This window comes from Drosophila subobscura, chromosome A (assembly GCF_008121235.1).
Source record: "Drosophila subobscura isolate 14011-0131.10 chromosome A, UCBerk_Dsub_1.0, whole genome shotgun sequence".
Taxonomy (NCBI): Eukaryota; Metazoa; Arthropoda; class Insecta; order Diptera; family Drosophilidae; genus Drosophila; species Drosophila subobscura.
In genome coordinates, this window is record NC_048530.1 from 23,720,462 (window position 1) to 23,968,525 (window position 248,064).

The 248,064-nt window shown below is 49.9% G+C and overlaps 33 protein-coding genes across 52 annotated transcripts; 18 read left to right on the top strand and 15 right to left on the bottom strand.

Moving 5' to 3' along the window:
* Positions 1–6,561: 6,561 nt before the first annotated feature.
* On the top strand, positions 6,562–9,072 carry LOC117903903 (thioredoxin domain-containing protein 5 homolog). The gene is made up of 3 exons (XM_034816407.1): positions 6,562–6,812; positions 7,489–7,915; positions 7,990–9,072. Exons 1-3 carry the CDS (start codon positions 6,622–6,624, stop codon positions 8,638–8,640), a joined length of 1,269 nt encoding a protein of 422 aa, XP_034672298.1. The 5' UTR covers positions 6,562–6,621; the 3' UTR covers positions 8,641–9,072.
* Positions 9,073–9,690: 618 nt separating this feature from the next.
* Positions 9,691–12,818, top strand: LOC117903902 (BTB/POZ domain-containing protein 17). The gene is made up of 4 exons (XM_034816406.1): positions 9,691–10,150; positions 10,228–11,230; positions 11,289–11,446; positions 11,508–12,818. Exons 1-4 carry the CDS (start codon positions 9,845–9,847, stop codon positions 11,760–11,762), a joined length of 1,722 nt encoding a protein of 573 aa, XP_034672297.1. The 5' UTR covers positions 9,691–9,844; the 3' UTR covers positions 11,763–12,818.
* A 454-nt stretch (positions 12,819–13,272) lies between these two features.
* On the top strand, positions 13,273–23,097 carry LOC117903276 (synaptic vesicle 2-related protein). Its single transcript, XM_034815178.1, has 4 exons — positions 13,273–13,448; positions 21,396–21,911; positions 21,984–22,652; positions 22,712–23,097. The coding sequence occupies exons 1-4, from the start codon at positions 13,406–13,408 to the stop codon at positions 23,095–23,097; spliced, it is 1,614 nt and encodes a 537-aa protein (XP_034671069.1). The 5' UTR covers positions 13,273–13,405.
* On the bottom strand, positions 14,279–21,006 carry LOC117903904 (G-box-binding factor). Of its 3 annotated transcripts, none has more exons than XM_034816410.1 (2): positions 20,982–21,006; positions 14,279–15,623 (listed from the first exon to the last, which is right to left on the bottom strand). In XM_034816410.1, the coding sequence occupies exons 1-2, from the start codon at positions 20,989–20,991 to the stop codon at positions 14,725–14,727; spliced, it is 909 nt and encodes a 302-aa protein (XP_034672301.1). In that variant the 5' UTR covers positions 20,992–21,006; the 3' UTR covers positions 14,279–14,724. The 3 variants fall into 3 exon arrangements, 2 of the variants coding, with proteins under 2 accessions (XP_034672301.1, XP_034672299.1); XM_034816408.1 differs by lacking the exon at positions 20,982–21,006 and adding an exon at positions 16,689–16,929; XR_004649541.1 differs by lacking the exon at positions 20,982–21,006 and adding an exon at positions 20,100–20,461 and having other exon boundaries at positions 15,486–15,623.
* LOC117903906 lies at positions 20,988–21,302 on the bottom strand. Its single transcript, XM_034816412.1, has one exon. The coding sequence runs from the start codon at positions 21,267–21,269 to the stop codon at positions 20,988–20,990; it is 282 nt and encodes a 93-aa protein (XP_034672303.1). The 5' UTR covers positions 21,270–21,302.
* Positions 23,098–27,698: 4,601 nt separating the features above from the next.
* Positions 27,699–41,623, top strand: LOC117903900. Its single transcript, XM_034816405.1, has 7 exons — positions 27,699–27,717; positions 35,589–35,697; positions 38,234–38,387; positions 38,460–38,587; positions 38,652–38,799; positions 38,860–38,982; positions 39,041–41,623. Exons 2-7 carry the CDS (start codon positions 35,620–35,622, stop codon positions 40,486–40,488), a joined length of 2,079 nt encoding a protein of 692 aa, XP_034672296.1. The 5' UTR covers positions 27,699–27,717; positions 35,589–35,619; the 3' UTR covers positions 40,489–41,623.
* LOC117903905 (farnesol dehydrogenase) lies at positions 35,820–36,699 on the bottom strand. Its single transcript, XM_034816411.1, has 2 exons — positions 36,077–36,699; positions 35,820–36,017 (listed from the first exon to the last, which is right to left on the bottom strand). The coding sequence occupies exons 1-2, from the start codon at positions 36,647–36,649 to the stop codon at positions 35,838–35,840; spliced, it is 753 nt and encodes a 250-aa protein (XP_034672302.1). The 5' UTR covers positions 36,650–36,699; the 3' UTR covers positions 35,820–35,837.
* A 1,356-nt stretch (positions 41,624–42,979) lies between the features above and the next one.
* Positions 42,980–54,579, bottom strand: LOC117903277. The gene is made up of 4 exons (XM_034815179.1): positions 54,555–54,579; positions 47,771–47,877; positions 44,748–45,036; positions 42,980–44,686 (listed from the first exon to the last, which is right to left on the bottom strand). Exons 1-4 carry the CDS (start codon positions 54,577–54,579, stop codon positions 43,059–43,061), a joined length of 2,049 nt encoding a protein of 682 aa, XP_034671070.1. The 3' UTR covers positions 42,980–43,058.
* A 3,130-nt stretch (positions 54,580–57,709) lies between these two features.
* On the top strand, positions 57,710–59,939 carry LOC117903759 (insecticyanin-A). The gene is made up of 4 exons (XM_034816172.1): positions 57,710–57,998; positions 59,212–59,349; positions 59,417–59,540; positions 59,599–59,939. The coding sequence occupies exons 1-4, from the start codon at positions 57,840–57,842 to the stop codon at positions 59,916–59,918; spliced, it is 741 nt and encodes a 246-aa protein (XP_034672063.1). The 5' UTR covers positions 57,710–57,839; the 3' UTR covers positions 59,919–59,939.
* A 794-nt stretch (positions 59,940–60,733) lies between these two features.
* Positions 60,734–69,362, top strand: LOC117903673 (protein wings apart-like). Of its 5 annotated transcripts, none has more exons than XM_034816007.1 (9): positions 60,734–61,563; positions 61,933–63,080; positions 63,770–66,453; positions 66,517–66,769; positions 66,853–67,722; positions 67,781–67,950; positions 68,010–68,098; positions 68,161–68,351; positions 68,421–69,362. In XM_034816007.1, exons 2-9 carry the CDS (start codon positions 62,040–62,042, stop codon positions 68,679–68,681), a joined length of 5,559 nt encoding a protein of 1,852 aa, XP_034671898.1. In that variant the 5' UTR covers positions 60,734–61,563; positions 61,933–62,039; the 3' UTR covers positions 68,682–69,362. The 5 variants fall into 5 exon arrangements, with proteins under 5 accessions (XP_034671898.1, XP_034671901.1, XP_034671897.1 ...); XM_034816010.1 differs by having other exon boundaries at positions 63,770–64,927; positions 65,219–66,769; XM_034816006.1 differs by having other exon boundaries at positions 63,770–64,352; positions 64,383–66,769.
* A 1,475-nt stretch (positions 69,363–70,837) lies between these two features.
* On the top strand, positions 70,838–94,253 carry LOC117903675 (centrosomal protein of 162 kDa). The gene is made up of 7 exons (XM_034816011.1): positions 70,838–72,025; positions 89,626–90,280; positions 90,364–90,577; positions 90,714–91,399; positions 92,724–92,917; positions 92,984–93,136; positions 93,419–94,253. The coding sequence occupies exons 1-7, from the start codon at positions 71,276–71,278 to the stop codon at positions 93,542–93,544; spliced, it is 2,778 nt and encodes a 925-aa protein (XP_034671902.1). The 5' UTR covers positions 70,838–71,275; the 3' UTR covers positions 93,545–94,253.
* Positions 72,218–75,880, bottom strand: LOC117903676 (carboxypeptidase B-like). Of its 3 annotated transcripts, none has more exons than XM_034816014.1 (5): positions 75,544–75,880; positions 75,363–75,488; positions 73,450–73,869; positions 73,235–73,388; positions 72,218–73,181 (listed from the first exon to the last, which is right to left on the bottom strand). In XM_034816014.1, the coding sequence occupies exons 3-5, from the start codon at positions 73,856–73,858 to the stop codon at positions 72,419–72,421; spliced, it is 1,326 nt and encodes a 441-aa protein (XP_034671905.1). In that variant the 5' UTR covers positions 73,859–73,869; positions 75,363–75,488; positions 75,544–75,880; the 3' UTR covers positions 72,218–72,418. The 3 variants fall into 3 exon arrangements, with proteins under 3 accessions (XP_034671905.1, XP_034671904.1, XP_034671903.1); XM_034816013.1 differs by having other exon boundaries at positions 75,363–75,503; XM_034816012.1 differs by lacking the exons at positions 75,363–75,488; positions 75,544–75,880 and having other exon boundaries at positions 73,450–73,894.
* A 1,180-nt stretch (positions 94,254–95,433) lies between the features above and the next one.
* LOC117903039 (trichohyalin) lies at positions 95,434–97,566 on the top strand. Of its 3 annotated transcripts, XM_034814772.1 has the most exons (3): positions 95,434–96,668; positions 96,717–97,216; positions 97,284–97,566. In XM_034814772.1, exons 1-3 carry the CDS (start codon positions 95,523–95,525, stop codon positions 97,330–97,332), a joined length of 1,695 nt encoding a protein of 564 aa, XP_034670663.1. In that variant the 5' UTR covers positions 95,434–95,522; the 3' UTR covers positions 97,333–97,566. The 3 variants fall into 3 exon arrangements, with proteins under 3 accessions (XP_034670663.1, XP_034670661.1, XP_034670662.1); XM_034814770.1 differs by having other exon boundaries at positions 95,434–97,216; XM_034814771.1 differs by having other exon boundaries at positions 95,434–97,220; positions 97,284–97,339.
* Positions 97,567–109,893: 12,327 nt separating this feature from the next.
* On the top strand, positions 109,894–146,565 carry LOC117894830 (mucin-5AC). Of its 3 annotated transcripts, XM_034802098.1 has the most exons (8): positions 119,221–119,246; positions 119,622–119,822; positions 135,425–135,554; positions 137,786–137,900; positions 138,638–138,798; positions 138,858–138,997; positions 139,110–141,144; positions 146,550–146,565. In XM_034802098.1, exons 2-7 carry the CDS (start codon positions 119,724–119,726, stop codon positions 141,123–141,125), a joined length of 2,661 nt encoding a protein of 886 aa, XP_034657989.1. In that variant the 5' UTR covers positions 119,221–119,246; positions 119,622–119,723; the 3' UTR covers positions 141,126–141,144; positions 146,550–146,565. The 3 variants fall into 3 exon arrangements, with proteins under 3 accessions (XP_034657980.1, XP_034657989.1, XP_034657972.1); XM_034802089.1 differs by lacking the exons at positions 119,221–119,246; positions 146,550–146,565 and adding an exon at positions 109,894–109,898 and having other exon boundaries at positions 119,666–119,822; positions 139,110–142,553; XM_034802081.1 differs by lacking the exon at positions 146,550–146,565 and having other exon boundaries at positions 139,110–142,553.
* On the top strand, positions 111,175–112,458 carry LOC117894851 (proteasome subunit beta type-7). Its single transcript, XM_034802110.1, has 3 exons — positions 111,175–111,308; positions 111,384–111,563; positions 111,637–112,458. Exons 1-3 carry the CDS (start codon positions 111,217–111,219, stop codon positions 112,370–112,372), a joined length of 1,008 nt encoding a protein of 335 aa, XP_034658001.1. The 5' UTR covers positions 111,175–111,216; the 3' UTR covers positions 112,373–112,458.
* Positions 116,857–117,734, bottom strand: LOC117894861 (dopamine N-acetyltransferase). The gene has a single exon (XM_034802122.1). It carries the CDS (start codon positions 117,626–117,628, stop codon positions 116,981–116,983), a length of 648 nt encoding a protein of 215 aa, XP_034658013.1. The 5' UTR covers positions 117,629–117,734; the 3' UTR covers positions 116,857–116,980.
* A 4,181-nt stretch (positions 146,566–150,746) lies between the features above and the next one.
* On the bottom strand, positions 150,747–151,205 carry LOC117894869 (ADP-ribose glycohydrolase OARD1-like; the record flags this gene model as incomplete). Its single annotated transcript, XM_034802134.1, has 2 exons — positions 150,747–150,905; positions 150,969–151,205. Coding segments are annotated over 2 exons (393 nt in total), but the record flags the coding sequence as incomplete, so codon positions are not given.
* Positions 151,206–161,930: 10,725 nt separating this feature from the next.
* On the bottom strand, positions 161,931–162,721 carry LOC117894181 (bax inhibitor 1-like). Its single transcript, XM_034801091.1, has one exon. It carries the CDS (start codon positions 162,678–162,680, stop codon positions 161,946–161,948), a length of 735 nt encoding a protein of 244 aa, XP_034656982.1. The 5' UTR covers positions 162,681–162,721; the 3' UTR covers positions 161,931–161,945.
* A 6,066-nt stretch (positions 162,722–168,787) lies between these two features.
* LOC117903678 (glycosylphosphatidylinositol anchor attachment 1 protein) lies at positions 168,788–176,814 on the bottom strand. Of its 2 annotated transcripts, XM_034816017.1 has the most exons (6): positions 176,710–176,814; positions 171,032–171,245; positions 170,622–170,972; positions 170,368–170,568; positions 169,159–170,312; positions 168,788–169,087 (listed from the first exon to the last, which is right to left on the bottom strand). In XM_034816017.1, the coding sequence occupies exons 2-6, from the start codon at positions 171,207–171,209 to the stop codon at positions 168,914–168,916; spliced, it is 2,058 nt and encodes a 685-aa protein (XP_034671908.1). In that variant the 5' UTR covers positions 171,210–171,245; positions 176,710–176,814; the 3' UTR covers positions 168,788–168,913. The 2 variants fall into 2 exon arrangements, with proteins under 2 accessions (XP_034671908.1, XP_034671907.1); XM_034816016.1 differs by lacking the exon at positions 176,710–176,814 and having other exon boundaries at positions 171,032–171,294.
* On the bottom strand, positions 172,463–176,570 carry LOC117903677 (males-absent on the first protein). Its single transcript, XM_034816015.1, has one exon. The coding sequence runs from the start codon at positions 176,361–176,363 to the stop codon at positions 172,899–172,901; it is 3,465 nt and encodes a 1,154-aa protein (XP_034671906.1). The 5' UTR covers positions 176,364–176,570; the 3' UTR covers positions 172,463–172,898.
* On the top strand, positions 176,763–178,703 carry LOC117903681 (PHD finger protein 7-like). Its single transcript, XM_034816019.1, has 2 exons — positions 176,763–177,095; positions 177,163–178,703. The coding sequence occupies exons 1-2, from the start codon at positions 176,979–176,981 to the stop codon at positions 178,639–178,641; spliced, it is 1,596 nt and encodes a 531-aa protein (XP_034671910.1). The 5' UTR covers positions 176,763–176,978; the 3' UTR covers positions 178,642–178,703.
* Positions 178,704–179,338: 635 nt separating this feature from the next.
* On the bottom strand, positions 179,339–181,637 carry LOC117903680 (ubiquitin carboxyl-terminal hydrolase 30 homolog). The gene is made up of 4 exons (XM_034816018.1): positions 181,298–181,637; positions 179,922–181,240; positions 179,652–179,857; positions 179,339–179,578 (listed from the first exon to the last, which is right to left on the bottom strand). Exons 1-4 carry the CDS (start codon positions 181,377–181,379, stop codon positions 179,467–179,469), a joined length of 1,719 nt encoding a protein of 572 aa, XP_034671909.1. The 5' UTR covers positions 181,380–181,637; the 3' UTR covers positions 179,339–179,466.
* A 302-nt stretch (positions 181,638–181,939) lies between these two features.
* On the top strand, positions 181,940–185,064 carry LOC117903682 (T-complex protein 11-like protein 2). The gene is made up of 6 exons (XM_034816020.1): positions 181,940–182,149; positions 182,964–183,407; positions 183,470–183,951; positions 184,008–184,308; positions 184,363–184,529; positions 184,596–185,064. The coding sequence occupies exons 2-6, from the start codon at positions 183,142–183,144 to the stop codon at positions 184,856–184,858; spliced, it is 1,479 nt and encodes a 492-aa protein (XP_034671911.1). The 5' UTR covers positions 181,940–182,149; positions 182,964–183,141; the 3' UTR covers positions 184,859–185,064.
* A 1,225-nt stretch (positions 185,065–186,289) lies between these two features.
* On the top strand, positions 186,290–188,120 carry LOC117903683 (1-acylglycerol-3-phosphate O-acyltransferase Pnpla3). The gene has a single exon (XM_034816022.1). It carries the CDS (start codon positions 186,529–186,531, stop codon positions 187,765–187,767), a length of 1,239 nt encoding a protein of 412 aa, XP_034671913.1. The 5' UTR covers positions 186,290–186,528; the 3' UTR covers positions 187,768–188,120.
* Positions 188,121–190,435: 2,315 nt separating this feature from the next.
* LOC117895864 (lipid storage droplets surface-binding protein 2) lies at positions 190,436–195,037 on the bottom strand. 4 transcript variants are annotated; one of them, XM_034803855.1, is made up of 5 exons: positions 194,491–195,037; positions 192,743–193,180; positions 192,456–192,506; positions 191,831–192,006; positions 191,394–191,683 (listed from the first exon to the last, which is right to left on the bottom strand). In XM_034803855.1, the coding sequence occupies exons 1-5, from the start codon at positions 194,699–194,701 to the stop codon at positions 191,540–191,542; spliced, it is 1,020 nt and encodes a 339-aa protein (XP_034659746.1). In that variant the 5' UTR covers positions 194,702–195,037; the 3' UTR covers positions 191,394–191,539. The 4 variants fall into 4 exon arrangements, with proteins under 4 accessions (XP_034659726.1, XP_034659735.1, XP_034659746.1 ...); XM_034803835.1 differs by lacking the exon at positions 191,831–192,006 and having other exon boundaries at positions 190,436–191,683; XM_034803866.1 differs by lacking the exon at positions 192,456–192,506.
* Positions 195,038–199,378: 4,341 nt separating this feature from the next.
* Positions 199,379–200,341, top strand: LOC117901627 (microsomal glutathione S-transferase 1). Its single transcript, XM_034812460.1, has 2 exons — positions 199,379–199,955; positions 200,013–200,341. Exons 1-2 carry the CDS (start codon positions 199,678–199,680, stop codon positions 200,263–200,265), a joined length of 531 nt encoding a protein of 176 aa, XP_034668351.1. The 5' UTR covers positions 199,379–199,677; the 3' UTR covers positions 200,266–200,341.
* A 93-nt stretch (positions 200,342–200,434) lies between these two features.
* Positions 200,435–201,311, top strand: LOC117901637 (microsomal glutathione S-transferase 1). 2 transcript variants are annotated; one of them, XM_034812472.1, is made up of 4 exons: positions 200,435–200,625; positions 200,696–200,731; positions 200,815–200,894; positions 200,951–201,311. In XM_034812472.1, the coding sequence occupies exons 1-4, from the start codon at positions 200,473–200,475 to the stop codon at positions 201,201–201,203; spliced, it is 522 nt and encodes a 173-aa protein (XP_034668363.1). In that variant the 5' UTR covers positions 200,435–200,472; the 3' UTR covers positions 201,204–201,311. The 2 variants fall into 2 exon arrangements, with proteins under 2 accessions (XP_034668363.1, XP_034668371.1); XM_034812480.1 differs by lacking the exon at positions 200,696–200,731 and having other exon boundaries at positions 200,440–200,625.
* On the bottom strand, positions 201,285–201,796 carry LOC117901652 (cytochrome c oxidase copper chaperone). The gene is made up of 2 exons (XM_034812492.1): positions 201,537–201,796; positions 201,285–201,451 (listed from the first exon to the last, which is right to left on the bottom strand). Exons 1-2 carry the CDS (start codon positions 201,692–201,694, stop codon positions 201,367–201,369), a joined length of 243 nt encoding a protein of 80 aa, XP_034668383.1. The 5' UTR covers positions 201,695–201,796; the 3' UTR covers positions 201,285–201,366.
* A 408-nt stretch (positions 201,797–202,204) lies between these two features.
* LOC117895386 (apoptosis-inducing factor 3-like) lies at positions 202,205–207,774 on the bottom strand. 2 transcript variants are annotated; one of them, XM_034803011.1, is made up of 3 exons: positions 207,513–207,774; positions 206,954–207,162; positions 202,205–204,299 (listed from the first exon to the last, which is right to left on the bottom strand). In XM_034803011.1, exons 2-3 carry the CDS (start codon positions 207,021–207,023, stop codon positions 202,579–202,581), a joined length of 1,791 nt encoding a protein of 596 aa, XP_034658902.1. In that variant the 5' UTR covers positions 207,024–207,162; positions 207,513–207,774; the 3' UTR covers positions 202,205–202,578. The 2 variants fall into 2 exon arrangements, with proteins under 2 accessions (XP_034658902.1, XP_034658909.1); XM_034803018.1 differs by lacking the exons at positions 206,954–207,162; positions 207,513–207,774 and adding an exon at positions 206,401–206,531.
* Positions 207,775–209,216: 1,442 nt separating this feature from the next.
* Positions 209,217–210,236, top strand: LOC117894273. Its single transcript, XM_034801232.1, has 2 exons — positions 209,217–209,651; positions 209,713–210,236. Exons 1-2 carry the CDS (start codon positions 209,384–209,386, stop codon positions 210,072–210,074), a joined length of 630 nt encoding a protein of 209 aa, XP_034657123.1. The 5' UTR covers positions 209,217–209,383; the 3' UTR covers positions 210,075–210,236.
* A 6,193-nt stretch (positions 210,237–216,429) lies between these two features.
* LOC117900303 (probable insulin-like peptide 6) lies at positions 216,430–218,274 on the top strand. The gene is made up of 3 exons (XM_034810621.1): positions 216,430–216,740; positions 217,792–218,005; positions 218,070–218,274. The coding sequence occupies exons 2-3, from the start codon at positions 217,792–217,794 to the stop codon at positions 218,219–218,221; spliced, it is 366 nt and encodes a 121-aa protein (XP_034666512.1). The 5' UTR covers positions 216,430–216,740; the 3' UTR covers positions 218,222–218,274.
* An 870-nt stretch (positions 218,275–219,144) lies between these two features.
* On the bottom strand, positions 219,145–220,221 carry LOC117897504. Its single transcript, XM_034806398.1, has 2 exons — positions 219,286–220,221; positions 219,145–219,230 (listed from the first exon to the last, which is right to left on the bottom strand). The coding sequence occupies exon 1, from the start codon at positions 220,133–220,135 to the stop codon at positions 219,458–219,460; it is 678 nt and encodes a 225-aa protein (XP_034662289.1). The 5' UTR covers positions 220,136–220,221; the 3' UTR covers positions 219,145–219,230; positions 219,286–219,457.
* A 1,870-nt stretch (positions 220,222–222,091) lies between these two features.
* On the top strand, positions 222,092–225,609 carry LOC117903038. 2 transcript variants are annotated; one of them, XM_034814768.1, is made up of 4 exons: positions 222,979–223,043; positions 223,488–223,817; positions 223,848–223,919; positions 224,028–225,609. In XM_034814768.1, exons 2-4 carry the CDS (start codon positions 223,596–223,598, stop codon positions 224,508–224,510), a joined length of 777 nt encoding a protein of 258 aa, XP_034670659.1. In that variant the 5' UTR covers positions 222,979–223,043; positions 223,488–223,595; the 3' UTR covers positions 224,511–225,609. The 2 variants fall into 2 exon arrangements, with proteins under 2 accessions (XP_034670660.1, XP_034670659.1); XM_034814769.1 differs by lacking the exons at positions 223,488–223,817; positions 223,848–223,919 and adding an exon at positions 222,092–222,382 and having other exon boundaries at positions 222,796–223,043; positions 224,028–225,572.
* The last annotated feature ends 22,455 nt before the right edge of the window (positions 225,610–248,064 follow it).

Consider the following 248,064-nt stretch of genomic DNA (forward strand, 5'->3'; position numbering starts at 1 on the left):
AGAGAACAGACAATGCACATCGGACATTGGACATCGGACATCGGACATTGGACATTGGATGCGGACAGGCAGGCGCTTGCAGTTGCAGCTGCAATTTCAAAAGGAATTTAAAATCAAGCCCGGGACCAGGAGCAGAACCCGAACCCGAACACGAGCCCGAGCCAGGATCGACTGCATTGCAATCATTTGCATAAAAAACAATGCAATAAAATAAAATTAAGCAAATATAAATAAAATGCACAGTTGAAAAAACATTTGCCAAAATGGAAGGCATTTGTTTCACTTCTTTTTCGACTGTCCGTCTGTCTGTCCGTCCGTCCGTCCGTCCGTCCGTCTGTCTGTTTGTGTGTGTTTGCCAGCAACAAAGGATATTTAATATATTTATATTGAGCATTGAAATCAAATGCCATAAAATGCAACGACATGTTGCGATATGTTACACTGCAACGCCTCGTGCTGCCTGCATAGAAATGAACGAAAGTAATCCACAAATGAAAATAAATACGCAAACATATCTATGTACGGGCATAAAAAATAACCCAAATCATATACAATTTAAATGCAGAAAATGGCATTCGGGTAATCGAATCGTGTCGACTCCAATCGACTTCAATTGCACCCAATGCCAGTCGGCCACTCGGCCACTCGGCCCCTCGTCCCCTCTGCTCTCCAATCGAATCCAATCGAATCGACACTGAAATTCTGCACTGAGGGACTCTGAATCTGGACAGCTTTTTGCCATAATTGTTGGCCTAATGACTTAATTCCTTGGCCCATTTGGCTGGGCAGGCCATTGAGCCCTCTGTGTGGCTCCGTGTAATCCCCTTGAGGGGACCACAAAGTCTCGGCATATCGGGAGGCATTGTCCTCCCGAAAACTGAACGAAAAGTTCCACAAAAAAGAAAAGATTTAAATAATCGCATTATAAATAAATATTCAATGAGCGAGAGTTTGACCTTTGCTGCTGGGGTTGAAGTTCAAATAATTTTGAATTTAAATACTGAAATATTTTTTGCAATTTCGACATACTCCACAGCACCCCCCCGCTGCAGCTCCCCTCTTCCTGTCTTCGCTGGGATTTCCTTTGTCGCAGCTCCTGATAAATATTCGCAGTTTGGCAGCGCAAATAAACTTCACTTTTGGGGGGCAAACAGGAGCAGGCTCCACTATAAAGTTACTGCCCTGCCCAACCCTTACTGTTCGAAGGGGGGAGAGGGTTGTTTGGTGGGGTGGGGAATGGCAGGGGGACTCCCCCTCCATTGCTTGACAATGTAAGCTCAAAACAATTTCATTTCCCAAGCAAACAGAAGCCGAAGCAGACACACAAAAGGCACGCACACATGCACGTACGCACACACACACACACACACACACACACACACACACTCGCATAACGGTACATTAATTGATAATTGTTTTGTGCTCAAAAGAAATTAAACAGCAGCAGCAGCGGCAGCGGCAGCAGCAGACTTCCTGCAGCACACACAGCCACCAAATTGTCAGGAGTCCCAGCAAGCCCACCCACCACCCACTGTCCCCCTTCGTCCTTACACCCCATTACACTGCAGATGTACAGCAAATTGAAATAAAGCGAAATTGTGAGTGGGGCCTTGCCCATCCCCCATGCCCCATCCATCCATCGTCAACTACCTTTTGTTGCCCCTCATTTTCTGGTCGATTTTTTGTACTTATTTATTTTTTGGCTATCTGACTGGCCCTCGCCAGAGCGCAGGCCATGATGGTTTTCATCAAAGGCTCTGCGAACACGAGGAATATGTTTTTTTCGAGCTGTCCCTGTTCAATTATTCCACTTGCGGTGCCCCATGGGATATGCAAATCCATTTTTAATGCACTTTTTGTCATTGTTTTTTGTCGTTTTGTTTATGAAACAAATATTTCCAGTTCTAATTTTGGAATTGTTTGTAATGCAGCAAAACCCGTGCAGCGTTTCTTTGGTGTATCTGTTCGCTTATGGGTAATTTGTGCTGTAACACTGTGCCCCTAAAGCAGCCATAAATAAATAATTAAACTCAAGGGCATATTGATACACGATGGGGATTGTGATTGCAAGCAGCATAAGGAGTCAGCCGCGAATGTTGCACACTTTTGTGGGTGTCGGTAAGGTAGTCCACGCATCGCTGGTCACAGGCAAAGTCCATTTGGCTGGGTGTGCTCGTTCTCCTTCCTTGGGTTTCAGCTTGAAAATAAAGGAAAGAAGATAAGTTTGAAGTTCCCTTGGCTTTGTTGTGTTTAACAAACCGATTAGAGGGTATCTTAGTAGTCGGCGCACATCATTTGAACTGGAACTGCTTGCTACCTATTTTCATTAACTTTTTGCGTTTTGTTGCTTGCTTTGGACATGTTGAGGTGCCGCGCCGCCCCCCGGCCCACGCTGAAACTTAATTGAACGATTAGTTTTTGCACGTGAACGTGGCTTGTCCATGGCCAGCAGCAGCAGCAGCGGCAGCAGCAGCGGCAGCAGCAGCAGCACGAGCTTTAGGTGCCGCCCCGGATGTCCTCCTGTTGTCCCACGATGCGGCGGCTCCTTGTCTCCTGGTGCGGACGGACCGCCTGCTGCCGTCTCTGGCCACTATTTAATTTTATCTGCTCTGCTTTGGGTTTTATTTTCGTTTTTATCGCACACAGCAACAAAACTATGTACAACAATTTGCCACGCCCACCCCCAAAAAGGAGAGAGAGAGAGAGAGAGAGAGGGAGAGGAGGAGGAGGAGGAAGACAGGAAGAAAAAAGTCAAATGGCAAAGCACTAAAAAGTCAAAAGGCCACAGATGAAGGCAAGAGCAGCAACAACAAGTAATAGTAATGACAGCCAAAGAGGAAGAGCGACAAAGAGCAAGAGAGAGAAAGAGAGTGAGGGAGAGTGATGGAGTGGGAGGGGGAAGAGAGCGACCGATGGATGGGCGCAAAAGTTAAAATAAATAAAACAAAGCAAACGCATGGAACGACACAACAGAGACACAAACAGAGCGAAGTAGTGGAAGGAGCAAGGCGAATGGTGTGGGAGGGGGAGTGGAAGGGGAGAAAGAGTGGCTGGCAAATACAAGGCATTGGCACGCCTCCACCACCGACCGAATGGCTGGGACTGCAAAACGTGGCCGAAACGACACAAGAGGCCCGCCTTAAAGTGACAGCAAATGTGTGGCAAGATGTTGCCCCACCAGCAGCCACCCCTTAAAAATAAAGGAGGGGTGGGGGGTGGCTTAGTAGGAAACTGGAGCGTTAAATAGTAGCTGCACGGCGGGGGGAGGCAGCCATAGCAGATAATTTAAAGCAACACCGTCGATGGCTGGCCTTGTCGTTGTCGTTGTCGCTGTCGCTGTCGCTGGCGACATTCCTCCAGCTCCTGAATCCTGACTCCCAATTCCTGACTCCTGTTTCGCCATGAACCCGTGGCCCCCTGTCGACTGCCACCCACAGCACTGCTTTAGCGCTCGCCAAAAAGCCGAGTGGCAACTGTTGATAATGATGATGGAGATGCCGTCGACACGCTCTCGCCTTGGGGCACAGTGTGTCGCCGAGAGCTGAAACGGGCAGGCAGACAGGCAAACCGTCAAAGCTTCAACAGAGCGAGAAAGCGTAACAAGGAGCTTTGATCAACAGCACATTGATGCGCACAATCCAGCTTACAATTTATGCCATTTAAGACTTCAACTTACACGTCGACTTACACTGCTTGCGATCATGGCTTCAAGGGCAAACATAATCTGCGATCTGCTAGCGCTGCACTTTGGGCACAAATTGCTGCTGCGTTGACCACTGTGGCTGGACTGCGCTCTGCTTGACGCTCACGCACACGACGCACACGCACACGCACACGCACACGCGCGTGAAGCCAACGGCACGCGTCGCAGGGTCACAGCAGTGCCGAGCCCACAAAGCAGCGGAGAAGCAGCGGGGAAAGGCAGGCGGCAATGTCTTGTCTGCACACACACACACACAACACGCGGTAATTAATTTTATTTAATTTTCGACGACAATTCAAGCGACAAGAGCCAGAGCGGCAGGGGGGCAGGGGGCAGGGTGGTAGGCAGGCACGAGGAGTGCTGCGGTGTGTCGTGGGCGGGTGCCGCTGTCACACAGGAAAAAACAAGTTAACAAAACGTCAACAATAAAAGGAAAGCCGGCAAAATGGCCAACGTGGGTCAAGGCAGACAATGCCAAAAACGAGCTTCCCTCCGCTCTCTCTCTCTCTCTCTCTTTCTGTCCCTCGCTCCTTATCTCTATTCCTTACTTCTCCAAAAGATGAGGCCAAGACCCAGACCCAGACCCTGTCCATGTCGGTGACTGTGTCTGTGTCCGTGTCCCTGTTCGTGCAGGGGGCACATAATTATCAACCACATCAGCCACAGACGACAAGACTTTGATAATCATCAGCCCAGGAGCAGAAGGGGGGCACAGGGCAGGGCAGGCATAACAACGAAATTGGCGAAACGAAACGAAACGAAGTAGGAAAACAAGTTTAACTTAATTGTCAACATTGTGCCAGGAGGGGTGGGCGGGAGGTACACGTTTCTCTCTCGTTTGCCAAAGCACTTTCGCGGATGCACTACCCAATGGGCATTTTTATCTGGCATATGATCTGCGAGATTTAATATAACTATTTGCACACTCTTTGATATTCTGATTAGCCTAAGAGTTGGTAACAAATCATGTGGAAGCACTGCAGAAGGAATTTCGCTATTTATTGTAATCTTCAGCGGTGCAAACAGCTGATCAAAGTCGACATCTCCGCCTCGAGCAGTGTGCTGGCAACAATGGGGGAAGGGCAAACGAAAGAACAAGGAAGAGCGGAAGAGCAAAGCAACGGCAACAGCAGCAGCAGAAACGGCAGAGCACAGAGAGCAGAGCAGCGAACAAGCAAAGCTGAATACCAAAACGGAAGAGCATAAAGTAACGGCACTAATGATGGAGCACGCAATCTTCGACGGTGTGAGGGGGGAGGCATGATTAGAAGATGAGAGTGGAGAGCGGAGAGAGTGAGAGAGCGAAAGTCGACGGGAACTGTCAACGCATGGACAAATTTATAAGCGCACAGCAAATTTCAGTGGTTTTTTCTTTTGTTTGTTCTTTAGTGGCGGCTAAACCGAAAACCGAGAATTAAAAACAGAAGACTAATGTGAAAGCAGCTCGCAACTAAGCAAGCCCCTTGCGACCGCACACAAATAAATCCAATTTCAATTCAAGGCGCCGACTGACAGACACAAGTCAAGTGGGGGCCGCACCAGCACCAAGGGTACCCAGTCTGATCATAAAGCAAGCGATCAGCCATCCTTCTTGTCAAATTGCTACTAAAACACATAAAACCCCTTTAGCAGCACTCCACCGCCAGTCCTCATGGTAGGAGAGGGGGAGGGGGCAGGGGTAGAACAGCCAAATCGCATCGTGAGCGTCACTAATGAGACTCTAAACAAATCCCCCAGCCAGACGGGGAGTCGCATTCCAGCACGCTTCTCGTAACCCTTAACACTCTCTCCAAACAAGCGAAGAGACAAAGCGAAACCCCAAACACAGGCAGCGCGCCACAGCAATAAAATTTAAAAGCGTGATTATTTGCCAGCAAACCAACAAGGAAAAAACAAACACAAAAAGTTGGTTAGTGGCACCAGAGGGGGGCTTGGGCGAAAGGGATTTGGGTGGCTAATTATGATTGGCCATGACCAAAAGCTAATTGCAACTAATTTTGGTCGCAGAAGCAAAGCAAAGCAAACAAAAACGTGGCAAAAACCGCAGAATAATGAAAAATTCATAATTCAAATTTGAATTTAACGCAGGCGCCCTCTATCGCCAGCATGGAAAGTATCGATATGAAACAAGCGGAACCAGTTGCGGAACGGAACCAGGAGCAACGCAAAGTGTGTACACATCTTTGTAATATGTATTGGTTGAAAATGTTATAAAAAAGGGTCCCAACTAGCTTCTAATATTGATTGGAATATTAAAATTAAGAAACATAGTTCTTCCCCTTCGTTGCGCGTGCTAACAAAGAAAGCTTTTTAAATGTTACAAGTTAACAGGGCTGGTCCAAGTGTGACTCTGTTAATGGCTTACATGCATACATAACAGAAAATACCAAACAACAGAAAATGCACTAAGTAAATCCGTCCACTTTTAGTAATTCTAATAAGCTAAATTGTAAAGAATTAATTGAGGAGTCGAATAAAATTATAACTTCAGTGCTAAAGTCCTAACAAGCTTATACAATTGAATCGAATTTCAGAATTGAGGAATATGATTTATTTACGGTATTTTTAGAAAAGTTTGGTATATTGCAGGTATATTCAATAGTATTCCAAGAAAAAGAAGTCGTGAAAACCAGATAGTCTCTTGGAGAATTCACTGATACATCGGATAAAATTATAGTTTTAGCGCGAAGACTCCTAACTAGCTAGTAATATCAAATAGAACATCAAAATCGAAGAATATGATTGAAGAATGCGGTATATTTACAGTATATTTAGAAAATGCAAGGGTATATTTCGGTATATTTCCGAGGGTCTGTCGGTATATTTGATCGATACTTCCGCGGTCACACTGGTACATAACATTTACGGGGCAAAATAAAATTAGTTGTACAAAAAAAAGTTACTTAGTCTTATTAAAAATGTTTGCGAGATCTCTGGTGCCGATCACTGTGTGCGCGTTCTTCCTGTCGCCCCACCTATCCGTCACCGTGCGTGCCGAGGAGGAGGCGGTCAAGAATGTCGAGAAGCAGTTTGCCGTGGAGCTGGACCCCGAAAAATTCAATCAGGCAATCCAAGCCGGCAATGTGTTTGTCAAATTCTTTGCACCATGGTAAGTGGAACGTGAAACACATCATCTCTCTATGAATATTTGATCAACTGCTGGCGCTCATTTATGGCACAAAAAAAGACGCCGGCGAATCAGCAGGCTCCACACACACACACATGCAAATGTATGCCAAAAGCCACGCACACTCACACATATACAGGGATGTATGCATGTGTGTGTGCATGTTCTTGGCTGCTACAACACGTATCATCAATTTTTGGCTGACGCTGCCACACAGCTGGTCCGTGAATCGAATCTGAATCTGTATCCGAGGCCGATACCGTCGAGGGCTGACTACTGCTGCCAATCAGCAGTGGGATTCGTCATAGGGCTGGACTGGGACACGTCCTCAGATAAGACGATCAAAGGGGCTTTGTTTCGGCAGAGTCCAACGTGCTCTGGCCTGGCCATTGATTGACAAATATTAAACACAATGCTTAAGTCTTGGTCCCCACTCACCCTGGGGCAGGGCCCTTATCAGTGTCATAGCCGCTCTCTCCCGCCCTCTGAGCTAATTAGATTAAATTGAGTTATGTTGCTGGCAAGTGGCCGTCTCACATCCAAGATTAGGCCTCTGCCTCTAAGCTTTCGCTTTAGCTTGATAAACTCTTTTGTTGCTGCACAAAGAAAGGCGAACAGAGAACGCTCTTATCACGGATTTTGTTCCTTTGTTTTGCAGGTGCGGACACTGCAAGCGCCTGCACCCATTGTGGGAGCAGCTGGCCGAGATAATGAATGTCGAAGACCCCAAGGTGATCATTGCCAAGGTGGACTGCACCAAGCACCAGTCGCTGTGTGCCGAACACGAGGTCACCGGCTATCCCACGCTGCGCCTCTTCAAGCTCGGCGAGGCTGAGTCGGTGAAGTTCAAGGGCACCCGGGACCTGCCCGCCATCACGGACTTCATCAACCACGAGCTGAGCACACTCTCCGAGGCGGAGCAGGCCGAGCAGAAGCTGCAGGAGAACGCAGGCGCCGGCACAGTGCCCGTGGCCAATCAACATCTGGGCAAGGTGGTGGATCTCTCCGAGGACACCTTTGCCAAGCATGTCTCCAGCGGCAACCACTTTGTCAAGTTCTTTGCCCCCTGGTGCAGTCACTGTCAGGTAATGGCTTCTGGCGGCACTGGCACCCCAACGCCATATCTTATCTCTCTCTTTCTCTCTCTGTTGCGTTGCAGCGCCTCGCTCCCACCTGGGATGAGCTGGCCAAGGAGCTGAAGCAGTTCTCGGGCGTGACCATTTCGAAGATTGACTGCACGCAGTACCGCTCCGTGTGCCAGGACTTTGAGGTGAAGGGCTACCCCACGCTGCTGTGGATCGAGGATGGCAAGAAAATAGAAAAGTACTCGGGTGCTCGGGATCTGCCCACGCTGAAGACGTACGTGGAGAAGATGGTGGGCGTGCCCACAGAGAAGAAGGAGAGCAGCGACACCGCGGCCCAGGAAGCGGCCAAGGAGAAGGCGGACGAGGAGGCCGAGAAGCTGAAGCCGCAGCAGCTGAGCGGCGAGGCGGCGTTCACCCAGGCCGTGGCCGAGGGCACCGCCTTCATCAAGTTCTACGCGCCGTGGTGCGGACACTGCCAGAAGCTGCAGCCGACATGGGAGCAGCTGGCCACGGAGACGCACAATGCCCAGTCCGGGGTCGTGATCGCCAAGGTGGACTGCACGGCGCCCGAGAACAAGCAGATCTGCATTGACGAGCAGGTCGAGGGCTATCCGACGCTCTTCCTCTACAAGAACGGACAGCGGCAGGACGAGTACGAGGGCAGCCGCACCCTGCCCGAGCTGAAGGCCTATCTGAAGAAGACCATCGGCCACGACGAGCTCTGAGTGAGCGCTCGTCACGTCAGCCTTCGCAATCTGATGAACAAAATCACCCTGGAAATATATGCCACCGCCAAAGTAATTGTAATACTTTCCCTCTACGTTCGAGCCACTCCATCGGCAGCGGCAGAAGCAGCAGCAGCAGCCGCCTCCATGAGGATTGAAGCTCCGCATTTAACAGACAACATCAACGACGCCACAGCCACAGCCCAAGCCCCAGCCCCAGCCACACGTGAATGCTAAATGAAGGCCGCATCAAATAATATTAATAATCGTTTCAGTTGTGATCGTGATCAAATTTTAGTCTCCCCTTCGACTCTTTGTGCCCCCTATCCGTGTGTGAGCCTCTTTTGTACCTAGTTAATAATTCGTTGGGATGTCTTGCGTTTCGACATGTAATAAATCAATTTCGTGGTCCAGCAGGCTACTATTAAGTGATTCTTAGGGACAATTTATCAGCAGAATAAACAATTTTCAATTGAAACATTTTCACATTTGCAATCAAGGTTACTCCGTTTATGAATCGTAAAAGATGTGTTTGTGAACATCAACGTTTGGACAGACATATTCCCGAAAGAGTGGGACTCTAGAGACTCAAGAACAAGCACTTTGATTTTTTAAGCTCATAAACTCATCAAACTCCCTCACTAGAAGACCGAATTCAGTCACACATGCAAGCGCATTCCATTTTTAGCTTTCTACGCTCTCATATGTGAGCGACCGAAAAATTGGTTGGTCTATTGGCTTTTCGACGCTTGTCAAAATCTTGCAGCTTGCACAGCTCGGAACTTTTTGAAGGTGAGCGAAATGCAGGCCGTTCATATGATAAGTCAAACTGCTAAAAACAAAAGCTACACATTTTCGTTGAAAGTTTTCCTGTCGCTTGTGGCGTTTGTTTAATTGTTTTTAATTTCTAGTTTTGTTAGTCTAAAAAACTAACCGAATCTACCGCTCTGCGAAGGTATATTTCGGTATATTTTATCCGCGGTATGCTGGTAATCCGCGGTTACACTGCTGCTAAAATACTGGAAAGCAGACGTAGAGATAAACGGCCACACTAGCTCCGATTTGTTTTATTTGCCTTTGCACCCCACGAATAATCTACGATGTTTCTGCCTCGCAGCACTGAAATACTGTAAAGGATCAAGTTACAAGTGCAGCTACTCGAATTGCGTGCAACTCGGATCGAAGTGGACTTTGATAGACTGCAATGAACGCGAATGGGAATGGAGGCGCGGCCTCCTCAGGTGGCGCTGGCGCTGTGGGTGGTGTAGGTGCACGCGGGGGTGGTGCTGGCTTGCAGGGTGCAGGTGCAGGTGCAGGTGCAGCTGGTGGTGGCGCAGTTGCTGCCGGAGCTGGCCCGGCAGCCGCCGGAGCCGAGGCAGCAGCCAACGCCAACGCCAATGGCAACGCCAGTGCCAACGGCTCAAACACAGGCGGCGACCCCAACGAGGACCAGGAGGCAAAGAGGCGCAAGTGCTTGGAGACGGAGGACACCCAGGATGGGGCAAGCACAGTGAGTATGGCCAAAAGCACCCGCCACCATGGACCTTGGCTTGACTAATCCAGAATCCCGATGCCCGATGCTTGCAGATGATCGACGCCAACAGCGTGCTGAACAAGATCGCTCACCTCTATGCGGAGCAGCTGATGTCGGACATAGTGCTGCTGGTGGATGGCAAGGAGTACCCCGCCCACCGGGTCATACTCTCCGCCAGCAGCGACGTCTTTCAGGTGATGCTGATGAACCCCGAGTGGAACGAGTGCCGCAAGCGCGTCATCGAGCTGCACGAGGAGGCCTGCTGTGCGGCCGTCTTTCCGCAGTTCATCAAATATCTGTACGTGGGCCACATCGAGGTGACGCTGCAGACGGTCATGCCCATGCTGGCCATCTCCGAGAAGTACAATGTGCGCGATCTGATCGATCTGTGTGTGGGCTACATGACGAAGCATGTGGCGCAGGCGGCGACCAGCGGCTATCTGGTCTCCTGGCTGCAGTACACACTCTCCTTTACGCCCACACACAATGATCTCACCGAGACGCTGAAGCGTTTCCTCAAGTGGAACCTCGAGATGGTCGCCGAGTCCAAGGACTTCGTCGAAATGGATCCAGCCATACTCGAGCTGCTGCTGCAGCAGAACGACATCGTCATCTCCAGCGAGTACAAACTGTTCACGATCCTGCAGACCTGGCTGCTGCATCGTCGCGAGCTCATCGAGAGCTCACCACACACCAGCATAGAGAAGAAGGCCAACACCTTCATGGAACTGATCGAGCAGACAGTCATGCACATTCGCTTCGGCATGATGACGCCCCGTCAGCTGTCGCATCTGCTAATAGATCCACTCACCGAGTACCACAAGGAGTTCCTAGTCGAGCGCATTGCCATTGGCATGAGCTACCAGTCCGGGCAGGAGGATCGCGTGCGTCAGGTGCGCGCCAGCGAGTGCGGCGAGCTGCAGTTCACGCCCAGACTCTACTGGAACGACACCTGGAGTGTCGACATCAATGTGCCACACTTCGATCGCATCGAGCGCTACGTCAACTATGTGACCTGCTTCTTTTCACAGCGCAGCATTGCGGAAACTGACGATGGTGAGTCGCACAGCGTCATTTCATGCATGTCCTTGGCTCATCCTCTCGTGCTCCACAGATCCTTGCATGACCTGGGAGATTGAGTTCTTCCCGCGCGGCGTCAAGTATAATAGAGCCAAAATGGTGTGGGGCGAGGATGTGCCTGGCTGCTACCTGAACACGGTGCGCTTGCGTGTCACCTGCAAGAATCAGAACATTGACGAGGAGCGCTTCAAGGTGAGTGGGTGTGTCCCCCCCCGATTGTCATTTGTCATCGTTTAATCTTCTTCCCGCGCAGATTGCTGTCCTGATTGTGGGCGTGCAGAACCAGATAACGCACATTCGGACAATGGTGGAGCGCACCGAGTACTTTTCGGAGACATCGCGCGTCATCAACTTGGATAATCTGCTGCCGTACGAGGAGCTGGAGCAGGAGTCAACCTCACTGAGTCCACACTTGAGTGGCAATCAGCGCAACACGCTCACCCTCCACGTGGTGATCACGCCCATGGGCACACACACGTGCCGCGAAACGCCGCCATTTCAGTTCTAAATGTTTGAAACTGATCCCAGTCCCACATCCACATCCACACCCTTCCCATTCCTCCCCGCCCCATCTCGTTGGCCCATTGTGGCGCCCATTGTACCTACGGTAGCTACGATGCTTCACTTTCCATTTACATTTTATGTGGGTGTGTAACTACAGTGTGTAGGCCAGATCTCCACGATCTCCTCTCCTCTCCCCTGTCCTCCTCATTCTCCTCCTCCTCCTGCTCCTCCTCAAAGAAAGGTGTATTTAATATGTTATAAACAAAATATTTTTGTTTTTTCTCTGTCTAAGTTAAAGATAAACAAATTAGGAAGGAAGCTTAAGGCCAGGGCCATTATTTCAGTATCGAACCCTAGCAATTAGCGCGTTGTTTACACGGACACAAGTGCACACTGTCCGCTGTCCGTTATCCGCTGTCCGTTAACCGCAGACCCCAGATCCACTGCACTATTCTAAAAATATTCTAACTACTTTAATCATTGACTTTGTATAGCAAACAAAATTTCGACTTTCGCCTCTCCTTCTTCGTTGTCATGGCCTAGAAGAGTGCGACTACATCGCTTAGATAGAGACAGAGACAGAGACAGATACAGAGTGCTCGCTCCACTAGCACTGCTCGTGTTTTTTCGCTGAGTCCCCCAGCCTCGAATAAGTTTTAATGCTTTACAGCTAATAGACATGTGAATACGCGCATCACGTACAGACATATCTATGTACAATATGTTGATCCGCTTATGGCTGGGATTTGTTCCAACTATCTGTCCTATCTTTATTGGCCAAGGGGGTCTGCTTACGCATAGCTGTAAGACGACACAACGGACAACGGACGGACAACGTACGGACAGAACAGGACATCGAATAGTCAAGGCTTGGAGTTGGCAAAGCCTTGAGATTGTGTGTGTGCGTGTCTGTTATTCCTATCGAAAATATCGTGGCAAAGAAATTGGATCAACTATTGATTTGTGTCCGGTCTGAAATAAGCAAATGTATCGACTAATTTTAGCTCTAAATGTAATAAAACATCGAGCCAATCGAAATAATATTGGCCATATAAAATGACATTTATTGAAATATTATTACAAGTGATTAATAGTTATTGCTACGCACTGTACCCTGGTCCGGTGGCTCCAGCGCTTCTGCTGCGGCTTGCAGCAGTAGGAAGTCCAGGTCCAGTCCATCATTTCCCGCGTCTAAATATTAGATCGGACTCGCAAGCAGTGGAAGAATCTCCAATCTGTCTGATGTGCGCTAGTTCTATCTCCGCTGTCTTTGCCTTTGTTGTTGTCCCACCAAAGAACTTTTACACACCCCCGATGATGCCGACTTTTGCAGATTACGTGGCGTTAGCAGCCACTTTTGCAGGTCATTGAAGATTTACAGCTCTCCCTCTTGGTTTATTTCTGTGTTCGTCTCCACTTTATGGGCTCTTGTGTGCACAAGTGCTGGGGGAATAGACGGGCGGCTTTACAGATCGCAATTTCAATCGGACTTTGCGACTCTGCGGCACGTACGGGCCAGATACCCGGACATGCTCGTACTTAAAACCCAAAACTCTTCGCGCTCATCAGTTGTGTGCAGACCGTGCGCTCTGTCGGTCATCCGCATTATCCTTGGCGTTCAGCATCTATTCTGCAACCAGGCGGACTATGGATAATCCTGCCTATGTGATCGACTGTGAGCGCGAGTTCGGTGAGAAAATTAGCTGCTCTGATGAAATACTTTGTGCTAAAGTGTTGCAAGAACCTTATGGCAGAGCCATCAAAGCGAGATTTGTGACAGTTTGCCTCGAGAAAGATCCAAAACAGAAAGATTTCAGCAAAGTGCGAAAAACTTTAAAAGATTTAGTGGTTTTTTTTGTTGTTGTGAAATTCTTACCAAAGATTCCGTGATCTGTTCCTTAAGGAATAGAGTTGCAAGTATATTTTGTTACCTTTTGGATTGCTATGCTTTATTATTGCCAAAATGACTTTTTATTGTAGTTTTATATTTGTTTTTGGTTTGGTTTGGTTTGGTATACATACAATATAAGATATATAAGGTATACATATATGAATGTATGTGTATAGATTCAGTTACAGTTTCAATTCTATATCGGTATGCACTTGAATAGTAGTTGCTTCGCTATTGCTGAGTGAGTTCAATTCTCGTGTCTTTGGATGCGGCTGCAGTTCGTCTTTCTCGTCTCGAGTGCTGTGTGTGGTTATGGGTATTATATGCGTAGAACAGTCACGTCCGTAAACGGTTATATATGTAAATACGTTTATGATATAACTTGTTGGGCTTTTGGGTAATGCAAATATGTCGTGGAGTATTTTCCGTGTGAGGTTAAAGCCGGAACGACTAGAATGTGGCTTTGGGGCATACGATTCACAATCAATCTGAAAGGTGCTGCCAAAGCAGAACCCGCTTCGCGTGGGGTGAAGTTGGGTGCGTTTTGTATGATCTTTTCGTTTTGTCTCCTTTATCTTTATGTGGGTTAGGGTGAAGGGTGTATTATCTAGTGTTTTGTGGGTACTGTACTCTCTAAATGTAGCTATTTATTGTAGTATTGGAGTAGCATTCGCTAGCTGCCTGGAAGCAGTGTCCTAGGTGGGGTGAGTTTTTGCTGGTGAGCCTTGAGCCTTGAGCTGGAGCTGGAGCTGGCCGCTGCTGGTGAGATCTTCGATCGATCGACTACTGAAGTGGGTCCCGTATGATGCGCGTGTCCTTATGGTCGTGTGTGTGTGTGTTACATCGAAACTATTATGGCTTCCACTATCGTTAACATTAATATAACATCCTCTATATGGTATAGGATTCTCTCCTTGTAGCACGTTCGACTATTTCAGAAGTTTTGATAGGTGCGATGGGCGTCCACGCTCTATAAGTTTTGTGTGGCATATTGAGTGTTTGTGTCCGCAAGCGTGTACAAAAAATGGAGTAGAACCAGGAAGTTAATGTGGTCCGAGCAGCAGCGACGGCGTGTTTACTTCTCGAAGATTAGCTCGCCGGTGAGGAACGGGTTGAGGTAGGTCTGGGAGTCGTAGCCGGAAACGGAGGCGGTGGTTGTCCTCTTGCGTGCCTGCGCCCCACCTCGACGCTCGCCATGCGCATGATTGTGGGCGTGGTGGGAGGGGCGCTTCTCCTCGCTGGGGCTGAGTATCAATGGTATCGGCATCGAGGTGTACAGCTGCAGCTGCGGCTGCTGCACTATGGTCCCGGCCGCCGGATTCAGCGGTGTGTCCATGTAGCCATGGGGCACGAGCGCGGCAGCCGTGGCCGGCGGCTGCTCGAACGCAGACGTGGTGCTGGCGGTGGCGGAACTCGACATGGAGCTGGAGAGCAGCTTCTTGGAGCCGCCGGCACGTGCCCGATGGTGCTTGTAGTGGCCGCGATGCGTCTTCCGCTTTATGTGCCCAATGCCGGAGCTGTCCGCCGGCGGCGAGGTGTCCAGCACCATGGGCAGATGATGGCCAGTGGTGGCGCCCTTAACCAACTCCTCCATGTTGGATGGCTGCGCGGCAGGCGGCTCCATGCGGAAGGCTCCCAGATCGCTGCTGCCACTGCTGCTGTTGTTGTTGTTGTTGTTGTTGTTGTTGTTGTTGTTGGTCGAGGGGACGAGTTGGGGCTTCTTGAGCGGCTCCCGGGGATGGGGATGCGGATGGGCCTGAATGATGGTGGCCGTGGCAAAGATCTCCTGGAAGCGATTGCTCGCCTCCAGCTGCTGCAGCTGGATGTGCTGCTTCTGCAGGAACTGCTGCCGCTGCTGCTGCAGATGGTTGTGGATGCGATACTGCTCGAGGATGTGCTTGTAGAACTGCTCCGCGGTGACTTCCGATGAGTTTAGTAGCCGAATTGCTATTTTCTCGGGTATCACAATTTTATCTGCAACGGAAATGGCAATTTGTGAGTCAATTTGGAATAATTAAAGTCTAAAAAGCAAATCTATGCCAAGTTCTCGAGTATTACTCTTTGGTAGTGCCCAAAAGGTGTCATCTTTTAATGTTTTAGCTACCCAAATGCTTAATTAAATATTTCGGTTTGTTTTTAGCTCTTTCTTAGAGCCTTTCTGCCTTTCTGCCTTTCACTTTCAACCCACCAGGGGATAATTGAATGCTCCCTAAGTCTGATGCTAATTTCCCGTTTTCTGTTTACCATTTATCCATAACCCTCGTCGATGGGGATACGGAATCAGGAAATGAGATAGTGTCCGTTTGTTTGCCAGCCAACATGATAGTTGTAGTTGGTCATAGTAGGTCACACACACACACACACACACATGCATATGCATGTACAGTCACTGTCCGTGTGGGGCAGGTCAGGAAATTGTGCTTTGGTTTTGTTTAGAAGTTGCCCTGCAGCACGCTGCCGCAGCCCTCTGGCTGTTGGTCTGAAAATTGAATTTAGCCCAGATATAATTTATCATTTATTTGGCTGAGAGTTGCTCTGTGTTAATTTGCTCCGAATTAGATTTATTGAACTGCAAACTGCAAATGAGAGTGCACACACAGACACGGGAAAACTGCACCCTTTTGTGTGTGTGTGTGTGTGTGTGTGTGTGTGTGTGTGTGTGTGTGTGTGTGTGACTGGTGGGTAGGTGGGTGGGTGGCACTTGGTGCTCGTGTGCATGACACCCCCCATTGACCTAATTTCAAGTTGATTTACAAAAAGCGAAGGAGCAGAGGCGGTAAAATGTGTGCAACTTTCACGCCCTTCCGCTTTTGGGGGCACTGAGAAGCCATCCAACCCCATCGATAATGGCCATCCTGGTGCCGATTCGGGCCATGTCACAGTTTGATTAAAGCCACAATGTCCGGGCTGGGCTGTTGACCACAACGCAAATTGGCTCGATACTCGGTGTATCGAAGTGAGTTAATAAGGATTCGATTTGGGTTGCGTTCGGCTTGATTGGGCTTGGCCCACACCATCACCTCAGCGATCCCGTCTTACCGCAGTGATTGGCCTTGGTAACAAACGGCCGGATGGTCGGATCCCATATGAATATGTAGTAGAGCGAGAGCATGATGGCCGCCAGCGAGACGCAGAGAACGTAAACGGCGACGGTTAGGATGCGGATGACCTTACGGTTGCTCTGCTGCGGCTGATAGCAGCGACTTATTGTCTCTGTGGGCGGCAGCTTCACTTTCTCCTCCAGCGAGTTCACTTTCGAGTTCATTTTGATTGAAGTTTCTTTGATTGGAGTTCCGTTTGATTCTATGCTGCTGTTCCTCTTACTCTCCTTGTTTCCTAATCTTTCCTTGTCTCCTGATATGTTTCAGCCCTTTGCTTTGTGTTAATTTTGTGTCGTTTTTGTTTTCGTTTTCGTTTTCGGCTTCCTGTTTGGCAGTGACCGTTAGTCTAACTGTTGTTGTTTAAATGCAATATTCTTGTTGACGTTTCGCTTGTTGTTTGGTTCTTGCTGGTAGGGGGGACGCGTCGCGGCAAGAGTACAAAAAAAAGACTGTTTCAGAGGGGGCGCCCAAGAGCGGCAGCGCGCACACACAGCGTGCAAAAAACTGTATTCGAAGTTCGAACCGACGCGTCGAGCGTATGCAAGTGAAATGACGACGACGACGTCGCCAAAAAGCTCCAAACGGCAGAGGAGCAGCGAGCAGCAGGCAGGCAGAGACCCACAGCACAGCACAGCACAGCAGCCTGCCTGCCAGCGCAGGAGCTTCGTGTTCGTGCTCACTCTCTCTCTCTCTCTGGCCTTCGTGTCATCATGGCCTTGCCTTCAGCTTCGCTTCGGCTTGAGCTGTTGTTCGCTTGGCGCTTCATTTGCGATCCTCAGTCGCCCTCGCATTTAATTTCATTCATAAAATGCCTGTTTGCGCTTGCCCGCTCTCCTCTCCATCTCACCCTTCGCCAATGCCAGCCGAATCTCATTTGCATTTTTGTGCGGAACACAATATGCTGCTGCTGCTGCTCTGCTGCTGCTGCTCTGCTGCTGCTGCTGCTGCTGCTGCTGCTGCACTGTACCGTAGCTTTAGCGGCGTAGGAGTCAGTCTCCACCTCTCGCTCTCTCCCTGTTGTTTTTGTTTCGGGCTGCAATGCTGGCGCACGCCGCTGGCAGCTGGAATTCCACAAACAAAACCGCATCCATTGTGGGGGCACGTCGGCACGTCTCTCCCTCACTGTTGCTGTTGCTGCGTCGCTTTGTGTGTCAAGTGCGGTACGGTGCCCCCCGCCCCATGAGTCAGTGCTTGCGGAAATGAAATTGCGCGGCTGGATGGCATCTCGCTTGAATCAATCATTCACCCAGTGAGCCCGTCAGTCAATCAGCCTGCAAAATGTACAATTTGTAGGCGCAATCATGCCCCTTGCACTCCACTCCCATCCCTCCGCAGTGGAGCCGATAGTGGCTGTGGCTGTGGCTGGCAACCTTCGCAGGTGCTTCGAAGGACGCCTACCGCATCGGCTTTACCGAGGTTTTTGTTGCTGCTTTTTGTTCGCTGCTCTCGGCTCGCCAAAAACTTTCGCTTCAGCCGCCCCTCCCCCTGGCACACCTTCGTTTTCGTTGCCTGGCGCTCGGTTCGGGTTCGGGTTCGGGCTTGGCATCGGCATCGGTGTCGGTGTCGGTCGCAGTCTCTGTTCCGGGCTCTAGGCTTTCGGCCACCGAGGGGGGTGAACGAACTGCAACTGGGTCACTAGGACAGCGTTCGGCATCGGCTGCAGTCGCCGAGCGAGCCAGCAGAGCGGTCGAGAATCGAGCGAGCGCAGGCACGAGAACGAACAGAGTGGCGTGGCGGAGGAGGAGATGGCACATGGAGAGGGGGTGACGGGGGTGAACACGGACACCAAGCGATTGCAATGTTGGCCATTGATTTTGTTGTATAAGCTGTGCACCACTCGCACACAGAGCCGCACATACATACATACATGCACAGACACTTGTGGGCAAGCGATTAGGTGCGCTGGCTTCGAATATTTAGCGATATTTATGCCCACTCATAACTGTCAGCTCGGGAAGCTCTAACAGCTAGAGATGGAGATGCTCCCAGGTGTAGTTGGTTGTGCCTATTGTTTTGACCACGACTGTAAGTACCATACATAAGTATTCGTCAAGTTGGCCAAGATGTAGGCCACACACACACAGGCACACTGGAATGCACACACACAACACACATTTTGCATTGTTGCACAGTCGCCCTCAAGGAGTTTCGCTCGTTGTCGTTGGCCAGGTGAGGGAGCCTTCCATTGCTGGCCTCGAAACTGATGGGCCACCCCACAGCACAGCACAGCACCGGCACCGGCACCGGCACCATCACCCCACCTGCCTTTTGCACAGTGCACCCTTGGAGGCAACAATTTGGTTTATCTCTCTGCTCACTTATGTACATAAATATGTACATAAATATGTATGTATTTATGTATTTATGTACCGACAAAAGCTGCGAGACACACCGAGAAATGTACGCATAGAAGTAGCCCCAAGGGGGGAAATGACACCCCAGATGAGGGATACGGATACTCCCGCCTAAGAGAGGGAACTTTGCCAGGAAACTCATTGAAATAATTGGCTATAACTTCGGTAGAATTTCAATGCAAACTCCGAGTTGAACTTGAAATTAGGGAAGAGTTCCCTATGGCATGATGGCCACTCTCCCTGCAGGTTTGGGCTTACCAAAGCGAAGTTCCTCTTCAGAATGGAGTTGGTCGCGTGAGAGAGCCCAGTCGCTGGCAAGTCTAGCCAAAGGCTGGACCCTTCTTCTGGCCCTTGAAGACGGGCGGCATGCGCGAGTCCCAGAAGAAGATGTGGTAGATGGACAGGAAGAAGCCCAGACAGCACAGGCCACAAATGTAGATGACGATGATGAAGTAGCGGGCAAAGCGCTCCGTGCAGCTGGGCTTGGCAAAGAAGATCTCCTCCAGCTGCGGCGACTTGGGCACATACGAACAGGCGCTCCTCCGGGGTGCACTGCTGCTGGCCAGCCGAACGCTGCTGCTGCTGCTGCTGGCGGACACCTTGGAGGCCTCCAGCTGCTGCTGCTGCTGCTCCTCCTCCTCGTCTGGCCGCACATTCGACTCGATGATGTTCACAATCTTGGCCAGATTGGCAAGAGCGATTGGAGCACCACTGGCGGTGGACGCCGTCGCTGTCCTAGTCGCAGCCATTGTGCACGGACTCTTGACGGACTGCTTGGCCCGGCTCGCCGTGCGGCGATTCTGTTACTGATTTGATGGTCTCCGGCGATTAAATCAAAATCGGACTAACTGTCGTCCCGCCCAACTCTGGGATTTAGGGGCCCAACAAACGCGGCAAAGCGGATTAATTTTGTGCGTTGCTGACAACTTTTGATATCAGACCCCCGAGCACCAACTAAGCCCACCCCAGGGGGCGGAACCACCCCCCAGACTCACCCAATCTTGGTCACTAATGTGGACGATGATGACGAGTCGAGGCAGTCGAGGCAGTCGAGGATTCAGTCCTAGCCAATGGGATGCGTGTGCTTGAACACGGGCAGCGGCGGCATGCGCGAGTCCCAAATGAAGAGATAATACACGGCCAGGGTGAGGCCCATGCCGCTGACCCCGCCCATGTAGAGGATCAGGGTGAGCAGCCGGAAGGCCTTCGACTCGAAGAAGTCATCGGACTTGGGCACTTGGATCTCCTCATCGCTGGCCTCCTTGACGACCGAAGCCAGATTGGACATCATCGATGGGCCGGACATGGCGTGGCGAGGCGAGGCGAGGCAGACTTTCGAAGCGCGCGAACCGAAGCCACGCAAGAAGCTCTGGTGGCATACTGAAGCGCCCAACTGGCCGGCCGATGGCTCGAACCACACAGACACTCGGTGCGGGGGATTTTGGTCGCTTTCCGCTCGGTTGTTTTGCGGTTTCTTTGGGCCAAATTCGGTGGCTCGGTGGGTCGGAGGGTCGGTGGGTCGGTGGGTGAGCGTCTTGGCTTGGCCGGGCCCTTGCTAATAAGATTCGTCATCACGTGCCCCACGCTGTGGCAGCCACTTGACCTGGTTTGATTTTTCATTAGCGTCATCAAGCGGAGGTTCGCTGCGGCACCGCAATACCGCGCAGCACCGAAATGTGTTGGAGTTCAGTGAGGAAACCCATGACAAACCCATGACAAAATTTAGCCACCAAAACTGAGTGAACTTTTTGGCACTTGAGAGGGTAGCTTCCAGGGTAGCAGCACAGTCGAGAGTGCTCGTTGTGTCTGTCTGTGGCTTTTGGCAAATCCAATTAGCCGCCGCCCCACGGCCGCCCAGGCCCCGTACGCGGACTCACCTTGGGTCATTGGTACTCGTGCACTTTCTGCACTGGATGGCCGCCAATGGACACGGGAAACTTGAGATGAATGTCCGGCATGCTGGAGTCGAAGAACATTAGGTAGTAGAGGGCCAGCACCATGCCCAGGCCACTGATGCCGCCCAAGTACAGGAAGATGGAGATCAGGCGAAAGGTTTTCGACTCGAAAAAGGCGGCAGCTGCCGACTGTTGTTCCTCCTCCTTGGGCAGGCGCACATTGTCCTCGGAGGTTTCGTCCTGCTTCGCCTGCGAAGCTTTCCCCGCCATCGTGTCCAGCCAACTGAGCAGCCACAGTGGCGGCATTTCAGCTAAATTCACTGCCAATTATGCAAATTGCCTTGGATTGACACCAAAAGCCGACCGAAGACTGACTTTGATGTGATTTGATTGCAGGTGAAGGACGGGAGAAGCCGCCGCCGTCGCCCAAGCCGCACAGCTTCGAGGAGGCCATCACGCTGACGGGTGTCGGCCGCTTCCACTACAAGCTGCTGCTCATCTGTGGCCTCTGCTTCATGGCCGTGATGGTGGAGATCATGGGCGTCAGCCTGATCATGAACCAAATGAAGTGCGACCTCCAGCCCACGCTCGACCAGCAGGGCATCCTGGCGTCGGCGGGCTTCCTGGGCGTCGTGCTCAGCTCCCATGCCATGGGCTTCCTGGCGGACACTTGGGGCAGGGTGACGACGCTCCGGTATGCGCTCCTTCTGGCCGCCGTTTGCTCGATCATCTCGGGCTTCTCGGTGAGCATTTGGATGCTGATTGTGTTCCGCTTCCTCACGGGCTTCTTCATCTCCGGCGGCCAGGCGTGTGTCTTCAGCTTGTGCGGCGAGTTCCATGGCAATGGATCGCGGGTGAGGCATGTGACGCTCCTCTCGGGCTTCCTCTGCCTGTCCATGATCTTTGCGCCAGGTGAGTGCAGCTCTCTCTCTCTTTATCTCTCATCTAATGGCACTCTCTCTCTCTCTCTCTCTCCCGTCTTAGCCATGGCCATTGGCATTCTGCCGCTGCGCATTGAGACAGTGGTCCTGGGCATGCGCTTCTCCTCGTGGCGAGTGCTGCTCATCGCCAACGTGTCCATCTCGCTGCTGGCCCTCGTGGGCCTCTCCACGCTGCCCGAGACGCCCAAGTACATGCTGGTGCAGGGCCAGGGCGAGGCAGCCCTCGAGACGCTGCGACTCATCTTCAGCCAGAACAGGCGCCAGCCCCCCTCCGAGTATCCGGTTCGAGCGATCGGCCTGGAGAGCGGCGGTGCCAGTCTGGCGGATGTCCACGGGTTCTGCGACGCCGTGCGCCTCGTCTGGCGCCAGACGGTGCCGCTCTTCTACCGCTCCCGCCTGGTGCACACGCTGAACATTTGCACGATCCAGTTCCTCATCTACAGCATGGCCCAGGGCATATTCATGTGGTTCCCCACCATCCTCGACGAGCTGGGCGCCCGAGGGGGCGCCCCGACGCTCCTCTGCCGCGTGCTGTCCGAGTTCGATGCCCAGAGGCCAGGCAACGGCACGGCAGTGGACGCCGCACAGCTGTGTGCCGTGGACGTGGACACCAACACCTACCAGGTGATGATCATCATTGGAGCCTCGTTCACGGGGATCTACTTGGTGTTCGCCTACATCATCGACTACACGGGCAAGCGGAATCTGTTGAGTGAGTCTCTGGAGAGTCCTTCCTGCAGGACGTGTTTTCACAGCGTTTGTATCTTGCAGTGGGCTGGATGGCTCTGACCATGATCTGCCTGGTGGGCTTGCACTTCGTGGAGCAGTTCGCGCTGGTGGTCATCGCCCTGACCGTGGTCATGGCCATTGGCAACTGCGGCGGTCTGGTGAGCACCATTGCCATGGAGTTCTATCCCACGCACATCAACGCCATGGGCATGTGCTTCATCATGATGATGGGCCGCCTCGGGGCCGTGGTTGGCAGCAATCTGCTCGGTCGCCTGCTCTTCACCAGCTGCGACACCGTCTTCTGGTCACTGCTCGGCCTCGTCACCTTCCTCTGCAGCCTGGGCTACTTCCTGCCCGAGAAGCCGCGCGCCAAGAGAGTGGCCACGGGGACGCCCTCCGCACCGGTCTTGGCCATTAGCTCTAAGTAGGATTAGTTTATAGCCATTAAAAGAAGAGCCAGACAACGAGAGAACCAGCATCGGGAGCAGGCCACATTGGAAATGGATTAGGTAAATGTTTGTCCCCATTCCTGCCGCATCTTGTCACCGCGGCGATGTCGGTGGCTGCATTAACATTCCTCGCATTTGCCACAAGCGGACATATCGCTGCTGGGCGGGGCGGGGCGGTGCGGTGCGGGGCGGGGCAACGGGGCTGGAGCGGTGGACTAAACGCATTCCAACTGCCGTCGCATCAGCAACATCAATGTCAGCGGCTACTGCCCGATGCCCAGCGGGTATGCTCCAGCCTGGAGGCTGTTTGTCGAAGCTTCTCCACTGCCAGCGGCTAGAGGGTATCCCCGGGTGCAGCCACATTCTGCACTCTGTGCTTTTGTGTGCGTATTTATTCAGCAAAACGGTATTTGCTCCGCCGGCTGGTCACAGTCTGAAGCGGCGGCGGTGGCGGCGGCGGTGGCGGCGGCGGTGGCGGCACCTCAGACCACCAATCCAAGCAGCCAAGCAGCCAAGCAACAAACCGTTGCCAATCATAACACACACGTTGCCACAGCCTAGAGCTTCTATGCCACAGCCAGAGACAGTCTGTTGGCTGTGGCTGTGGCAGTGCCATTGCGGATTCCGATGGCTGTTTGCGATTCCCTCTGCCACAATCGGTGCCCAAGAGGCGACGCGTCGCTGGATCGTTGGCCATTGATTGCCTAACTGCGCATTTCTCGACTTATATGGCATTGGCCAGATAACCACATAACAACTGCCAGTCCCCAGTCCCCAGTTCCCAGTTCGAGTCTCAGTCTGAGTGTCAGTCTGCGAATCCCAATCCCATTCCCATTGCCATTGCCCAGTTCTTCGGTTCCATTAGCCAACGGCATTGCCATTGCCAGCGCTGAAGCATCTGCGCCATCTGTGGGGGCTGCAAGTGAAGTCGATTGTGTATTCAGTGCACAACCCACATCGAGGCAAAGCTGCCGTCGGGGTCACCAAATACCGAATCGAACGCCACCCAAAACTCAGGAGCAGCTGACAAATGGGAGGCCACTGAATGTCCTCCAAAAATTAACTTTGCTCCAGACTTGCAGCAATCTTTGCTCCATCAGTTAAACGAGTGTCGGGGTCACCAAATGGTAATTGCAGGTGACAGAATGAACCGCAGAGCCATGCCACAAGTGGCCCCGACTGCCATCAATCTTGTCTGGGGAACGAAACGGGCCCCACTAACCCCATAATGGACACAAATTAGCATCGGCATTAGCTCTACGGCGACAACAGCAACAACAACAACAACAACAATGACAGTGTCTGGGCACACTCAGCTTCATTTGCTTCTGGGTCACGATGCGACGGTGGCGAGGGCCCTGATTCGAGTCACAGGTGGCACAAGTCAATTGAGTTTCGTGGGGGTGGGGGGGGGCGGGATGCCGACAACGCGCCGTAAAATAAAATCAGAGAAAAATCAGAGACAAATGTCGCGTACAGCCAAATGGAGCAGCATCTTGAGAGCTTATCGAGCCAAATGGCAAAAATAGTTAAATAGTCGACTTAGCCAAATGGGCACTCGGCGGCAGAGGATGCGGCGACGCAGGGGAGAAGGCACCAGCAATGCCAATAAGAACTACCTGCAGCAGCAGCAGCAGCAGCAGCAGCGACAGAGCAGAGGCAAGTGCGTTGAGGAATTACAATGATGACAGCAACAGAAGCAATGGCAGAGAGAGAGAGAGAGAGAGAGATGAATGGGGTTGGGGAGAGGCAAAGTGTGCCAATGCCTGTCATAGAAACAGGCAATGGCGATAGTTTACACGCCAAGTGGGAAGAAAGAAATGAGAGAACAACTGCGACAGCGAATGGCGACGTCCGACGTCCGGCGCGACTTGTCGAGGCCAAGGCAGAGGCAGAGGCAGAGGCAGAGGCAGAAGCAGAGACAGAAGCAGCGGCAGCGGCTGCGCTGCTGCTGTTGATGATGCCAAATTCAAAAGTGGACTGCGCATGCGAGGAATGGGAATGAGAACAGAGCTTGTGCGGCGACAAGCGACGAGGAGTGGAGAGCGGAGAGTGCGAAGAGTGATGCTTGGAGAGGTGGGACTAGTAGTGGATTTGAAAGAGAAGAGCACGCCGAGGAGTAGAAATGTGTGCTTGATCTCAGAGAGGATATTTCTTTCCTTTGGGTTGATTTTACAGAACGATAAACTGAGGAGGAAATATGCAACTGTTGTGGAATTACCTTAAATATAAATATTAATATACCTTGAACATGTTGAGGTTAATGAAGCAAACGAACGATCAGGACAACGACGCCAACGCCCGCCAACAAACGTTATTTAATCACAATCGCAATGGACCCAGCAGCAGCAGCAGCAGCAGCAGCAGAAGGCACCAGCAGCACCTGTTGCTGGTGCTGGTGCTGCTGCAGCGGTACAGAATCCAAAGGAATGCAGCAAGAAATTAAGACTGGATGAGGCTGAGGCAGCGGCAGCGGCAGTGGCGTGTGGAGTACGCGACGCGACGGCCAATCAATTCTCAGAAATGAAAACCCCGTCTTCGGTCTGTATTACCGTTGCTGTTGTTCTTTTTTTTACTTCTTCTTTTGCTGCAGAAGCATCATCAGCAGCAGCAGCAGCAGCAGCGGGCAGCGGACAGAGAAAGAATGCGAAGAAATGCAAAATGCAAACACCACGAACCACAACCACTTTCCAAATGCATTCATGATGTTTACCGTTTAAATGCGCCCAGTTTCTGTGAGACGGTGTGTGTGTTTGTGTGTGCAAAAGAGAGTCTCAACTGGGAGGATGGAGTAAGTCAGAAAGAGAGAGAGCGAGAGAGAGCGCTGCAGCAGCAGCCTCTCTAACAGCAAATGAGGAGAAAAGCACAAGGCAAGAACAACACCAGCATAAAAACCGTTGCACATCAGTCATGTGTGTACGTGTGTCTGCGTGTGTAAAAGAAGAGAGAGAATGGGCAGCCGTTTCCCGTCAACTGGTGAGTGGTGGACGGGCGGGCAGGTGGGCAGGTATGCAAAGTGCGGAAACGGAAATTTTGGCTTATTCTTCAAATCAATTTGATCGCTAACTGTCCCCAAATCTTGATAAGTTGTCATCAGCCAGCATTCAACATTCAACCGTTATGATGAAAATACCTTCCTCCTTCTTGTTGCTCAAATGGGAACCAAAATGTATTTATGCGGCTTGCAATCTTATTGGCGATGGCACCTCCCCTACCCATATTCCCTCATTCCCGCAGCAGTGCAAACAGTTTCTGGCTTGTGCTTGTCGAGACCAGCAGGCGGGTGGGGTATATTGGATACTGTATCGGTATATCCAGCTAGCTGTTCCTCCCCAGTGCCGGCTTGGTGCGAAGCGTAAATTTGCTTGGGCATTCACAGTCGAGGGTATTACCGTTTCGCTTCTACCACTGCCAAAATTGTGCGCTCTCGAAAGTTCGCAAAGTCTGAGACAGAGAAGCCGCCCTCCAAATTGGCGACATAATGAAAAGCAAACAAATGTGCGGTTTGGAAAGCTCTTGATACCCTAGCATATCGGTCGTTTCGTTTCATCTGCCATGAAAACATCTCATCAACTGGCAGAGCATAAAAATGTGTGCAAATCAACTTTTAAGTGTTTTCCTCTTGTGCTCCTTTTGCAGGGAGCATCTGCGCTGAGGAGTTGGATAGTGTAGTGTAGTGGTAGATTTTATTGCTGATCGCGCCGCTTCTAATTGGCAAGCGATTCTATGTCATTAGGCCGCTTGATTAGCGGCGCCGCGCCGTCCAATGTACGTCTCAGTCTAGGCTAGGCCAAGTGCCACTAAAAGAACAAACAAACAGCAGGAGCAGAAGAGGCAGCGGAGGCCGGGCATAGCAGCAGGCAGAACCAGAGGAGGCAGTGAAAGAGAGCGGCGCTCGCTCGTCTAGCCGCAAGTTCTCTCGTCTGTGACTGTGCTCATTTGTGCAGTTTCTGAAAGCTCATGGCGCAGCCGCAGCAGCAGGCAGCACCAGCCAGCACCAGCCAGCAGAAGCCGAAGCTTCTGCTGCTGCGCGCAGTCGCTAGACTCTGCGCTCGTCTCTGGTCGTGGCGGCTCGTGCACCTGTGTCAGTGTGTATCTGTGTGTCTGGCTTGATTTTCTTCTTGTGTTCCCGACAGTTACATTACGAGGCCAAAGAAAGTATCTTGGCTGGTTTGCGTATTTCGCGTTCGTCGCTCGTCGAGTTCACACGTGCTGCTCGCTTGGCCGCTTGCTTGCCACATCGCTTCGCATCGCATCTCACCGCATCGCATCTCCCAGGCTTTTGGCGAATACGAATCCGAATCCAAGTCCGAGTCTGAATCTGAATCCGTTCGGATCGTGGTCGAGCCTCGTTTTTTCAGTACTGCGACTGTCGACTGCCGCCTGCCGCCTGGCTCCTCTTCCTCCGCCTCCTCCTCCGCCACCGCCTCATCCCAGTGTCTAGTGTCAGTGTATTTTTTTGTTGTTGTTGTTTTACAATTACCGTTACCTGTGCCAAAGCGCAGCATAAGAAGAAGAAGAAAATATACAGCAAACGCGCGAGCGAAAGAACGAAAGAAAGAGAGCGAACGAGAGAGCGAACGAGTCCAGTTCAGTGAAGTGAGTGTTGTTGTTGTTTTTTTTGTTGTTTCGTTGTACCTGCCATAAATCCGTACAGCATATAGTACCCACCCCCCCCCCCCTCGTACCCAAGAACCCAATAGCAAAAGGAAACTTTTGCCAAAAACTGATCAGAGATTCGTGTGATAATTATTATTATTATTTTTTTTTTGTCTGTAATTGTACATTCCATTTGACCAATTTGTCGCAATAGGAACTAAGCTCATGGCTGTACATATTCGCAGTTGTTCTGTGTGTTCTCTGCGCAGCCTTCAACCAGGATATGTGCTCAGTGCGCCAGAAAGAGAGGGGGGGTTGGACTCGGACCTGCCGTTGCTTCTGCTTCTGCCAGTGCTGCTGCTGCTGCTGCTGCTGCTGGGGAGCCGATTAACCAGCTAGACAGCAAATGCAGCCGAGCATTTCATGCTTTCTAATTTTCCCAATTAGCACAAATGCGGCCTGGCTCTGTCTCTCCGTCTATCCGACTCTCTGTGTCTGATTCTTCTTTATCTCTGCGCCTCCATCCTCCTCAGAATCGAAACCAAAATCAACCTCAAAATCAAAGCCCCGGACTGCAGGCAGCGCCAAACGATCTTCCATACAGCAAAAAAGAAAAAGAAGAAAAAGATCTTTGCTCGGCGTTCGTGTTTGAGTTCTCTCCACTGTTGGTGCTGGTGCACTTTCCACAGCTTTTCCCAGCAGCGACAAAAGCCGTGGAAAAATAATAATAATACATAATAATAATCATAACAATCACACGTACAACAACAGCACAGGGAAGTTCTACGTGCCAGCCCAGACACAGACACAGACTCACGAGACAGAGCCAGAGCCAGAGCCCAGACCCAGACGAGACCCACAAAAGTGGCAGCGTCATCTGTCGGATCATTCCCATAGTCATTCCATCCTGCTGTCTGTTCCCAAGCAGGTGCTGGCTGCACCTGTGTCCCGCATGCACTAATTATTGACCAAATCTCGGAACGGACAGGGGCAGACTGCAGTCAAGCCGTGGCAGAGGCAGTGGCAGTGGCAGTGGCAGTGGCATCTTCCTTCTCGCACACACATGTCAAATGGAAACTAATCACCAATCAGTTCTTCACAACTCCCAGACTGGTTGCCCCATTCCTTCCTCCTCCTCCTCCTCCTCCTCTTTTTATTTGCGTTACGTGTTAGGCGGTCCAGTCCGGTCCGGTCCGTTCCGTTCCGTTCCGATTTCACTTCTGTCTTTCTGCCTGCCACTTCTGTACATATTTAAACAATTATTCTTTCTCTCTCTCGATGCACTCTTTGTAATGCATTTGCCAAACCCAGCCTCAACTCTCCCCCCTTTGATATCAAGTGTTCCAGAGATAAACGAAAAACACTCAAGAATCAGCAAAAACTAAAAGAGAACGCACAAAATTGTCTCCGAACAGCGGAGAGATCTCGCTCCATCGGTGAGTTTAGCATGGAATTAATAGTGCTGAAAGCAGTACCTGAAATATGGATTATAGTTTATTGATGGGAGAGAGCGGAGCTTGGGCAGAGCTTCACATTTATGAGTGGATAACTTCGATCTGTTTAGGGATTCGCTTAGGTATTTACCCCAAGAATAATACGAGAAACTATCAGCTTACAGGAAGAGTTGTTTCCTTCCTTTGAACCGAACATTAGCATGTCATTTGCCAGGCCACAGCATAATCCCTCATCAATGTGGTGACAGCTTTCGTCACTAGTCCCGGGCTGCCGTTGCGGCTGCTGCTGGAACACTCGTGCAATAAATGGAACAGAGCTCACAGTGAGAAGTGAGTGGTGGCGGTGTTGATGCATTTGATCCGTTTTGGAGCGCATTAAATGCACCGTTAACTACTTCGAATTCTAATTAAGCTGATGCGACAATCCAATGGCACGCCGCTGTGGCACAATAAACTCAATTCCTGCCGCAGACAGAACACAGATGGAGACACAGAGGCAGATACAGATGCAGATACAGATGCAGGAACAGGCACACAGAGAGACACATAGAGACACATGGGGCAGCGGCAACAGCTAAGAAACACGCGACTTGGCCATAAATGCATTGGCAAGTTGCAAGCTGCAAGTTGCAAGCTGCAAGCTGCTGCTCGTTGTCGCATCTGTGGTGGCAAAGCGGAGATCAGCAAACGGCATCTACGAGTATCTACGACACCGATTCCTACTCGAACTCGGACTGGGACTGGGACTGGGACTCGTCTTTGGCTCGCTGTCTGCGCCGTGGACTGTCTCTTTGTTTGGCCTCAAATGATTTGCTTTGACGGGCAGCAGGGGAGGGGAACCCTAAATGGCTTAGCTGAGTCAAGGTCTTCCCCTCTCCTCCCTCTCTCTCTCCCTGTGGGTTTCGCTTGAGTTCGAATTTGAAATTCATTCATTGTTTGGCTTTGACCGCAGCGATGTGCGATGTGCGATGCCCGATGATGACGAATAATTTATGAGCTGCTGCGATCGACCCAGTAAATTCTATTCCCAATGCTGCCACAGACACGGATACGACGAGAGAGAGAGAGAGAGATGGATAGATGCTCGTATCTGCGAGATACGAATACGAATATTGTACCTGGGCCTGTGGCTGTACAATATGCAGATGCGGATACACAGATAAAGCGGCGACAAGCGTCTTTTTCTTTTCACAGAATCTTAATTTGTATTCAACAAACAATCAAGCGAGAGAAGAGTGAGTGATGGGGAGAGAGAGAGAGAGACGCCGCGGCGTCTAACTGTTCTTTGCCTTTCTACAAACATTCCAATAATGAAATGGAAATTTTTTGTGTGCCACTTTTTGGGTCAGTCTCCCAGCCCCAGCCCAGCCTCATGTGTGTGCATAATCCTCCTCGAAATCGAGAGTTGCACTTCCACAGGTCTTCGGGGTCAAGATTTGAACTGCACAGAAGACGCCTTTTGGAGGCAGCTGCCGGGTCGCTGATAAGATTTGGCTTGCAGTTTCGACTGCCATTTCCATTTGCTTTCTGTGTGCACTTGACTTAGCTGGGGCTACCCCCTGGCAGCTGTCGTGTCGTGTCGTTGCTCAGAGTTGACAACAGATTGCCGCCAGGCGGCACACAGACAGACAGTTGACAAAAGCCTGGCAAAAGTTGTGCTTGCAGCCGGGCGGAGCGGCAATTGTTTGGTTCATGCCCCAAATTTGAATACGAGTTGCTGGGACTGGGACCATTCGACACGTTCTCTCGGTCTCTACCCAAAGCCTTTTGAACGCTTGCAGCTAGAGCAGGCATGGAAGTTGTTGCAACAACTGGCAACGATGTTAGCTGCCCTCTGCCGACTGTTTCCACATGTGTGGCAGCCCCCTCCTGCCTGCTCCGCGTTTGCATTTTGCATTTCCCATGAGATTTAGCGGCAGAACACTGCCTGCAAATTGTCGTAAATTCAAAACATTTTATGATTCATTCGTCGGAATTCTGCTACGATAGAGCGTGGAATCGGTTGGACATTTGCTGTACCTCGAAGGAGACTCTCCCATATGTGAGATGCCACCGCGATCTGTTGGGACTGGCCTTAAATGAATGAATGTTCTGCCTAATTCTCAATTTCCTCTGCAATGCTTCAGGGGGGGGCGCAGGCCTTTTTTGGCCATTTCCAAGGCAGATTTTCCCACAGGCTGTTTAATTTTGTGGCTGACTGTGCGGCAGCGGCACATCCCTGCCGGGATAATTACACAAAGTAAAATTGCACTTGGCGACTGTCCGGCCGTCCGCTCGTCTGGAGAATGCGCCCCGAAACGCAGACAAAAAACAACAAAAAAAGCGGACAAACTTGCCTGGAGCGAGCGAGCGCCCCTGCGCCTGGGAACCCTCGGTGGACAGACGGACCTCCCGAAGTGTGTGTGTGTGTGTGGGGGGGTTGGAGCACGGCAAAACGGGGGAGAACGAAGGAGAGAGAGAGGGAGGGAGAGGGAGTGGGGACTGCCAGTCAGTAGGTGGTGGCTGGGTACGGGACGGGGCTGGTGGAACCAGTTTAATTAAAAGAAAGTGAACCATTTAAAAATGTATTTTGGATTTCGGCCTTACCTGTTGCTACGTTGCTGCTTTGCCTTTCCCATAGCCATGCCGTACCCGTGCCACCACCGTAGTGGCATCATTATCATTATCGTGATTATTAGCTGCTTTTCACTACGAGACGAGCCCCCCTCCCACCACTACCCCCTTCTCTTTCTCAACAGAAAGCACAGAAGCTAAAAATACATACGAAAATCTCATCAACAAGCGAAAAAAAAAACACACAGCTAAAAGCACAAAAACAGATAAACAGCAATGAAGCATAGGCATGTGATTTACCGTTTGCTGGTTGTTCGACGTACCGTTATAAACGGGTCCATGCGCCGGGTAGAGGGGGGTGGGCCGCTCTGCTCGCTCTCTGCTCGATTCGAAAGTGGTCGCTGCTGCTCTTCAATAGCAATGGAACCGAACCGAACCGAACCGATCCAAAGCGAACCATTTTTTCCATTTCCACTGGCATTTCCATTCATCACTGCCCATCCACAAGAAAGAAAAGTGAAAACTGTAAGCAAAGTGGCCGCGGTTTGGGTCTGCGCTTTGATCGATTTTTGATGCGACATTTTTTTGTGGTGTCTCTGAATCCATCGATCGACTCTGAATCGAAACCGATCGGAAGAGCCTCTCCAGCTGTGGGGATGGTGGTGTACCGCTCCGCTCCGCTCATCTCTTGGAGCGTGTCCAACTAACTTCTACTTTTCCTCTCTTCCGTTCTTCCACCTCTGCGCAGCTGCAGCAAGTGTGCGGTACTGTTAATTGCAGTGGTAGCAGCATCATTAATTAAGCGCCATCAGAGCGTGCAGCACGCGGCGTCAGACGCTGGGACTCTTCACTGCGTCGCGTCGCACTTTCTTTGACTTAGTTAGGCTGCGCCTGAGAAGGCCCCACGGACATGATGCCGCCTCCGCGCTTAAGTAGATCCCCAACCCAAAACCATCCCACCCCATTCCATGTGGCGGCTCTTAATTGGGTGACTTTTGATTCCTCGCTCACTCGTGAGCCCAGCTCACACTCGCGCTCGTACTCCCGCCCTCTCTCTCTCTCTCTACCTCTTGCACTCATGCAAAACAGCTGGCCCAGACACACAGCCGAAGAGAGCGCGGGAGTGTGAGCGCAGAGAGAATGAGTTACAGTTAGGCCTAGTCGCTGTCTGTCTCTGTGTACCCTTGCGTAGGTAGCAGGTCTTCCAATTTGATTAAATTGTTTGCTACGCATGACTGGCTTTCGACGGTTAATGCAAACGAATTATTGGCTTATTAGCTCCACTACGGAAAGAACAAGTTTGCTTATGAATCCAATTAATCCAATATATATAAGATTATAATCCACGACGGTGCAGCTGAGAGCAGGAACAAGGCAAGGGTATCCAGCCGCCGCGGTTTCCGTAGTTTCATTTCCTTTGCTTTATGCACATTTCGCGTGTTCTTGTGTGCAAGTTCGAATTCGAATTCGAGTTCGAGTTCGTTGCGAGTTTTCACTCATGCACGAGAGACAATAAACGAGAAGAGAAATTAATTGGCTCCAAATTAAAAGACAAATAAGCATATCAGCCGTTTACCGTTGGGCGTCTGTCCAGCACCCTGCCCCCCTGCCCGTCCCCGGCGCCAACAAGCGATTTACAGTTCTGCGAGTGAAGAATCTCCGTTGACCGCATTTTTGTGGTTGAATTGTGAGGAGTGGAGCGTTGTGGTGTTGTGTTGGCGAGGGGAGCGGGGTACCGTCCATCATCTTTTTCATGTTCGAGTTTGAGCGCCGCTTTGTTCGCACAGTTTCGATTTCATTTTCACCTGTTGCCGGGTAAAAGTGTATGCCAGGCCCGGGCCAGGCACAATAGGCGGCGACGATCGGCAATCGGCAATCCGGCAATCGGCACTCGGGCGATCAATGGGCAGGAGATGCGAAAGAAAGACAGAGACGCGAAATGAGATTTTATTATTATTACTGTTACTATTACTGCGCCACGATGGAATTGATGTGGGGGCTTGACTGCCTGCCTGCCCGATTGTCGGTTTGATTGATTGATTGATTGTCGGCGTTTCTTTAATTGGTGGCAGAGCAGGGAAAGTGCTGCTTACCCACTGAACAATTGCCAATGTAAATATTTATAGCAGCTCCGCAGCAGCGGCAGCAGCAGCAGCAGCAGCCCCTCTGCGTGTGCCCAATGCGAAAGAATTATTGTGTGAATTGGAAAGTTCGCTTCAGGTGAAATTTGTTCAGCATCTACTGTTGGTGCTGGTGGATCTTTGCAGCAGCAGCAAGCACCTGCTTCAGACATCCTTTGAGTGAATATTTTGGGCGAAAACAGTGCTGGAAAATGTAAGAAAGATTTAAGATAAATTTCCAGAAATACATAAAATATTATCGCAGCAGCTCCGCGATAAAAATGATTGGAATAGACTTCGACCAATCCATTCAAGTTGTTCCTGCCTGGCCCCGCTGATCGTTCAATTCAGTTGGCTAAAACTCATTGCAGTTGTCCGGACCGTGTCCAGGCAGTGGGTCACTGCCTAATTTTCTTGTCTGCACTGGAGTGGGTCTCGGGGCGACAAGACGTGCCTGGCAACAATCCAAAATTCCACTCCAGGTCCAGGCGCAGCCACCTCAATTTGCAATGTTGAAATGGACCCCCCGGGGGCCGATGGCAACTGATCGAATGGATCAGAGAGCGTGCACCGGGTTCAGGTCCCAGGTCCCAGGCAGGTCCCTGGGAAATTGGCCGCTTGGCCGTTTATTAAATTTCAATTTGTTTATGGCTTCTTTTCGTGGCCGCACATTTTCGGCCATTTCACGTATTCGAACAATTTTCGGCCTGCCCTGCCCTGCCCTGCCACTGCCCGGGGGCGTCAGGTTAAGTGCGATTCTGGCCCCGGATACGTTCAGTGCGTCTCCCCTGCCCCCCATCGAATGTTTCACTCGCTGCACTAATGACGCGTATCGACATCTTTATTACTCCGTTGGGCTCCTTTGACCAAAGCCTTGGGGGCAAAGGCCTTTATCAATTGATATTTAACATGCGAATTGGTCAGAGGAGCGACCACGATGCGGGGCCCTAATGTGATCGATGGCGAGCAAAACATTGGGGAATTTAAAGAAGGGGAAGGAGAAATGAGGCAGGGAACTCAGGTTAGCCGTAGCCCCTTGTAATTGGCATCGATCGATTGCTAGCGATTGCAGAAGGATCAATAAAGAACTTGGTTAAACGATGCCTAAAATGCAACTCGAAATCAAAGAAATTCTGCACAGGTTTTGGAGCAAAAGCCTCGACCATATGCCGATCGAATAATCAAGTTCGAAGCAAACAAAAATCTGGCAGACCTACGATCTACATCTCGTATATGTATGCTTATCTGTGGCTCAATCGTTTACCATTGCCTCAATCGGTAACCGATATGCAGGCGATCGATCAGGAGCAACAATCAATCGCTCGATCGATCAGCAGGAAATTGCCGCAATTTTGTGTGGCTCACGATTAGTGGCGGCTGCAACCTGCGGCACTCGTTACTGAGGGACAGACAGCTCCAAAGCGCAATGGAGATTGCAGTCGAGATCGCACTTGGCATTAGCAGCCAGTCAACAGTTGCAATTGCTGGCGGGGGCTCGTGTTTGGGGCTTGAACTGTGGCCACAGAGTGGGCGTAAAAGCGATCATCCAACAATTCACTTGTGTGCCACGATTGTCAAGTGTTTGCCCACTGTGCTTAAACCAGTTCAAAAGGGAGAGAGAGAGAGAGAGAATCCGCCTAGTACTCTCGCTCTCAGCAGCAATTTTAATATAGAAATCATTGGGGTAGTCCCACCGGCCCCCTCCTCAACCTAATTTTCATTTATCTTTTTCGTCTCGTTGCAGATCCGAACGCCACGCCCACCACAGCATCAGCATGTGGAGCCCACAAAAAGGTCCTACACGGCTGTGGGACCTTAGACTTAGTAGCTGTATATTTATTTTACACTTAATGGTAAGTAAATCGAATCTTCACAATTAATCAACAACAATAGAACACTTGGAGATTGATCAGACGTTCTCATCTTTAATAAACAAGGCGATAAAGTAGCAGCAGGAGGACCGAACTAGTGGGAACGATGGGTAGAACGATGGTTAAATAGACTCTCCAATGGGCTTGATGGTCAGCTCGTGGATCTGCACATTGGGCGGTGTCTGAATGCAGTAGGAGACGGCATCGGCGACATCCTCCGAGCGCAGCATCGGCAGATTGGGCATCTGCTCGAAAAGTTTCTTGTCGATGATCTCTGTATCGACAGCGCCGGGACTCACGCTCTGTGGGAGCAAACTTTTGGTCAGAGGCAAGCGGAAGTGTGGAAGTGTGGAAAACTTACTGTGATCTTGGTCTGGGTCTTCTTGTTGAGGAACTCCTGGCGCAGCACCTCGGTCAGAGCGGTCACGGCATGCTTGGAGGGGGCATACATGCCGAGGCTGAAGCCTGTGATGGGCACGCGGTGTCCGGCCACACTGTTGACGATCACCACGTGTCCGTCGAGCACATTGCGCCGCTGCTGCGAGCGGAAGGCTTCGCGCGTGCACCACGCCACGCCCAGCACATTGGTGTCCAGAATGGCACGCAAGTCCGGCCCGTTGCCCTCACTCACAATGTTCGATGCAGTCCGCACGATGCCGGCATTGTTCACGAGCACATCAGCGCCGCCCAATGTGGCATCGATCCAGGCGAAGGTCTCGATCACACTCTGCTCCTGGCTCACATCACACTTGCGGCCATGGAAGCGGGCGGCCTGCTCGGCTGGCAGCGCTGCTTTGAGCTCCTGCAGCCGCTCCTCGCGACGTGCCAGACCCACGACGATCATGCCCTTGGCCACCAGATCCCGGCAGCAGGCGGCACCAATGCCCGAGCTGGCGCCAGTCACAACAGCCACGCGATTCTGCCAGCGATCCATTTTCGGAGAGGGATTTGCTTTCGTTTCGCTTGCTTTTGCGGTGCAAACTGCTTGGCCCCTGCGGCAGCGGTTCGACTTTTATAGGCAACCCACCCTCGCGAGCACCGCCCGAGCACGAGCTGTAGTCACGAATGCGACGGGTACGAGCCCTGCCTCGGCAGTGGTTCGGGGAGAGTGCTAACGCTACTAACCATGACTCGCCATATAATACTTATAATCAATCTACTACGAGTAGTTGTAGTAGTACATAATACATGAATATGTACTTACGTACGTACATTTATTTGTTTTGTTTGTGCTGATTTGGTTCACTTAACTTTGTTGTTTATCATTGTGGATCAGCAAAAAACAAAACACAAACATTTGATAACGCAACAGTTGAATAAGTTCTGAAAGATGAGTTGGAATGGCAGATAATTGGCACCCGTGACTGTTTCCACTTGACAGTCGCGTCCGCTTACAGCGGGGGTGATTGAACTTAATTAACTCCGCAGGTTCAAGTTCACAAGCCAACGAAGGCCGCACGAAAGCCATGTGGATCGTGAGAGCGCGCAAAGCGAGAGCTAACAGAGAGCTGTAAGCGGCAGCGGCCACAGGATGTTAATGTGGAGAGTTAACAGGCTGTTAGTGTAGAGGGGTAACAGACGTTAGCGGTAGGGGTAACAATATGTAAGCGTGCAGTGTTAACAGTCTGCTAGCGGACAGAATTAACAGACGTTAGCGGAAGGGGATAAACGGATGTTAGCGGAGAGCAGTAACAGAATGCCGGCGGAGAGTGGAAACAGAATGTTAGCTGAGAGCTGCTAACAGAGGAGCCCAATTGCACATTCGTTCGCATTTCGAGTGCCGTTAAAGAGGCAGCAAAACTGGACACTTACTGATTATTTTGCATAGGTTACCATGTGTATGTATGTATGTGCAATGCTTTTGCAACTGCGATTATTCAATTAACTGCTGGCAGATCGATCCGTGGAGAGCAGAGAGCGAGCTTTGGCCGTCTGCCCAGACAATGTGGCACCGCCGCATATGGGGGCACTGGCAGGTGCAGCATGTTGCCTGGCAGGTGCAGCTGTAACTATTAGTGGCATGAACGGACGAGTGGCGACTCGCACATGAATGCAAATTTGGAATTTGCAGAGCCCCCAATTGATCCTCGCCACCAGACGGGGTCTCCAGCAAGGCAGTTTGGCCAAGTATCAGTATGCAAATGCAAATGCAAATGCAGGAGGGCAGGGAGGAGGCTTGGGGTATACCCAGGAGATCGAGACAGACCAGTTTCGGCGGTTGGCGCGGCCAAACGGATGCACAACCAGATGGAATTCGCTTTCTCATTTCTCGATTGGCCTTCATTGGCCCTGGCCGTGGGGCTGCCTGGGCTAGAGACTGGATTTCCGTTTCGTTTTTATTGGCAACACGTTTGCCAGGTGCCAGTCGCGAACCGTTAGATGCCACCCACAAGGCTAGAGATGGCGAACGAGCGCTAGAGATGGGACTAGAGATGAGAGACGAGCAGCGAGTAGAGATGGAACTAGAGATGGTCCACTGCCACTTACTAACTTCTCGTTCCACCTTCTTGCATTTCAGTTTAGTTTAGTCATAGCTGGTAATGAACTGTGGCCCATGGACCGGCCCGATGGCATGCCCAACATTGTCTCGCTGGAGGTGATGTGCGGCAAGGATCACATGGATGTACATCTAACATTCTCGCATCCATTTGAGGGAATCGTAAGCTCCAAAGGTATGTTCCAACAACAACTTCGATATATTTGTAGTATCTAATATGAAACGCCTTTCCTGTAACTCTGTCCAGGACAACATAGCGATCCGCGTTGCGTGTATGTGCCGCCTTCGACGGGCAAGACATTCTTCTCGTTTCGCATCTCGTATTCACGATGCGGCACCAAGCCGGATCTCAACGGGCAGTTCTACGAGAACACGGTGAGTGTTTGCACTGCACTCGATAGTAATCGATTTGTTATCGATCAAACATTTCGCTTCACAGGTAGTCGTGCAGTACGACAAGGATCTGCTCGAGGTGTGGGACGAGGCGAAGCGTCTGCGCTGCGAGTGGTTCAATGACTACGAGAAGACCGCCTCCAAGCCGCCGATGGTGATTGCCGATCTCGATGTGATTCAGCTCGATTTTCGCGGTAAGTCCATGATGTCTGGCAGCTTGAATCGCTCTTGAATCGCTTGTCTGCTCTGCTTAGGTGACAATGTCGACTGCTGGATGGAGATTCAGCATGGCAAGGGACCCTGGGCGCCGCCTGTAAGCGGCATTGTGCCCCTCGGCTCCACTCTGACCCTCGTTGTGGCCATCAACGACTATCGTGGTGAGTACGACTATCGCCGAATGCTGAATGCAACTCTGAATGTATCGTTATCCTGCAGGCGAATTTGATATGCGCGTCAAGTCCTGCTTGGCCTCGGACGGATCGGGACATGTGATCAATCTGTCGGATGAGTTCGGCTGCGTGCTGAGGCCCAAGATGATCTCACGGTTCCTGAAGGCGCGCGCACCCGATGAGAGGGCCACCGTCATCACGTACGCCTTCTTCCACGCCTTCAAGTTCCCCGATGCCCTGAGCGTGCACATCAAGTGCAAGGTGGAGATCTGTCGTCATGGCTGCCTCGATCACTGCCAGAACTCGGGCGTTGCGGGTGCCGGCAGCGGTGAGGGTCTCGCCCTCGGCCTGGGCCATGGCGTGACCAATGCCAACGAGCGCAAGGACGTCCACATGGGCGATCCAATGAGCAGCAGCAGCACCAACGACCTCCTGCGGGACCTGTCCCTGCCCCCGGCCCAGCATGGAATGGGCATGGGCATGGGAATGGGCATGGGCATGGGAATGGGCATGGGCATGGGTTCGGGTGTGGATCATGACATCTTCTATGAGGACATAATACACGACCAGAAGCAGACGATTGGCGCTGGTCAGGGATCTGTTGGGGACTATGGAGGGACACACGAGAAGAGCGCGAATCTGCAGCCGCGACCCGTGCACGAGGAGCAGGAGGAAGTGGACCTGTCCGATCTGTTCGGTGACGACGATCTCGCCGATCTGGCCGACATGGAGGGCAGCGATGGTGAGCGCTATTTGGGGTTGAAGAAGAGCGGCAAGTTCCCCCACGGACCGCGGCAGCTGGAGGCGCAGAAGCGCATGGGCGTGCCCATGGCCGGACCCCGTTCCCTGGAGCCCCGCAGCGATGCTGAGGATGTGCCACGGCCCGTCTATCGGCCCCAGGCGGAGCCACTGAAGCAGTCGCGCGAGGATCATGTCGATCTGGATGTGGACGTGGCAGAGGAGCACAAGGAGGGCGCCTCCACCTCCACATCATCCACCACAGAGGCGCCGGAGAGCCCTGACCAGAGTCGCAGTCGTCGTCGTCGTCGCCGGTCTCTGGTCATCTCCGATCGCAAGGTGCGCAGCGCCGATGTGGGTGTCAGTGGACTCTATGACGTCATCTCGGAGGCGGATCTGGCCTTCTCGCCGGACTCGAAGCAGGAGGCGGTGACCGTGTTCCAGGGCAAGATCAGCGAGGAGGTTGTCTACGGCATCTGCATGCCGGTGCCCGGCTTCAGCATTCTCTTCATTGTTGTCATCTCGGCGACAATTGTGTCGGCCCTGGTCGCCGGCTCGCTGCTCTATCGCTACCAGCTGCAGAAGGAGGCGCTGGAGAAGCAGACGCCCATGCCGGTGCCCGGCACCCTGGCCTCCTGGATGACTCTGCGCCTCTTCCGACTGCGCCACATGCAGCAGCAGCAACAGCAGGAGCAGGTGCAGGTGCAGCAGGTGCGGCAGCAGAGTCCCGTTGTGGGGCACGAAACGGTTCAGTGATCGGTGATCGGACATCGGATTGGATTGGATTGTGGCCTTTGCTCCGTCTTCGTCTTCGTCTTCGTCTTTGCCTTCCAATTATTATTTATTTTTTGTTTTGTTTTTGCTTAGTGCCGTTCAGAGAGAGAGAGAGAGAGAGAGAGAGAGAGAGAGAGAGAGTGAGATTCCGAGATGAAGATGGAGATGGCACGCACACCGTTATGTTAGCTTCTCGTCCGTATCCGGGCAACAATGCAATACTCGACTCGAACCACACGCAAAAAAGACTCCAAAAAGGGTTCCAGCTTCACATTCGTATTGGTGCTGAACGAAACGAACGAACGATCGACAGATCCATTACATTTTTGTTTGTTTGGGTGCATTTAGTCGTAAAACACAAGAACAAAAACAAAAACAGAACACAAGCACACATCACAAACATATAGAGAAAGAGAGACACAAAGCAGAATTGCAGCGGTTGTTGCGACACACGCGGCTGCAAGGTGAATTTACTCATAAGGTGGCAGCTGCACAGAGAGTGCTGCTGAGTGCCGCGACGTCTGCTACTAACACCTACTACTGGCATCACCTTTTTAGTAAATTCACCTTGCAGCCAGCAGCGGTGCTCAATGTTGACAGCGCAAATATGAGTAGATGAGAGGATGAGAGAGTTGAGTGAGTTGAGAGAGTTCACATAATCTAGGATTAAGGGAAAACTTATTTATTTATTGATACATATACATAATAATAAATACTTACATATTTAGTACCATAATATACATATTTGAGAATATCGTACGATATCAAGCTATAGCTTTAAGCCACATCGAAAAACAAATCGCAAAATTTCTAAATTGAATTTTAAGCAAACAAAAAATTTGTTTAAAATTGCGTTTTTTTTTTGTTTTTTTTGTACTTATTTGCGTGTGTCTTGCGTGTTGTTTTGGCATTGGTAACGCGAGTTTAATTTAGGGGAAAATTAGTTAAATTATTTTATTGACTTACGCAATCATCTAGTAAAATGCTCATTCTCATCATTCATATTTGAAAACACACACAAACACAAACACACCCATACACATACAGACAAACAGACTCTCTCTACCATTTACCGCTTATGGCAAGGCATTTGTCTATATGCATATAGAGAATTAAGTGCAACATTTGTAATTGAAAAATTGACAATTGAATAAAAATTAGCTAAGATGAAATTAAAGAAATTATGAAATTCAATTGAAGTTCGCCACTAAAAGAAAATGGAATGCTGGCAATTATCACCAAGAAAACGGGATCACAAATGTACAGTACACGCGGGAAGAGCGCACGCAACAAATGGAAATGGAACACCCAAATGAAGCAAAACAGCTGAGAAACCATTTGGCAAAGCCCAGCAACGAGTGCTCTGATCCGACCAAGCAAGTCAATCCAGCAGCTCACGATTACAATTAATTAAAATTCAAATTATAGTCTGAAGTCTGTCTGTCAGCTTGAATCGTCTGTGGCTCTCATTGCGCCTCAAAGCAGACTAAAATTCTGTGTTTGTTCCACGAACATGCCAGGTACAGCACTCACGTGTCCACTGCCGTTTCCGTTTCCGTTTCCATTTCATACCCCACAAGATACAAAAACAAATAGAAAATACACACTTGAGGGATTCTAAACAATTTATTGAACACTTTCTCTTCTCACTTCATCTCTTGGCGCCGCTTACAAAATTACGCAAAAAAAAACCAAAGATATATGTATATGGGGTTCGCATATATGTATGTGGTGTATATGTATATGTGTGTCTTGTATATGTATAAATAAATAAGGTTCGTGTGTGTGTGTGTGTGAGTGTGTCGTTCGGAATGTTGCATCGAAAATTGGGCGACAGTGGGACGCAGAAAATGTTCTAAGGCTTAGACTAAGGCTTAAAGCGCTTAAAATATTTAGTGACTAATTCAAGTGTATGTTTGTGTGTGTGTCTTTGTGTGTGTGTGTGCTGTAAGTGTGTTTGTGTGTGAGTCTACAAAGTCTTAAGAAAGTCTTACCGGAAATACTCTAAAAGTAACCAAAAGCTGGAATCAAATGTGTGAAGAGAGAAAGCTAAAACTGTGAATGGACGTGGACTTTGAGGAGGGGGAGGGGGAGGGGGATGTGTGTGTGGCATAGCACCGTCTCAAAGAAGTAGAACCTAGGCTTAAGCTAAAAACAAAAAAAAATAAATAATCGATTAGCGACTGCCACCAGACATGGAAAATGCAGGGAATCATCGAATCGTTTTGCAGATAGCAGGGGGACAGACAGGGGGACAGGGGGACAGGGGGACAGAGTGACAGAGGGGAGGGACCCAGTAAACTTGTCTTCATTTTTATGTTTATATAAGTTGTAAGCAAAAAATTAATCTAATCGAAGCGTACGCTACAAATTTAAGAGCCGCAGACGCAGACGCAACTGTACCCAGGCCCGGCACTGGAACTGGAACTGGAACTAGTACCGCAAAACGCGGAACCAGTTTCACGATGCGATGGCTGTGGGGGGTTGGGGGGACACCAGGCAAACAGGCAACCAGGCAACCAGTACCGGAACTAGCAACAGTTGGGTTTAGCTCATGACAGCGCCCGCTTCTTGGAGAGCGTGCCCTGGACATCGGCTGGCGATGCCAGCTGCAGGACGGGCAGAGCACCGGCTGCGGCGGCCGCAGCCAGCTGGGGATTCGTGAAGGCAACGGCCCGCTCCTTGGCCCTGAACGAGGAGAAGGGGCGCAGGCGCACGTACAGAATGGCAGACGTCAGACAGGAGGTGACCAGAATGCCCAGCAGCACGATCAGCGTGATGGCAAAGCCCGGCGTGGTCATGCATATCAGTCCCTCCTCGCGCACGGGGAACACCATGGTCTGGGGCGCAGTCGAGCCGGAGGCATTGCTGGCGTTGCCGGACTGCTCGTCAATGGCAAAGGTCAGATCGCCGGAGGAGACCACCTTGATGATGCGATTGAGGCCCACCTGGGGCTCGGCCACGGCACGGGCACGACGCTGCACTCGGCGCTCGTCGCGTCGCTTGCCAATGGCACTCGCCACGTGGTAGGCATCCACATGGAGCTGCGGCGGCGGTGGGCCGTACTGGGACTCGGGCCCCACCTGCAGGTGGTGCACATCCTGGAGGTTCGTCTCCGAGGAGCACTGCTCGGGGCAGTGGTAGCGGCAGATCTGGATGGTGCACTGGAAGTGAACCTCCATGGAGTCGGGGAACTTGAAGGCCTGGAAGTGGGCGTACGACAGCACCGAGGCGGAGGCCCCAAAGTTCTTGATCTTGGTGAAGCGCGACATGAGCTTGGGTCGGGTCACGCAGCCCCGTTGGTCCACCAGCTGGATGGGCGCTCGCTTGCCATCGTGGGCCACACAGTTCCGCACGAGCATGTCGAACTTGGAGTCATCGTCCTTGATGGCCAGCACCATGGTCATGGTCTGTCCGATCTTCACGAGGCCGGAGACCTCGGAGGCCCACGGTCCCTTGCCCACTTGGATCTGCATCCAGCAGCCGACATTGTCGCCGGCGAAGTCCGCCCGCACCACATCCAGCATGTCCACGGGGAAGGGCCGGAAGGTGACGCTCTTCTCGTACTGGTCGTGCCACGTGCAGCGCAGCTTGCGCGCCTGATCCCACACCTCCTGCACCTGCGGATCGTACTGGATGACAATGATGTTCTCAAAGTAGGTGCCCGCTCCGGTGCCGGCGCCCGACACACTCTGGTCGTGCCCATAGCCCTGGCTGTAGTTGTCCGTGTTGCCCGCGGTGCCGCACTCGTGGAGTCCGATGTCGAAGCTGGCCGAGGTGCGGCCCAGGCCCGAGGGCAGGTGCACGCAGTTCATGTTGCTGTAGTGGCCCTTGGAGAAGACGATGCCGTTGAAGGGCTTGTCGAACTGCACGAACACCTTCATGCCGTTCTTCTCGCACTTCACATCCAGAGAGATGATCTTGGGCATGTCCTGCACGGGCGATGCCCAAATCTCATTGTTGCTCGAGGCGCCCACACTCAGGTCGGGCACCTGCACCTGCACCTGCTGCACCTGCAGCTGCTGTGGCATCTGCTGCTGCTGTTGCTGCTGCTGCTGCTGCTGCTGCTGTTGCTGCTGTCGCTGGGGCGGTGGCGGTGGTCCCTTGTAGAACTGTGCGCCAGGCGGCGGCGGTGGTCCGAAGGGTTGGCCAAAACTTAGCGGAATATTTTGATGGTTGCCTGGAAAAGTTTACGAATTGGATGGAAGGTTCGACACCACGAGGTCTTGGGCTGGACTTACTGCGCAATGTGAGGCCCAATTGGGGCGGAGCGGGCGGCATGTTGTGCTGATAATGAACCTGCACCTTGGGCACCAGCACGGACTGCGAAGGTTGCTGCTGCTGCTGCTGTTGCTGCTGCATTTGCTGTTGCATTTGCTGCTGCTGCTGCTGCTGCTGCTCCTGCTCCGATTCCTGCGCCATTTGATCCAGCTCATTCTCGTGCTCGGAGAGGGCCAGGGCCAGATCATCGTCGGGTCCGCCGGCAATGGCCTTCACCACCTCAACATCGTCCGCCAAGACCAGGGCAGCCTGCGACCCATTTCCGGGTAAAGAGAAAACAAAGAAAAGTCAGCAAAGAAAATCATGAATGGTCTGGTCTGCTCTCTATATTAAGCTGCCACCAATTGCTGCACTGCCGCAGAGAATGTCAAGTGGAATGGGCGCATCAGTGGCGGATGCGGCATGCAACTCAATTGCATAAGGCAGCGGCGGCAGTCGAGAGAGAGAGAAAAACAGACAGAAGAAAAAAAAGAAAAAGCTGCTGCAACAATTTCGCTTTTTTCCCTCCACTCCACACTGCACTCTTTCACTGTATGTGCCACATGCGGCACGACCCAATTGTCTTGGAGATCCGCCTGGCAAAGAAGGCGATGTCAAGGCTAGAACCAGGCAGACAGACAATCGATCCAAAAGCAAAGCGGAATGAAATCAATGCCAGATTGCGGCGACTGATCGGCGGCAGCAACTGGCAGAGATATTCCATTGAGGGGTCCTCGATCTTCGAACGCTTCCCCTAGCTAACTTTTCAGGGTTTATCTTTGAGAATTATCTTTTAAAAATTATCTCCTTAGATGCCTTGAAGCTCATTCGCTGGCAATTAGTTGGCCTCTCAGCGAGGGGAGAGACAGCTACGAATGATGTCCAGTTCAGGGTACTTCGGCTGCTGCTGCTGCTGCTGCTGCTGCTGCTGCTGCTGCTGCTGCTGCTGCTGCTGCTGCTGCTGCTGCTGCTGCTGCTGCTGCGTCGTCTGGGCCGAAATCTGTGCCGCAGTGCCGAAAACAACTTTCTCCCCAGCCCCAGAGCGAGAGCATCTGAGAGCCTCTCCAGCTGGCAACTGGGATGGGATGTCGCAACGTTGGAGGCATCCTGCAGCAATCCTGTTTGGTAGAAAGTGATGTGCGGCAAAGCGCGGCAGACGATTGACGACAAAAAGGTAAATGGTAAATGGTAAATGGCAATTGCCAAACGAGTTACCCCCCAAAGCCCAACCAAAGCCAAGCCGAAAGCAACAACAAAAATTCTATAATAAAAATGTACATTTATCGCCGCATTCGGGGGAGCCAAACAGGGGAATGGAACACCCCATGAATACCAAAACGAGAGCCACAAAAGATTTGATATGATTTTCGGTTGATTTATCCTCAATCCCGGAACACAATCATCCACCGCCTGTTCCGCCTGCTGCGTTAATTGAAATGTGTGCCAAGTGCCAAGTGCCAAGTGGCGTGGGGTGAGGCCGTGTTCCATTCCCCACATGTTCCGTGCAAAACCGTTGCTGTAATCGCTGCCACTGGACGGTCGGCGGACGGACGGACGGGGGGGAGCTATGAAGCTGAAACTGAAGCCAAAGCCAAAGATAAAGCTAAAGCTAAAGCCGGCTGTTGTTGCTAATCTTGACCTCGAGACCAATGCTAAGCTCTTGGAGATGCTGCCAGTCTGCCTGTCTGGCTTTGGCTGGCTCTGACTGGCAGCGCACCAAATCGAGAGAAAGTGAAACATTAGCAGAGAATCTGCAGGGGGGGGGGAAAGGAATTTGGCAGCCACTTGAGAGGCAGCATTGCGCGGGGGTCAAAGGTGAACGCTATGCAGCAGTTTGGCAGCATTTTGGCAACATGAAAGCGAAAAGGAACTGCAGATGGCAGCCCCAGCGGGGGGGGAGGAACGAGCGCCCATAAGGAGTGGGAAATCGGTTTGTGGCCAGCGCAAATTGTGTCATCGCCCCAGAATACATCCTCATCCATGCACACAAACAGCAAACAAATAGGAAAGAGAGAAAAATAACAACGAAACTTTCTAACGTCACGACTGTGGTGCCAAGAGATTTTTTTCTGCTGGGTATTACCGAGGCACGGATGCATATGGAATTTTAATATGTTCCGTTCCCCCGGGGGAAAGAGTCCAAAAACAAAAGAGAAAGGAATGCTGTGGCCGCGGCCTGGGCTCCGGCTACGGCTGTGGCTTGTGGGAAATGCATTCAAAGAATCCAAAAAGGATTACCAAATAAGTCTATTTGGGCGCAAAGTTTTCATGCTATTACGTCAGGCCAACGGTTAGTTACAAATTATAAAAGTAAATTCGTCTGGAATCAATTCCGTAATAAGATTCCCTTTTGCGCCTCAAATTATAACAGGAACTAATGCCAAATGTAACACGCACACACATGCATATATTCGCGGAGGGGGCAGCGGGCACACGCGTGCAATTGAAGCGCAAAACGAGGCCATGGCAATTACCCATCCCAACCCATTCCTTTTCATTCCAAGCACTTGGCGGCTGCTGACTGCTGGCTGCTCTTTCACTTGAACACACAGACACAGGCGCAGGCACAGCCACCGATATGCACACGCAGTTAGGCAGCGCTGCAGCGCAGCCCAGACAGACGAAATTGAGAGAGGGAGAGCGGGAGAGAGTAAGAGGTGCTTAAGCCGGCTGCTTTGAAGCACTGGCTAAACGAGGAAGCAGCTGCCTCTTGCTGCTCTTCTGGCAGGGAAAAACTAACTAAAGTTATCATTCGATAGTGAACTGAGAACAAGACTAAGCCAACACCTAATCCTAAAACGAGTACCAACAAAAAACGGTTGTTAGCTGCTGCATCTATGCATGCAACTCGTTTGGACAGTGCTTAATGCGAATTATCTATTCATAAGCTGCTTGCAGTTTCTTTTGCTGCTGTTTGCTTTTGCTGCTGCTGCTGCTGCTGATGCTGTTGTGTCTGCAGCTTAGGCTTAAATTGATTTTAATTATTTGCATCGTCTCGACTCACCTGCAGTGAAAGGAAAATGATAAGCGGCAGCCAAATCTTCTTAGCACCGATTTCATTGCCACCACCACCTTGACGCGGATGTTTTCTGCAGCGCTGTTGTTGCTCTTGTTGTTTGTGACGCCGCAGCTGCTGCTGCTCTTTTGGATTAGTGTGTGTCATGCTGATGCTGCTGCTGCTGTTGTTGTTGTTGTTGTTGTTTTCGCTATTGTTCGATGTGTAATTAATTTGTTGAACATTATTTGATATTTTTTCTAAGGCTTACAGTAGGTTATTATTTGGGAGAAGTAGAAGAAGAAACAGTAGAAGAAGCGAAGAAGAAGAGCAGGGGAGAGGGTAAAGCAGAATCGAAGAAAGTGCTTCAATTGTTTGGTTTGGGTTTCGCTTTTTTTATCTTTCTCTCTCTTTTTTTTCTTCGCCCATTAACATCATTATTGGCATCTCATGAAAGTGTTTGCTGCTAATTGCAATTTATTAGCAATTTTCCAGTTAGCTGAATGATGATTGATTGTCTCCATGCCGCCATTCACCCTCCCCCGCTACACCCTCACCTATGTATGTAGCTGCTCCCCACCCACGGCAGACAAGTGAAAACAAAAACTCAAAAAGAGAGTGAGAGAGGAGGAGGAGAAGAAGAAAGAATTCTGCCTGCCTGTCGGCCTGCGCCTAATGATGGTCACCGGCAGCGATGCCCGACCAAAAGTGAGTGTTGGAGTGAGTTGAGGTGAGATGAGGTGAGGTTGTGGCTTGGGGTTGAGGTGAGAAGTGTTAATAGAATTTCCCCATAAGTGAAGTGGGTCAGCCGTGGGCCACACATACAAATAAACGCATATGAATGCACAGTTGGCCAATTAAAGGGCCGCAAACGAGCTTCAAATTGCAGAGAGTGCGAAAGAGAGAGTGAAAAGGAGTTAGAGAACCCGGAAGAGGTATTAGGGGAAAGGCAAGTGACCTTGAACATGTCCTCGAACGTCTTATCTCTCTCTGTTTTTCTCTGTACTGAAAGATGTTCAACATGGGAACTGGAAACTGGAAAAGTTTTAGTTTGAAAGTTGCTCAATAAAGTAAGGAAGGATCCATGCTTATGGCTCCGTGAAGCTCAAATGAAAATAAAGAAATATCGAAGGAATTCTTTCATCTACGGGGCAGCTACTTTGTGGATCCTTTTGATATATTTTATCTTGCATATTTGTTTACACGCTGGCTCTGCTTCTGTTTCTCCTTTTCTTCGCCTGATTCCACGTTCCGTATGCTGCAGGACGAACTTCGGCACTCACCTTCCACGCTGTTGGCCCAATTTCGTTGTTCCAATTCCAATACGCATTCGAATTCCACTTCCAAATTCCAAACTCTCGATCCACAAACAGGATGCGTCTGCGTTCTGAGGCAACTTTCGAAACTGTTGCACTTACTGCTGGCAAACAGTAACCGTTACTGGCTGTTGCTGTTGCTGTTGCTGTTGTGGCTGCCTCTGATGCTGGGTCTGGGTCGTCGCTGCAGCAAATGAGGGGCACGAGTCACGGGGCGGGGCGGGGCGTGCACTGGGCGCAGTGACTGCGGCTAATTGCGAGTTGCACGCGGTCAATTAACTGTCGACAGACTGTCCAAGTGGAGCACTTAATCTCTCTCTCTCTCTCTCTCTCTTTGTCTCTCTGTGCGCGTAGACAACAGCAAAAAATATTCAAAAAAAAAAGAAAAAAAATGCACAAAAAAGGACACAGAAACGACAAAAAAATTGCAAACTGTTCACTTATTAACCGTTATCTCAAACCGCTTCGAAACGGTTATTGCCCGTTTGTTGTGTGTTTTTGTTTGTTTTTGTTTTTGTTTTGGGCTCGTTGTATTTGCTTTTGTGTTTTGTTTTTTGGTTGCTTTTGGGTGGATTTTTGCTTATTTCTGGGACTCGAATACGGATATGTTCGGATGTTAGCGGCAGAGGATCGAGCTGCCTTGAGCTTCGTCTGGAAAAACGCGTCTGGTCCGCGCCGTGGGTTAGCGCCGAATGCTGCATACACCTGCTTTCTCGTAGCGGAACACTTCGCATGCGCAGCAGCAGCAGCGACAGCAGCGGCGGCGGCAGCAGCGGCTTCAGCAGCGGCAGCGACGGCAGCGGCGCTGGCAGCGAAATTTCATTTCTTCTTTTCATTCAGTCCGATCCGATCCGATACGAAACGATACGAAACGATCCCCGAGCCGAAGCTCTCGGCAAGGCAGTCGCTCAGTGTGGCAGTCGGCCAAGTGCCAAGTTCCATGTCCCAAGAGCCAAGAGCCAACTCCAGCTACAAGTACGACTTGTTCAGGTACAGCTTTGCCGGTTGCCACTGCCTCTGCTTGTGGCATGCGTCGTTTGGTTTCCCCCCCAGTTGTCTCTGTTTGCTTACGGGCATGGGTGCGGAGGGACAGCCTCAGCCTCGGCCTCGGCTTCGGCTTCAACTTTCAGTTGCAATGGGCAATGGTTACAGAAGCAGACGATCGCTAGGCAGCCAGACGACGACAATTGCATGGACAAGTCCTCTAACTGTTTGCACTTTCTATTCCCCCCGCAGCAGCAGCAGCAGCAGCAGCCACTGCCCCCCACTGTCACCACGTGCCGCATGCAGCCACTGCCCAGCGTCCACGATCCACGGCCCATGCTCCAATTTGTGGCAAGCAGTCATCAAGATATGGGCGTGGGCGCCCTTTGGTGGCACTACACGGGTGCAGGGTGGACTGTCACAGGGGGCGGGAGCTAGCAGGAGGGGAGGGGGAGGGGGAGGAGATGGCGTCGCTGTAATGTTTCATCAACTGTTCCACTTTTCCATAAAATATTTTTGCCAAGTGCCGCATTTGGCATGGCCCACAACAACTGCAACAACGACAACGTTGCACGGATGCCTGCTGCTGCACTTGCTCTCGTTGAAATAATAGGATGAGCAGCAGCAGCAGCAGCAACAGCAATTGATAACCTGCTATCCCCGCCACGCACAGTAGGTCGCATTCGATGCGAAATGGGAGCGACAGTGGGATGAGTGCTGCAAAACAAAAAACGGAGATACTGTGTGAGAGAGAGAGAGAGAGAGAGAGAGAGAGAGAGATACTCTCGCTGAAAATGCTGCAAGTATTCGATTCCATTTGGAACTTAATATTTAACTCTTTTAAAGTACTTTACATACAAAATATTTACTCGATGTTGTGCCTCTTCTTAGCCAGTATTCACAGAGCAAAGTGCAAGTGTACTACCATATATTATTGATCTAAGAAAACTCCGAGACCAGATTATGTTAGCTTGAAAGACACCATGTGCCTCCCTCCTTCCAACTTCAGTCATACAAAATTGAAGAGACGAAAACAAAACCATCAGCTCAGAATCATAAAGAATGACAATTCCTCCAACTCTCTCTTCCAGTGTGTCTTAGCACTTCCCTGTTGAGAGAGCCCGCAGACCTTGAACTCTACTATTTTGGCTAGTTTAAAGCATTAAGTAATCCCTTACACAATTTTCCAAGACCCTTTCTGCCTGGTGTGACTGGCAGGATGGCATGGAGAGTGCTTCAAGAGTGCTCGGAGTGTAATTTCCCCTCAAAGGTGCCTCTTTTCAAATTTGAAAATGGTTCGCACTATCCAAGTGACTTGTCCCCGTGTCTGTTACATTTTTGGTTATAACGACTGCTCCAGTTTTCTCTCCTTTTTGGCCCACTGTGCAGGCAGAGGCTGAGGCTGCGGCTGCGACTGCGACTGCGGCAGGCATTTCATCGCCATTTCAATTCCACTTTGCAGTGTGTGTGTGTGTGTGTGTGTGTGTGTGTGTGTGGAGTCGACGATTCCCGTTTGCTAAATATGACCAAAAAGACTCGTTTCGAAATTGGAGTAATTTCGTCGCCAGGCGCTCGATCGGAACGGATCGGATCGGATCGGATTTGGCTGGACTCTCGTGCTCCGGTTCGGTCAGAAAGTGGCCAGCAGTGGGGTTGGCCACAGCCTGGCAGCCCCACCGTCCACCCTCCCCGTCCGTTGGGGCACACATTAAGTAACACGCGCCAGTCAGTCTACCCCAAAGCCAGCGATCGTCTGCCGTCTGCCGTCTACCGTCTGCCGTTTGCCACTTTGCTCAATTATTTTGGCTAGCTTTTGCATGAGATTTTCGATTGGTTTCGGGCGCAGTGGGTAGCCGCTGGGTTGGCTGTGTCTGGGCCATGGGTAAAGGGCAGCCTCAGCCTCAGCCTCTCTCTTGTGTGTGCGTTTGTCGCACGGCGCACGCATCTTAAGCGAACCCAAGAGATGTCTTATTAAAAGTATCTTGTTACTTTCACCGCCGACTTGAATTGCGCTTCAATTTCTCATACACACAGAGAGGGACAGAGACGGAGACGGAGACGGAGACAGCGGCTGACCAAATGTGGTGCTCTCTGTGGTGTGTGGTGTGTGGTGTTTGTTGCACTGCCAGCCAAAAGGTTTACAAAGCGTCGCCAGGTCGGGTGAAAACATCAGCAAATTCCTGCCGATGGGCTTCTACTTTTTCCTTAGCCCAAAAGCCCAAACCCAAAAAAACAGGCCCATAACCCAAGGCAAGGCCCAAAAGCAAAATCCTCTTTGCCACGCCAGTTTCTAGCCAACTATTTGGGTCGCTCTCACAATTTATTGGTTTAGTTTTCATTGCATTGACACTTCATCATCGCCGCTTGCATGCGTTTGTCATCCGTCTGTCCGTCTGTCTGTCCGTCTGTCTGTCTGTCTCTTGCTGTTGTTGCCACTGCCACTGCCACTTGCTGTTGCACGTGTGTTTTTGTTGTTGCTGGGGATTTTATTGTTGGTATAACCTTTCGGCAGCCATCAGCCCATCAGCCCATCAGCCCCTCGTCAGAGCTGCATCTCTGATGTCTCTGTGGTGGGGTTACAAAGGTGGCAATGGCAGTGCCACCGCCACAGCGTCTGAATCTCGACCAAAGTGAAAATGCCGACAACAGAAATGAACTTCAAAACTGACACCGAAGCGTTGACTACACTACCTCAGAGCTGCTGTTCTTAGAACAATTTTAGAGAGTAATTCTTACATTAGAACTTCGCTTTTTTCTCTGTCTTTATTTTGAATAGAAATTAATTATTTCCCACATATTTAAGTTAAAAATTCGGCTCTTAAATACGTGAATAGTGAAATGAAATACATATTTGAATGTTCTTAAGAAGGTTTTCTTTCCAGTTAGTAAATATCAAATATTTATGGTATTTCTGTTGACTATTTTCATATTTATTTGTGATGTTTCTCGATATCCCAAGTGGTGCTAGCTGCTCCTCAGGAGCACGCAAATTTGCCCATTGAAATAATTATTTATCCATAAAGTTCCATAAAATCCATAAAATGTACCCTCTAGGTGTCAAATTGAATAGAATAAATATTTTAAATTATTAAAAATAAATATTCAAATGCTTTCTTCCAACGTTTTCAGTGTTGCAGAGTGTCCGATTGATGGCAGAGTATGTGCCAGTGCTGGCAACAACAGCCGCAGTGGCACCAGCCCAAGAGCCAACAAGCAGCAGCAAACAGTAGCAATGGCATCCATTAGGCTATGAGAAGACGCTTTTTGCTGTGGGTGTGTGTTGTGGTGCAGCGTGGGGCGTGGGACGGGGGGGGCACTGGGTGGTGCAGCAAAAAGAATTGGGTTAAAGCTGTTGCAAGTGCTGGTTGCAAGTGCCATTGTTGTTGCCGCTGTGAACAGTCGCTGCAACTGCAACTGCAACTCATCGAAGTGACTTAGAAAGCGTCTCCCTAGAATCCCATCAGCAGCAGCAGCAGCAGCAGCAGCTCCCCCCACTCCCTCGCTATCAATTTCACTTTCTCACCAAAGCAGAGGGACAGCGCGAAAGAGGGAGGAGGGCAGGTAGTAAAAATCAAAAATGAAATGAAAGAAAATACAAAAAAAACATTGAAAGTCAATTAGCCGCTGTCCAAAAAGATTCTTCAGGCGAGAGAGAGAGAGAGAGAGAGGGGAGCGGCCAGCAGACAATTTGGCAACAATCTAAGCCAGTCAGCCAGCCAGCCAGCCAGCCAGCCGGCACGCATAAATGTATCTCTGTCTTTGCATCTGTATCTGTGGCCGAACATCTAAGTATCTGCACAGCACCCGAGGCCATCTCTGAGCAGGCCTGGGAAGCCTTTTCGCCTGTGCCTGTGCCTGTGCCAAATGGCATTTCAGGTGCCGATCGAACGATCGACGGAAGGTTGGGGATGCTCTCCGATACGAGTACGGTTGGGTTATGAAAGTTTTCGGCGATATTAACGCCGAGATACTCGATTCTCGCAACGAAAGTTTTTGTGTTTTTGTGTCAGTTTTTGGCTGCGAAGAACTTTCATAACGAAGGGCAAACGAATACGATATGTGGATCAGGGATGGATGCGGGAAATCCTGTTGGAAGGGAAAGGGGAAACCACTTCTTTGACAGTCTGTTCCCATGGTCCAGGCATTTGACAAACGCAGGGTAAGTGCCGCGAACACACCCACTTTCCCAAATGAAAACAAAATCGCAGACCACCAGCAGCAGCAGCAGCAGCAGCAGCAGCAGCAGCAGCACATAGCATCACGGAGCAGCCACCAAAGTGAAGTCTCCTCCATCCACATCTCAGACTGCCTCTCAGACTCCAACTCCAACTCGAACCCGGGCCCGGGCCTGGGCCTGAAATATCGATGCTGAATGTGCTGCGCATGCGCAAACAAACGAAACGAAACGAAACGAAATGAAACCCACTTGATGGCCAATGGCTTGTCTAGATGATGGATGAATGGAGCTGCTCGGCCAGAGGAAGGGCACGCACGGTGCTTGGGTGCCACAGTCTCCATTTGTGCTGTGCTGTGCTGTGTGTGTGTTGGTGCATAATTGAGAAGGCTTGCCCCACAGCCTCACTTTGGCTGTGAATTGAATTGTTAATGCTAAACACTTGGCCACTTGTGTGTGGAGTAATGTTAGTCCACTTCAGAATGCACGAGAGATCAGGCTGCAGAAAAGGGAAAGTGCCTGGAAGTTGGTCTAAAAGGAATCGATAGATCCTTGGCCAAGAGTCGGAGTTGGGTGTTGGATGATTTGCATAAGGATTGATCAGGATTTGATCCTCATGTTTCCCAGCCGAAAAGTTGTGTCGCGGTACGAACTTCCCACTTCGCACTGGCAGTGTTCTGTAACACCTGTAGGCGGCAGGTCGACTCCCCTGCTACAGCACACTGGAATGCCATTAGCAAAGCCTCCGGCACATATTGACTTCAGTATTTGTTTCTCTTCTGCTTTTTTTCGGTGCTGCCAGTCAAACATCGATCAATTGCAAATAGAAAACAAATCTCCAGTCGGTCCGATGGATCCCATGGATTGATTGCTCACCGCGGGCGAGTGCGAGTGCGGAGGGGGTCAGAGGCGCGGGGCACTGCTTGCGGGTGGGCCCAGGCGGCAGGCGGGAGAGAAGAAAGTGTCAAAGTCAATTTGAAATATTCGCTGGTGAAATTTAAATCATTTTCATATTTAATTACGCACCGACAAACAAACGTTTGACATTCCGGGCAGTTGGACATTCCGTCTGCCTGCCACCTGTTCGGGCTGCTCCAACTGCCTGGGCGTGGCATGCCCCCCACTCCATCATGGGCTTGTTTTTGTCTGTGATCTTCATTAGCCTCTGCCCGGCTCGGCCCGGCTCCTGTTGTGGCCATTGCGGTCGGGTGGCCTGACCAAATCTCCGACTCGTGTGTTCATTGAGAAATCGGTGCGCAGTGCAACCCATTCCACAGTGGTGTGAGCGAGAGCGAGTGCGAGTCACCAGTCCAACGGTATTGGACGCCACTGTGCACAGTGCGGCGGGGCGGGCGATAAAGTTGCCCTCGTTTATATGGGCTAAGCGACGACCTACTTGCACCTAAACATCCTCCCACCACCCCCCACCATCAACCCAGCAACCCTTTGCCCATTCCATGCGTGAGCGCAGATTTCATTCATTCACACACGCGCATGCACGTCCGCCAGCACTGTGTGAAACAGTTATCTGAGAGAGCAGGCGATATGCAGTGCGAGAGCGCGAGAGCTCTCCTGACTCTGGAGACACATTTCTTTCGCTGGCCTTTTGCGTTCGCATCGTTTCGTTTCTTGTTAGAGTATTCCGCAAAGAGTATTTTGATTTTAACGAGAGGTTTGCTGCGTGCAGAAGGAACGCGTGGGAAAGCAACTCAGCCGAAAGATATATGTATGTATGTATGTACATATGTACATATGTATGTACATACTTATGTACATATTTATCTATGTACTACATATGCTTGTATGCTCATCACAGTCTTCAACTCAATGCCAATGCCCAATGTTATAGGGTATATAAAGCTTCGACCCAGAAGTAAGTTTTTCTTCAGTTTGTTTTTTTCTTCTTTTGCATCGCATAAAAAGCCGCTTTTCGTTTTGGTCCGTCTGGTCTGAAGATGAAGACGAAGACGAAGCTGGACGCAGAAGCCGGAACTGGCGGCCATGGCCATGGCCTAAACGCATCGCAACGCAATGCGACGAAAGTTGCGCCGTTTTTGGGCTGGCCAAACGAAACCAGACGGCAGAGGCTGAAGCTGAAGCTGAAACTGCTGCAGCAGCAGACGCAAGCGGAAGAAGCTGCTGCTGCGGCTGCTGCTGCTGCGGCTGCTGCTGCTGCGGCTGCTTGCTGCTGAGGATGTCCCAGACCCGTCCCGTTGGATGGCAACGTGAAAATGCAGCGCAACAAGTTTCGCAATAAAGAGAAAGTGTCCAGATCTGGTGTTCTCGGGATCGTAAAGAATAAATTTGCGGGCTATTCAAATGTTTCCTGTTTCTTTCACACACACACACAAACACAGAGACAACTGCATGCAGCAGACCTGCCTGCCCCTTGCACCACATCCCATCCCCCTCGACCACTTTGGCCAAAAAAATTTCATGATCATCTTTCGCTCTCTTCTGCGAGAAAGTTGCCTTCGTTTGGGCCGGGACGAGTACGAGTACGAGTACGAGGTGGCGGCAGCCGGGAAGTGCAGCCAGATTGGGAGACGACGCATCTTGGCCACGCGACAAGTGAAAACAAGATGCCAAACTCGAGTGCAATTGCCATCCAAAAATAATTCCCCAGCGGGCAGGAGCCCGGAGTCCGGACCCAAGATGAGTGCACAGTGAAACGCAATCACAGCAATATCAGCCACAGACGCGTCACAATTTTAACTTCACACACACACACACAAGCCAAAAGTTGAGAGAGAGAAAGAGAGAGTGAGCGCACAGTGGGACACACGGAATATTGCAAATACTGTGAGTGAAACGAACGCACAGCAGCAGAAGTGGGCTGGTTCCGTGTCCCAGCGCATGTGCGTGTGTGAGTGTGTGTGTGTACGATCACGGAAGGCATTGGACTGGACTTGTTCGTCGTGAACGGACGTTGCTGTTGCTCCTACTCGCACTCTATTGATAAGAGCGGCAATCACTTTGTATAGCTTACTCACACCCCCGCCCACAGCCATGTGTGTTAGAAAGAGAGAGGGAGAGAAGACCTCCGCCCGATTATTAAATTCCAATAGTAAAATGAGCAGCACAGAAATTCCCCATGAAAGAGATGTCAAGGCACAATAATAAAGCCGCCAAGTGTGAGGGAACAGAAGAAACTTTCCAGCTCGAATTTTATTATGTGACTTAAACACAACTCGGAAAATAGCTCTGATCTACTGTACCACATCCTAGATCTATATTACATAAATAAATTCCCGTTGTACAAATTTAATTAAGTTTATTTTGCATATATAAATATAAATATCTAGCTTGAAAACGGCCAAGTGTTCAGCCCTGAGGCTGTACGATAATGAAGCAACGGCCGCAACAGAGTGCAGCCTTCCTATGGGGGGGATTCTCTTATCCGCAAAAACATCCGAATCCGTTCCGTTCCGCTGTTGTGACTGGAGGCTGTGTCGCCGATTCCCGGGATGGCGCAGTGCCAGCGACAACACAACGGCAGCGACATCGCGCGTTCCATCCCAGCGGAATATCAAATCGAGGAGCTCTTTCCCTCTCTCTCTGTCTCTTTCTCTCTCCGTTTCCTGGATTCCACCATCTTCTCGTCATGGCGTTCCTGCGCAACGCTGCGCTGTGCCTTCTGGTGCCCCTGCTGCTCCTGGAGATGGCTCACCTGTGCGACGGAGCCGGCACCCCCTGGCTGAAGTACAACAGTTACACGGCCCAGGGCCGCAGTCGGTCAGATCAGCGTGAACGCTGTCCTCATGTGAGTGCCTGAGTTGCAGGGGGGGAAGCGGGAGGGGAAATACCCTAGAATTTCGATTTGGGTTGACGAAGAGACAGGTCCCATCCCTGGTCACGCGCCTCTCCTAACTGGATCACTTTCTTTGGCAGCGTTTTGATTTCATTCTAAGCACAACAACAGTCGCGGCAGAGGCAAGCATCTCGGACGGCTCATCAATATGCCCAGCCATACTGCGGCACACTCAGCCTCGCACAGGGCTAGAGATGACACCACGCCATACCTTTTGCACAAATTTAATAGCAGTCACGAGAGCATCGTAAATCACCTCACCAGTCGCAAGCAGACGAGAGCGCCAACACAGCACCCACCAAATCGAATCATCGAATCACGAGCATGAACCATCTGTAGCGCCGCCGCCAAGAATGAGTGGGACATGGAGGAGCACAAGAAATGGGCTCACACTGATGCCAAAATCAATCACACTTTCTAAGTGGCTCAGACGTCGTCGTCGTCTCTTGTCGCTTGTCTGTCTCTCTCGCTCCTGTCCCTCTCCGCTGGCGACGGCGACAATTGCACTTTGTTGCAGGTGCACAAGTGCAGGCAGAAAGCCGCAAGAAAACAATCAGCAAAGAATAGACAAAAGACACGCACCTATGGTAGGCAGTGGATGGGCCTCTCTTTGGCAAGGGGGGGTACTGCATCAATCAGAGTCTGACTGCGACCACGGCTCCGGGTACGACTCCTCAATGGACGACTGTCAGTAGTCAATCACAGTGACAGCGCTAACTGCTTTCGTCTGCTGCCGCGGCTTCTACGCTGCCTTGCCGGCACTTCTCTCTGCTGCTCTTCTCTCCATCGCCACTCGCACTACCCATTGCAGAAGGCATAAACAGTTAGCGTTGACGTTTGCGGCGCAGAGAAGAAATGAATTGCAGCTAGCATGGCATGATCGTTTTTTAATGTAGGAGGAATCAATTAATCATGACCTATTTTCATTTAGCTAAAGCAAGAAGACCATTTTGAATGAAATCATATGACTTTATGACTTTAACTTCAAAGGGTATCAATAATTCGTTGCCGATGCGCCGAGATCCCTGCATTGCTTTCTGCTTGCAGTTGTTGTCTTTACCAACAACTTTCTATGCGGAGAGTACGAGCAGAGAGTACGCAAACACACACACACACACATACATAACCGACATCGCTCTCTCTCTCTCGCTCTCTTTCCTTGTAGGTACGCGCCATACGGAACTTTGATTTGGCAAAAATGATGGGCTGCTGGCACGTGGTCCAGTACTACGCGTCCACGGAGGAGCTGCCGGAGTACGCCTGCATGCGCAGTCACTTTAGCTTCTCCGGGGAGGATCAACATGTGGGTACCACTTCGAGAACCTTTGACAACTCCACAGCTGCCGTTAATTTGAATCCTCTGCTCACAGATCACGATGAACTTTAGTTACATTTTTGCGGAGGATCCGTTGCGGGAAAAGATGCAGGGCAACATTACATGGATGATACCGGAGTTTCAGTATCCCGGCCACTGGATGCACACCGAGGATATCTGTGAGTGGACATTGAAGAATGAGAGATTAACCCTCCTATTAACCCTCTCCCCCCACAGATGAGGGCGTCTACAACACCTATGTGCTGGACACGGACTACCAGAGCTGGGGCCTGGTCATGCATTGTGCCGAGAAGAAGAAGCACACCAGGTACCTGTCAGCCCTGCTGCTGTCACGGGAGCCGACACTGGGCGAGAATGTGGTCAACTTTCTGCGTGAGAAGCTGCCCCGCTATCACATCGACCTCTCCTTTATGTTCGACATTAATCAGACGGCCTGCGATAATCTCATGGAGTCCAGCAGCGATGACCCGCTGGCCTACATTGTGAACGGCCGCAAGAATGCGAAGGAAATGTTTAAAATTATAACCAAGCAATAAATTGGAGTACATTTAAATTTACGCGCATAGTGGAGCGCCCTCTGGCGTCTGTTGCATGGAGTATCGATACATTGCTTCTGTCAAGAACTTTATCGTCATCGATATACCGGCAGGAAATTCGCAATTTTCGCAAACTTGAGGCGAAATGTGTGCACTTCATGTGCACGCATCCTGTGAGTGGCTTCTAGAGGTGGAAGAGCATCGATAGGATATGATGCTCCTGCAGGAAACGACGACCTTGTCTACGACACGCACCTTGCGCTTTTTCATAACTTTATAGTATTTTTGCGTATTTCCTTATTTCAAGTATTTCTTAGGACGCCTTGGGGTCCACAATTTAGATATGTCTTTAGAATAGAAATTCGTGATCAGCAAAAAATCGACAAGAAGGGCATGCAAAATGTTATTAACGGAGGTTTTTCACACTGCCGCTTCCACTTGCGGTGCATGAAGCAACGACGAAGCATGTCGTCAAACATTAATTTACTCGTCAGGTGTCTCTGTGGCTAAGTACATAAATATGTAGCAAATATGTAGCGCCGGTGTAGTAAACATGTGATAAAGGACATTTTTTTTAGAGAAATTTATAAGCAATCCACTAAGGAGATAAGACCTGAAAACGAAACGGTCTTGTGGACAATTGATTAATTAATCTGATAAAATTATAATTTTAGAGCTGGGTGTTTTAGCTTGCTGGTAATATTAAACAAAATATCAAAATTGAGGAAAATGATTTACTTCGGTATGTCCAGCCAAAATTAAAGAACAAGAATGTATGTTTCGATATATATTTGAGGGTCAGACGGTATATTTAATCGATATCTTCGCGGTCACACTGCCCACTATTCCGCAAAAACAGAAAAAAATAAAAAAAACTTTTCCGTGAGATTTGTTCGCACAAATTGTGAAAAATACAATCGATTGAAAGCGCGCTGCAATCTCGTTCGTCCCCCCCATATGTTTCGGAGTGTGCGGCAGGCATAAATGCCACAACAAACGCAAAGTTAAAGTTTCGCACGCGAAGAAGAAGAACAGAACGGACAGCAGCAGCTATAATTGTAGATGTCTTATTGTTGTTGTTGTTTCTGTTGTACCTGCCCCGACTCTCGCCATGACGCGGAGATGATGCTGCTGCTGGGGCAACACTGAGGCAAGGCAAGGCAAAGTAAAAGTGGTGGAAATGTGTGTGCAACAAACAACTACGCTGCAGTCGATGATGCAGATGGCGACGTCCCAGCCCCATTGATATCGGGCGCGGGGTGGGGAGCATTTACTTACATAGGTGGAAAACTAACTATCGCCCAGAACTCGTGCGTGCCACAAAATTGCGCCAATAAGCAAAAGAGAGGCGAACGCAAACGCAAACATCGTTTGCTTTATTGCATTCCTCGCTCGCACTCACACATACACAGAAACAATCACCAAGCAGAGCAGCAGCACTCACGCACACTGGCCAACTCTCATCCAGCAAACACACGCGCACGCACATGCCCATATGTATGTGTTCGTGTGTGTACATGCTGCAGCAACAGAGATTTTGTCCGCTACTCTCCCATACACACATGCATTTACGCAGCAAAACGCAGCACAACAAAACTACCACCACCACCACCTCGTATTCTCCTCCGCAAATGTTTTGCTTGAGGTAAGTCAACACAACACCAAGATGCAAGCAACAGCGGCAACATCGGCAGCAGCAACACTAACACCCGCTACGCAACAATTGCAACAAAAAGCGAGCAAAAGTGCAACAAATTGATTTGTGTGTGTGTGTTTTTTTTTGTTGTTTGGAGAATCCAATAAAAATTGGAAATCGCTGACAGTCCGCGCGGTGTGCACTAGTGTGTGCTCGCTCCCACCCATCGCTGGCATACGGTCGCGCGCTTTGTTGTGTTTTGCTGTTGCTGCACTTCTCTCGCTCCGCCCCAGGATGCTCCTGCTGTTGTTGTTGTTGTTGTTGTTTCGGCAGTGTTGCAAAAAGGTTAAATTAATTATGCATTTCGTTCGCTTCCAGTGAGAATCGAAGAAATTGAATCGTTGAACGTCGAACCTCCAGGCCACAACAGGAAGAGGCACAAGGAAGAGTCAGAGACAGAGCAGCAGTCCCTGAAGCCCGCCAAGATGTCGCGCTGGGGCAAAAACATCGTCGTGCCGCTGGACTCGCTCTGCAAGGAGAAGGAGAACACCAACCGGCCGACAGTGGCCCGTTCCGTGGGCACCGTGGGCAAATGGGGCAAAATGGGCTTCACCTCGACCCGCACCTACACACTCTCCGCCCTCCATCCGATGGCAGCGGCGGCGGCAGCTGCCGCAGCAGCCGCCAGTCCCGCCCAAAGCCCAGCCTCCACCCACGACCATGATCCGAACGATCTGTCGGTGTCGGTGCCGGAGCCGCCAAAGCCCAAGAAGTTCTTCAAGTCACGAAACGCAGCGCCGCCCGAGGTGATTGCCCAAATCATCCAGCAGATGCCGCACTGCGTCGCCACATCGCCGATGCGGGATCAGCACGCGACGCCCGCCGCCGCCCACGAGACCCTCAAGCAGAAGCTGGCCAAAGGCAACTCCGCAGAGCGGAAGCGCAAGTCTCCCAAGAAGAAGGCGGCCACAGCCGCAGCCGCAGCTACGCCGGTGACGCCCTCGACGCCAGGTGCGTTCGGCCTCGATCGAGATGACCTGGATGCCGGCTCGGCCGCGGAGCATCTGGAGAGTGGCGACGAGCCCCGTTCCAGCAAGAAGAAGCCAAGGGCCAAGGAGGAGAAGAAGCTGAAGCCGGAGGCGCCGCCATCGCGCATACTGGGCCGTGCCCGCAAGGCGGTCAACTACCGCGAGGTGGACGAGGACGATCGCTATCCCACGCCCACCAAGGATCTAATCATTTCCAAGTCGCGCACCCCAACGGAAACGGTCACATCAGCAACGGCAACGGCAGCGGCAGCGGCATTGGGTGCCAACTCCACGGAAGCCATCAGCTCGACAGCAGCCGGCAGCAGTCCAGATTCTGGTCCAGCGCTCCCGCCTCCCACAACGGTGCCCAGTGCGGCGGCAGCGGCCGTCGTGGCTGCCGCGACAGCGCTGCCGCTGTCCACATCCGCCTCCGCCACAAATCCCACAAGTGCATCCCGCACGCCGGAGCATCCGCCCATTGTGCTGCGCATTTCCAAGGTGAGTTTACACCACGGCCGGCCTGGGGGCAGCCAAGGAGCCCGTCACAATATTTGGGGAAACACCTGTGGCAGCCACAGTACCCACAGCCTGCATATTTACAGTTTCTTCACTCGCGTTTTGCTTTATCCGTTATAAAATATAAGATCTCTCAGCACTAGTGGGAGTACCCATAACGGTATTTGCACCGTTCTTTGCCTTCGCATAGCCGCTCCGGCAGCGATCGACGCTCTCTCGCTCTCGCTCTCTCTTTGGTTCACTCACCCTCACTCTCTTTTGCGGCTGGCTCTCTCTCTCTCTTGCTGCCTCTCTCTCTTGGGCACTTCTGTTGTGCCGTTCGAGTGGGAAAGAGAAAGCGACAGCAACAACAAGACAGTGTTAAGTTACGCGCGCTTTTACATTAAACGGAGTTTTTTTCGTTCTTTCTTTCGTTTCCCTCGCTCGTTCTTTCTTTCTGTTTTCTGTTTCTTGCTCTGCCTTCTGTTATTGCCCTCACCTTGTGGCTATCTTCGTTCGTCAGTCAGTCAGTGTCGGGCGCAGTTGTTGCCGTGTTTTTTCAGACGTTTTCCAGGCCCGAAACGCGACACCGCCAGACAGCAAAGGGGGAAGCGCAGCAAGCGGGGCAGCAAAAATCTGAAACCGAAAACGAATTTAAACTTGAGTTTCGAATTTTCAATCACTTTTTGCAGGGCACTTCGCGTTTGGTTAGCACGGACAGCGAGGAGCCGCCCAGCAGTTCGCCAGCGCATCAGCAGTACCACCAGCAGCACCAGCAGCAGCAGCAGCAACAGCTCCTCCAGCAGCATCAGCAGCATCACCTTCAGTACCAGAACCAGAGCCAGCAGCAGCAGCACCTGGAGGAGCCATTTGGTGGAGGAGGGGCAGAGACTGGAGGCGCATTGGAGGATAGAAGAGACGAAGAGAGAGAAAAAGTTCCTGCAGTTACGCCAAAAATTATTGTGAAGCCTCTGCGAGCGCCTGGCGCAGAGGGAACGAGTGCCGAGGAGCCAGAGGAGCCCGAGGAGGACGCCGACGAGGAGGAAGAGGAGGAGGAGGAGGAAGAGCCGCCCGAGATTAACTATTGCACAGTGAAAATATCGCCGGACAAGCCACCGAAGGAGCGCCTGAAGCTGATCATCAAGACGGACGTGATCCGCAACGCCATTGCCAAGGCAGCAGCAGCGGCGGCAGCCAAAGCCGCTGGCGAGGAGACGCGCAGCGAAAAGAAGTCCAAGAGCAAGAAGCACAAGCACCTCAAGCACGCACAGCTGGCGGAGCAGCAGCAGCAGCAGCAGCAGCTGACAAGCAGCGGTGGAGCAGTGCCCACTGCGACGGCAGTCGTCACGGCCACGGCCACGGTCACAGCGGAGGCAAATTCCGAGTTTAAGACGCCGTCACCCCACCTGGCACTCAACGAGCAGCAGCAGCAGCAGCAACAGCAGCAGCAGCAGCCACGACAACTGATTTCACCCACGACCCGGTCGGATCACGACTTCGATTCGCAGTCCTCGGTGCTGGGCAGCATCTCGTCGAAGGGCAACAGCACGCCGCTGCTGCTGGCGCAGGCCGTGCAGGAGGACAGCTGCGTCATACGCAGCCGCGGGTCGAGTGTGATCACGAGCGACCTGGAGTCCAGCCAGCACTCGTCGCTGGTGGCGCCACCCTCGGACATTGAGTCGCGCCTGGAGTCCATGATGATGACCATCGACGGGGGCTCGGCGGCAGCTGGCACGACGGTGTCGGACGTTGCACCGGGACCGCTGCAGGAGGATATTCTGGCCGTGCTGCGCGGCGATGTGACACGGGTGAATGGTGCGGGCGAGGAGCCAGCAGCGGCAGCGGCAGCGGTGGAGCAGGAGGAGCAGGAGCCTCAGCCGCCCAAGCGCACGACGCGCGGCAGGGGCAGGAAGGCCAACAACAATGTGGATGCGGCACCAGCGGTGGCAGTGGCCGAAACTCGAACACGGGGCAGGGCCAAGGCAGCGGAGGCCACGACATCTCCCGCGGCTGTGGCTGCGCCTGCGCCTGCCCCTGCCCCTGCGGCTGTGCCCAAGCGTGCCACACGCGGCACTCGCGGCGCCAAGAAGGCGGAACTGGAGATGGAAATGGAGGTGGAGTCGGGCAACGATCCGGAGGAGGCCGCCGCAGCAGCGGCGACTGCCACAGCGTTGCCGCGCCGCGGCCGCAATGCTGCCGCCCGTGCCAACAACAACAATTTGGCCAGCATCAACAACAACATCAACAAAATAGCCGCCAGCCTGTCGGCCAAGGCGGAGGCCAGTCGCCTGGCGGAGGGCGGCCCGGCACCGGCTGCCCGCAGCTACGGCCGCAAGCGAAAGAATCAGCAGGTGACGCAGCTGGTGACGCAGCTGGTGCCGCAGGAAGCGAGCACGGAGAATGCTCCAGCCGCAGCTCCAGCCGGGAATGAGGAGGAGGAGGATGAACAGCCAACGCCCGCCAAAATGCCACACACCCAGCACGAGCCCGAGGCAGAGGCCGAGGCCGAGGCGGAGGCGGAGGCTGATGAGGATGCCGCTGCGGATCACGACAACGAGCCGGACCCGGATCCAGACCTCGACGAGGCCGAGGACTCAAATTCGAACTCGAACCACTCCTCGCTGCAGCACGACGGCTCCTCGTCGTCGCCCCCGCCGCGCGACTTCAAGTTCAAGGATAAATTCAAGCGCACCCTCACCCTCGACACGCAAGCAGCCGCCGCAGCAGCAGAAGCGGAGGCGGAGGCAGCAGCCCCAGCGGCAGGAGCGGCAACAGCAACAGCAACAGAGGGAAATGCCACCTCGACGGTGGCAGCACCAGCGCCACCGCCGCCGGCAGAAGCCGAGCCACGGGGCGCCGTGAAGCTGGTCATCTCGAAGAAGAAGGGCAGCATCTTCAAGAGCCGCGCCCTGGTGCCCTCCGACCAGGCGGAGCAGGCGTCGGTGGCCAAGCGGCACCTGTACAAGCACAGCTGGGACGCCGCACTCGAGGCGAATGGCGGCGGCACGGGCAGCGATGCCAGCAATGCCTCGGCGCCCGGCGGCGTCTCCTCCACGGGCGGCAAGGACCACATGCTGCACATGCACCTGCTGGCCACCAAGTCGGACGGCGACTTCTGCGACAGTCCCTCCTCCAACAACAACACGAGCAGCGGCAGCTGCTCCTCCTCCACGCTGCGCGACGACAGTCCGGCCCTGGGCCTGGGCCTGGGTCTGGGCAAGGTCTCGCGCAGCACGGCCAAGCAGGTCAGCCTGCCCGTGGCCCACACCATGGTCGAGGGCTTTGACATGAATGCCGCGGAGGTGGAGGAGCTCGGACTGGAGCGGGTTGTGGGCCTGAGCAGTGTGGGAAATCTAGTCGGCAGCAGCAGCGGCGGCGGCGGAGGCGGAGGAGCCGCTGGCAGCGGCAGTGGCAGTGGCAGCGGCGGCGGCAGCGGCGCTCCCCTGCGGGTGGATCGCAAGACCAAGGAGTACTACACGGTGGTGCGGAATGTGAAGACCGCCCATCAGATCCAGGAGATTGGCGAGTACCAGGAGATGGACGACGACGTGGAGTACATACTCGACGCCCTGCAGCCGCACAATCCGCCAGCGACGCGCTGCCTCTCCGCCCTGCAGCTGGCCACCAAGTGCATGATGCCCGCGTTCCGGATGCACGTCCGCGCCCACGGCGTGGTCACAAAGTTCTTCAAGGTGAGTGATGACGTCCAGGGAGGAGGACGGCCGAGGATGCCTTGCCCCACAATCCAACCTGCTTTCTGTGTCTCTCCTTTCAGGCCCTGTCCGATGCCAACCGAGACCTCAGCCTGGGTCTGTGCACCTCGGCCATAATGTACATTCTGTCGCAGGAGGGACTCAACATGGACCTGGATCGCGACTCGCTGGAGCTGATGATCAATCTGCTGGAGGCGGACGGTGTGGGCGTGGCGGGAGCTGCCCCCTCCGACCAGCGTGCCAACTACGAGCGCAACAAGCAGAAGGTGCGCGAGCTGTGCGAGGAGATCAAGGCGCAGGGCAAGGGCACACATCTGAATGTCGAGTCCATCACGGTGGGCACCCTGGCCATGGAGACGCTGCTCTCGCTGACCTCCAAGCGGGCTGGGGAGTGGTTCAAGGAGGATCTGCGCAAGCTCGGCGGCCTCGAGCACATCATCAAGACCATATCGGACTTCTGTCGTCCCATAATTGCCTGCGACATGGACATGGAGCGGCAGATCACGTGGGTGCCCGTCCTGCTGGACAACATGCAGACGGTGGCCCGCTGCCTGCGCGTCCTCGAGAACGTCACGCAGCACAACGAGGCGAACCAGCGCTACATGCTAACCTTCTCGAAGGGCCGGGCCGTGGACACGCTCTGCCTGCTGTACCGCCTGTGCAGCCGCCAATTGGTCTTGCATCCGTCCACCACGGAGCTGGCCACGGGCAGCAACAGCCGCAAGGAGCATCCGGGCGTGGCCATGCGCGAGCTGCTCATCAATGTGATGAAGGTGCTGATCAGCCTGACGCACACCTTCAACGAGGCACATCCCTCGCTGGGCGCCGATCTGCTGGGCAAGCGCGGAGACGTGATCGAGACGAGCTTCCAGCTGCTGCTGCTCTCAAGCAATTACATTCCGGACAATTGTGTCTTCGAGCTGAGCATTTTGGTGAGTCCTTCGAGCAGTCTTTGACGTGCACCTTGTGCTGATTACGCTCCACTTTCAGGTGCTCACGCTGCTGATCAATCTGTGCATGTACACGCCGCGCAACCGCACCCATTTGATGGAGGCCTTTGCACCAGCCGAATATGTGGCGGAGACGCCGCCGGTGCAGGGCAGAGTCAGTGCACTTCAGGCGCTCATCGAGTACTTCTACAAGTGCGAGGAGCTGGCCAGGTGAGTTCCGACGGGAGATGCCCCAAGCACAGAGATTTATCTTCATGATTTCCTCACAGATTGGTGGAGAAGAACACGGACGCCTTCCTGGAGAGCAACGAGACGGGCAAGAAGAAACAGGAGGAAGTCGAGGAGACAGTCAACAATCGTAAGTAGTCCTCGGCTCTGTGTGTTTCCCATTCATTTATCTCTGTTGCGGCTTTCTTCTAGTGCTTCAACGCGCTGGCCATCACATGGAGCACACGCTCAAGGGCAGCTACGCGGCCATTCTGGTGGGCAACCTTATCACCGACAACGAGCTGTACGAGGCCATAGTGCGGCGACAGCTGCGCGGTCACAGCTTCCGCGAGGTTGTCGGCGTGCTGGAGAAATATCACACCTTCATGAATCTTACGTCCAGCGTGAGTAGAGAGTCCCCATCTAGATGCCTCCATTTATGCCTCTAACCATAACTCTGCTCGTTGCTATAGCTGGAGGCCGCTGTTGTGTCTCACATGAAGTCCACGAAGCGCATCATCGACAACTTCAAGAAGCGCGACTACATCTACGAGCATGCGGACGAGCTGGATGATGGTTTGCCGCTCAATCTGGAGACCACAGCGCAGGATCATCAGGATGAGCTGGCGGCGGGCATCAGTGGGGACACGACCACGTCCTCCTCCACCTCCTCGTCGCCGACATCGTCGACGCGTGTGCCGCGCGTCTACAAGACATACAGCAGCCACAGATAATCGCTGTAAACGGAAGAGGACTACCAGGAGGAGGAGGGGCCCGCCACCAAAATGTAATTCGTGTTTGTGTGTTTGTACTCGTGTGTGTGTGTGTGTGTGCACTTGGCTTTGGATCAGCTCCATTATATATAGATGCATAATATATATGTATAGCTGTTTATGTGTATATGGATAGGTACATAAGGTTAGCAAAAAGTGTGAATATTCGTTTATTCGTTTGTATTAACCCCAAAAAGTGATAGCAAACTCTTGAGCATGGTCAGCGTTGAAACTACAAGCCGCAAGAAAACAGAAACAAAACCCTAAACCCGAGTGGTAACGGTAAACCTAACTGGCATTGATACCGCACCGGAACACGAGCCGGAACTGGAGCACGAACCGGAACCGAAACCGAACCCGAACAAGAACAACACAAAGATCCAAATCCACTACTGATATGTGTACGTTATATAGTCATAAGCAATATTAGCCTAAACTAAACAAACAAAAACAAAAACAAAAAACGATAAACGAAAACCTACTGCTTACCGAAAGAACATGTAAATATTGTTTAATCAGCGATTTTATGCGAGTGCGTTTTTGGTTTTAATTTCTAACGTGTCTGTGCATGTGTGTGTTGTGTGTGTGTGTGTGTTTACTTTTTTTTTACCTATTCGTACTCTTAATTATACAGTAGATATATGAAATAAACACATCTCCTTATGTTGTAATCTTAAGGTTACTCAGCTCTCAGTGTTAAGCAGAGACAGCGCGAAAGCGACAGAGAGAGGAAGGGAGAGAGAGCGAAAGCGAAAGCGGAAGCGAAGTGTAAGAAGAGATTTAAGAGTGCATAAATAAAAACAGTTATTTTATTGCCTAAATCTAAACCTAAACCTAAGCTGAAGAACACACCCTAATTATAAATCTAAACAAACTATATATAAATAAATATATGTATGTATGTATATGTATGTGTACGTTTACAAAAAAAGAAAAGAAAACCACAAAAAATGTCATATTTAGGCTACCAAAATCTAGAGAGAAGAGCTCGAGAGGGAGAGAGTGGCGAACGCGTACGCGAGACAGAGAGAGAGAAACAATTTCGGGAACAAAATACATGTATATTTATTTTGTGTTTTAAAATTTGTCGATAATGTGAAAAAGTCTATATATACATATATATAGGAAGTACGTCATATATTGTTCTTGCAGAAAACAAAAAAAAGCAAAAATAAAACAAACAAAAAAAAATAAAAATAAAAACGTGAGTTAATTGTAAGTTGAAGTGGAACCAACAAGTTGCCTTAGTTTAAGTGAGTTTCTATGCTTGGATCAAACAACATTGATGGTTGCGCTTCCAGCGATAAAAGTACCAGCACCTCTCCTGCTTCCTGCTAAGCGGAAGCCTCTGTGTGGATCAGGGCTCGGCACGCACACACGCATACCCGCTAGACACCTTAATGCAAGTGTACGTGAGCGGCAGAGCCTTTTCCTCTGCCCTGGCGTGAATCAACTGCCCGAAGCGAACAAACTTTGTCCACTGATGCTGGAGGGCTCGGAGATATATCTGCTTAAAGGACATCCTATACCATTTACACTTGGAAATTATATGTGCAGCATCTAATGGAAAGTTAAGAATAAGAGATAATTGTGTTTAAACTTGCAACGCGTTTCGCGGATAAGCAGTTTCATGCAGGGTTGCACTGCACAAGCTTCGATATTTCATATCTCTATTTGGTTTACAATGTTTGGAGCATTTCAAGTTGCTTTAACCAAATATTTGATTGGCAATTGACTTATTCCATTACTGTTAGCCTTACCGCTATAGCATGGAAACGCAAACACAACTATAAATTTGTATACACCAATTCGATAGCAGTTGCATCCTTGAGCTTGCATTTCCACTGCCGGCCTTTGCCATATGGTTGTTTTGGCAACAATACAACAAAGCGTTATCCTGAAAACTACCCAATATTGTGGAAGATTGTTTCAGCAATTGGATAAAATTATAGTTTCAGTGCTGAGAGTCTTGGCTAGTTGGTAATATGAAATAGAATATCAATATCGAGGAATACGATTTCCATCGGTATACTTGCAGTATATTTTAAAAGTGAGAAGGTATATTTCGGTATATTGCTGAGGTATGTCAGGCGGTATATCTATCGATAAGTGCGCGGTCACACTGTAAACATCTATTTATCAAACAAGGCGGAAAAAATGCAACCAGAAACACAGGACACTGAATAGTTTATTTTCGTTCAGTTGCTCGCGTCCGTTTAATTCCGTTCGGTGCCACAGAGAGTGCTAAATTCGTTGTACATTCATACCCTCAAAAAAAGAAACAAGAAGGAAACCAATTGGAGGAAAACAGGCAGAGAGTGAGCCCAACACACACACGCAAACGCAAAAACAAACACACACACAGACACACATTCAGGCAGACGCGATACAGGAGCGAGACAAGCGAAGAAGAATAGGAAAGAGGAAGTGGGCGTGACATACGCCAGAGGCTGGGCGTCAGCTTCCCCCCTCCCTCCAGCACCCTTCGCCAGGATACAACGCGAGGTCAGAGGAAGACAGAGCAGACTCTGTCCCTAACTGACTGCTGCTGCACCATGTCCAAGGTGCTCAGCCCACAGAAGCGTCGCGTCGGCATGGCCATGGGCGTGAGCATGGCGGCGGGAGGCCTCGACGAGGGCCTGGAATTCAACGGCAGCAGCTCGATCATTGACTTCCTGGCCAAAGAGCAGGACGGCGGCGTTGACGCCGACCCGGAGAGCATCTTCCAGGAGGTGAGCCGCCTCTCGGACAACACCGACACCCGCTCCGTCGATGAGCTACTGCAGGAGGCGGAGCGTCTCATTCAGCAGCAGCTGCGCCTGGGCGGCCTCACCACGGACACAATTGAAACCAGGCTGAATGGTGGAGGCGGAGGCGTTGGCGGTGGCGATTTCAATGGCCAGGCGAAGGCAAAGACAAAGTCCCAGAACCAAAGCGCCAGCCACACGCCCTCATCCTCGCCCCAGTCATCGCCGCACAGCAGCATCCGTCTGAACACACGCTACACGCACCGCATTGAGCATTCGCCACCCAAGCCGGGATCGGCACTGGCCAGGGCACGTGCACTGCCCGCAGGCGGCCCAAGCCATGCCAGACACAAGTCAAAGTCATCACCAGCCCCCACACCGGCCCAGACGCCACACGAGCTGAACGGCGGCGAAGGATTTGCCGCCTTCGTTGACAATTTGCCCTCGGAGTCGGTCATCTCGGATGAGTCCACGCCCAAGGACATGCACAACAATACGGCAGCACAGAACGCTCAGCAGCAATCGCAGCTGGACAACACGGACGATGATGAGGATACGGTGAGTGAATGTGTTCCCTTTTCTATAATTTCTCCTGCTGCACCACTGAGCAGCTTCCTGCACGAACTTCCTGCAGGGCTAGGCCCATTTCCTGCCTTTTCTTGGGGGGTTGCCAAGCGCAGGCTTGCCTTCGATTATTTATCGTTGGTTATCGATGACATGCAACGATTACAGACAGAAACTCCGATTCTCTTCTATAAATAAATAGCTTTGATTTGTTTATTTTCCCTGCCACACAGAATGAAGGATATCCACGCACACACACACACACACACGCACACACACTCGGCACACACACACACACACACACACATAAATAATTAATCATCAATCACTGGACAAACAACCATTCAGACAGACAGACACTCATCATTCCGGGAAGAGGAGCGAAATTTATCCAATGGCCTGGGCCACCGTCTCGGCCACGGTCCAGCCCTCGAGGGCCGTGTCCTTGATGTACTTGGGTGGCAGCACAAAGCCATAGGCGCCGCGATCACGCAGCTCCACGGTGTACACATACTTGACACCGAGCGCCGCACGGCTCCAGTCGTCGGAGCCGCCGCCGGCAATGCCCAGCACCTCGTGGGTGACCGCTGCCTCGTAGGTGCTGCCAGTTTTCTGGGCAATGCGCTGGACGGCCGTGTTGCCGACACGCTGCAGCACGCTGGCATCCCTCACCTTGACGGCCTTGTAGGCCCACGGATAGACGATCATCTGGCCGTAGCTGTGGTACGTCAGATACGCCTCCAGATTGTACTTGCGCTTGGCGAGGAACTCCGTCACGACCTTGGTCTCCGCCTCCGAGGCGGGCGCCGAGCCGCGGTACGTGTCGCTGCAGGGATTCGTCGAGGAGCCGTAGCCCGACCATCCAATGTCAAAGTTGCGATTCAGATCGACGCCCACACAGCTGGAGCGACGCGTGGGCGATCGATTCTTGCGCCACAGGCGGTTGGTGGTGCGCGTGTACTCGTAGCCATCGGGATTCATCACGGGCATGATGTACCACGTGAGGCCGCGGATGTGGGCCGGCTGGTTCTCCCAGTTGGACATCAGTTGGTACAGGATGAACGTCACCGTCGCTGGGCTGATCCACTCGCGTGCATGGATGCCGCCGTCTATCCAGATCTTCTTGTACTCGCGCGGATTCTCTGAGATTCTAAAGCGAACTTTTAGGCATATTGTCTGGGGGGAAAGACTGGCGGTACCTACCGCAGCACCTTCAGATCGCGACCCTCAGCCGACTGGCCGATCGTGTAGAGGCGCACAATGTTCGGGAACTTGCTGCGGATCTCCCGCATGAAGGCGTAGATGGTCTCCAGATCGTGATAGTCCTTCCAGTGCATGCTGCTCCGCGTGGCCTTCTCTGTGGGTTATGGGAATTGGATGAGAGATTCACTCACCCTGCGCTTTCCACTTGAACTTACTTGTTCGCTGGCCAGGGTCCGCTCTGGTGGCATTGATGCCATCCATGTGCTCCTCATCGATCAGGGCCTGGACATTACCGGACAGCACTTGGGCATCCAGGCGCTGAGCATTGAGGAAGGAGCGCGCCGCCTTCAGCTGCTCCTTGGCAAAGGATATGTCCAGAAACTTTGAGTTCTCCTTCCAAATGTTGCCACCGAACTTCTGCTCGAGCACCTGGCTGACGGGCACCTGCCGCTGCATCGCCTCCGATATGTTGTAGATCCTCCAGAGCTGCGCCTCGTCATACCTCTGTGGTATCTCGTTCACGTCCAGCGCCATCGGTGTCGTCTGGGCTGATGCCACTGCTGCGGCTGCTATCAGCAGCAGTAGCAGCAGCCAGGGGACTGGCGCGGGACTTGGCGGCGACATCACTATCAGAGCTGGAAAACAAAGCAGAGTGTTATCAGCTCGACTCTCGATCTGGGACTGACTCTGGGACTGGCAGCTGCGCAGCATGCGAGCTGCCTGCTGTAAGTAATTGCCTTTCCCTTTGGCAACTTAGTTCTGACTCAGGCAATGCCCGTTAACGGGCCAGTGCTGCCCATTTGACTGTGCTGCCCAGCCACAGACTGAATGAGCGTTAAATCCAAATAAGAAAGTGATGAACCTGGCTGGCATTTCTTCTATTTTTACCTGAACAAACAACTCGGGAGCCAGTTACAGTTCTGCTATCGCTGTGAAATCTTCCACACGTCGAAACACTCAACAGTAGCGCTCTGAAATTGGGGCTTACTCGACTGACCTGATTGGAACTTGGCCTGTTTGGCCGGGAAATTCTAATTAGGAAGCGAAAACTCTTGCGATAATCGCAATTTAAATGGAACCAGCTGCACAATTAACTCAAATATTAAATCAGGTGTGCAAAGGTCATCTAATTACCGCACAAAAAACTACATGACACATTTCCGTTCCATTGTCAACGACCATCAGTTATCGTACGAAGTCTGTAACTATTTTTTCCGTTGTGTTTTCAAGTAATTACAGATAGTGAATCATTTGGTGCTCCATTTTCCACTGAGGCTTGCTGGAGCTTGAAGATCTTTCTGGCGCGACAGTTTCGGTCGGACAATGTTCGTCCCAAGTTCATTGCCGACATTTGCATTTCTGCCTTTACGAATTCCACTGACGTTCGATCGTGATTCGTATTCGGAATGGTTCTGGTTCCTCGTGGAATGTGATTTGAATGCGCGATGTCCCACCAGCTATTGAATGGCGCATTAGTCCGGAACAGCACCAGCGTCAGCAGTGCTCGGAGAGACCCTGATCTAAATCCCGGAATGGAAAACTATCAGCAAACGATCTCTAAACCTCTTTTTTTTTCACGTGCCTGTGCTAATTTCCCTGTCCCGTATATGGTTTATTTTTATTTTTTTATTTGTACGTTGTTGTGTTGCGTATTTGTTTATCTGTTGTGTGTTTGTTTTTATTTTCTTCTTTTTTTTATTGCCATGCAGAAAGTGGCACTTCGGAGCACGGGGTCTCCGAGAACAGGTTCTCTCGGACGAACTGAGCGCACAACTTGGTTTCGGATGTTCGGATGTGTCTGTAATTACCACCTAGACCTTCGCTGCGATACGGAGACGGGCTGAAAACTGTGTGCTGCCCCAGTGGCAGTGTCCAAAAGTCTTGACCCGGTCCTGGACTTCCCTCGGGGCTGCCCAACAAAAGCAAAAGCCCAAAAATGGTAACTCGTTTCGGGAGGCAAACCTGTTCGTTTTTTGTGTCGGATCCCATACCAATCCCGTTACATGCCCATGCAAATGCGCTTCCTCGTTCCTCATTACACTTCCTATCTGCCAGCTCCCGCTGCCCATTACTCATTACACAGACACATGCGCATGCAAGCGAATTTCGTTTGATTTTTGTTGCTTACTCTTTGCTGCTGGTCCAGTGGTGTGGCGGGGGTGGAATGTGCGCACTTTTGCCGGCTGGACTCTGGGCGAGAGAGAGAGAGAGAGCGAAAGAGAGTGCGCTTTTGCGTGCGTACTTCCGTGCGTGCCTACTTTTGTGCGTGCTCTCGTGCCGTGCTGCTCTGTCCGTGCGTGCATGCGTGCCTGCGTGCAGGCGCTTGCGTATTGAAGAGGGGAGAGCGCTGTGTGTAACGGGATGACAGGCTGACACCAGACTAAATGCTGCGTTTGTATGCGCTTCAATTTTTATATGGCCGCTCTGCCGGAGATCAGTGTGCAGGAGGGGAAAACAAAAAAAAACAACAGAAAAGAAAAAAACAAAAAACAAAAAACGCCAAAACCGAGAATTACAATAACAGCGAAAACCGAAACACACACACAGACACACACACACTGGCAGCAAGCAAACAAAAAAAAGAGCAAATCTGTTGTAAAATTGCGCTGAACACGACAACCGATCTTGGAGCGATCGTCGCGTACTGAATGGGACAACAGTCGCAGCAGCAACAGCAGCAGCACCAGCAGCAGCGGCTGCGCTTTACAGGCAGGTGAGCGCAGAAGCGCCAGCGTCGTCAGCGCCAGCGCCAGCGCCGTTAGCCAGTGGCAGCGAGAGAGTCACACACTTACGCATGGAGTGGAACATCTCTATCCCTGTCTGGCCTGCACGCTGCCATGCTGGCCGCGCTGTGTGTGTGTGTGTGTGTGTATGTGCGGGAAGAGAGAGAGAGAGAGAGGGAGAGCCCCAAGTCCGAGTGCAGAGTGATGAGTGCCCACGCCCACGCTGCGGTACATCTCTGTCCAACTGCAGGGTTAAGTGCACTACCAGCCGGCGACATTGACATTTGATGACGTCTTACACACAGTCAAAGCCAGCAGACAGCTGCCATCTTGCCTAAGATTCTCCCGGACTGTTATGATTCAGCGTCAGACAAAGTCCAGTCATTAATCTTTGATTCCAGGAACTCTGTCCCCCCTCCGCTTTGATGTTTAATGATTGCTAATGCACTCAAGAATGCAAATCAAAGCTTCCCGCTTGACGGACAGGATGAGATCAGAATGCTTATCGCAGTAAGCGAGGGTTTATCCGCAAGACCAAGGAACTTCCCAACAGAACGGGGGCCCGCCCTCCTCCATAAAATCTACTTCGTGCGCTTCCTCGCTCTCGCTCTCTCTCTATCTCTCTCTCCGCAGACTTTTACGGTTTACATTTACATTACAAAACACACACAGAAATGTTAAGTGCGTTGCTGTAAATTTGATTCAATTCATTTACCTCTGAGAATCGCTGAACGCATCGCACTTGTGATACCCTGTAGACGGACGAGTGCAAGCGCAAAGAGTGCACATTAGCTGGGGACTTAGACTTGAGCGCAAATCTTCCCGATCGTAAATCAAACTTGGGGAAAACCAAATGGGAATCAGCCATCTATCATTTTTATACCCGGTACTCGAAGAGTAAATAGGGTATATTGTATTTGTGCACATAACGGTTGTATGTAACGCACAGAAGGAAACGTTTCCGACCCCATAAAGTATATATATTCTTGATCAGCATCAATAGCCGAGTCTCTGTCTGTCTGTCTGTCTGTCCGTCTGTCCGTCTGTCCGTCTGTCCGTCCGTCCGTCTTGTTTGTCGGCTAGTTCTCAGAGACTATAAGAGCTAGAGCCACCAAATTTTGCATCCAGACTTCTGTATGCTCACACTGTTACAAGTGTATTTCAAAAATGAGCCACGCCCCCTTCCGCCTCCGCAAAAGGGCGAAAACCTCCCAAATCTACAATTTTGAAGATAGCAGAAAACTAAAAACGCCATTCCGTAGGGAATGACCATATCTATCAGATCACCAAATTGGGATACGATTGGATCATTATTATAGCCACAATGAAGAAATTAATTTGCAGTAGCCAAACCCACCCCGTCCCGCAGCATTCACACTCTGCTTCGCGCTGTTTATGGCCTGGCCCCTGACACGTCACTGCCTCTGCCTCTGCCGCTGCCTCTGCCGCTGCCTCTGCCGCTTCCTCTGCCGCTGACTCTGCCGCGACTCTGCAGTGTGTGTCTATAGGGGAGGGTGGCGAGCTAAAGGAGCGTGTTGGCGTGAGTAGTGTTGTTGATGTAGATGACAGATGAAGAAAAAATGTAAAATTTGAAAATAACCGCTAAGTTGCAGATGTAGTACTGAGTGCCGGGTATAAAAGTTGTGACGCGTAAGAAGCGTCTCACACGTCCCTTCTCGTTCTTTAATATATTCGATGCAGTCTGTTGCTGAGTGCTCCATGGGTATTTCATTGTCGATGCGCTCACTTTGCTATTTTCTCTATCTTTCTCTCTCCTTGTGTGCCGTTCTGTCCTGCTGTTGTTTTTGTTGTGCCGAAGGCAGCGCTGCTCAATTGTCAGTGCACGTGTGTGGATGTGTGTGTGTGTGCTGTATGACTGGGCAATTTTTGACCCACTTGGCGAGATTTTACTTTCTTTCGCCTTTGATGTGGATGCTGATGTTGATCAGGCTGTGGAGCACCTTCAGACCCCCCCCTCCCACTCTGCTACTCCCCCACTTGAGTCGATCGCCCTGGGGGCATTGCCGTTATTTATTTTTGTTTTCTTCTGATTTTTTGTGGCCAGATTTTCACTTTTAACCCTTTTTTTCGAGAGTGGCGACAGCGACGCGACAGTGGCCTCAGTGGAAGATTTTGTTCGGGTGCACCATTTCTTTTGTGGGTTCGGATCGCTGATTGTCAGGTACAGTCTGCACCCCAAATGATAGACCACGGGCACATGGCGCAAACTTTTGATTCTACTTTTGATTCTTCGTCACTGAGTTTGACGGTATGTTACGGTACGGTACGGTACGGTGCAGTGTGCAGACGCTGTGAATGAAATATGTAATGGCATATCTGCCTCTCCCTCTTCCTCTGCCACTTCTTTTTCTTCTTGCTTCCAAGTTGCGTTTCCCGTTTTAGCGTGCTCAAATCACTTTCATCGGAGCTTTGCGGCCGCTCGCTCGTTCGCTACCCATAATCAAATATGCAACCAAATGATGAAAGCAACACAAACAACAACAACAAATAGTAGACAAAAAATCGATCTAAAGTTGAGCTTACAGGTTTTTATAACGCGATTGAAAGTGAAAGTTCCCCTTCATTTCTCTGCCCCTGTCCGTCTCTCTGCTTTGCCAACAGCTCTTCCTCTCTCCCACTCCCACTCTCGCTCCCTCCCTCTCTCGCTCGCTCGCTCTTTGATAGCTTTCTATTTGTGTGTTTTTGCCTGAACATTCTTGTTCGCCATTTGGCTCGTTTACATAACGCGACCCGTTAATGGGGAGCCCCAATATGCGCGATTGCGAAATCTTAATCAGACCCCCCCCTCCCCAAGCCATACTGTGCCATAAAATTCCATAAATCGCGTGCTATAACGTGGGCCATGGCCCGTGACTTGGTTCGGTATGCTCCGTGCTGGCCCAGCGGCTCATGGAGAACTCTTTGAATCGTTGCTTGTTGTAGCACAGTTACCAAAAACTGTTCTACATTTGGGCCCAAAGCTTTGACTTGTGCGATCCGCCCCAAAGTAGGCAACGCTTTTGTGTGATCTTCGTGGCTGATATTCTGTTGAAGTTATTGCTGTTAACGGAGTGTTTATTTTGATGAATTTTAGACAGTCATTCAAGCAAACAAATTATGAAATTATAATCACTAAGCAGCACACTAAGTGCTAATATGCTACCTGTGTAGCTGGTACAGTCAAGCATTGTCGATCGGTTTATGTGATCACTGATCAAGCATAAATTCGACATGGACAACCGTGTGGATCGTGATAGACGACGACTAGTGTGGTATTTTATCTGTTGCTCCGACAGTCACTGTGAGTTATAGTCATAGATGGCTGCGTATTGATTTCACTTCTGCGTTGATCATTGATCTTTCATTCCCATTCCCAGATCTGGGAAAGATCTAGCCTGCAGCTTCATTGCTATGATCAACAGTTGGAATCCCATCATGTGGCTAAGCAGTTTCTAGCTGACGTTTAATTAAACTCGACATAAAAAAAGGAGGAATAAATTACTACAATTAGAGTGCGCGCAAGAGGAAGAGGCTCCTCGGCTCACTGCAGCTGCTGTGCGATGGTGCGTAGGAATTCGTAGACCTCCTCGCCGGACTCCACAATGTAGTGGGGCGGCATGAGGTAGCCGTAGCGGCCCTGATCCTTGAGGAACAAATTGTACACAAACTGCGGCTCGATGCGATCCTGCACCCAGTCGGCGGAGTTGCCCGGACGCGCCAGCTTCTGGCGGTAGCTGGTGCCCGTGGAGTATTCGGCCTGGTTGAGGCGCCTCAAATTGAGGACTGCCTGGCGTGCGGCTTGCTTCAACTGGCGCTGATTCTCCGTCACGTAGTCGGCGTCGCCCCAGGGATAGGTGACGGTCTGTCCGTAGCCACCGAGCGAGACATAGCCACCGAGATTGTCGCGCATGCCCAGTAGGAAGTTGCGCAGGGAGCGCGACTCGGGCTCGGAGAAGGCTGCCGCCCCTCTGTACAGATTCTTGCAGGGATTACTCGTGGAGCCGGACGCACCCCAGCCGTGCTCAAAGTTGCGATCCAAATTGACGCCGTAGCAGCCGCTGGCGGTGTCAAAGCCACGATTCTTGGTCCACAGGCGATCGGTCTGGCGGGAGTACTGATAGCCATCGGGATTGGCCAGCGGCAGGAAGTACCAGTCGATGCGGCGCATCATCTTCTCCAGCTTGCCCTCCGACCACAAGTGGGTGAGCTTCGCTATGGCATAGGTGAGGGCAGCGGGACTGAGCCAGTCCCTCGCCTGCAGTCCCGCATCCACAACGATGGCCCAGTTCCGCGGATTGCCATTCGATATTCTACGAAGGAGGGGAACATTAAATGGAGTAAAGGATGAGCCTATGCCTCGCCCCACCTGATAACCTCCAGCGGTCGCTTGTTGCGCGTCAAACCAATCTGCACCAGCTCCACCAGCTCCGCGTGGGCCTCGAGCTGTGTCTGCAGAAACTGCTGAATGTCGCCATGGTCGTGATAGCGCCGCCAAGTCAGCAGCATGCCCTCGCGCTCCAGCCAGGGCCGGGATTGATTCTGCTGGCCCTCGGGCAGCGAGTCGTAGAGGTGGGGCGACGCCACCTCCGCGTATGTCTCATCAATGGCCGCCTCCATGTCATCGATCATCACGTTGTAGCTGAAGCTCACCTGCTGCATGAACTGCCTGGCAGCTGCCACGTTCTTCTGCTCAATGACAATGTCAATGCCATCCTGATTGATGTTCCACACCTCGCTGCCTGCAATGGGAGAGCAGAAGGAGACGCTAGAGACTGGGTAGGGGCTGGGTTGGGTCTGCGGCTGCTGCTACCAAAGTGCCGCCAGAAGGCTCTCAGCTGCGGCTGACTCAGCCGCGTCTCGTGCAGCTTCCACAGCTGATGGCCGTAGTAGCGCTGCACACTGGAGCTGTTCCTGTAGCGTCGGTTGATCTGGTACGAGGAGCTCGCTGAGAGAAAGTCGAAACGCCGCAAATCCAGCGGCGACAGCCACTGCAGACTCTCGAAGGTGGTCTCGTATAGATCGCTGCCATTGAGTGACCACAGGGCCAGCGGCAGCTCCGACAGTCCCACGAGGGTCTCCGGCATGGAGACGCTTCGCCAGAGCAGCGATTGGCAGCGGCAGGGAGCCAGCGGCGCCACCAGCAGGGCCACGACAGTGAGCAAAAACGCTTCAGTAGTCATCGCCGCTTCGAGGTCAGAACTGAAACTGCAGCCCCCAAAGAGGTTCCCGCTCTGGGGCTCACGATTAGCGGGTTTCTTCTTTGCCGAATTCCCGTGGAATTTATGCTAAATTTATGCGTGACCTCTCCACCCAGCGAGGTTTTATTCTTCTTTCATTTCTTTCTCTGACATTTTCGCTGGCTCGTTTCACTCACCGAACTTCTCCACAACCTCGTTGAACTGCGCGTCCGGGGATCGCTGCCGCAGCTCCTCCTCCTCCATGCTGACATTGAAGTTGAGCTTCCAGAGCTGCCAGCCGCGATAGGTCACATGGTTGGCGTCCAGCTCGCTGCGCAGCTCCGTGCGGGCGGTGACACCGGCCTCCAGGGGTCGCAGATAGTGCAAAAGTTGACCCACGCCGCCGCCGAAGAAGGGCAAGCGGAGTCGCAGTCGATTGTCGGTGCGTGCCGCCAGCTCCTCGTGGCTTCTGGCCTCAGTGGGGAGCAGCAACAGACACGAAACGGCCAGCAGCAGTGCCCATGGCTGGTGCTGCATGATGCTGCAGAAGTAAATCTGGTGGCTGGAATGGAATGGACTCTGTGTGTGCCCTTTGGCAGCTAATTTGTGTTTAATTTGTTCGATTTTGTTGGCAGACTAACGGGGCTTCGCTCTACGTTCTCTGCGGTTCTTCCTCTCTGATTCTCCATTCTCCATTCTCTCTGCTGCTGCTCCCCCCCTGCTGTTATCAAATTAAGGCCATCGGCCAGCGGATTTGCATGGAACGATTCGTGGCTGAATATTTGGGCGATATTTGCTCTTTGCTTCTGTTTGAAGTCTTTGCAAAACTTTTACTTTGCGCCCGTGCAAACTGTTATACTGCCGCCCAACTGGCATACTCGTTTTCACCAGCCAGCGCCGAGAGCAGCTACGAAAGTTACATTTCTGCCTCTCTTGTTTCATTCCCGCGCATTCCCTTCGTGCCTCTTCGCCCAAAATGCTGTGCCAACGAGTCGCTTATGGCAACTGTTCTACTTCTTCGTTCGATGTGCGAGGGCAGCTCGGTAGTGTGGCGAGGGTTGCCACCAAAGTTTTTAAAGACAGCTTTTTTGTCATTGGATTTTTCTTTTTAATAAACAATTTCTCAGTCTCCTTCGATGAGTTTTGTTGTTGTTTGTGTGGTGTGTGTGTGTTTTGTGTGTTTGTTGTTCAATTTGTCTAGTTACAAGTACAATAAATAATTAAATAAATAAATAGTTTCCATATAAATAGCGCACAAAAAAAAAGAACAATTAAAACCCTTTCACTCGGGTTGGTAAAAACATAAAAAAAAAAAAAAAATTATTAGCATTTAACTAGGGTTATACGCGAAATCTTCCTAGTGGCGGCGTCGACTGCTGCCGCTGCCTCTGCCGCTGCCGCTGCTGTTCCTGCCCACCGCCTTGCCACGCCCCTGGGCAATGGCACGGGCCACGGTGTCCGCGAAGGTGTAGCCGTCCTTGCCATTGTACTGAATGAAGCGAGCGGGCAGCACGAAGCCATAGCGCCCGGTGTCGCCCATCTCGATGGTGTAGGCGTACTTGATGCCGGCAATGCCCTTGGCCCAGTCATCGGAGCCACCGGCAGCTGGGTACAGAGTGGTGGCCGAAGATCCCACCGTATACTTCACGCCCGTTGACTTGGTGATGCTCTACGGGGGAGAGAGAGAGAGAGAGAGAGAGAGATGTTGGAGAATATTCTTTGAAACACTTCGAGCAAATCACTTACCGTGCCCGCCTGGCGCGCCACACGATCGAGATCGGCACGATCCTGCGTCAGTTGGTAGTCGTAGCCCCACGGGTAGAGAATGTACTGGCCGTAGCTGTGGAACGAGAGGTACGCCTGGAAGGTCTCACGTGGGAAGCCGCTGATGAACTTCGAGATGTAGAAGGTCTCCGGCTCGGAGAAGGCCTTGCTGCCGCGATATGTCTGCGAGCAGGGACTGGCCGAGGTGCCCTTGCCGCCCCACTTGTAGCCAAAGTTGCGATTGAGATCAACGCCGGGACACTGACGGCCGTGGGCGCGCATGTTCTTGCGCCACAGCCGATCGGTGGTGTGGGAGTACTCGTAGCCGTCGGGATTGGCCACCGGATGGATGTACCAGTTGATGCTGCGCATATGCTCCGGCAGATCCTCCCAGCCCTCCGCCAGCTGATTGGCAATGAAGGTCACTGTGGCGGGGCTGATCCACTCTCTGGCATGCATGCCACCGTCGATCCAGACACCGGGATTGCGCGCGTTTCCATTGGAGATTCTGTTTGCAGGGAGGGGGACATGAGTTCGGTTTTGTTGGGTCTCTGGCTTCCTGCACTTACTTAAGTATCTTCAGGGGTCGCTTCTCCACGGAGTAGCCAATGATTTCGGTGGAGCAAATGTCCGGATAGGTCTTTGCCATGTAGTCAATGAAGCCGTGGATGTCCTCCAAGCGATGGTAGGCCTGCCAAGTCAGGCGGTGTCCTGTGCGTGGGGGGAGAGAGAACTCTTAGCAACTTGGTTCATTCAACCTTAACAAACCCCCACGGCCTGACAGCCTGACTGCCTGACTGCCTGAGCAACCCCTCCGTTCGGCTGATCCTGACCTTCTTGAGAGAGAGAGACTCTGGCTATCGATTAAACAACTGAGCGGCTCCTTGCTGCCCCTGCCTGCTGGTGCGTGGCACGTGGCAGGACCCTTCGTTGTTCCTATGGCAAACCCTTCGACGGCGGTCCTGCCACTTTTCGCTTGATGACTTTTCACACGCCCTGCCCCATTAAATGCTCGTTTGTGGCGACACCTAGACACCTAGACAACCCCCTTGCCGTATGCAACACCTGTCCGTATAGTGTCCGCTTGCTGTCCGTTACTCACCCTTGCGATTCTGCAGCTCGGCTATCTTCTCCGCTGGCGGATTCTCCACCTCAATGACATGCTGCAGATTGTCGATTAGCACAATTCGGGACAGATTGGCGGCACGAATGTGACGCTCAGCGGCAGCCAGAACCTGCGGCTTCAGCAGATAGTCCACCTCCTGCTTCACCTCCTTCCACAGCTGTCCATCTAGAGTGGAGTGTTGGAGTGGAGGAGCATTAAAGCAGGTTCATGCTGCTGGGGCGACTGCCACTTACCATATTTCGACTGCAGCTCATCCGCCAACCGCTTATCCTTGTCCGTTTGCACCACAATGCGCCACACTTGGGCGCCATCGTAGCGGCGCAGATGGGCATTGATGGGGCTTGAGCCCTCCTCCACGGGCTGCTGCAGCAGGAACGAGGCATTCACATAGTTGAGCACACTGTCGGCCACCTGCACCGGCGACTGTGGCTGCACCATGGGAATGATGGTGGTCAGAATGGATGGCTCTGCAGTCACGGGCTCGGACTCGGGCTCGGGCTCGGCTTCGGCCACCACTGGGACCACTTCGACAGGCTTCTGTTCCTCCACCTCCTGCAGGACTTCCTTTATGGCTTCAGGCTCAGCTTCGACTTCGGGAACTGCGGGTTCAGCTTCAGCTTCAGCTTCGGTTACAGTTTCTGGCTCTGGCTCTGGCTCTGACTCTGGCTCTGGCTGTGCTGCCTCTGCATCGTTCTGCACCTCTTCCTTCTCAGCCTCTGGCTTGGGTTCAGCCTCGATTGGGGTCTCTGGCTGTTGCTGCTCTTCCTCGACTGCTGCCTGTGGCTGCTCCGTTCCGGCTTCAGCTGGCCCAACATCTGGGGCCTGAGAAATCTCTGCTGGCTCATCTGCTAGGATCTCAATCTGTTCGGGTTGCCGCTCGGCTTCAGGCTGGACAGCTGCTGCCAGAGACTGCTGCTCCTCCTCCTGGATAGCTGCGGCTTCTGTGGCCGGGGATTGCTCCTCCTCGACAGCCTCGACAGCGGCCTGCTCTGGCTCTGGCTCTGGCTCAGTCTCTGTTGGTGTTTCCTTTTGCTGCTCTTGCTCCTCCTCCTGCTGCTCCTCCGTCTGTTTGTCTTCTGTGGCTTCGGCAATCTCCTCGGGCACGAGGTTATCCATGGCTGCGGTGAGGCCTTCTTCCAAGCCCTCGACCATGCTCTCCATCAGGGATGCTTCTGTTGCGTCCACCTCATTCTCACTGGGCTGCTGGGAATCCACTTGGGGCTCCGCTTCAGCTGCAACTTCAGGCTCAGAAATCTTTTCCTCCTGCTCTGGCTCTGGCTGTGGCTGGGGCTCCGCTGGCACAGCTTCTGGCTGCGTCTCAACGTCATCCTGCAGTGGCTGCTGCTGTTGCTCCTCCTGTGGTTGCTGCTCTGCTGGCTGGGCATTCTCTGCCTCCTGCTCGAGTTCCTTTTCCACTTCTTCGACAGCTTCGGCAATGACTTCAGCAGCACTCTCTGTGGCCGCCGCCTCATCATCAGTACTTGCCGCTGGCTCATCATTCGCGATCTGCTGCTGCTCCTCCTCCTCCTCCTCCTCGGGGGCTGCTGCTGCTGCTGTCTCTGTGGCTGCTTCCACCGCCTGTTCGGCGTTCTCCAGCTGTGCCTCCTGGCTGGCGGACTGTTTCTGGCTGCTCTCGACTGTTCCCTCCACCGAGTGCTCCACCACATGCTCCTCAATCATCTCCGGCTGGATGTGCATCTCGGGCTGAGTTTCGTGAGCAGTTTCTGCCTCGGGATCAGCTTCTGCTTCTGCTTCTGCCTCTGCCTCGGCCACTGTGATGTCGCTGGGCAGCTCCACGAGCTGCATGGCCGGTGTGTCGTCGCTCTCCAGCATTAGCATGTCCGAGCTGCCTGGCAGATCGGCATCCGCCTCGGATTCGCTGGCGCCGCTCTCGATGGTATTGCGATCGGCGGCATTCAGCTGGCTGGCCACCGACTCTGGCACCAGCATGTACATGTCCGTGTCGCCACTGGCCGTGGCCAGCGATGCCAGCTTCATGTCATCCACCAGCAGATCGTTCTGGGCGGCCACTGGCAGCTCGTTCCGTTCGAGGGCGAGGCGATCCAGCGACATGGCTGTTGTCGTCTGCATGGCGCCCAGCAGGGCTAGCAAGAGAATGGAGATTGGGGCGGAGCGGGAGCCACAATCGGGACCCGTCCTTGAGGCACTACGCGATCTCCCGTTGTACATCTTTGCGAGATCTGACACTAAACCGTAATGAGACATGTCCCATTCGTGGAGTGTCGCTTTTATACCAACGCTGGGAAAGTATTGCCATTTCATTTTCGATATTTCTCTCAGCCAGCAGCTGCGTCAGCGTTGGCAGCAGCAGCAGCAGCAGCAGCAACCAGCAGCAGCAGCAGCAGCGTCACTTACAGTGGGCAACGGTAACCGACAAAGCTGCTGTCACATGTTCATGTGTGTGTGTGTGTGTGTGTCCAATCGTGTTATGTATGTAAATGCGGCATGGCTACCCACCCCAACTGCTCCGCTCCGCTCCGCTCTGCAACTCTGCGCTCTCTTCCTTGTGAACGAGTCGTCCCCCTGCTCCAGCCACAAATTGTCTTGATCTTTTATGTTAATCCTCACTCCCCCCGCAATTTCGTTTGCGGGCGCATGTCGCCAACGCGACAATGGGACAAACGACCATCGACAATCGGCATAACTAACAAATCTTCACGGCCTTCCCGCTCTCGCTTTCTTTTGGTGCTCTGGAACTGGGGACTTACACTACCAAAAAAATAGCAAAATAAATTATTATTTCGATTATTTGGTGCAATTAAGTGGCTTATATCAGATAAAATTGAAAATAATTAATTGGAAGACATTTGAGAGCGATTTTACGCTAAGAAAACTTCTGAAATGGATGGAAAATGGAACAAGCTGGAATTGGGCTTGCCTATGGGATATTCGGGAGAGTATTCTCTCTCTCTCTCTCTCTCTCTCCTCTTTGTTTGCTTTGCACTTTACTGGGGCAAAAGGGAAACTTGTGTTTATTTTTCTTTTCGCAGATTAATTTTGCATTTATCGGAGTGTTTGCTTAAGTGCACGTCATCTGTCATAATTATAATTAACAATTGCTCGACTTTCTATGCATTCTGTGCATTTCCCCCAACCCCACCCACCACTTGCTGCGTTTTCCATTTACATACATCTTCAAGTGCAACTGAATCCAGCCTCAATTCACAATCGATGTCAATTGGCAATTGCGTGTTAAATGAATGGCTCATTGGGTACACCACTCGCCGCGTTTCTGTGCAGCAGGATGGGCGCACCCGTAAAGGTACGCCACCAAAATGTATACAAACATATGTATTCGTGTATATGTATGTGTGTATGTATGTATATGTTCTGGTTTGATCCGTTGATTGATTCATTCATCGTTGAAGTTGGATGCTTGGAAGCGTCATTGTGTTGGCGCGCTTTAAAAAGTTTCCAATTTTCTGTGGCTCATTGACATGGATTTCTGAATAAATGTAAATACTCTACATACACATCTGATGGCTGTAGCTGTTGTTGTTGGTTAAGTATTACCCCACGCTCCTCTTCCTCCTCCTCCTCCTCCACTTCCACCTCCTCCTTCTTCTTCTGCTCTGCTGTCTAATCAACCCGCGCACCTCGTTCCATTCCGCGCGCAAACAATTGGCGCCGTTACCGTTACCATTGCTTGCTGTTGCTGCCTGCTTGCTGCTGTTGTTGTTGTTGTTGTTGTTGTTGTTGTTTACCGCTCCTTTCACTTTATAAGTGGAGTTTATCAAATGACAATTGAGGAAGAGCGAGAGTTCAAGTAATTGCAAAGCAGCAGCCAGCACACACAAACACACACACACACACACGTGACAATAGCTGAAATTACCTGGGTCAAGTAGTGAAATTGTCCTTAATACACTACACTACACTGGATTACACTACACGGGCCTCTTATTGGCATGAAGCAAATCTCTATCAGTGGGTCACACTTAATCGAAATCTTATTTGTTCATCAGAGATGTTGACTGTGGGATATTCCGTGGCACCAACAGCAATGAGCACTTTTTTTTTGCAGTCACAATAATTCGCTTGCTCTGCATTCCGCAATCGGTAGGAAGGGTAGGAAGCAAAACAGTTAGAAACAGCGCTGAGTTCTCGATCTCTCTCTCTCTCTCTCAACTCATAGAAGTAGGCAGCATCAGAGTCACGCATACATACACAAATACATATGTGTGGATATACTCCAATTATTCTGCAAATCCACTTGAGTAGATTCCAACCGTACATCCGAATATGAATACACATTTGGTAATATAAATTTGCAAGGATCTATTTTAATATTTTAGAGTGTTCCACTCTAAGGATCCAGATACAATTTTCTTTTACTTCGCTTAGGGAATTTTATTTACATATCTATATTCGTAGTAACAATTGTGGGGGAACATGCAGTAATGAGCCTGAACCAATTTCAATTCATCTCTGCGACATTTTTATGTATTTCAAATGAGTTTTAAAGTGGAAAGTGGCAGCGCGCAAAGCCACAAAACATAACAAACACACACCAAAGAAAAAGCTTGCACAAAAGTATGAATGAAGTGAATGGGAGCGGTAGGGAAAAAAAGGTGTCGCTGGTGTCGGGGGCGGTGTGCGATGCGCAATGCTTTTCAGGTAGAATCCGAAACACAGCGTGATGAAAGCGAGAGTGGGCAGCGGCAGCGGCAGCGGCAGCGGCGGGTAAAGCACCACCGCTTAGAGTAATGTCAGTCAATCGGCAGCAGGTAAAGGCGCCGAAAAGCAACACACACACACACACACACACGTACACACCGAAAAACACAAGGCGGACGGACAATGGGCGAGATGGATGGCCAAAGACGCTGACGCAGGCGGTGGAGAAGGAAGAGGAGGAGGCGGAGGAGGCAGTGCCTCTAACTTTCTTTCTTCTTCACTGTGTTGTTGCTTTTTTTGGAGTGCATTGTTGTTGTTTTTTGTTGTTGTTGTTGTTGCGCTGCTGCACGCCCACATCATCACAATTATCTTCTTATACCCTTGTCGCGGCCGCTGCCGCCGGCCAGTTGACAGTCGATAACATTTGACGAGGGTAGCGACCAGTGGGGCACCATGGGCACCATACATAGGTGTGTGCCGCATGCAAGTTTGGCATTGGAAAGTTCTTTCTTAAAATTGTTTAGAAAACAAAATGAGATTTTCACAGTCCGCGCTCCTTGGCTGATGATAGTTTATGAGTCGGTTCCTGTTCCCGTTATTTTTCCGTTCTGTTTCCACTTGGTTCTTCGTCTCGATCGCGCAGAGAATTGGCTTACCATTGCACAGTTTGTCTCCACTGTGCAACGGGACATTGAGTTGTCATTGTATTGTGGGTTTATTGTGCTGGCGACTGGTTTCGTTTTTGTTTCGTTTCGTTCCCCTATGCCAAGAGAGTGAGAGAGAGAGGGGTTGGGGGTGGGCTAGATAGACGGACAGCAGGAGAAAAAGCGAGAGAAAGAGAGAGGAATGGCAGATGGTGGGTGGAGAGAGAAGAAAAACATTGCTGGACATTTCGTCCGCTACTTTCACGTGTCCGCCCCAAAACTTACGATCTGTTGCCATCTTCCTTTTCCCCCTTCACAGATGGAGGAGGCAGCCGAGGTGGATCCGGATGCGGCGCCACGGCGCAACTCCACGCCCTCTTCGGCGGCGGCGGCGGTGCCGGCGAGAATCACCAGCAGCCAGAGCCACACCCACATTTACAGCCAGCCCATTCGGCCCATGGCCAGCTACAGCGAGAAGGCGGTGGGCAGCTCGCCGAAGCACATGGTCAGCACCCTCACGTCGCCCATCGAGCAGATCGCGTGCAGTGTGTCGCGGGAGCACGCCCTCAAGCACGAGATCGAGCAGCTGCAGGAGCAGCTGAAGGACACCGAGGAGCGCCTGGCATCGGTGCGCCTCCAGAGCGACTCGCTGTCGCAGACCCAACGCGCGCTCCGCGACCACAACGGGCGCCTGCAGGACGAGTCCGAGATGCTCAAGCTGGACGTGCAGCACCTGAACGAGTGCGCCGGCGTGCTCAGGTCGGAGCTGCAGGCGGCGCGCCGTGACCGCAGCGATGCACTGCAGCTGCAGCGTTCGCTGCGTGCGGAGCTGGAGGAGGCGCAGCAGGAGCGTCGGCGGGCGGGCGAGAGCAAGGAGAAGGACGCCCGCGCCATACAGGATCTGCAGCGCCAGTGCCGCGAAATGGAGCGCATCCTCATGCGCAAGCATCCGGATTCGGTTTCGGCACTGATAGGTGGGTCCTCGCCCTGCCCCAGCCCCTGCCCCTGCCCCTGCCCCTTCCATCGCTGACTCTTCACTTTCGTTTTTGCTTTCCAGTTGCCTCCAAGAGTTCGGGCCTTTGCTCGCTGAATGACCAGGAGAATGTGACCAGCCGCAAGCTGCTGGAGCAGCGCATCGCGCAGCTGGAGTCGGACGCCAAGGAGCAGGACCGCAAGGCACAGCAGATTCTGGCCAATGTGCAGGCACGCTTCAACTCGGTGCAGTCCAAGTACGAGACGCACATTGCCGATCTGGAGACGCAGGTGCTGAGGTGAGTTTTTAGCTGGTCCATGAACCATCCATGGTGAAATTTATGCCAGAACGAGATGGAGCTAGAGCAGTGGTTCCCGAAGGAGAGACGTCCCCTGCAATGACTAATTCTCTCTCTGTGATTCCCTCGCTTGCAGCCTGCAGGAGATCAACACGAAGCTGAACGAGCAGATCGAGTCGCAGGTGCGCACCTTGGACCGGTATATGCAGAAACGAGCGGACAGGTTCTACAACAATTGCACTCAGACGGAGCCAGAGGCCGATGGCCCCGCAACAGGCGCTGCCAGCACGGGGACCACGGGCACCCAAACCCAGGCACAGACCACGAACGGGACCCGTGACCACAGCACCAACACCATTGGCTGCCCATCGCCGGCGCTCCTGTGCCAGCAGCAGCCACACCACCACCACCACCACCACCACCTCCTCCTTCATGCCCAGCAGCAGCAGCCGCAGCAGCACTCGGCCAGCAGCAGCACCAGCAGCACGGCCAACTCCACGCCAAATACATCGCGACCCAACTCCAAGCAGAGCGGCGCCAGTTCCACCACCCAGCGCCGGCCTGTGGCTGGCCAACTGCAGATGCCCGTCTCGAAGCTGCCAATCTCGCAGTCGGACTCCACGCTGTCCATGCTGAGTCACAGCCATGGACCGGGCCCAGGACTGGCCAGCAAGGAGGAGTCGCAGCTGCTCAGCTCCGTGCGCGGCATGCGCGTGGACTTGGCCATCAAGAACAAGGCCATGCAGCGGCTCACGCGGGAGCTGGACGAGTGCAAGAAGACCATAAGGAAGCTGCAGCGGGATCGGGAGACCGGCAATCCAGGTGACTCTTCTCATTCCTCTCCTCTCCTCTCCTCTCCGCTTGCTGCAGGCAGCTCCCCGCCTCCCACACACTCTGTTGCCTTTTGTTGGTCGTGGCTTTGCGTTTGCGTTTGTGTTTGTGTCACTCGGTCGACGATGGATGGCCGCTAATTTATGGACTTTCTCTGCTCGGCCAGGCACGTACGTACAGCGGGCTCGGGCTCGGGCTCCAGCTCCAGCTCCAGCCAGAGACGACAAATAAATTGCTGGAATAAATCATTGTACGGCTGTCGACTCGCGTCGGCCTTTTGACCACTTTTTGCACTCGTTTCAAACGGCAATTGCAGCCAGTCAGCCAGCCAGCCAGCTGTAAGCGTTAAGCGGCCAATGGCCAAGACCAAGACCAAGACCAAACACGTTTGCTAGCCGGCAGACCCTGGCTCTGTCTCTGTCTCTGTCTCTGTCTTCGACTCTGACTCTGGCATCTCGGGCACTTGGTTATGTCACATGCTGCCTGCCTCTGCCGCTGCCGCTGCCGCTGCCTGTTGTTTACATTTTGCTTGATTTGGATTTGAATTTGTGTGTTGCCTGCTTGCTGCTGCTGTTCGAAAAAGAAAATTCGAAAGCGAAAGTCAAAGTCAAAGATGCTGCTTCGGGTCGCTGGACGATGCACGATGGGCGATCAAAGCGGCTCCGTCTGTCCGTTCGTCCGTCTGTCCGTTCGTCCGTCTGTCCGTTCGTCCGTCTGTCCGTCTGTCTGTCTGTCCGTAGCCCCAGCATGCGCACAAGTTTTATAATTTGAGCGAGGTTTGCCCACTAAGCGGACAAGGGTATGATGGGTAGCAGCTGCTGTTGCCGCTCTTGCTGCTGCTTTTCAAAGTGCGTCCACAAATTATTTACAGGGTACAACGAGCGTCGCTTGCCACAGACTTTGTCCCTTGGGCCTTCTTGCAGTTGTTTTTTGTCTGTCTTTCTTGTTAGCTTTTTATTCGGGGCTAATTAATGAGCCATCGCTGGCGTCAAATTTGTGTTGTTGATAATTGTAAATGCCAAAAGCGGACAACGGCAAACGGCAACGGGCAAGAGGCAAGAGGCGGCGACTGTCGCATAAGTAGCATCATCAGCGACAACAAAAACTGTTTTAATTTTTCGTACGCGCGTGTAAAAATGCAAATCGCTCGCTTCATTGCTTTCGGCTTCGAGATTATGCAATGGATTTGTGAAAACATTCAAGCCGAAGCGGAAACCACACACGAAAGACACAAAGCCAAAACCCAATGAGCCTTTTGGGCCGCTTGGGGAGTGGCCAGAACTCTCACTGACTTTTCTCTTTCTTCGTTTTGCAGGCACCAAATTGGATGTGAAGTGCCAGGCCAGTGGCAGCGGCGGCGCCGCGGCACAGCGTCGTGCCAGCGGCTACGATCATTACCCGGACCACATTCCGGCCGCCACCGAGAGCCAGGCACTGAAGGAGGCCCAGAACAAGTACCGCCTGCTGGAGGCTGACTACAAGACGCTGCACGACAAGCGCCTGCAGGATGTAAGCCGCAGGCTCAGGCCTTTGCCCTTGAGCCATGCCGAAACTAAACGCAGTTCTCTGTTCCAGCTGAAGACGCTGCAAAGCGCACACGAGCGGGAGCTGGCCAGCTGCAACGAGACGGTGCGCATCCTGAAGCAGCGCCTGAACGAGCGGGAGGAGGCGTTTGCCACACAGAAGCGACGCAAGGTGCCCGTCGACTACTATGCACTCAAGGCCAAGGTATGCGCCGCCGACAGCAGCCTGCCACAGAACCACACACACAAACACAAACACAAGCACACACAGACACAGACACAGACACACGCCCAAATTCAAGCAGAAACCAAGCGAGAAAATCAAGTCAAAGTGCGCCCCATGCGCCCCATTCAGCTAAATAGTCAAGCAACATTTCATTAGATACTCAAGAGCATGCATCGAGGTTTGACCATTGTTTGTTCCCCGTGTGCACTCCATTTTGTGGCAGCTTCCATTGATTTCTCTCCCTGTGTGTGCTCTTTGCAGGTGTCGCTGTTGGAGCGCCGGCACTCGGAGCGGGAGGAGCGTTTGCACATGCTGGTGGAGGCGCTCAGCAAGGGCCGCCTCAATGGAGCGCTCGAGGATCTAATGCAGGAGAACAACAACAAATAATCGAACACAACTAGCAGATATTTGCGTCGTCCGACAAGCCAGCCAATTCGTTTCACAGTCCGTCTAAGAAACCAAAAAGAAACCAAAACCAAAGTCTAGCATTACGTTTTTAAGCAGAGGAACGCCTCGGAACGGCAGATTGCAGCCGAAATGAAACTCAACAATAACAAATCCCGAACTAAATTCCAATTCAACAGAAATGTCACCAGTTGAACGGCCAGCCAACAGTTTACGTAGATTTAAGACCAAGCCCAAGGCGGCAGCTGCAGTCCAGAGCTCTGAAAAATGAACAAAAATATTCATTGTAGAACTGTTCTGGAAGCAGAATTCGATTTTAAATGTCAGTGTTTGAATGTAGAAATCTAATTGTTCAAAGTGCATCAGAAAGAGAGAGAGAGAGAGAGAGAGAGAGGCACCAAAAAGAGCGGGACAACCGCCATGAGCAGTGAAGGAAGATCAGAAGTGAGAGTTACCCCAAGAACCCAAAATGATTTGTACATAAACAATTGTGCGCCGCAGCGTGCAGCGATCTTGAAATTTGAATATTATATATTTGATTTATTTGTGTATTTTTTTTGTATACCTAATCCCATTATTGTGTCTGGCGTTTTGCGTAGAGAACTTTCAAAAAGTTGCAACAGAAATGATAAAAAAACAAAGAAAAAGCAAAAGCAAAAGCAAAAGAAAACCCCATCCACAGGAAAAGTTCGAGCGGTAAAGCCCAATAAGTAGTAATAAAAAGAATTACAATTACAATTCACAGTATTCCGAAACATTTCGAATGAATTTGTGTTGTGTTTTCTTTGGGCAGGGAGCAGGAGCTGCAGGAGCTGCAGGAGCGGACAGACATCCAGGAAGCCATCTTCGACGGGCCATCTCTATGCCATGAAAGGTGTCAAATGCTGGCAATTATTGTTACACATTTTGCAATTGAGTTTTAGGTTTTATTTGGATTACATTTCATTCGATTATTGTGTGTGGTTAGCTACGAATATATCTGAGGATGAGCGAACAACTGCCAGTCCGTTGGCCGCATCGTCCTACCATCATATGTTGGTGCTTCTGGTTCGCGTTTCGATTAGGCTTAAGTTGAAGTTGCATACATTTGCGTGGATTAATTATGGTTACGGGTACGTTGGGTATGTGGCTAGACGAGTAGGAGTAGAAGCTGGCAATACGATCCCAAACAACAGCGACGCAACAGCATTAAGCGATGGATTGAAGGATTCAAAGACTGCACCTAACTAGGGTTAAACCATGGCCAAGGTCCTCCAATATCTGCGGCAACTCCAGGCGCTGTTGGGCTCCGAGGCCAGCCACACACTCCTCCAGTCTCCTGTCTCCCAGCTCCAACTGTCGACTGTCTGCCGCGCGTGTGGAGCTGCTTCTCTTTTATAGCCAGCTTAGACGCTCGGTCCCAGTTGCTCCAGGCTGTGCACAATTTTACGGCCAGATGCGCATCCACTGAGCTAATGTCCTGCTCATTGCGTTCTAATTTGATTTTGATTGAATTGAAGTTATCGGCAGTGTGCACGCCGCGGGGCAACGATTTACTTCCTTGGTTCCAGTCGGGATGGCCAGCACTTGACGTCATGCTGGGACACGGAGAACGAGCTGCTAGAGTGACGTCAGCCAAAGGATTCATTCATGAAAAGCGCCGCTGTGGAGTCTGCGCACAGAGTGGCAAAGTGGCAGCCTGGCAGCCTGGCAGCGCCCCTTCGTGGTGCAGTGCAGTGGTGCACATGTGCGATAAGCGAAATTCAATCAATCAATGAGCGGCAGCAAATTGAAGCTCATCGAGCAGGAAGTGACTGCGTGGGCCCAGCCCGACTTTGGGCTATAAAAACGACTTGCCGCCGCTTGGTTATTCAGTCAAGTTCTGCAGCCTGCCGGTGGTACAACGAGCCACAGCCACAGCCACAGCTACAGCCACAAGGAGCCAACACAGTACCTGAACGGAAACTCTAGTCCCTTTGCCATGGTCGTGCACGCCAGAAGATTGAGGCTGAGCGCCCTGCTCTTGCTCATCCAGTTGGGCGGCCTGGGCCTGGCCCTTGCCAACAGCAGAACCGCCTGCAGTGAGCGTGGTCCGTCCGCCTGCAGCAGCCGTCGCTGGGATCACCGCAGCCTGGAGGAGTACGACGAGCGGCTGGTGTACAGACAAGAACCGGAGCGCAGCCAGCGGCGAGTCGCTGTGCAATCCGCGGCCCGAGACGATCGTCGCGACGAGCGGCGCGAGGAGACAAAAGTTCGGCTGGAGGCTGACCGAGTGCTGCGGCAGGAGGAGCGCTCGCTCAGTCGGGCATCGCAGCGAGTGGAGGCTCGAGCACTCGTCGGAAGCCAGCAGCGTGAAGCTCGTGAGGAGCGAGCCGAAGCACGACGATTGGATGCCACGAACGAGAGGCGCGAGGATCGAGTAGAACGAGAAGAGCGCGACAGTCGTGTGGACTTGTCCGCTAGTCGTCGCGCTGCAAGAGCTACCCGAGAGACAGTCCGACGGACAGACCTGCGAAGAGTTGAGCGACAAAACTCACGCAGCGTTATGTCAGCAGTGGAACAGCGAGAGGAACGTGGGGAATCCAAGCGTCTTGCGGAACGTGAGAATCGTGAGGAGCGAGCAGAGGCACGACGTGAAGAACGTGAAGCGGAGCGACGGGAGGAACGAGTAGCGGAACGTCGGGAGGTGCGAGCAGGGGAACGACGAGAGGAGGATCGAGCAGAGGCTCGACGAGAGGAACGAGCAGAGGACCGTAGGGAGGAACGAGTAGTGGAACGTCGGGAGGTGCGAGCAGAGGCTCGACGAGAGGAACGCCGTGAGGTGCGGGCAGCGGAACGTCGTGAAGAACGTGTGGCGCAACGGCGTGAGGAGCGACGTGAGAATCGGGTTGGCGAGCGCGTGGTGGAGCGACGTGAGAGGCAAGAACTTTCGAGGGGACTGGAACGTGACATGTCCAGGCGTGGCGAGCGCGAGGCGCGCGACAGAGACGAAGTCACGCGCCAGGACGACCGAGAGGACATGCGACGAGCAGCACGAGACGAAACGCGACGAGTTCAGCTGCAAAGCGGACGACGAGCGGTATCCAGACGTGACAGCCGCGAGACGAGCCTTCGCAGGGAGAACGAGCGGCGAGAGGAGCGCGATGAGCTGCGTTCAGCGCAGCGGGAAACTGCCCGGCGAGAGGAACGCGATGAAGAGCGTCGAGTGGCGAGAGACGAAAGGCGTGAAGTCGATCGCAGGGTGGAGACCGTTGACAGGGAGAGCAGGCAACGAGTGGAAAGGGAAGACCAGCGACAGATCGAGAGCGATGCATCCCGCGCCGATCTCCGACAGAATTCAAGACGTGAGGAGCGTGAGGCAGGCATCGAGCGAGACAATTTGCGACGAGTGGACTCATCCAGGCGTGAGGAACGCGAGGAACGTCAGGAACGCGAGGCAGCTCGCGACCGTTCCGAAGTTCGACGCTTGGACAGTCGCAGGGAACGCGAGGAAGTGCGTCAGGAGCGAGATCTCTTCCGTGGCGAGCAGCTGCTGGTCGGCCCACAAGAGACAGCCAAGGGCTGGCTGAGCTATGGCAAACGCGAGCTGCTAATCACCGGTCAGCTCCTGCTCCTCGCGGCGCTCTACAAGAAGTCAACCGCCAATGGCAAAGGCCTCTCTGGTGGCAGTCTGGGGTAAGTGCTTGCTTGTCTTTTGCCGCTTTTGCAGCTGCACTAATGCATTTTACTCGACGTGTTGCAGTGCGCTGGGTGAACAGATTCAGGGCTACCTGCAGGTGATCGGCTGCTGAATCCACCAACGACCCACAAAGCCACGAACCACGAAGCAAATGCACAAACGGACAACGCAACGAGACCACAGAGGAGGAGAGCAGCGAGTAGCAGCAGCGAGTAGCGAGTAGCGCACTCGTTCCCACACGCACTGTACAACTTAATCCCCAAAACTCTTACTGTAACCTAACCCACAAGCATAACGACAAATATACATAGGGCCAGATACTCAGTTGAGAATTCGGCAACTGCAACTGCAACCGCACGAGAGGAGAGCTTCGATTTGGGGCTGGTCTGCGGCTGGCCTGCTGCCATGGCTCGGCATAATTGGAGCATGCCCCCCCCCTGGCCTCGGAGGCAGCGTCAAGCTGAAAGCCAAAAAGTATTATTGCGATTTTCCATGCCGTTTGCCTTCAACCTGGGCCTAGGCCTGGTCCTAGTTCCAGGCAGGCTAAGCGTCTGTCTGTCTGTCTCTCTGTCTGTCTGTCTGCTTGTGTGTGTGTGCATTGGGGCTGATAAATTTCGCACATATTAGATGTTCTGCTCTGTTCCGTGCTGGTCCATTCATCTCTTTGGGTTTTCGAGAGATTTCCCCGGTTGGATGCAGCAGGAGAACGGAGGAGGCCAGCCAGGCAGCCAGTAAGCCATCCTTAATCAGTGAAACCAACACACAAATTGTGCACAATTTTCATCTTTTGGGGATTATTTGAGCTGAGTGTGTGTGTGTGTGTGGCAGGATGTGCAAGGATGAATGTGTGGCAGCAGCCTTCGCCTCCTCCCTCCACTCAGAGCCATGAGCCATGAGCCATGAGCTGTGTGTGGGCTGTGGGCTGTGGGCTGTGGCCTTGTTTCCACTCACTCCGCCAAATATAAACACGAACTCGGCAAGGGAAGTGCCAAAGCTTCGCTCCACCTTCGTGTTGGGCCTTGACTCTGCTCCAATCGGGGAGGAAGGGCTTCTATTCTCTATTGGTACTTGCTGATAGAGGATTCTTCTGGCTGTTTAATGATGTTTTGGTTCCTTTCTCCGAGTTTCTTTCCAGCAATTTGCACTGCAATTTCCTTTGCTGCTGTCTGTGGTTGCCCTTTATTTGTGTAAGCGAGTGCGAAATATCAATACCGGGAGGGGGGGAGAACCACACAAGAAAATATCATAAAAAATGGAATTTTTCCATATTTGTGCGAATTAAATAAGTGACGAGCAGTGGGCCAGCTGCGAGCACAGCAAAGAGGGACACAGACACAGATACAGACACAGATACAAATACCAGCTGCAGGCTGGGGGGGAGCTCGCACTGAGGGACGGGACACTTCCTCCCCAGTTCCACAGCGCTGAAGCTGGGCACTGAGTGGCGCTGAGGGCAGGGACTGGCGAGGGGCGAGCATTTTACGAGTGTTTGAGGTTCATTTTATGCGCCCGCACACTCCCGAATGCAAAGCAACATAAATTCTGTGTCAGAAATCATAAATTTCAATAAAACAAAAGCAGCGAAGCGCCAAATAAATACGTGTAGCTGGTGGGCGGTGGGGCAGAAGGGGTAGAGCTGTGGGTGGAGCCAGGGGGCACTGGGGGGGCTGGGGCTGGGGCTGCTGCCACGCTTCAGTTGGTTAAGTAAAAGCAACAGCCAAGTGCAAAATATATATCCTTAAAAACAGCACACAAAAAACAACAACAAAAATGGAAACAAGAACAAAAACAAGAGAAAAACTCAGTGAGTGGCGAAGGACAAAGTTTGGGATACCCTGAAAAATAGTTGAGTAAATATTGGAAGGAAAAGGTGGGCAGAAAATATGAAACAGAAAACATTAAAAAATATTGGAACATTGAATAATCTCAAGAGAATCCAGCAGCATTTCCTGCCACAAGAGTTTCTTGCAGCCAGCAAAATGGTTTTGAAAATTATGCACCAAAAATATGCTTCAAAATAATAAAATATGTTCAAGAAATGTGCAAAATATGCGCACAGCAAGAGCTCTAAGAAATAAATATTCTTAGGCACTGGAAGATGTTGGTAATTGTTTTATGTTGCTCAATGTTTGTTTTGTTTTGGTCATTTTGGTTGGTAATTTTGGGTACACAATTTCCTTACAGGGTAGCAAGCTTGCAAGCAGCTGATTCAAACCGCAACTCTCCCTCTCTCCCACTGAAAAAAAAAGCAAAGACAAAAAAGCGAATAAGAAGCAGAGAAATTTCCTACTTTCGAGTGAGTGTGTGTGTGTGAGTGTGTGTTTGTGTATTTTGCATAATTTAATGGATGCCAGAGGGCAGTAGTGGGTAGGGGCGGGGGGAGCACAAAGTGGCCGACGGCAGGGCCCCCAGACAGGGATGCCGCAGGATGCTTTCTATCAAGTGAAGGTAACGGCCGAAACTTGCCAAATATTTCATGAGGCAAACGCGGCAAAATGTGTTGCACACAGCTCAGCGGGAGGGTGGGATCCTGCCGCCGCTGCCGCTGCTGCCGCCGCTGCTGCTGCTGCTGCTGGAAAAGCCAAATGGTTTTTCTTTTCTTGTTTGCCATTTTATAAATTATCAATTTCACTCGTTCAACGGCAAAAGGCAAAAGGCAGAAGGCAGAAGAGCACAAGAACCGAAAAGGCAAACAAATAACGGAAGAAAGGTCGAGAGTGGGAGAGTGGGAGAGTGGGAGAGCGGGAGAGCGCGCGTGGGACAAAGAGCGCGGCACAGAGAACGCGGAACAGAGAACGCAGAACAGAGAGGAAAGGAATGCTTGGAAGTAGAGTCAGCGGTGGGGAGGGGGCGCGGAGCATCGCACAAAATAAATAAATGCAATAAGTGAAGGCAAATGGAAAATGTTTCTGCAAAAATTGTGAAATTGTGAAATTGGGTAAAATTGGAAAAAACCGCAGAAAATTGCAACAAAAATTCGCCAGCCACAAAAAAGGAATCGAAAATCCTCCACAAGTTGCCATTAAATGTCAACTGCTGGTGCGGGGAGTGGGGGTAGAGCAGGAGCAGGAGCAGGAGAGATGTGCAGTTAAATAAAAATCAAAGCGGTTTACGTTATCAGCAAACGATTGAACTCCACCCCAACGGATCGAAGAAGTTTGCGTTGACAGAATCTAGCCCCCACCCCGCACCGCACTTGCTGCACTTGGTGGCAGCGTAGAGCAAATGCGATATTGGTTTATGCAACAGACTTTTATGGGTGCACCAACCAGAGCTGCACAGGAGACAGGAGTCGCGGCAGGAGGTCGAAGAGTGAAGTGAAGCGAGCATTTGGCAATGCCAAACTTTGACAGAGCGACATTTTGGCAATGGAAAACTCAAACCCAAACCCAAACCCAAAGCCAAAGCCCAACCCAAGGTTGCTCTCGGCTTTCCGTGTGCCGTCTGCTGTGTGCTGTGTGCTGGTTGCTGGCTGGGTGGCTGACATCAATCGCAGTTGTGCACATAAATTTGCTGTTCACGTACACGAAAGCCGAGAGCGAGGGGCGACGGGAGACGGGCGACGGGCGACGAGAGCCTGCAATCATCCTCAAATATTGTCGCAGCACACCCCCCGCCCCTGCCCGATCCCTGGTTGCCATTTCCCAATTTTCCAAATCCAAAAATCCATTTTCTAGATCCTACACTCGAAATTATTCGTTTTCGGAAGTTTCTTTTGTGCCACAAACTAAACATTTAGAGGAAATTCTTTAATAATAATTTCACTACATCAAAAATTCTCTTAATATTTTTATTTTTATTTATTTATTTTCTTTTCGCGTTGTGCAGCACTTTCTTCTGGTTAAATTGAAAGTCAACCGCATGTCAGCTTTTGGATAGGCACAAAGTGTGCCCTTCGCTGGCACTGCCACTGCCCCTGCTCCACGCTTCTCGCTCCTTTCACCTGTTCCAATGATGACATTTGCTCTCCCTTTCCATCTGTTTTGCCAGCTGCCAAAGAACCCTTTCGCCCCACTTCCAGCTGAGTTTTATGGGTTTTTAGATATTTATAGATTGCAATCACACCCAATCCCATCCCGCTCTTTGCCACTCTCTCTCGCACTCCTCTCTCTACCACTCTCTCTCTCTCGCTCTTCTCCGTCTTCGTCTTGCAGTCGAGAGTGGCTGCCGTCTGCCACCGAAATGGATCTTCGAGGGCGAACGTAGAGGTGTTTCCTCTGCTGCTGCTGCTGCTGCTGCTGCCCAACGGAGCATAAAAAATTGCTGCACTCAGAGACGAGACGAGAGATGGTTGGGGCGGGCAGGCACCCTAAACGATAGAAGGCAAAGTCAATTTAGTGAAAATGCGAGGGGTGTGGGGGGGATGTGCAGCAAGTGAAATGTCATAGCCAAGGCGAATGTGCTGCTCCCTCAATATCTCTTTTCCGATTCACACAGCGAACAGCTGTCATTGTCAGTGGGCCACATGCCACGCCACTTTTCGTGCCAGAGTTCGGCCAGCACATGCAATGGGGGGACTCTCTCTCTCTCTCTCTGTTTATCTTGATGTTTGTGGAGAAACGTACTCCTCGGACCAAGTCATTCCCCCCCTCCCCACTTGGCTGTGACTTTGACACTTTTTCGATACTGAAGTTGACTCTGGGGGAGCATTGCATCGAGGCGCAACAAATGAAGCTGGAGGAGCGCACTTGCAGCGATTATAGCAGCCCGCCTTGAGGCCGAATGCTGCACTGCCACGCCCACTTTACATACAACTACCCAGCATGTCCCTCTACCCAAATGGACAGTGGAGAGTGGAGAGTGGAGAGCGGAGAGCGTGGACAGTGATGAGGATTCAATTTGAAATGCACAAAAGCAGCAAACAAACTGGAATTTGGAAGCGTCTACGTGACCAGGGAATATAATATCACATCGTAGCACCCATGGAGGGGGGGTACGTACAACGTACATATCCCACGTACAAATAGTGCACACAGGAAGTGGGATTATCTACGAATAGTTTTGGGCAGGATATTGAGCTGTTCCAGTTGGTGCTCTTCGTAGGGGGCTTTTACTCCATCCACCCGCCCGCCAGTGGGTAACTTTATGCGGAATTAAAAGCAACAAAAAAGAAGCAGCCCTTTGCTCTTTTTTTAGTCTTTTCTTTTTCTCGCACACTTGCAGTGTTCGCGCCAACATTACTGCAATCGATCCTTAAAGGTTCCTCTTCTTGCATCAATATTTCACCTTTTCGTTCAACTTCATGGAACTGCGCTTCATCGGAGCTTCAATCGAGTAATCCACTTGAAAAAGTCGCACGATCCGCGACAAAAGAAAGAGAGACAAACTACAGTTACACCTGCAGGCAGACGGTGAGAGAGCGCTTGAGCGCAAGAGCGACGGCGGCAGAATAACAGATCGGAGAGTGAGTGGGCAGCAGAATGTGAGAGCAGAGTGCAAGAGTGCGTGGGCAGCGGAATGAGAGACTGCAGAATCTGTGAGTGGGAGAGCGACGGGGCGGCAGAGTGAGTGGAAATGGAACACGATGGAACAATGCGAGAGCGAGTGACAGTGTGCGTGCGAGTGGGTGGCAGAATGAGTGAAGAGAGAGAGAGAGCAAAACTCAACTGTCAATGGCAATTTATGCGGTGATTGGACACTGTGTGGGAGAGGGGGACGGTGCGCAACTTCGCATGGCGAAAACATAAAAAAAAGGTGTTGATGGTAGACTGGCTGGCTGGCTGCACAAATTGCATTCACGCAATTCGGGAAAATGGCCAGGCGGTTGCATGCGGGCCAGGATCAAATCCCATCGAATCCCGTTCAGACGCGTTGCAGTTGCAGCTAATTAAACGCGAAAATTGCAGGGGGGTGGCGAGTCGAAATTGTTGCCAATTTGACAGCAGCTGGAAATGGATGGTCGGGGGTGGAGTGGAGTGGAGACTGGAGAGTGGAGAGGTGCAGGTCCAGGTCGAGGGTGGACATTGGCCTGCCCTGCAGGCCATTAGAGCAAATTGCGGACTGAACTGCTCGATTGAATGTTGCTGTTTGTCGATGTTGCTGATGATGTCGTTTTGTACTCGATTTTGTTTCCAATTGGATTTCAATTCGGCAGCGGCAGCGGCAGCCGAAAATTTAATTGAATAGTAGAAGGAGGAGGAGGAGGAGGAGGAGGATCCTTCGTGGATCCTCCCCAGTGGATGCGATTGAAATGGAAACCTAAACCCAGGCACAGGCACAGGCACAGCCAGAGGCAACCCAAACACCCTTTGGGGTCCGCTGGCTGCAGTGGGACTCGAATTAGAATGGTAAATAATTGCAGCTGGCGTCATTTCAATTAGGTGCACACCCTGCCCCCCCGCACTCCGTCTCCACCCCGCCAATTTGTTGCTAATTGTATGTCAGTTACACTGCGAGAAATGGCCCAAGGGCCAAAGTGCCGCTGCCGCTGCCGCTGCCGCCGCTGCTGCTGCTGCTGCTGCCAGAGGTGTAAATGTTTGCGCTCTGCCCCACCCTCGCGCTGTGCTCCTTTTTGCGCCGTGCATGCTGCTGGCCAACACCGAAATTGAGTGGCCACAACGGACCAACTTCAACTCAGCTGCGCCCCAGTGGCCAGTGGCCAGTTGGCAGCACATTCCCAGCGACGTTTTCCCTGCAATTTGCCAACTGCACTCCAGGGAGGCATTTTGCCGACCAACTGCTGTTGCAGCAGCATTCAGGGAAGGCGGCAGGGGGTGCAAGGCAGTGGGGAATTCGCCCTAAAAGTTGCACTTCGCACTTGGACAGCTAATGGCAAAAGATGAGGAAATATGTTTGTGCCATAAATCAAGTTCATCAATTTCATATACTTGCCACCTCGCCACCGCAGCACCCACAAATCACTCAGTGTCTGGCGCAGTTCTGGCGCGGCTTTCGGCGACTTCATTTCAGCGCCATTAGCCAGCCAGCCAGCCAGCCAGGCAGCCAGGCAGGCAGGAGGCAAGTGGAAACTGCCCCGGAATAGCCATAACTTATGTTGTATTGCCACGAAATTGATAATTGATAAGGTCAGCAGCAGCTCCGCTCCGCCAGTTGTCCAGCCAATCGAGATGGCAAAGAATTGCCATTTCGGTTGCTATTTATGCGGGACTCCCCTCTGTTTGCACACCGCGCAAAGTGGAGTTTGGAGCAGTTATTGTGGTGCTAGCGGGTGCTAAGAGGGGAGGGCAATCATCGTCGATTTGCCACAAACAAAAAACCCAAAACAAACCGAAGCCAAGCCATGGGCATCTGTGTTTCGTCTTCGTCTTTGTCTTCGTTTTCGCCTTCGCCACGGCCGAACCATTGCTGCGGCGAATTCAGAAAAGCTTTGCAGCGGCAGCGGCAGCACAGCGCCAGGCAGCATTTACGGTTTTAGTTTGACACTGGGATGGGCTTTGGCTTTGGCGTTGGCTTTGGCTTTCGCTTGTGCTTGGCGTTCCCCGTGTGGCTTTTGGGTTTGTAGTTTTCGGGGCTTGAGGCTGAGCTTGAGTGCCGCTCCTCCTCCTTGTACTGAGTCGTGTCAGAAGTTGGCAGCGTTTACTTCATTGTGCTTAACACTTTCCGCTGTGCAGCAGCAGCTACCCCGCCACCTGCCCCCCCGCTGTCCACTGCTGTTGCCATGCCGCCTGCCATCCTGCTGCTGGTGTTGCAAAGTTGTGCGGCATGCTGATGTATGCTCATATAACTTTGCCACTAACGAGACTCATGAGCTGCATAATAATGAGCCAAAGTCGAGAGTCCTGCCAGCTTCCTGGCAGCCACTGTTCTGGAATGGGGGGCTTTGTAATCCTGCAGGTTCAGGTTGCCGCCTCCCCCCACTCCGCTCTCCCGCACACAACTTTTGCACACTCTCTAAGCTCTTGTGTGGCTGCATTCATTTCGCATTTATCGACTGAATATGCCCGACCATCAATCAGTCAGGACTCTGCCACAGCCACAGCCGCCCCCTTGCCGCATTCGAACCTGAGGTTTATGGCCCGGCCTATGAATGGAGCTCGTGCGATTAATCAGCCAACTGATTTTGCCCAAACAACAGCCGAACAACAATGCAAGTGAATGCGGGCCAATTATTCATATTTCCTTGCCACTAGCCCCAGAGGGAGAGCGGGAGGGAGCGGCAGAGAGGACAGGCAGAGCCAGTGGCACTCTCAGCACTAAGAGAAAATATTTGGGCAAATTCTTCAACTGAAACTGCGTCCACACAGCAGCCAAGAGCCAAGAGCAGGGAGCCAAGAGCAGGGAGCAGAGATTAAAGTTGAGATTTTCTGGCATGAATTTTGTGGGAATTATTTTGGGGATCATTTCGGAGTTTTGCTGCGAAATTGAGGCTTTAAATATTACATAAATATGAGCAAAAAACTACTCTCAAGATTTCCCCCTCTCAATTAGCTTCCAGCTGCGATTTTGCTTTCATTTTTTGGTTACATTTTTCTGCCAGTGCTTTCACCCTCCCCTGCCCGTCGGAGATGTTCGCTTACCTGTGGACACATAATGGCCTCGAGGCTGCTTGCAGGAGGATTGGATATCCCGGAGGATTGGCATCGAGAACGAGGCAGAACTTGTCCTGCCAAATGATTTGATTTGATTTGATTTGATTAACATTCGCATTCGCATTCGCATGATTTGCCCGAGAATGCCCGTACATACATTTACATATTTATACATATGTATATGTATATATGTATACATTATGTACGTACATATGTACACATTATGTATGTACATTCCTGAGCTCGAAACTTGAAACTTGAAACTTGAAACTGAGCTTCCTGGCCTGCCCGAGCTGCCGGCCGTCGTCTTTTCAATTAGCCAGATGCAAAGCAGTTCACTTCCTGCCGCTGCCACCACCCCATCTTCCCCCCACCCCACACCCCCTACCGCTCTGCTGTGCAACAAGAAGTGGCGGGTCAGACCATTGCGTTGCAAGTGCAAATTAGTCGAGAGTGCCAACAAATTTAACGAGCAAATTTACACTCAGCGAGCAGCAGCAGGGCAAAGCAGTGCCCTGGGCAGAGGAGGGGGGAGGAGGAGAGCCATGACCCCGATCAGCACAGGCAGGACTCGGACTCGGACTCGGACTCGGTCTCGGACTCAGCAACCAGCAACCTGCAACCGGCTATGGCTCTGTGGCTGAGGCAAGTTGCAAATTTTTCCCTTTCTTCTCCCCCCAACTGCTGCTGCGCTCCCTCCGCCTGTCTCCCCCTCTGTGTGTATTTTAATTTGAGGAAACACAGCGCCACAATTGCCCAAAAAGACGGACGGACAGACACACAAGAGAGGCGGCGGCTGAGGAGGGTGCAACATAAAAGTGAAAAGCCTCGTGGCAGGTCAAACCTTTCAGCCTCGCTCCAGGCAGAGTCCCCGTGTCTTAGTGCTGGGGGAGTCTCGGGCGTTGGCCACTTTGTGGCGCACATGGACTGCAATCGCCACACGCTTGAGCCTGACTCCCCTCCAGCTGCTGTCGGATCAGGGAAGCATTTCCTTTGATTTGCTGGCCGACACGTGTGTTTGTCGTTGCAAATTGAATCAACAAAAAAGAGAGAAGCAAAATTGAATACAGCCACGGACGAGGCAGAGAGAGGGAGAGGGGGAGGGAGAGGGAGAGAGAGCTGTGGACCCATGTCAACTTTAATTGAATTTGATAGAACGGATATTTAGCAGAGGCTGCGCACCATTTACACCATTAGCCAAGGAGGCGCCAAGGAGACGCCAGGGCCCCCCTTTACACCCGCAAATTTATGTAATTCCTGCCCCGTGCCTTGGGCTCGGCTTGGGAGGCTGCGAGTGACACCGCAAGACGATGATGATGGAACGAGCCCACGGATAATTATGAACCTTTGGGATTCCACATCGAAAAAAGGTCGGAAATATGATGAAATAAACAAACGAAAGGAAAACATTGAAGGAGCAACGTTTTCCCGTTTTCTTTTGCATCTCCATGTGGAGTGTGCGGGCCAGGAGATGGCCCACTGAGGAGCTTTCCGCTTGGAGGCTGAGTTCGCACTGCTTGAGGCTGTGGGCGGGCCTGATGCCTTTCGACTTTCAAATAACTTCGCGGCAAGTCGTTTATTTTAATCAACTTCGCAAAGCTGCTGCAAGCTGTAACTGATTTTTGTTCAACAAGTAAATGTTGGGTGTGCAGGGTGGTGGAGTAAATCACAAACAGCATCCGAACTGCCAGCGAACTGCCACAGCTGCAACTGCTTCCCGTGCTCACACACTGCTTCACCTGCTCTAGCTGCTCCCCACTGCTTCACCTGCTGCTTGCTGCTTGCTGTTGCTGCTTGCCTGCCTTCACATTTTACGTATTGCAATGCCGTTTTGCTTTTGTTATTAAATTGCCAGCCACATTGCGCCAACTGGGGAGTATTTATTAAGTCATAAGCACCCCAAGCCGCACCACCAACTCCCCCGCACCCACCCGCGTTCGTACCTTGCCCGCATTCGCACTCCGATGCACTAAAGACGTGCAGTTCGCACCTACACACAGACACACACACACACGTATAGCTACAGCTACAGCTGAACGAAGTCATACGAAGACGTTGGGCGGCGGGGAAGTTCGCCACAAAACTTTTCATGCGCGTGGAGTGGGGGGGGGGGACAAAAAAGAGTACAAAGTGCACGGCGAAGAATGGCGAAGCGAAGCGAAGAACAACAGCAGCGACAGCAGCAATGGAATGGGAATGGGAGTGGGAATGGTGTGTGGAGCGAGCGAGAGCGGCGGCTGCCATTGAATTTAATTAACACGCAGTTTGCAAGGCGTTGTGCACAGGGTGCTGCTGCAGTTCCTACACTGAACACATTTTATGTGCAATGCTCTGGCAGTTATTGTATGGATGAGTACTCCAGCTGCAGCCAACTCCACACATGTTGCACATTCCCCAAGCAGCAGCAGCCAAGCGGAATAAGCTCGGCAATAACTAATTGAATTATGTGGCCAGCAGGGAGACGACTCAACTTCCACTCTAAGCTCCATCTGCTGCTGCTGCTGCTCCTCTCTTTTGGGTTTGAAGTGGCTGCAGAGTTCGGCGCTTCCGAATCATTGACTCGGCACGGGTTGGCCCCATCGGATGAGCGTTCCAGCTGCGGGGAGTTGGCGGTTTGTCTTCCATTTAATTGCCTGCTTATCACTTCTCGCTTTAACGTTGACTAATCCACAAAGGACCCGGGCAGGTATCCTGTCCCACCCCCTGCATGCACAACTGAAATTAAATGTTCGCTTAATTAGCTGCGAGAACTGACTTTTTCATGTGAGCCCGCTTGCCGGATCACGTTGCCAGGGCCAACGCCAGCTTTAGCCATAAATGCAATCCCCCCTCGCATCTAGCCAAATGAGTTTTTGCACAAAGGCGTGCAAAGGGGGAGCCCTTTTGCAGCTCGCCGACATTTTGCCCGCTGGGCAGCGACACTACCACAGAGGACAGGCAGCTCAGAGCGCTGCAGCGAGAGCGGTCACTGGACAACCGCTGGGAAATACCGGAACCACTTAAGCCCCTCGCCACCCGCCACCCACCACCCTATTCTCCACACAGCATGAGAGCATCAAAGCAGAGCATCACCCCCCCCGCCCGCTCGCTCCACGCCACTCAGCAGTACACAAGTATTTGTGTTCGTGTGTGTGTTCGTGTTCGTGTGTTTGTTTGTTTACTCAGACTCCACATCCGGACGATGGATGTGTGCCGTGCGGCAAAGAGTCAAAGCCATCAGCAGGATGTCGTGCGTGTGGTGGAAGGTGGATGGTGGGAGAGGGGTGGGAGGTGGGAGGTAGTTGCAGGCACCGGACATGACATGACAGGCAGGCGGCAGCAGGACAAAAATGCAGTGCATGATTCGCCTTTTTGCCGCAAAAGTTGAAGCTTTCATCAAATGCAATGAAATATTTCACATAATGAACATTCTCTTGAGCCACACACACACACACAGCAGCCGAGTGGGTTACGCATGAGTTGGCACATGAGTCCGAGAGCTGGCCAATGAATCGATGAGAGTGGCAGAGGAAATGGACAAAAAAGATAGGAGAGAGGAAGCAAAATAACGTAAATAGAAGAGAGAGATAGAGAGCCGGATAATAGCGGGATAATGCGAGCACAGATACCGCGTGGAGTGGATCCAACAAAGCCCACTTGCACACACACGAAATCCACACAAAATCCACACAAAAGTGCACATGAAATCCACACAAAAAGTGCTTGCTGTGCGAGAGTAGCGGACGGGCTGCCGCCGCGTGTGCGTGTGTGTGTGTGTGTGGGTTGGCCATTCGCATAGCTAATTAATTCATGTGATTTAAGTTTGATGGACCCGACCCTAAAACACTCTGTTTGACATTCGAACCCAAATAAATATCAACTGTCGGAGAGCTGAGCCCCGAAAGTCGCTTTATAATCTTATTAATTTTTAATCTTTCAATCAGTTAAGGGCGCAACCCGCAACCCGCACTCCCCCACCCCCCTTCGACCCATCATTATGTTTGTGTAGAAAAAAAAGGGACAGACGGGCAAAAGATGAACTTGCGGAATCTGTGGGTTTCGCTTTGCAAACTTTTCCAATTGCTGTTAACAAAACGGCGTGGGGCGGGGTGGGGCGGGGGGAATGAACCAAACAAATTGATGGCCAACTTTTGATTAGTTTCTTCAGTTTGTAGGCCTGCCTGGCAGCAATCGGTTGCATTTAGCATTTGTCTTTGCCTTTGTCTTGGCCTCAGGTTGGCTCTCATATCTCTGCGTTCGGATTAATCAGCTGTCCGCATGCCAAAATCTTCCAAAATATTCACAAAGCAAACACCAAAAAAAGGAAAGGATAGTCCGGGCAAGGAAATTGTTTGTGCTGCTGCTGCTGCTGCTGCATTTGCATTTTGCCGGAAAAAAGTTTCCTTTTCGGTGCGGTCCGAAATTGCCAAGACAAACTTCCAGGCCACACAGTCGGGTCGGGTCGGGTCTGGGTCTGGTTCTGTGTGGCAATCGGACTGGAGAATTGTGCGGCTGCAGCTGCACGGCACGGCACCCACGCAATTAAGTTGCATAAAAAGTTTGTTACACGATTTGCAAGTTGCAACTGGTAGCCTGGCAACCGCCTCCGCATCCGCAATCACAACTCTCGCCGCTGTGTCCGTGTCGTCGCTCTGCAACTCTCTCGCTCTCTGCATGTGCTGGCTTTCTCGTCTTTGGCCAAATGTTGATTAAAATATAATTGGATTCTAATTAATGCTAATTGATTTGTGCGACATGTGCCCCTTGTCATGCCTCCCCACTCCCCACGCTCCGGTCTCCACTCTCCACTTGGCACACTAAATTCCCATCATGGATGGTTCGGCATGTCCCATTGTATGCACTGCTTGCTTGCACGGTGGACGGGGTGGAGGCGTAGAGCACCTTTAGATATACGCAGACATGTGCACACATGCACACACACATATGTACAGTTCCAGTTCGCCAGTCCACATCATGTGTCAGTCGGACAAACTAAAGACCACACACACAGTGCCGGACACGGAGGAAGCACTATACATATGTACATATGTACATGCATATCCATACGTATGTACAAAGATATTTGGAAGACATCCAATTAGGCGCTGTCAAATTGCTTGGCATTTGAAATGCGAACCAAACAATGAATGAATCTGCTGGTCGTGCTGCTTGCAGCCCGAAACAACATTTCTACGATCCACCTCTCCACTCTCCCTTTCTGCACTCTCCACTTCTCCACTCTCCGTTAATGCAAGCAAGAGAACACAAGAAATCAGTGCGTAAGCGTCGCGACGCCTGTGACTGCAGCTAAAGGGAGAGAGAGAGAGGGAGAGTGACTGCAGAGAGAGAGTACTGCAGTGGCGTAAGGTAACTGTAAACGTGAATACACGGAACTTGTTTAACCTTTTTGTTATTTTCTTTAATGTGAAATCAAAGGAACCTCTGGCATACCCCATTTAGAATCAAATTCACAATCAAGCCACAAGTAACGTTACAAAATTTCATTCGCATTTATTTTAGTTTTCGCAATGCTGCCGCTAGCTCAGACATCGATCCAGGGTCAGCGCAAAGCTCGCGATCTTGGGCCACGCAGCGGTTTTAGCTTCATCAACTGCCGACGGTAAGCGAAGGAGGGGAGCAAACAGAGAGGAAAGAGAGAGAGAGAGAGAGAGAGAGACTAAAATTGTTCACACAGCAATGCAAAGCTTTTGGCTGAGGGCTTTCAGCCGCCGAAGGCTGTGCGCACCGGCACCTCCATTGTGGGCATCACCTATCGGGATGGCGTTATCCTGGGCGCCGACACGCGAGCCACCGAGGGTCCCATTGTGTCCGACAAGAACTGCTCCAAGATTCACCACTTGCAGCAGCACATCTAGTGAGTGTCGCCCGAGAGATGCGCCCCACTGTGGCTCCTCGCTCTAACCCCACTCCATTTCCATTTCCATTAGCTGCTGTGGCGCTGGCACTGCGGCCGACACCGAAATGATGACCATGTTGACCTCATCCGAGCTGGATCTGCACCAGCTGAACACGGACCGACAGGTGCCGGTGGTGTGTGCCAGCATAATGCTGCGCCGCACCCTCTTCCGCTACCAGGGGCACATCGGGGCCGCATTGGTCATGGGCGGCGTGGACAGGAGGGGGCCGCAGATCTACTGCATCTATCCGTGCGGCTCCAACGACAAGCTGCCGTACGCGGCCATGGGATCGGGCACACTGGCCGCCATGTCCGTGCTGGAGCATGGCTGGAAGCCGGATCTCGACCAGGAGCAGGCCAAGCAGCTGGTGCGCGAGGCCATCACGGCGGGCGTCCTCAATGACCTGGGCTCCGGCTCGAACATCGATCTGTGTGTGATCACCGAGGCGGGCGCCAACTACCTGCGCACGGACACAGTCGCCAGCGAGCGGGGCGAGCGGCAGGGCAAGTACTGCATCAAGCCGAACACCACGCTGGTGAAGTCCACCTCCGTGCGGGGCATCCGCGTAGCCGCAGAGCGCTCCTATCGCGTGTCCATGTCCTCCTCCCGTTTGATTTTCTACTCCGACCTGAACCTGAGCGCCAGCTCGTGGCCCACACACACTGATCCCGAGAACGTTGAGCTGCCGGGAATATCTGCCCAAAGCGAGCAGCAGCAGGAGTCGGAGGGAGCAACTGAAAGGAAGAGGCAAGCGGATGACCAATAAGAACCATCAAATCGGAAGAAGATTCTCAACAAATTATTCGTTTTCACACAATTTATAAATATGCAAGTACATATGTACATATGCTCATGTGTAACGGTTCAGCCAATATATAAAAGTTTAAGTGGAATTGGGGATTTATTCAGCACAGATATAACAGTTTTGGTTTACATTATAACAGTTTCTGCTGTCTTTGCTTGACGCTCGCTCTCGTGATCTGCTTTTTGCTCTCTCCTTTGTAAGCTTACCTGGCATACATACATATATGTACATATGTATGTGCGTACTCCCGTTGCTGCTTTTGTATAATGCTGAGCGGGCACGCGACTCAAAGCTACAAACATTTCAACAATTTTGATGTTTATCCAAGAAACTTGGAACGGGGCTTCGATGGAAGACAGAAGGAAATGTTTTCTCTACACTGCGAAAAAGAAGAGAACGACAACAGCAAGGAAAATATTCCATAAATGAATGCAAATATTTAAAATTCTTGGTGTAAAAACTGTGCATAAACATATGTAAGTATGTGTTGTACCTATGGCTATGCATGCATAGACGCTGTTCGCTTCGAACTCGATTTTGTTTGAGTTCGAAGCGCAGCTCGAAGCTTTGTCCGCAGTGTAAGATTAAATCAAAGTGCAGCTGGCGACCAGTCTCTCCCATTGTCTGGAGAGTCTCCGCTGCTCTGTGTGTGTCCCCACTCCACTCCACTCCACTCCTGTGCCTGCTGCTCAAAAATAGTTTGAATCTTTTGCGATTTCCACATGTCGTGGGTCCTCTCTCTCTCTCCCTCCAGGTAGTGCATTTGAAAGCGAATATCTGAAAGTTCTCAACTGCTGATTGGCGACGAATGCTGGCAGAGGATTTAGCCAGTTGTCATACCACCCCGCAACACCCCACCCCATTCGAGTCTGCTTGTTCGATCCGGGCCGTGCACATGCTGCTGTTGCTGCTGCTGTTGCTGTAATCGAGGTCCGACCGTTGTGGTGTCTGCTCTGCTGTGTGTCTTGCTGCTCCATGTTCCATGGCAGCTATCAAACGATGAACTGCGAAAACGTGTAAATATTGTCATGGTCCTGCTCCTGGTCCTGGTGCCAGTCTCTGTGCCCATGCGACTCCTTCCGGGTTAAAGGGCGCCTGCAACTCGGGCCGGGCGGAGACCAGCATCATTATAAGATTAAATCGCAGTGCTTGGGCGCAAAGGATGCTCTCGCTCTCTTCCTCTCCCTCTCGACACATCCTCTGCCAGAGCACATGGCAGAGCGTGGCGGCGTGGCCGGGTCTGTCCTGGGGGCAAGGTTTGATTTTGTTTTGTCGCTTGTTTGCCATTCGCTCGGCTGCGTCGGTTACCTTTGGCTTTCCTTTTTACCCGAGTGTTCACTTTCCTTGGCAGCAGGCAGGCAGGCAGCAGGCAGCAGCTGGAGAGAGAGAGAGAGAGGGAGAGCGTGTTCCACCTTCCCATGTTCCCATGTTCTTCTTGGTTCTTCTTGCCATCTGTTGTCTGTCGCTGTTGTCCGCTCTCCCGCTCGTTCCCCTCTCTGTCTCTCTCTCTCTCCACATGTGTGTGCACATTTTAAATTAGATTTCTGTGTGCACTGGCACACCCACCCCTTCCCCTGCTGCCCATCTGCAGCTTGGGTTCCATTCCCACATGCTCCACCTGCTGCTGATGCTGCTGCTGCTGCTGACTCCATCTGGTTCCGGTTTCTGTAATCGAATACCGAACCATCACAGGATTATCATTTCGCTTTTTGTTGGTCAGGCGGGTGGCGGGGCAACCGCTTCTAAGTCCAATCCTTTTGCCATACGGCGACTGGCCATCCGGCTGGCTCCTACCGGCAGCCAGTGTCCCGGGCCTTGGATTACATTTATTATTTATTTACGGCCACTTGACGTGCACACACACAGAGGGAGCGGGAGAGAGAGTCCAGCAGCAGCTGGCGAACTAATTGAATAATAGCAGGAGGAGCCAGCACCGCCTGCCACCTGCTGTCGGACTCGCTCGCTTGCTTCCTGATGTCCTGATGTCCCGATGTCCTGATGTCCTCCAGCCAGCCGTGTCATGACTCTGCACACGAAGCTGCGAGCTGCGAGCTCCGAGCACAGGCAAATGCGTCAAGTGCAATTTAATTTAAATCGTGCGTAGCCAAGGGCAACCCAGGAAGGCGACAGCAGCAGCCACCCAGGGGGGTCAGGGTTCACATTTGAATAGGGAGCGGAGCGTGAGCAAGTGAACACGAGGCACCCGCTGATCCCTGGGGCCACTCCACATCCTGTTGTTTATGGCCGCACGGCGCGGGTGCTGCCCAGGTGCCCCAGGATCACGATGTGGGAGAGGGCCCTGGGAGGTCAGTTCCAGCGGCAAACGACTTTCGGGCGACAAAGTTGTGAAGCGTCCAAGGATATTGACAGCCGGCCAATAAAAGTGACAAAGGGGCGAAGCCCAAGGAAAGGAGCCTCAGGCAAGCGGGAACATGTCTTATTTATGCGTGCACCAAACAGCCAAACAGCCAAACAGCCACACAACAGGCAGCCAGCAAGGATGTGGCAGGATGCCCCACTGGTGGCCCCAAATCTCAGGCAGAAATCTGCTTACATGTGGAAGCTGTCGCCGTCGTCCCTCCCCAAGCCTGAGTCGAAGGACAGTTTGCTGCCCTCTGCCCGGACTGAGTCCCATTACCATCAGTCTCGTCTCGGACTCGAAGCTCTCTCTTTTGGAGCCGCAATCAGAACGTTTCACTGCCCGAAGCTGGCTGCCAAAGGGGTGGACAGGGGGGGTTGCTTTTGTTACTTGTTTCGTGGCGCCTTGGCCAGCGTCAAACTTTAGACGCGGCCATTTAGCAGCAGGCAATGAGCAAAAAGCAGCAAAAAGCAGCCGCAAGGGGGGCAGATATCGCCACACGGCTGGCTGGCTGGCTGGCTGGCTGGCTGGCTGGCTGGCTGCGAATGCATGCCACGTCAGAGACTGCCGCGAACGTGCTTCACAGCTTAAACAGCCGTGGGGCGTGCCCAGCCATATGGACAGCAGCGTGGCATGGGGCATGGGGTGCAAGGTGGGCTCCGACTCCGCCACTGGGCTGTGGACGTTGAACGTGCCATCAGCTGCAGGGCGTGGTCGTAGGCGTGGCCTGGCATTCGCATAATCATTTAACATAGCAAAGGGCGAGGGGGAATGAAATCAGAAGCGGCTTCATTATCGACAGCAGCAGCTGGAGCTGGAGCTGGAGCTGGAGCGGCGGCGTCTAATTAGCGCGTCGAACGGGTCGTATGCGCAATGAATAATTGCCGGTTACCTTTTGGCCATAGACAGCCGCAGCCCACGAACCACACAGCAGCACACACACCTCTCCGCTCTCCGCTCTCCTCTCCGCTCCCCACTCGTAATCTCCCATCTGCCTGCAACGCTGCGGTCAGCTGCAACTGGCTGTGGCTGGCTGCAGCTCTGTCCAGCTGGAAAATGCGAATGCACGGGAGGGAGCCCCGAAAGCCTCGTGCCAGAGCGAGCGAGAGAGCGCTGGGTGCCTCGCACGTGCCCAACCCCCAGCTGGAGTCACGCTCGAAGGACTGCCACTTATTACATAATATCGAGCAGCATTCAGCACCAAGATGGACCATAAGCAGGCACCCCGAGTGGGCAGCAAGTCCTGTCCTGGCCCCACCAATTGCTCGTTTTGGAACCCATCGAAAGGGTTTCTGTAGAGTTTTGTGGCTGCTTTAAGGACACGCTCGAATGGTGTTGGATTCATTATCAAATGTTAACTTTACTCTCTTATTGTAGTCCCTCTTCTCGGCGGCACTTTGGCTGCGCTTCCCTAAGCCGCTTTGCTAATTGCTGATTTATTCGCCTAATTGCCACTGAGCCGAGCAGCTGCAGAGTCCTGGCGCTCGTTGTGCTATTGAGAGGCAGCTGCAGACAGGCTGCAGCGCACTCCTCCAGGTGTTGCCATGCCAATGGAAATCCCTTTCGCATTGCAGCGCGGAGAACAATAAACATTTCCCATTTTAGCGTGGAGGCTTGGGCTTTGTCTTGCCCCCTGCCCCGAATCCTCTGCCACTCATCCGAGCACAGTGCATCGATATCCATCCTCCTGCATGCAACGCAGCCCCAAAGCCTTCTACTATCTGAAATCTCCCCCATTTCATACCCAATTAGGCGGGACTACCTGTGGGCATAATCTACGAAATATTGAGCGTTCAAAGCCAAGCCGAAAACTATTTGCACTCAGTGTAAGCAGCAGCAGCGCAACGCAAAGAGCGAGCGCGCGCTCTTCAGCGTAGATTGTGGAGTCCAAGAGCCTCGATAAGTTCCACAAGTTCCACAATTGGCTGCTAAGCTAGAAGCGAGCTTTTGGAGCGCAGGGAGGGGAGCGGAACAAACGACAAATAAAAGAAACGAAAAGTTCTTTGGCTGAGTGGCGACACTGCGAATACCCTGGAAGTGGGTAATTGTTTGGTTATAAATAAACATATTTGAATGGTTATATTTATTATGTTGTGTAACGGCATTGCAGTTGTAACAGAGTCAATTCTTGATATCGATTCTGCTTGTCTTATCAGAAACAAAGTGTACCCTGGCCCCAGCCCTAAACCATCGACTGATAAGAGCTGGTTCTACAACAGCGTCGCAAAGGTCTTGATACAATCGTGGGGGGCTGGTGGGCGTATAATCTGCTGGCCGGACTCGTCCAGAAATTCGTCGTAGCGGATTGTGTGTATCAGCTCGTAGCCGAGGCGCTCCATCAGGCGGGCGGAGTAGCTGCTGGAGCAGTCGCCGACCAACAGGCGATGGCCCTGGGAACGAGCGAGTTCTTCCACGGCCTTCACGAGCAGAGCGGCCACGCCTTGGCGGCGCAGCGTGGGGTCTATGCCCACGGCATGGACATGCATGGCCGAGGGTATGCCGTAGCGCTGGCACACGTTCGTCTCCCGCTCGATCCGCGTGAGCAGGGAGAGGATGCGGCCCCACTTGGTGCCGGCGTGCTTGGCCACTTCCTCGGTGAGGTGGTCCGCCTCGTGGGCATCCTTGGGACCGGCCACGAGGGCGCCAACAATGCGAGTGCCGCCCTGCAGGGCGATCAGGCAGGCGCCGTGCGGGATGTTGGAGAGCAGAAACTCCTTGTCGGCCTCATCCGGCTCCGGGGGACTGCAGCCGACGGTCAGCGGCTCCTCGCGGTAGTAGTGCTCCAGCAGGAACTTGATCATTGCCGGCCCATCGCCAGATCCCACAACACGCACTTCTATATCGTCCGATACACTCATTATTGGTTTCTTTTCTTTCGTTTCTTTCGTTTCTTTTTTCCGATGAGCAGCTGGCGGAGGTGGCGGCAAGCGAATAAACACGTGAAATAGCGGCAAGCGAATAAACACGTGAAAGCACACACAAAAATGTGCGTTCGCTCTTTCTCTTTTGCACTCGGCACACCAGAGAAGAGAGCGAGCGGAACGTGGAACGTTTTAACGGAATTGATCTCTCTCTCGATCTCTCTCTGTGGACTGTGTGTGGACTGTGGACGCCAAGAACAGCAGCACGTGAAATATTGTTGTTGTGTAGGTCATGGCTGCGCTTTGACAGAGTTTGCGCGCACAGTGGGAATAATTGTGATTTGAATTGATGATATTTGTACGTAATATTTTAATATCATTTCCATGAATAAATGAATAAAGAAATGTTTCACTGTGGACTCGTCTCTCGTTTTGTTTAGTGTTCTCTGTCGCTGTCTTTTAGTCTTCAGCGCTACTTACCGGATAAAGGACGTGTGTCCACGGGGGGCCTAACTGAGGAGGAGCTTTCCATTTGGACGTGCTACGTGCGCCATTAAGTCGTTCGTCGAAGTATCGCTAATGGAGGATTGGCTCCCACTGCCGCTGCTGCTGCTGCCGCTGCTGCATCGGAACCATTAGGAAAGGTATTAAAGAGGCTTAAGAGACGAGGCAAGCACAAAGGCAGTAGGAGCAGAAGGACATCGTGCTGTCTTCCGTGCCACGACAGGGTAAGTAAACAACAGGCGGAAGCATGCAGAAAACGACTCTGGAATACCCTAGCCTCCATTTGCATGTCGTTCGATGAGGCAGGATATGGCCCCCCTGCATGCGATCCATCGGATTGAAGTGTATTGAAGGGGGAGCGGAGGGTGCGGCAGCACAAGTGTAATCCGTAAACTACGAAACGACATGGACAGGGGACAAGCATGGGAGGAAGGATGATGGAAATGGATGGGGAATGGCGGAAATGGGCTTGGCCAGGGATTATGCCACTGAAACTTATAGAAGTGAAATCGAGCGCGTGAAGCGTAAGTGGCGGCCATTGTCCACCTCGAACACATTTCTAATTATAGTGAGAGAGGGAGAGAGCGAGCGAGTGGCAGTGGGTGTGGAAGCGGTGCGACAAGGTCAGACACAGAACAGAGAAGGAGGCAGAGGAGGAGAAGGAGGAAAGAACTAACCGAAAATGTCCAAACAAATCAGGCAAACAAAAAAAGGAATGCCATGCTGCACAATGAAAGCATTACGACTGGAGAATGCTTGCTCCATGGTCGGGGGGGAAGTACGAATTTTGGGCCAAGTGTCCTTGAGCATGTTTTTTTTTGGCAAATGCCCGAACGAGGAGGAGGAGGAGGAGGAGGAAGCAAAGCTTAACATATACTTCAGGCTTGAAGCGAGCCACTGTCACGGCACGTACATTTTATAAACTCCACACACAGCCACACTCTCGCTCTCTCTCTCGCTCTCTCTCTCTGTCTCGCTCTTCGCCGCCCAAAGCTCCTGCGCCATTTCGCCGCACTTCGCCTTGGTTCGCCGCCAGGCGAGTCAACGGACATTGAAAAGCAGCCGCCTCGCCGTCGAGGCGTCAGAACAATTCGTGCCGCGTGCGCGTTCGGTTCGTTTTTCGTGCTCTCCTTGCCTCCAACCTTGCTGCTCCTTGCCTGCTCTTGGGTCCTCGCTCTCTGGGCTGGTGTTGCCGTCGCTGTTTCCCTGTCCGTGCCTGCTGTGTGTGCGTCCGATTCCGATTCCGCTTGCGAGTGAAAGTAAACAAGCCGCAGAGGCGCCGGAACATGTCCTTCCTTCCTCCTGCCTCCTGCCTCCTGCCTCCTTCCACCGAGCCACACCAGCCCCAGTGGGCTGCAGAGCGACAGGCAAAAACTCTAAAAATAAATAACACACAAGATAAAATAACAAATAAAATAGGAATCTATTTTTTACGTGTTTTTCGTGGCGTTGCGTTAATGAAGAATTGCCTTTTGTTTTTTTATAGTGACAAATTAAAGAGCACTCGGTAAGAGTTGGGAAACATTCGAGGAGCAATCCACAAGTAAACACTCGACAGAGCGAAGAGGTCCTCCAAGCGCCGACTAGAATGTCGAGACGGCCGCAACAGTTTGGCCCCCGCTGCTGGGTGATGCCGCTCCTGGGATTATACCTACTCAGCCACGGCCTCCGTTGCGATGCTCGGGCGGTAAGTGTTGGATCTACAAATTTTCTTTATATTTATTTCTATATTGATGGCTATTGAAACCGATCGAGCCGCACTTGAGCTTGGTAATAAAATATAATAATAGCAGAGTTGCAAATGGAAATTGAAGAGAATCAAACACAGATAATTATTGCTCTGGTGAGGATGGTTTCAGCTCAGTTCCAACTTTCAGCAATTGTAGTAGATAAATGCCACTGATGGTAGATGCAAATTGGCAGCTAGAGAGTGGAGGCAAGCACTGCAACTGTCACTGGCCACTGTCTGGCCATCGGTGTGGAAGTCTATCCCATTGCAAGGGAACATTCCACTCCCATCTTTCGCTTTCAAATTAACCTCTCGCTTAATTTGAAGATTAAATTGCGGTTGCTTAGCAGGCAAATGGAAGAAGCGAAAAAGGCAAATGGCAAATGGCAAACGATAAATAGAGACCGGGCAGAGGGACCAAGTGCTGGAACTTAGTAGGGCACAGGAATACTCCTTGTGTCCGACCTGACCAACGATTGGCCCCCAAAATGTATATGCGCAAAAGTTGTTGTGTCCGAGAGGAGGAGAGTATATCAAAAATGTTGAAACTCTTTGCTTTCGGTTGGCAAGCAAAAGTTTATTTTATTTCGCTTGTGCTCTGCTTTGGTTCCAAAACGGCGACGTCATCGCTGTCCCATTTCCCTCTTGTTTTGGTCTTTATCCTTTCGCTGTACCCCAGTCCCAGTCCCAGTCCCAGTCCCAGTCCGAGTCCGAGTCCTATTCTCATTCCGTATCATCTTTCCGTTTGAGTTCAGTCGCTCTCTCCGGCTTGCCAATTCCATTTTTCTTTGCTGCGTTGTTGTGGCTCTGTGGCTGTTGCTGTTGCCGTTGCCCACCTCCTCCCCCCCACTCCCCCCCGTAAGCGCTGCGAAATGAATAATTTCAGAGAATTTACTACACAATTTTATTCATATAAATCACAAATTAAATAAGTTTTTACGAGGTTGTTCAGCGGTTGCAGGGCCCACTACAGAACTTGTTTGTGTTCTCATTCTCGACGTTTGTTTGTTTGTTTTTTTGCCACCCCACTCCCGTCCCCGGTCTGTTTAGCAACTTGGGTGCTGGTTTCGGCATTTGGTCTGGATGGATGGAGCCCCGGCTAGGGGCTACACTTGCTTGAGGGTTTCGCTTTTATGGCTGTGTAATTTTTTTGTTGGCCTCTTTTATTTATGCTTATTATCGTGATTGCCATTGCCCCGTAGACCGAGTAACGGCAATAATAACTGCCACCGCACTGGGGAGGGGGGGAAAGTTACTCCGCCGATACCCACAATGGATGGATTCTTGCACACCGAGTTCGAGTTCGAGTCCGAGTTGGAGTTGGAGTTCGAGTTGGAGTCCGTTTTTTGTTTTGTTTTGTTTCGGCCGCAGGTGGGATTACAATGATTACGGTTCGCTCCACCCCGAGCAAGCGAATTTATGCGGAAAGCAATCTGCGATTGTCCAACTGCCTGAGCCTTTCCAAGAACCATTTACAGCCAACGCGAGTGTGGCTTTTCGCAGAGCCACCAAAATGCTTGCTACAAAAATATGCAACAAATAAATGATAAATGCCATAAAGCATATAATATGATAATTATTTATGCACAAAAAATGAAGCAAGAAAGTTGATTTACAATTTGTAGCCACCGACTGCACTTTTATTTCACTTTCTGTGGCTGTTATTTTTCCAATAAAAAGTAAATGGGAATCGCACGAAAAGAGAGAGCAAGAGAGAGGGGGAGATTGAGAGAGGAGAGCTCTGTGGCATCCTCGTTTGGATTTGGGATTTATTTGGGATTTGGCGGCAGGCCATGCTGCTGCGAGTGCGAGTGCGAGAGCTTATCCTCTCCTCTCTCTCAATCATTTATCACTTCTTTTTCCACTTTGCTGTTGCTTGGGTTTTGTATTATTCTTTTCGTGTTTTTCATTTCTTGCTCTGCTTTGGGGTTTAGTCTAGTCCTGGGCGCCCCTTCATTTGCATACGTGGAGGCTTGAGGCGGCTTGGGGGCTTCCATGCAGATGCATTAATAATGTAACATTAACAGGGGACACACAGAGGGGCAGACGGGCAGACGGGCAGATGGGCAGATGGGTTCCTGGTGAGAGGAAGATAAACAATGCGGAACGAACGCCTTAGCCCCGACTCAAATGGGGATGACAAGAGATGAGCCGAGGCTCTCGGCAAATTGTCCCCGCCATTGCCCCCCCTCCATCCGCATCCATTGCCTGTCCATTCAATGATGTTCCATGCGTCGCCATTCCCACTCCACTCCACTCCACTCCACTCCATTCCATTCCCATTCCGTGCCGCGCGACTCTCTTATTGAAGGCATTCACGTGCGAGACGTGAAAGCCATTTACGATGCGGCCGCCGCCGCCGCCCCCGCAACAATGAGCAATTAATCATGCCACAGCCAGGGATTGTGCGCCACAGTCCATGGGCAACTCCGCCTCCGCCTCCTGTTTCAGATTCACTTTCAGTCAGCCGCAGACCCAGACCCAGACCCAGGCCCTGCCCTTCAAGGACGAATCTGTGGAGCACACACAAAAAAAGGAAGTGAAAATACATCCACGACCTTGAGCTGCATTCACCACTCCCCCTCCCTGACTATTTCCCACATCAAACTCATAATTTATGGATGGCAATCAAAATGAGCTGCCCGCTCCGTCTGCGGATGTGAAATTCGGTGTTCGGTTTTCGGTTTTCGGTTTGCTCTGGCCCAAAAATGTTGCGCACTCGGCCACATAATTATCGGTTTGATTTATGGCAGCATTTTCGCAGCCAATTACTTCGCACTTCGCAGGCAAAAGGCGGGCACGGCAAAGTGTGTGTGCGGCGGACACATAACGGACACATAACGGACACATCACGGAATGTGGGTCAGGGCACGAACGAGGGAATTCACCTTCTCCTTTGCATGGCTGACCTATGACTGGCACCCTGGCTGTTGCTCAACTGTCCCGCAACTGGCTCTATAATTACCAACTTTGAAACGAACTGGAGCGGAGGTGGCCGATTGCGATCTTTATGAGGTGAGCCAACGAGCAGCCCAGTCCAACTACAAGCCATCAGAAAAACCCTGCCTGCCGGCCAGGCCTTGAAGTCAATCAAACAGTCGCCCCCTGACAAGGCTTGGGGATTGGGAATTGGGTTTGTATCCGACTCAGCAGGGGGGGGAGGGAGTTGCTGTCAGTCTTCCACTCAGGTGACACAATTGTTGGTCCACACAGAGATTAGCAGCAGCAAAAACGAACGACGGACAGAGGGATCCAAACATATTTATCTGCATATCTGTCCGGGTTGGAGGTTGTCCAGCTCCATGGTCCAGATCGTAAATTAAAGTGCAAAGGTGGGTGACTCCTCTCTCTCTCGTTCTCCCCTTTAACTCTCTTTCTGTTTACTCCTTCCACCGCTCTGGAGACGTGTTAATTTTGTGTTTAATTTATGAAATTAGCCTCGTGTCCTGTGTCTTTTCGAAAGTTTTCGGCACGAATTCCACCAGCACACGTCCTGCGGCTGTCCTCCTGCGCTTCCTCCTCCTCCTCCTCCTCGACTGCCAACTTCCGGATAATTGCGTTATCTTCGCTTTAAATTAACCCGAGCACTGCAGCAGCAGGCCATTCCATTGGAGAGTTGAAAACTGTTTGCAGTCAGCTTCGCTTCAGCGGTTGGGCAGGTGATTGCTGGCTGCCAGCTACAACACACACCCAACACCCACACACACACAAAGAGCAGACAAAGTTTACCCGTGAGATGTTGTTGTTGCTGTTCGTCTTTCCACATAGTTGTAGTGCTGACGCATCGTTTGGGGCAATCAGCGTTAATCGGAATTCGATTCCTTAAGGACCTCTTAGTTAAGTTTTACTTTCAGCGCCTGCAACATGTTCGCTTAATTTATAAGCAGAGTTTCTAGCTGTGTGGATCGTAAGAGCGCGCAACAGTCCGCTCTCAGTGGGCGCTAACAGTGAGCGCTAACAGTGATCTATAAACGTGGGCTGTTCGCATAGAGCGCTAACAGCGATCTGTAAACACAAGCTAAGAGCGGCAACAGTTCATTGCTTGCATTTTCTGTTAAATACTTTGCAAAGAACCAACATAGACCCCAACACATATCCATGCTGCGAATTATAATCTTTATAAATGATGACTGGGTATCCTCAGGCGCCTGATCCATGCTCAATTTCCGTACGGTAGAGATAATTTCCCCATATAATTGGCTATTCAAATTTGTATGAAGTTCATACTCAATTTACTTTCATGTCTTATGTACATTGCACCCACTATGCTGCACCCTCCTGCTGCTGCTGCTGCATTCCATAACGACTGCCCTGCCACGACACGACACGACCCCCAGCCAAAGAGCAGATAACCGGATTAGGACGGCAAACCACAGCAGCAACTCCATCGGCTGGCAGTGCGGGCGGAGAGGGCCCTTGGGCACGGCACTGTTTGTGCTCGGCTGCGGTCACCTGTGCAATTCCCCGACTGTTGACAAACGTAATTAAGAAATTGTTAGGCCAGGTGAGCCAGGCAGGCAGGCAAGAAGGAGAGAGGGAGAGAAGTCTGCCAGGGTGCAGGGTGCGGGGTGCCAAGTTACGCAAATGTTTGCCATTCGCAATGGATATCTGTACACACACACACACACACACACACACACTACGTAAGCGTGCGTGTGCTTTTGCTTGTGGATAAACAATATTTGTGCTTGGGTAGCCAATGTCCGTGTTGGCAGAGATTGCTTGGAAGAAGCTGTACAGTGTACATTAACCGTAATTCAATGAAGAAGTAAAAGGGGTGCAGCCGCACAACACAAGTTTACGCTTGCCTCTCTGGCGTCTCTTTTTGTTGAACGTTCTCTTAAGACGAACCGCTCAGCAAAGCTCGGAGATCAGGCGCTCTCTCTTTTTGTGGATTGTGGATAGTGGATTGTGGATGTTAGGGTTCTCATTAGTGGTCTGCTCTAGCAACTACCAACGATCGGCTGGTCTGCCCTGCTCTTTGTATCCATTCCGTTTACTGAAGGGAATGGAATTCCTTTGCACAACATTCTCTGGGTGGATTGTGGGGGGGACAGAGTGCTATTGAGTTGAAAATGTGCAAGTAATGAAGCAATTGGCACGTGGACGGACGGTTCTGCTATGCCCTTCTGCGCCATCAGTGGTGGTGCCCCCCTCTTTTTTGTGTCCCCATTGTCTTTTGTTCGGCTCTCGCGTGGTAATCAACTCGATTGCCACCACGCCCCTCCATCACCAACGACCTTAGCACTTGCAAGACCCCACAGCACACCACGCCCCACCCCTTCTCTTTTGCCCTTTGCTTTGACCTCATTTGGCATGGGGTGCGGCAGGGGGGCTGCCTACTGAGGTTTGTCCTTCGTTGCTTTTCCTGAATGCGGGCAAACGCAGTCGCAGTCGCAGTCGCAGTCGCAATGGATTCTTTGTGTCCGCTGTCGTTTCATCATCATCCTGCTTACCTCCCCAGTCCCAGCCCCAGCCCCCCTTCCCTATCCCTAAGCTCTAAAGGACAAAGAGAGAGAGAGAGAGAGAGTCCCGCTTTCCCCCCTGGCCTCCACCCCTTTGTGTATCCTTGTGCTCCTTTTGTTTGGGGGCGCTGCACGCCTCGTTATGCACAAACAAAGCGTTTTCGCTTCCATTTAGCAGCAAATTAGAAGCTGCCGCTTTGAGGTCTCCTGAAAAGGTGGCAGCAGGCAGCCGGCAGCCGGCAGCCGGCAGCTTAGGCAGCTAAGGTGGGGCCACGGCACACATGGCCTGGCCATTGCACGGAGAATGCAGAAAAACTGAAAGCAAAAAAAAAAGAAAACAGAAGACAAAAAAAACATGCAAAAAAGAGATTACATTACGAATTAATTAACAGTAAATAAAAGTGCTCGCTGTCACAGCAGCTCTCACGCAACGCACATGTGAGTGCCGTTAATCACTAAAATGCAGGGACAGAGAGGGAGAGAGAGAGCGCGAAAGGGAAGGGAAGGAGCGGAAACCGTTAAAGAGAGCCCGCAGCAGCGGCAGCATTTGAGGCTGATTAATTTCGGAACATTTCGGAATGTTTCCAGCAAACTTTTGACCAGGTCAAATAATGCTTTATGGCATCACTCAACGCTCGATGATACTCTGCGGGCTGCACTGAGCGAAAAGTGGCAGCAACTGTGCGGAAAAGTTACGCCAGAAACAAATTAAGAATCGATATTTGAGGACTATTTATTGAGGATTACTTATTAAATATGTTGTGGATTATCGACACACTCGTACGCGCAGCCTTACAAGGCAGTTTCGAAGGATTTTCAAGACTTTTGCGGGTGTTTTACTCTCCCGCTGAGTGCTGCCATAACCATAATGGCACTTGACAAGGATGATAATGAGAACGATAACGATAATGATGATGATGAGGCTAAGCCTGAGAGCATCTACCATCGCCCAGCCCCATCTGATTCTGTTGCTAAAACATTATCGTTCACTTGGGCATCATTGATAACAAATGTGGGACCATTAATCGAGGCATTTTTGCTTAGCGCTGCTGCTGCTGCTGCTGCTGCTAAGAGAGTCTGATTAAGAGAGAGGAGAGGCCCAGATACACACATACACAACCACACACACCGCGCCTGAAGAGGGTTTAATGTGTGTGTTAAACTTTTTGATGCCTTCAGGCCTTGTTGAATAATTGAACAATAAAGAACGAAACGGCATTAAGTAATTTGTGTCGGTTAAGTCATAAAACTCACACACTCACAGCGCCATAAAGTGCACACTAATGCATGTATACATACATGTACATATGTAGATGTAGATGTAGATGTAGATGTACATGTATATGTATCTGCATAAATTGTTAATTCTGTGCGCAAGTTTAATGAGTCGTTGGCATGAAAATTTCAAGTTTATTGCTGGAAAGCCGCCCAATAAATTTGCTGGCTTCCGTGCCTGCGCCTCTGCATCGAACTTGGGAAGGAGTTCGGGGGAAGTTTTTCTACGTTTTCGCCATGTTTTATCCAGCCACAACACACACAACCCACACCACTGGATGAGCCATTGATTCATGTTAATTAAATGTGACAAAAGTTGAGAAAGTTTTACTGGCTTTTTGCCTCTGGCTGTGGCGCTGTGGCGCTGTGGCTCTCCTCTGCTCTGCTCTGCTCTTTCCTTTTGTATCCTCCGTTGCACACAATTTTCATTTGGCTATGTTGCGGTTACTTTATTGCCACTTTCCTTTCACCCTGCTGCTGCTCCACCCTCCACCCTCGTCCACTATAATGTGCGACATTTTCGATTGCGATCATCAGGCCAAAATGTTGCATAGCAAAAGTTTTTTTCGCTTTTAATTAGAAATCGAATCGAATCCGCAAGCTGTCAAAGTTTTATCTATGCCCTGATATCAGTAGGTTCAGGGCGGGGAGGGGTTCGGGATGACTTGGTGCACCGCCAGTGAATCCATATTGAGCTCAGAGCCTCAATCTCTCCAGGATTTCGACTTTCGACTTGGGCTGCTCCTGTTCCCACTAGGGAAAAGTTTATGCAACGTTTTGGCCAACGGCAACGTAATCTCAATCGGATGGGAACGAACGGAACGAAGGGAGTGAGTCAGTGGGAGTCCGAAACGGAAATGGAAACGGAAGGAGAACAAAAATAAGAACTCCTCTTCCGGTGCTGGGTATTAGCAACATTTTCTTTGCTGCCAACTTAACTCTGTTGGCCATCAAGTTTCCATCGCAAACCTCATCGAAATCGATATCCACGCTCTCTCTCTCTGCTGTTTGTGTGCTTTACCAACACTGGTCAATGGAAGTCCGACTGCCCAGACTTCAAATCCGCTCTGATTTAAACGTCTTGCTCTCCACCTTGCCATCTTTCGCTGTCCAGTAGAATTTCGCTGGAAGTTTCCATCTCCTTTGTGCTGCACAATCTGCATGTCGCTCTTTGTCATTTCCCTGAGATTCCCTCCAGTCTTGCAGATTTCATTTTCGCTAATCAATTTGCATACCGCCACACCACCACTGGAACGACTCTTGCTCTGGACTAACTGCGGACAGTCATCCAACTCCCCTCCCATTTATGTACATATATTGCCCGCCGCGAGGCTGCATCCACCAGCGGAAACTTGCGGCTTAGTTGTCCGTTAAGATTCGTCCGCTGTCTGCTCTCCGCTGTCTGCTGTTCCAATTTCAATTATAAACTTTAAATAATTCAGCCTCAGCTGCCAGCTCGACTGTTCTCAGCCCCATCCGCGCCTTGCAATATTTAACTTCTCTTAAGCCCCGCCACATAAAAACAAAAACCGAAAGCTCTAACGGGACTCCGTTGCTGCCAGACGCCTTCGCCAGAGGTTGATAAAATACTCACAAAAGTCAGACGAACATTCATCAGTTTGTTTATTATTTACTTAATTATTAATATTTTATTATGATACTTATTATTCTCAGTGCACTTCGATCTGTCTGTTACTTGGTTCATTGTTTGTCTCGTCTCTTTTGCATTTGGTCGACTTACAGTTATTCTTGTCTATTCCGCTGTCTATTCCATTGCGGTTAAATCGTGTAAGAGAGAGTGAGACAGAAGGTGCGAAGTAATAAGAGCGCACGTCAAGCGCTTTCGTTCCTCTGCTTTGGTGAGCGTGGGCGCCAAGAGAGTGATAGTGGAAGAGCAGAGTTGAGAGAGCGTTCCAGGTGCCCACGCCACCGCACCGTGGAATAGTTCGATAATTGCGTGGCTCAGAATGTTGATGTCTGGCAATGAAATAAAAACCAATCTCTGACCAGCTACATTTTTACACTTTTTTGTTAATTTAATTAAAATATAAGAAACCCAAAAATAAGTACAATTAACTCTGCAGCAGAACTCTCTGTTCTACTGCTACTATTATTACTACTGCTACTACTGTTGCTGCTCTCTTGGCTGACGGTGAGCCGATGGATCGCGCCGCTTGTGCTTCGCCAAGTGCTTCTTCATGGCCTCGTACTCTGTGGCCCTGTCCTCCGCATAGCGCTTGTAGTTTTCCAATGTCTGCATGGCATCCTGGTAGCGCTCGTTCAAGGAATCCATTTTCTGCTGATGCTCGTGCTGCACGGCGCTCAACTTCTTCTGCCAGTGCTTCTTCAGCTGCTTGACCTCCCCCTTTTGCGCCTCCCACTGGGCCAGCACTTTCTTCATAGACTGCCGCTCGGAGTCGAGGTTCGTGCGCTCTTCGTCAAAGCCGCGCTTCAGTTCGTCAATGCATTGCTCTCTATCGCGGCACTTGCTCACCAATGCGTTCAGTTCGGAGTTCTTCGCCATCACAACTTTTGCCATCTTTCCGCGCTCCTCCACAATGGTGTGCTTCAGCTGCTGTATTTCGTGCAGTCGCTTCTCCAGCTCCCCGCACACCCCCTCGTAGCTACTCTCCCCACGCTGATGCTCCTCCGCTGCCTGCTGCAGCTGTTCAATTTCGTGCAGTCGCTTCTCCAGCTCTGCGCACACCTGCTGGTAGCTGCTCTTCAGACGCTTGTACTTCTCCTCTGCCTGCTGCAGCTGCGCGTGGAACATGATCGACTGCGCCGCCAGGCGCTCGCCGGATTTCTGCTGCTGCTCCAGCGGCTCGTTACACTGCTGTCCAGACTGAGTTGGACGCTCGGAGGCCTTGATGTACGCCTTGAGTGCCTCGGCCTTGCCCCTGAGCTGCGCGGCTAGATCCTCCTGCTGCTCGGAAGCGTTGTCCGAGAGCTTGGCCTGCTGCGCCTTCAGCTTGGTTTCCTTGAGGGCCTTCGCCTGCCGCTTGCTGAGCTTCTGCAGCTTGCGAATCTCCTCCAGCTGCTCCACACACTTGCTGCAGGTGAGGTTCGAGATCTCCTCCGCCATCTTGGCCTGCAGCGACTGCAGCTCCAGCTCCAGGCTGTGCCTCTCCCCCCGCAGCCGTTCGATCAGCTGCTCGGAGTTCTGCTCCACCAAGCGCAGGCTGCCCTTCAGTGCGGCGCACTCCTCGCGCCGCTGCCCGAGCTCGTAGCTGAGGATGTCCTTGTCGTGGATGGTGTCCGCCTGCAGCTTGGACAGGCGCTCCACCTCCGCGTGGGCCTGGTCCAGCAGCTGCTGAATGCGTTGCAGCTCCAGCCGCAGAGCGTCCGAGGAGTCCCGCTTCGTGGCCAGGCGCCAGTTCTCCTGCTTCAGCTGCCCCAGCTCCGCCTTGAGCTGCTCCCGGTCCGACTTCACTTGACCCAGCTCCAGCTGCACTCGCTTCTGGCTCTTCTCGCTCTTCTGGCGCTGCTCCTTCAGGGCGTTCCGTTCGTCCACCAGCGGCTGGATCTGCTCCTCCAGCGTCGCATAGTCGCTGGCCTTCTGGGCCAGCTCCCGCTGCACATTCGCCAGCCGCTGCTCCAGCCGCGCCTTGTCCGCGCTCAGAGCGGCCAGCTGGCCCAGCTCCTTGTTGCGCTGTGCCAGCAGCTGCCCAAAGTCCTCCGTCTTGCCTTGCCCCTGGGCGGGCTGCTCCTGGGACCGCTGCATCGCCAGACCAATGCGGTCGCGCCGGCTGAGGGGCCCGCCCAGCAGCTGCTGGTTCTGGCTCTGCCGCAGCAGATCGTCGATCGAGGCGAGCTCCAGCTGCGCGCCCTCGAAGTGATTCGCCAGCATGTCGTTGGTGTGCTCCATGGCCAGGATCTTGCTCTGCAGCTGCCGCACGTTCTGCAGCTGGCGCTCGTTCTCCTGCTGCACCTCCTCGCAGCGACTCTGCGCCGAGTCGAGGCAGCCCTTCAGCTCCAGTATGCGCGCATCGCGCTTCAGCAGCGTGGCCTCGAAGTCCGACTCCAAGGCATTGTAGCGCTTCGTCAGCTGCGCGAGCTCCGGCTGCTGCTCGTCCTCCAGCCGCTGCTCCCGGCTGCGGTCCTTCTGCTGGAGCTGCGAGTGCTGCAGCTCCTGGAACGTCTGCTGCAGCTGCTCCTCCAAGCGACCCAAACGCTGCTTCCCCGCGTCCAGCCGCTTCAGCGCCTCTGCCGTCTGCTGGGGCAGACTCCCCTCCGAGCTGGTTGTCGAGCAGCTGCTGCTGGTCCCCCCAGCATCAGCATCAGCATCAGCATCATCATCATCATCATCATCATCATCGGCATCATCAACGTCATCCTCCTTCGAGTCGTAGAAATCGCTCTTCAGCAACCCAGCAGCGCCCACCAGCCACTCCTCCTCGGGCTGCACCTGCTCCTGCATCTCAGCCTCCAGCTGCAACTGCCCCTTGCGCGGCGAAATCATTTTTGTTTTAGTTTTTGCTACGAAAGTTTTCAGTGTTTTCAGCTACAAATTGTTCAAATTTATTTGCTTAAAATTTTTGTTTTGTTCCCGTTTCTGTTCCAGACTCGTGAGCAGTCGGAGTTGTTCTGAGAGTTGTGCGGGACTGTCTGACGAATCTGACGAATCGCTCGACGAAAGCGATTGCACAGTGAACTCGATCTGGATCTCGATCCCTGCCTGCTGCCTGCTGCCTGCTGCCAGCTCAGGGAAAGATGGAATTCTCTCTGGCTACTCAGTCCACGTCCATGCCCCAAAGTCAAGCTCCAACTCCATCTATTCCCTGCAGAACTTTGGTTGAATGAAGCTCCCAGCTGCCGCCACTGATTGTCCTTACGTTTAGTATTCATTCAACATCTTGGCAACGGCTCCAAGAGCCCAAGCACCAGCCCCAGCCCCAGCCCCAGCCCTTGCCTCTGCCTTCCTCGTGTCGCTCTTAATGGCCGTAGCTGGGGCTCACGCGAATCACTTAATCTGGTTGCAAGAAGTAAAAGCTCTGGTGGCAAGTAGCTGCACCTGCAGCAGCCCTCCGCCTCATGCGAATGCTGGCTTCTGTGTGTGCGGCAAGACTTGACTTGAGGGCTCGAAAGTAGCGCAAGGATTAGGCGACGCACAACAAATTGCAAATGGTTATCCTTGGGGTGGCGCTGGCTCTGGCTCTGCCTCTGGCTGTGGCTCTCCCCCGTCCTGCGCCTCGATTGACTTCCAGCTTGCAATTTCTTTCGCTGCTGTGCCTCCACCGTGTCACGCGCACATCGCTGGGCTGACTGACTGCCTGAGTGACAAACTTGCTGGCTCTTGTCGGGCGGCTGTCTTCGGCTTTAATAAATGTTGCCCCGCATGTAAGCGAGCGCGACAGTTGACAGCTGCAGCTGCCGTGGCCCTGACACTGTACCCCCCAGCCCAAGCCCCAGCCCCAGCCCCAACCCTCTGGCTCTGGCTCGTGTCTTGTCGCTGTCCCAAGCTGCTTCTTGCCGGCAGCCACACAGTCTGCTACAATTGCAATGTTCCACTGTGGCGGAGGAGGAGCAGGAGCCAGCCCCAAGGACATTGCATTGTGGCACGGGTCACGCTCCCATTTCACTTCATTTCTGTGTTATTTATAAGCAGCAGCAGCAGCAGCAGCAGCAGCAAACGCTCGACATTTATCAAGAATGCTCGATGCTGAGAGCCGCGACAAATTGAGCAGCTGAAGGGGGGGAACGGCGAGCTGCAGGAGAGAGTTATGCCGAGTGCTGCTGCTGCTGCTGCTGCTGCCCTTTTGCTCCCCCTCCGCTGGCATCGCTCATACGCAGCGTGGCCTCTTGTGATTGCCTCAACCCGCGCCCCAGCTGCCTCATCAGCATAATGGAGTGTGAACCACGCGAAACACAAGTCCCCCGGCAGAGAGTGCAGAGAGGAATCAAATGCGAACGGAATCGCATTGCTAATTCATAATTCCAGCCCAGCTGCTCCGCGCCACAACTCTGGCTGAAGAGTGACACAAGAGAAGGCTGCCCCCGCACGCTGCTTGTAAAATATTTTCATGTATCAAAGGGATTGCTAATGCACAGCACTCCCCGCCCGCTGCTTATTTGATTTTTAAACGCCGCTGAGACGCGGCATTAGCATACATCTGCATGAGGCGGGAGGTCCCTGCTCCTGCTCCTGCTCCTGCTCCCTGCTCCTGTGAGCATCATATTTCAGTGTCTCATGATTCAGGCAGCACAGGTGGAGCTGTCTGTGCCAGCTGGCGGCACGCTTTGTTGCGGCATTCGGCTGCCACTTGCGGCCCAAGCCAACTGACTTCATGTCCCATCCGAGCCCACACAGATCCGAGCAGGATTTTCGGGACATGAAGCCGCTCCCCCCCTCACTCCTTGTCCCATTTAATGCTCACAAAGTGCAAATACTTCAATTGTGCAGAGCAGAAACAGCAACACAAACAGCAGCCAGCGGAGTGCTGCTTTTGTTTCACTTGCAGTCGCCTCCTCCCGCTCAGGGATGTCTTCATCATAATTACAAACAAAGAAGCACAAGGGAGCGGGCAGGAGGCAGCACTTAAAGTAGGTCCAGGGCCAGGGCCAGCAGGCAGGCGGCAGGAGGCAGGAGCCAGAGCAAGGCAACTGTTTGCACATCAGGCTGCCGAGTGTCCAAAAAGCACGACACAAACACAACAAGCAGGAAAAAGAAAGGAAAGAATGTATAAAACAGACAAATGGAGGAGGAAAGAAAGAGGCAAAGTCAACAGACGGCGGGAACAGAGCCAACTGGCAGGCTGCCACCCACTGCTGCTGCTGCTGCCTGTTCCTGCTGCTGCACCTAAAATAATCCATGTTTAAATATACATTTTATAGCTTCAAATCTCGGCACACGTTCCCCCATCCATGCCTCAAATTTGGCAATTTGTTGACTCAATTTTGAAATTTTTATAACAATTCCTGCAGCAGTCGTCGCTCCAGGTCCAAGTCTCTTTGCCACTGCCCGAACTTTAATAGTTTTTAGCTTCCAATTTCACGCACAATGAAACGCATTTTCCATTTTCCATTTTCCATTCTGCATTTTCAATTATTTGCGCTGAATTATCTGCTGCACCTTTTTGTCGGGTGTCTCGTAATGGAATTGAATTGAATTGTGAATTCAACGATGTTCGCCGCATAATTGATAAGCTGATAAGCAGACAGGAAGCAAAGGGGAGAGGGGGTAAAGGGAAGGCATTTTCCATTGCAAGTAAACAATTTGTGGGGCAGTTCCCTCTCTCTCCCCGAGCTATGCCTCAGCATGTCAAATGAGCAGCCATCAATTACACGCACAGTTACATCTACATTACATCTACATTACATCTACATTATGTAGAGTTACATGGCCCCCAAAGCGCTGATTGATGTGCATACAAAATCAAAATTAATCGACTGACAAGTGACTTATCCAGGGGCCCACGCCCACTGCACCGCCCACTTTTTGCTTGTGTTTTGTTTTCCGTATTAAAAAATCTCTTCTCTCAGGCCCCTGGCTGATGGCATTTTTTGTGCGCCTCAATTAAGAGATGAAAGTGCGTCCCTCTGCCCCCTGCAAAGGAGCGGCAACAAAAAAGTTTCCATTTTCTTTTGTTATTTTTGTGTTGCTTAAATTTTGCAATTAAATGTTAATAAGGTTAATGAAATGCCAGCACAGAGCACTCACTGCGGGGCTTGGGGCGGGGGCGTTGGCGGGGGTGGGGGCGAGGAGTGTGGCAGAATAAATACACAAAAAGTGAAGCAACGGAAAATGATTGCCATAATTTATGGCCAGAGCTCCGGTGCCCCATGCCGCGCTTCCCTTTCACTGGCTGCCGCCCCCCTGCTTGAGGAATTTGCACTCGGACTTGATGCCGCAAGAAAATGAAGTACATGGAAAAGAGCGAAAGGGAGAGCCAGGGAATTGGCTGCTTAAAGCCAGATTTAATGGCAGCCAATCCAAGAACTAGAAACCATCTTCCGATGGCAGAAACTCCGACGGGGGCAGAGCTTCGAGGGGTGCAGGATCCAGCCTAACTCTCATTGAAATTTCGTTGGCTTTCCGCTTGATGGGCAACCCAGTGCCACATTTGTTTTGCAGCATAAATATGTGTGTACACACTCGCATGTATCTGTGTATGTATTGTGTATGTATGATGTAGTTATGCATGTATGAGCCATGTGCCTGTGCCTGTGCCGCTGCCTGTGCCGCTGCCTCTGCTCCTAATTAGTTAATGTAGAAGCGGCAGTCGGTGCCTTGTCACTCCATTCCCAAAGAGCAGCCAGCAGCAAGGAGCAGCTAGGCTCTGTGGCATGAATGAGTGCTCCCCACCCCACCCCACCCACCGCCCTGCTGTGCTTCAGTCTCAGGCACGCGGCTGTGCTACAAAGAACATTTTTTGAATCTCTCTCTTGAGGCTGAGGGAATGTTGCTCCTTCTCCTGCTCCTGCTCCTCGCTGTTGCTGTTGCTGTTGTTGTTGTCGCCTGCTTTGTGGCATCTGTTACCGTATGCTGCCCCACCCCACCCCCTGCGCCCCCTGCTGCCTGCTGCTCTAATGAAATATATGGGGGACAGGCTTCAAAGCAGATTTTACATCCTCCCCAACGACCGCTGCCTGTGTGTGTGTGTGTGTGTGTCCCTGTGTCCCTGTGTGTGTTTTGTTGTGTGTATTTTTAATGTCGTAGAATCCCCAACCCCAAACCCCAAACCCAAAGAGCTCTCCACATCCACGTGAGGCATTAAAAATGTAAACGCTCCACGAACGGTCGGGGGCCTCGAGGCCTTGGTGCATAACGTATACGCAGCGTGTTCACTCTCCCCCTCCACTCTCCCCTCTCTCTTGCAGGTGAACGTGAGCAACACTTGGACCATGCCGCAGGAGGGCCTGAACGTCTTCTATCGCTTCTTCCGCGATCGCATCTCCTGGTTCGAGGCGGATGCCGTCTGCCAGTTCCATCACGCCAATCTGGTGACAGGTAAGCGACAGGAGGGATGGCTTGCCGGGGCCAGCAGCTAATGAAAGCCAAACACAGGCTGGAATGCTGCTGCAGAAGAGTTCCCCAGCGCCAGCAGAAATGTGGAATGCAAATAAGCTTCGGTGACAGCAGCGGGGGCGGGCGCAAAGCAGGTGCTAAGGCATGGAAGCAGAGGGACGTGCTGCACATTATTACAAATGTCCGGCAGCTGTTGTGACAGCGAGCACACAACGAAGGACGAAGGCAGCCAGAAGGCAGCTAGAAGGCAGCTGTGGAGACGCTCTGGGTGACAAACGAAGGCCAAAAGGGGGCTGCTGGGACTAGGTGCTGGCTGCTGGCTGCTGGCTGCCGGCTGCCATTGTGGCCCCCAAATGAATGAAATGACAGCAAAGTGACGCAGCCACAGTCGAGGAGAGTCGAGTCTTTTATGTTGCACCCCAAACCCCCCCAGCCACAGCCCTTTCTGGCCATCTCATTTACCGCATTGCTTTCGGTTTGCATTTGCCATGTAAATACCGGCATGAAGCTCGATCCCCTGCCCTGCCCCTGCCCATCCGCATAACACAATAAATCCCACTGACAAATGCTGTCGCTGCAGTGCCAGGGGGTGGTGCAGTGGGTAGCCGGCAGGGGGGAGCGCAGATTGGGGTCAGATGAAGATAGCCAAAGCGAGCGCAGCAGCTCGGTGCAGCAGCTCGAATGGCTCATCGACCGCTTGGATAATGCCACAAAATGTTGCCGAGCAAAATTGCTTGGACACAGCACTCGGGAGGGGGGGACATCTGCTGATCAGCTGCAAAGGGCCCTGCGCACAGTGGGCCAAACAGCCAGTTCTTTGCGCAAACAAAATTGTCTTGAAATTTCGTTTGCCGTAATTAAAACCAAACAGAAAAATGTTGAAAAAAAAAGCCGCTTGATTGGCGGTTTTTGCCCACTGTGCCTGCGCCCCGTCCTCGATGTCGCTGCTGCCGTTTGTGATAGGGTCAAAAGTTCAGGGATCATTGGACGGACATTCCAGGGGTTTTCCCTCATTGTTTTTGGCAAGCGAATTGGTCAAAGCGGAGACTGGAGACTGGAGCTGGTCCAGGGCCTAGTCCATAATTGTTGGCAGCCCAAAGCCTGACATGCGGGGGGGTGGGGAGGGGGGGAAACAATCGACAAACAGAAACAGAAACGAAAACGTAAAACAAACGACAGGCAACAAACAAACAACAAATGGAAACAAAAATAAAACGAGAAGGGACGTGTGAGACGCTTATTACGCGTCACAACTTTTATACCCGGCACTCAGTACTACATCTGCACCTTAGCGGTTATTTGTCAAATTTTACACTTTTCCTTCATCTGTCATCTACATCAGCAGCACTACTCACGCCAACACGCTCCTTTAGCTCGCCACCCTCCGCTAGACCCACACTCTGCAGACTCTCAAGGATCAATATTTTTAAGACAAAAATACTGAACCTTGAAGTAGTCACCTTTTTGACTTAAAAATATTGATGCTTGAGAGCCTTGAAGCCTTGAAGTAGGCTTCAACATTTTTCAAATAATTTCTTCATTCTGGCTAGAATAATGATCCAATCGGATCCCAATTCGGCGATCTGAAAGATATGGTCCTTCCCTACGGAATTGCGTTTTTAGTTTTCTTTTATTTTTAAAATGGTAGCTTTGGGAGGCTCTAGCTCTTATAGTCTCTGAGAACGAGCCGACAAACAAGACGGGCAGACGGACGGACAGACGGACGGACAGACGGACGGACGGACAGACAGACATGGCTCAATCGACTCGGCTATTGATGCTGATCAAGAATAGATATACTCTGTGGGGTCGGAAACGTTTCCTTCTGTGCGTTACATACAACCGTTATCCGCACAAATACAATATACCCTCTTTACTCTTCGAGTACGGGGTATAGAAACAAAAATAAAATATAAAATAATTCCCAACGAGCGTTTTGTTAACAATTTGTGACTGTCACTGGGAGTTGCCCCTTCCCCTCCTCATGCTCCTCCTCTCTCCTGGCAACAAAAATCAACCCAAATAAAAGCCAACAACACTCAACAGACGCAAGCGAATTTAAATAGAAATTGTTGTCTTGTGTGGAACAAATAAAAACCATTTGGGTTCGCCCCGTTTCCATTTCAACTATTCATGCTCCCCCCTTCCCTTACCACTCACACTCTCTCTCTCTCTCTCTCTTTGTGTTATTCCATGTGCGCCGCTGCCAACAGTCGACAACAGTTTTCAATTCGATGCAACGCGCGACCTGCTCAGGGAATTGGACGTGAACGACATCGTTTGGATTGGTCTCATGCGACCGCAGAACTCGGATCGTTTTATGTGGTCGTAAGTAGTACCCCAACACAGCATCTACATACATCCACACCTAAGCAACACACCGAAAAACAGCAAAAACAGCTACCTAAAACGGGAATTGTGTCACAACAAGCAACAAAAAAAGGGTTCGACATGTGCACGGCGGGTGAGAGCAGCCCATAACGCACGTGTGGACTCTGTTTGTTTCGAGCTTCGTTTCATAATGCCGTTAAAGTTGTGCGCAAAGTTAAAGTGAAACTCCAATGAAGAGTACGCAGTGAAGTAATGCTAAGAAATGTAATACGTGAGCGGTAGAATATATGCAGCCGCTTAGATCGCGCGATTGAACGTAATTAATGCGCTTAGAAATGGTGTGCCAAGCGTGAGTACCGGCATGTAAATATGTAAGTTGTAACTGCACGACAGCTGCTCGAGTGGATCGTGTGGATCGTGAGAGCGAAGCAGCGCAAGCAGCGCAAAAGTAAGAGCGAGCAGCGTAAGCAGCGCAGGCAGCGCAAGCAGCGCGAGCAGCGCGAAAGTAAGAGCGAGCAGCGCAAGCAGCGAAGAAGCGCGAGAGTTGGAGCGATCTAACAGTGCGCTGTTAGCAAGAACGTTAGCTGGCTGTTGGCCATGGAGGGCTAACAGTGCCAAAGAAATATGTATGTACATAGCTAATGGAAAATACCACAAATGAAATGAGAAATAACCCAATTTGCGATTTCCGATTACCGATTTGTAATTGCTTTTCTTTTCTTGTGTGTTAACAGAAATTCGCGTCCCCTCGTGGCCGACACGGGCTACTGGGCGGAGTCGCTGCCACTGATGGATGCCCCGCTCTGCGCCGTGATTGATCCCATACGCGACTACCGCTGGCATGCGCTGCGCTGCGGTGGACCCGAGACGGCCTCCTTTCTGTGCGAGATGCCAGGTAAGAGAGAGAGAGAGAGAGCGCGCTGAGAGGTACAATTGTTTGTTGGCTTTGATTAGTTCCCAGCTGGGCGGATGCCTGCATACTGAAGGACATGCCCAACCTGACCATGCAGTACATGGCGGACACGGCCAGCATCGAGCTCATCCGCAACTGCCAGGAGGAGGGCCTCCTGCGGCACACCTGCAAGGGCAAGGAGGTGAGTGGCGGTTCTCCCCTTCTCCTTTCTCCGTTCCCACTTTCAGCGCTTTGGTCACCGAAGCCATGGAAACGCTCTTCTCGTGCTGATGTCTTATCTGATTTCTTGGCAGGATCGGGATCGGGCGGTGCGCAAGTTGATCTGTCCCAAGGAGCGGCTGGAGGCGCAGCGGATCAACGACATCACCAACTCGCACTTCAAGTCGCTGCAGATCATCAACAACATTCCCACGGACAACAACGAGGACAACGACATCGATCTGCTGCCCAACTACAACGGGAGGCGGGGCATGGCCATCAACATTGAGGTGGCGCCCCCGCTGGTGCCCCTCGTGCCCCTGGTGCCCACTCTGGCCCCGTTCCCGCTGAACGAGCGCTTCGGCCTGGCCGAGTTCATGCAGGCCGATGCCCCGGGCTCGGTGTCGCTCTCCGGGCTCTATCGCATTCCAGACGAGATACCCAAGCCGGTGAAGAAATCCGCCAAGAAGGCCAACACCCCGGACTTTGTTGTGAAGGTAAATCAGCAGCAGGAGCAGCAGCAGGAGCAGGAGCGGCAGCAGCCAGCGAAGCCAACGACCAGCAAGCGGCTGATGGAGGAGATGATGATGGGGGACCAGCCGGCGCTGAGTGATGAGCAGCTGCCACCGAGCCTGGCCGAGGCGAAGGATGACAGCCACAGCGATGCCTCCAATGAGATATTCGAGCCCTTGCCGCACAAGAAGAAGATCCTGCCACAGGATCTGCGCACCATGCCACCCATTGTTGAAGTGACAGCGGCAAAGACATCAACAACAACAACAACAACAACCACTGAAATGCCAACAACAACTACAACAACTACAACCAAAGTGCCAACAATTTCAACAACAACCGCAGCAGCAGCAACAGCAGCAACGACAATGGACCACAGCCCGATGTCACCTGTGCCCCAGAGCAACAACCTGGGCCATCCCATGCATCCTGTGCAGCAGCAACAGCACCAGCAGACACCTCACAGCGCAGACGATGGCTCCACACTGCAGCAGCAGCAGCAGCAGCAGCAGCAGCAGCAGCAGCAGACGATGCAGACGATGCATGCCACGCATGTGAAGGAGTCCGCGGACAACTCACACTTCATACCACCCATGCTGCTGGTGAAGTCGCATTATGTGCCGCCAGCCAGACATGCCAGCCAGGAGCATGTCGATCACGGCGACCATAAGCTAGCACATGCCACCAGCACCACAGCAGCAAGAGCAACAGCAACAGCAACAGCAACAGAAACAGGGACATCCACAACAGCAGAGCCGAGAACAAAGGCCGCCATAAAGGAGGAGCAGGAGCAAACGTCAACAATCATGTCATTAACGGGTCTGACAGCAGACACAGACACAGGTACAACAGTGGCTTCAACAACAACAACAGCAACAACAACTAAAGTGGCAGCAACAATGCCAGCAGGTACAACGGAAAGTGTGGAGGTGACGACAGCAGCCAAGCTGGGGGCAGGCGCGAAAGTGGCTAAAGGCAGCGACACCAGCAAACAGGAACAGGCAGCCACAGCGACAGCAACAACAACAACTGCAACTACAACTACAACAACAACTACAACAACAAAAGCCGCGACAACAGCAACTACAACTGGTGCAGCAGAAATTGGAAACACTTTAAGGGGAACCGCAGCAAATGCAACAACTGCTGGCACAACAACAACGGGTACACCAACAACCAGCAAGGCGGAAACACCAGTGGAAGTTACACCAACAACAACACCGAAGGAAGTTACACCAACAACAGCAAAGACAACACCAAAAGCCACAGCAGCAACTACAACTGAAGCAGCAACAACTACACCAACAACTACACCGACAACATCTACATCTACACCAACAACTACAGCCAGCAGCCAGACATTAAAGCCAAACGCAGTTGCTGCAAAGGAAGCTACTGAAATGTCAGCCGGAAAGCATGCTGAAAAGAATGTAGAGGACGGGGCAGAGGCTGGTGTGCAGGCAGAGGCGGAGGCAGAGGCAGCCACAACAAGACACAACTTCCTGGAGGAGGAAACCGAGGCGCCATTCAAGCCCAATCGACGACGCTCACTGACAAAGCCGGAAACTGTTAGCTATTTCAAGAAGATCCTGGGATAGAGCAGTGACAGCGAGCGAGCGAGTGAGTGAGGGAGGGAGGGATGGGGAGGGGAGAGGCAAACGGCAGAAGCAACAGCATCCACACAGCAGCAGCAGCAGCAGCAGCAGCACTCCCCAGTAACCGTAATCGTAGCCTCAACAGCGACTGTTAACACACATTTCCGGCACACACAGACAAATAAATGAATCCCCAAGCAGCATTGATACCGTTAGCAAAGTTACCCCCCCCTCACCACCGCCTCCCTTTACCCCCAAGAAACCGAAAAACTTTTACACGTAATTGGTCTTCAAAATCATAGAAAGCGATGAAGCAAAAGAAGCAAGAGGAAAAGCAAAAGCAAGAGGAAAGTGAGTGCGAGAGAGCTAGAGCTTGAGCTCGGTGTGCCAGTAAATTGAATCAGTTGTCCCCCTGCCCACCCTCCTTCGAAGCAATTGCATTCCAAGCCATTTGCCCCTGCCCCTGCCCTTGCCCCTGACTCACCGCATTCACATCCACATCCACATCCACATCATCATCATCTATATCCACATTCTGGCCAAAAGTTTGTCTGTGGCAAGCCCACGCCAGCAGCAGCGCCAGCAGCCACCCACTTCTGCTCTGTCTTAGCCAGAAAATGCCGGAAATCCAAGCTGTTAGTCAACGCCAAGCGGAAACGCAAAGCAGCCAAAAAGAAAACTCAACTTCAGCTTCAGCTCGGTTCGGTTCGGTTCGGTTCGAGTTGGCAGCACAAAATATGTCAATTTTTCACCCGGAAGGAGCACCATGAGCGGGGAGGGAGTGCAAAGGGTTTGGACAGTGGATTTAAGCAAAAGAAATAAAAGCAAGAAATGGAAGCCACAGGATAAGGTTGAGGCTGAGGCTGAGGCTGCAGCGGCTGCAAGCGATGCAACGGGGCCAGCGGGCTGGAAAGAGACGGAGATAGTGTGTGTGCATAGCAGAGGCCAAATCTAGAGTACGATAAATACGAAAACAAAATATGAAAAGCAAAAGCAGAAGCATCAATTTGTGTGTGTTGTTTACCAACAGTGCGACGAGTATTCATATAAGGATTCTGTTTTTGTGTGGATTTCGGTGTACTTTGTGCGACGAGCGGGGAGAGGTGCCAGCAGTCAGGGGGGGCAGAGAGACAGAGCAGAGAGGAGCACTCTGAAGCAATTACTGAGACACATTTTTTCACATTTCCCACTGGCTTTCACTCGCTCATCCACACGCTCTCCACTTCCAGTGCGCTCTTGTGCAAACGAGTCCAAACATTTTCTATGAAATTCCACTTCTCTTTTTGCTTTCCAATGCCAAAGCAAAGTACACCAGAATCCCAAAACGGAAGCCAATAAGCCAATTACATATTTAACTATAAATTATAAAAGATACGACATAGAACACATTTTTTTTGTGCGTGCAAATAGTCAAATACAATTTGAGGACGAGAACGAGAGGCGAGGCCGTTTGTCACACTTTGGGAATTTTGAGAAAATTACTCCGAACGAGAGCAGAGCAAAGCACACTTAAGATTAAGCTAAAATTAAACGAAAAGAAAAGAAAACGAACACAAAACCAAAGGCAAAGGCAGGTAAAGGCCCAAAGAGTGGAGATGGGTGCCGAGTCCCCGAAAAGAAGCGAAAACGAGAGCACACTCGATGTAGAGAAATATTTGTAGGTACTTAAGAATAACGGGCCGCGATTGCCCCAAGCAACAAATTCTGTTGCGGCTCGTCCTGTGTCCAGGGTCCAGGGTCCAGGGTCTCTGCTTTGATGTGACCCCACCCTACAGGACGACGGAAATCGACGGAAACCGACAGAAATATGCAGTAAAAATAGAATAACTATAAACCAAGTAATGAATTATGAATAAAAAACGAAAACCCCATTCAAGAAATTACAAATGCCAACGCGCGTTTTTCTAGCGAGGGATTGGGCGGGCACTGGACTTGCACGGATTTACCCACCGGACTGGTGCAAGTGGATCTCATGGAAAGTGGAGGCTTTAATGGCTAAAAGCTTTGTCACTGCCTTGTCTCGGTCTCGGTCTCGGTCGCGGTCTCTGGCCTGCCGGACCTCCTCTCTCCTCCTTTTCCTGTTTTATGCCAATTTTCATTTTTATTTCATTTTGTTTTCCACGCTTTTTGTGCTCGTTTTTCCTTTTGTTTCTTGTTTCTTGTTTCTCGTTTTTTTTTTTGCTCTGGCCTGCGGCGAGTGTGCGACGCGTGAAAAGCGGCTCGAGGCGCATTTTGTAAATTGAAAACCACCGGACACGGTCCACGTTCAGCTGAGTCCAAGCCCCAGCTAAGCTGGCAGCAGGTTCTCCGACTCACTGGATACCCTGGCAGAGATCTTTCAGTTTGAAGTTGCTCTAAAGTTTGTGCAAATTGGGCAAATATTTAATTTCGATTAGTTTCCGATAGAAATTCGATTTCAATCGATCATTTTTGTAGCTTCTTCCCAGCATTGTCTAGAATCCGTGCCACTCTCGAGGCCGCTGCAGCCCTGTCCAGATTTTCTGCTGTCTCATCAGAGTAAGTGGATTGCTGGAGCAGGCCTTCAGCCGCTCGTTCCCCGGCCCGTTATTCGCTCTGTTAGGCAGTCGCCGTGAATATTCGGGCATTCAACTTGAGCATTCCAATGGCCCGGTTCTGGTTCTGGTTTTGGTTTTGGCTTTGGGCTGTGGCCAATGGTCACAGCATGGGGCAGGCCTTCGCTTTGGGCTTCCCTTTTGCATTGCCTTTTTCAGCGTGCACTCTGTGAGGGTTTGCTGGGGCATGCAACCACTCGCTAAAAACATACAAAAAGGGAAACCAAATCCCAGGGCAAGTAAATTTGCTTCAATTCCCCCTTATTATTACGGGCAATTCATTTAATTAAATGCTGCAATCCAGCACATAAATATTTGTTTTTATTTCACCAAAAATTCAAAATGAAGTCCCGAGTAGCGGGCACTTTATGTTCCTCTTCTTTTCTTTCTTCACTTTTTTTGTGTGTTTATTTTCGTGTGTGTGTGTGTGGGTGTGTGCGAAAACTAACCCATTTCGGGGCATCCTCTTTGGCGCTGCGATGCGCTCATTCGACCGTTTAAAGTGCACCATTTTGCACCCGTCTAATCATGGCATGGGGACGGTAGGGGCTGAGTCAGCGTTAAGGGTTGAGGAGGGTTGAGGGTTGAGGGTGTGGAGTGGGACTGTTACTGGTGCTCAGCGCAATTTATTACGCATGCTGCAAGCGCTTTTATTTCATTTCAGTCGATGACGCCACCTCTTTTAGTGCCAACTCGAGGAGCAAATTAAGTGCAGCCGGCAACCAAAAGGGGGACAAAGACACAGACACAGACAGCCACACAGCCACACGGCCACACACACATGACAGCCATTAGGCTTGAAATGAAATTTTTTATGGAAACGCAGAGACACAGGCGCAGGCACTGCCACAGACAGGAGAGAAGAGCTGCAAAACATTTCAAATTTATATCAATTGCGGTTGCTCATTGACGCCACGAAAGGTTTTATTTGCTCCTTCAGCCTGCAGCCTGAGCCGAGCAGAGTCAAAGTTAATTGAATTTTACCCAGCAGACAAGCCACACACACACACACACACGTAGGTGTGTCTTCATGCATTTATTCGGACATGAATGTGTGTGTGGGTGTGCCGTTACATGGTTGGACATTAAATATGCATGTGCCGCAGGGAGCGAGCTCTAAGACGGCTCTGGATTTGGACAGCGAACACACAAGAGTGACCCTCAGCCGACGTGGCTTAAGAGAACTCTGAACGATGTGACGAGAAGAACGCTGGAACAGGAAATTTGATTTCCAGCAGACCAAACACAATATGCAGCCATGTATGATGGATCTTATTGGATATTGGCGTTGATGGCTGAAAAAGCTTTAACGATTATCGCAGGGAAATCCAAGCTGGAAGCAGCACGCTCTCCGCTAACAGCCTGCAGACTGCGCTCCGCTAACAGACTGCAGCCACTGCCGCTTACAGCACTCTAACAGCGCACTGTTAGCTGGCGCTCGTTTGCTCCCTCTCTCACGATCCACACGCGACTGCTGCTTCGATTCCACCATCCACCATCCAACCTCCCGCAACAGATCTCAGACCGTTTAGTTAATCACTTTCAAATCGCATTGGCATCTAGGACGCACCGCACGGACTTGTTACACAATTGTTCCACTCCACTTGCAATTCTCAAAAGTGTTGGAGTAGAAGATGCCTTGAGTGCTTGCTGCCTCGGGTGTCGAATAAACTATTACAGTTTCGCTTCCACTTCTCTCTGTCTGTCTGTCTGTCTGTCTGTCTGTCCCTCTGTCTGTGCGTTTGTTTGCCTGTGTGGATTTTGCGAGTATTTTGGCGACGGCGAGCGGATGCGGAACCAATTTAACGACGCCATTTCCGCCAGTCAGGGCAGCCACGAAGGAAGCGAGCAGCTTCAACCAGGCAACAACTGCAGAATCCTTGCGGCAGCATTGACATCATTGATGCTAGCTGGTGGTTTTGTTGCCCTCTCCCCAAGTAGCCCTCAAAACAAATGTTGGTAAAAATGCTTGCCAAAGGGAGAGAGAGAGAGAGAGAGGAGTGGAGTGGAGCGGAGTGAGTGATTCTCTGCTTGATTTCTCAGCCTTTGCGTTGGTCCGTCGATTCCGCATCCGAGATGCAATGCTGCATCAATGCAATTGGGTGTGAGAGTGGCCAAACCGCAGCTGAAATGAATTATGTTACGCATGAAAATTTGAATGAAAACCAGAACCAGTGACAGGGCGAAAATATTTGCAACGAAAAATGACTTGGGACTGCGGAGCCGTGTCTGAAAACAAAATCAACTGCCAATTGCAATTCTTCAAATAAAAATAACAAAAACGTTTTCAACAACAACAAATTGTCAATTTATATTTTTGCTTCTGTGTGTGAGCGAGGCGCTGGATTGAATTACTCAAACAAAACGAAAAAAAAGTCACCGCGAATAATCAGCGAAGATTAAACAAATGAAAATAATCCATAATTGATTTGCGGATTCATAAATAAATAAATAATACATTTAATGAATTTCTACGAGTGTTTGTGCATTGATTTTGAAGCTGGCAGCAGCTACTTTGATATATATTCACCCATTTCAGTGCATTATGAACTCATGCTCATCTGTGCGGATTCTTTCCGCAGCATTTTCACGTCAAATGATGATCCAAAATATGTAGCATACTTATTTGAGAGCATTCTAAAAGTAATATTAAACGAGAAGGGACGTGTGAGACGCTTCTTACGCGTCACAACTTTTATACCCGGCACTCAGTACTACATCTGCAACTTAGCGGTTATTTGTCAAATTTTACATTTTTTCTTCATCTGTCATCTACATCAACAACACTACTCACGCCAACACGCTCCTTTAGCTCGCCACCCTCCCCTATAGACACACACTGCAGAGTCGCGGCAGAGTCAGCGGCAGAGGAAGCGGCAGAGGCAGCGGCAGAGGCAGAGGCAGTGACGTGTCAGGGGCCAGGCCATAAACAGCGCGAAGCAGAGTGTGAATGCTGCGGGACGGGGTGGGTTTGGCTACTGCAAATTAATTTCTTCATTGTGGCTATAATAAATATCCAATCGTATCCCAATTTGGTGATCTGATAGATATGGTCATTCCCTACGGAATGGCGTTTTTAGTTTTCTGCTATCTTCAAAATTGTAGATTTGGGAGGTTTTCGCCCTTTTGCGGGGGCGGAAGAGGGCGTGGCTCATTTTTGAAATACACTTGTAACAGTGTGAGCATACAGAAGTCTGGATGCAAAATTTGGTGGCTCTAGCTTTTATGGTCTCTGAGATCCAGGCGCTCAACAAGACGGACGGACAGACGGACAGACGGACAGACGGACAGACAGACAGACAGACAGAGACTCGGCTATTGATGCTGATCAAGAATATATATACTTTATGGGGTCGGAAACGTTTCCTTCTGTGCGTTACATACAACCGTTATCCGCACAAATACAATATACCCTCTTTACTCTTCGAGTACCGGGTATAAAAAGTAATAGATTTCTATTGGCCGTTAATTGTGTCACATACAGCATGCAGAGCATAGCCAAGTCGTGCAGCTTCCATTTGTTCTTTCAGTTCCTCTGCCGCAGTCGCATTTTTTGCAGTTTTTACATTTTTGCGGTACTTACTTTATGGATTTTTTTCTGTTCTTCTGTTTGTAGTTTTTCTTCAATTTTTTCGTCGCGCTTTGTTCGAAATTTATGTATATTGTGTATTAATAATGCAGCCATGCTGAAAATTGCATAATGACCAGCAGTGTCGGCCAGTAGTCAGTGGCCATTCCACGCAGCCATTCCATTCGCTCATTTAAAATTGAAATCCCTTGTGGAGGATATTATTATTATTATTTCATTGAGATGCGTGTAAAGCGCAGACGGAACTACAACTGACCCTGGTGCATGTGTACATAAATAAGCAATGTACATACATATTTACATATATGTACATACATATTTACATATACATTTGTACATATGTATTTTTTTATGTACACATTTCGAGTCTTGTTTTTAAGCCCTCCTCAGCATGCAAACTTTCCACTTTAGTTATTTTTTATGATGTGGTGAACAAACTGTAAGATGAATAAACTTTTGCAGCTTGTGGTAGGGTATTCAACTTTGTGCACTTTGCTGCATACATAATATGTAATGTACATACATTGTACATATGTAAATATGTATGAACAGCTGTGACATTTTTGCTGTTATTTGAACTGCGGTTGTGGCTGCTGCTGGATGTTGACGGTTAGTTGGCTGGCGGTCTGCAGCACAGGTTCGACGCACTTCCACCGTTCCCATTCCAACCATTCCCCTGCGGTCCATTGCTCTCTCTCCCTCTCTCTCTCTCTCTCTCTCTCTCTTTGCCTGTGAGAAGCCGCAAATGAAGAACTAAGAACTAACTTTAACTGCCATTCTCTAACGGGATACATGTAATCAGAAACACACACACACACATATGTACACGGGGTTAAAGTTATGATGTGGGTGTGTGTGTGTGTGTGTTGGTGGGTGTTTGGGGGCCTGCAGCATCATCATAAAATTCAATTAAAGCGAAACGCAGACAATCAAACAAAAGATCAAATTAAATGCCAGCCAAGCAATTTACTTCGTCGATGTATGAGGGCGTGGCGTGGCTGCCACATGCCACATGGCACATCCTCTAGCCCACTGAATGGCTGTATCTGTGTCTCTCTGTGTGTGGCATAGACAACGGCACGCATTGCGGTTTAACGCGCTTTAGCACACACACACGCACAGAGAGACAGTGATATACCGTTAGATAGAGAGAGAGAGAGACTGGCAGACTGGCAGACGGGCGGACGGGCAGCCAAAGGAACAGAAGAACATCAAAGAAGAAGAAATAGAAGCTGCTGCGGTATTTTTACGACCATTTCAGGGCCGTAATGGCAATCCAAAAGGCTCTACAAGACACAGATATATGTACATATGTACATGGTGGCTGTGGGTGGCAGGGGAGGGATGGGGAGGGGTGTCGTATAAAAGTCATTGGGACTTAGTTAAGCCAGCGATATTAACAAATGCCGTGGATGAGAGAAGACACAGACAAAAAGAGTGGGGAATGTGGATGGGGTGAGGACGGGGTAAGGCTGGGGCTGCGGATGAGCATAAGCATGAAATGGGAATGCGGCTACGGTGGTCCATGGCTGATAATAATAAAACAGACCACAGTGGCTCTCCCAGTCACGGTTACAGCAACAGCAAGAGCTTTAGCGAAGCGATTTAGCGACACTAAAATCCACATGTTACCGACGGACAAAACATTTTCGGGCAGCCAAGAGAGCAGCGAAAGAGGAGAAACGGTAAGCAGGGACAACGTTAAGCGCAACTTGTGCTGGAAAAGGGGGAAAAGATTACAGCATGTACTTAAAGTTCTTAAATATTAATTAAAACAAAACTGAAAATCATACGCAACAAACTCAACATCAAAGCTGTTAGCAGCATTCTCTTAGCAGCATTCTCTTAGCAGCATTCTCTTAGCAACATTCTGTTAGCAGCACTGTTGATGAAGTTTTACATACAAACATATGTACATACATTCGCTCTTAAGCGTTACACAGTGCACGAACGGATATGGATGCCTACAATTATCATCAATCACCACGAAACTGGCTGACCACAATCCTGTATCCTGTGTGCCGTATCCTGTAACCGTGCACCAGCAATCCTGTAAGTTTGACAGTTATACGCCGCAGAGCAGCGAGGTGATACAGCGATGACATGAATTTGTACTTTAAATTTCACTGCCACCCTATCTGCCATTTGTGGCTCGCGGTGGGTGCTGCCGCGGCACGCCGGTGGCACCATCTTGCGTGCCGAGCAATTAAAAAGTTTCGGGCGCTGCATTTAATTAGGTACGGGGCAACAATCAGCCATCAGCATTTGTTAAAGTCTCTCGTACAATGTAGCAAACTAATAGCTGACCGCTGTGGGCGATGCCAGAAAGGGAAGAAAGGGAATGGGAAGGGAGAATGGGTGTACCGTGCTGTGGGTGTGAGTCTGCTTTCGGATTTGGGCATGGCCTGGGTTGGGTTGGGTTGGGCCCAACGAGCCGCTTAATTGAATGCCGCTGGCTAAAAGTGCAAAAAAAACGAGAAGGGACGTGTGAGACGCTTCTTACGCGTCACAACTTTTATACCCGGCACTCAGTACTACATCTGCAACTTAGCGGTTCTTTGTCAAATTTTATTTGTCAATACTCAAATGGCATTGTCCTTAATGTCCTAGCACCCGAAGTGATCCGGGACATTTTCCCGATCCCGAGGAGGCGTGACATGTCCTTTTTCGACAGGAAACAGCTGAGCTATAGCCTTGTAGAGATTAAAAAGAAAAAACAACGTGAAAATGGCATTATCCTTAATGTCCTTGCACCCGAACTGGTCGCAAAGGTTCCAGGACATTGTGCCGATCACGAGGGGGCGTGGCACATCCTGGACGGACTACAAATAAAGGAGAAAACAACAAAACAAATCTCTCCTGTTATTTTTGTCAAATTTTGACAGTCACCTCTTTGCACAGTAGCGCCCACGCGATGAAGGCGGTCATTTCTGGAACTAAAATAACGTACAGTGGACCAATTTCAAAATTTCACAGTGGCGCCCCAACACAGAGCGGCCAACTCTCGAACTACGATATTTTAGTTCCATAAATGGCCGTAATAATCACGGTGGCGCCACTGTGTTAACGCATTTTTAGTTTAAGAAATGGCCGTCGTGATCGCGGAAGCGCCACTGTGCTAACTACGTGGTTGGTTCACTACAAGAAAGTGTTTGTTGTACAACAATAACAAAAACATCTTTTGATGTACAATTTTTTTTTTTACAACAAATTTTGAAAACAACGACAGAACAGTTTTGTTTTCTTCTTTTCTCCTATATTTGTGGGCCGATCAGAATGTGCCACACCTTTTCGTAATCAGGACAACTTCCCCGATCCTTTTCAATCTCTCCCGCTTCAAGGACATCAAGGATTAAGGATTCAATTGCACATATTTCCCATTCCCATAATAAATACAATTGATGTTAGGTATATGTATGTATATGTATACTTCTTTTATTTGATATCTTCGCCTAGAATTGATTCTTAATTGCTTGGTGGAGGCACAAAGTTGTAGACGACAATCTCCAGCTGCTCATGCCCGAACACGTACTCCAGAACGCCGCTGACTTTGTCCCATTCCAAGCCATCAATACCGCAACCGATGCGCGGTGTGGCCAGCTGCTTGACGATGTTCTTGCGCTGCGAAAAGGTTCGAAATGCATAAGCAAAGAATTGATCTAAAAGTTAGCGCAAGCCACTCACCATGTGTTCGCGCATCTGCTCCAGAGATGACTGCAGCGACTCGTATGTTGGTTTTCCCCAGCTTTGTGGCTTCGTCACCAGATAGTAAATGGAGCGATCATTATCCTTGAGCACAGCCACATCACCGCTGGCCGCCTTCTGGGCACGCAGCGCATCGACCTTGCCGTAGACCTCCTTGAACTTCACAGCTATGCCTGCGCCCATGGCCAAGTCAGCGCCCACGCAATGGGCCAGCGAGTGCGAGACTTTGTCTACAGTATGTAAATGTATGTAAATTGTTAAGAGAGACATGTTTATTAAGTGATAACATTAAAAAATTTGAAAAATAGCGCGCATAGATCACCAGTAATCATTGTGGCTATAATAATGATCCAATCGGATCCCAATTTGGTGATCTGATAGATATGGTCATTCCCTACGGAATGGCGTTTTTAGTTTTCTGTTATCTTCAAAATTGATTTGGAGGTTTTCGCCCTTTTTCGGGGGCTGGTTTCAGTGTGAGCATACAGCAGTCTGGTGCCAAAATTTGGTGGCTCTAGCTCTTATAGTCTCTGAGAACTAGCCGACAAACAAGACGGACGGACGGACGGACAGACGGACAGACAGACATGGCTCAATCGACTCGGCTATTGATGCTGATCAAGAATATATGTATATACTTTATGGGGTCGGAAACGTTTCCTTCTGTGCGTTACATACAACCGTTATCCGCACAAATACAATATACCCTCTTTACTCTTCGAGTACCGGGTATAAAAAGAAACGTACGAAAAGCAGAAAGAACACGCTGAAAACAAGGAGGAGCAACGGCAAAATTATGTACAGTGAAGCACAGTACAGCAAACACTTTGCAGATCACTCTCTGCCTGACTCATTTCTGGGTGCAAATATTGAGTTGCTCTCTCGACTCTCACAAAGACAAGCGCAAGAAAGAGAGGGCACGCTTGGTTTGTTGTTGGGTTTGTGGATGCGGAGATGATGTCACCTGATTACCAAATGCACATTGCACAGGATTTTCCACCTCTGTTAGTACTCACTGTATACTGTATTACCGGATGAATCACAGGCACTGAGACGGAGAGTGTAAGGTGAAGAGCAGTTGGCTCGACATTTGGCTTCGGCGCTAGCTTTGGCTCCAGCTCCGGCCCTGACTCTTCGTTGGCTGAGGCCCGCCGGCTGTTTGTTAATGGCGTTCAAGCAAATTTTCATGTTGGCTTAGACAACGGCCCAGCAGCTGCACTGCCGCCGCCACTCAAATTGGCCTTTTTATTATGTTACTCGAAGGCCCTGATGCCCCAGACCTTCGCCACTGCCGGCAGACTCCACGCTTCCTCCACGTCGTCGTCTCCCTCCCCACACACAGCCACACAGACACACACAAACACCGAACAACATTCTAGGCGCCAGAGCGCGTTCCAAGTGGCGGCCACAAGCCGCAACATGGCGAAACAGTTTTTAGTCAGTGAGTCTGTCTGTCTGTCTGTCCCTCTGTTGCTCCCCCGCTCTCCTCTGATAATATGGCAGAAACATAAGCAGAGCGGCATTATGAAATGCCAAAGGCGGTGGCTGGCTGGCCATTTTGGTAACTGTTAACAGCAGAAGCAGCACAAATAACAATCGCCAGAGCAACGGCAAAACGTTGCGCTAAGCGGAACGGTCAGCGCCAAAACTAAAACTGTAAATAAAAGCGAAGAGCGAGAGAGCGAGAGAGCGGAAGGTACAGAGCGGAAACACGAAACGAAACAAAAGCAACCGCAAAAGCACTCTGCAAGAGGGTTTCATCGTCAAAGTACAGAGGAGCATAACTAAGAGGAATATCCCGAGCCAAGAGTGGAAATCACTTAAATGTGTTGCATCTGAAGCCTGAATAGTTCTGAATTGGATAAAATATTGAAACACAAGTTGTGGAACCGCAGCAGAGCCCCGTCAACATTATTCAATACCGTGGCTTAACTGTAGTGTAGAATGTATAGACACACGCGAGCACATACAACATGCATACATACATACATATATTCAAATGTACCTATGGACGCTGATCGAGAAACATGTTGAAAGCCTTTGCATCATTAGTGCCCAGTGCAAGGGCGTCAAAAATGTTCCCAAGCTGAAAAGTGGCGTAGGACACTTCGCTGATGGGGTAACAGCTCTCGTTGCACTACAAAAGGAAATTATTCAACAGCTGCCTGACAATTTCGATTAAATTTTGTGGTGCCCGGACAGGCGAGAGCCATAAGAAGTAACCGTAATAAAGTGACAGCTGCTCTCAGCGCACTAGAGACCCTCTCTCTCTCCCTCCTCCCACTCTATTTGCGTCACTCGGCCATCATAACTCTTGTAAGCAAAATGTAATCCCGTTAAAAGCAGCTCAAATAACGCCATTGTTGGCCACTCTCGCGCATCCTTCGTCGCAAATTTACTTGCAGCTGCAGCCTGCGAGCTAAAGTGCACGTAATTGGCATAGAATATTCCAACAGATTACAAGTTAGATAATTTACACATTTATTTAAGACTTTTTATAGTTTTAGCATGAGTAAATCTGCTTTTGCTTTGCCCGTGCCTCGCCACTAATTGCATTTCCATTTCTTTTGCACCTTGTCCGTGGATCACTGCAATCAAAACACAACTCGCATCCACTTGGGACACTCTCTCTTCACACACAACTTCATTAGCCTACACACACACACACGCACACGCACTGTGCATACTTCAAAGCTTCAAAAATCCCACAGCGAGGCGACACACAAGAATGTCATTTGCACTCACTCAAACACACACGCAGTCGCCCACCTCCCCCCCCCAGTTCCAGTTCCAGTTTCAGTTCCAGTCCCAGTCACGCGCGTAAGCCCCCAGCGGGGGAGGGGGGCTGGCTGGCATGCATTTTATTGGCGGCTTAATTAAGCGTTGCATATTGCGTGCGGTTGCCCAAAAATGTGCACCCGAAGCGTGCAGCGCGCAGCGCGCAACGAGATCTCATCACATGTGGCCTGCCCTGCCATGCCCTGCCATTCCGCGTGGTCTGTCAATGCCAAATCCGTGTAGGTGGAAAGCAAGTGATAGCTGGATAAGCAGGATTAACTATGATTTGTATGCTTTTAAAGATAATCTGCGTAACAAATCGGCGTAAAGTTTATCGAGTGCTTCTAAGGCTTTCTCTCTCTCTCTCTCTCTCTCTCCATTCCATTGTCTGCCTGCCTGCATTTCTACATTGCAGTGTGGAACGGTGGAACGAGTGGAACGAGCGGCAGCCACAACATAAACCGCTGCGGCGCTGAGACTATGCGGCTGGCACTTTGGTTAAGTATGGTTAGAAAATTCAATATTCCATTCCATTCCGCTGCCACGCCACGCCCCGCCCCGCCACTGGTGGGGCACTAGGGTAGCAATAAATTGAGGCTTTGTTGGGGCGACATGAAGATGCTTTCGAGTGGCAAAAACAATCAGGAACAAAAAGAGAGGGGGGAGGCATGGAGCACTCCACACAACAATCTGCCATTCAGCGCCGCCCCGCAATTTGCTGTTCGGTTTATTCGCATTTAGAATACACTTTTACAATATTGAACGACTGAGTGAGCAAGCGCCCGCCAGTCCCATTTGCCCCAGTGATTTGCTATAAATTTCAAATAGATTTTCTTGCATGGCGCTGATTGCATTGGCCTGGCCCATGGTGAAATTACGTACAAGGTGATGTCTTCAGCACTCTCTTGGGTGACGTCTTCCCCACGGATCACTCTCTTACTCTATCCCTCTCTAGCGCTTGTCTCTCTGAGCGTGGTGAGTAGGCGGCAGCAGCTTCACCTTGTTGGCAATTTCACCATGCAGTACCCCTCTCCGCCCCTCAGGGCATGCTCTCTGTCTGTCTGCTGGCAGCGGAGTCTCCTGGCCAGTCATCAGTAATTTCCGCAACCAAATGGAAAATGAAAACGTTGACAACAGCTCCACTCCTCTGCCCCACGGTAGGAATTCTCTTAGCCAGCCAGCAGCCGAAACAATGTGTACTTAATTTGCTTTCAAATCTCCTACCGCTCACCGTTCCCTCCCCCTCCCTCCCTTCCTTCCTTAATTTCGTTCCATTTCGTTGGCAGCTTTTGCTTAATGCTTCCGTGCAAAAATGCTGCGCGTTTTGAATATGAATTCTGCTATTCCATATTGATTGAGCGGCACGTCCAAACCCAACCCACCCACTGCTGCTACCCCCCTCGAAAGCTTCCCCAATCCGCTTCCCCCAGGCAACGTTGCAGCAGCGTGAAATATTTTCCAATTTGGTTTTGGGTCTCCCCCCCCCATCTACTTCATGAGTAGATTAATTTTTGCGAGGGTGCAACAAGTTGCGGCCATAATGTGAACCCTTTTAAGATTGTTTTGCCAACAGCCATCCCACCCTCCAGCCTCCACCCATCCGCCACGATTTCTGGCACATTCCACACCAGCAACCAGGAATGTAGCACACTTTGATACCCTTTAACAGTGGGCTAGTTCCGGCCTAAGGAAAATGCCTCTTATGTTTATTTGATTGCTGGGAGTTTTCGTTGAATTCTTTTAAGTTTTTACTCTGCCATAAATTGGCTGTACTCTTTTTCTAGGGTATCCCTGCCATATGCCTGGCAACATTTTTGGTTCATTTCCACCACCCAAGACACAGATTTATCCACGGGCATGGAGCTGCAATGGCAGCTTCCTGACATCCTTTTGCTCACTCCATCAGTGCTCTCTCCTCTTGATAATTCTTGGGCTTCATTTAATTAGATTTTTCCATATTTCCGCGGCGTTTCTCAACACGCTTTTCCGCCCTGAGCCTTGAGTGAGTGTCGGGGCAGGGGTGATGCCGATGGCCGATTGCCGATTTGCCGATTGATGGGGCGCTGGGGGTTTGCCTGTGTTTTATGCAAATATTTGTCTTCCATTTGCATTTCGCATAATTGAAATTTTTTATTTTCCTTGCTCTCTTGCTTCTGCTTCTGCCCTTACTCCTCTGTTCTTCTCTCTCGCTCCTTCGCTTTCATTAAGTGATTTACTTGGCGCCAGAATAACAAAAATAAAACACACGAAATAATCTTAAATTTTTGTTGCTTTTTTTGCCCAACACTTGACCAACACAGCTGCGAGGTTATGGATACTCATGGTCCTCCCCACATTATCCTAATGCTTAGCCATTGCCCCTCTGCCATTCCTTTGGGTTTGAAGAGTTTGCCAAGGGAGTTCGCAGGGGGAGAAGCCTCAAAATAAAACATAGAAATTCAATTGCAATTATTGCACGTAAATTGTTGATAAGTCGCGATCGAGTTCCAATGCCAACTCCAATTACAATGCCAACAATGCTGCGACAGAGACCCGACCCTTGCGCTGTGTTTCCCCTCTCCACCAATCAAATCCTCCGCCAATTGCGGACTTGCGCTGCTAATTGGCATGCCAAAAGCGAATAAACTGCTTTTGTATTTGCATGAAAATGCATCAACAACTCGAAGTGCATAAACCGTCCACTGTGACACACTTTGAGTGGGAGCATGGGCAGCTCTCCCCTTCGCTCAGCCACCAGCCTCATCCTGTTAAGCCCCACTCTGATGCTCTCTTCATATTTTTCACTCTTTTCTTTATTTCCCTTTATTTCATACACATTCATCGACATTTTTAGTCTTAAATAATGAAAGACCGCGCATCGTGGCTACTGGATACCGCACCCTGCACAGAACAGTTTCTACCGCAGCTCATAAAGCCGCAAAGAGTCGCTTTACCGTTGCACTTTCTGCATTTCACATTCAAGTCGCTCCATCCACCTACCATCCACCTACCATCCACCTACCATCCACCTACCATCCACCTACCTTCCACCTACCATCCACCTACCATCCCGCTCTCTCTCACTTATCCCATTGTGCAGTGGCGCCACCTGTCGGAGTGAGCGAGTTACTTTACGGCCAAATGGTAATTCGCTGCGGCAAGAGATAGATCCATATGTTACGCTGCAACAAATAGCGAGCTCCTTCTGCTCGACTGCTGCAATAACTCAAAGGAGAACTGCTCAGAATCGATTTAATATTGTAGTTGGGAGTACCCAGCATCCGGCTGTTGAGCTTGTTAAGCGATCCACCGAGTGTTGCCTCCAGCCCAAGGCCCCCGGGTGGCCCTCTCGGGTGTTTCACGGCTTGTTTTATGGCTTTTATTGATGACTCATCAGCGTGGCCGCCGCTTGATATGCTGCCCATGTTATGGTCCGAGTTTTACGATGCGAAACGCAAACGTTTTTCGAGTTGGGCCAACTTAGGGAGGGAGAGGGAGAGAAAGAGAGTTTCCACCTGAGTGGAATGTTTGTGGGGCCAACTAATCCATTCACAAATCAAACTTCATGTTGAAATCAATTGAAAATGTTACCCGTTGGAGCTGAGCTGCCTCCAGGCAGAGTTTGTCTTTAGTTTTGGGTTTGGTGGTCCGACTTTGGTGTTCGCTCTCCGGGCAACATTTATGTTGCGCCCGACCAGCACATTCTGGTCGCAAATGCAGATTAAGCTGAATGGGCAGGAGGACACACACAGAGCCAGAGACAGGGAGTTGGAGCGAGGTGAAGGGCAAAGTAAGACTAAACTGTTGTTGGCTTGTTACGCAGCTGGTAGACATTTCCCCAGCCGGATCTGTGCGCCAAGGATGTGCTTACAAGGCAAACAAATTTACCCATAATGCTGTCAGATGCATATCAGACCCGGGGGAGGGGCCACAGCCTCAGCCACAGTCGCAGCCGCAGCCGCAGAGCACAAAGCAGACCCAAGGCATACACTAACCCAGAACCTGCCTCGGGCATTCCGTTTCTATGAATTGAGGCAAGCATTTCTGCACTTTGTAATCGAATCTGTGTAATGAACTCAACTCTGCAGCAGAAGGGCATTGGCTGGCATCCAACTGGGACTGGGACTGCGCCTGGAACTGGGACTGATACTGGGACTAGGCTGCAGCCTGCTTTGCTTGTTATGCTGAAAAATGTGCAGATTTCCCTGCTCCTGCTCCTGCTCCTGCTGCTGCTCGACTCCATCTTCTGTTGCTCCTTTTCTTTGCTGCACAAATTTTGTTGAAATATGCACAAAGCAAATAGTGCCGCCCGCTGGGACTCGCATCCGTTTCTGCCCAGCTGCCAGCTGCCTTTGCTGTGGTTGCTGTTGCCCAGTTGGCCCACAGACACCCACAGCCCTGCCCCGGGTTGCTCTCTTGGTTTCTTGGTTTCTTGGGCTTGAGCGGATTCCAGCTCTCTCTTTTGCTGCTGCCAGATGAATGATGCGAGCTGCACTTCCTGTTGGGCTCCCCCGTTCCTGTTCCTGTTCCACTTCCTGTTCCTGTTTCGGGTGCGGACCATCATTTGTGTATTTCCCGGACAAATTGGATTTCTACTACGGCAGGCCGCCTGCTATCCTGCTCTCTCGCTGAGAGCATTCTCTGCTCAATTAACTTTGTTGCCCCGACCAAAACAGGCCATTCCTCAGGCTTCCATCTCCATCTCGAGCACTTTCGGCCACACATCCGCATCGCGCCCACACTTGATGCATGGCCTGTGATTACGCTTTGACGCTCCAAGGAGTGGAGTTTCCTTTCCTTTCCTTCCTTTTGCGCCCACAAATGTACATCGATTAGCAGCAAAAACACGCTCAAAAGAAGATCGATGGCAGCCGAATGTCGGCTCTTGCAGCAGCGAGTGCAGAGCCAGTGTTGGTAAACACTCAAGGAATTTATAATTGATCTGGAAAACTCTTGCCCCATGGGAGTCCCATAACAATCTCTCAGCCAGCGGTGCCATCGCCCACACTGTGTGTTATCCAGTGTTGGTAAAGTGGCAGTGCAAAGGGGGGGCAAATAGAGCAGCGAGGCAGCAAGGCAGCGATGACAGGCAGCAGCGACGCGACGCGACGCGACGCGATAATGATTTCCGTTTTCACACCTCGCTGCGACACAAAGGATGTCTGTCAAATGAACAACAACAGCAGCAGCAGCAGCAGCAGCAACAGCGAAAAAAAACAAGTGCAAGCACTCTCCCCGTGCAATCCGTACACCGCGAATGGGAGCATGCAGCGGTGTGATACACGTATCCAGAGCACAGTGGGGTGAAGGACGCGAAAAACTGTTGAACAAGAGTTGAACTTAAAAGCCACAAACTTAACGTTTTGCTTGCCTTTTATTGTTTTTATATTTGCTTGCATTTGTCATAAAGGTCCCACTGTGCGGCGACTGTGGCGACGACAAGCGACGTCGGCGGAAGTGCAGCATTTGCACATTTCCTGCGCTGCTCACTCAGCCCGTGCATAATCGATTAACTGGCGCGCATAAACATGACCGCAAATGTGCAAATGCACGACCACAGCGAGAGGGAGGGAGAGGGAGAGGGAGAGAGAGAGACAGACACGAGCACGGAGAGCGCGGAGAGAGGCTCCAGAGCGAGGCTGGGGTCTGGGCGGGTGATGTCGACATGCATAAATGCAAATGCCATGGCAATACATATGCAAATTACTTTCTCACACACTCTGATTCACAAAAATGCACCACAATCCGTGCGGATACGGATACGGCCACGGATGGCGGGATGCGGGCAAGCGGGTGGCGGGTGGTGGGGGCTGCAATTATGGATGTGAAATGAGAATGAGTGCGCGAATTCATAGCTGGTTATAGTCTGCCACTAATTGTGTGTGTGTTCTCTCTGCGGGCCGGCATCCACTAAACTAATTGCAAAGTGAGACTCTTCGCGATATCCATGGGGGAACACAAACAAATGCAAATGCAAATGCAGATGTTTGTGGCTTTCCAAATGCACGCACAGTAAATGTGTGCAAAGCAAATTAGAACGGTGGAACGGAGCGCCACGTGGATCGTGGATCGTAAGAGAGAGCTGAGCAAGAGCGACTAGCTAAGAGTAGCCGCTGTAGCCGTAAGCAGCCGCAGTCGGTCGGTTGTTAGCATCACAGCAGCCATTTGGTTAAAGGCAATTGAAGATCATATCATATACAACCCCAAAGAAATACATCCCCCCTAATAATGGCTTGGTCGTAACGCAATTAACGCAAATAAAATGAAAGCTTGCGTAAACAAGCAAAGAACGGTGCTAGAGCGCAGCATGGATCGTGGATCGTGGAACGTAAGAGAGAGCTGAGCAAGAGCCGTAAGCAGCCGCAGTCTGTTGGCGCAGTTAGCAGCGCTGTTACTCCGTTCGAGCTGCTGCCTCCGGAATGGGAGGCGTAAAGTCAGGTAAATCAAAGAGCAAAGATGCCAACGAAGTTGTTGTCCCCCCTCGATTTTTGGCAATTAATTTTAGTTAAATTTCAACACATTTAGGCGATACGAGTATGGTTTGCACCTTTCGAGGCATGGAAAGTGAATCCCAAAAAACGAAGGCGCAGCCCAGGGCCTGGCCCAAATTCTGGGGCGTACACTTTTGCCATATTGCGCTCTGGGGGTCGGGAAATTGAAAAGCCGAACAGCTGCGCAGTGGGGGTGGGAGTGAGGGAGTCTAAGATGAAAGTCTGGTGGCAGGCAGCAGCAGCCAAGTGGCCAAAAAGTTGTCGGAAAACTCCAACCGAACCATAAGCCCTGCATAACGAGCCGCCCGCCGCCCGCCGCCCACGGCGCTCGTTCAGCTGCTCGACACACCCCGCACTCGTTGGGTATAACGTACTCGTTGCGACGCATGTAACGAGTGGCCTGGCACCCACCCAACTGCCACTGCTCGACCTCTGGGTGCTCCAAGGGGATTGAGCTGCTGGAAACATTCCTCGACCAGCAGAAGCACCAAATGCACATCCTGTCCGAAGCGAATTCGTCTGTTCGGGCGGGGCCTTCACGAGGCATTCTCCACCGAGTAGCTGGTTGTGTGTCTTCCCCATGGCATGGCTCCTGGCTCCCGGCTCCCCATTGTCCAATTTCGAGACATCCGTGCAGCGGACCACATGCATGCCCCAAATCCTGCACCTGAGCAGCAGACCTGTGCTGATACTCTCCTGCCTCCTGCCTCCTGCTTCCTGCTAAATGTATTGAAATTGCGTTATGGCCAGCCATTGGGGTAAGCGGATAGAAGTGGCTCATAGGAGCAGGAGGAGCAGGTTGCACGAAGAACTTGTTGTTGCCAGTCGGAGCATGAGCATGAGGGTGGGAGAGGGGGAGGCGGAGGGGGAAGTAGCAAAAGTTCTAGCTCGAATACCTTGTCACGTCAAGCCCCCAAAATGCCGGCCATAAAGTATGAAATCATGGCGAAAAGTTCACCAAAAACGCGCATAGAAAACGAAATTTGTTTCTTGCCAAGAAAAAGAGGGGTGGAAAAAAGGGAGCAGCAAGTGGAAAGTTTCTTTCTAGTTGCACTAAAAAACAAATCGAATTTTGCATGGGTTCAGAGTAGATGGAACGCTTGACAGCAGGCAGGCAAATAGCAGCAGATCAACAGCAGTGAAGCGGTAACAGCAGAGCAACAATAACAGCAGAGATTAAGTAACAGCAGCATGGTATTAGCAGCAGCAGCTGTAACAGCAGTGAAGCGGTAACAGCAGAGCAACAATAACAGCAGAGATTAAGTAACAGCAGAATGGTATTGGCAGCAGCAGCTCCACAGAAGAGAAGCATTAACAGCATTGAAGCTGTAACAGCAGAGAAGCATTAACAGCAGGGAAGCAATAACAGCAGAGATTAAGTAACAGCAGCAGCAGTGAAGCAGCAGTGAAGCAATAACAGCAGTGAAGCAGAACGAGATAAGCAGCAGATCAAGGGCAGAGACAAGCAATAACAGCATAGAAGCAGTAACAGCAGAGAAGAAGAGGAACAGCAGACAGGCGTAAAAGAAAATCAAAGCAGTCCGCCGCCACATGAGATTTAACAGCCGAGATCGGGCCGTAAATATTCTATCCTATTCCCTGTTCAATTAAATAATATCCCATATTATTAATAATCAATTTATTTAGTTGACACTTTCCTGGCCATTGTAATTTCAAAATCAAAATGCTGGAATTTCGTGGCTGTTGCTTAGCGCCTCTTGCGGCGCTGCTTGTGTGCCCGCTCGTGCCTGTGCTTCAGGATGAGCACCACGCGGCGGAACATGCTCAGAATGTCAAAGAACAGATCCATGGCATGCTGCACGGCATCGTGGTCGCCGCTGCGGCACTTCCGCACAATGTCCTGGGTGTCGTAGACCACGAAGGCGGCCACAACGAGCACGCCCACGAGGAGCTGCAGCATTTGCACCGCAAAAGAATTGAATACCATATTGACGAGACCCAGCACGACCATGGTGTTGATGACGCTCACCAGGCTGCCGCCGATGAACAGGTACTTGCCCTGTGCGGACCACAGCGCGATCAGCGAGAGGGTCAGGAAGGTGACGACGGTGCCCAGCAGGGCTGCCACGACAAGCCCCGCGTCGATGCTGGCCACGTAGCCCAGCAGCGGCCCCAAGGTCTGGCCGGAGAAAAACCCAAAGGCATGGAGAACTCCCAGGCGGGTTCTGTAGTTGTTGCCAACGTCCTTGTAGAAATGCAGCGTCGCAGCCAGCAGCAGCGTCAGCACAGCAGCCAGCATGCCGAGGTCCACGAAGCCATCCATCTGCAGCACGGCGCCCGCAGCTGTGGCGGCTGCGGCTCCGCCCATGATCATGTACACCTTGGACAGGTGGTGGCGCACGGGGGGCTCATAGCGATCGTTGAGGCCATCAATGCAGGTGCGCAGACAGTCGCTGATCTGCCGGGCCAGTGCCGCGGCCATTCTTGTCGTTCAATTTGGAGCGGAGCTACAACTGCAATTTGGAGTTCTAGTTCATGTTTCAAAAGGGGCGACTGCCTTTAAAGTTTAAACTGATTTAATTTGAAGCGCCAGCTTGTGTCAGCTGCTAGAAGCGAAGCAAAAACAATTCCAAGAGAACCCAAAGGAACTGCAAACTCAATGGATCTTTGCTGTCAATTCATGTTTGTGGCATTGTCATTATGGCAGCAGCGCCTTTGCCAACCCAACTCCCAGCTGCGTGTCCTGTGGCTCCCGGCTCCTTGTTCTTGCTGCTGCTGCTGTTGATTCCTAATCAGAAACGTGTTTGCATGACTACAGAACGGGAGATGCGGCGGCAGGACTGTCGCTTGAGTAATGGCTGCAACAACAGCCGCGAAGCAACGCAAAAAGTGCACTCTCTCTCTCTCTGTGTGTTTTTGCTGCGTGCGTGGTTTCATTTTCAATTCCTGTTTTCCCAGACAAGACAAGGCAAGGGCGACAGCAGCATAACCCTGTGCAAGATGCGTTCCACAATCAAGCCACCGGGCCACAAGTCAACAGGCAAAACTTTATTTGCACGCGGAACAACGCTCGAATAAAAGATAAGCTCCAAACATAAGTCTGGTTTGCCCTTGGAGCAGAGCGAGCGCTTGGCACAGAGTGGAACAGGAACAGTGGAATGAGGAACTTGCGCTTTAAAGGGTACGCCATGGCAATGGGCTGAGTGCTGGAGGTGCGAATATCTCAAACTGTAAACTTAACAGCAACAATTTGTAGCGCAAGCATAACCAACAGGGTTTCATATCCATAAATAAAAGTGACCCGAACTCTATGCCACTTGTAGATTCTGTTTAATGGAGCAGGAATACATATATCCCATCCAAGGGGTGCGTTGTCTTTGTGCTTTAATTCGTCTTCGCCATTGAATTCCATTCGCCCTCTTTTGTGCCGTGGCCTGTGCTCTGCCCTTTGCTGGGGCAGTTGTTTAGCACATTAAGCCGCTGAAGCAACTAGGCGGATGGCGAGCAATTCGCAGCTCTTCCTCTCTGTTTGTCAGCTGTTTTACGGCGAAGTTATGACGTGCCTCATTCAGGGGCTTAAGTATGTACAGAAAAAAAACACACAAAAGGAAACAAGCAGAGACAAGACGAAGCATCAAATACACTTCAACGTTTGGTGACTTTTTGGTAACTTTTTGAGTTCGCCATTGAAGGCTTTACTCCGACAAAACTTTGAGCTGGAATGTGATGGCGTGGCATGTACCCTCTGGCAAGGGTATCACAAAAAGATACGACCATGTTGGCCAAAAAGGTGGAGGGGCGCTGCAAAAGGCAAACTTTTATACGATGCTGATGTAGCTGGCGTACACACAACTTTTGCCTTTTACGAGCTTGTCCTTTTGCCTTCTGCCCGTCTCCCTGCTCGTCGACTCCCTATCAGTAACGGCATGCCTCTCATCTCTACGAGAGCATCGTGTGCTGTGTGTGTGTGTGTTCGTGTGTGTGTCTGTCCTTATGGCGTTTTGTGTGACATTTATTGTCATTTAACTGTGACAAAGTTAGGGATAAGCAGACACACACACACACACACACGTGTGTCAGTCATGTGCCTCGTCAGACATCACTCCGCCAGACGTGGAAGATAATTTCACCGTTACAATATTCGAGTTGAACGTCTCTACGACTTTATGGTCTACAATTGCAGCATACACAGCACAAATACCCGCAAAGCAAACTCAAAGAAAAAATTGCGTAAGCTGGATTACAGTTACAGTTACAGCATGCAGTTGCCAGTGTTTGTTTAACTGTATAAACATAACAGTCCCCAGTCCGATCACTTGCTGCTTGCTCTCTTCTGGTTGTGCTGGTGGTTCTCTTCCGACACTCTTGGTACTCAATAATGAGCCTACTCAGTAGCACACACACACTCACACGCAAACGCTTCCCATCACTTGACTCAGCCTCTCTCTCTCTCTCGTACACTCTCCTGCCCTGCACTCACTCGTGCTCTTGCTCTTATTTGCCATCGCCATCGTCATCCATCTAAGCAAAGCTTATCTTTCTCCATTATACTTCATCCCTCCCTCCGTATTCTGCGTTTGCATTGCATTGCCCTTGCTTTGGGAGCCGTGGGAATGGTGAATGTCAGCAGGGGGAGGAAGAATTAGATGGAAGACTGTCGGAAGCAGGCTCTGATTGTCTGTAAATAAAATCGTGACTTTTATATTCACTCTGCAAACTTTGATTAAGAGCAAAGTCAGAGAATGGGCACAAGTCGTTGAGTTCACTGCTGGCAGGTACAAGTTAACGGGAATATATACAAATGCGAGTGCCAATACAGGTACAGTGGCACACAACAAAAGCATCCAGCGGTGTACCTGGTGTATATATTTACATACAAATACAATTCAGCAACAAACTTTACAAATTGAGAGATATTGGCAGCTTTTACGTTATTTTTATTCGAATGCAATATTATCTCGTTATTTGTTTACTTATATGTATACCTCACACCAAACTACCTACTACTATACCGCCATCCACCACCCGCTATCCACTTCCACATCCGCAGCTGCCATACATCCGTTCTGTGCCTTATTTCGCCACTGTTTGGGCTCTGCTCTGTTTGCTTTGTTCCCGCCTTTCTATGCGTTTGTTTTCCATTTCATCTGTGCATATACCTGCACTTACACAAGCCCTGAAAAGGGTACCATGACTTCGACCAAATGCTTGCAACACACACAGACGAAAGAACATTTTCGAACCCACAATGTACGTGCATATGTATGTACATATTAATGAATGCACATTAATTATTGATTATTGTATATATAGAAGGACATATACATATTTATACATAGGTATGAATGCTCATATGTCATTATCACGCAAGGGCATCAAACGTTTCGGCTTGACCAGTTACAGCAACACTAGCCTTTCTCTCTTATCTTTTTTTTGTCGCTGCTGCCAGTCGCTCCTGCAAACGTGTTTCGACAGCGCGGACAAAAAGCACACAAATAACTGTCAAAGCTGCATTTCTCTTCAAAAGTAAACACAGCAAAACAATGGCGAAGAATATCGGTAAAGCGAACAAATTGAAAGCTCGATTGGTAGTTGGACTGGGCTCCCGCACCCGCTCCCTCCGCGCTTCCTTGTGATTAAAGCAAAGAGAAAACAAAGAAAAGGAACTTACACGGCGGGTGCTTTAGAAGAGAGGAATAACTTGCTGCCATACATCTACCATTCATTACCTGCTGCTAATTTAAGTCTTGTTCGTTGAAGCACAGCGAACGGGCAGAAGTTTAATTTTAAAATGACAAAAACAAGTCGGAAACTACTGACACAAATTAAGCGGATGACTTTTTTATTTAAAACATTCCAAAAATGTGCAAAAAGTTGAACAGTTGACAGTTTCAACTTGTAACTGCACTCTGGGAAAGCTGCTTATAAAATGTGTTGACACCCAGCTGCTGATCTGCCAAAGGATTTTCCTACTCCGCGCAAATGAGAGACTGAAGACATGACGGCGACAGCCTCTGATGATAAGTGACAGGCCAGTGACTGTGTGGGTAATGTTTCTCCACCGGTCATTGGCCCCATAGCCGTAGGCTTCATTCCCGATTGGATTTCGAATCTGCCATAAAGCTTCCACCTCAAACTGCACGCGGCAGCGTAGACAATATTAATTAATTATTTCCCAGCCGCACGCACTTAGCGGGGGTGGAGTGGTGTGGTGGACTGTTCGTTAGGGTTTAACGGGGAATTAAGTCTGGAAACAGAAAGTCGGCCAAGCACCATAATTAAGATGAGCGCTCGCGGGGCAATTATGTGACATCGACTCGCCAATTTTTATGCCATGTCTGGCTGCAGTCTGCCAGTGGGGGGGAGCTTGGGGAGCAAAGGAACAGAGAGAGAGGGAGCATGAGGAGCAGCAGGCGGGCAAGGCACAGTGGTTGACACATTCGAGTTGCCTGTCAACTGCAGTGACACATTTTTTCAGTTGAAAACTAGACTTTGAATACACCAGAACAAAATAATCGTAAAGAGCGTAAGTAATTCGAAATATACAAAAAAATAGCAAACAAAAAAAATAGAAATTTTATTAACTCACATTTCATGCACTCAGAAAAAATCAAAATGAATCGTGATGAAGCAAAGGGCCGTAAGGCTGTTGGCCAAAAGACGGATATGCATCAGGCCATTTCCGCTCTGGTGGAGCAGGCCAAGCGGCTGAATATATTGACCGTGAAGGAAACTGGGTCGGAAACGTCCGACACTGATTCTAGCGAATGCCTCAATATTTTCTCGTCTAAGGAATGGAAGCGCAATAAGAAATATCAAGCCAAAATGTTGCGAAAGTTTCGCGCCTCGAACACTGATGCCGATTCTGCACCAGATACGCCAGTGGCCAGTGCTGCCGCAGCTGCTGGTGCAGCAGCATCAACCATACCACAAATGTTGCAGAATGCCCTGACAGTGACCAGCAATATGGTCGAGAGCCAAAAAGCATCGGAGATGCTCGTGAACCAATTGATTGAGGACTCCTTGTCGCTATACGATGACCAGATCACAGATTCGCATAAGAATCGCAACTTGCTGCTGCTTCAGCAGCTGGAAATAGAGACAAATGACCGCTTTCTGGACCAGATGCTCCATGGCTTGGAGCTGAAGTACAAATGCGAGAATGTGCTGCGCTCTGACTTGCCTTCGATCCCCAAGCCGACTGCAGCCAAAACAGCCTCACTGAGTGACGCTCTCATTGTGGCAGCCATTGGCACTGTTTCCTCCAGCCAGAACGCCACCAACTGTTGGGAGGAGCTGGTCCAGAGCCTGAAGGCCATTCCCAGATTCCGCCAGATCATGATCGACTACAATGCCCGTCTGAAGGAACAGCAGGGACCACCACACCCAGAGACTCAGTTGAGCCGCTGCCAGCGCAATATTAAATTTTACCAAATGATGATCGTAGCAGAGGCCGAACTAATGCGACAATTGTCAGTCAAAGAGGAAGCCAACCCAGAGGCTGGCAAGACCCCTAAAAATTAATCTATAAAAACATATGAATAAATATTAAATTTAGTTTTTCGTTGAAGTTCGACACACTGTGCACAGCTTACCAACACTGACTGGGTGCATGCACGCAGTCTTACATACATGACATGTGTAAGTATGCAAGAGAGAGAACGAGAGATGTGTGTGTGTGTGTGTGGGTGTATGCATGTGAGAGAGCAAAAGTTTTCTTGTTAAGCTGCAGATTGAATGCAGGCGCCGGTAAACACAAATTGAGAGGCGGAGAGTTAACGGTGGAGGAGAAGCCCGGTTCCCTCTGGGGCAACCCTCTTCCCGTTATTGAGCCAAATCCATGCTCATAACTAATTGCCAAAGCCGACGAAGTCGCCGTCGCCGTCGCCTTCGCTGTCGCCATCCCCTTTGCCGTCTTTAGTCGCCTTTGGCAGCAGTGCAAAGTTTAAATTAAGTTGCGTGTCATAGTCGTAAAGTTTTCCACTTATTCAAAAAGAAGAACGTGCTCCTTCTATCCTCTGGTAGCCAGGAAACGGAGCCGTAGCAGCCGCACCACCATCAGTATTAAGCCACATGCATGTAAAAAACACAAGCAACAAGAAAAACACAAAAAAAGTCCAAGTAACTGCCGTGCCAGAAGCCTTTGATGCAGCTCATGCAGCCAGACACATGCATAGATCCATGTGTACATGCACACAAACATACATATGTACATACATTCACATGTATGCACATGCATATATTTACATTGAAAAGTTGCTTCAATTTTGAAGTTTCTTTCATACCAATTTGAATTTGAAACATTGATTGTTTTAACTTTATGATGGAGAAGGACAAGTTTCTGTATTTATTAGGCAGAGATCTGATCCAACAGCGTAATATACTCTGCAAAGGCAGGAAGCCAGAAGTTTTTGTAACATTGAGAGCGAGTGGGCGCAGGCAGAGCATGCATCTCTGACGCTGCAGCGGCCGAGCAACATAAAGCAGAGATTTGTGCTTTTGCAAAGCTTTTAGGGTGTGCTTGTGCTTTTGCTCCGAAGCCGATCTACAGCTACAAATGAAAGCTCTCAATGGCAACCAATGACGGGGTTGATTGGTTTTCGCTGAACAATTACCAGCTTAAATATATTTATATGTAATTTTCTTTGGACATTCATCAAAATTAATTAAATGGAATCTCAGTTGCCAAAATAATGGAATAAAATGTTGTATAGTTTAATTGGTCTTAAACTTTGCCTGTGGCTCAGGCTGAGGCTTGCGAGGCTGCGGCTCCTCATAGTCCGAGTAGTCGGCAATGTCACGGCGCTTGGAGAGGGACAGGGTCCAGCAGAGTATCCACAGGGGCAGGAAAACCGTGCTAACAACAAAGTACAACCAGTTGCCATATATCTAAAAGGTAAAGGAGAGGTAATGACAGGAATTATTCTGATGCTATGGTTCCATCCAACTGCAGAACTTGCCACATTGTCAATGAGTCCATAAGCGGAGGCATCCATGGCGGCGGTGGCTGCGCGCAAGAGCAGCTTATCGAGCTTCAGCTCGGGATACTGATAGAAGCTCATGGCCAGAACAATGGCATAGACAACCACCATGGGATTGAGGAGCAGAGTGATGAAACGCGTCAGATTGCGCATGGATCCGCTGCAGTTCTGCTCGCTGGTGTCCAGGGCAATCACCACCGGCACCGTGATGACGGCCACAAAGAAGCCGAGAGCAAAGTTGAGCAGTCCAATGATGATCAGCGAGCAGCCAAAGATGAGCAGGAAGCCCACGTGGAGCAGTTCCAGGCCGCCCGCTGGCAGGACAACGACAAAGGGCAGAATGAAACCGATCAGAGTGAGGAAGCTCAGCACGGAGGTGGTCAGTGGCGCAGCGCCCATCGGTATCTCCAGGAAGTACTGCTGCAGGGGCAACACATTCCCCAGATACCCAATGAGCAGCACAGCCGTCAGATAGACCAGCACAGAGCCATACGGCAGTCCCTCCTCCAGCTCTGCATCGCTGTCTGTTTCAGTCTCAACGCCACTGCCACTGCCACTGCCACTGCCAGTCTGCGTCTCAGCTGGTTTGACTGCCGCTGCAGCTGCCTGTTGCACCTCCGAGTCCAGCGTTGACCATGTCAAATATGCCTTGAAGAACGCGCAAGCGACGAGCGCCACCAGGGCGGGCATGTAGTCTCCAATGGAGATGTACCGATCATTGTTCACGATCACATAGAAGAAGAAACTCTGATGGAAGCGTTCCAGCAGATTGTTGAGGCTGCGCGCAATGCCCTCGATGGCTTTGAGAAGCGGCACGGCCGCCGAGCCAGCGTTACCCTTCAGTGTGGCATGCGTTTGTCGCTTGGCAGCGGCAATGGTCAGGGCATCGATGCGATAGCGGTGGAACAGCCCATGATTGCCATTGGGCACGCCCGAGGACTGTGTCGCCAGCATGGCCAGCATTTGGCGCAGATTCTTCTCGAAGAGCGACGGGTTGGAGCGGCGCTTCTTGCGTGCCGTCTGCTTGTAGCCGGAAGTGATGCCCTCCCGCGCCATAATGCGCTGCACCAAGTTGAACATATCCAGATTGGGCAGCTTGCCATTGAGGCCCTCGATCTTAACGTCCACATAGTCTGGAAGGGCATTGCAGAGGATTGATTGTCTTAGCTCCTTTTGGCGTTGACTTACCAATCTCCAGATCTTGCACTTCGATGTTGAGCGCCGCCTGCAGCGAGCCTGCACGCGCTGGCAGATTGCCTGGCAGCAGGTAGGCCTTGCTCACGTTCAGCACACGGTCGCCATCGTGGTAGGCCTCCAGCCAGGCCTGCATGCCCAGCTGCTCCTGTTCGGTGATCAGAAATATCAGATCCTTGGCCCAATAGTTTTTGCCTGCGTACAATTCTGATTAATTTCTTTGGCTCCAGCGACTTTTCGTCACTTACGTCTGGCAAAGTCTGCAAATGCCAGCAGCAGCGGCACACTGGGCGAGATATCCGGGTGCACGGAGCTAGGCGCACGGTAGGGTGCGGTGAAGACAATGCCCTCGGTGCTGGCGATGCGGGGTGCGCGGAGAATGCCGTAAATGTTCTTGCCGTGATACTCCTTGCCACCGCCAAAGGGATAGCGCAGCGTGTAGTTGTGCGTGTGCGTTTCCAGGCCAAACTCGTTCAATTTGGCCGCAATCCAGGCGTGCGGCGTGGTCGATTTGTGCTCCTTGCGTTCGCGCTGCAGCTCCTCCAGCAGCTGGATGGCCAGACGATTCGCATCGAGGCGGATCTCCGGGTAGACCAGACCTAAGCCAGCAAAAGTTAAACCTGATCTCAGAGTGGCTGCAGAGGGAAGACACACTCACCTGGCGACAGGGCGTTCTCCGATAGATATGTGCCGTGGTTGAACTCGGGCAGGGCCAGGCAGCCGAGCCACACCACACCGATGATGTACAAGCCGCAGCACACCTTGCGCACATGCTTCGCCAAATTATCCACCAGCTTGTTCTGCGTCGAGATCGACGGATCCGAAAGCAGGCCCATTTTTCACAGCAGCTCACAAACTTAATTCACAAATTCCTTAAAACGAAAGAAACAAAAACAATCATGACAACAAAATCTGAAAATTGACCGGGGAGTTATCGATAAAATATACCGTCAGATATACCTTCTCTTTTTAAAAAAATACCGTAAATATACCGCAGTCTTAAATCATATTCCTCGATTTTGATGTTCTATTTGATATTGCTAGCGCGCAAAGACTTTTAACACTGAAGCAATAATTTAATCCGATTGAAGAATCAATTTGGCTTATTCTAAATACTCCTGTTTAAAGCAATTCTTTTTCAGATTCACCTACATTGCTGTGGTACCTTTATACCGCTGCATGGCTTTTGGGAACACTTTCTCGACTTTTTTTGTTTATTAATATTAAAGGAAATCTAATAATTGAAAGAGAGTTCGTGAGATTGCATTTCGCTTAGTACTTGTTGAACTAAGCAACAAATTGGAGACTTTTCGTTTGAATTGTAAAAGTTTCATCTTTAGTTTGGTCAGTTCTTGTCAATACTTTTTTAATTAAAACATTTTATTGCGCCTGCTTCGCGATTGTTGTTGGTCCAGACCTCCAGCAGCGCTGAATGAGTGAACTTATAAGCTTCTGCCAAATTGATTGAAATGGAAACATGATTCTGTATCAATTGGTTAATACCATGTAACTTGAACCTCTGTGCAGTGGTGGGCTGGGCCAAAGTAATATTCCACAGAACACACTTGCAATTGTTAGTACCAAGCCGAAAATACACACGAACAAAACATTGGGCAATTAAATTAAATAACTACACACAACTATCACAAAACAGGTATTAGCATTGAATTGAAATATCTCGACGTATTATTTCAATTTTTTCGCATTTATTTTAACTTTCAAATCGAGCTACAATTAAAGCAGCAAGTTGTTTAAGAAAATTTAAGTCGTATTCAAATATTTAACCCAAAAAGAATTACATTAATGCCAAAAAACGGGCTTTTTGCCCATAGTGCAATGGACGCAGCGATAATTGTTTTACAGCAGCCAGCTTTAAGTCAGAGAGGCTGATTCCTGTAAGAAATGCGAGTTGGGGCTGCAGTTTTCACTCTCCTTTAAGTCAGAGCTCTGCGCTGCCTTAAATGCGTTTTACGGCTTACACATTTAATGCAACTGCCCAAATCGATGCTCACAAAACACAAACTAGCAATGGCTGGCACCAAATCCCAAACAAAGCCAAAGTCCACTCAAAATTAAATCTCAAACAACATTTTTTTTAGGCGAAGTGAAGAAGTGCTATATTTGTGTACGCTGCTGTACACAGCGCTCCTTCTTTGTTTCCAATTTATTTGCATCATTCGGTTTGAGGTTAGGTTTCTTGTGTTTTTGTTTTTGTTTTGTTTGCTTATAACAAATAAGTTAATTAAAAACATGTAAGTGATAACATGTGAAAGGATAACATGTAAAGGTGTTGTGTATAAATTGAAACTAAAAATGTTAAATAGAATTTGCGATTTACAATTTGTTGCCCAATAAAGGTAAAACAATATTTGGAGACAGACACGAGTAATGATGATTTAAGCCTAAAACCTACGAGACTAGACACAAAAAGAGTTTAAATATGTGGAAAAAGTCACCTAAATAAGTGTGTAAACTGTAAACGTTCAGAATGGTGTTGCTGTTGTAAGTTAATGGGAGTAAGTTAATTATTGTGTTGGTATCTGGCCCAGGGCCGTCGCGTTGATGGGCAGTGGCGGGCGGGCTGGGGCCCGCATGTTGCTGGGATTCCAGAACAAGTAGTTGCGGTCGATGGTCAGCTTGGGCTTCTTGAACTGCGGCAGCAGCAGGTGGTCGAAGATGGTCTTGGTGGTGACGCAGATGACGTTCTGCCCCTTCCAGTACTTGATCATTTTCATCGACTGCAGCGTGTAGATGATGTCGTCGTGGGTGATGCCGCTCACCTCGCTCAGCTCCTTGATGGTGGTCTGCTCCAGCGAGACGCGGTTGCGCATCAGCTCCAGCAGCGTGAAGGCCCAGTAGCTGCGGTAGCTGAGTCGCCCGAGATCCGACAGCGGCTTCTCGGGACTGCCGATGACGCCCTCGCGCCGCGACAGCTCGTAGCTGAAGGCGATCAGCAGCTTGCCGAAGCCCTTGCGCTGATGCGGCGGCAGCACCAAGATGCAGGCCACATTGTTGTTGTCCGGCGACTTCTTCTCCTTCGAGAAGTAGCCCACAATGTGGCTGCCCTCGCGGTCCACCTCGCACAGAATGTAGAAGAAGAACGGGTCCATGTCGAAGTAGAGCACTTTGTGGTCGAGGAAGAGCTTGGCCATCAGGCAGAGCAGCTGGCAGTAGAGCGGCTCGTTCTTGCCGTTCACCTCGAATATGGATATGTTGCCCTTGCGGTAGATCTCGCGCCCCGGGGGATGCCGCTTGCGGCACTTGTACGTGTGGTGGCTGTAGGTGCGCCGCAGGCGCATGTACTTCAGGCAGTACTCGCAGACGTAGAGGGTGCGCGCCTTGCCGTACTCCCCGGGGAAGGGGCTGAAGTACCAGGTGTCGATCTCGTAGTTGCCGAACTGCAGCTTGTCGATGTACTTGATCTTCGTGATGGACTCGTGCTCCTTCTCGAGCGCCGCCTGGGAGGCGGTCAGCTCCGCGTGGCTCTTCTGCACGTGGTTGATCTCGTCGTAGCGCCGCTTCTGGTAGCGCGTCATCTTGCGGTCGCTGTAGTCGTAGCGGTTGTTCTCGCACGCCGACAGATAGTAGTCCTTGTTGCCCTCCCGCAGCGCGCGCTCCTTCTCCAGCTCCCGCTGCTGCTGCTGTTGCTGCAGCAGCAGCTGCTGCTGTTGCGCGAGCAGCGCCTGCTGCTGCAGCATCTCGCGGCTGGTGCCCGGCTGGTCGCAGTCCAGCTGCAGCAGGCTGCTGGCCTCCGTGGTCTCCGTGATGCCGCCCAGGTCGTCGGCGTTGTCCGAGATGCGGTGGCGACCCACCCACTCGTCCAGCCGGCGGTTGAGGCCCACATAGTGCACGTAGTACTCGTTGGGCATCAGAATGTTCTCCGTGATGCGCGACTGCAGCACGCGGCCGGCATGCACGGTGCCGTCCTCCCGCCGTATGTAGTAGACCTTCTCCGAATCCTCGTTCACCACAATCCCATCGCCCAGATCCCCCGAGCCCGCCGTTGCCTCTGTCTCCGTTTCCGTTTCCGTTTCTGGCCCCGCCTCCGCTCCCGCTCCCGCTTCCGCCGAGTTGCTGTCGTGCTCGATGAGGATGTAGTCGTCGTCCTCGGACTCGTTCTCGCTGCCGCTGGTGCTGTGTCCGCCGCTGCCGCTGCCGTTGCCGCTGCTGCTGCTGCTCCTGCTCCTGCTTCGGGTCTGCTCCACGTCGCTCAGATCATCCTCGTCGTCCGATATGTTCACCATCTCCGCACCGAGCACCGTGCGCATGGGCCCGGGCGGCGGCATGCGCCGACGATCGCCCGACGGCGGACGATGCTTGATTTTGTACGAGTCGATGAGCTGGCGCGCGGGCAGCCGCGGCGGCAGGTACTTGTCCTGTACGATCTGCTCCGTCTGCACCGGCGGCAGCGGCTGCCGGGGGTACACAAACTGCTGGTTGTCCGGCGGCAGATCGAGCGGCTTGCGCGGATAGACAAACTGCTGGTTGTCCGGCACCTGCTGCACCAGCGCGCGCGGCTGTGGCTGGTAGTCGAGCGGCTGGCGCGGATAAATAAACTGCTGGCGGGGAGTCTCCCGCTTCGGCTCGGGCTCTGGCTCCGGCTCTGGCTCGGGATCTGCCTCTGCCTCTGCCTCTGCCTCTGGCTCCTGTTCCGGCTCCGGCTCTGGTATGTACGGCGGCAGATTGATGTTATCGCCACAATCCTTGGCCGGCAGACCGGGCATGGCCACCTCATCGGCATCGAGATCGCAGTCGAGCGGCCGCCGCGGCGGTGGCGGCGGCATGTGATGCTGAATGTTCGGCATGTTCGGCATGCTCGGCATGGGATAGCGCAAGAGATTCACCCGCGGTGCGGGTATGGTCACCACCTCGGTGATGATGGGCTTGGTCGGTGCATCCGGATCCATCATGGGATACTTCATGGGCTGCGGCTGCGGCTGCGGCTCCTCCACGTAGATGACCGTGTCCACGGACGCCTCATCCTTGGTGGAATCATCGAAGTCCTCGGAGTGGCGCGAGCTGCTGCCGCTGCCGCTGCTGCCGGAGGTCGTCGTGCTGCTGTTGCTGCTGCTGCTGTCCTCCGTCACGGGGCTGTTCACGTAGAGCGGCGCAGGCGCAGGCGGAGGCAGAGGCAGAGGCTGCGGCTGCGGCTTATCCCGCTTGGCCGGCGGCGCACCATCCTCATCCGCTTCGGGCTGGCCCGGGGACTGAGCCAAGCCTGTGGGATCGACCACATCGATGGGGTTCAGCTCCTCCTCGGCCACCCCCACCGCCTCGGCACCTTTCTCCTCCGCATCCACCTCAACCATGTAGCAGTCCGTGGTGACATCCAAGTAGCGGGATTGCTCGTCGTACAGCGGCTGCTGCGAGGGATCCTCCCCGTACAGCTGCACATCGTAGGACGCAGGCTGCACATCGTAGGCTTCCGGCTCCTCGAATCCGGATGCCCAGCCGTCACGCGGCTGCTCCTCGTAGGGCGTCTGCTCCTCCTCCATCGGCTGTGCCTGCTCCTCGTCCACCTCAACGGGCAGCTCCTCGTCGGCCAAGAGTCCTTCGTCAGCGAAGTTCTCCTCGTTGTGCGAATGTTCCTCCTGGCTCTCTGGGGGCTCCTCTAGGGGCAAGTTCTCCTTCTGGAGCGAGTAATCTTCACCTGGCGAGAGCTCCTGCGAGTGCTGCTCCTCTTCCTGCGAATGCTCCTGCTGGTGCTCCTGCTCCACATCGAAGGACCTTTCCTCCTCGCAGGACTGCTCCTCTTCTCGCGACTGCTCCTGCTCCTCTTCTCGCGACTGTTCCTGCTCCTCTTCTCGCGACTGTTCCTTCTCGTTGCGAGAGGGAGATGGAGAGTGTTGCTCGCCTTCTCCTTCTTCTTCTCCTTCGCTGGAGCATTTTTTTACGCGCAATTCTTCCCCCTCCTCCTTCTCGCGTGAGTGACGTTCCTCGTTGCGCGCGTAATCTTCCACGCGCGTTTTTTCCATGTCCCCTTCGGACATCTTGCGAAATTCACTTTCGCTCACTCGCTAACGGCAGTCCGTTTTCTTTTTTCCAAATGTCAATTTTATATTTTTCAATAACAGAAAATATTTCGTTTCGAGTACCGTATCATTATGTCTAGCATTGTTCTTGTTTTTCTCGTTGTTTCGTTTTTTTCACGCCCCTCTCTACGTCATACACCATACCACTTTATGGAGATGTGCATTGTGTATCGATAACGCCGATTGGCGATACAACGATAAGTTTGTTATTTTAATGGTTTTGTTTATTTACTTTACCGACCGGCACACGAGGCGCAGAGACGATTCATTTACCGCAAGTTATAATATCAAAGTGTGAACTTACCTTCGTTTAGCAACAGAAGACAGAGCATACGCACTTCTTACTCTCGCTGCTTCCGGTTTGTATAAGATTTATTCTCGCTGGTTTCGGACTGTCCGATAAAACCACCAAGCGGTAGGTGGCTATCAACTGACTGCACTGTCATTCGCGATACTGCAATGACGATTATTGAGTGTCAACTATCGGTGGTGGCCACTATCGATGTTTCGCCCAACCCTACAGCAATGTAGCAAAGTTGACCTAGCTCCAAGTTCGTACTGAGGCGCCAAAAAATGGACAGAAAAACGTGTGCTCTTTGCGGGAGAAGCAGCTCCAGTGATCAGTATGATACTTTGGCATATGGCGACTGGATGACCAGCCATGAGCTAAGCGTCCACTATTACTGCTTGGTGAGTTCAAATCAGCGCGTGGTGTGCCGCCAAAAGGGAACTAATACGTGTGCATCCTTTGCTGCAGCTTTTATCCACAGATCTGCCCCAACGCGGTGTCGACTCGAGCGGCATTCTGGGCTTCCTGCTGCGCGACATACGCCAGGCAGCCGCCGCCGCCAAAAAACAAATTTGTTGGTACTGCAATGAGACGGGCGCCTCAATATCGTGCCACAAATGCTGCAGACGCTTCCACTTGAACTGCTCCCTAAACAATCGCGGCAGCTCCGAGTTCTCTGGCGAGTTTCCCAGCTTTTGCGAGGATTGCACACCGCTGGACGACTACCAGCGCCAGCTGTTGGCCAATCCACCCAAGAATCGAATCTGCGACATATGCCTCGAGGCCATTAAGCCGTTCAATCTGTACAGAGTCGCCTATGGAGACTGCTGCCGCATGGGCTTCGCCCATCGTAAGTGCATGCGTGGGTATGCCCTTGCCGCTGGCTACTATCTGCGCTGCATCTGGTGCCGCAACGAAAAGTTCCGCGACCTCATCCGCAAGCAATCGATCTTCGTGCCGGACTGCGACGCCACCTGGGAGCGGCAGCGCAACGCCTACGAGGAGCTGCACCGCAAGTACACGCGCTGCGGCCAGGAAACATGTCTCTGCCCCCACGGACGGGACTACAACAAGCACAGCTGGATCATACGGCCCTGCATGCTGTGTGGCTCTACGGGCGCACACCTCAAGTGTGTGGCGGGCATAGCAAAGAATTCGCGTGGCTCCGAGCTGGAAGTTTACACTTGCGAGATCTGCCAGGATGTGGAGAAAAAGATTCAGCTGAATAATCGTTCAGCGCAGAAGGGACAAACCGATATATCCCTTTATGTGCCCAATGCCCCACACGATCCGTCCATGCAGTCAAACACCAACGAGTTGCCGACTTTCTCCGAAGAGGAGAACTCTGGAGTTTCAAATGGCCGCTTCATAACGGTGATTGCAACCCAGCAGACATCCGCCGGAGCCACTCACGAAGATACAAATATACACGATTTAGTGGAAGAAACGAGCAAATTGGCCGTAAATAACGTGGAAGAAGAGATTAACGGGATTCCTGATTCTCCATTGGCATCGCCGCTGGATCAGGAGTCTTTACCAGCACCAGTTCCTGGCTTAGTTCAAAATGTTGCTGGCAACATGACGACAATGATGGCATCCCAGCAGACATCAAATGGTGCCACTAAGAAAAAGAAATGCTCAAAAAGCTCAAAATTGCCAAAAAAGATCCCCGACGTTCAGCCTGTTCAGGAGGAATCTTCACCAGGTTTAGTCGTAGCACAGACCTTTACCTGCCCCGGCGAGCCATTCTTCTATGTGGTTGTCCTCACGTTTGATGAGCATCGGACGAAAATTTGCACTGGCTCCTGCACCCTTCGCTTTGCCGCGAATGACCCTAGGCTCAAGGATCGTTCTCTCGAGACCTTACAAAACCTACAGATCAGCAGAGAAGACATTTATTCACGATCCACAGATCGCGGCGTTCTTGCCAAAGTCCATCAAAATTAATTCAATTTGTTTGTTATTTAATAATAAATACAGCAGAAGGTAGAAAATACCTTGTAGACAGACACGAAGGTTTTTTCACTGACTCTCTTTTTATCGTGTATGCGGATCGAAACATGTTCGCATTTATCTTCCAGTATAGAATTTGCAAACAGCTTTTGTATCATTTCAAATTTTAACATTTCTTCCACTCAAAACGAGGCATTGCGCGCAATTCATCATATTTTAAAAATTGTTGTCTTTGTTTACATTCTTCTTCCTTCTTCCTCTGTGTGCTCTTGTCGATATATCTAGTTATCGATATGAGCCAAAAGCAATTAATCGGGCACGATCATTGACAGACAGCTGTGGCCATTGCTTATATTTATTATTACGAATTGTTTTTTATTGAACTTTTATCCTATGGAAATAACGCACAAACAATTATTAGTTGGACTTATATCTCTACATAGTGTGTATGTGTGTGATCTATTGCTAAACATAGACAGAGCTAAAAGCGCACATTACGAATTTGTTAAATGCATCGATATCGAATCGAAGTGTGAAGAGTAGTTCCAGGATGCGACGACTACAGAGACCATAATGATATCATAATAATCCTTAATGAGAATACAATCGGGGGATACATACATACACACTCTATATATGGATGTATACGCGAATATGCATGCAGGCTATAATGGTATTATTTTTGTTGCTGGGGTTTTGGGTTTGGTTTTGGTTGTTCCATCACATCAAGAAGTTTTTTTGTGTGTTTGGCTGAGTGATTGACTAGGCCAAGTGTACATACTGTATATATGTAGGTAATATATATTCCCATATAGATGGCTAGCGCATTGGCCGCTGCTGTCCTCGGTCGTAGAACAAAAGGTAAGCGGGAACACTGAGCACCTCATCGATGGTCACCTCCCGCACAATCGTATCCGATGTGTAGAACCAACTGCAAGGCAAAGGGATCATCAGAAATCATCAGAAAGAGCGAGACAGGGAGAGACAGAGAGAGAATCACTCACCGATGGGCATTCCTCAGCGAGCCACGGCGATAGGTGACAAAGTGTCCGCTGTTGGCCTCGCCCGTGTGCACCACCACGGCCAGCAGCCGATACAAATTCTTGGGGAACATTGTGCCGAAGCCTTCGCCGACACCAACGCCCACCACATTGTTCATGGGCAGGCTCGAGGAAAACAAGGACATTGTCGAGCCCCAGGGTGTGGTGGCCTGCAAAGGCAACACAGAAAATGAGACTCCAATTTGGGAGTGGCATGTGCCCAGCCTCACTCACCTGACTGTTCAGATGTGGCTGCACAAAGCTGTAGGGCGCCATGGACAGGCTCTCGGGAAAGTGCACATAGTCCCGCCGCTTGCACACCTGCCCCGTGGGCAGCCAGACGGTGCGGGCAATGTGAATGCACAGGCAGCCGGGGAGCTTGGCAAACGTCACTGACTTCGTGTGCGTCGTGGTCTCGTTGCAGGAGTCACACTTGACGTCGCTCAGGTCCTCCGACGTGATGTACTCGCTGAGCAGGTGGCCCAGGCTGAGGCCGGTGCGACGTTGCGCCGGCAGGTTGAGGATTACGCTATCGAATTTATCGTAGCGCACCGAGGACTTGGAGCCGCAGCCGTTGCACACCAGCTGGGCGCCCATGGCACCCTGGAAGGGATGGGCCACCTGGCTGGGCATCATGTTCGACCAGATCGACACGCGTCCGGGGCCGCGGTGGAGGCGCTCGAGGGAGCGGCACGAGGCCGAGACGCGCCGATTGAGGCCCTCGTTCACCTCCTGCGACTGTGGCTGGCGGGGGCGCGACAAGCGCTCCCCTCCACCCACAGTGGTGGGCGTGGTCAGCGAGTCAATGGCCAGCGGTTGGCTGCAGAGGGGAAAGCCGAACGGCTGCTGCCCCATCAAGGAGGTGCCGGGCGAGATGGCATCCAGCAGGGAGCCAATTCGATCGTTTCCCTCACGCTCGCAGACCGACGCCGGCGAGTCGGGTGTGTGCGCCTCGGAGCGCACCATGCGCGTCAGATTGGTCGACTCGTCGTAGTCGAGGTTGAGGAAATCCGTCAGCATGGCGCTGGATGGTCGATTCGGCTGTTCCCCAATCCGCTGGCTGGCACCGACGCCCACGGCCATCGTGTTGAGTGGCCTGAAGCCACCGCCAGATGGGGTTTCGAGGCCAATGCTGCTGCTGGTGTCGTCGTCATGGCCGCCCGATGGTCCGGGCAGTGCGTCGGACAGACAACCCAGTGGATGCGGCCGTATGGCCTCCTCCTCCAGCGAGGACAGCAGCACATGGAACAACTCGTGGGCATCGTGCTCCTCCTGTGGTATGACCCAGCCCAGGGTGTTCAGCGCGCGCAGTACCGCGCCTGGGGAATGTGGATCGCCGCGCAGGGTGGCGTGGGTGCCATTGATTACCTCCAGGGTGTTCAGCATGGAGCTGATCAGGCTCTTGCGATCCGGCGATGCTCCATTGTACAGCTGGAGCCAGGCTATGAATTGCGGACACGCGGCCAGCGCCTGCAGCAGCGTATTCAGGAAGCAGGTCCGTCCGAAATTATGAAGTCCTGCGATCTGGCCACGACGCTGACGCAACCGGGAACCTAAGCGGCGGTCCGGGAACATTAGCAAAATGCTAAAAGAAACTTAATTCCACCCACCTGAAGGTCCCCAGAGTACAAAGGCTCCAACGACGGCGGCTACCGTCACACCAGCGGCCATCAATATCTTCTCGCTCTCCATTTATTCCGCTCTGTCGGGTTACTTTGGGTGGACGGGCGAGGACCCTCTAGACCATTTGGTGGGCGTTTTGGTGGCAAAACGGTGGTCGTGACTGTTAAACTTGAAGTCAAACCACCTGCCAAACGTGACGCAGTCACTGATAGTCCTCCAGAGTCCGCCGTATTTAGAGGAAATTCAGAAATCTACAACAATTTCTGTCGAACCTGCAGAAAAATTTGTCTGCGCTCCTGATGGTCGCTCGAGGATGCCCATTTGTTGGCCTAACGCTATTTTCTCCCGATCTGGCAAGGCCAGTTGAGTCTCTATACTATCGATGCACAATACACGGTAAGCCCTTTTTTTGTTCAGTGTTTTAATTGCCATTTATTTCGTCTCGAACCAACAGTTTTTGTGAGCTGCAAGCGCATCTTTTTTTAGGGTTTTAGTAGCAGTTTACCAGCGGATTTTCTGAAACATTGCATTACACTAAAGTATCGATGGTGAGCTATCGATATTTGTTACAGCTGTGTTTGGAATAGTTTTTGAATGAATGGGTAGGGGTGGGGAGCAGGGCATGAGAAGAAAACAAACAAAGCTGGCGCTGCGTAATGGAAGCCAGTTTCGAAATTGAATTGTGAAGCACCATTTATAACTCATTGGAGACTTGTCAGTGCAGTGGGTGCTCGTCTACACAGCATACAAATTCAAAAGTTAAATTTAAACAAAAATTAATAAGTGACGGTTTTTCTTTGGAACTCTTTTCTGGAACATTCTTTAAACCGAAAATTCTGGTAAGTTCCAGAAGGAAATACGAGTAATAGTTTAGTGCGCACCCAAATCCCCAACCACCAACCACAACCCACCGTTCGCTGTCCTTGTGTCCATTTCACAACGTTCCCTACCTACCCCTACCCACCCAGCGCCCTCCCTCCTTTCCCTTCCAGCTGCCACTGCCCGTAGCTCAGCTGAGATTTTCTGCGCAATAGAGAAACAATTTTGTTCGCTTCTGTTTTCACTTTCTGCTTTATTGCGCTCTTTGTTTATGTCGCCCATTCGCTGGCTGGGCCTCAAAATTCAAAAGCAGAGGAACGCGCACTGCCCGTTCGTTGTGCAATTTGCTCCAATTTTCCGTATTTTACTTTTGGAATCTGTGTCACGAGATGCTGCAATAGGCAGATGCTGCAGCAGCATCACACACACTTTTCACGTTAATTTTTCAATTTTCCTCAGTTTATAGCCAGAGCTCGTAACGACAAATACATGCAAATGTACATCTAGTATATGCAGTGCACATAGAAAATATTCAACCCACCGCAGTTCAATCAAGCAACAAGTACTCTTTTGTAATGAATAATTGTAATAATAATAATCCAGCAATGGTAACTTAGCTCTTTCACTGATTGGGAAAACAAGTTATTACCTTGGCCATTCGAATTAGATTTGCAACTACGGCAACAAACACGGTAACTGCGGAGGGGTATCCGCCAGTCGTTCTCTTTGTTCCGTTTTCTTTGTTCCCCAACAGCACACAACACACACACAGCTGACACACACGCAAAGGCACATGTTTTAACCGTTATAACTCTGCTTCCGTATTTTACACAGGCAACCGACCGACCCCCCAACCCCCTTGTCAGACATCTAACAAAGAAATCGCAGGCGAAAAGTGCAGGCCAGAGCCGAATTTGGTTAAAACCAGTTACAGTTACAGCCACAGACACAGGCAATTGATTTGCGTCGCAGTTTCCCGAACAAAGAAAGCAAACAGAAAGCTCGCGCAGACATGGAGAAGAAGCAACAGCAGGAGCAGGAGCCAGACCAGAGCCCGAGCCCGAGCCAGACCCGACTGGGGGAGCGCACCGAAAGCGAGAGCTCCGTGGACAGCATGACGCGCTTTGTGGTGCCCAGCCTGGATGGCAGCCCACCGAAGATTGTCACCATCGAGGAGGTGTCCGGAATATTCAAGGACCTCCGAAATATGGAGCTGGCCCACGAGATTGCCTTGAATCCGGACTTCAAGCTGAAGCAGTATGAGCCGCCAACGCACAGGTAAGGCAACGCATTGCGTACCCATTACCCAGTGGTAATACCCGCTCCAAATTTCGTTGCAGCTTTGAGGGACGCGTCAAGGCCATGGTGCACAAGGCCTACTGGGATGTGTTGCGCACCCAGCTGGAGCGCCAGCCGCCGCAGTACGACCAGGCAATACGCCTGCTGGCGGAGATCAAGGAGTGCATACCCCAGCTGGTAACGCCCAACGAGCGCACGATCGCCCGCATCAACGAGGTGCTGGACACGGACGTCATCAGGCAGCAGGCGGAGCAGGGCGTGCTCGACTTCAAGGCCTATGCCGACTTTGTCATACTCATTCTGTCGCAGTCGTGCAGTGCGGCCAGGGACGAGGCTGTGGCCGAGCTGCGCAAGATGGACGATGTGGTGGACACCTTCCGCAGCATCCTGGAGCTGATGGCGCTGATGAAGCTGGACATGGCCAACTTCATGCTGGAGCTGGCTCGCAAGGAAATCTCCGCCAATTCGGTGCAGTACGAGAAGGAGAAGCTCAGCAAGTACCTGCACGAATTTCATGGCAAAGGTGCGTAGACACCCGTCACACTCCCACTCGTAATTGATCGATTGCCTTCCCCACAGCTGGTTTCCCTGCCACTGAGGACTGGCTGCAGCGCAATCGCTCGGATGTGAGCAACCATCAGACCATCTACAATGGTTACATGGAGCTGATCGACTACCCGGCCGACAAGGATTTCCCCGAGCTGCTGCGCATCGACAAGGAGCGCTTTGCGGGCATCAGCTGGCGTGCCCAGCGGCTCATACTCTGCGCCTCGCTTATCTCGATTGCCCAGAGCCCACCGATTATTTCACAGCGTCCCAACAATCGCGTGAAACTGGCCAAGCAGCTGGAAATCATAATGCAGGACGTCAAGGACGAAACGTGAGTCGCTCGCCGCAAACACTTTACACCCAAATTGACGCTCAACTCTTACAGCCAAGTGCCCGCGGCGCTGGAGAGCTGCTACGAGCAGATCCGCTGCCTGGTGAACAGCGCCCTGTCGCAGGAGCAGCAGCCGGACATGGACGAGGCCAATCTGGCGAGCCTGAAGAGCCAACTGCTGCAGCTGAGCAACAAAACCTCACCAGTGCGCAGTCTCATGGGTGAGTCTATGCCGCTCGCTTGGCGCTAGAGACGTTTCCTCACACTTTTCCCCATTCCCGCCCCAGCCAAGCGCTTTGATCTGTTCGTGCGCGTGTCGCTGCGCGCCGACAATCACATTCCGCCACCGCCCGCGGGCTTCAAGGAGTTCGAGGATGAGCTGACCGCACTCATATCCTCGCTGCTCCGCTTGATAACCTACAACCATGCGGTCTTCGGGGAGCAGTTCTTCAAGATACTGGAAAAGGCTGGTGCCAGCGCTGCAGAGTCGCCGTCGGAGCCTGCAGCAGCTGCACCCATGGGTGGCCGTGCCCAGGTGGCCAATCCTTAAGCGGAGCGAGGGAGGAACACCCAAAACTATGACAGCATAAAAGATGTTCTGGCAAACGCTTTGCAGGCGAAACCAGAACAAGGAGCAGCAAAATGGTGGGAAGAACAAGGAAAGGCAGAAGGAACACGCCCATTGAACTGAACTTTCTCTATCCATTTGTTGTGGCTCTTCAAATACAGATAAATATTCTTGATTTCGGATTCTAATTTAGCTATAAAATGTAACCCCTAAATCAAATTCAACACCGGACAAGAGCGAACTGTGCTGGAGGGAGCCTCTGTGATAGAAGATGGAATATGAATATATAAAATATGAATATAATGGGGCTAAAACGAACACTGGCGGCTGCAGAAATGGTTTATAATTAATTGAACATATATATTTTATAATAATACCTAAGAACACTACTTATACAGTAATAGATCTAGCATTAAACCCCCTACCTACCCATTCAAACTGTAAATCCCACTGATTGTTAATCGAATTTAGTTGAAGGTTCTGTGGATCTGCTTGGGTGCTCGCTGGGCGTGTTCGCTGGCAAGAAGGAGGGAGGGGAAGTAGAAATGGGAACTAACTTACATATTTATTATACATGAAATGCATTATATATACCTGCATATACCTACCCAGATATTTGTAGTTTAGCTGTACTAAAACATTGACCCACAATGATTGAATAAAAGTTATTGAATGTCTTCAAAAGAAGAGGCTAAGAATTAACATTACGTTAACCAACACCGTAGCCATTGGGGCTGTCATTGGAAGACTGTTTATTGTTTATGCTTCATCCTTATCCACCTCCACCGTCGGAGAATGTTAATTCCGGGAATGCCCTTCGCATCATGTGGGAAACGCTTATGGCATCCAGTGTCAAAATGTGTCAATTTGGAAATATGGCAAGATCGCACACAGTTGCATATTAAATATTATAAATATAATTGTTTAACTACAAAAAAATAAATCAAATAATCTAATTTTTCCCCGCCATTTGACTTTGAAAGAAGCTAGAGCTAACGGGAAAGAGAACGCTGATCTGGCAACACTGCTCCCAATATCTTGTCTTTCACTCTTTTAAATTTGTTCCCAACTGCAAGCCCGTACTTAAACTCCAGCATGTGTCAGAACAGTGAAGATCGCTGATCATCTACGTTTGATAAGATAATCCAAAGCATCCCAAAGGCTAAACAAAGTGTTTACAATATTGAAAAGAAATAACGTGAAGGGGAACGTTGTGCGCGCGGCTAAAGCTGGAAGGGGGTAGGTTATTACCCTAAGCTAATCTTTTGATTCCCATGTTCGATCAGGATCAGTAACGATCGGGTCTCCAAAGGGTTTTCATGGCAGCGTATGCTTTAACTTTTTGTTATTTTTCTATGACAGCAAAGCTGCCTGATACGAGCGATCATCTCCTCCCCCCGCACTGCACATTCCCAACTGCCAATTATGCACCCGCTGCAAATATTTTAATTGGTATTTAATGCAGTCAAGTGTCCGGCGAACGGTCACATCAGACACAGGCCAAGATCGGAAGAATCAAAAGACAAAAAAAACGAACGGATTAATAACAACAAAAGAGACAGAAAAAGTGCAAAATCAACAGAAAAGAGGAAAAAAAAAGAGTATAAAATCCCAAACGAACAGAGGCAAGACCACGTGATTTGTTGACACGTATGGAGCAAAGGATGAATTTGTCTTTCGCCGGCTGTGGCTTCTTGGGCATCTACCACGTGGGAGTGGCCGTGTGCCTCAAGAAGCACGCGCCGCAGCTGCTACTGGAGCGGATTGCTGGCGCCTCGGCCGGTGCACTGGCCGCCTGCTGCCTGCTCTGCGACCTGCCGATTGAGACAATGGCCGCGGACTTCCTGCGGGTGGTGGGCGAGGTGCGACGACACCCGCTGGGTCCCTTCAGTCCCTCGTTCAACCTGCAGAGATGCCTGCTGGAGGGGATGCAGCGCGAATTACCCGAAGACGCACACGAGAGGGTCAGCGGGCGGCTGCACATCTCACTGACGCGTGTGCGGGACCGGTGCAATGTGCTGATGTCAGAGTTTGGGTCGCGCCAGGAGCTGCTCCAGGCTCTGCTCTGCTCGTGCTTCATTCCGGGCCTCTCCGGGCTGATGCCGCCACAGGTGCGAGGTGTCCGCTACATGGACGGCGCCTTCTCGAACAACCTGCCGCTGCTGGACGAGCACACGGTCACGGTGAGTCCCTTTTGCGGGGAGAGCGACATCTGCCCGCGGGACCGCAGCTCGCACCTGTTCCACCTGAACCTCAACTGGGCCAACACCTGCATCCGCATCTCGCGGCCCAATCTGCGCCGCATGGTGCGCATCGTACTGCCCGGCCGAGCCGAATTTCTCTCCGCCTTCTGCCAGCAGGGCTACGACGACGCCCTGTACTTCCTCAACCGCAACAACCTCATTGGACGCCTGCAGGAGTGGGACCAGTGCCAGGAGCACCATCTGCCGCTGGCGGTGCGCCACACCATTGACGTCTACATGGAGCAGGCCAACAAGGAACTCGGCCAGTGGCTCCTGGACCCCCAGTCGGGCATTCAGCTGTTCTGCCTGCCCTCCGCCCTGCTCAACGCCGTCGCCCGACTCGCGCCGCCACTGGCCAGGCAAGTCGTCCGAATGATCGGACGCCGCCTCAGCCGGTCGCTGACGTTATGCGAGCAGCCGCACTTTGATCTCGGCCTGCTGATGATGCACTGCAGCTCAGTAGTTCCGCTGCCGCCGCCACGCACACGACATTCCAGTGATAACGATGACAACGCTGGAATCAGGCTTCCACAAATATTGGAGCAGAATGAGGGTCACTGCGAACGTGCAAGCTCTGCCTCTGTCTCCCACCCGACACAGCCCTCCTCGCCAGAAGAGAATAAGACTAAGACGCCAACCGATTTGTGAGTGATGTGATCTGATTGACTATCTCTATCTCTATCCGGGGCTAAATGCGCTTCAATTGTGCATTTCTCAATTGTTTTGTTGCTGCTTTTTTACTTTCTGTGATTATCCCGTTACGAGTGTGTCGCTCTCTTCTCTAGTGTAAAGAAAAAGAGCAACATGTTGCGGTCTCCTTGCTGCGAAACTGCTGGATGCATGCCTACTTGCATACAAACATACATACATACATACATATATGTATATGCATGTGTATATAATAATTTGCATTGATTCTCAATTGTACTTTCGATGCGAAAGCTGATTGCTGTGACACCATTAAATATGAAAGAAGCTAAATAAATGCCAAACAAATAAAATATACGTTAAATGCTATATATAAATATAACTATTATACAAATAATGATTTATTAATAATTACCGGTCAAATTAGGAGTTCTTCGACACTTGATGATTCTCTAATACCACTGTATTTTCACAACTAATCCAACGATTTGTCTGCTCTTTGCGCTTTGCAACCCGCGAGAGAGAGAGAGAGAGAGATTGACGAAGATTCTCTTCCTCTACCTGACAAGTTGAGAAATACAGAGCTGGCGCAGGCAGAGCCATAATAACAGTAAAAAGCAAGAAAGAGAGAATCATAGGAATCACGCCACTTTCTGTACTTTGCCCTCTGTCGCAGACGGGAGACGAGACTCACTCACTCGCTTTTTTCTTGCTGATTGTCCGCTGCCACGCCTCTTCCGCTGCCTCGCCGCCCGCCCGACCGTGCAGCCAGTATAGGCCAGGGCTCATCCTGAGTGAGGCTTTATCACGTTTCCCTCCCTGCCTGCCTCTTCTGTATTTGGGGTCAATTATTTGTTTTTGCTTAAACGTCAAAAATTGTGATTACGTTTATGAGTAGTTGGAACGCTTTTATTGGTCTCACGATCCCGTTCTCGTTCTCTCACTCTTTGATAAGAAATTTCGCTGATGTGGTTGCCAACTGGCTCCTACCCCCCATCCCATCACACACACACATGCTTGGGCATCGTCATCGCGGGTTGTCGGAAAGGGAGAATGGATCCAAAGTCGAAGCTCATTAAGATTTCTACACTCATCCATTGGTACATACACTTTGCGGTTAGCAATTCCATCACAAAACCACCGATCATATGATCGTGATGATTACAATCTCTGCCATCGTGTTGATTATGCACTCAAGTCTAGATAAAAATTATAATTTGCAGTGCAGAAGTTTCCAATAACCTTTACATCTACAGCTACTTGCATGTATGTACATATTTACATACATTACAGGTGCCTGGGACAGTGCAGTTACCTTTTCTGCACATGAGTATTTTGGGTGCAAGAGCATTGAGGTTTTGTTGTGGATTCTAATTTATGTACCTACAATGAATGTACCTAAGCCATCAGACGCTACCATATCTTTACTTGATAAAGAACTTCAACTTGGCATTTTTGCCCTTGCATTTTCATCAGCATTCAAAACTTGCCACATCAATTATCATACTTTAATGCCCTCTTCAATGTGTTTTTGAATTTCCTGTGGGTATAACAATGCCGCTTCGAGCTTAATTTATTTGCCATGAATGTTGGCAGCTTGGAAGCAGTTCATTTTATAGAAGACTGCTTGCTAGTGCAGGCTGGTTCTGCTTTGAACTGCTTAGAAATTGTTGTGGCTGTTAAGTTTATATATGATGTACATATGGGCTTGATGTATGTATGTACGGGACATCATGCGTTTGGAAATACCTGTTTTAAGAGCGTACAAAAAAGTCTTCAAGAAATACAATATGTATTTGCTAGCTGCAGTTGGCTGGTGGCTTCCCTCCATCATCAGCATTTCGATCATTATGATGATTAAGCTGCGGTTTCGGCAACTGGTTCCAGTCAAACCGCTGAGGTAGCATCCACCGCTCTATGGAGCTGCTCGGTTTGGGCAAGCAATAAGAAAGAAAAAACGAAGCCACAGACTACCTTTTCTGGTGCATTAATTCTCCTGACTCATGAATACTTGTGTGTGCCTTAAATGCAATTCGCAAATATTTCTGTAGGTTGTAGGCTCAAAATAATTCCAAGTATGTCAAGGATGGCCCCGAGCATGAATATCGCCGGTATGGGATGGGCTGCAGACTGCAGACTGCAGACTGGCCTGTGGGCCTCTGCATGCCGCGTTCTTGTTTGGGGCCACAATTTCAATTGACCGAAGCCGGGCAAACATCGAGCATACAAATGAGAGGCGCACCAGACAAACGCAGTCTGCGAGAAATGAAAAGGAAATTTCAGAGACGCCGACAGCGGCTACCCCAAAACAAAAGGGGTAATTGGTTGGGCCATTAACGACATGGAAAGTGCACAACAAGTCAGTTGCCAGAACGTGGATCTCTCTCTTATCTGTGCTGCTCCATAAATTCATTCGCTGCAGAACCCAGCGCACACCAACCGCTATCCATACAAATCAGCACACTGCGAGCAGTCAGCCAGCCAGCAAAGAGCACAACTTATTGCACAGTACACAGACAAACATGAGTACAATTGTGCTCTTAAGATTGCAATTATAAACATTTATGTCCCCTGGCTCTAACGCTCTTATCGCTGAACTGCGTGGCGTGGGGAGTGGAGTGGAGTGGAGGAAAATACAAATGAAAATTGTGGAGATTTGTTCTTGTGGTTCGTTCCAGTTTTACGTTGCTTGTTTTATTAATATTTTAACATTATAATTATCATAATTATTAAGAGCGGACTTTATGGCTGCATTCTCCATACGTGGCTACAAAATAATGTGTGCGTAATGTGCATAATCCATATTCAGCTACAATTAGGCATCAGCTGGCTGGGCTCCCAGCCAACTTCAATGAAAGTAGAATTAGTTACTACGAGTACGCATATAGCTAGGGCACAAATGGCTATCGGGTATACATATGTGCACATGGGCACCTCATTTATCATTTATTCTTTATTCAATGCATACGTGGCACTCAGAGCGAGTTTTACCCGCTCGAATTTAGCACAGCTAAAAGTGAAAAAAATACAAAAAAAAATGTAAGAATTTCTTTCGTTGCCTTAAGAACTAAAACTTAAGCTTTCTATAGAGCATATATATGTATGTATATATGTGTATCGTGTATGTGTGTGTGTGGTGTGTGTGTGTGTGTGAGGGTTACTTCAAATAAATATTTACAAAGCAAACATTGGCGGGGTGGGGTGGGGGTTGGGGTTGGGGGCTGGGGATAACAGTCTAAAATTAGTTAGCAAAAACCTTTTCCACTTTCTTGATCCGATCACCATCCACAATTTTCTTGGACAGTTTTTAATTGGGAAAAAAAATTGGCAAAAAAAAAAGATTAAAAGAAATACAAAAATGGGCGGCATGTGGGGGTGTTTTGGGTGCGTGGGCGTGGCTGTGGGTTAATTTTATGCACATATCTAGCATATAGATATAGAAATAACTGGGCTCCAGCAAATGGTATCCGTCCGGAGTAACTTCTCCAACTCCTTCTCCAACAGAATCCCTACTGAATCGGCTGGGTGGAAGTTGGTTTGCTCTTGGCAACCTTCGGCTTGGACGCCGCTGCCGCTGCCGCCGCCGCGTTGGTCTTGGAGTTCGAGCTGGTTGCAGCTGCAGCAGTGGTGGTGGTGGTGGTGGCGGTGCTGCTGCTGCTTGTTCCATACGGCGAACAGGTTTCCCCAAGTGTCGACTGCTCGACATTTGTGCCCATCGATGAGTTGATAAAGTTGATGTACTGATGCAGCTTGAGTGCGGCTATCAGGGAGCTCAGATAGTCGTTGATGTTGCCCTTTTGGACCTGCTTGATCTGCCGGGAGACATTTCGATAGACGCGACGAGAGATCTTGTTGGATAGTCGGCCAACGGTCTGGACTGTGTGTAAGACTGGATCCTCGCTGGCGGAAACTGGCACTGCAATGATCAAAGACAAAAACAACTTTAGCTTGGGGTGGGCCTCTTCGCTATCATCTTTTTGAATGCACATTCGGGTGGATGGATGGATGGGTGTGGGTGGGTGCTTGGGATGGGTGTGGTGTGGAGGTTATTTGCTTGGCTTACCATAAACTTGTTGAGTTCCCTATCGATAATGTTTATGATCTCTGGATTTCTTCTAACGTACTCAACAATTTCGGTCATGATTTTCAGGGACATGGACAGGAATACCGTTGAGGCGGCCACTAAGAATCTATCATCAATCTCTCGATCGTAGTCGCAGCTCTCCCCAACAACCACAACTAACAAACAGCACACACAGAAGGAGATAGATGCAGGTAGAGATAGAGAGAGAGGGAGAGATAGAGAGAAAGATTAGTCATCTGTGCAACAGTTAATTTACAGTTAATTTCGAGTGGTTGGGGGAGAGTCTAGGACTGGGACTGTGACTGGAACTGGTAATGCAAATCAAACCCCAAAATCGTAAATTTAAAATATTTCTTTGGCTTCTTCCCTCTCATTTAATGGGTGTAAGGATTGTGGGTTGTATGGTAGAGTGGAGATTATTATTAATTATTATTATTTTTAGTCTTTTTTGTGCATGCGTTTTAGTGTGGAAACATTGTTAGATTGTTGGATTGTTAGAGTTACAAACGAACAGATCAAACGATCCGAAATTGATCGCAGCGCACACAGGCAAGCGCTATTGGCAGTGGGGAGGAACGGAACGGAATGGAACAACGGAACTTACTGTCATTTTCGGAACTCTTGCCATTATGCGCGACGGCATTTTGTTTATCATCTGAGAATTAAAAATATTTACGAGTTATATTTAGCATTTTGTTTACACACGCACACGCCATCCAGGCGCAGGCCAAGAGGAAAAACAACAATAATTTCGGGCCAAAATGGAAATGGAAGCTAGCCAAAATGCCGCCGCCCCCCAGGGGGCATTATATCATATGATGGGGCGTCGTCCCATGCTTGGATGAATGGTTGGATGGGCAGATGGGCCATCAGATCATCGTTGGCACTCACCATTATCCTCTTCCACGTCCGACTCGCTCTTGGGGAAATAGTACTCCAGGAGTCGCTCGGCCAGGGCTGTGGTGGTGTCCACACCATTGACGGCCAGGCTGCCGTATTGGGTGGCCAGCACCTCGTTGGCCTTCTGCCAGGCGAGATCCTTGAGGGAGGCGGCCTTCTGTTGGCCGGCAGCCTTGAACTTGACCACGCGCTCCAGGTGCGGCTGCACCACATCGATCACCTTGCTCTTGGCCTGGTTGTAGATCTCTTGGGGTGTGTCCTTGATGATGGGCGCCTTCACCTCCAGCTTATCGATGCCCTTGACGAGGGTCTGGTCCACGAACGAGATCGGGCGATCCAATTTAGTCACAAACGGCGCCGCCGTTGTCACCGCGCGGGTCACGCAATCCTCGGCTGCCGTCAGCGCCCATTCGAAGACGCGATTCTTGCCTAAAAATAAATCAATTCCGAGATCTTTTAGCCTATGAAACTTCTGGAATGATGTACAATGTGAACGCGTAGTGCGATAAGCCGGGCCACTTATCAACAGCGGCTGCAACAACAGCAACAGGGGAAGGAGGAGGAGGAATGTCACTCTTGACTGATAAGCAACTGCGCAGTATGTATTTGTAGGGCCTCTCTCTCTCCCTCATTCCCCCTGGAACTAGGTTCGGTCTATCTCTATTTATTTGTGTGTGTGTGTGTGTGTCTATCTATTCGTCTGACAAGTTTAGACTTTGATAGTTCGTCATACAGCAAACATCATCATTCCAGCAACAACAAAGGCAAGAAACCACAGAAGCACCGCAATATTAATTCTGCTTTGCTCTGTGTAAGTGTGCAATAGCGAACGGAATATCACAAACAAGTCGAAAGTCCAACTACAGACAGTGGCGTGGGCCGACAGGGTGACTGCGACCACATGCGTACCAGCCACTGCACGAGAGCCCAGCCCCCATCGCGTCTGTCGGCTCAAATTGCAGTTAAATGTGCGAAAGAGACATGGGTATAGGATCCAGACAGGGGCGTGGACCCACAGGGTGACTCCGGCAGCATGCGTACCACCACAGCACGATCCCCTGTCGGATAAGGCGACTCTGGTTGCAATCATTAAATATGTATAGCCACACACATGTGCATGCCCTTTATGTTCGTGTTCGTGTGTGCCCGAGTGTATGAAACGTTTCAGACTACGTGTTTTCTCTCTTCGCTTTTTGGATTTTATTTGCCGTTTTCTTTTCGATTTTGCTAAGTTTTGTTATGTAAATTTCAGCGAACTTTGATCGCAAATCGTCACGAGGGCAAAGTGCCGTACAAAAAAATAGGTATTTGTACCTCCCATGTGTGTGTGAGTGGGTACCTCGCTTTTTTTATTGTTTGTTCTTGCTAGGTCATGGTTGTTGTTGCTGTCACGACGGCTGTGATTTTGATTATTGGCTACTAGCAGTCAATTAACATCAATTGAGTTTAATTTTGGCCCATTGTCGGTCAATCAAAAAAATTATGGTTCGCCTTTGGCTCTCTGCTCACATTCGGATTCGAACTCGATTTTGGCACTCAAAATGGCGATCAATGCACTCGAAAGTCGAAGCAACGGAACGGTGTTCGTTTTCGTTTTCGGTTTCAATTGCATTTGCTTTTGCTCTATTCGCTGTGGCCTGGCAATGCCGTAAAGGGGGGCACCGTTACTTGACCGGCCGAGAGGTCAATGCACGCAAAAGGGGGAATTGCAAGCACATTGTTTTATGACTTCCACTTACCTTTAACTTTGCCGTAGACATCCTGCGATTTGTCCCAGGCTGCATTCACCACCGGCAACTTGATAATGCGCTCCAGCGACTCCAGATGAGGCAATAGATCCTTGGCATCCTTGGGCTGCTCCTGCTCGGTGAGAGCGCTGTTGATTTTGTTGTTGGCGTTCTTGGCTGTGCCGTTGCTTCCCGTGGCGTGTTTTTGCTCTGCACTTGCCATGTTTCTTTCTCTGTTTCTTGGTCTTTGCTTAGTTTTCACTTTTTCTCTTGGCTCTTTTGCTAGCCGCGGCACTTTTTCTCCTTTCTTTCGTTTGGTTTTCCTCGGAGGAGCACAAAAAAAACAGTTTAGCTTTGGTGTGTCTGTGTTCAGTGTTCACACCACCGGTTTAAAGAACTTCGTTGAAGGCGAAGAAATTGTGTATTAATTTATACGATATTTAGAGCACGTCTGTTCGCTGGTGCTTCTTAGAAATTATTGATTATTCTTGTTCGACAATATATTTTTACTTGATATACGTGAGATGTATCAACGGAACAACTTTTCTACTTTTCTGCTAAAAGCGCGGCATGCACGGTCCTATATATCACCAAACGGGCTCACTTTTGCGACTCATTTATGCGTGATCGTGCTTAACCCACTCGGGCCCCCTCTATTTAAACATTTGATCAGCTTGAGCTAAACCGCGGAAAAAACAACTGTTTGTTAATATTTCTAGTAGATCCATCACAATCTTCCTTTTCTTACGAAAAAAATGTACACGATATCTTTTACCTGAACTGCGCTAAAATTATTTCACCATTATGTTATGGGTGTGTATTTGAATTCCCACTGGTCGACAATGGGTTAAGCGTTCTCTGTCTTTGATCGGCAAACGCATTCCTCGATTTTGATCTTCCGTTTAATATTATTAGCTAGCTAGAAGCCTCAACCCTGAACACCCAATTTTTTCCAATTGATAAATACATTGTCTATATGAATGGCTTACTTTAAATACGGTTGCTTTCTTGATTGTGTCTAAAATAGGGTTTAAGCAAAAAAGGTCAACCAAACAAAGAACCATGAAATGCAAGTGTGCTCGCCATGCTACGTCATTGTTGCTGGTCAACCAGGTTCAGCCATGAGTATGGACACTTTAATACCCTATTTCCATTAGTTATTGTTAGAGCTATGTATTATCAATGTATTTTGCTCAGATTGACATTTCTTTACCAATTCATTTATCGTTTCCCTTCCCCAAGGGTATGCTGAATGTTGGACAAAGAGACATTTCCCTGAAAACCATAAAAGTGATGTAAAAAGTCTGAATAATAAGTAATGGGGTTCGACGGAGACTTGGGACTTGTGCTTTTTAGGTGAAATTTGTATCAATGTTTTCGAGTGGAAGAGAGGCCAGAGAGCGTTCTGTTAGCTGGTCATGCTTATGCTTGACAACTAGATTAATACGAAGAGCGCTGCTTCTCGCCGTGCGCCAAACCCAAGTTTATATTGAAGTACATTTCAAGATGTTTGTTGTATTTGTGTGTCTGTGGGTGTGTGTGTGTGTATATGAGGGGGCACTTCCATTATCAATGGGCAATGGGAACCACGCAAATGCTTCGTGGAACCTTTGACCAGCTACGGGCCGCAGACCCCAGGCCCCAACGCATCGATAACGGTCACTGCACATCTCCCTCTCTCTCTCTCTTACTCTCTCTTACTCTTTCCTGCTCTCTTTTGGGTCTCAGCTAATATCATACGTACATAACTTTGTGCTGTGTAATTCTACGGCGGATTCCAAAGTCCGGCAAAACGAAAACAAATTACGTGAACTGCAAGGGAAACAATGTTCTGTCCTCTCCAGCTATTAAACGGCGCCAAAGGCAGTACATATGTACGTATGTATGTGTGTGTGTGTGTGTGTGTGTGTGTGTGTGTGTATGTAAAATTGTGTGTTTGCCGCTTTCTGATAAGATGTAAGCCAGACGAGACGATTCCACTGGAACGATTGTTATGCGTAGCGGGGTATTCACATTGTCATTCCAAAGTCCAGATTGTACATTGTCGTCATGACGTTGTTTATGTTGTAACCATCAAGCGCAGGTGCTGTCTTCCGTCGATTGCCTATCGCCAATTGGTCTGACCATGGATATGGTTGGGCTGGGGTTGGGGTCGGTCTGGTGCTGTGGTGGCCAGGGTTCTTGGGGGCTAGTGACGATTCCATTCCCAGATACCAACTATTAATAAACCATGCAAGGGAATTATTGGTAATGGTTTGGTTCATCGGTAATTCGATCGGTATGTGCCTATTTACATATTTACATATGTATGAAATCCCTTGCGTACGCTACATAGTACATGCTGAACTGCTTGACAATCACAAGCAGTTCTCTTGCACATCTCTGGCTCTCCGTTATCGCAGACAAAAACATTTCGGTCCGTTAATATTATTCCCAATGTTTAAAAGTCATTTCCGTAGTCTAATTTTTTTTGTTGGACAATCTGTCCCATCGAGAGAGGGAGGGGAGGGAGCATCTAGCGTACATTTTGGCAGAGACCTAGGCATACTCTATATATAGAGTGGGGGGGATACACACTCAGGTAATAGTATTCGTAATGATATACTCATTCGGACTTTGAATCAGCGGCGAGTGAGTGGCGAATGAGTCGTTGGCTGATTTCATTAAAGTTGTATTTATTTCCTTTTTTTGTATTTCGCTTGCTTTTCAGATAGACTGTGTCGGCCTGATAAGAGTGTTTAAATACTCTTTTATTGTTACTTTTGTTGTTTTTGGTTTCGTTTGCTTCAACCATTTAATGCCTTTGTTTTATAAGTGTCGCCGGCTATCATTATGGAGGCATATAAACCTCTAAGCCACTCATTAAACATTGTTTCGCTCTGCTAATCGCTTTTTAGTGACACTCGAGGTTCAAAAATTGCCTCAAAGTTCAGTCTGAGAAATGTCTGCGGCCCACTCATGATAAAAACCCAGTCCAGAAAGTATTGGAAGTTTCTTTTGCGTTCAAATTCCTTGAGTTTTTCTGCCTGTCCTTACACTGCTTTATATTTAGCTAACAATTCTAAGGGGAGTGGGGGGGGGGGGCATGTGTGCACTGCTTAAGTATTAAAATTAATTCGTCATAGTGCAAAACCAAAAACAAAACAATAACAAAACCGCAGAACCAAAGGAACAAAGTCATCCGGCAGCTTTGGACTTTGAACTCCCTTCGTGTTCTGACGAGCTTGTCGTCTGGTTGGGAAGCGGGTGGCGGGCGGCGGGCGGGCGATGACGACACCTCCCCGCACCCCTCACCTCTTGCGGCTGTGGGACGATGCGACGCGTCGTCGTCGGCTTTGGAGCGCGTGTTTTATTTGAGAGAAGATGGAAGATGGAAGAAGGAAAGGAAACAAGAAACAAGAAACACAAGCGAACAAGATTCAAATATAATTCTTGGACTAAATTTAGACGAGACCAAAGAGCAACTCTTGGGCATACGTCATGGCATGGCATGGCCAGTCATGGCATGTGGTTAAATGTGTGGAACAGAGATGAACAGCGGCCGTCCAAAACTGGAATATTCCAGTAAAAAAAACAAAGGGAGCAAAAGCAGACCGGCGGCACTGTCTGGACTTGAGACTGCATTTTTAATGTTTATTATCGTTTGAGAGTCAGTAATAAACATTATTGGGGTGGGGGGATACTCGTCTCGTAATCGTAGATCGACCAAGAACACAAATCGGAAACGAGATATCTCTCGAGTGCTTTATCAAACGAAATTTTGTTTGTACCCTGAACGGCTCAATAATAAACATTATTCGGGTTGTGATGTCGTGAGATCAAGAGGCGAATTCCCACGCCAAAATATATGAATCCTTCTATGTAAATATGTATGTAATATGTAGATATGTATGTATACATATGAAATTACATACATATGTACATATAAAAGTCGAAGGGTCTAACAGCCGACATATGTTGGATCGATCGGTATTAGCTTCAGTTTCAGCACCAGTTGGGGATCAGCTCATTTGACACATCTTGTCCAGTTTGTGTACCGTGTCCATTTCAGTGCCATGCACTGTTTCCACGTACTCAAGCCACAAGCCAGCCAGTCCAGCACCACCCGGCACAGTGACGTGGAATCCAAACTGAAAGGGGCAAGGGTGATTGTTACGGCCAGTCCGCTTCTAAACAATATTAGCCTCGTGTAAAGTATTTATCTAAAATCTGGAAATTTCTTACGATAAGCCCGAAAGTATGCTCCTAAAATGAGCTTGCGAGTGCGGGGCAGCGCCCTCTGGGAAAAGTAAAAGTTTATAGCAACTTTCGTGCAAAACTTTGACCAATAGAGACCGCAAAAAGGCAATTTGCGGTTAATCAATAGCACCACTCAACAAAGTATAACTTTTTATTTATGCTTCGAGCCAAACCGACTTTGTCTAAAACTATGAAAAATGCTACTGCCATAGAAAAAAAATATCATCAGGCAGTTGTAAGCGGTCCGAAATCGATCAATAAAAGTTAGTTTATTGTGTTGAGTAGTGTAGTAAATTAGCGGAGTATCAACCATTATTTAATGCGCACATTTGTGGTAACCCTCCCCTCCCCCTTGGTGCGCTGGGAACGTCGAACATGTTTAAAGAGAGAGAAATCAAAGGAGAAAAGAGAAACGGCACATGAAGTTTCCTCTCTTCCCCATTTAAGCTCCCTCTTGCTCCACGCTTAGCTGGGCTCAGCAAGCACTGCTTGCTCTTTCGTATCCAACTAACACTCGTTTGGCTTGGGCGCTTCCGTTTGTATAGCCTTTGTCTTGATATTTATTTTATGGTCTCTCATTATACTTCTAGTTCTTTTTGTTTGCTCGGTGACCTTGATGCTTTTTTTTGGCTGTTGAGTGCTGTGTCATGATGAGTGGCAATTTAAATGCTTTAATGTTCGTTTGCACTGCTTCAAGTTTACAGTTTGAACGCATCGCAAAAGATCAATCCTGCACTGCTTTCACTGCTTCGGCGCGCTGGCCCTGCCCATACCCATGCCCATGCCCACCCCTTCTGGAATATTCCAACAATTAGGCATGATTATACGTCAATACTTGGTCCTGGGAATCGGCTCAGCTGCTCCATTTGTGTACCAACGCTGGACACAATCTGACCGCCTAGTCGCCTGCCAAAACTTGCCGAGAACAGGCCTGAGAGCCGCCACAAATAATTACCTTAAATGGAAAACAATACTTTGGCTACTCCCACTCCCACCCCCACTTCCGTGTCCGCGCACGCGACCATGCCCTTGCGTTTGACATTGCTGGACAGGTCGAACCCCGTGTTCGCCTGCTACCTGGTGTGGATGAGTCTGCTGGTGCTGAAAATGCTGTGCATGTCGCTGCTAACAGCCCGCCAGCGGATGCGCACCAAAACGTTTGCCAATCCCGAGGATCTGCGCCTCAGCAAGGACAGCGAGGTGCGCTTCGGCGATGACCATGTGGAGCGAGTGCGTCGGTAAGTCGGTTGTCGTGGTGTCTCATCATTTTGGCTTTGCTTTCGGCCGCATTGCAGGGCTCATCGGAACGATCTGGAGAATGTGCTGCCGTTCATGCTGATGTCCCTGGCCTATGTGGCCGCTGGGCCGCATCCGATGGTCGCTCGTATGCTCATACGCATCGGGGCAAGTGCCAGACTGCTGCACACCTTCGTCTACGCTGTGGTGCCGGTTCCCCAGCCGGCGCGCGTCTTGGCATTCTCCACCACATTTACGATTACCTGCTTCGAGGCGATCTATGTGCTCGTCTGCTGCATCAAATTTATCTAGATTTTGGAAGGAAATGGCCCGACGGGTCATTAAGTAGTGAACCCCCACACCACCCACCCCCCGCTCAGCACTCCACTCAACTTTGCATACAGATTCGACGCAAATAGATAACCTGTTTGACCACTGGCTACGGCGGCCCCGCGGCTGAGAGTTGCGCTCACTCGCTCCAGTCAGCTTGAATCGTACGCACGCACCTACCGCTCCACGATGTCCACAAATAGCAGCCAGATGCCGTCCGCCCGGGAGCTATACAGCCTGGACAATCCCATCTTCTGTTGCTATGTGTTTTGGGCCACGGTGCTGGTGGCCAAGATGCTGCTGATGTCGACCCTAACGGCCGTGCAACGCTTTCGTTACAAGGTAAGTGCAGGAGCAGCAGCAGCAGCTGCAGCTGCAGTTGTTCAAGCCGCGCCTCATCGACTATTCACAGCTTCTGGGGCTGGTTCCTTTGGGACTGAGGCGCAAGGTAAACCAGTTTCGCGCCTCACACGTGGTCTGTGGCATTCCCAGTCAGATTTAATAGAGCTGTCTTGTTGTCTGCCCTCACAGATATTTCCCAATCAGGAGGATCTCTTCTTCAAGAACACCGAGGTGCAGTTTAATGATCCACACGTGGAGCGCGTACGCAGGTAGGCGTTGAAGTCGTAGTCCTTTACTATCATTCCTCTCATCGATCCACTCGCAGAGCTCATCGCAATGACATGGAGAACATTCTGCCGTATTTCATCATGGCCCTGATCTACATCAGCACCAATCCGGATGCCACGGTGGCCTGCAATCTGTTCCGTGTGGCCTCCGTGGCCCGCCTAGTGCACACGCTGGTCTACGCCGTGTATCCTGTGCCGCAGCCAGCCCGGGTTATCGCCTTTGCCAGCATGCAGCTCATCACGTTTTACATGGCCGCCGTTGTGGCCTTGCGCACACTTAGATTTATCTGAACTGTAGCGCTATCTCTCTCTCTCTCTCTCTCTCTCTCTCTCTGTATTAGACAAGAACGCATTTGGCCCGAACCGATTTGACTTTCAATTAAGTTACGACTATAATAATTATCATGAGATACAACAGAAACAAACAGGGGGCTGGGGCTGCAGCTGTAGCCGCTTAGATGTTAAAGCCGGCATCCCGCATGCACTGCTTGTGCGCCTCTATCAGTGCCGTGCAGTTCTCCTCGCCGCGCTCCACCATGCTGTTTTTGGGAATGGAGAGAATGGAGCACATTAGAAGTGTTGCGTCACATCCACACTGGTGTGTGTCCTGTCCTGCACACTTACCACTGGTCACGCGCCCGCTTGGTCTCGGGACAGGCGCAGCAGGCCTTGCACTTGGGCTTGGCAGCAGTGGCGGCACCGGAAGCACCGCCAGTCGCGACAACTGGCTCTGATGCAGCGGCCTGAGCGACTTCGACTCCCTTGGATGTGTTGCTGCCCATTGCTGATGAAATTGCTATATGTCCGAGCGCAAGAGTGTTTAAATTGAGGGTTTACTTTCGCTAGCGTTTGTTTATGTAATAAACTTAAATATTTATTTATTTCACAACAAATCGAACAGTGTGACCGCGGAATTATCCATAAAATATACCGTGAAGGCCTCGAAAATATACCGAAATATACCCTTGCATCTTCAAAATATACCGTGAATCTAAAATCATTTTCCTCGATTTTGATGTTCTATTTGCTATTGCTAGCTTGCAAAGACTTTTAGCACTGAAACAATAATTAAATACGTTTGAAGAATCTCCGCGTAAAAACTGCCACCCTATTTGATATTTGAAGATTTGGCGGCGCTGCCATCTCGTCGTTGCCGATGGTAGTAGCATCGATGTATCGACAGGGCTGCCAGGTGCCCCGATGAGAATTCAATTTAAACTTTTCTTTCCGTCTTTTAGCGCCAAAGAGTGATTCCTAAACCTGCATCGTCTCTCTCTACAATTGGTCATTCCTTTTTCGTTGTGTCTTTATTGTATTCAATACTTTAATTTTGGAACTTCAAATTCGAACATAGAATCAGGTAGATTGGGGGTAACACTGGATTGGGTGGGTTGGGGTGGTGGTGTAGCAACTGGGTGGGGGATAATTAATATGTGTAATATGTGTGTGAATCTACACTGACACTGACCCTAACACTGATTGTTACATGTTCGCTTTGATTGAGGCTAAAGGCAAGTGTGATTGATCCCTGGGGAGGAGCCCAGCCGCAGGCCCAGCACGGCGCTGTGTACAAAAAAGTCGACAAATTTGAAGCGTAACTCCGGAACTAACTCAACGTTTGCATGGACAAATCTCTTGCAGCTTGCAGTTGCGCCAGCGACTGCTCCTAGCGCACCAGAGGCAGCGGCTCCAGAAGCTTGGCCGTCCAGGCCTGACGATCCTCCACATTCTCGATGTGGCCTCGGCCCAGGCACTTGCCCTGCGAGATCAGCTCGGCGAACTGAGCGACAATGGGGTCACGGCCAACGGACGCCACAGCCGTCACCGTGTCCGCCTCGTTGACGAAGTACGCGACAAACTTGAAGTCCTCGAGGCTGCCGTCGATGATGACGTCCTTGTAGGAGCCGTGGCCAGCGTAGCGGATGCCCTTGCCGAATATCATGGTGAAGAAGAAGGGCACAGCCTCGAGCTTCTTCACGGAGCCGCACATGTTGATGGCGGCGATGCGGCCGTGGTACTGCGCCAGCTGGTAGTGTCCAATGTTGACGCGTTCGTGGGCCAGCCCGTGGATGTGGGCGTTGGCAATGTCCCCGCCCACGTAGACATCGGGCACATTCGACTCGAGGAAGTCGGTGACATCCACGGAGCCATTCCGGTTGATCCGCACGCCGGACTTGGCCAGGAACTGCGTGTTGAGCGTGGAGCCGGTGCCGAGTATGAGCAGATCGCAGGGCAGGCGCGTCCCATCCGCCAGCTGCACCTCCACCACGTTGCCGCTGTCGTCGCCAATGACCTCGCTGATGCCGCTCTCCATGCGCATTTGCACCTTGTTGTCCTCGAAGAGCTTGGCCACACGCCGTCCGATCTGCTCCCCGAAGGCGGCCTTCAGCGGCACCTTGTCCCGGCCCACCACCGTCACGCTGGCCACCTTCGAGACGAGCGCAGCGGCCGCCTCCAGGGCAATGAAGCTGGCGCCCAGACACACCACGCGCGACGCTTCGCTGACGGCGGCCACGATGCTCTTCGTGTCGTCCAGCTCGCGGATGGTCTTCACGTTGTGCAGATTGACGCCCGGGATGGGCGGCCGGAAGGAGGAGCAGCCGGTGGCGATGTAGACCTTGTCGTACTTCACCACGTACCCGTTGCTGCAGTGCAGCTCCTTCTGGGCGGTGTCCAGCTGGGTGGCGCCCACGCCCAGCCACACCTCGATGTCGTGCTGCTTGTAGAACGCCTCGTCGCGGAAGCGCAGCTGCTCGATGTCGAGGTTCATGGACTTGGAGATCTTGATGCGGTCGTAGGGCAAGTAGCTCTCGCGACTGACGAGTATCAGGCGCCCGGTGTAGCCCTCCTGGCGCAGCGTCTCGGCGCAAACGGCGCCCGACGGCCCGCCGCCCACCACAATGAAGCAGCGCTGGTCCTCCGGCTTGCGGGCGGCCATGTTCTTCACGCGCTTGCTCTTGGCCAGGTCCGCGCGCTTGGCGCGCAGCAGCACCTGCCCCTCGCTGCTCACCTGCACGTTGTAGCAGGGCAGCGAGTCGAGGCCGGGAAAGTCCTCGATGTCGCCCGTCTCCAGGTTGAAGCACGCCCCGTGCCAGGGGCAGCGCACACGGCCCTGGCTGAGGACGCCCGTTTGCAGGGGCGCCCCGTAGTGCGTGCACTTGGCCCCGACCGCCTGCAGGCGTCCGTTCTGCTTGACCAGCAGCACGCGCGTGTCCTCATCGAAGTCCACCTGCTTCATTTCGTTCTCCTTCAGATCGGAGACATTGCACACGGCCACGGGGTCCGTGTACTCCACCACCTCCGGCTCCACTGGCATTGCGTCTTTGTTGCCGCTGCCGCTGCCGCTGCTGCTGTTGCACTTCGACTGATAGGAACCCACGGCGCCACCTGGGGGAGAGACACAAACAAGAGACAGACAAATTAGTGAGCGAGCGAGCAGAGATCCGGCAGAATCTGTTCGTTCACAAAGCGAAGCACTTCGAAAAGGTTGCCGAGGTTTTCCAGTTTTTCAGTTTTCCACTTGCCCAGGGGCAGGGGGTGAAAGTCAGGTAGAAAGCGGCTGACATCGGATCGTCTCAGTCTCAGTCTCAGTCTCAGAAATGTCTTTCGCGTGTTCAGAACTTATCGTCGCCCTGCTGGCCGTGTGCCTCTGTCTGGGCCTGTCCTCCTGCGATCCTGTGCTGGAGCTGCAGTCGCTGCGCAGCCACAGGCAGCGGCTGCTGGGTGAGATCGAACGCATCTACATGGAGCAGCCGCTGGGCGGGGAGACGCAACTGCTGCTGGACGAGCTGCAAGTGCGGGATCAGCAGCTGCGGCTGCAAATCGAACAACTGGAGGCGGCGGCGACAGTGCCAGCGGAGGAGGAGAACAGCAGCAGCAGCAGCAGCAGCAGCAGCAGCACCCAGCGGCTGGCCATCAATCTGACTGCCGACTTTGAGCACTTGCAGCACAAGCTGGACGACCTGAAGCGCCATTTGGATCGGCTGGACGTGCGCTTTGCCACGCAGCAAGGCAAGCAGCTGGATGGCCACACGACGGCGACCAGCGGCAGCAGCAGCAGCAGCAGCAGCAGCAGCCACCCAGCAGCCACCGCAGCGCCCTCCTCCGGCATTGGCTCGTTCTTTTGGACACCGCTGCTGACAATGCCGGAGTTCCCACAAGGCAGCATAGCTGCCACGGACCACGGACAGGCTCATAAGCAGCATCAGTCGCAGCAGCAGCAGCAGGCAAGTCCCTCCATCATCAAGCGTGTGCTGGACATGCTGCGACCCTCAGCCGCTGGCCTGCGCAATCGCTGGCTCGAGTCGGAGAAATCTGCCACAGGATCGACTTCGATTGCATCCAAGCTTCACGTACTCACTGCCGAGGAGCTGCTGCCGCAGCTGCAGGAGCAGCGCAAGTTCCTGGACGCCGCCATCACGCGACTGGAACTTTTGTCAGCGACAAAGAGCCCGGAGAGGCCTTAGGATCGATACGCCACAACAGAGCGAAGCTAGGCAACCGAGGCTGAGCCCTGGCTGACTCATTTAACCTGCTCCAATGTCACCTTTGCTACTCTGCTACGTCATCAGCAATAAAAAGAAACCAAACAGAAACACCTGTCCGCGTGTGCTCCACTCAGATAGGGTTCTGGGCTCCTATCGGGTATGACCTGCGGATCTATTACGAGTGCGAGTGTTTCGCCCGATGATATCTCCGATGCATCACTGGGAGCCCAGCCATAAAGATTAGAGCTTCCTCGCGCCCGTGACGGGCAATTTGGGCCCATGCCGACCTGGGCTATAATTGGGGAATTTATATTACGTTGCGGTTGCTATAATCAAGCAGGGGAATTCTCCAGTCATCGGAGTAGACTCCAGAGTAGATTGCAATATTTGCACCGCTTAACCCCGGGGAAGGTCAAACTTAGATGGAATTGTATGTTCGATTTTCAGTGGCTTGAATGATGGATGGCCTGTTCGCGTGACAATTGTAGATCTTTGACAACTCCTTCCACACAGCGACAAATTCAAGGCTGTTCAGTGGCTAATTTTGTCGCAAAAAAGTCCCCACGCACATAGGGACTTTTCCCCTTAATTTGTTCCTCTACTTTAAACCGTTAATTTCCATCTTCGCTGCACTTCCCCTTACTTTTGTACCCAAGATTGCGTTTGAGAGGGAGAGTGAGAGTATAATTGCGTCTTCGTCTTCATTTGTGCGTAAACTTATTGGCTGCACTGTATGCTTGTATTTTTTCCCCATTTGGCAATGTCTCTCTAATTAGGCATGATTCAGATTTCGTGTGTCTTCTCCGACACGCTCTCTCATTCTCTTGCACACATAAACACACACACACACGCACACTTTGGCTGCTGTGCTGACCCGCACAAACCGGTTGGCCTTGTCTAACCAGCATGACTCAAATGGCAGCAAGAACACAACAAAAAAAAACACAATTGTAACACCGCAAAACAAAAACCATAAACAATAATTATTGCAAATATGTTACCGAAAAGTTATTAAACACACAAACGGAAGGTTCTGGGCTGCTCAAGGAGTTGATTTGCAAAAATAATTATTTTTGCAGGGTTTCTCTGTTGCGGGGTGGAGGGGGACCGTAAACCGTCAGCTGGCAGGCGAATAGCACGAATGGCGAACGCTGACGTCGCGGACGACGATGTAAGCTAGAGCCGAAGAGGCGGGCAGACCGAATGCCGATAAAAGTCACTTAACTAACAGCTGGGTACCGACCGCAAAGTGGTTATGGGAAAGGCACAAAAGAAAACAATAAAAACAAAAACAAGCTGTGCTCGCCACTTCCACTGGAGCCACACTCATTCCGTTGAGGCGATTATTGTCTTGCCGGTTTCGAATCAACGCAAATTAGACCTTGTGTGAGTGGGGAAAGGAAACATGACTTTCCCTTCCCTTCCCTCCCCTTCCCGTATCATGGTCAAAGGCAAAGATTGGATTACTATCTGTTTGCTGGCAAGGATAATTGATGGACTATCCACTTGTGAATAGAAACACCACGGAATCTAATTACTTTTGTATGTGCGTACCTGTCGATTGCTCCTTTTGGGGCGTGACATTGCCCGTTGTCTTGTACTCCTTACAGTTAATCGAACCCATTGTGTGCAAGCAGTGCAGGCGTCTGTGATGCTCGTTTTCGTGTACAACTTGCACGCTGATCAGCGGGAGGAGTCTTGCTCGGGCGGTGCGACTTAGAATTTTGGTCAAGTTCAGAGCTTGACGATAGCAGGGTTGCCACCTGAAAGTACAATTTGCAATTAATAAGTGGCTGCCCCAAGGCCTTCTTTCCTTTGTTTAAACTTTAAACCTATTATTAATTCAGCGCAGCAGTAGTGCCACTCATTATCAGTTGATTATAGCTAGTACACATTTATTTGTTGAAAACTTGTTGAAACGAAACGAATTTCTGCTCGATTTGGCAGTTGAGTCATTGGGTTTTTTTTTGTGGCTTTGTGGTTGGGAAATTCTTGAGCTTCTTGACAGTCGCTGCTTGAAAACCGCCTAAATTCTGGTGGTTTGCGAACATATCTGTTGCAAAAAAAAAACACACTGATATGTCGCACATTCTGGGGTCGCTCATGCACTCACCTCTCTTCGGTTCAGCCACAAACACTCCTCCTTCCAGTTCCAGTGGACATGGGAAAAGTACGCACAAAAAGCACAACAACAAAATTGGGAAAAAAAGAGAGCGGAGAGCGTGCAACAGGTTCGCCAAGAAGATAAAGATGAGATGCCGCTGCCGCTGCCGATGCCGAGATGACTGGTGGGGATGCAACAGGCGACAGACACCAGGCGGCGAGGCGAGAGCAAGCACTTTGGCCGAGAGAGACGGAGAGAGAGAGACGAAAGAGAATAAGCACGTCTGTCGAGCGTGGACTGCGAACTGCTTATGCCGCACAAACTTCGATAGTGGAACCATTTGGGGGCCTCTATCGCCGCCGTGTTCGACGGACGGGACACACACTGGCGTACAGAGAGACATGTGCAAACATGTGTGTACATGTGTAAGACATGCACTGCGTCTGTGTGTGCGTGTGCGTGTGCGTGTGCTCCACTCTCGACCAGGTTTTCATGTCTGTGTCTGACTGTTGTGTGCGCGACTAACGAAACGACTCGACCTTGCCGCCGTCGCACTTCACTTCCAGCCAAATCTCTTGAAGTTCCTTTACACGAACCACGCCCCACCACCAGCACACACAATCAAACAGTACAGGCAAAGCCCTCAACCACCACACCCCGCTTCCTGTCAAACTGCTGCTTCATACCGGTTTTCGCCACGGACGGGGGCAAGGGCAACCTTCGTGGAATGCAGCATGCCCCCAGCAAGTAGAGAGCGGTTCACCTGTAGCCAGAGCTTACTGTTACTGTTATATTGCATCACCAGCGACCATAAGCGATCCATCAGTCCCGTCGATAAGGTATAAGTACAGGGAAACTAGGACAACTCGAGCGGAATTACAGGGAACAATTTACATACATACATAAATCCCGCTCTGCATTCCCCTTCTGTGTTTACAGTTAAATGACAAATTTCCTATTGCAGCTACTTGCAGTGGAAGTGCAAGCAGTGCAAACTCCACCCAAGCTTGGTCTGAATTAACTTCTCTAATGACAGTCTAACGAGGAGCCTTAAATTATCTAAATTTGTGCCTTCGATGGCACGTTCCAGATAAAACAGTCTGCTACAAGCCAGCACGTACCAAAACATGCACTTAACCTTAGACATACAAATTTACACTTGTACATACCCTAAGCCTATATACATATGTCTTTAATCATACTTACATACCCATTGATAGGTTAAATGGCCATAAACACTGCGACGGGGTGGGATATATTATAAATATTAATATTTTTGTTTTGTTTTTGTTTTTGCATTTGCCGCTTCGGATTTATCGATCAAATATACCGCACCACCCTCAAAAATATACCGAAATATACCTTGTCATTTTATATACAGTAAATCGTCAATAATTTTCTTCGATTATGCTATTCTGTTTAATATTACCAGCTAGTTAGGACTCTCAGCGCTAAAACTATTATTTTTGCCAATTCATCAATCAATTTTCCAAAAGGTTGACTACTTTTGTGATTTCTTTTTATTGGATTGCTTACAAAATAAGGATTAAACTAACAAGGTGAACAAAAAAACTGGTATGCACAATACATTCTACATTACATGCTACATGGCATACGCAACGCAGCTTTGGTTAGTCTCAATGCCGCACCACAGATGGCGCTGAGTCGGGGCGGGATGATTTGAATTTGGATTTGAATGGGAATATCGAAAATTTGTTACACACAGGAGCCATTGGGTGTGCGCTCGTCTCCGTTGTCATAGAGCTGATTTCTTTCGTGTTACTATCTTTCGTTCACTCGTTTATCGTTTTCTCGACAAAAAAAAATTGTAAATGTTTTTATTTTAAACGGATCCCCCCCCAATTACCGACGCCGACCACATGATACGAGCACTTTTATCTCTGTGGTCACCCGCCGCCGGCAGCGCAAGGATAGTAGACGAGGCACATAACCAGAACCAGCACCAGATTCCTCGCCCAGCCGCACAGATGAATCGCCAGAATCAGGCTTTCCTTTACCTTCGTTCCCGCCACCTAACGCGGTATCCCCGCATGATTGCCCAGATGCTGGCCGGTCGCGGGGACTTGCCCAATATGCTGGGCCGCGTGCAGCCGCCCATTCAACAGGCGCCTGTGTTCCAGGATCCAGGTAAGTGCTTTGGCGGTGGCTGCCTTTTCCTTCGTGTTTCCACTGCCACTTCCCCATCCAGACTTGAGCGAATCGGAGCCGGACGAGGATTTCTTTCTGCGGCCCAATGGCGCTGCCTACACCGTGACCCGCCGCCGCACCAACTTCACCCTGCTGCGCACTGGCATCGAGGAGCCCATCAGCCTGCCCATCATTTGGCAGGCCCTGGAGGCGCTGGAGAAGCGCAAACGCCGAGCGGACGCCGCCAAGAGGAAGCAAAGGGCCAGCGGCCTCGAAGTTGCGGCTTTCGATTCCGCCAAGTTTGTGGCCCAGTTCCTGGCCAAAAATCTGACCATGGAAGTCTTCAATGCGGGCAATCATCCCAGCTATGGGCCCTCCAGTTCGCGACATCCACCGACAGCAGGAGCAGCTGCTGCCAACTAGCTGCTCGGTGCACAAAATTTCCCATCCCCCCCATGAGGACTAAAAACTGCAACGAAAATTCCCCGTAATTTCCCTTCAAGCATCTCGGACCCAAGCCAGAAACTGGCACTAAAATTCCACAGACAATTAATTGATTCCAGAATAAAATAGAGCACAGCACGAGAAAGTTGACTACAATCGACATGCGACCCTTGATGTTGTTTATTTATTGTTTATTGTTGTTTGGCAATCCCAAGCTGTGGATTTGCGAGCGGCTAATCGCGGTAGAATCAATTTTAATTAATTATTATTGCCGCTTTTGGCATCACTTTGGCTTGGACAATGGATTCGCGTGATTACAATGTGCCCTGAGCACTGTGCGACTATGTTTACAAATATATAAGAATAAACATAATTGAATAAGTGAATAATTCATTAAGTACAAAAGTGCATGAATCTTTTGCTTTTAGGTACATTTCATGTACATTGGATTATCCAATATTCGCTCTGTTTTCCCTCAAAATCCTCTTCGGTTTTGCGTTTTTCCTTAATGAATTCGCTGGAAATGCGTTTGATACTTTTCCTTTTGCTTTTTGTTTATTTTGCGTGATTTATTTAATATTTATTTACATTCGATTTTCATTAGAAATCGTGCTCCTAATCGCACACATGAGTCGTTCTCGTTCTCGTACTCGTACTCGTAAATACATATTATATGGCCGATTCTGTTTACAACTCGCGCCCATAGCCCATGTCCACGCGCCGCTCAAGTGATTCGAAACGAGTTCGAGTTCGAGTTCGAACCGAATTGAATCGCTGACACTGCGAATTCAGTGCGTGCTGCAGCGAGTTGAAAGGTCACACACAGGACACACACGCATCTGTCTCTCCGACCCACGACCCATGACCCACACAAGGCGCGAGTGCAACGGCCCCCGAGCGGGCGGTGGGCGTGTTCAAGGCCGCGTCTCGCCTCGACCAGACAGAGTCCAGACAGGTCTACCCCCAGGCCAGGCCCAGTCCAGCCCCAGTCCAGGGCCCGAATTCCAGCCCGAGCCGCGGCGCAGACTGAGACTGAGCGGAGCCATTGGCCGCTCTCGGCACTCGGTGGAGATTAGAGATGGGCACATGGCGGCGGTTCCGTTCCGTTTTGTTTCGTTCCATTTCTGGGTCACTGATTCCCCGCGAGCCTGCGGCCGCGCGAGTGCCAATCGATGGAGAATATCCTAAACACACATAATCCAATGGGTATTCCACCCATTTCGCATTACTCTTTAAATGTTCCAAAGTTTTTCCACAATTTGGAATTTGTACCTGCAATTCACTTGTGACATTTTTGACATCACTGTTTTTGGCCATCACTGACGCTTTTGCTTTCTCTTTCGTTCTCTTTGCTCCTGCTCCCACTGCCCTGCAGCTCTGCGATTGTTCTTTTTGTTTGTGTTTGGGGCAGACATTGACCTTGAGGCCTCTTAACCGATTGCAGTTCATTGGCAGCAACTGCCAATTCCCAAAGCCAATGCCCAGGCTCAGCCTCAACCTCAGCCACAGCCACAGCCACATCCCAATTCCAAATGTTCCCCCAAACAAATGTGTGTCTATGCCCGCTGTTGGTCTCCGCTCGAGCCATCTGCATGCACACACACACCTACACGTATGTGCTTATGTGTGCATATCGCATCCCATTCTGTTGCTGCTGCTGCTGTTGTTGTTGTTGGGGTACAGGTCGCGTTGCGGGTTCGCTTCATACAGTTTATTGACATCGGGCGATAATTTGGTGCTGTTTATTTCGTATCGCCGGGCGTTAAGAATAAACGCAACAATTCTGAAGCGGAATCGACATTGGGAGCACTCGGTGTACCAAGGTGAGGAGGGAGGATCTGGGATCTATCTCAATTTAATAAACTTTAAGCTGAATTGGGAATATAAATCCGTTTGCTGCATTTTATAATGCTTATTCTATAAATTCTCATTTGTCGCTGTTCTAATAAACAAAAACACAATTGAGCTCGCTGAAGTTTCCGCGAAAATGCCGCAAAAGGGAGTTGCCGCCGCCGCCGCCGCCGCCGCCGCCGCCGCCGCTTGCTCGTGTTTATTCCATACAAATAACGGATCAAGTGCAGAATTTTCAAGCGAAGCCAACTGGTGCAGCACTCCATTTACAACCTTTGAGGTGTGCCGCCATGCCCGACACATAATATGCACTGCCCCTGCCGCTGTCCCAAAATAATTCGCAAATTCTTGGAGAAAATCTCTTCCAAAATGCTGCACGCTAAAACCCAAGTAGCTATAACTTCAACTCGTATTAATATCCACACTTAACCATTATATAATATTAGTAATAATAAGGGGAAGATTAATTTATATTTAGTTACACATTTGCCATGCAATTTCATGGAACTTGCAACTTAATTGCAAAGTTCAGTTTTGCTCTAATGGGAATCCGATGGCGACGCCGATGGCGATGCCGATGGATGGCCTGTTGTTGTTTCTGTTGCTATAATTAAGATTGTGGACTGTTGTCGCCGATGTCTAGGCTTTTCATCAACAACAAACACAAGCAGCGGCAAGAGGCAGAGCCAGAGCCGAGAGCCAGAGCCCAGAGCCAGAGCCCAGAGCCAGCAACAGAGGCTGAGGCTGAGCCATCACCTCCTCCACGCTTCTGGGTCAATAATCTGCGTCTGAGCTGGATTGTTGTTGGCGCCCGCCTGCCGCACATGTCAATCAATGGAGATCCAATTTTAGCACAAGTAAACAATATTTGCTCGATCGGGCGGGAGGGAAACGTGGGGGGGGGGGCCTCAGTGGCGCCTCCCACAAGTGGGCGGGCGGCTTATCGCCCACTGGCGCTGGGGCATGGATAGAGGAAAAAACCAAAGGAGCTGCACTGCCGCACTGCTGCGTTGCCTATCGATAATTCATCGACAAATGCAAGTCATCGATGTTTGTTTGCTCTTCCTCAAATAATCGACAATCGATTAGTTATCGATCAGTTATCGATCCTCCCATTTTGTGTAGTTTTTGAACCAATGTGTGGGCCTTCCCACCTTGGACTTTGCACCGCATTGCGTATGCCATCATCCACCCTGCAGCTCTCTCTCTCTCTCTCTCTCTCTCTCTCTCTCTCCCTCCAAGTGATGCTCCTCGCTGGCAACATCCCTGTCCCCATCCCCCAGACACAGACGCCTGCTTATCTCACCAAATTACTTAGAACGGAGCAACTCTCGCTTTGCTTTCAGCTCTGCTCTGCTCTGCTCTCTGTTGTTTTCCTCGCGCGCGAGAGAGATTAATGCTAAAAATAGGGATCTCTTATTTTGAATTGAAACTAGATCACGTCGAATACACGTTGCCCCGTTGTTTACGGTTTTTTCACAGCGTTACGCCCGACGCCCGACGCCCTCCGATGCGACGATGCCCCATTGGTTTCCGTTCTTCATCCTCTGCTGCTCCCGCCTGCACTCGGAGTAGCAGTCGCAGTCGAAGTCGCAGTCCCAGTCACGGCAGCGCCAGCGGCAAAGCAACAAAAACATCAACAAGTCTTATCGACAGACATTATCACAGCCCAAGCCCAAGCCCAAGCCCAAGACCCCAGTATGTGTGGCATGTGGGGTATACGGATGGAAGCCAGATGCCTGCCATAACCCTAGACCAAGGACCAGACCGTCCAGTGGGAGGAGGGAATGCCCATGCCAATTATCTTCTGTAATCATCTCGCACAGAAAACTGCGGTTCACAGTCCACAATCAGTGAATCGAATTTCAGTCAAACAAATACAGCAGCAAAATGTACAAATTTATGTATGTATTTACATTTATGTATGTACATTTATGTATGACAGAGAACTCAGAAGAAAGGTTTGTGGGATCCCTTGAAGGGGTTAAAAATAAAGCCAAAAATGTGGCAATTACAAGTGCTTTATGTATACATATTTACATGCATAGATGTATGAGTTTATGTATACATAATGTACAGATCGCTGCCATAACAGCGGGGAGGGGGCTGAAGGGATGCTGTTGTTCCGATGGATTCACTCTATTTGCTTCTGTTGCTGTTTGCATTTGTCACTCTCGGCCAGATAACGCACACACACACACGCACACATGTACTTTGCTCACAGGCAATCTCGTGAATATTATTGTCAGTGTAGCGCACTCGGGCCGCCGCACTTAATGCTTAATGCTGAGCACACACAATCCCGACGCAACAGTGGCGGACCCACAGTGACCCAAAGTTGATTGGATGGATGTGTCATGGCCAGAAATTTGTTTTCTTTCCTCACTTTTGTTTACATTATTTTTTGGTTTTTGTACCAAAACATGCGGCGCTACGCCAAAAAGCGGGGCGTCGCTTCGGCCGCTGCCCTGGACGTGGCTTTCACGTGCACTTTGAACACATAAATGCATGGCCACAGAAGCAGTGTAAGCGTAACTGCATTAAATGAGTTACGAACATAGGGATACCCACTCAACATACATATTTAAATATATACATTCATACATATACATATGTACATGAATGTACATAAATTCATACATACATTTTCTATTGTCTGCCTGTTGCATGCAGCTCCACGAGTAGTGCATACCTTGGAGTACCGTTCCTCGAGTACCGTTCACAAGAAGCTCGCCCGAACGCAAACGAATGGAACGAACACGATTTGCCGACGACGACGACCACGAAGACGATGGCAAGCAAGAGGAGAGCGGGGCGGGCTTCGGCTTCGGCTTCGCGGAGCGCTGGCCGCACTTAAACGGTTCTTTTTCAATTTGGCTGTGAAACAACGAAGAACGTGAGCAATCCGATCAGATCCCTCTCAAACGCGAACCGATTCCACACAAAATAAAACGCAGAGCGGAACCTAACTGGCATCCAGGCAGGCGCATGTGCAACGAAAGTGAAACGAAGAGCAGCGACAACAAAAAAAGCGGAAGTGAGAGACACACACAAACAATTAGAACACACTCAATTTGAGGCTGTGAAAGCTTCGAACGCACTCCCCCAACTTAATTGAGAAGTCACTGAGGGGCAAATTGGAGCAGGCTGTGTTGCATTCAAACATACTAATTTTTTTGGTGCAGTGTAAGCTTCGAACAACTGGAACACACACACACACACACGCACGAACACTCAATTGAATGGAGTGGACGTGGGATGCGTGACAGCAGCAGCAGCAGCAGCAGCAACAGCAACAGCAACAACAAAGCCAAACGGCAGGAAGTGGCCAAACTAAAGAGCGACACAGAGCGAGAGGGAGAGAGAGAGAGAGAGTAATCCAGTGAGACAAAGAGAGAGATAACCGTCAAACAGCTTCAAGTCGCAGTCTAATTATAGCGCACTGATGTCTAAAAATAAGCAACAATTCCACAGCCGCACAACCACAAACTCGGGCAAACAAACCCATTGAGTGCTGGAGAGAGGAGAGTGGAACAGCCTGCAGAGATCAGAGAGAAGATACAAGCAGTCCAAGCAGTTTCGTTTTGAGTTTCGCTTTCGTCAGTGTCGCGCGCGACCAACAGCTGTTTAATCGACACAACAAAACAAAAGCGCGCTGGCTGGTGATAAGGATAGCGATAGCCCAAAATCTGTGGTCACGCCAAAGGGTGCAAGGGCGGCAGCACGAGTCGGCAACGCTAACGGAGCTTACGGAGCAGGCGCAGCTTGTGGGCCATACAGGTTGACAACGGGACAGCGGGAAGGGGACAGATAGAAACAACCGACAAGGAGCCGTTACAAAATGCGAGCAGCGTGATCGAGTGGCCAGAGCGAGAGGTAAGGCTGAGAGAGAGAGAGAGACAGAGCATCGAGCATCGAACATCGAACATCACTCATTGGCCGGACATTGAGTTGGCTCGGGCCGGCCAAGGCGCGCTCCACTTTTTGTTTTGAGATTCCACATACAACGAACGGCGAACGGCAAGCCCAGGCGCAACGTGAAACGTCATCGAAACGCTTCTTCAATCGTGTCAGCGTCAGCGTCGGCCGCAATTCGCACTCAAATCGAATTCTGCTCAGGGACACGACGCCACACGAGATGCAACAACAACTGCAGCAGCAGAAGCAGAAGCAGCAGCAGTACTCAAGCACATCAGCCGCAGCAGCAGCAGCAGCACCCGAAGCAGAAGCAGAAGCACGCGTCACCCCCCGAGCACAGTTCGATTGCCCCAGCCGCGGCCCAGACGCTGCTCGCTGCAATCGCCTATCGATCCCGATAGCTCATTGAGAGACAACCCAGCTCAGATCCCTGTCGATCCGCTTCGGTGCGCAATCGTGTTCTATACGCACAACGGAAGCTTCCCCCAACTATTTGTTCGTTTTGTTTCTTTTTTTTTTGCACGTAATACAAAAACCAGAAAGGGAACTCCCCGCCCCCCCAGCTCCAAACAAAAAGCCAAAACGTTAGTGTTAACGATTAAACGGTATATTTTTTTGTTTTGTTTTTCGTCAATTGATTGTGATTTTGAAACGGTGTGATTGCAAAATAATTAATCTGCACAATAACCAAAAAGAAAGTTCCTTAGGCAAGTGATAAAAGTAATAAAACGACACGGCATATAAACCAAATAAAATACAACAAATAATATCCAGCGCATATCCAATATATCTCCACGCACATAACCATCAAGATCCAGCGAGGACAAGGAGAATATTTGCTTTCTTAGCTACGCCCAGGACACGCAGCATGCAAATGTGAGTACAAACATGTTCGAGAATTGGTTTTAATGTGGGAATTTCGAGTGTTAATATCTGAGAGGGGTTAATGGTTTACCACCTGCATAAGCAGCAAGTTTTAGCTAATTTCTAATCATATCTTAGCCCTTAGCTTTGGTAACCAGAGCTGATCCAACTTATGGAAAAATTCTGTCTTTGAAAAAAGATCCAATTCGGTGCATTCATTGGAAAGTTCCTCCTGCTCTTGCGATAAAATGTTCCATGTACTTGCGTTTGATATACGAGAAACATTCATCTCTTCCGACGCGACTCAGCTCAAACGAAGTGGAGCCATCGGAGCCGAGCCGAACCGAACCGAACCGAACCGAGATCAATGCAGCCGAACAAACCAAACGCAAGTGGGAGGAGTGTTTGGGTGTTTTCGGTTTTCGGTTTTCGGTTTTCGGTGGGTGTGCTGCAATGTGATAGCTGTGTGACAGACAGGATGGCCGTTGCCGCCCGCCGCCACTTGTTTATTTTCAGTGGAAAACATTGAACCACATACGAGTACTATATGTAGGGTCGGCTGGGTCTGTCGGCTGGCAAGCAAAACAATAACAAAAACAAAAACAAAGCCGCATGGGGCATGCCTCACGCCCCGTTACTGATTGTGTATAAAAGGAACTCATGTTCCAAATGATAAGCCCAAGCCGACGGGCGCTTCAGCGGCAGACTGAGTTTATTTTTAAACACTGAAGTTTATGTAAATATTTCCTGGCCATCCCCAGCCTCAGACTCAGACTCAGCCTCAGCTTCAGCTTCAGTCGCAGCGTCTGACAAAAACAAAACCACAATCGACTGGCATCTGAGCTGAAAAATACAACAATAATATTTGACACTGATAAGCGGAGGAGGAGGAGGAGGAGCCAGGGAGCCAGGGAGCCAGAGTCCCATATCAAAGACACACAAAGCGGCGGGTAGATATCCGACAGACTTGGCGAATGTAGGGACAGATGAGACTTGGGAACAGGTGGATGGATATCCCTACTTCGCATCCCCAATTGCAACGTTCTTTCCTTCCTTTTTGCAGATGATTTTCGCAGTGGGATTTTCGTCTAAAGTGATTGTCGTGCTGGCCGCCATCATGCTGGCCCTGTCGCTGTCCGGCAGCCACGTGGCCGAGGCCAGTCCCGTGACCGTGACCACAGAGGATGGTGGTGTGCGCACGCGCTGTGCCGACTTCCTTGCGGAGTCCATTCAACTGATCTGCAGAAATCGCACACGCTCGCTGGCCGATGCCTATCGTAAGTACTCCACCGACGGCCCCAGAGAGAGTCGATTAATCAATGCGTTCATCCATCCGCACAGCCAACAGCTTCGGGCGTCGCAACAAGCGCTTCTCCCCCGACGAGATATTCTACAGGCCGCTGCAGAATGGACCCACACACGACTGCTGCATCCGCCCGTGCAACTACACGGAGCTCAAGCAGTACTGCGCTCCCCCCGAGGATGAGAACTGAGTGCGAAAGACCCGAGCGAGCACCAGCCAGGCCTAGGCATACATAAATATTGCACCAGCATCCCAGCAACTGTTCAAGCAGCAGCACCTCAGCACACAAGCAGCACCAGCGGCACCAGCGGCACACAAGAAGCAGCAGCAAGCAGCAGCAAGCAGCACCCCAGCAGCACCCCAGCAGCACCCCAGCAGCATCCAGCGAACCCCACATAGAGTACACGTACACCTAGCACATATTCCACTAATTTAAACTACACTCTAATTGCACTTTGTAAACAAATAAAAAACATGCGAAAGGCAAGAAATCCATCTAGGAAACTGCCCAGCCAGTATTTGTTCACAGACAGATAGATCCATAGATCATGCTGACTATATGCTTAGCCATTATTTACTCTGTCTGCAACAAGGAGAATTCACCTTCTAAGTATACCCCCACCTTGGTGCTGCACCTGCACTTGAGCTTGAAGGAAGCCACCTGAAACTTTACCAGGCAACTTCCCATAGAATAGAGTTAGAGTTCAGGTCATGCCTCAATTGTTGGCACTGCCACTCGGAGCATCATTCAAGCAGATTGCCAGATGACTTGACTTAGCTTTGAGTTGGGGCACGGGTACGGGTACGGGTTCGGTTCGGATAAGGGTTGGGTTTGGGTTTGGTTTGGGTTTGGGTTCATGCAAAATGCATGGGCTGGACACCCGAGCTGCCTGGAGGTTGGGTCAGCAGAGGATGATGACTGCAAATTAGATTACAAAACGCTGACGTTGAGTGTTTCAATGACACTCACACACACGCAAGGCAAATCCCTGCGATGCCTCTCCAACCACTTAAAGGACTTTTGATTGAAATTCTCACACATTTAATGCGCTGAAAACTAACCAAAAAATGCCATTTGAATGCGGATTATTTGGATTGTTCAACGCCAAATTGCTGCTCTTTTTGAGTGTCGAGAGTTGGGAACTTCTGCGTCTGTTGTGCGGGGTTTTAAGTTGATGAAATCCATATCCATAGATTGCCTGTTTTGAAGCCAAAAGTTATTCGAGCCAAAGTTATGATTATTCCAACGCTTACCGCAAACGCAGGATGAACCTCTCTTGACATTTTCCCCACGGGTTTCAACTGGTTGTAACTTTAACTTTAATTCGAAAGATATTATAAACCGAAACACCGAAAGATATAAGAACAGGTCCTCTAGGTCCCAATCTCAGGACTACTCTGCTTGCTTTTTCTTTGTTTTCGTAAATTAATTTTGACTTGAATTTTGATTATTTCTTGGGGCCGAGCCGCTTGTAATAGATGGAACGACTAAAGCCTGATTTCGAGGACTTTCATTGAGTGTTTTCCGCTTCAGTTCATTGTTCTCCACGGGCAATCCTTCCGGCAAACAAATGATCTTCAATCGCAGCTCCCGTTCGGCGTGCAACGTGGGGCTTGAATTCCCTTTTGAATTCGATTTGTTAGCTGCCACCTCTGGCTGGACATCAGTTGGAGTGGCTGTGGTCAATGCATCGTTTTGGGCAGTTTGTGTGCCATAAAAGGTGACCAAAATGTCAACAGAGGAAACTGCTGCTGGCGCCTCATCCTTAGCATTTTGCAATGGCTTCGCTGACTTATTGATCGAAGATTGTTTTGGCATAGAAAGCACTTCGCACTCCGCGGAACCTAGTGCCTTGCGAAAGAGTTTGTGGCAAAACGAAGCTCCTTGGAGTGGTTCGGGGCTGGGGCTGGGGCTGCTGCTGGACTTCTCCTCCACCGCGTTGCCCTGCTTTGAAGTGGAGCTACGTGGAGCACCTGCCGCAGTGGCAGGCAGTGTCGTGGGTCTTCCCACCTGTCCCTCGATGAACGAATCCCCTCGAAAGACTCGCTTCAGATTCGAAATTGAGTGCCGCAGCCACTGGTTGAGTTTTCCACGCTGGGCCATTACGGAATTACGCGCACAATTAAATTTCCAACTCTGAATGTTAGGCACAAAATCAACTCGAATTTTCTTTATGTTGGAACGATGGAATCTGCCCTGCTGCCTGAATGGGAATGTTTTGGATGGACTACTGAGGTTCTAAGGCACTAAAGCTATCTGTCGGTTGAGATTTCTACTGCGAATGGAAGAATCTATTTCGTAATTAGTTTCAGTGAAACATAAATAAATATTTATGCCTACAAATATTGGTTATAGTTTTCCTTTAGGGGAGACGCGGCAGAGCACTTGGTGGGGTGGCTGCCGGGTGGCAGGATAAACGACACCAGACACCAGGTCCCTGCCTGGACATCGTCCCCCACATATTCACCTCCCAGTGAAGCCTTAGAACAGCCGCTAAATCGAACAGAACCCCACACCGGTCCCAGGAGCTTGCTTCGGGGGTTGTAAGGCAAAAGCCAGTCTTTGCAGGACTTTTCCAAACAGTCTTCCGAGTAGGAGCGAGAGAGAAAGCGAGAGAGAAGTCCTATAAAGGATACATTCAACCCCAAAAGAGCCCAAGCCGAGGGGGGAAAATTCCACCCACAGACAGAAGTCACAGTTGGCCGCGTTGATTCATCCCAGTCCATATGGAGAAGTCATTTTCCATTCACTTCGATTCAATTCACTCGGGCCCCAACACTGAAATGAAACCCAAATTAGTGGAATGGCAATAAATGTTCCATGTGGAAAAACTAAACTGAGAACTTCAGCTACAAAAAACAATTCACATTTTTGGTTCACTTTTTCAAGGTCAGTGTCTTTTGGCTGCGAATTATTCAGAGTTGAGACATAAAATTTAGCTCCGATATTCACTCAAATCTTTGTGTTTTCATTTGTACGATGATCCTCTGCATTTATGCATGCTCCTTCCCCCCCTTCATTCGCATAACTTAAGTTTCATCTCTCTTTGCAAGATTCGTTGTGCTGCAAATTCTTAAAGAGAGGCAGACCCTGTTGCCTCTTTTTCGGGGAACTCTGCTCCACTGCCATCCCTTTCTAGCACACGCACAGGCGGACAACGCCACCCAATATGTATGGGTGCGCTAGGCAGACAAAGCAATAGCAAAGAACAGTTACTTTTGCTGTTGGCTCTCATCGCATACATACATACATATGTACATATTTGCGCCGCATGCTTGGCACGCGTTGAAGAAGAAGAAGAAGCTGAAGAAGGATGAAACAAAATTACAAAAGTAAAAAGCTGACGAAAACAAATACATATACAAAGTGTTGAATAGAAACAACAACCAGACATACATATGTACATATGTATGTATATATCTGCATATGGCACACACATACACATGTACGACCGATCGAATCGATCTTAAAGATCATCCGTCCCTTTCCCGTTTCATTTCAAAGTTATCTTTTTTGCGTAGTTACATTTTGTTGGGTACAATTTCAGGGTGCATGTGTGTGTGTGTGTGCGCGCAGAAAAGAAGAGGCCGAAGATCAATGTCGCCGTAAGCACCAGAATTGTTGCCATCTACACACACACACACGCACAGTTGGTTTTGTGTGAGCTTGCAACATGTACCCGATTTTTCCATGCATCCAAATGTACTTCACATGTTCCTACTCTCTTGTAAAACTTAGACGCATGTAGACGTCATTTTTGGACGAGCTCCGGCAAATAATCGCGAATTTAAATTAATTGTGTTTTATTCTGTGAGAAATACGAAAAAAAAAAAAAAAAAACTGCGTCGACTTGCAAGGCTTTTCCTCGCCTCACATTAAAATCTGGTTCGAACCGAAAGCCTCTCAGATTTCACACACGTGCTCGAAACAGTTGTTTCCATCGTTCCACCTTGCTGGAAGAGAGCTCCGACAGCGAAGAGCGCGCCGCGTAAGAGAGTGGCCAGCTGTTTTCGTTTTGCTCGTTCCGTGCACGGCGGCAGTGAGTGTTTGAGCGGTCTGCATTCGCGTCCAAGTTTGCGTTTCGTTCACTTGGACAACCTACTTAACTCTGGGACTGACACATGAGACGGCCGCGCACCATTGGCGTAACCAACTTGGTGGTAGAATACCCTGATAAGAACTTCTGCCGCTGCGTGCTTTGCGATAGGACCCTCTCCGGCTGCCTGCGAAGCAACATCAAGCGGCACTACTAGCGGCTGCATCCGGAAGTCGTTCTGCCACGGCCCCAAGGCAAAGGAGCACCCGTGGAAACGAAGGACAAAGGAACCCCGGTAGAAGCGAAAAAGACAGGTTGGTTCAAGTTTGCAAATAATAAGTAACAATCACTAACTAAAGCAAGCACCAAATGAGTCGCACTTTTGAGCGATATCCTCTATCTTTGACACTCGCTCTATTCTCTCTCTCTCTCTCTCTCTCTCTCTCTCTCTCTCTCTCTCTTTCCCGCAGAGTGTTTTGCGTGTTTGACGCTCTGCCGATCAAGCGTTAACCCTAGAAAGAACCAAAAAAAAACGTTAACCTTTAAAAGCCGAAAAATAAATCTTCGATGAGAGTAAGGTTACCAGCCGGACAAGTTTTTATTGGTAACCCACACAGCCCAAGTTTTTATTGTTAACCCACACAGCCCAAGTTTTTATTGTTAACCCACATAGCCCACATATTACCCAATGGAATGCGATAATTTATAATTGATTTTTGGGTTACAGTTACAAAGGTCAGAAGGATGGGACGAGTAGCGCTTGTGGAGACGCTTACGCTGGCTAAGTTGGAGCCGGATGGCAAGCATTGCCGCTGCCGCATCTGCAACGAGACACTCATCTACCTTTCGGCCAATGTGCGCCGACACTACAAGAACTGTCACCCAGAGTACATACCGGATCAGACGGTGGCACATCCACCAGCGGAGAATAGGAAGCACTTGCGTCGGAGTCAAACCAAATCGAATCCAGGTCTAGTAAGTAGATGCAACTTTCAGCTATCAAAAAGACACACAAAGGAGTGTTCCCCGGCTGAGTAAACAGCGTGCGCCTCCAATGTTCCCTTGAGCACTGATTAGGCAAAAGCCAAGGCTGTCGCAGAGAGTAAAAACCAACGCAAACTGAGTATAAGCCAAAGCAAACCAAACCAAAACCTCTACGGCAGCAGCCAGAATATCCAAAGATTCGCTTTTCGCACACAGTCAGTGCCGTGCCGATGGACCGGTTTACATTGTTTTGTTTCTCGTGCCATGTTCCATGTGTTCCAACGCTCTCTGAACCGCCACCGCCAGCGAGTGAACCACTCACCACTCCCAGAGAACGAACGAATACGTGCACGGAGAGGCACAATGGGTTCGGTTCGGTTCGGTTCGGTTTCGGTTCTGTTTCTGGTTAACGCTGGTTTTCCGCTCTCTTCCCAGTATCTGGATGGGTGTGCGTTGGTTTTTACACGGGCTGAGACTGCTTTTATTCCGTTTTCGAGTGTCGGATAGAGTGCAACGCCGTCGCCCGTTTCAATCCAATCAAAAATGCCAAAAAAGTACTCGAACCCCGTGAATAAGTATTTCGTGTACAACGAGCACACGCGAAAGAGCACCTGCCTGCAGTGCCGCTTCGACATGGCCGGCAAGCACTCGGAGAACCTTATGCGACATCTCAAACGGAAGCACCAGCACACATACGCGACGCTCATAGAGATGCGCCGGCTACGACATAATCTTATGAGCCAGTCGCTGGCCAAAGTGGAATCAGTTTATGCTGATGATGCCGCTGCCACTGCCGCTGCCGCTGCCGTGCCGTTGTCTTCCATGTTTCAGTTCTCCTCCCAAGCTAAAAAACTAAAGATCAAAGTGGTAAGACTCTCGAGAGAAGAGCTACAATTTGGGCTGAAGAGAAGCTCCTTCAGATAACCTCCCCCATGCTATCTGTTTAATGATCCATTTGTTTTCAATTATTTGCAGGATCCTGCGAAGGCACAGAGCAGCACCAAGGAATCGGGCGACGAGGAGGAGGAGGACCACCCCAGTGGCCAGCTCTCCAATGAACACTTCGAGAGCATCTTCATTGGAAAGACGGAGGTGGCGGAGGTCGAGGATGAGGAGCTGTCAGACGATCAACTGGTCGATGCCGACGAGATGCGCTTCTCAGAGGCACTCAACCAGACAGTGCCGGCCATTTCAGCGACCTGGTCGATGCGCAGCTCACCTTCGGCTCCACCGTCTACATCCACTTTCTCCATCGGAGCGTCCACTACACTGTCCGGAGACGATGCCTCCTATCTACAATATCTGGGCAATAAGTATAAGAAGTACTCCGCGCGCACCAAGCAAACGGTTCAGTTCCAGATAAATCGCATTTTGTACCGGGCCGACATGGGCCACTTCGATAAAGACGAAGCCAAAAAGCCCAATGAATCGGAAGAGGCAGACCGAACATGTTTGTAGCTATAGGAGGAACTTTAACATTTACATATTATTAATACATATAATACTTGTATATTCATTTGTCGATGGCTGTTACGGGAAGAGCGCAAGGATATTATTTTTTGTGATGTTAATGGATGTAGCTTTAGGCCGTGAATCTTTATAGCTATTATTTAAGCGAAACTCTTTAAGAAATTGATTTTTTGTCAATACTTTTTTTTGTCATCAATTAATTATAACACTTTAAACATTTGTTGCTTAAGAGAAGTACTCTAAAAGTATAGTTTATTAGATCCGTTAAGAATTTATGTATAAGGCAAATCGGAAATATGGGTTCGGAAACGATTACTTCTCTGGGAAATCTATTTTTGTAAAATTTTATTTTGCATATTTTCATTATTTCATATCATTATTTGTTGCTTAAGAGAAGTACTCTAAAAGTATAGTTTATTAGATCCGTTAAGAATTTATGTATAAGGCTAATCGGAAATATGGGTTCGGTAACGATTACTTCTCTGGGAAATCTATTTTTGTATAATTTTATTTTGCATATTTTGTTGATAAATCAATTAATTATAACACTTTAAACACTTGTTGGTTGAGAGAAGTACTCCAAAAGTATAGTTTATTAGATCCGTTAAGAATTTATGTATAAGGCAAATCGGAAATATGGGTTCGGAAACGATTACTTCTCTGGGAAATCTATTTTTGTAAAATTTTATTTTGCATATTTTCATTATTTCATATCATTATTTGTTGCTTAAGAGAAGTACTCTAAAAGTATAGTTTATTAGATCCGTTAAGAATTGATGTATAAGGCTAATCGGAAATATGGGTTCGGTAACGATTACTTCTCTGGGAAATCTATTTTTGTATAATTTTATTTTGCATATTTTGTTGATAAATCGAGGCCATGTTATGGTATATACAGAAATCAAATCACACCTATATTGTTGTTCCATTTAAGTGCCACAATTAACGCTTCTTTCAGGTATTCCATGCACCCCCACATCGGGGCACATTCAAATCAGGTCACATCCCCCACCAGCAGCACCCATGGCTTGCTGGCGCTCCTCTTGATGTTTGCCTTGGAGCCATTCAGATCATTGCCCCCCATTTAAGAGGGGGTCAAGGCTCATTCGCAGGTCGGTCGAACGATGCCCACAAAATGCGGTTCAACTACCCGCAATGAAATCCATACAGGGTCAACATCTTTGGCACCCTCCAGCCACCATCTCAGGACAGGATGATGATGATGATGACGAGCGTTGAACGTTGAAATGTTGAAGGGAAAGTGCGTGAAGGAAACACACACAAAAATATTTCTGCTTAGTTCGGCTCATTTCGCCTTGCCGTGCCGTGCCTTGCCGTGCCTCCTTTTCGAAGCGTGGAAAGTTTTTTCATCTTTCCAAAGCAGATGTTCTCCGTGGCTCGCTCTCTCCCTCACCCTCTCTCTTCGTCGCTCTGTGTGTGTGCGTGTGTTCGTTTGGGTGTATTTTCATTGTGCTCTTTTAGAATTTCGTGAGGTTGCTACCATGGGCCAAAGAAAGGGAGAAAATAAAAAGAAAAGAGCGTTAAAAATTAGCAACCAATTCTGCAATGTGGGATTTATTCTGATGCAAGCTGTTCTTTATAGAAAAATAAGTTTTTAGCAGCTCCTTTGGAGTCAGAATCGCGCCGCCGTGTGTTTGTAGCACTTTGCATTAGCAGACCAAGCAGACTGAAAGAGCAGCAATTGCCGCAGAATGAGGAAATGCTAGAATCGACTACTGTATTTTAATACCCTGGCAAATTGTGTGTTCTATTTGCCTGCTCCAGCATGCCTATCCGATATTCCATCAATTTGGCTTATAGGCGAAAATACATACGTACAAATGTACACACATACATATCTATGTAACTGTATCGCTTAAGCACACCCAGCATTCGCTGTGCTTCATGTTCGTGTGTGTGTGTGTGTGTTTGTGTGTTTGCGAGAGTAAGCCGGCTGACCAGCTTTATCTGTGACTTTGTCGCTCTCTATGCTCCACGCGCCACGCTCTCTTCTTCCTGGCAGCCTTCGAAACCAGCAACGTCTGTCACCGGTCCTACTCTCTTTCTGTCTCTGTCTCCGTCTCCGTCGCTGTCCTGTCCCCTTCCCAGCCTATTCATTTATCTTCGCATGTTTTTTGTGCATAGGGGCGCTCTGTGTGTAGTCCCTTTTTATTCAACCACCTCCTCCCGCATTACGGACCTCGTTCCACTTCGATTTATGGGGACGCTTATGCGTTCACCGTCCTCTTGACGGGTTATTAAAGGTTCATTGTCAAATATTTGGGTACAACCATGCTGCTGTTTATCGCCTCTGCTGCTGCCGCTGCTGCTGCTACTGCTGCTGCTGTCCTCGGTCTCTGCTTTTGATTCCTCTTTGCTGTATCGCCAGAATGAACTAACAGTTCTCTTGAATTTCTTTGTTTTTCTGGCTACATCGTGCAAGAGCTACGATAAGCATTTAGGAAACTTTAGAAATTATTCGATTTAAAACAAAAACACGGCAAAAATCAAGCCGTATCCAACGAAGGAGGCAATGTAAAAGTATTGATCCAAGCAGTGCTAAAATGGCCTCTCTTCTGTGTTTTCTCTTTCTGCCTAATTCCGAACTGTATGTAGAAATGCCAAAAGCAAAGGAAGATGCACAAACACAACAGCAGAAGAATGAGAAGTCGCAAAAACCTACCGACTCTCCGATTCTCTCGCACATCTTCAACGCACAATCAGAGATAATCATTTGACTTGAAGAAACGCTCGTGAATGGGGTGCATGAGTGGGTTAATCAAGCACAACGAATTAAATGTTAAACAAATTTTCTTTCATTTTGCTTTTCCCCAGACGTTAAATTTAAAAGACGATTAATGGCTCATTAGATGAAACAGATAAAACGGAAGTTGCCAGTTTACAGGACTAAATCATTGACAGAAATTAATTATATTTTGCCAGATTGATATTTAAGCTAAATGTGTTCCACACCTGCGTGCTTGCCTATGTGTGTGGGTTTGTGTGGGTGTGTGCGTGTTCGTGTCTGTCATTTCGTTCCCAGAGGGGCGTCGCAAGCTGAACGGATGAATGATGATGGCGTTGACGATGGATTGAATCTGAGCCCACAGGGACCACGTGGAGGATAATGGAAAGAAACAGTATGCTGGATACTGGCAATGAGAGATACTGGTCATTGGCACTTGTGAACATCCAATATAACATTTTAATGATAAATATCTGATTAATGTTGGTCACAAAACTGCATGCAGAATGGGTTTGCAGACAGAAAATCAAAGCAAAGGTTTTGTTTTATGAATTTTCCACCTGACACAAATATGAGAGGTAATGAGGAGAGTGCAAGTTTGTTATACCAGAACTAATAACCTTAAGCCAAATGATTTGTGGACCTCCAGCCACCCTACTCCCTGGTTATACTCCACCCTACACCTAAAAATGTATGCACGTACATACATACGTACAGTATGCATGTATGTGTGTGTGTATACCAACAGAAAACCAAATTTTATCTGCACTGGGAGCAGGGAAACGAGACACACAGCTCAGTTGAAGTTTCCTTTGATATTTAACAATCTTTGAACAGCTGAAAGACAGGAACAAAATGCCCAACCCAGCCTAAACTCAACATTCATGCGTATGTGTGTGTGTGTGTGTGTGTGTGTGTGTGTGTGTGTGTGTGTGTGTTTTGTGTTTCTGTATGTTTACAGACAAAGGCCAACAAGTTGCTATGGGAATGGGAGTGGGGAAATTGTTGCCATCAAAATCCCTCCACTCGCACAACGCGAACAGCAAATGTGGTGGAAGGGGTGGGCCATCAAGCCAACAGCAGGAGCAACAGCGAACAGGAGAATAAGTGTAACAAAAACAACAAGAACATTATTATCATAGCAAAGGAGGAATAGTCAGAAATTCGACTATAAAGATACCTGCCACTCCGATACATACATACATGCATACATACATATGTATGTATACATTTGTATTTATGTATACATTTGTACAACCGCAAAATATCATGGAAGGAACCGTTTAAAAGTGAACCAAATTAGTGCATGGGACACAAATTCCATTCCGAGGAACACTTAGACATCATTAGAATGAGATATTTGATTTCAGCGTAGAATTTGATTTTATCTGGAGTTTAGATTAAAGGTAGGTTTGGTTACAATTTGGAAACGAATAAAATACAAGTACAACACTTTATGGCGTCGGAAATGTCTCTCCAGCCCCTTCATACATACAAGCCTACATATTTACATACAAATGCGCATACATTTGCATAATACAAAATATAGTCTACCCACAGAAACAGCAACAGGGAGGAAGCAACAACAAGAGCAAAAGCTACAAAGGAGAGAGGCGAAAGGAGGCGTAACACACATGAAGCAGAGCTCACACATGCGACAAGGCTAATCCTAATAATCTTTTAGTTTTCTTAAAGATAACGAGAGAGAGGCCTCCTCCCACCCCCGCCCGACGGCTGATTGATTTCGTTCTGCTGTGAATGAGTGAGCGAGCAGAGTGGTGTGGCTTGTGTGCTCAAGAGGCGGGTGGAGAGGCTGTACGAGAGTTCCCCACATGCAAACTAGGAAGAACGGACGCCACGTGTGAGTGAGAGGCCAGTGCCCGAGAGGGATGCGAGAATGGAATGGAATGAATGGCAAAGTACACGACCCGTTACGCACGCACACACACACACGCCCAGATGGCGACGGCATACGCAAAGCAAACGTGTCGCTTGACATTTCTCTCCATCTTCACTGTAGAGTTCTCTTTACTTTACATAATTCGCTTAAGTTAACTTCTTTTGGTGTTTTCTTTCCGTTTTCTTCTTATTTTGTAAGTAAAATAGATGAAAATCAATTTGACGTGTGCTGAATTCTGTTTTCGGTTTAAAAACTCGTTTTACAAAAGATAATAAAAAAGGCAAAGGCGAAAGTAGGGCCAAGGAAGAGGTAGCGGAACGAGATGACACAAACAAGGGTGGGCCATTGTTGCCGCAGGAGCGAAGACGAGGCGCGGGGGACACAAAATGGAAATCAACTCGAATTGTGTGTGCCCCGCCATGGGGTGGGGAGGGTATGGGTTGCCTGGGCTCTCGACACAGAAGTGATGAAGTGGCGACCATGTCAAAGGTAAAGCAAGAAATCTAAATACATGCATATGTACATGTATGTATGTATGTATGTACACTCCTAAATCGAACTTCAACGCTGTAAAACACACATTGAGAATCCTCAAAAGCAAAAGAGAAAGCCAACCCTTTGGACATTGATATGCAATGACTTCTGACCGGAGATTAACTCTGAGATAATGGATACATAATATGCACAAATAAATATATTTATGTATGAATTATCATCCGATTGTTTGGCTATGCACAAACATGATGTTTCCGCCACGTCAAGGAGCTCGAAAAAATACCCACCGCAAAAGGCGCAAGGGAACTGAGCGAACGATTTTGTTGTTCCCATCATCATTTAGGGGTGGCAATAATTACATCCATATTTTTACCATTTCAATTTGAAAGAAAAATCGACCCACTCGACAGGCCCCACCCCGCAGCGGAATACGTGGCTTCTATGTGTGTGTGTGTGTGTGTGTGTGTGTGTGTGTGTGTGTGTGTGTGTGTGTGTGTGTGTGTGTGTGTGTGTGTGTGTGTGTGTGTGTGTGTGTATGGGTGTGTGCATGCCTGCTGGGACATGTTTTCCCCTGCTGCGGCCAACAATAGGTGTCGCAGGCACGAACAAAAAACTAAATGAATCAATGAGAGAGGCAAATGGCAGGCAATTGCACGGGTTGTGGGGGGGGAAGGGCTCTGAGATGCGGAACGAGCCAGAGGCAAAACTGAAGGGCACAATAACCTCGCCGACTAACTCGATTTTCGCCAAATTAAATTTGTTTGGTTTTATGCTTTCAGTTCTAGAGCGAGGATATAAAAAAACGGGGAGTGCAAAGAGCCTCAGGCAGTGCCCCAGTTCTAGGCAAGAAAAAACGATTCGGTGAGAGATTTTCCATTCAATAACAACTACAATAATTAATCACATCCCGATCTTCAAACAAACTCTTCGGATTCCGCTTCGGATAAGCCTGGATCAATTCGTAATCGTTTATCTAATGGAATCAATTTGCTGCGAATGCACGTACTTCCCCCCATGCGGGTAGCACAGCAGTTTCTGCCCACCCCGACGCGGTCCTGCACTGACGACAACGCATTTTGTGTCCTGGCAACGCAGTAGCCTGCAGACACTGACATGGAAGCAGCGGGAGATGTCTGTGTACGCAAACTCTGCGACATCTCTCCGCCTGTTGTCCTGTCAGTCAAAGACAAATTTCAGCGCAAATAGAGCGGCAGAACGCGGTGGAGAGCCTGAGCCAAGCCAAGCCACTGCGCCATAGAAGACCCAGACAGGGCAGCAGCCGGGCAGATTCTGCTTCTTATCATCATTATCAATATCACTGGCAGCAGCCAGTGTGGACAGATGCATACTTTGTGCAGCAAAAGTTGTCCTAAAGCTCCTAAAAAATTTAAATTGTAGGCTCTAACCCACAGCTGGTTTTCGAGTGCAAAAACGTTTACGGGGCTTCATGGAGTTCGTTCCACCTCCAGCACGCACACACGCACACTCGCACACTTATTCAAACCCCCACCCCTGCAATCAGGGCGCTTAATTAGTTTAAGTGCGTCCCGTTAGACGGGTAAACTATAGTTGAGTGCAGGTACAGTACTGTGATGATGCCTAGATGTGTGGACATGAGTGTTGATATTATTTACAAAACATTTCAATTGATTTAGTCCAAGCGGCAGGGAAACTTTTAATGCATGCAAAGTGCTTGCTGTAACTCTAAGAGCTTCCGGACAGCTTCCCTTTGGCGGACAGCGGACAGCATCTCCTAGGCGGACATCGTATATTCACCTTATTCACCTTAGGTACTGTATATGTACATATGTATGTATGTACATATATGTATGTACATATGTACATATGTATGTATATTTCTCTGCCTCCGATTTTCGATTGTTTACTTTACTATTTTTATTAACAAATTTGTTGTTTAAGGGGATTTACCACAAAATTGGTGTGTGTGTGTTTGTGTGTGTGTGTGTGTTTGTGTGTGTGTGTGTGTTTGTGTGTGTGTGTGTGTGTACGAGTGGTGTGTCATTGGTGAGAGCTCCCTTGGGGAGACATTTCTCACAGTCGGACAAGCGTTTCTCACTCCAATCCCTCCGCTGCACATTGGGCCGAGACATCTGCTATGCTGGCATCGATTCGAAAACTAAATATAGAGACTTGAAACTGTCTACAGTTGGATGTAATTATATCCATACAAACATAAATACATTTCCAATAAAGGTTGCATTTTTTACACAAGTTTCCAAAAGCCACACCCACTGTGCACCGGGAAAACGTAGAATTGCGCCCGGAGGGGCGTTTCCCGCCACCTAAATAAAATTCCCATAATCCAAAAAAGACAAACCAAAATCTAAGCGATATCGCCTCAAAGGTTGAGCACTACATTTTGGGGCTGATTGAAAGTGATTTTCAATTAAAAAATCACAAGCCGAAAATGATTTCATCAACGACGATAAGAAGCGTCTGCGTCGACGTCTCTGTCGGCGTTAGAAGCGGCAAACGAAACGAAATGCGTTTTTCCACTTTAATTGGTTTCTGAGCTGAGCAACCCCCCAGAGCGACCACAGCGACAATGACACTTTGTGCCTGTGTGTGCCGAAAGGGGGAGAGGAGAGTGTGTGGAGAAGGGAGAGATTGGTTGTACAGCGAGAGGAGAGTGAGATGCTGGCTGAATGCAGCAGCAGCAGCAGCGGCAGCAGCAGCAGCTGTATGAATTTTTAACAGCTGATAGCATTTGAAATTTATGACGTTGAACACACACAGCCGCAATGGGCAGGCTTGGCTTCGGCTCGTCGGACTCTCTTTACCAACGGCCATCACATCCACTCTCTTCAGGCGGAGGGCGCTCTTCGCTTTGAGTCCGATGGATGCCTTGCCTCTCTCTTTTGTCTTACCTTTCTCAGTTTTGTGCTTGTTGCGAGGTTGGGATCGGTTCGGTTCGGTTCGGCACAACCACTTCCAAGTGTTGGTGTCTGTGCTGAGCGAGGGGAGCAGAGCAGGGCCTGATCTTGCCATAACAGTTGTTGCATTGTCTCCCCTCCCGACCCCCACCACACCGTTCAATTCCATGTTATGTTACGTTACGTTCTGTCTGTTCCTGCCTGTCTCGTCTCATGCATTGCAGTGCAGTGCAGTGATAACAGCTGACGACTGTGCTACTGTGTGTGTGTGTGTGTGTGCGTGCTGCGTCTTTGACTACCTGTGATTGACGATTGACTAAATGGGAACAGCTGCACATGTAAGATAAGAAGAAGAAGAAGAAGAAGCAGAAGGAGAAGAAGTAGATAAATAAGGAGAAGCAGAAAGGAGAGAGTGGTGCCGAGAGATTATCCTTTGTGTCGATGTTTTAATGCACTTACATACATATGTATGTACATACATATGTACATATGTATGTATGAATGTACAGTGAAATTCCCTAAAGCCAGATACCCACTGTCGCAGTTTTTTCAGACGATTGGGAGGCCTAACTTTATGGAGAAGAAAACATACTTAATTGATTTAACATTTTTAAGGCCCCAAATCTTTCAGATTTATGGTTAGATTTTGTTGCCTAGTGTAATTCCCCAATAGGAACAGACTGATACTCGATTATGTCTTGCCCGTGCTGAAGTACACTATGACTAGCAGCTGTTAAGACCTTTGCCTAGATACATTTCCAAGACGTGCACCGAGACCGAGGGTCGAAAATATTCCTGTGCATAGGAACAATTCTGTTTAGAAGGTGCTACCCTTCCCTTCATGCTTGTTCATCGAAGAGAATTGAAAATAACATTTTGGCATCTCCCTCTGGCTAAGCTAATGGCATCGACCAAAGATCACCACACCCCATACCCCACACCACACTCTCTACCCACTTGGTCGGCGGGGGGTACCTCACTTTAGCATAATCCCTGCTTAATTGCTGCTCGGTTTGAGGCACACACAAATGACAACCCTCCGCCACTAACCCCACTCCACTCCACTCCTCCCAACCAACGAACCGACCTGTACAGGCAACCCCTCCCCCAATCTCTTTGAACCGAATACTCCCAAGCACCCACCCTCTTCACAACGCCCCTCTTCTCAGTCAGCGCTTGTATTGTTTGCCCGGTTTGGCCCTTTATTTTACTGCCTCGTCGTGGCTGTCAAAACGGATACACACCAGCATACACTTGGCCCAATATGTAATCGTACACCCGTCTCAGAGTATGGCATATTTCGTCCATAATAACAGTTAGATTTTATATTTCTATGGAGTTATTTTCACGAACCTTTTTTTCGGAGACACTACAATTCCTGGTGCCCACATAATTATATGCATACGTACCACGAACTTTCTTGGCTAAAAACATGGTTTCTGAGTACGTGTACGGATACAAGTTGCACCGAGTGTAGCCCGCAGAGAGCGACCGAGAGAGTGCGAAACATTCGTACGTACATACATACATACATACTACATAGACAGAGTCATAGTCGTTTGGGGCGGTGTATTCAGTGATAGGGTGTAGCAGTCATCGACACGGAATAGCGGGGGGGTGTCGACAGCGTCAGTATACATATACATATGTACATCCAAATATACATACATACATACGTACACATGTAGCTGGAGGGCTTGATACAGAAAAGTTGATTATTAATTATGAGACGAAATGGATGATAACTGCTGTCGAAAATTGTTCTCTTTTTCGCTTAGAAAAAAGAGGAGAGTTTGGACACCTGACTATCTTAAGGCTTGATCGTGTGATTAGACATAGTGTAACCCAATGCGCAGAGGAAGCAGGAAGTGGGGGAGCAGCAGACAAACCAATGTTCGAAACATAACAAAACGAGCGTGCAAAATTCGTTTAAGTTGTACAGAGAGCGCGAATGCATGAGTAGATGGGGGAGAGGAGTGGGCAGGAGAAGCGGCCACGGCATAGGGCAAAGCCAGTGGCTGAAGCAGAGGCTGGTCTGGTGCATTCGTGATGACACAGCAGCAGAGCAGTGTTTGCTGGTGGTTGGACAGGGAGGCACAAACATATTCATAGTACTCCTCAGACACATGCACACAGACACATTCAAAAACTTATACAAAGCAGGGACACGCGGCGGCTCTTGGCTTAAGCAACATTTGATTGTCGGGCGAAAACCAGTATAATTGCACAAACACACACACACACACACACAAAATGAGGGACACTGTGCTGTGTGAAGTTAAGGGCGCTGCGCTGTTAATGCGCTCTCTTTTGCTTAATTTTTGGGCCGCAGGAGCAACAAACAGGCAAATAAAAAAGTAATAACCAAATGGGAAGCTAAAAACATCATCAGCAAACGGATGGTTCATCACGTCACACTTCCAGACGCTAGTCGCCAGCGACGCAGCCAGCAGCAACAGCAGCTCCCACGCGGCCGAAAAGCAAAAAATATGTTCCTTCATTTGTTTGTGTGTTTGACCTCGTCGTTGTCGTCTCTTTAGCTGTCTGGCTCTCTTTGCTTCGCTTGTGTGGCGTTCTCTTGCCAGGCCTGGCCGTTTTGTATGTTTTTCCCTCTTTGCTGTTGGCCGTCCGTCGGCTAGCTTCCGCCCTTGTTTGTGCGTGTGTTGTAGCGGCGGCGGCTTGTGGGTATGCTTGTTGAGTGAGAGGAGCGTTAAGATGGATCCGCGGGTGGGAGGGGGGCCGCTGCCTCTTTTGGCTCTCAGGCGCAATGACTTTGTGGGACATTGGCAGCGACGTTGACGTCTACGGTGGCGTTAGCGTCGTCATTGTTGCGCGGCCGTTTAACTTTGTGTCTTGTCTGTATTATGTGCATACATACAGGCATACGTATGTACATGTGTATGTGCTCGCGTTGGAGTACGTGTTTGTGTGTGCGTTTGCTATGGTCTTATTTCAAGATAATCGTCGCACGTGCATACGTATGTACATATGTATGTAAGTCTATACATAGATAGGTATGTACGTGTACGCATGTATGTGTGTTTGTACGAGTGAATCTGTGTTTTTGTAACTTAGCGGTTTTCTTTTGTGGTTGTTGTCATACTTTTGCTGCTTAATTTTATTAGTTTTTTTTTCGTGATTCGCTCCTCACTTGTTTTCCCCTTTCTTTTGTTGGATTTTTGTATTGAAATTGTATTTAACCCATTTAGCCCCCGTCCCAGTGCGTGTGCGAGTTCTTTGTCAACAGGTTTTGACCCAATTGCAAAAAAATTTAAAAATACAAATAACCACTTTATGAGAGCACAGAGCACAGTAAACATGCACTATTTATTTGTATTAATATGCTTGCATATTGAAATGCTTTCGTCAATAGATGTTAACCTCGTGGAGAGGTTTTCTCTTATTAATTCTTTAATTATCCTCTCCACTCAAAGCTGAAGCTGATCTTGAGCAATTTCGAAATTCCCAAAGTCAAAATAAAATCAACAGACGCTCAATGCGAGAAAAATTGAATTTGTTTATGCTTAAACAAAAATTACTTTGTTTTCGACACGTACACACACACACACACACACACGAAAACGAAGCAGCGGAATTCCAGTCGCAGCTGGTGCGCTGCGGGCAGAGGCAGAAGGCAAAAGCATCGGCAGGGACGGAGCAGTAGCCGCAGGCAGAGAGCAATAATTTGTTGATCTTTGAAATTGAAATGAAAATTGACAAAAACAACAACGTCGCGACGTTGCTCATCAACAGAGCAGGGCGCAAGCAGAGAGACACAGGCAGCGCTGCTCTGCTCCCGTCTTCGTTTCACTTCCGGCATTTCTCTTGCTCATCTCAATTGTTGTTGTTGCTGTTTTTTTGTTATTGTTAACACGACACGTACCGTACTGCAACAAAATGAAAAATGCGTTTTGCGAAACCTGTTGGGAGAAAGAGTCACAGTACGAAAGAGGGAGATAAGGGAGAGAGATGGGGGCAAGATAGAGCGCAGCGGTAAAAACAAATTAAGGAAAATGAGAAACATAATTAGAGGGAATACTCGTGCTTATCAGGCTTATGGACTGCCACTACATACGGATACATGCATACATATGTACATACATACATACATTCAAATGTACATAAATACACATGCATAGAAAATGCTTCCTACCAAGCGTTGATCCAAATCGAAATTGTATGTACGAGTGCCTGCGAGTGTAAAAAGATATCAAACGGAAAATATGCCAAGAATCTCCCCCACCCAAAATGCTAGAGGATGGAGCTGGAAGTTACTTTACAGAAAATGAGTGCCAATGAGTAGGGTGCTGTTGCCCCGGGGGGGTGGCAGGGAAGCAAATAAAAATCAGTCGAATAAGGCATTTAGAGACACTCGAAAGTCAAAACACAAAAAAAACCGTAAAATGTTTGCTTCACGCCACGCCACTCAGCGAACGCTCCGTAGTGGGGTAAAGGGCAGTGGAAATAAAAGAGAATGAAAGAGAAGAAAAGGGGCGCACACATAACATTTTGTGTTACAGTTTCAATTTAAAAGGAAAAACGTTTCCCACACGCACCATAACCCATGTACATATGTATGTACATACATATGTATGCACACTCAGTTACATACACACACACAAACGCGCAGCAAGCGGCTTCATCATCAATTTCTAAATGCAAAACCGCAATAAAAAAAAAGAAAGAGAAGAGACGAACATCGAGTCAAGTTCGACACTCCAAATTGGATGCTCTTGTAATGCGAATATTTTTCCGTTTTTTATGGTCTTTGGTATACATATTTACATGTGTGCATGTAGTTGTAGTTGTACAATTCATACACATTGGGATTAAATGCATACTTATGTACATGCATTTATGGATTATAATTAACTAATGTTCGCGTACATTCGCGTACAATAACGCTTTCAATCAAAATGGAAGGGTGTCCACTGACTATTGCAGCCAAAGCACTCAAATCGGACAAACTTGTGTCGTGGAGAGCAGAGCACGAGCAGAGAACGAGCAAGAGCGGGAGCGAGCAAAATGTTGCGCTCTGTTTCGGGTTTTGGTCCGAGGCTAACCAACGACCATCGGTCGGGTAAGGTTCGGGTAGTTGTTGATTGTGGTGGGAGGGGAGGGCCGAACGACAGCGCACGTGTAACCGTAAAAAGAGTGAAATAGTAAGGGGGAGGTGGCAGGGTGAAGTTTGCGAGCGTGTGTGCAAAATAACCACCCAACTAAGATGGTTGACAAGATAATTTTTACCCTGCTCCCCCTCATGAAATGCCATTATACTTTGCTAAGCTAACTGACTAGCTTCAAAACCAGAGACAGCTTCTAAGGAAAAGCATGCATTGAGCATGCAGAAGCTATAAATTCTTGCACTTTTAAGTTCCCATGTATTTTTTTGGCTTGCACCATCCACAGCCTAGTATTGGATAATGCGCTACGAACACCTTCCGTCCAGTACACACACATATGCCAGTTTACTCGCGTGTGTGTGTGTTTATACTCGTGCAAGGGGGGAATATATAGGGGGTATCAGCTATGGGACACCTTCGAGCTTTGACTGCCAGAACGACCGAACCCCTGCACAATCTCTTAGCGAAGCGCGGGAAGTGGAGTGGCAAGCGATTAACCGCAAACCAAATATTTTGACTCAGTCAGCACTTTAGAGTCAATGTCAGATAGAGATACACACACACACAGGCACACATCCATTTATGTGTACATACATATGTGCATGGGTACGTAGATATGTATGTATGAATATTTTTTGGGGCATTAGCCTTAAGATAATTTGTTTGATATGCGATTTAAAGGTTGAAAATTATTCAAGGTTATGTTTATTTTAGACGCAAATTATTTGGGGCATTGGCCGGACATCAATATGACCATGCTGGAAGCCAAACCAAGCCCACCACCTTTAGCACGGCGTACAACCCGCTATCTACCTGCATATACAGCATGTATGTACATATGTACATATGTACATTCATACGTGCATGCATACACACATATTCATACTTTCTCACACAGTGCGGATCATCAATCAAGCATGTTCGGCTCGTCTTTCGGTGTGCTCTGGTTCGGCTCGATCGCATCGCATCGAACATTGCTGTGAATACAGGCGTCTGCCATCAGCTGAGCTGCATTTCAATTGCGGTACTTTGGTTTTAGGCCTTTTATACCCTACAGCGACTATGTACATACATACATACATTGAAATGTAGACGAATGCCTACTACCAGAGAAATTCCCCATTGTATACTGCCGAAGTTTTTCTGTCCAGCTATTGTGGCGTCCGGCTGTCGTATTTTTTATGTATTTATGTAAATACAGAAAGATGTATGAATGTATGTATGTCTGTACATACTGGCAAGAGTTTGTTGTGTCAACCAATTCTTTAAGGCTGTGGTGACTTTTCCATAATGTGCAATTTTACTGCATAGGTACATATGTACATACGTAGGTACATACACATGTACATACTTATCTACATTTGTACATTCGTTTTCTGTTTTGTTGTACAGACCCCCACGAAATAAAGTCAGCCTCTTGAACGAACAAACACACGTGTGCAAAAGCAAATGTAGAAACGGGAACAACAACAACATACATTTGCATATACATATGTATGTACATATGTACATACTTACATACATAAATATATCCCCAGCGTAGCATACATTTTCAATGTCACGTATTGCTGTTCAATTTCTGTTGCTTTCGCCCTACAACTCTCACACTCTCGCACACACACCGACACACACCGTAAGAGAGTCCGCGTCGTCTTCATCAGCAACTTAATTATTAAATTAAATGCGCTAAATGGCAGCACACGCAAGTGCTAATAAAACAAAATACGAAAATAAAGAAGAAAAACCAAAGCAAAACACACGCAAAAATCCAATAGAGTGTGGCGAAGAGGGAGTGAGTGGAAGCGCCACATGCTGTCTGCTTACAACCTTGTCCGTTAAGAGGCCGTCTGTCCCCGTCGCTGTCGCTGTCGCTTTCGGCACACCGATCCAATCCACTCCCACTCGCACTCGCACACACACTCTTAAGCACGAACCCTTCGCAAATCAAATAAAATTATACGCTCTCGTTGGCTCTCTCTCTCTTTTCTTGTTTCTTTGCGTCAACCCCGCCGCTCTTTGGCTGAATATGCGCGGTGTTTTTACTGCTCTTTGGCTTTGCCTTTGGCGCTCGTTTTTTTTGCTGCTCTTTGGCTTTGGCTCTGGGTCTGGCTCTGCCTTTGGCGCTGTTCAATTTTCATTGCCTTGGCTTGGCAGCCTGCCTGCCTGACTGACTTCTTCCCATCTTCAATGCTTTTTTATGGCTTTAATGGCCATAAAGCCGCTTTGGCCGCCAGCTGTTGGCTGTGTGTTGGTCTGGCGCTGCCCCTGCTTCACTCCCCGCTCCAAAAACCGAAACGAAGACGAAGATGTCTGACAAAAGATGCCACAAACTCAAACTCAAACACACACACAGTCACATGCCTGTGCGGACAGCATACGCACAGGCTTAAATATGCATGTGTGTGTGTATGTGCATATGCAGTGGCATGCAGTTGCAGTGCCAGCTATGACTACTTGCTCGTACTCCCCCTGCCGCAATCGATTACAGGCGACCACTTACCCGAATATACAAAAATATGTACAAAGGTGATCGATGAGTGCAATGGAATTTGGCTTAGGGAACAACTTAAATCGCATTCCCAAAATTGCTTGGGATTTGCTTTAGGATCAGCTGTTAATCAGCTGTTCCGCTATACAAAAATAAGGCAAAATGTTCATGTACACATACATAAGTACATGTGTGTATGTATGTATATGTCTGCATTACAAGCTGTCACGCCTCTGAGCATTTGGTAGTAGTCACAGGCAGAGAAGTTGATTCAATGAATTTCTCGTACTGAAAGTGAACATTTAAGAAAAGCGTAAAGAGCGTAAGGTATACTCGTCCGTACATTCATACATATGTACATAAGTAAACGTATGTAAATATGTACATACATATGTACATGGGCGTATGTTCTGAACCACTTATTGAAGATAATCCAAGCGCTGGATTCCCTAGATTTCTGTTATTTTGGTACTGGAGGAAGGTGTCTACAAACTATACACACATAAACACACACATGCACGCAAAGCCAGACGGTGGCACAGGTATGCGCACATGTATTCCCATTCTTTAGGCCAAGGGGGCGCCGCCCCGCAAACATACAAACATCAAAGCAGTGCGTGAACGAAGAAGGAAGAGCAGGGCATAGAACACAGAAAGAGAAAAAACCAGATGGGACGTTATGAGTCGCTGCGCATATGAAGCGACAATTTTAATACCCAGTACTGGGCTAGTGAATAGGTAACCATCCGATTTATTGGACTTATAAAATATATTTCTGATCTGTACAGAACACCAGAACCGTTACCAGAGCCTTACGTGCTATTATACTCTCGCTTTTTTTAATCTTTTTTTTACCAACGAATTGTCATCCTGTTCTTGGTGTGGCAAATATTTAGACAAACTAACATACCCGCATTTCCATTAAATACGAGGCATAAAAATCCAAACGTAAAAAGCCCGCGCGAATACAGGTCGACGCTCGTTTGTTAGGGAAGCGCGACGCCAGCGCTGGCATCGGCATCGACCTCGGCGTCCGTCGCAGTTGTGGTCTCTCTTATGATTTTCGGAAATTCCATTTTGCTTTTGTGTGTGCATTTTTCGCTGCGGGGCTCCGTTTTTTCCTGTTGTTGTTGCTCTGCTCTCTTCATTGCTGCTGTCTGCATATTAAATAAGCAATTAAAACAATTTGTTTCAATAAGCAAGATCTAACATGCACTCATTATGCTTTGGCCAATGTTAATATCGCTCAATGTATAATTTGTGTGTGTGTGTCCCACACGCTCTTCGGCTAAGCGATGACAGCTTTTGAAGATCCTCTCTTAATTCTGTGCATTTATTTTTTTTTTTTAGCTCTTTCGCCAGTCATGACATCACAAGTGGCCTTTCAATACTTTTTCCCACTCTGTCAAGCGTGGTGTGTGTGGAGTGGGTGGTATCCCTTTACAGTTAACATATGTACAGATGTACCTACAAATGTTTACATCAACATATGTACATACATACAAGTACTCAAACTAGAAATTAAATAACAGGTCACCCTTTTACCAGCTGTTTTAGGGCTTTTTCTATGATTATGCGTCCTCTTTGTACCGATGATTCGGTTATTAATTGGTTACGTTATCGCATCCAAGTGAATCTTTATTTCGATTATGGACTTAGATTCATGCCCATTTGTTCCTACTGTTTACATTATAGTCGATACATACACCCAGAAATACATACATACATACATATTTACATATGCAAATATACCGATGCAGAGCGATAGACGTGTGTGTGTGTGTGCAGATTCCCTTGTGAGTGGAGTGTAAGTGCTCCACTTTATTGTCAATTCGGAAGTTTGGCAACAATTCGGCATCATCGCTTGGGCCAATTTCAAGACCCACTTGCACGTACACACACAACCAATTGTTTTGCATGAACACACACACACATCTGTATGTACATATGTATGTATGCCTGTGTTTTCATTTTATTATCCGCTTTTACTGACTCTTCTCCGACTACGTCACCGGGCTCTGGACTGTGTTTTGTGTTATACTCTTTGCAGGGATGATTACCATTAGTGCGAACAGATTTATGCAACGCAGCATCAAAATCCTCTACCTAATAGTAATTTTAACATAAATACATATGTACATATGTAACTGCGAGGGCATATTCTTGTCATCCTTCCTTTTTTGTCTGTTGTTATCACCTTTGTTGTAGTTGGACTGGAGTTGGAGTTAACGTCGACGTTTTCGATTGCGTTTGCGTCGCTGCCGACGTTCTCGTTACTGTCGCGTCGGCAGCAGCTTCTGTTATTGTAATTTGCTCCGTTTGCGTAGTTTAAACCTGTTGTTGCTTTTGCTGCTGCTGGTATTGGCTTTGCTTTGCTTTGCTCTTCGCTTTGCTTTTGTTGCTGATATTTCTTTTCGCTCATTTTATTTGTTCGACTTTGAAGCGCGAACGTACAAACAGAAAGAGAAAGAGGAACAGCAGTACACGACACACAATACAGACGAAGACGCCGACAGAAAGAGGGAGAAGCGTCAAAGCATAAAACAGAAACAATTTCTATGCGACGCGGCGTGAGGAGTAACAATTGGGCCGCAGACCATAATCTTGCGTATCCATTGATTATAGAATTACACATGCTAATTACAGTTTAAATATACTAACACTGTGATCGAAGTGCATACGGTTCCAAAGATTAAAATAAACAATGTACATACATACATATGTGTGTATGTATGCGTATGTATGTATGCATGAATGTAAAGCAGTGGTCCCTCACGGCGCCATCGAATGAGCACAGGAAAGTGTTCTGCTGCTGCGCTGCCGCTCCACGCACGGTATTTAACAGTGATCACAATCAATAACATTTTCCGGGGTCTTTTTTTATTGGTTTTTGAATGTTATCAGTTAACTTTCTACTTAGTATTTCTGTTTCGCAACTGGACAGAATGCAATTCAATTTTGTTGGTCTCAAGGACGTGGCACCGAAACTGCTGTTGCTGCTAACTTCTGGTCTCACTAATATGGATGTTCCCCTGCAAAGGTACGCCCGCTACGGTTCCTGCCACTTAATTAATTGAAAACGTGACTTGCAAGGTAAAGGCTCTAACTCTCCTAATACTGCACAAATCACTTCAAATTGAAAACATGCATACATAGAAACACACAAACATACACAAGCATGCATGTGGCTTTATTATGCGATAAGTCGAGTGAGTGAACGAGAGAAGGGGCTGCTCTCTTCAGCCAGAGAAACTGAATCGAACCGAGCTGTAGCGAACCGAAGTGAAGTGCAGAAATGGGCAAACACGAACCGAACGAGAACATACACACGCACGCACACATGAATGCACTAGCCGTATGATTGCCGATCACACAAGCCTATCGTACGGCGGGAGGAGGGTTGGGGTGGGGTGTTACTGCTTCTGCTGCTGAATGAAGATTGCCCTTAGATCGTGTGCTGCTGCTTGTTCTCTCGTTCACCAAATATTTTAAGACTTGTTCACTCACAGAGAGAACAAGCAAACGGATTGAAAAGAAAGTGTGCTGCGGTATGCGGTGATACAGTACACATTTAGACTCCCCTGCTCATCCCACTCAATTAACGTCGCGGCGTCACCCCTCTCCGCAACACAAAACGAAAAAAAATTCGTCCACTGCCAGCATAATTACCGTTAAGCGAACCATTGCCTTTGTCTTTGGCTCTGGCTCACTGTAACTGTAACTAGCGCGCTTTCTCTGCTTCGTTCGCTGCCTCGGCCGCTGCTTTGTCCGTTTTTGGACAGCACACGAGCAAGCACGAACACGGGCGTAGGGGTGGGGAGTGCGAGTGTGGAGCATTGGACTAGGCGCAGCATTGCCCCCCCTCGCCACGTCCACTCTCCTTCACTCAACAGCCCAAAAGAGAGTGAGAGAAAAGAAAACAAACTGTTGGCGACTGCTTTCCCACATGGCGTCCGAGGGAGGCAGGCAGCTGCCCTGAGTGGGTGGGATGGGTAAGAGGGTGTCTGGCAAGGCCGCAATTAATTACAAACTTACCCCAGCTGTCTCCGGTCCCCCCTTCATGGCACAATACACTCTCTGTTTGTATGTGATGTGTGTGTGTGTGTGTGTTCGTGTATCTGCGGCACGTATCAATGTTAAACGCATAAACACAAAGAGAGCCAGAGAGTGAGAGCGAGAACAGGCAGAGAGAAATGCAAATGCTGGCAGCCTTACCGTTATATTAAATTATAATAGGTTACGTTGTCCTTCTTTCTTTTTGAATAGATTCCTGTGATGCCTTACATTACTGGAAAAGGTGTTGCATGTTCTCCATTAGCTATTAATTACCGCATGTGGCTGCCCTGAAATGGATTTGAATGGATAAGCCAGTGATATCTTAGGTTTTATGCCACATTCATATTCATGTACATATGTACATAATTATCCTCATAATAGAGAAATTACAAGTCTCTGTCCTGAAGGGTATTCGTGCGGACAATGCAACATACACACATATGTACATATGTGCATCCATACATAAATATGTACATATGTATGTATGTAGACCAACATCAAGCAACCACCTCTTGGTCGATACGATACCCTTGACAACAGCAAAAGCAACAGCAAAAGCAACACCAAGAAGAGGCCAGTCAGAGGCAGAAGCAACAACAACAAAAACGATTGTAAAAATGGCAACGACAAATGAAGAGGAAAAAAAGAAATCCGAGCCGAAGCAGCGCTGCTAACGCCACTGCCTAAGTGAGACCGTGTGTGTTTTTGTGAGTTTGCGAGTGCATAAGCAAGTAAAAACAACAAACCGAAATCAACTTAAAATAGAGTCCAATCTAACAATGCTCCAAACACAAAAATCATTTCTTCATGCAACCAAGTCCACACACACACATGGAAATATGTACATACATATGTACATAAGTACGGAACACGCGCATGCTGACGACGTTCCCGCTGACGCTAAGGCATTTATCACTGCTTGCTTAAACGACGAGAAGAAGCACTGCTTTTGGGGTCTACTTGGGACGCAACGAGATCGAGGCCGACCGTCGCAGCAGCAGAACGACGGCTGCCAGTGGCCTGCAGAGGAAGGCCTAAAAGAAGCCACCGCTGCGGCAGTGGCAGCAGGGAGCAAAATAAGCCGGAGATGGAACAGAGGGGTGTCGAGGAAGGGAAGACGATGGCTGGGCGGGCGGATGGGAGTCATTGATTTTCGTTTATGATGTTGAGCCAGCAGCAAAAACAGGCGACGCTCCGCTCTCACTTTTTATACGTTCATTCACATGAAGCACAGTGGAATGGAGCCAAACACAATCGAACAGAACTGAAACAAAGGTCTGTAATCCTTGGTTATTCTTAGGGATGTTTTACCTGCATCTTAACACCTTTACAAGTTCACATTTTTGGTTCGACAGTAGGTATGAATGTTCCTATGTACATGCACACATGCGTGCATATGTATACGTTTTTATGAAGTCACTGCCTAATCCCGCTAATCTGTTAATGCTTTGATACATATGTATGTATGTATGTAATAATTATGAGTACAAGAATCGCTGCAACATTGTGAAGCATACATACATATGTACATGCAGCACCATGCTTTAATGTATCCCAATTAAAAACGTTTTTTATCGCATAAATATCCCACTGTACTCTCCAAGCGCTGGCTGTGCGGCCAATGCAAGAGTGTTGTCACCCACAAAGAGAGCACGCGCTCATAGCCAAAAAAGAGCGCTAGCTCTTACAGAAAGAGCGAGGGGGAAAGAGAAAGAGCACTAGAGTGAGTGTGAGTTGGGAGAGGCCAAAGCCGAAGAAAATAAAACTTGTTCACAGACATAGCCATCCCTGCCGCTGGCTGCAACAGTTTCATTTTCACTCAACCCTGCTTACCAATGATGTGACAAAAATACAACAACAACAACAACAACAAGATGGGAACGCTGTGTATTAATGTTAAATCTTGCATTTCGTTTATCCCCCCTTTCCACCTAATACATGCTAAATGTTCTTTTTGGAATTTTCAAATATTTTATCTTTCCATTATTCCGGTACATCTGTCTCTCCATCTTACACTTCTCACACCAAAATTAGCCGTTATATCCCACTCTTTGGCGCACACGGCACCAGGAGGAGTGTGTGTGCTTGTGAGAGAGAGAGGGAAAATGATACAGCGAGTGCGAATTTCTTTGTTCTCACTGGCCCTAACTATGAATCAATCGTTCATTCTCTATGATTCTTCACATTTGTAGACGTCACAGAAGTTCATCCTTTGTGGGTGCGGAAAAAGACAGAAACAAATTTTTTTAAATTGTAGCTTGTAAACAAAATTAAATGAAAATTCGTTTTTTATTGACACTATGGATTTTTGTCGAGGAGAAAGGGCCCATACGTTTGAATGTGTACATAGTACATGTACATACATACTTACATATGTTTATTATACATAAGTTCCCTATTCGAACTGGCATTGCAAACGACTGGTTAACGCCGTAGTACCCTCCTAGTATACCACGCATGTACATATGTACGTACACATATGCATACTCTCATTCATACATAGATATGTACATACATATTTACGCTAAGAGAATATCTCAAAGCAAAGCAAAGCCAAACAAAACAAAAACGCCAAATTAATCGCGTTGATTTCTCAGCGTCGACGTCGCGACGTCAACGCTGTCGCGTCGCCCGCAGGTAGTCGCCGCGTGCCATAATATATGTATGTATGTATGTATGATAATGTGTGTGTGTGGCTTTGAATTGTATTTATGTATTTTCTCATTTCTGTTTCATTTCAGTGTATTGTTTGCCTCAATTCTTTTTAGTTTTTTCGTTATCGGAAAGAAATACGAAGCAATAAATATTTAATTGTTTGTTTGCTTGTTGCTTAATTACGTAATTTGAATTGATCTTGTATTGCAAGAAATGCACGAGACTCTGGAGATAGCAGAGAGAGAGAGAGATAGATGGAGAGAGAGAGCGAATGTTATGGTGTTTCCCCTTTTTCAGGGGAATTTCATTTCCTGATAAACAACATGATTTGGGAGCACCATTTTGTTGATGAGTTTCTCGCCCCATAAATAACGGTAACAATCATCCTTCGTCGCCTTAAGCTCGTAGTACAAAGATCGTGTAAACACTCAAAACGAACAAACTCATGCACTCTCTTGCTCGTTCGCTCTTGCTCATCTTTGTTTGTCTCTTTGTTTGAGTGCAAATTTGCATTGTCTGTTTGTGTGGAAAGCACACACACACACTGGTGCACTGGACTCACACCACTCTCATGGCTGCCAAAACTGACCTCAGAATTGTTGTTGGGGGGAAACATTCTAAAACTGTTTATTGTCAATGTGTTTGGAGAGGGGTAGGAGGTGCTTTGATAATGACTTTGGTTTTGTTTTGATTTGCTCATTCTTTATGTTTTCGCAATGAGGCAATTGCTCTTTCCCTCATACTACTCGCGCTCTGACTAGCTGTGCTTCTCTGTACATGTGTCTGTGTGTGTGTGATATCTACTTAGCCTAAATTCAAAGTGAAACTATTGACCAGATATCCCGCTTTGGCTAATTACATACACATGGCCGTAACTATAAGGCGATGATCTGGAGAAAAGTGTGTCGTCGGGGTCCTGCATCGTGGTTAGACCTCCCCCTACACAACAATGAACGGTGGGCCGCAGGCCACTCACTTCTTACATAAATATGTACATACATACATACATACATATGTACATATGTACATATGTACATATGTAATAATACAACAACGAGAAACAAGCACAAAGAGCGTGGCAACGATGAGGGGAAGAAGTGTCAGGTCAGAGGAATGCGATAATGGTGAAGAGCAAGCGTAAAGGAGGGAGGGAGTAATGGTGGAGAAGAACACGTTGATACTGCG

Excerpts from the sequence above, each read along its gene's own strand:
- LOC117903903 (XM_034816407.1), top strand. The coding sequence starts at position 6,622 with ATGTTTGCGAGATCTCTGGTGCCGATCACTGTGTGCGCGTTCTTCCTG. Across the intron at positions 6,813-7,488 it reads GTCAAATTCTTTGCACCATG|GTGCGGACACTGCAAGCGCC; the intron begins GTAAGTGGAACG and ends TTTGTTTTGCAG. Across the intron at positions 7,916-7,989 it reads CCTGGTGCAGTCACTGTCAG|CGCCTCGCTCCCACCTGGGA; the intron begins GTAATGGCTTCT and ends GTTGCGTTGCAG.
- LOC117903902 (XM_034816406.1), top strand. The coding sequence starts at position 9,845 with ATGAACGCGAATGGGAATGGAGGCGCGGCCTCCTCAGGTGGCGCTGGC. Across the intron at positions 10,151-10,227 it reads CCCAGGATGGGGCAAGCACA|ATGATCGACGCCAACAGCGT; the intron begins GTGAGTATGGCC and ends CGATGCTTGCAG. Across the intron at positions 11,231-11,288 it reads CATTGCGGAAACTGACGATG|ATCCTTGCATGACCTGGGAG; the intron begins GTGAGTCGCACA and ends CGTGCTCCACAG.
- LOC117903276 (XM_034815178.1), top strand. The coding sequence starts at position 13,406 with ATGGATAATCCTGCCTATGTGATCGACTGTGAGCGCGAGTTCG. Across the intron at positions 13,449-21,395 it reads CGACTGTGAGCGCGAGTTCG|GTGAAGGACGGGAGAAGCCG; the intron begins GTGAGAAAATTA and ends ATTTGATTGCAG. Across the intron at positions 22,653-22,711 it reads GGGCAAGCGGAATCTGTTGA|TGGGCTGGATGGCTCTGACC; the intron begins GTGAGTCTCTGG and ends TGTATCTTGCAG.
- LOC117903904 (XM_034816408.1), bottom strand. The coding sequence starts at position 16,914 with ATGAACTCGAAAGTGAACTCGCTGGAGGAGAAAGTGAAGCTGCCGCCC. Across the intron at positions 15,624-16,688 it reads TACCAAGGCCAATCACTGCG|ATAAAATTGTGATACCCGAG; the intron begins GTAAGACGGGAT and ends TTTCCGTTGCAG.
- LOC117903906 (XM_034816412.1), bottom strand. The coding sequence starts at position 21,269 with ATGGCGGGGAAAGCTTCGCAGGCGAAGCAGGACGAAACCTCCGAGGAC.
- LOC117903900 (XM_034816405.1), top strand. The coding sequence starts at position 35,620 with ATGTGGAGCCCACAAAAAGGTCCTACACGGCTGTGGGACCTTAGACTT. Across the intron at positions 35,698-38,233 it reads TATTTATTTTACACTTAATG|TTTAGTTTAGTCATAGCTGG; the intron begins GTAAGTAAATCG and ends CTTGCATTTCAG. Across the intron at positions 38,588-38,651 it reads GGCAGTTCTACGAGAACACG|GTAGTCGTGCAGTACGACAA; the intron begins GTGAGTGTTTGC and ends TTCGCTTCACAG.
- LOC117903905 (XM_034816411.1), bottom strand. The coding sequence starts at position 36,649 with ATGGATCGCTGGCAGAATCGCGTGGCTGTTGTGACTGGCGCCAGCTCG. Across the intron at positions 36,018-36,076 it reads AGACCCAGACCAAGATCACA|AGCGTGAGTCCCGGCGCTGT; the intron begins GTAAGTTTTCCA and ends TTGCTCCCACAG.
- LOC117903277 (XM_034815179.1), bottom strand. The coding sequence starts at position 54,579 with ATGGAGACTGTGGCACCCAAGCACC. Across the intron at positions 47,878-54,554 it reads GACTGTGGCACCCAAGCACC|AAGAGCAACAACAGCGCTGC; the intron begins GTGCGTGCCCTT and ends GTCACAAACAAC. Across the intron at positions 44,687-44,747 it reads ATTGGGCCTCACATTGCGCA|GCAACCATCAAAATATTCCG; the intron begins GTAAGTCCAGCC and ends AAACTTTTCCAG.
- LOC117903759 (XM_034816172.1), top strand. The coding sequence starts at position 57,840 with ATGGCGTTCCTGCGCAACGCTGCGCTGTGCCTTCTGGTGCCCCTGCTG. Across the intron at positions 59,350-59,416 it reads TCTCCGGGGAGGATCAACAT|ATCACGATGAACTTTAGTTA; the intron begins GTGGGTACCACT and ends CTCTGCTCACAG. Across the intron at positions 59,541-59,598 it reads GATGCACACCGAGGATATCT|ATGAGGGCGTCTACAACACC; the intron begins GTGAGTGGACAT and ends CTCCCCCCACAG.
- LOC117903673 (XM_034816005.1), top strand. The coding sequence starts at position 62,040 with ATGTCGCGCTGGGGCAAAAACATCGTCGTGCCGCTGGACTCGCTCTGC. Across the intron at positions 67,723-67,780 it reads TCTTCGAGCTGAGCATTTTG|GTGCTCACGCTGCTGATCAA; the intron begins GTGAGTCCTTCG and ends CTCCACTTTCAG. Across the intron at positions 68,099-68,160 it reads CGAGGAGACAGTCAACAATC|TGCTTCAACGCGCTGGCCAT; the intron begins GTAAGTAGTCCT and ends GCTTTCTTCTAG.
- LOC117903675 (XM_034816011.1), top strand. The coding sequence starts at position 71,276 with ATGTCCAAGGTGCTCAGCCCACAGAAGCGTCGCGTCGGCATGGCCATG. Across the intron at positions 90,281-90,363 it reads TTCGGTTTCGGCACTGATAG|TTGCCTCCAAGAGTTCGGGC; the intron begins GTGGGTCCTCGC and ends TTTGCTTTCCAG. Across the intron at positions 93,137-93,418 it reads ACTATGCACTCAAGGCCAAG|GTGTCGCTGTTGGAGCGCCG; the intron begins GTATGCGCCGCC and ends TGCTCTTTGCAG.
- LOC117903676 (XM_034816014.1), bottom strand. The coding sequence starts at position 73,858 with ATGTCGCCGCCAAGTCCCGCGCCAGTCCCCTGGCTGCTGCTACTGCTG. Across the intron at positions 73,389-73,449 it reads GGACCCTGGCCAGCGAACAA|AGAAGGCCACGCGGAGCAGC; the intron begins GTAAGTTCAAGT and ends CATAACCCACAG. Across the intron at positions 73,182-73,234 it reads CGCGATCTGAAGGTGCTGCG|AATCTCAGAGAATCCGCGCG; the intron begins GTAGGTACCGCC and ends AGTTCGCTTTAG.
- LOC117903039 (XM_034814770.1), top strand. The coding sequence starts at position 95,523 with ATGGTCGTGCACGCCAGAAGATTGAGGCTGAGCGCCCTGCTCTTGCTC. Across the intron at positions 97,217-97,283 it reads CTCTCTGGTGGCAGTCTGGG|TGCGCTGGGTGAACAGATTC; the intron begins GTAAGTGCTTGC and ends GACGTGTTGCAG.
- LOC117894851 (XM_034802110.1), top strand. The coding sequence starts at position 111,217 with ATGCTGCCGCTAGCTCAGACATCGATCCAGGGTCAGCGCAAAGCTCGC. Across the intron at positions 111,309-111,383 it reads AGCTTCATCAACTGCCGACG|CAATGCAAAGCTTTTGGCTG; the intron begins GTAAGCGAAGGA and ends TTGTTCACACAG. Across the intron at positions 111,564-111,636 it reads CACTTGCAGCAGCACATCTA|CTGCTGTGGCGCTGGCACTG; the intron begins GTGAGTGTCGCC and ends CATTTCCATTAG.
- LOC117894861 (XM_034802122.1), bottom strand. The coding sequence starts at position 117,628 with ATGAGTGTATCGGACGATATAGAAGTGCGTGTTGTGGGATCTGGCGAT.
- LOC117894830 (XM_034802089.1), top strand. The coding sequence starts at position 119,724 with ATGTCGAGACGGCCGCAACAGTTTGGCCCCCGCTGCTGGGTGATGCCG. Across the intron at positions 137,901-138,637 it reads TCGGATCGTTTTATGTGGTC|AAATTCGCGTCCCCTCGTGG; the intron begins GTAAGTAGTACC and ends GTGTGTTAACAG. Across the intron at positions 138,799-138,857 it reads CTTTCTGTGCGAGATGCCAG|TTCCCAGCTGGGCGGATGCC; the intron begins GTAAGAGAGAGA and ends GGCTTTGATTAG.
- LOC117894181 (XM_034801091.1), bottom strand. The coding sequence starts at position 162,680 with ATGGCCGCGGCACTGGCCCGGCAGATCAGCGACTGTCTGCGCACCTGC.
- LOC117903678 (XM_034816017.1), bottom strand. The coding sequence starts at position 171,209 with ATGGGCCTGCTTTCGGATCCGTCGATCTCGACGCAGAACAAGCTGGTG. Across the intron at positions 170,973-171,031 it reads GGAGAACGCCCTGTCGCCAG|GTCTGGTCTACCCGGAGATC; the intron begins GTGAGTGTGTCT and ends TTGCTGGCTTAG. Across the intron at positions 169,088-169,158 it reads ATGGACTCATTGACAATGTG|ATATATGGCAACTGGTTGTA; the intron begins GCAAGTTCTGCA and ends TTTACCTTTTAG.
- LOC117903677 (XM_034816015.1), bottom strand. The coding sequence starts at position 176,363 with ATGTCCGAAGGGGACATGGAAAAAACGCGCGTGGAAGATTACGCGCGC.
- LOC117903681 (XM_034816019.1), top strand. The coding sequence starts at position 176,979 with ATGGACAGAAAAACGTGTGCTCTTTGCGGGAGAAGCAGCTCCAGTGAT. Across the intron at positions 177,096-177,162 it reads GCGTCCACTATTACTGCTTG|CTTTTATCCACAGATCTGCC; the intron begins GTGAGTTCAAAT and ends CCTTTGCTGCAG.
- LOC117903680 (XM_034816018.1), bottom strand. The coding sequence starts at position 181,379 with ATGGAGAGCGAGAAGATATTGATGGCCGCTGGTGTGACGGTAGCCGCC. Across the intron at positions 181,241-181,297 it reads TGTACTCTGGGGACCTTCAG|GTTCCCGGTTGCGTCAGCGT; the intron begins GTGGGTGGAATT and ends ACCGCCGCTTAG. Across the intron at positions 179,858-179,921 it reads AGCCACATCTGAACAGTCAG|GCCACCACACCCTGGGGCTC; the intron begins GTGAGTGAGGCT and ends TTGCCTTTGCAG.
- LOC117903682 (XM_034816020.1), top strand. The coding sequence starts at position 183,142 with ATGGAGAAGAAGCAACAGCAGGAGCAGGAGCCAGACCAGAGCCCGAGC. Across the intron at positions 183,952-184,007 it reads GCACGAATTTCATGGCAAAG|CTGGTTTCCCTGCCACTGAG; the intron begins GTGCGTAGACAC and ends CCTTCCCCACAG. Across the intron at positions 184,309-184,362 it reads CAGGACGTCAAGGACGAAAC|CCAAGTGCCCGCGGCGCTGG; the intron begins GTGAGTCGCTCG and ends CAACTCTTACAG.
- LOC117903683 (XM_034816022.1), top strand. The coding sequence starts at position 186,529 with ATGGAGCAAAGGATGAATTTGTCTTTCGCCGGCTGTGGCTTCTTGGGC.
- LOC117895864 (XM_034803835.1), bottom strand. The coding sequence starts at position 194,701 with ATGGCAAGTGCAGAGCAAAAACACGCCACGGGAAGCAACGGCACAGCC. Across the intron at positions 193,181-194,490 it reads TGTCTACGGCAAAGTTAAAG|GCAAGAATCGCGTCTTCGAA; the intron begins GTAAGTGGAAGT and ends ATTTATTTTTAG. Across the intron at positions 192,507-192,742 it reads GGACGTGGAAGAGGATAATG|ATGATAAACAAAATGCCGTC; the intron begins GTGAGTGCCAAC and ends TTTAATTCTCAG.
- LOC117901627 (XM_034812460.1), top strand. The coding sequence starts at position 199,678 with ATGGAAAACAATACTTTGGCTACTCCCACTCCCACCCCCACTTCCGTG. Across the intron at positions 199,956-200,012 it reads CATGTGGAGCGAGTGCGTCG|GGCTCATCGGAACGATCTGG; the intron begins GTAAGTCGGTTG and ends GCCGCATTGCAG.
- LOC117901637 (XM_034812472.1), top strand. The coding sequence starts at position 200,473 with ATGTCCACAAATAGCAGCCAGATGCCGTCCGCCCGGGAGCTATACAGC. Across the intron at positions 200,732-200,814 it reads CTTTGGGACTGAGGCGCAAG|ATATTTCCCAATCAGGAGGA; the intron begins GTAAACCAGTTT and ends CTGCCCTCACAG. Across the intron at positions 200,895-200,950 it reads CACGTGGAGCGCGTACGCAG|AGCTCATCGCAATGACATGG; the intron begins GTAGGCGTTGAA and ends ATCCACTCGCAG.
- LOC117901652 (XM_034812492.1), bottom strand. The coding sequence starts at position 201,694 with ATGGGCAGCAACACATCCAAGGGAGTCGAAGTCGCTCAGGCCGCTGCA. Across the intron at positions 201,452-201,536 it reads AAGCGGGCGCGTGACCAGTG|CATGGTGGAGCGCGGCGAGG; the intron begins GTAAGTGTGCAG and ends TCCCAAAAACAG.
- LOC117895386 (XM_034803011.1), bottom strand. The coding sequence starts at position 207,023 with ATGGGTTCGATTAACTGTAAGGAGTACAAGACAACGGGCAATGTCACG. Across the intron at positions 204,300-206,953 it reads CCAAAAGGAGCAATCGACAG|GTGGCGCCGTGGGTTCCTAT; the intron begins GTACGCACATAC and ends TCTCTCCCCCAG.
- LOC117894273 (XM_034801232.1), top strand. The coding sequence starts at position 209,384 with ATGATACGAGCACTTTTATCTCTGTGGTCACCCGCCGCCGGCAGCGCA. Across the intron at positions 209,652-209,712 it reads GCCTGTGTTCCAGGATCCAG|ACTTGAGCGAATCGGAGCCG; the intron begins GTAAGTGCTTTG and ends TTCCCCATCCAG.
- LOC117900303 (XM_034810621.1), top strand. The coding sequence starts at position 217,792 with ATGATTTTCGCAGTGGGATTTTCGTCTAAAGTGATTGTCGTGCTGGCC. Across the intron at positions 218,006-218,069 it reads CTCGCTGGCCGATGCCTATC|CCAACAGCTTCGGGCGTCGC; the intron begins GTAAGTACTCCA and ends CCATCCGCACAG.
- LOC117897504 (XM_034806398.1), bottom strand. The coding sequence starts at position 220,135 with ATGGCCCAGCGTGGAAAACTCAACCAGTGGCTGCGGCACTCAATTTCG.
- LOC117903038 (XM_034814768.1), top strand. The coding sequence starts at position 223,596 with ATGCCAAAAAAGTACTCGAACCCCGTGAATAAGTATTTCGTGTACAAC. Across the intron at positions 223,818-223,847 it reads CGCTGGCCAAAGTGGAATCA|GCTGCCGCTGCCGTGCCGTT; the intron begins GTTTATGCTGAT and ends GCTGCCACTGCC. Across the intron at positions 223,920-224,027 it reads AAAAACTAAAGATCAAAGTG|GATCCTGCGAAGGCACAGAG; the intron begins GTAAGACTCTCG and ends AATTATTTGCAG.